Here is a 288,358-nt window from a genome sequence, read left to right as displayed (position 1 = left end):
GAATAAGATCTAAACTAGTGCTTTGTTGTTTGATTTTTAATCATGCAACGAGTGCCTGCCAGGGACCTTTACCAGCTTCTTTTTAATTACTTGGTTGGCTTCTTGGTTTATCTTCCCAGTTACCATCAAGAGGTCCTTTTCAGCCCTTGCACTCGGTAAAATAAGATCTAAACTAGTGCTTTGTTGTTTGATTGTTAATCAGGCAATGAGTGCCAGCCAGGGACATTTACCAGCTTCTTTTTAATTACTTGGTTGGCTCCTTGGTTTATCTTGAAAGCACCATCCTGTGCATCAGTGAGAATTTCAAGCATGGCAACGAGGTTAATAAAGATTTTGGCCCCCAAACTACTTGATTAGTCCTGTTGATTCTCTGTGGCTGTTCATAAAAAGGCAGCTGCTTCATTATCCTGATCTACCCATGGAATTATAAAGAGCAAGCTAGCATTTAATCCATGTTTTTCAAAGTATCCTAGCAGGAGGATATGTTAATATGCAGTGGAGATGGAAAATGCATCTGAAGTTTAAATGAGTCAGAACTGCAGATCCCTGGATATTGGGAATTCAGGTGGTTGATTTTTTGTTTGAACATCAAAACCATTCAGTACAATTTAGTTGAGTGTTTTTGTTTAAAAAACAGCTGCTTATTTTTGTTGTCAATCATTTAATTCCTATTTAATTCACTGCACAGAATGGTGAATCAATGTGATACAATGGGTGACAATACTGTTTAAAAAGGGATTCAGCTGAAGAACCAAACTGAGGTATCACAACAGTTTACGAAAATGAAAAGCTAGGTGATCTTATGATTATAAGTCAGCCTTCCCTAACCTGGTTTCCTCCAGAGCTTAGCAGCCATGGGTTAAGAACATAAGAACCTGCTGGATCAGGCCAGTGGCCCATCTAGTCCAGCATCCTGTTCTCACAGTGGCCAACCAGGTGCCTGGGGGAAGCCCGCAAGCAGGACCCGAGTGCAGGAACACTCTCCTCTCCTGAGGCTTCCAGCAGCTGGTTTTCAGAAGCATACTGCCTCTGACTAGGGTGGCAGAGCACAGACATCATGGCTAGTAGCCATTGATAGCCCTGTCCTCCATGAATTTGTCTAATCCTCTTTTAAATTTAATCCTCCTTTAAATTTCAGCCTTCTGCTGCCTGTGGCCGCCACTTCTTTTGCAGAATAACCTAGAAAGATGCTCTGTCATAACGTAGCGGCCATTTGGATTGGAGCAATGCAATGTAATTACAAAGAGCAGGGGCTTTTTGAGGAGGGTGGGGGGCAGCTGGAGACAGAAGGGAGGCGGCAGGAGCCTGTAGGGACCCCAGTTAGTGCTGCAACCTCACCTCCAAAACTACCTCAACTCCAAAATGCAAAGGGAACTCATCCCCCCTTTTTTCACTGTTAAGCTTCTCCCCCCCCCCAAATACGTTCTTCAAACCCAGGTAAAAATATATGAACCTTTCCATCAGTTAAGTCCCATAAACCTCTGTCCTAAAACCCATTTAATCTGTGATATTCTGAGTAAAACACACATAGGATTCTGCTGTATGTGTGCAATCACATGCACCCTTCCAGGGGAAGAAGTAACGAGACACTCGGGGATTTTCTTATAAGTAAGTACGCATAGAATTGGTCCAATTCATATTTCTCTGAGTAAATTATTTAAACATAATGGAATTAATCACGTGCAGGCTGCACATTTGCTTGCATCTTCACTTTAGCTAGTTTACAAACTGGTCTGTAGATAAGGTGCCCACCTTTTTACAGGCCTCTAGTCCTGTGCCTTTAAGGGTCATTTGATCTGCAGACATTAGAAGATGACATTGCTTAACTCCATGCCATCTAATAACTGCTGAATACGAACCTGCTATTAAAGGCACAACAACAAGCCAGAAGGATATGTGGGGCCAGGGCAGCCCCCAGCAGAGGCCGCTTGGAAAAAGTGTCCCTTCCCAGCTACGCTCGAGGGCTATGGACCTTGCTTGCAGACTGCCCAGTTATGGGGGGACTCATTTTATGATGTGGTTTTTCTTTATTATGCGGTTTTCCGGATCCTATGGACGCACTGGTCCAGGGGACAATTGATGAAGACATACAGTTGGGCAGGGTTGTTGGCCCCTTCCCATCATCCCCTACCTCTGCTCTCTCAGCGCCCCCCCCCGTATAGTGCCCAAAGTGGCAGTGGGCAAAGCCTACCTGATTCACCATCTGTCATACAAGTGGGGTCACTCAGTGATGCCTTATGGGCAAGTGTGGCAGCTAATCTGCCTGCATTGCCGGCCGTTACACACGGTGGATTTTGAGCTGCTGAGTTTTGCCTGTTAAGTCAACTATGCAGCAGAGCATTACCTAGGGGCTGCTGTATTCTTGCATGGAGCACTTCAGCCCCTTCTTGGAGACGAGAGGGCTCAGAAGCAGTGGGGCACTACTTTCATGATTTAGTTTACGGGTAGGGCAGACTTTGGGTGCATATTAGCACCTGATGGCACAGTTTATAGCGTAGCTATGAGCTGGGGGGTTCCTTTGGCAGCTGGGGAAAGGGAAGATCCTGCCCCAGTGTTCACCTTCCAGGGTATGAAGACTGACTTTTAGACCCAGGGCTGCAGGCTCCCCTGGAAAAGCTTGAACTGTTGCAGATCAAGATCCTGCAGTTTTCAGGGGCTGGGGAAGGTGTTTGCTTCCTCCCCTTCAGGTGTTGGGGGCCTTCTATGGTGGGGGTGATGGTGCCATAACAGGGATTTCACAGCCTTACCACAAGTTCAAAGTTTTTGGCTGCCTTGTGCGCCAACCTCTGGTGGCCCCCTCCTTTCCTGCGGCGCATCAATGGTGTTTCAGTTAGAGGAAGGACCGACTCAGCTAGTCCCATACTGCATACTGGGAGATGGGGGAAGGGAGTCAGAGATGGCCATATGCCTATCTGCTGCCCCAGCATGCTCACCAGCTATCAGAGGGCAGGAGGGGATTCCTGGGAGTTAGGGGCTGGCAGGGGCTATGCAAGTGTGGCCTATTCCTATGAATCACGTGCTGGAATTCATCACATGGTAGGAGTGTAGCTTGTCTGTCAGTGTGTCGCAAGGTAGGCTGGCAGGGGGCCTTTAGGACCATTCAGATGTCTTGGGATATGTCAGGTGCTGGCCAGCTGGCCCATGCACACCCCCATACCCCTTATCCTCATCCTCCATGTTCACCTGACCCGCCAGGGATGGTTGATCAGGGAGGTGCCCTGAGACCATCATGCTTCAAAGCTCAGCAGTTGCAGGTAGCGGCCCTCACACTTAATTCGGAGCCTTCCGGATGGGGGGCGAGGGTGTTTGGGGGCCAGGTCAGACTTCCAGGCAGAACAGGGGTGCAAGAGTTAGTCCACATTATTTTACCCTCCCCCTGGACTGGACATTTCCCCATGACGGCGTCATAGTGTTTTTGGCCTGAAGCTACAGGCCTGGTTGCCTGATATTCAGGGGGAGGGATCTTCCCTTATAAAGTTAGTCTAGTGTCGCAGTGCCTGGGAGCAGACCCATGGGGGTTTGAGGGACATGCTCCTCCGGAATGGGGTTTGCCTACCCGGCAGCGGAATTGCCTACCTGGGACGGTCCATTTGGTTTTGGTATATGAAGGTGCACGCCCTTAGGAGGTGGAAGTAGGGGGCGCATGGAATACATTCACCCTGGGGGTGAGTCTGAAGGTCCGCAACCCAACTGTTCACGATTGTTTCTGTTTTGGCAGGTTGCTGGATGGGGATGGAGCAGACGCGCAGCCTACTCTGCAGCCATGGCATGATCTCATAGGCTGGCCTTGGGGCCGCAAATGCACATTGGTTCACAGCTGGGCCTCGCATGGTGGGCCACAGCTGGGCCTCGCATGGTGGGCCACAGTTTGGTGGCTGGGTCGACAGAGTATGCACTGGAATGGTCTCCTACCCATGTTGTTCCAGCAGGGTTCAGGGCGGAAGGTTCTGCAGGTGGTGGTCATTCCCCTGGGTGGGAATTACCTTGGTTACTGAAGGGCAAGACATGTGAGGACATGCAGTTGAGGCCACAATAGCATCTGTTCGTCTGCTGTGGTCAGACATGGAGGGCAAGGTCCTCAGTGGCAGGCATGTGAGGACATGCAGTTGAGGCCTCGGTAGCCTCGGGTCGTCTGCTGTGGTCAGACATGGAGGGCAAGGCCCTCAGTGGCAGGCATGTGAGGACATGCAGTTGAGGCCTCAGTAGCCTTGGGTCGTCTGCTGTGGTCAGACATGGAGGGCAAGGCCCTCAGTAGTAGGCATGCGTAGACATGCAGTTCGTGGGGCAACGATGGCATCTTCCAGATGGACCTGCAGAGGGGTCTGCACGAGATTCTTATCGGGTGTGGGGTAAAGGGAGACTAAGCAGAGGCTTGTCCCCCTTTTGTGGCAAAGTAGTGCGGGAAAAGGTTTAAAGGGAAAGGGCATCTAGGTGACACCTTTAGGCACCTTTGGGGGTGATTGGCGGTCCGGGGGCCTGCAGCTCAGGGCTATACGACCCAGGGGGCAGAACACGGGCCGCCTTTGGGGCCAACGTGCCTCATCCGCTCGGAGTTTCACGGCTCTGGGGGGCGGTGATGCGGGTTGGACCCCCTACACATCTTCAGGGTGTGGCTTGAGCTGGGGTCTGGCATAGGGCAGCCCCGGGCTCAGACAAGGTTTAGTCACCCTATGGCTGCAAGCAGGCTTTGCCTGGATCATCAGAATGCTCCCGCACTTGATTTCCCCTCTGCAGGTTCATTATTCTAATTGATTCTGTTTAATAAAGTGGCCCATGATTTAACCCAATGAATGGTGTTTGTGTTTTATTTCGGCAATAGGCCACAAGCCCAACACCAGTCACAGGAGTTTTCCCATTTTAGATTTTCTCTTGAATGCATTTCGAATCAAGAGAGCTATTAATCGGCACTCTGTGTTGGGATCCTTGTGAATACCAAATATTTATGTATGCAACTGTGCATACACAAATCATTTGCAGTTTGAAAAAAAAAATGAACCATGTCTAAACCCCTTCCCCCTCATTTTTTGCTTTTGAGTACATAGATTATCTTACCGTTTGCACATCTGAAAACATCAGTCCCTACATTCATTAACGATCAATTTCCATGGAAAATAAGCATTAAGTATTGTCTCTTATAGCTTAACTTCATCCTCTAAACAAGCCCGCCCATTCCTTGCATGAGTAATTTTTTTTTAGTTGAGTAAATTAGCTTCAGCTTTTTATGATCATCTGCATAGGAAGAGTGGGATATAACATTTTGTGCCCAAGATGTGTAATTTGCATGCATGATTTTGCAAAGTTAATTTAAAAACAAAAAAGTACAATTTTTCACAAAAAAAAGCAGCACTTCTACTTTTCTATTAGGTCTTTGCTTATACATTATAGAAACTGCTTTAAAGTGTCTTTTCAAGCACAGTATTAAGTTTTCCCATAGGCTCTTTAGATATGCTATGCCAATGACATGTATTTCAATCTAAGAACTTCAAAATCCACAGTCTTTTTAAAAAGTGGAAAGGCAGACAAAAACTATTACGGCACAGGTTCTTTAAATACAGACCTTTCAACAGATTTTGCAGCTTCTTCATACAGTTCCTCGTGGCAACACATTTTAAGTGCTAGATCAAACTCCTGGATCTGTTCAAAACACCTGTATGCATCTTTGTAGCACTGTCCTCTTTTATAGAAATATGCAGCCTCTTTAACCTGCATGATAACAACATGTTATGGATGTTTACATCAAACATACGGTTTACCGGCAACACCACTCTAATTCTAGCAAATAGGGCTAGACTGGCTGAAAAATGTAATAACTTTCATATGTTAACTGGCCATTAATAACTGAACATGAGACAAGAGTTTTCTTATCACTCAGTGTTCGCTCAAGCACAATATATTTCAAATGAGTCAATTCACACATTCAGCTGCAAGTCATCGTGTACCATAATCAATATAAAGGAAGACGTATTATGCATATGCATGTGTGAACCTGCCCTATTTGTGATAAATTCCTCCCATTAAAAATTATTATGATAGAAAGGAATTTGCGTCTGTCTGTCTTGAACACCTAACAGCACAAGGATCAGATTGTAATATTTAGTAGTTCTCAGACCTTCATCAAATCCTCCTCTTTGCCTTTCCATGCCTGCCTTCAATTAAGTCTCACCCGCTTGCATATAAATGAGGCTTCATATACCCGTATCTCTTCAATGCACATTCTACAGGGGCACCAGCTATATACTAAGCTGACTTTCTTACCTGCCTTCTGACTACACAGAAGTGAAGTAATATGAAAAACAGACAATTTAAAACAAGGAATATTTAGAATGCACAGTAGTTATAGGATAAAATATACTGACCAGGACAAAATATACTGACTCAAAGAGCTCTCCTGAGTCAAATTTCACTTCCGTTAACTGAATTATACCAGTGACTCAAGGTTGTACTTTGATGAATAATGCAGCACAGAGAAACTAACTGGATTTCTTACTCTGCTGTAGTGACATATGAAAAGAGCTCAAAAATAGTATGGGCAACAAGATTTCCTCCTCTTTTTTACTGAAAAATTAACACGCGGAAAAATCCAATTTACCTTTCCCAATTTTTCATAAAGTTGTGCACAAAGCTGGTACTCTTTGGCGTGGATCAGGCACTTGACAGCCAAATTTGGTTCGCCACATTCTAGGTAGGTTTTAGCCAGATTCATATATTCCATTTGCTTCTCTCTATTAATATATAACAAACAATAAATCACATTTTAAAAATAGGCAGCTAAGTGGTCCAAGGTATTTCATCCCATTCACTATCTTAAAACATTAACAACTTAAAACAGAAAAGGATTCTAGCAGATCTACTGCACATAGGCAAGAAATATAATAAATAGTGACTTCATTGCTTTAAAAAGTATCTTAAATCTTAAGTCTGACTTACGCTACATGCATTGGACACTGTCTACCTCACATCCATCTTACTGAAAGCAAAAGGAGTAATGTAGTCATGACAAATTTGTTGCACTGGCTTCAAGTGGATGTTCTAGAGCTGGAAAAGGCAGGCAGCAGAAAGTGTGTAGGGAATCTTTTATGGAATGATAGCCGTAGGAAGTTGATGCAGTAGCAGCATTCTAGAAAGAAGGGTATGAATCCTAGAGGGAGGCAAGAATCATACTTTCCATAACGTCTAAGATACAATGCTACTCACAAACACATCATATCCCTTATCACCACTACACGTCACTGTAACCCATGATTAATGATTTAGCATGAACACATATTGTTCTTGCAACTCCCCACTAGCAAGCAGAAACAACAAACCAAGAACAAACCTTGGCTGCAAATCACAGTTTGTTTGGACCAAAACAAAATCAATCCGATTCAGATTAAAACTAAGCCAATGATCACGGTTGGTTGCTCCTGTGTGCTAAAGGAGTGAGGGAGGAGCTAATTGGGAATGATCTGTGTGTTCATGGAAATTCATTAACCATGGTTTACAGTGATGTGTGAACTGGCCTGTATTTAAAACCTTTCAGACAGATTCAGGGTTTTTTTTGTGTAAAAAAAAAATGCTTACTTGAGGCTGATTTTCTTTGATTGCACTTTAAGCACGGCATCATGTGCCAAGGCCAGTTTTTCCTTTTCAACTTCTCCTCCTTTTTGATAGCATTTAGCAGCCACCTGAAACAGGAGAATCTATTTTATGTAGAGTGCTGAAGAAGTACTTGTTTTCCAGAGAAGCAGTGTGACCCATTTATCAGAATGGTCATCTACAGTCCAATTCGCATGGTTTGTTTTTAAATCATCTCCTGCTCCTGTGCCTTTAATAGTATCTTGATTTGCAGCCATTTGCAGTGGCAATGCTTCTCAAAAGTTCCATCTAGTCCAGCATCCTACTTCTCAAAGTGACCACCCAGATGCTTCTGGGAAGCCCCCAAAGAGGTCATGAAGCAAATTATTGCCCTCTTTCACTGTTGCCCCCCACCCCTCCCCCAAAACAGCACTGGACATGAAGATTCCATTTATCCATCATGATGAATAGCCATGGATAGACCTTTCCTCCATGAATCCGTCCAATTTTGTCCAATTATTTGTCCACTTTTTAAAGCCATCTAAGCAAGTATTCTCCCTCCACATCTTGTGCAGTGAATCCCATGATAATTATGAATTGTATAAAGCTGCAGAATTAGAGCTGGAAAGAGAGTTCATTCCCTATAAGTGCAAGAAATCTGCCCTTTAGCATCCCTGGCGAGTGGCCATCCAGCCCTACTCAAAAACCTTGAAGGAAAGAAAATGCCTACCATCTTCTGAGGCAGTCTGTTTCACTATCAAATAGCTAGTAAGGAAGATCTTCCTAATGCTTAGTAGAAATGCCCTTTCTTGTCATCTGAAGTCTTCGGTTTGGGTCCTACCTCCTTGGAGCAACAGAGAGCATGTTTGCTCTATCATCTATGTGACAGCTCTTCAACTATTTGAAGATGGCTATCATTTTGCCTCTTAATAGTCCATTAGCCAGGTGAAAAACATAATCATTCAACTTTTCTTCATATGGCTTGGTCTCCAGAACCCTCACCATCTTTGTCTCTCTCCTATGGAGATGTCTAGTTTGTACATTCTTTTGTCTGACAATCAATTTCCTTGGGTAACCCCAAGTGCTAATATTAAGGAAGAGGAAAAAGTTTTATATACTTTTTCATCACACAATGTGTAATTTTACAAATCTTTCTAAAGTCCCCTGCCCAGTTGACTTTTTTCTAAATGAAAACATCACATTTTGATGGCAATCATTTTGGTCTCCCTGCCATGAAAAGTATCACTTGTTGCTTTCTGTCAATCAAAAGAACTATTAAAGGGCACATAAACAGGCCAGGTCATTTTACTGTTCAGTTGACAATACTAAACCAGAGAAATTTAAATTCAAAACCAAATGTGGCCAAAAAACACGACACTGTGTGTGTTATGTGCCTTCAAGTTGATTGCGACTTGAGATGACCCTATGAATCAGCACCCTCCAATAGCATTTGTTATAAATCACCCTGTTCAGATCTTGTAAGTTCAGGTCTGTGGCTTCCTTTATGGAATCAATCCATCTCATTTGTATTTAAAAAGCATTAATTAGCAAGAAATTTCTGTCAAAAAAGCAGTAGCAGTACAACTCTGAGTGTTTTCCAATGTTTTGAAAAACAGTGGGTTAAACTAGGGATAGACAAACTATAGTTTGCAAGCCATATCTGGCCTGTGGGAGTTCTTCATATGTTGCTATTTCCCTGTCAGCCAGCTGGCAGCAATCCCATAAACTTCCCCTTCTCGGCTCATCCACTGCTGAGGTTGCAAAGGCAATCACAGCTACAGCTTTAAGAGTCTTTAAAAGTTCTAAAGAGCAGCTTGCAAACTAGTCACTGGTAACAGCAGGGTGACACTATGGCCCATTGCCATCGTAGTGATTTTGCCCAGTAGAGAGCCTGGATATCTCACAAGAGAATGGATCTTTCTTATGACTGTGTTCTGCTTTTCAAGGAAGAGACAGCTCTGCCCACTCCAGAGCCTGAGCCATGGCCAAGGAGGAAATGGGTTATTGACACAACCTATTCCTCTTGGGATCCAAGGCATTTGCAGCTTCCCATACCATTTTCATATTCAGATATGGCCCTCAGGCAAGAACATTTGCCCACTCTTGACTTAAAACGCTAAAACACAGCATTAGTGCGCTATCAAAGAAATGTAATACCAAACTACGAGTTGGATCCAAAGAACAGTAGATTGAAGGAAAACAGCAACTAACCTTTTTCTACAAATGCTTGCACAACAGCTTTCTCTAGAATTCACTCAGTGTGTAGGAATCTACAGTATTCACATGCACTACTGCTTGTGCAAGAGGGTGCACAAGAACAATATTTTTGAATTTAGTTTCACTTTCTTTTTTGCAGCATTCTAATGTGAAGTGCAACTCAGCCCTTTCATGAGCAGAAGCTGCCGTCTGCAGGTGGAAAAACACCTTTGGATCTACTCTTACATGCACATGCAACCTCTCAAGGGCATCATTTTTGTATTAAAAATAGTACATACAGCAAATATTTCAATTGTATGAAGAAACAATATGAGGACATTCTATAGTGTTTGGTTAGTTAAATTACTGGGTTAGAAAACAAAAATGGCAATGGAGCCAGACTTAATTTTTAAGCGTTTCTCAAAATTGTGCCAATTCAACCATGACACTGGTACACAGAAACAGACAAAATGTGATTTTTCAGTATGTTTGTGAAATTAGTTCCACAATCATTGATCTACTTGCTGAAGAGGTTTCACTGAGTGACATTGTACCAATGAAAACAACAAAAACAAGCCTTTGTGTTGCACTGCAAAAAGAGAAAAGAACATTTTAAGTACAGCAAAACAGGGCATATAGATTTAAACACAGCAGCTCAATAGGATTTTTGTGCGTATTCTCTGTTGTGACAGATTTGTATCTTGCAATTTCTCATCTGTGAAGGGGCTTAAAAATACTCATTGGCTTGGAAAAGAGTATGGAAAAATTACAACTTCAGGAGTCAGTGACACACAATCTCTAAAGCAACTATTTCTGCACACTACCTGCGATCTCTGGTTTCAAATCCTGGTTAAGAAGGGAACTGTTATTAAAGTCAGCACTGACATAGACCTTAGTCATGGTTAACATCAGTGAAGGAAGAATCTGGGCCAGAGAAAGGAGGGAATTCAGGAACAAGAACACTATCTTACAACTCTTACCCTTTCCTTAACTCAACTCTACCCAACACACCACAGGTACATGAGTTGGCATAACCTTGCTTTGTATTGAGTTTTTGGTTAAGAAAAAAAAGTTTTATACATTTTAAAAAGATTTAAGATCCTTATGTCTTTCTTTTTTGGGAAAAAATAAAACAGTCTGCCTAGAAATACTTCTATGGAAATAAAATGCTTCAAAATGATCCAAACTTGCAGCTTACTACATATTTGAACTTTTACTATGGCAAAGTTAATGTGTTTCTCCTCAACCCCCCCCCAAAAACCCAACTCTTTTAGGCAAGTCTGTGAGTTTACCTTCCAGCACTGATGCTTAGCATAATATTCTCCTTGTGCAATCCATTCTTCTGGAGTTGATGTTTTAACAAACATGCTATCATCAAAATCTAAAAAACAGAATAAGGATGGATGAGTTGTTTCACTGTTAAAATTCTACTGATGTCAGATAATCTCAATTTTAATTCAGACTAAATCTGTCAGGGGGCTTCTTCCAAAACAATTAATTTTCCAGCAGTCTGGCCACCTAAGCAAGGACAACTTAAAGCTCAATCTTCTATGGTCTGAGACACTATCCTTACAATTTATTTTTTTAAGTCAAGAATTGAGATGCACACATTTGTTTTTGAGGATATTTCTTTCTTAAACTATTCATAAGGATACTGCATTATAAGCAAATATATTTAGAAGAAGAAATTTGACACCCAAAGTTCTGATTTATCTCAACCTGGTCGAAACCTTGTCTTAAGATGAATTCAGGGGCACACAGATCTTGGGTAAGGTTCAAATTTCTGTGCATAGACATAACATTACAAAGACCTATTAAATTCTTCTATCGTTCCAGCTTGTGATACAATATCCAAAGCGGACTCTAGAACAGGGATAGAGAACACGTGGCCCTCTGGATGTTCCTGGACTCCCACTCGCGTCAGCCCTAGCCAAGGTGGCCAAAGTTCAAGGATGGTGGGAACTGCAATCCAATAGTATCTTGAGGGCCACAGGTTCCCATTTGTGCTCTAGAGATTCTCAACAAGAACAACTGTGGAACTGAATTGTTCCTAATTTTATTTTCTTTGGTCTCCATAAGTCCATTTCTCCTCCTGTACAAACCAATGGGGCTTGCATGGAAGCAGGCTTCAGTGTAATACAGTGTACAGCACTGACAATCCAACCCTACATTTCAGTTCTATATATATTTGCTATTTTGATAGATGACATCAGTGCAAGTCAGGGATCAGCAACTGACAACCGACGCTACAACCCAAGGTGAAAAGAGCAGCATGAAAGAAATGGCAGGTGACTAAGTATTCATTGTGGTGATAATCCTAATTGTGGGTGGGGAAAATAGGATGTTGGTTCTCCGATTCACATTCCCTTCTCAAAAAGGCCATGTGACAAAACTAATTGCTGACTATGGATATATATGCTCCATTTTTGCATACTTGAGTTGCTTTAGTCAATCCTTTCCCAATATGCTTAAATTAATTAATGATGCACTTAGCCATGGATTACCTGAAGAGACACAGATAAGAAACCAGATATGTGTTAGAACATATATACTTTTAAGACAGACTTCCCCAACCTGGTGCTGCCAGATGTTGTTGGACTACAATTTCCATCATCTCTGACAACCGGTCATATTAGCTGGGCTGATGGAAACTGTAGTTCAACACAATGGAAAGCACCAGGGTGAGGAAGGCACCTTTTAAGATCAATAAACTAGCCCTGAAATTAATTTGAATTTCCTTAAATGTAGGCAATGAAAAGCATTGACTGCTTCACTCATAGGCATATACACTCATTGCACCTTGCTTCAATATTTGCATATTTTATGCAAACATCAAAGAATGGTTCAGAGATAGACTGGTTTAGAGTTTTATAGCAGCATTATATATAGATCTTACCTTTATTTTCTTCTGTTTTGACAACCTGAACAAGTTCTCGCTTGATGAAATATTCAAATGCAGGTGCACGCCTGTCACTGTTTTCATCAAAGATCCACAGATTGACTCTGGCCCTTGTAACAGCAGTGTATAATTGCTTTAGCTCTCCGTTAAGCATCTAGGAGTAGAATGATTCAGTAACATGTGGTATGTGCACAAAACTATTATAAAAAGCCCTACTACAGCTAAAGTTTCACCAGTGTTTCACCAGGACTGAAGTTTCACCAATGAGAAATCAAATTTCCACTCACCTTCTTTGAAGTCTATCAAGACACAGAAATTGAAGTAAATTTAATAGTGCAAGCTAACATGGTATTAGATTGCTGAGTAAAGTGAAGCTTTTGGTTTAAACCTACCTGGTTAGAATTCTCTGTTGGTTTATAGTACAGTTATTTCTCCTGAAATCTGAGAAATCAGCATGTAATTTGGTGTGCATGTTCAGAACATCATTATAGGTTTGAAGTTCAAATATTAACTTGCTCACCGCAGCAATTTTCATGTCACCCAGGAAAGATGGGCAACACACTGTAATATTGTAGCTCAGTGTTTCTCAACCTTTTTTAACCCATGCCCCCCTTTTAGATAACATAAAAATCCCACGCCCCTTCAAACCTGGCTCCCCTAGCTATAGTAATACCTCAGTTAACAAATCCTCCAGGAAAGAGGCTGGGGGAAGGGGGGGGAACACACACTCTTACATGGTCAGAATATGGCTCCTTGTATACTGGATTGCGGTTGCTGTACGCAGCTCTCTCACATGTGGCTGGAATGGTGCTCCTTGCCAGAAGGTGCAGTTGTCTCCACAGTAAACAGGCTTCGGGTGCCCTGGAAGCATTGTTTACTGCAGATGTGTCTGCTCAAGTGTAGGGGAGGATGGCAGAGAGAGAGAGAGAGACTAAGTACAGGGTGGTGGTGGCTGCCTGCTTGACTGTGCAGAGAGGAGAACTGCTCAAAGCTTTAGATTGCTATAGGAAGATGCTACATGATAAAAGACAAAAGGCAAGGCAGGCATCCTTGGATGCATTTTGAAAGAAGCCTTCAAGTGGTCTGTATGCAAGGCTTACCTGATCTGAGTGTTCATTTCAGACATACATATTGTTAGTTTTGAAAAAAAGTTTGCTGAAATATCTTGCACTGCTCTTCTTTTTTTGTGATGTAGGAAGTAAGTAAGTAAGTAAAATTTAATTTTTGTGTCGCCTATCTGGCCGAAGCCACTCTAGGCGACGTACACATTGAAATTCAATAAAATACAATATAAATACAGCACAAAATACAATGCAGTCAACAATAACCATTTTAAATAACAGCAGTATAGAACAATATAGGGCAATCAACAATTATAAACAATCACAAAAAGTTTTAGCCCACCCTGGAGATCCTGAAGGCCTGTCCAAAGAGCCAAGTTTTTAAGGCTCGGCGAAATATATCCAGGGAAGGGGCATGGCGAAGATCGAACGGGAGGGAATTCCACAGAGTGGGGGCCGCCACTGAAAATGCCCTCTCTCTAGTCCCTACCAACCTAGCTGCTTTCGTACCCCTATTCTTTCCATGTTATTCCTACCTCTGGTAGGAAAGTTTCTCTTAAAGAAGTATTGTCCAGCAACACATGTCCTTCATTAACTAATGTATTACTGTATTTTATTTTAATTTTCAAGAGGGTTGAAATATTGTGGCTATTAATAATACAGCCACAAGAATGGCTGTATACTATAGCCAGCATGCATTTTTCGCATTCTGCTATGTGAAATGGAAAATACCCCCATGCCATCCTGATGCTTCCCATAAGCTCATTTCAAAACAAAATCTTACAAAACTTACCGTCGTGAACTGAGAAACACTTGCTTAACAACACTCTAGATTTTCATGGCAATACCCAAAACGCTCAGGGAGAATCGAGAGTTCAGTGTGAAACGGAAAAAAAATCCAGATCCCTGTTGGACTTTTTTCTGTCAGTGGTCTCATACTTTGTTGAAATTAATTAAAAATCAGCCATGTTCACAGAGTACTTGTAATCCTATTACTGACCTTGCCCCATATTCTGACTTTCATCTTCCGCAGTTTAAAAGTTCAAAACATTCATGGCTGATTTTTAATTAATATAAGAAATTTAACATTGGAGTCTATGATAGCACAGGTATGCTCAGTTAAGAACCAACTGTCAGTATTCTAAAAGCCAGACTAACAGCTGTTTGGCTTAGCTAATCAGGGGGCCACACCCATGCCACACATTGATTTCACTTTAAAAAGTCATGGCTTCCCCAAAGAATCCTGGGAAGTGTAGTTTGTGAACGTGCTGAGAGTTTTTAGGAGATTTCTATTCTCCTAACACGAGCTCCAGTGTCCAGAGTGGTTTAACAGTCAGCCCCTCTTCTGGTGATAGGGTTGGGGCTCACTGGCTGGCCCCGATCTGGCTGCATTTCCGACAAACTGGAATGCAGTCTCATCCCGTTTTTCTTCATTTTCACTAAGAGATGCTTTAATCCGATTCAAATTAAGGACATGTAAAAGGTTAGCACTAGAGATAGTAATCTCTGTATTGACCCTTTAAATGCTATACTTCCATTCCCCTTCTCCTGTAACCAACTGGATGACATTACATCCAATGCATATGAAGAGTAGCTCAGGAGGAATGCCGGGGTTGAAAGGCTTCAAGAGCCCTAGTAAAAAACAGCAAGAGAAATTTATGATCTATTGCCATTCAAGAGCTAATTTACTCGCAGGGAAGCAGAGCTGGAGGAGTAGGGAGACAGATGAGGAATGCCAGCATCTCAGGCCGCCTGTAGGGAGTTAAGAGGAGCCTGGAAAGCAAGAAGAGTTCTGAACAAAATGGGTTTTCAAAGGAGCTTTAGTAGAGAAAAGGGAGAAAAGCACTAGCCCCCAGTGACTGAAATCTAAGGTGCAGCCAAGTCAATGCTGCTGGCGGAAAAGACTTTGCTCGTGGAGTGCTAGCAAGCAAGCATGTCTCTCTTCTTTCTTGCAAGCAAGCCTTAATCTTTCTCCCTCTCTGTCTCCCTTTCCCTGTCAATTAGCTTGCCCCATTGGGAAAGGACAAAAGAGAGAAAGTCTCGTCTGCATGCAGAGCACTGCCCCAAACTCTCCAGCTTCTCTCTCTGTTAAGAGGGAGGAAGCCAGACAGAAGGCTGGGGGGAGATGTCCTTTAGCCCCGCCTAACAGCAATCACATCGGATGAGGGCACTGCACTTCTGCCTTCCCCTAGCTCCATAGATAAAGCAGGAGAGTTGAGTGATATCTCACTGAAGCTTTCCGAGTTTGCTACAGAGAAAAATCCAGTAACGGGGAAAACGCAGAAACTGGAACCCTTCAAGATTGATCTACAATCAGAACAGGCATATAGATTATCAGAAAGTTCGATCCCAACTCTGAGTTTTGTGAAATTGGACGTCATCTCTATGTGGAGATTGTAGCTTTGTAAGGGGAACAGGGGGTCTCCTAGCAACTCTCAATGCCCTTCACAAACTAGACTTCTCAGGATGCTTTAAGACAGCAACAGATTTATTTATTTAAATTTATATCCCGCCCTTCCTCCCAGTAGGTGCCCAGAGCAGCAAACACATACACTAAAAACACTGTAAAACATCATAAAAACAGCCTTTAAAATATGTTAAAACAAAAAAGCTTTAAAAATATGTTAAAACAAAACATCTTTAAAAAATTTGGGTTTAAATTTGGGTGGGAGATTACACGTCTGCTGTAGAATAAAAAGGTGGGGGAAATACCCCAAAATAATGATAATATTAACAATGTTTTTCTTTTGGAAAGGAAAAGGGCTTTCCTTTAGCCCAGTGCCCGCCCATCCAATCTCCTCCCCTCCCTCCCCCAGGTCGGTTACACCTATCCTAAGCATGATTGCACAGGAGTAAATCCCACTGAACTCAATAAGCAAATGATCAAACCTGCTTTTCCCCTACTCCCCCCTACTATCCCTTCCCCTCCCTCTTCCTTCTCCCTTCCTATAGCTGCCCAATTTTCCTGCTTATTTGGTGGAAATATCTGTTGGCTCTAGGTATATTCTTAAACCCCAAGAGGTTTTTTTTGCCTATTAGTGAATTATATGTAATCTTTTGGACATAAGAATGAATCGTAGTACTCATTTTAAAAAAATCTAATTTTACTTATATTTTACTCTTTTTTTTAAAAAAAAAAAACCCAACACTCATTCCCCCCCCCGGTTGAAAAACACTAATGCAGCACTCTTGGACACAGAGACAGTGCAATGAAACTTGGTATGCACATTTAACAACACAATTTTCAATGTAAGGCTCAAACGTCAACTTAGGCTTTGCATCTATTTTAAGACAGTGATCAAAAGATGCAAAATACATTGTAATGCAATATTTTATGTTAGTCCTTTTAAATATTGGCATCTAAACTATTTGGAGATTCTTAGGTGTCCTTCATTCACTGATCAATCCTACAAGGAATTCTCCAGAAACATTGCAGTTTCTACTATCTGTGGTTACTAAGTCTCCAAATTCAAGAATAGCGTCAAAATCTAAACCACAGGCCGATTCAAGACACAAAAGTGACACAAGTACTTTTTTTAAAAAAAAATGGGGTTACATAGAGGCATGATTATTGTTTTGTCTGTACATGGTCTGGTAATCACCTTGTACATTTCTAGGTTCACAACAGGAAGTTTTCCTTGAGCATCAGCATCTTTCTCCAAGGGTAATTCAGTTATCAATTTGGTTTCTTCAGGTAAATAAGAGGCAGGTGTGAAAGAAGAAATTATTTTCCATTCTTTGTAAGCCTAAGGAAAAAACCACAGATATAATACTATTTTACACAGACAGCTATAACCGCATTTTCCATTGTACTAGTGTTTGAGATAAGCCAACATTAGAAGGCAAAATGAGGAACTGAGCAGTTTTAGTCAAAAAGTATTTCATATTTAAGTTGTGAAATAATTTGATCAAGTAGGCTCCGTTTTTCTCAAGATTCCCAATTCTGGATAAAAAAATAAATTTTGTGGTGTGGGTAAGAGAACAGCTGTTGTTCTCCTCCTAATCTCAGCCCCCACCGCCAATCCCAGGTTCTTTGGGCACTTGTGCCATTATTTTTTTATGGGACTGGAAGACCACTTAAGTTTCCTCACAAATGAATTAGTGTTAGCTAAAATTGCCTGCACTCAATACTGGAAAACTCCATGCCATCTACTTCTGAGTGGTTAAGTAAATCTTCAATACTTATGGAAAAAGCAGACAAACTTGCTGAAATTGTACATAGAGGGAAAAAAGCAAGATGCAACACAGATTAAGCAGGGGGAACAGAACGTATTTATTAATTATTGGAATACATATTAAAGAATTACTACTGACACGTTTTTGTTATTTAACAATACCTTGTATCTGTGTAAACTGATTCTCTTTCTCTTGAAAATAAAAACAATAAAAGGAACATCTACCCCAACCCACAGCTGTAAAGCAAAGCCATTCTTCCCCCATCACTGCTCCTATGTACTCTAAATTGCTAGTATGTTAAAAGCAGACTCGGCCTAACTACACCTGACTTTCATCATGTAGTTTATCCTTGAGTGCAGTTCGGCCCTGCTTTTTACAAGCGGGTCCCACTCCAGATGAGGGGCTTCGTGTTGGCAGTTTATGAAAAGAAAGAAGCTTGCACTGAAGGGCAAACTACAGGATTAGCATCACATGTAGTTTGGTCCCAAGTACATTCCAAATCAGTGAGCAAAAGCACACACTGCAAGGGAAGGTAAAGAAACCCTCATTTCCTGGCCAATATGACATGAGGAAAATTCCTTCTCCATCCCAGATATGACAATGAATCAAACCAAAAGCAAAAGTGCAACTCATATGCAAAAATGTTCCTAAAGCAAGATGCTTGGGGTCACATCTCCACACCACCCTGAGACAGCCGAATCGAGAAAGTCATCTGGATTTATTCTGAAAATTAAGATATGCTAATATTGCCAAAATAAAAAAACCTGCGGTGTAAGTAACCACGTGATGAAAATTAAACCAGCTGGTAAAAGAACATATTGCTGCTACAATGAACAAAGGATTACAAGTCAATACAGTCTATTTGAGTTTTTCAGTCCTCCCCTAGGGAGAAACGAACTATCTCCAATCTCTCTCTGTGTGTATATTTTACATACCTCTGAATCTGTGAAAAAGTTGTAAAGGAGCACATCATCAAATTCCAAGCCTTTCGCTTCATAAATTGTTAGCACAAGAGCCAAACTAAGTTCCTCCGGAATATTTTCCTTTGCTGTGTCATTTGCTACAAGTATCACCTACAACAAAATAGAAAACAATGTATCACTATAACCAAAGTTTAGTAAACCAGAAACAGCATCTGTTAAGCAACCCATGAAGAAAATATATTCAGCATTAAAATCGATGGTAGAGTGCTAACACATGGTGAGGTGTCTGAAGTTGAATCTAGGTCTTGAGATTATGATGACCAACAAGTCTCGTGGTCAAGACAAGAGGTGATGAAAGTTATTGACTCCTGTCATTGAGAAGCTTAGGTTACAGTAGTTGTTCAGGAACTTTTTCACAACTCTGTCTGAAATTACGGCTCTGCACTCCTCTTGAAGATTCAGACCTAGTGACCATAATTAATGAATGTCTTTGTTAACAACCTGTTAAGCTAGAGAACTGAATGTATTGCAATGCTCCCAAAGGAATAAACTAAAAAAATAGGTAGAATTCTCAATTGTTACAAAAATGCACTGTTTTGAAAATGCATAAAGGCTAGTGTTGAAAGAATTCAGTGACTGCACACTCATTTACAACAGTAAAAACAACAATGTTAGAGAAGAAATCATGACAACAGTGAAATCTGACCTGGTATTTGGCTGCAAACAGAAACCATCTACAGAACATTATGTGCCAAGAAAAACCTACCTGATGCGCTCCAAATTCTATTGGCTGTGTTTTTCTTTTGTTGCCTCTCAACAGAATTGCCAGATCACTAACACTGCAAGAGTTCAGCACGGTGGGTTTAGGCCCATCAAAAAGGCCTGAATCCCTAGGAAGACGATCAAAAGATTCTGGGAAATAGTACTGAAGCAAATCAACAACCCCCGAGGCCAAGTAGAGAATCCCTGCAAACAAAGAAGGTAGAATTGACATATTACATTTGTTTCTGAGATGGGAAATAAAAAGGAATAACTGAAATAACAATGTTAATCTGGAAAAGTCAGAAAACGTCTAGTTTAAAACTGCAACCGGGGCAAAAAGCTGTTTTAGAGCTATGGCCGAGAGGACACAAAAAGGGGTGGGGTGGGCAGATGATTGAGTCACATATCTTCCATGTTTCTGATAACTTGCATTACGGGGACTGCAAGCACTGCATGGTAGAAGGGTGCACCAAAGCAGCTTAGACCTTAAGGAAATAACCCATCCACTTGAGTTGGTGCAAGCACCCAATTCTGTCACAAAAGCAGCTATGACTTCTGCTGCAAAATCAGCTACCAAGAAGCTCAGCAGTTCTGCACAAGAGGCATTTTCTCAACTGGAGTGGTTGTTGAGCAGAGAGGAAATTGTATTCAGGAAGCTGCCTTTGTCCACTGTTTGTCCATATAGGTCAGTAACATCTACGCTATAAGTAGCTAACCTTTTCTAGCAAAGCGTCCACCTTCAAGCTTAGCCAACCTTCTGGGAGCTGCATATCACCCTCACAGGACATACACACAAATCTATCTGCTTATCTCAGCACTGCCCAGTTTTTTTGTTTTGTTTTTTGCAGAAGCAGCCAAAATTTGCAAGGTCTTCAGGGCCAGAAAAAAATTGCTGGGGGTGGGGTTGGGCTGGATCAGGCCTAGCAAAAGATGTTACTGTAAAAGTACAATAGTTCCAATAGTACAACAGTCCCAACAGTAGTTGATATGACCCCACCCGTTTTACAGGATTAATGCTGAAAGTCATGTGGTGCTGACTTGGACAAGGGTCCAACTTCAGTCATGGGTTTACTGGATTGCCATAGGAACACTGACTATCTGTGTGGTATTACATACTAGTCCTATACAGACTAGACCCATTGAAGTTAACAGACACGAACCTAACTTATTTCAGCTGATCTACTTTGAGTAGGGCTTAGCTGAATACAGCCCTTTGCCTCTATTCTTCATTCAAGAAATGCCATCTCAAGCGCACATCACAGAATTGTTGCATGGATGTGTAAGATAAAGTAGTAATGTTATCTACCAGCAAACCACACAGGTCAAATTGTAGAATTACAGGGAAGTAGACCTAAAAAGGACTGCTTCAGTCTAAGAAAGCACAGGACATCTGTCCTCACTAAAAGATATTCTCATCCAAAAGACCCATTCAGGAGTGGAATATAATTTTCATTCTAGGTTGCTTTTATAAGATGTTTTGTTTTAAATATGTTTTTAGCATTTCATCACTTGTTGTTGGCCACCTTGGGCTCCTTTTGGGAGGAAGGGTGGGATATAAATTTAATAATAAATAATAACTTAAACTAGAACACCTTTAAAAAACTGTCACTTAATGGAACATAACTAACTCCCTTTTTATTATTTATTTGATTTATATCCCACCCTTTCTGCCAGTAGGAGCCCTTGTATCCTCACCCCACCTGATGTAAGATATTTACATATATTAAGATTTTGATACCTGAATGAGATCTGTAGTTCTGATAAAGCTGATATATCCTTTTTGGTTTTCTAACAATGCATTGTTTCTTGTCAGCAGAGTTTTTACTGGCATAGTGGAAAAGTGATTTCAAGTCACTGAAACGGAAAGCAACTCCTTTCATGATGCTCTGGGCTGTGTCACCAGTCAGAAACATTGCATTAGGGTCATCAATACATTTCATTAGCAATGCTAGCTCTGCCTGAGTGAAATCCTGAATTTCATCTCCATAAAGTTCATGGATGCACCATGGTAGCTCACTGAGCTTTGAGAGTCTTTGACACAATTTGTGCAGGACATCTTCTTCATCAAAATAATTTCCTTGTGATTTTATCTGTTGGTAAAGACAGAACAGCTGATAAATTTCACTACGGTCTTCTTTGAAGTCTGGGGATCTCTTCCGCCCTAGTTTTTTGTATTCCTCTTCTGTAAGTATGCCTTGATGGCTGCTCAATGCCTCAAAAGACCCTTTCAAAAAAGATTTTATTTCTTTCCAAACCAATGCTGGGTTGTAGGGACACTTGCCTTTTACCATTTTGGGCCAGATTTCATTAGCAAATATACTGTAAGTCACAAAGACCCGAGGATCACACTCTCTTACATGAACTTCTGCAGCCTTTTCATCCTCATCATAATCTACTTCAACATCAACTTCTTCATCTTCTTCTTGCCAATTTGAGATGACGTGATCATCTTTAGTAGACCATCCAGCAATGGTACGCTTAAGACTTCCATCTTCATTTCTAAGAAAAAATGGTTCAGGCACAGAGGCGTCAAGTAACAGCAGTAACTGTCTGGATGTGAGGAAGAGAGGAAAATTTTCATCTTTAACGTCTTGAAGTCTGTAAACATTTGCTTCAAGGGGCTTGAAATGACTAGTTGGTTTGGAAGACTTACTAAGTTCAATGAAGTTCCTCTGAACTTCTTGGCGAAGAACATGATTTTTAGTAACAAAGATCTGATGCAAGTGTTCTAATTTATCAGATTCTTCTTCAGTACATTCCTCATCATGGTCATACAGTAAATTCATTTCTGGGTCTCCTAAACTTGAACCCTGTTCGGCCTCATCCTGTTCTTGCTCATTATCTGTACTCAGAGATGTTTCCAGTTCAGATGAATCAGTGGGGTCACTGCCATCTTGTTTTTCGCTATCTTCCTCCTCAGTGTTCTTGTCTTCCAAATGCATATTAAATTTCAGTCTGTGCCATGTTTGTCTGACCAACAGCGGACCATCTGCTAACTCTGCTTTCTCCCAGTAAGAGTAAAACTTTTTCCAAAGCCTGTATAAGCAACAAGTAGTCTTCCCTGTTCCACTCCGTCCAATTAAGATTATTGGCTCCAATGGTTTGGGGTTCAAGTCAATGACTGCATATTCTAACTCTCCCACTCTGAAGGGGTATTCAACAGCAGAAGTCATATCATTTATGATGTTAAGTGCCATGTTAGTACTGAAACTGTGAAATTTCATTATGTTGTATTCAGTTTCTACTGCACTAGCTGGGGGAAAGTATTCAGGCAGGACATGATCTTTTGACTTTTCTGCCTTAGTGTCTTCAACATAAATGCGAGGAATACGCTTTTGTGTGCTCAAGTTAGAAGAAACCAGAGTTGCATTTATACCTTTGAGCTTTTTTCTCAAGATGCAAGACAGCCCACGATTGTATGCTTTACATATCTTTTCGGCAGCATGGTAAACAGCACGCTCAACAGCACGGTCAATGGCACGGTCGAGTTTGCAGTGATCCAGCACAATATCCCATATCCGAATGATTTCTGTGTAAACTCTCCCAGTTTTTTCTGTTGGATGAGTAGAAAGTTTATTCTCTATAATCTTTTCTGCATTCTCACTACAACGAGGAGAAAAGTCTATTGCAAGCTCCCACAGCATCCTTGCACCTTTGTCCAACTTTGCTTCGTAGAGCTGAATGTCAGCTTTCAAATGTTTCAGCCTCTTTTGTAAACCTTGGGTCCATTCACCATTTCCCAGCTGCTGAATTACAAATATTACTTTCTTCTTCATATAATGGGGGATACTTTTGTTTCCTAACTTCTTTAGCATTTCAGATGTGCACTCAATTTCCCACGTCATATTATCAAAGTCCTGAATGTATGTCTCAATTTCCTGAAACTGCCTGTCAGCTTCAGTGGCTTCTTCCTTTTCTGCTTTGGCCTCGTTCAGCTCATCCTGGGCCTTCTCCTCCAAATCTTTTTTGTCTAGGCAAGGATCCTTTCTACCATTATAAGCCAACCCCTCATGGATACCCATCTGTTGATGTTCACTCTCTTCACTTTCAATCCCAGCCACAGAAAATGGCTGCTTTGGTACTTGGGATGACACTGAATTTATTTTTGTTGAGATTTCACCCAATGCAAGTTTCTGGATTAACTGTGTGATTTCTTGTACAAGACATTCTCGCAGTGTCAATGGCTTATTAGTATCTCTAAAAGTTGGATTTTTTACTCCAACATCTTCTGCCTCTTCCTTGTTATCGGAAACAGCACATGCTAGGGGTTCCATGTCTGGTGTCAGTTTTCCAGGTGGCATTTTGGATAAATGTGCAGTTGAAGAATGGGCTAAATTTTTGTAAGCCTGTGACCTGTTACAAGCTGAAGTGGATTTTAGCATTTTAGTTTGCTGTCCCATTCCATCATGCCGGTATTTCTTCTTGTTCTCACCCAGGGCTTCATTCCAAGCTATAAGCATTGGATCATTCTTTTTCTTTCTGTAACGCACATCTCTGCCAAAGTTATTTTTTAAATTAAAGTTAATGTCAAACTTTGCTAGCAAACCTAACATTTTCTTAATGTGCTTTGTTAGGTTTTTCTGAAAAATAATGTGCATTACTGTATTTCCATTCTTGTCTTGGTTATTAGGATTAAGATGTGGAAACATGGATGGATTTGAATAAAATAATTCTAGAAGGTAACTCAGGATACGTAAGCCAATATCATCTGGGGGAAAAAACACAACAGATACCAGGGTTAGTTTTTTTTCCCCATTCAAATGATCAACGTTCATATTTTAAAGTCATTTTTTTCCTACAGTACAATGCTTGAAGTGGTTCATCACCATCTCAGTTACTGTAGGCCTCCCTTCTCATCCCATCCTTCAAGTTACCTTAATTCCTCTAGTGAGATGATGGCTAATGGATTCCACTAAAAACTACCTGGCCTAACAGAAGTCTGGTGGGCAGATGCCTCATTCCAAGTTGAAGGAATTCTCCACAGCCTTGAAGCAAGTTCAGATCCCTCTCTTATAAGATACTATAAATACTGCAATCTCCTGATGTAGCGAACGTTAAATTTACACCAGGACTTCTCTCTTTAATTCTTTTGACCCCTCTCATGCTATGTGACAATTCTGAAAGCCTCCCCACCCCATCCCCAAAATTTATTTAGGCAGAGGAGGATAAAGCGATGCGTCACAGGCTGTGCTGTACATACAGCATGTTCTTGCATACCCATTTTACTCCTGCCTGTCATCAGTTTTTGTATTCTCCACACAATGCTATGGTTCATCTGTTCCTAATTAACTTTGATAAACTTCTCAGCTCTGTTGGATATTATATTTATGATGCAGGTAAAGCTTCCAAATGAAGTAGCTTTGCTCTAAGACAAGACAGCAAGGGACCTGCTCCATGAGCTAGAGGGAGCCCCCAGCTGACGAAGCGTCAAGGCCCCAGCTGACAAAGCGTCAAGGAGAGTTAAGCAGCAGAGCGAGAAGAGGGTAAGTAGCACCCATTTATTTCATTATTTAATGGAATTAAAACAGCTCAGAGTAATAAGTAATAAGGGCAGCCTAGGGTCACCCTGAGCTAGAAGCCAAATCCTGAAAGAACCTATATCTTAGGAGACAGATCCTAGGGGTAGGAAGCCTATAGAAAGCTAATTTTCAACACCACCCTAGCAGAAAACCTTCAGGGGACACTGTAAACAAGGCTAAATTCCAGTTGGAGAGAAGGGGAAAAAGGAAACTCCACCAAAAAACATAGGGAGAGAGTCAGCTCAGTCTTTGCTAAAAAGGGCAACTTTACCCTTCCTTAAACCACAAGCTCTGTTTCCCTAGGTTAAAAAAAGGTCAGGCTGTTCTAGGTGGGCAAAAAACAAAAAAGACTCACCTGGAAGTCTCAGTCCCCTGCTTAGATTAAAAGCAGCCAAAAGCTAGTCTAGTTTGTCCAGGCCAGAGTGCAAGGCACCACTTAAAACTACAGGGGAACTTGCACTGATAAAAGTGGTTGTTGTCAGCAAACAAAATAAAAATAAGAGTAAAAGCTTTCTTAGTACCACTAGTCAGAGTCCTTAAACAGCCCCCCCTCTCTAAGGAAGGAAGCCTGCCTTCCTGCCTTCAAAGGAAGGAAGCCTGAGATAATCCTAAGGAGTTAAGTCCCAGTTGACAGTTGAGCCATCAGCCTCAATTAACACATCACTGGCTGGCAGCAGTAGCTGGGAGGGACCAGCCACACATATAAATTCAGAGCACCCTAGCCCCCCACTCTGCCCGTCTGTTCCCTGAGCTCAACTAAACCACAGTTTCCAACCCATTAATTTAATAAACCTTAAACAAAACTATGCAGGTAAGAAGCCAGCAGGGGTGTGGGGGCTTTCCAGTGTTTTGCACTGCCTGCAGCATGTACGACTATCTGCCTGTTGGACAGAAGTCATGGGTGTGCTCTCGGTGCAATGAGCTCCTGGCTCTCTGGGAACGACTTCATTTCCTGACTCCAAGGGGTGTGTGGGGTGTGTGATGGGCATGTAGACCACAAGGTGATTTGCCTGCCTGGTGCGAAGGTTGCGGATATCACCCGTCGTTTAGATAGTTTGGTAGACAGTGCTGGGGTCAGTCAATGGTCGTGGTGCACGTTGGCACCAATGACATGGGGAAAGGCAGCCATGACGTCCTGGAAGCAAAATTTAGGTTGCTAGGTAGAATGCTGAAAGCCAGGACCTCCAAGGTGGCTTTTTCTGAAATGCTAGCGGTTCCACGCACAGGACCAGCCAGCCAGGCACAGCTTTGTAGTCTCAATGCGTGGATGAGACGATGATGTCGGGAGGAGGGGTTTGGATTTGTTAGGCACTGGGGAACATTTTGGGACAAGCCGGGCCTGTACAAAAGGAACGGGCTCCACTTGAACCAGAATGGAACCAGACTGCTGGCACTTAAAATTAAAAAGGTGGAAGAGCAGCTTTTAAACTGGCTGAGGGGGGAAACCCGACAGGAGCTGAGGAAGGTCCGGTTCGGAATAAACCTCCCCCCTGGGATAAAGACCAAAGAAATGATGAAATTTTAAAAGGGGTAGGCCTAGAACAGAGCTTGGAAAAGTTACTTTTTTGAACTACAACTCCCATCAGCCCAATCCAGTGGCCATGCTGGCCGGGGCTGATGGGAGTTGTAGTTCAGAAAAGTAACTTTCCCAAGCTCTGGCCTAGAAGTAGGCATTGTGAGAGCAGGGGCAAAGGATATCAATTCAGAAGGGCAAAATTACCACAGGCCTAACCAAAAGTGCCAAAGACACTTGAAGAGAGACACTGTTTACCAGTGTCTGTACGCTAATGCTAGAAGCCTCTGAACCAAGATGGGAGAACTGGAGTGCTTGGTCTTAGAGGAGAGCATTGATATAGTGAGCATAACAGAGACCTGGTGGAATGGAGAAAACCAGTGGGATATGGTTATCCCTGGATATAAACTATATTGGAAGGACAGGGAAGGATGTATTGGTGGCAGTGTCGCTCTATATGTGAAAGAAGGCATTGAATCCAGCAAGCTTAAAACCCCAAAAGAGGCGGACTCTTCCACAGAATTGTTGTGGGTGGTGATACCATGCCCCAAGAGGGATTTAATACTGGGAATGATCTATTGTTCCCCTGATCAAAATGCTCAGGGAGACCTTGAGATGAGATATGAAACTGAGGAAGCATCCAAACTAGGAAATGTGGTAGTAATCGGTGACTTCAACTACCCGGACATAGACTGGCCGCATATGTGTTCCAGTCACGACAAAGAAGCAACATTTCTAGATATTCTAAATGACTATGCCCTAGACCAGTTGGTCATGGAACCGACCAGAGGGACGGCAACCCTGGACTTAATCCTCAGTGGGGACCGGGACCTGGTGCGAGATGTAAGTGTTGTCGAACCGACTGGGAGCAGTGACCACAGTGCTATTAAATTAAACATACATGTAAATGGCCAATTGCCAAGAAAATCCAACACGGTCACATTTGACTTCAAAAGAGGAAACTTCACAAAAATGAGGGGATTGGTAAAAAGAAAGCTGAAAAACTAAGTCCAGAGGGTCACATCACTCAAAAATGCTTGGAAGTTGTTTAAAAACACTATATTAGAAGCGCAACTGGAGTGCATACCGCAGATCAGAAAAGGTACCACCGGGGCCAAAAAGATGCCAGCATGGTTAACGAGCAAAGTCAAGGAAGCTCTTAGAGGCAAAAAGTCTTCTTTCAGAAAATGAAAGTCTTGTCTGAATGAAGAAAATAAAAAGAAACACAAACTCTGGCAAAAGAAATGCAAGAAGACAATAAGGGATGCCAAAAAAGAATTTGAGGAGCACATTGCTAAGAACATAAAAACCAACAACAAAAAATTCTATAAATACATTCAAAGCAGGAGACCATCTAGGGAGACAATTGGACCCTTGGATGATAAGGGAATCAAAGGTGTACTAAAGAACGATAAGGAGATTGCAGAGAAGCTAAATTAATTCTTTGCATCTGTCTTCACAGTGGAAGATATAGGGCAGATCCCTGAACCTGAGCTAACATTTGCAGGAAGGGATTCTGAGGAACTGAGACAAATAGTGGTAACGAGAGAGGAAGTTCTAGGCTTAATGGACAATATAAAAACTGACAAATCACCAGGCCCGGATGGCATCCACCCGACAGTTCTCAAAGAACTGAAATGTGAAATTGCTGATCTGCTAACTAAAATATGTAACTTGTCCCTCGGGTCCTCCTCCGTGCCTGAGGACTGGAAAATGGCAAATGTAACAACAATCTTCAAAAAGGGATCCAGGGGGGATCCCGGAAATTAAGGGCCAGTTAGCTTAACTTCTGTCCCTGGAAAACTGGTAGAAAGTATTATTAAAGCTAGATTAACTAAGCACATAGAAGAACAAGCCTTGCTGAAGCAGAGCCAGCATGGCTTCTGCAAGGGAAAGTCCTGTCTCAGTAACCTATTAGAATTCTTTGAGAGTGTCAACAAGCATATAAATAGAGGTGATCCAGTGGACATAGTGTACTTAGACTTTCAAAAAGCGTTTGACAAGGTACCTCACCAAAGGCTTCTGAGGAAGCTTAGCAGTCATGGAATAAGAGGAGAGGTCCTGTTGTGGATAAGGAATTCGTTAAGAAGCAGAAAGCAGAGAGTAGGAATAAATGGACAGTTCTCCCAATGGAGGGCTGTAGAAAGTGGAGTCCCTCAAGGATCGGTATTGGAACCTGTACTTTTCAACTTGTTCATTAATGACCTAGAATTAGGAGTGAGCAGTGGCCAAGTTTGCTGATGATACTAAATTGTTCAGGGTTGTTAAAACAAAAAGGGATTGTGAAGAGCTCCAAAAAGACCTCTCCAAACTGAGTGAATGGGTGGAAAAATGGCAAATGCAATTCAATATAAACAAGTGTAAAATTATGCATATTGGAGCAAAAAATCTTAATTTCACATATACACTCATGGGGTCTGAACTGGCAGTGACCGACCAGGAGAGAGACCTCGGAGTTGTAGCGGAGAGCACGATGAAAATGTCGACCCAGTGTGCGGCTGCTGTGAAAAAGGCAAATTCCATGCTAGCGATAATTAGGAAAGGTATTGAAAATAAAACAGCCGATACAATGCTGTTGTATAAATCTATGGTGCGGCCGCATTTGGAATACTGTGTATAGTTCTGGTTGCCTCATCTCAAAAAGGATATTATAGAGTTGGAAAAGGTTCAGAAGAGGGCAACCAGAATGATCAAGGGGATGGAGCGACTCCCTTGTGAGGAAAGGTTGCAGCATTTGGGGCTTTTTAGTTTCAAGAAAAGGTGGGTTAGAGGAGACATGATAGAAGTATATAAAATTATGCATGGCATTGAGAAAGTGGATAGAGAAAAGTTTTTCTCCCTCTCTCATAATACTAGAACTCGTGGACATTCAAAGAAGCTGAGCGTCGGAAGATTCAGGACAGACAAAAGGAAGTACTTCTTTACTCAGTGCATAGTTAAACTATGGAATTTGCTCCAACAAGACACAGTAATGGCCACCAGCTTAGATGGCTTTAAAAGAAGATTAGACAAATTCATGGAGGACAGGGCTATCAATGGCTACTAGCCATGATGGCTGTGCTCTGCCACCCTAGCCAGAGGCAGCATGCTTCTGAAAACCAGTTGCCTCAGGAGGGGAGAGTGTTCTTGCACTCGGGTCCTGCTTGCGGGCTTCCCCCAGGCACCTGGTTGGCCACTGTGAGAACAGGATGCTGGACTAGATGGGCCACTGGCCTGATCCAGCAGGCTCTTCTTATGTTCTTAACAAAATGTGGCATGTCTTGTACTTAAATCTTTGAAAGAACTAATATTAAACATGAAGTTATCTTATGCTTCATCAGACTTTGGGCATGTAACCCTATATTGCCAATTCTAACAGGCAGCAGCTCTCCAGGGTCTTGGCCTTGCTGCCCACAGCTCTTCTGAGTGTAAATCATATGCCCTACACTGAGCTATGGAACTTGTCTATCCTCTTTCCAAAGGAAATTACACATCATAACACTGACTTTAAATGGAAGAGAGGATGATGGTAGGTGCTGCAGACAAGATGGCTGATGTAGGTTATAAATTATTTCAATAAAACACCATCAACAAAAACAACCACCATGCCAAAACCTTACCTTTTTTATCGAAACAAATTGACAACGCAGCATGCAAAGGAGTATCACCTTCCACAATGGATATATGACAAGGATCTGCACCAGAGGACAGCAGCAAATATGCCAATTCAAAATCATTGTTCTTTAAGCATTTCTGAAGTGGTTTTTCATGGATAGTTCCAGTCCCCTCAGGTGGCGCTTTGGAAAATGATTACAAATGCCAACATTACTACTGTATGCTACCAGGGTTGAGGGGGAATGACAGCTAAATTCAACAATTATTTAAAATGGTTAGAAAAAGCACATTTTATCAGCAAAGGCTTATGAGATTAACAAGGATTGTCTATTACTGCATTCAAGTCACCCCTTGTCTATTAGCTTTTAAGTTAAAAGGGAGCATGAGATGCAAATGCAACTTTCATAGCACAGCCTTATGTTAAACAGGGCAGAGCTATGGAAGCCTCATGCAGACGCTCCTTCTTCCTTCTAGCTTTAATGAGCAACTATTTCTTGAGCTGAATATAGACTACAAAAGACATCCAAGGCACTCTTTCGGGAGATGATGCTTATGACCAATATTTTGCTGCTAGTCCCGAGCCCAGATACAATGGTAGGGACTAAGGGAACACAGGGTTGGGGCATTCATTCTAAGCCATGGCCAAATAGAGATGTGACGTAGCGTAAGGAGACTTATCTTTGACCTGTTTTTGTTTGCACAAAGGCAAATTTATTTCAATGGGAACATTATGGGTTATTAGACCTTTGTATTACAGTAAATCCCTTTTGTTAATGTTTCTGTAGCCATCTAAAAGTTATACCAAGATATGCCACATCAAGCTTGTTTCTGAGCTAGTAGTACCAAAGCAAGTCATAACATCAGAATTCAATTTAGCTTGATTATATCCTCCCCCCACAAGTCTCTTATAAAGATTTTGCTTTGGCACCCTCTGCTCACATAAAATCCTATCTTATTAAGCAAGACAACACAGCTCTTCAATGCTAGAGTTCATCATGCACAAAATGATATTCATGGGTATTTTAAAAAGGCAGGAAGAGATAGCCTGACATTTGTTTTAGTCAAGAACAAAAAGAGGGAGAATGACATCTTCTAGAAAATTTTGGCATCTGTGAATGTTCACCTCCACTCTCTATCAAGCAGCTTATGAGTTTTACTCGTCGTTCATCCGATCTGCCTATGCGTTTCAAGACAGTGCCAATGTCAAGGTCTGAGAGGCTGCAGTTTTTAACAAGGCCGTCTCCTGATGTCTTCTTCCCTGTGGCCCTTCGGGTCAGCAACAGCAGAACCTCATGCCACATTTGCTTCTCCAGCAACAGCTTTATGAAACTGCTGGCAAAGGTAGAAGGAATATCACAGACTATTTCTTCAGGAATTTCTGCAAGAAATAAAAATAAGTAAGCTATAATGTCCTGCAAAGGTAATCTGACCTTTGACACAAACTTAACTAATGTACAAATTCCCTTGCATTTTGCATTTGGGTACTATATGTAGCAGAGGGGAAACACCTCCTAATGTTGCCCAATTCTTTCATTCCATCCAACTTCCTTTCCTCCTGTTTCCTTTTTTTTGCTTAATTTTTCCTTTTCTATGTAGTTTTCAGAACAATTAACGAGGCAGTATTTTATCTAATAATTTTTTTCTCCTTTTTCTTGGTTGTGTGGATTGAGGAAAAGGTTTTCCCCAGCTGCCTGAAAACAAATTGGCAGGCTTCTGCTGTATGTGTTCTGCATGGACCAGAAAGTAATTACTTTCACTTGCTTTCCAGAAAAGTAACCATATAGGTTGTGTGTGTATTATCTATTTATTATTTATGTATTTATTAGATTTACATCCCATCCTCCCTCCCAGTCGGAGCCCAGGGCAGGTCCCAGGCTATGGACTGAAGGCACATGAGGCCACCATCCTGCTGAAGCTAAGCAGGGTCAGGTCTGGTCAGTGGCTGGATGGGAGACTGCCTGGGAACCATATGTAAACCGCCTTGGGTTTCTATCATAAAAAGAAAGGCAGGGTATAAATGTAATAAATAATTAGATAAGTATGTGATCCTCTCAATACTCATTTGAGAATAACCTCATTAAGCACAGTAGAGCTTACTTCTAAGTAGACCTGGGAGTAAATTGGCAATTCTAATCTGACTAGCCATGATGAAAATTTAAACAGAAAGTTCTTTGTTCTGGATTAATTAATCCAGAAAACTTTTAAAACACTTCTGCCGCTTTCTCTATCATCAGCTCTGGATCTGCTCACTGCTGGCATGCAGCCCCCAAAAGATTACTTCCGAAGGAATGCGTGGCCCTTGGCATAAAAAAGGTTGATTTTTCCAGTTTCCAGCATACACAGGAATTGTCATTATCTAATGCTGTCAACTGCCTTGCACAGAAAATCTTCATATACACATTTTGAGTAAACCTTGTGTAAAAAGCATTTCACTCATTCCAGAAGAAAAAATATTCCATAGGAAGCATTTCTCTTTTGTTTTACAGTGTTCCCCTCAAATTTCCATTTTTTTCTATTGGAAAAACTGGGGGAACCCTGTCCTTGAGGGGGGGAAGGTTTTCCCTGGGCCTCCAAATTACTAAGTGGCACCCTAGCTGTTGCCTGACTCCAGCTTTTCATGCAATGAGTAGTATTAAGGTGTTACTACTAGCATAACAAGTCATAACTCACATCTTATTTAAATGCAGATTAAATGTTTTTATACAAATTGATGTTTATCACATGAAAGGTATGAGAAAGATGGACACTGTCAAGCTCTTCAGAACATTTAACACAATTATGCTACCAAAGGTACAAACTACAACAAAAGAAAAACCTGCTGTCTTTAAAAAAATGTGAAGCTTTAGCTGACAATTTATTTAAGACAGGAAAAAGGTGATGAAAACCAATTATTGTTTTTCCTTTGATTTCTCAGAAAGATTCCCTTGCTGCCTCCTGTTATGAATGTAACTGTAAATCACAAGCAAGTGCTAGGTACATCAAAGGTTTCTAAGTGAGGCAAGAAATAGAGCACCAGATACCAATTGTCTTCTTTTGTTAATCCAGTGATGCAATACAATTCTTGGAGTTCCTCCACTCAGTTGATTACCTTTCACAGAAAACCAATTTTTGCAGCATATTAAACCGGACAGTTTTTATTGCCCAGAGGACATAAAAAGGCTTCGCAATGGAGATGTTTTATCTGACATACTCATTCCTTTGAAGTCTGAAAGTGGACTGTGATGCCATATTCCATGGATCAGGATTGCAATTGTCATGGTTTTGTGCTTTATAAAGCAGATTAGGACAGGTAGACAAAGCAGTTAAAATGAGTTAAGTAAATATTTAGCCTTTAGAGTGTTCAAAGCACTCTAGAGTGTCCAACAGCAGTGAGGACCTGTGGGTCACTAGATATTGTTGGACTACAACTCCCATAATCTCTGACCACTGGTCATGCTTTCTCGGGCCCATGAGAATTGGAATCCAACAACATCTGGAAGGTTACAGGTTCCCCATCCCCGTTTTAAAAATAAAGTAGAGTTAACTGCTGCAGATGGGTGATGGTGGTGGTGAGGAAGTCCCTGTGTGGGGGACAGGAATGCCACTGAGAATTCATGGCAGGCATTAAGCTAGGATTGGGTTAAAAACTTTGAAAAGGCATACAAATAAATACAAGAAGCTATTAAAACCTAAAGGAAAAAACACTGTCTGCTCATAATCATATTTTCTTAGTGGAAACTGAATAATTATGTGATACCACCCAGTATTTTGATGTTCTTGGTAAGATTTCCCAAAAACACTTGGGCTTGTGCTCATGGTTTATTTGGAGAGAAAGAAGCCACAAGCTTGGTTCATATGTATGACAAGCGAAACTATGGCTTGTTTACTCCCTTGCATGACACCAGTAAGAGCACAGGACGAAGTCCCTGCAATTTCAGCAGCGTGCATTAGCAAGTTGCTTGTTCACATTAAGCCATAGTTTGGAGGACATAATCTGGAGCACAACAGTTTCTTCATCCTTCCATTACACAGTAAACTGGTTTGCACAAAACACTAAAACAAACTATGACTTAGCTCAAATGCACAGGCTCCTTGAGACAGATCTCAGCTATACACTCCTCCCCTAGTCCTGCTACTGCACTAATGTGAACTAAGCCATGTTTGGGCTTAGTGAACCCATGCTCATGGCTTGCCTCGCTCTAGAAAAACCATGAGCCATAAACTGCAGCATAGACCTGTTATTCCACTCCTGAAATAATTACACTGGCTAAGTTCACGGTGCTGATATTGGTATACAAAACCCATATAGTTTGGGACCCAGATACCTAGAAGATTAGTTGGATATAAACGGGGGGAGACAATCACTGTGCTCTGTAACAAGAGGACCTCCTGTAGATACCATTTTACCAAAATATCTGTTCCATACAATTGAGGAATTGAGTCTTTAGTGTGGCACCACTTTTAGAATGCCCTACAGTTATAGATCAGATAAATGTCTTTTCTACTGTATTTCCAGTGCCTATTAAAGATCTTCCTTTTCCAACAAGTCTTTTAAGTGGAGATTTTTATCCGGGTCCCTTTCTGTACTGGACTTGACATTGTATTTAAATACATTATCGTTGATGTTTTTATTGTCAAATCGCTTTGGGGTGTTTTATGGAAAGCAATTCATACATTTAATAAATAAATAAAAATAAGCAAACCTTGGTTACAACTCATGTTGTACAACCCCGGGTATGGACAACAGAATAGACCAAACCATGGCTTAGCTGACAGTAGCACAGCAGGAGCAGAGGATGAGTGCTGTGGCCTCAATTTCCTCTCCAGAAACCCTTGTGGGTTTCAAGATTGATTTAAGCCAAGGTTTGATTTAATGTTACATCTGAATTAGCTCATTGTCTTTCTAGCTCATACCATTTCAGACAGCAAGTGGAGGATTGCATTTCAAAATACTCCTCTATGTAAAATATTCCCCGACGCACTGGTTTTCTAGATGCAGAAGGAAGACAAAACCTGAACAATTAGAATTGCCTAAATACTTTGTATGAACTGCATAAATGCTAAGCTCTAGAAATATCAAGAAAATCAGCAAGTCTGGCAAGTATCTACATTTGTTAATAATATGGATGTCTAAATTATGTTTCACCAATGCACTGGTCTTTATAGCAATGCATTTTCCTTAAAAAGAAATTAAAAGTTATTCTTGTATTTCAGAAATTGTCCAAACATGTCATTGGCATTTATCAAATACTGAGATTGAAACATACAAACCTCTTATTGTAGACAGAAGCTGCAGAAGCCTCTGAATTTTTTCATGCTTCAAAAGACTGATGTTATGCATTCTCTTTTCCGAACAGCAAAAACCCACAAACTGCTCAAAAGCATCCTGAAGTAAGGCAACAGCATCTGCAGCAGCTTTGCTTTCAGTCTGCCCTGCATGGAACAACATTGAAAAGCGTATCTGAGACACTTCTTCCCCTTTTTGGAAAAGGAAAGAGATAATGGATTCGGAATCCATGAGAAGAGGATACTAGGGTTAACACTAAGGGAAGTCAATAATAAGATGGTCCAAAATTCCTGTTTCCAACACCAATTGACTAGTGGTTTCCAAACTTAGCATAACACTTCGGATAAAACTTTACGCACCTGAGGAAATGGACTCTAGTTTATGCTGTTCAAAAAATTGTTAATTCTTTAAGGTGCCACAAGAATTGTTTTTATCTTCAGGAATGCTGCACACATCGACCTATGTGCCTAGGAAAACCTGCACATTGCAGTTAATTCTACAAAACATTCTTGGACAAATGGAAACTTGGACTTTCTGGTTAGCGGAGAGTGGAGCTGACAGGAATGGGTTAACTCTCCTGGAGGCAGGGTCAGCACTATAACACAAAAGTTTAGCTGGTGGCCGGCTGGAAGGGGAGGAACCTTCTCCCGTTCTCCAGTTTGTGACACAGCTGTAAAAAATCAAGTACTGAGCAACTGGCCACTCCACCTACACGAACTTGAAACTTGAACAAAGGATAGAATAAGAACAAGCATTAACAAATCAGCCCACAGTGCCAGGAAGTGATGAAGGGAGCCCTTACTACTCTATCCAGAGGGTGAGCGACCAGTGGTCGCCAGAGGGTTTCCAAAAACGTGCCCTTCCCACCCCACGGCCAAGGTTTTGCTGAAGGTTGGGGCTGTCTGCTCCACTCTCCGCTGACCAGAAGAACACTTCACGGTAAGTCCAACTTTCCGTTCTTGATCAGCAGAGGAGTGGAGCGGACAGGAATGGGATGTACCTGATCAGTGACCCCACTTACATCCTTGGGTGGGAGCAAACCTAGGCCACCACCTTCTGAAGAATCCTTCTGCCGAAGGCAGCTTCAACAGAAGCAAATTTATCCACCTTGTAGTGTTTGATGTAGGTGGATGGGTGAGCCCAGGTGGCGGCTTTGCAGATTTCCTCCAGCAGAGCATCCTTGTGGAGCGCCACTGTGGTGGCAGCCCCTCTCAGTGTGCAGTGATCCCTGGAGGGGGAGCTCTCCTTTTTGCCTGATAGGCCTTAACTACGCAAACAACCACCCAGCAGCTGATGGTGGACCTGGACAACTTTAATCCCTGTGCCCTTTGTTTAAAAGGCACAAACAGGGCCTCAGACCTCCTGAATGGTTCTCTACTGTCCAAGCAGACCTGAAGTGCCTGCCTGACATTGAGTTTGTGCCACTTCTTCTCCCTGCGATGGGCTGGGTCGGGACAGAAGTTGGGTAGAGAAATGTGGAACGTTCCTGTGGAACGAGGAATTGACCTAGGGTAGAAAACTGGGATCAGGGTGAAGAACCACCTTGTCAGGGTGAAAAATGCACAGCTCCTCCCGGATGGAGAGGGCCCCAAGTTCCCCCACCCTCCAGGGCTGAGGTGATTGCCACCAGAAAAACTGTCTTGAGGATGAGGTCTTTGATTGGAATTGAACATGCTGGTTCAAATGGATGTTGTGAGAGAGCTCTAAGGACTAACAAAGATCCCAGGAAGTGAACCTGTGTTGCACTGGAGGTGACAGCAGGGTTGACTTGAGGGTGACAGGAAATGGAATGCCCCACCACCACCATCAGAAACACACTGCCTAGGTCTGCTGCCTGTCTCTTGAGCATGTTGGAGGCTAGCCCCTGGTCCAGACCGTCTTGCAGGAAGTCGATAATGGTGTGAATGTGGCATTCCACAGTAGGCAACTGTTTGCGTCTACACCACCTGTTGAACATCTTCCATGTGAGGTCATAAATTCTCTAGGTGGATTGTTTGCGAGAAGCCAGAATGGTGGAAACAACCCTCTCAGAAAGCCCCTCTTCACTTAACCACTGCCGCTCAGCCTCCAAGCGTGAAGCTGGAGCCATTCTGGGTCTGGGTGAAGGATGGGTCCTTGTGAGAGGAGATCCGGTCTGGGGGGAAGATGCCACGGCGGACTACAGCTGAGGTCCACTAGGTCGGAAAACCACGGTCTCCATGGCCAGTGTGGAGCCACCACTATCACCTGGCCCTGGAGAACTCCGATTCTGCGCAGCAGCCTGGACAGAAAAGGTAGAGGCGGGAAGGCGTAGAGGAGTCCTCGAGGCCAGGGGGCTGGCAGGGTGTCTATGTCCTGGGCATGTGGATCCCAGCCTTGTGCCATGAACTGGTCCAGTTGGGCATTCACCCATGAGGCAAACAGGAAATGGAAGCCAGGGGCCTTTCTGCCCACTGGAACAGCAGGTTGGTCTCCCTCTTAAGAGGGCCTGATTTTGTGCTCCCTTGTTTGCAGACATGTGATTTGTCTGCAACGTTGTCGGTTATCAGCACGAGTCTGATAAATAAGAAGTAAGAACTCCTGGAGTGCTAGTCGGATTGCTCTGAGCTCCAACCAGTTGACTGACTGGCACCGCTCCTGCACTGACCACTTCCCTTGTGCAATGTTGGAGCAACAGGTCACCCCCTAGCCATATAGGCTCATGTCTGTGATGACTACTGAGACTGTTGGAGCTCTGAGGGAAAGGCCTTTCTCCAGATGAGGTAAACATCCCCAGCACTGGAGGGACTTCCGCACATGCCTCGGGAGGGTGATGAGCCAGTTCTGGCGCGAGGTGATCTGGTCCTGATATGGAAGCAGCAGCCATTGCAGGGCTCTTGAGTGGAAGTGTGCCCATGGCACTGAGTCTATCATGGAGCCCTACAGCTGAGCCAGTTCCATCAGAGAAGCCTGGCTGCCTTGCAGGCACGTGTGCAGCTGGCACAGGAGCTGTCTGTGCGATTGTTGGACAGGAAGAGCTTGCTTTGAGCTGTGTCGATGACCACTCCCAGATGTTGAAGGTGCTGGGTGGGTATCAGATGGCTCATGTCCCTGTTGATGATGAAGCCGTGGTTCTCCAGACACTGGATGGTAGTCTGGAGATCCCGTTGCACCACTGTCGCTGAAGAGGCCCTCACCAGAAAGATGTCCAGGTAAGGGTATACGTGGATTCCCTGAGTGCGAATGTGTGCCACTACTACTACCATTAGTTTGGTGAACACCCGCGGGGCTGAGGCGAGGCCGAAGGGCATGGCCCTGTATTGAAACTGGTTGTGGCTGTGCGCAAAGTGGAGGAAGCATCTGTACTGCTGGAGAATGGGGACAAGCAGGTATGCCCCTGTGAGATCTATAGATCCCAGGAAGTCCCCAGGTTGAATGGCTTCCGCAATACACCTGAGCATCTCCATTGCATTTGGGAACTGTAAAGGACACAGAGAAGACTCCTGAGGACCACTGATGCTCTGGCATGGGTTTTAGGGCGCCTATCTCAAGGAGGTGAGAAATGACATGCAGGGTTCTCTGCTGCTTCTCCGGCTGACAAGATGGAGGAGCTGTCCTCCATCTGTCCTGCAGGATGGTGGCAAACTCTAGGGAGTAGCCAGACTGGATGGTGCTCAGTATCCATTTGTCTGAGGTGGAGGCCGTGCAGGCATGTGCAAAAAATTGAAGTCTGCCCCCCACCGGGGCCATCCTGGCATCATGCATGGCTTTGCTCGATTCTGGGCTTGGGGTTTAGACGAAGTTTGTTGCCTTCTCCGCCACTGGTGTGGAACGGGTGCGCTGGCGGGAGGAATTCCAGGAAGAGTTCCAGGATCTCCAGAACTCACGTGTAGTCCTGTAGGTAGTTGGGATAGCCCTTGGGATGAAAGGAATGTAAAGCCTTCTTATGGGATTTGTCATCCTTCCTGGGAGCGGAAGAGCCTTTCTTTAATCAGCCAGATATTGCATCTTACTACCACTCCATATCCAAGAGCTCTTGCTGAGTACTGTAGGCGATCGAAGGAGGAATCTGCTAGGAATTCAGCTGTTTTAGCCAATTTGTGCAGTCCCTCCCTGACGTGTCTGGTATCAGGAGGCACTTACGATAGTAGCGCTTTAGCCCACTTTACCGCAGCCTGTGCCAGGAAGGATTTGGCTGCCAAAGCTCTCATGGCCAATGCAGATGCTTCGTGTGCGCATTTTTAGATAGCCTCACTGCACCTGTCACTTTGGTCTGAAAGAGCATCCGTTCCTTCTTTGGGAATAGCTGTCTTGGCTCCGAGGGCAGACACAGGCTCGTCAATGGCCAGGACTTGAAGGGTTGCCATGGTCATAGCAGGAAGAGCATATAGCTTCTTGGATAGAGCATGTGGAGCGTTGGATTTGGCTGGATGATCCCATTCTTCCTTAACAATGTTATTGAAGAACTTCGGAAAGGGAATGACCACCTTCTGATCCTCTGACCTGGGGAAGACGTCTGAAGATCTATCTTCCCCTTCCTCTAGTTCCCCCTCCTGAAGAGTTTCCTTAGGGAGTTCTAACTGAAGGCACGCCATAGCCTTAGAAATCAAAATAGGATAGGAGTCGGAAGAATACAGCCTCTTATGCACAGGGAATGGCATAGGGGAATCCTCTCCTGAGAGTTCCCCTTCTTCCTTTTCTGAGTCTGATGCAGCAGATGACGGGGGAACACCCTCCCCCCAGGAGCCTGGGCTAAGGGAAAGGCAGTCAGGTGGAAACCCAGAGCTGGAGCATCTTTTGCATTTATCTTTGTGTGGTTTAGGCTTCTGTAAGGAGTCCTTTCTTTTACTCTTCCCCTTTCTCTAACTGGGCTGGCCTCCCAGGAGGAGGAAGAGGAGGAGGAAAATGAGGAGAAGCCAAGAGCAAGTCCTAGAAGAGGGATGAGGAACCTGTAGTCCTCCAGACATTTTTGGACTCCTAGCTCCCATCAGCCCCAGCCAGGTCAGCTGGAGTTGGAGTTCAGCAACATTTGGAGGGCAGCAGGTTCTCCATCTCTGCCCTAGAATACACCACATTTCTCAGCATCTGTACAATACAGGAGAAGGCTAGTGAGCAAGCTTCTTTCAAGGAAGTGTGTCTGGCATGGCTCATCTTCTCACTGAAGGTCGCCGATAAGTTTCCAAGGAACCCCAGAGTTTCCCAAAACAGGGTTTTTTTGGGGGGGGGGGGGAGTTCTAACGCAACCACTAACAAAACATACAATTACATAATTACATCTATCAACCAAAACAATGTCGCTATGGATCCCACTCCTCAAATCATTAAATATTTGTGTAATAGTGGGCAATGCCAGGACCCACAAACCTCCAGGGGTTCTACAAATGCCCATGCCTATATAATCTGGTCTCACCCCTGCACTGGTGTTGATGGCAATACTAGTATAGTAGGTTTGGGTTACCAGCATCAAACCCCAATTTCAAAACTTAGGATACAAAAACACACTGCAAAAATGTAACAAAAACCATGGTTAAGGGGGGGCTCTGAATTTAACAAATGGATAGCAGCAGCACAATTGTGACATCCAATCTCTGAATAGTTAAGTGTTGTGTCTACAACAAGCTACAGAAACCTAGAAACAAAGAATACAGTTACACTACGTGACGGTTATTGCTGTCTTGAACAGGCAAACCTATGTACCTGGTGACTCCTCTGTGTGTAGCTTACATCTGTCCATATGCTTGTTGATTATATCTATAACCCTAAACTTCTTGTTTTTTTTCAAGATATCCATAGCAGACCTTGACTGTGCATCACAGATCCTTGGATCCACTCCAGCATTTAGAAGCATAACCACATCGTCTATCTGATCTGAAATACAAATCAAATCAAAGGAGTACGCTGTATTCTTGATTTAAATCACAATATATTTCATTTCATGAATTCAACTTTATAATTTGACACTTGCAAGAAGCAAGAACCTCTGAGAGCTGCACAACACTGAAATGCAGCAGGTCTGAAGCTGGTCCAATGTGCATCCAACGATCACATATGTTTCAGCAACACCAAAACACACTAGTTTCTCATCTACCCCCGGCCTGTCACACAGGGATAACCAGAAATTGTAAAAAAAAATCCAAGGCTCCAATGTGGGCTGTGAAATGTGTAGGGTAGGATTCACATTTTTGGTGTCCACTGATAACATAAAAAAGTGCAATGTAGGTGCATTCTTCAACTCTGACAGCCAGATTTTTCCCCTCAAAAAGGATTTCAAGACAGAAAGCCAACAAGACAACTGTCTCCTCACCCCCATCCAACACCGGTGCAAAGCATTATGAATTCCTATTTCAAAAGTAATGGGAGCACAGAATTATTCCTTCCTAGTGGTATCTCCACTCTTTTGGAACTCCTTACAACTGAGGTATGGATAGCCCCCATCAATTCCAGGGCTCAAAAACTTACTTATTTCTGATTGCTTTTTCTTAATTGTTTTATGATAATGCTGGTCTGAAAACTTTTAAGCAGAGTTATAACGATATGTAAGTTTTGACCTGAGATCATGGCTTTGTCATGAGGAATTCTGGGAAACATCTTGCTGTGGATATGCAGACTGCTGGGTGAAATCTGTTCTGAGAAACAGGCTATCCTCACTAGCTGAGCCATGAGCACATAAATTAGAGACACCTTGTTATCTAGTCTCAGACAGGTATTCAAGGTCACGAACCATCTCAGTAACTGTGGGGGTACATGTGTGAGAAGGCGCTAACACTATCTGGAATATTCCACCTTCCAGGAGCCATTTGATTAGCTAATAGACTCTTTAAGCCATTGCTGTGCTTTACCCTGTCACTGGCACCCACACCAGGCCACAATGAAGACTTGCAAGGGCTGCATGCAGCCTGTAGGTGGCAATTATCCACTGTGCTATGTTCAAGTACATTTATATCCCTCTGCCCTTCTTTCACTATGGAACTCAAGGCAACATACAAGGTGTTTTCATGCAGTCTCCCATCCAGGCACTGACAACACCTAGACCAATTTAGCAATAGCAAATTCATCCAGATGAATGCCCCAAAGTTACCAAACCTCTCTTCTCTCTGCTTTTCTTTAATCCTTCAGTAAATCAGCCAATAAAATCAGCCTTTTGCTGGTACCTTCTAATTAGAAAGAGCAGTGAGGTCACTAGAGAGATGTTCTTGGTTACTGCTCCCCAGGTCTGCGCAACGTTCTAGGCTACAACCAGAAAGCTAGCAAAGCCAGAGTTTCTTGTTGGGGCAACCTTTCTGTAGCTTGTGGTAGATAGGGCTTTCTTACAAGAGACAATTATTTTGCTTATCTTTCACTGTAAAGTGCTTAACAACTTGCATCTTACACATCATTACCAGGAATTATTGGGGATAGGAAGGCCTAAAAACGGAATCTTTTATGTCTCAGGAAGTAACATAAAGCTACAGTGAAGACAGATACTGGCTTACTTTTCAAGGAATATCCACTGGATTGGGATGCTACAACATGGAGAACTGTGGACCCATCTTCATTTTGCTGGTTGATAAGACTTTTCAGTTCAGGTTTATGATCCAGTAACCATCTGAAAAGGTGGTTTCCTTCTAAATAATTTTTAAAAATAGAAACACACAACATTAATTTAAGGGAAAGACTATGGCAAGCCTTCCAGAATATACAAAAAGGATGGATAACTATTTTTGTAATGTATTTGCGGTTCTTACTTGGCTTTATCCAGCCTGCGCATAACAAGGAATCTTATAGGGCAGTGGTCGCCAAAATGTTGTGACATAAATCAAGTCCAGAGCATATGGTAGTGCCAGTTTAGTGTAACAGTACGTTATTTTTGCAGCTGTTGGGGTTAGTTTTGTCTAATAGTGCAATCTACAGATATTCTAATCTACTGAGCAGGCAGTAAGCAAGGCTTTAACATAGGGCACAAGGCTTTAACATAAGAATTTCTACTCTGGTCCAGGACTGCCACAAACTCTTGCTCCCTGTCCAAAGTTTGACCATGTCGTAGTTTGGGCTTGAATATGCAGTCTTCACCATGCCATTCTGATGAGACTATAGTTGTCATTTTGAGACTTAAAAAAAAAAAACTTACTTGCTTTCATACAAAGCATGATGACAGCATGAAGAGGATAAGTTCCAACACTTTCTATATTTGCTCCGATGGAGAGAAGCCACTCCACCAGTTTGGGTACCCTTTCCATTTTCTCATATTGGCCAAAAAGAACATATTTCTTGTAGAAGGGAAAAAAATGTATTTAGGCTATAGTCCTTTAGTACATATAAAATCTCAATCCTCCCTCCTTACTATAACCCGAGGAAATTATATAAACATAGTGGATCCACATATATGTTCTTGGCAGATCTTACCAATTAATTCCCACCCTGTTCCCAACCCATCCACAATTCAGAGAAATCAGACATGATTGCTGCAGCAAGCTGCTAACAGAAGAATTCTTAAATTGTTTTGTAGACTGCATGCAGGCTCATCTGGACTATACCCTTCAGCTTGTAAAACTGGTATCGGTTACTTATGATACCTGCTATTTATCGACGCCCCCTGGTGAAATCTATCTCCTAATTCCATTCACCCAGGCCCAAGTAAAGGATTTCTACTAAAGATTTGGACGAACCTCAAACAGCTCTCTTAGTGATAAATTGGTTACTCGTAGACTCCTTGGCAACCTGTCTTTCTCGGCAGCCAACAATAAGGAAGACTGGGGAGGAAAGGTGATTTGTGAGCTTACAGGCTTTAAATATTAAAACTTCAAATGCATGCAAACATCACATATTTAATCACAGATCACTTCGATGCCTGGTGTTCTTGCAAAAACAAAAATAGTTCTTCAAGACTTTGATATTCTAATGATCCTGGAAAAGAATGAAAAGAAAACACCTCTGGCAGTTTTCTGATCCCAGCATCATTCTGCAGTTCTGTCTAGGTGCTATTGTTAGTTATAAAACACCAATAGTTTAACATCCAGCTTCTGACAAATCACCATCAGCCAAAACATGACTGCAACTGTCCTATCGGACAGCACTGATAACTTGCTGGGGAAAATGAGCGGAAACATTGGTTCAGTATTCCCTCTTCAGAGAAGATCGACATCAACAGAGAGAATGTAAGAGTTAAGAAGCACCAGTTTCCAACCTTTTGCTATCAACAATCATTGATCCACAGAAATTATCTTGGTGCATCAGGCTGTAAGAATGTAATTACCTAAGCAGCAGTGAAGTAGTTTCAGTATTGCTACAGAAAGCTTAGTAGTTAAGTGCATTCTACCCAACTAAACACGAGCGCATGCACATACACACATATATCTCATTCACGCATAATACTAAGTCAAACCAACATGGTCAAAGCAAGAAACCAACATGGAGAAAACTACAGCTGCTTTTCTCCTCTCCCACTCCTGCAACTGAAAGCTAAGCCACGGTTTGGCTTACAGTTGTGTTCGAATCTGGGATTGTTGTTTTGTGTCACTCAAACAAACTTACCACTTGTGGTTTGATTGGAGTGAGACAAACCATGAGCCCAGGCTCGAACATAATGCTAAGCCAAACCATGGCTTAGCTCCCAGTAGCATGGCAGCAGGAGTAAGGGAAGAGCAAAATGGTCACAATTTTCTCTCTGTGCATCAGTTTTTACGTCTATTCACAGTAAGCCCTAGTTTGGCTTAGTGTTGCATGTGAACCAGGCCACAGTCTCTCTTTCCCATCTTTTATAGGTGCAAATAAAAATTATGAACACTACCCAAAAATTGTGCCAAGAGCACACCCATAATTCATGTCAGCTTATCTGAATTATAAGTAGGGCTTTGTAATCACAGGATTTGGAACTTTTCAGCAGAGATTCCAGAACTTGTGATCATTTTTCCCCAATTACATACTGTCTCGGTTTTTGGAAAACAACCCTGAGCTTTGGGAATACCAATATTTAAAACTTACCTGCCACAGTCCTTTCCTGGCCAGCTTTTCAATCACCTGTTGCCAAACTGGTGGACTGTAATTATCACTCACTATTTTTTTACAGATAGATAAAAAAGGTGGGGTAATCGTCCTTTCATCTAAGGGGAAAAACTTATTATTATTATTTAAAACAATTAAAACAAATTACAATAACAGGAATATTGTGATGAAACAAGGGGGGCTTAAGCTTAGATCATCATTGTGAACATTATTATTATTTACAACTTGTACTCCTCCAACCTAGCAATTCCCCATTTGGCATCAACAGAGAGCCGTGCACCTGTTCCGGTCAAATCCTGGATCCTGAAGTGAATCAGGCTGATTTGGGTCAACCGGGGATTTGACTAAAGCAGGTTCAATCAGCCCCAGATTGTCCTGAGTTGAATCAAGTCCACCCGGAGCAATCTGGGGCTGTTGAAAGGGGAGGAAGTCTGGCAGTGACAGGGGGTGGGGGATGAGAAGATGCAAGCAGGCAGCCCCCCCAATCACATGAGTGTGTAAGAGATCTGAATCAGTTTGAGGCCCAAATTCAGGTTGCCACCTGATCAACCCAGGCTGGATCAGGGCTGCTCTGAACTGCCAAATCGGGCTCCTTATTTAATAGGGAGAGGCATACATGGCCCTAGAAAACAAAGCTACAGAACCACCAATGCACTCTCCCTAGGGATCCTTCAGTTTGTCTATGCACGCAACAGAATGAGATGGGAACGTGATGGCAGAATGCTGTGATGGTAGGACGGTCTGTATCATTTCAGCCTCAGGTGATGCTTCCATTTTTGAATGCTCCATGATATACAAAAATCTCTGCAAATGGAAAAATAGCACAGCAGGAAAAAAGGTGGCCTTTTAATGGCTTTCTATTTGCAAGGAGTTTTGATGCAGGGAAGTACTCAAGAACACTATTGCCCACCTCCAGATGTAGCTGTGTGTAACAATTAATGTGTAGAGTCTGAACATAGGGGTTGGGAGCACATGTTCTTCCCTATCCATACCATGCAGGCAAAAGAGAGCCAATAGTATCATGTGTCTGAAAGAACATTACAAGTGCAATTCCTCCTTTTGCTTCCTGAAGTTGCTGCTACACAGTTTTTTCCTTTGCTGGGTCAGGCCAAATATATTTTCCTTTTTACTTAGCACTCCAGATATTTTATTTCCTACAACTAATCTGCGGCTACAAACCCATTTTGCAAATGTCATAGTGTAACAGCAGTTGCAGACTATGGCCCACTTTACACGCATGTCTCAGTCGAGAAAAAAATTGTTACTGGGAATGAGCAGCGTGCTAGTAAACACTGCTCAATTGTGCCCACTTCATGTATTCCTTTGCTAAGCCTGTAAAAAGTCATGGAGTGGCAGGTTTAGTATTGCATTTGTGGTTTGTTTCTTCCCAGACAAACCATAAGCAGAAATCAAGGTTTGTTCTCGGCTTACTGATCATGGTTTATTTGGACAGAAACAGATCATGAGTGTGGGTTTGCCCATAATGCTAAGCTAGCCACTCCACAGCTCGTTCCCCAGCTCAGCAAAGGGAAAGGGGGACATGATTGAACAGTGTGCACTACCACACTGCTCATTCATGGTAAACCATAGTTTATTTCAAACTACGGTGTACTGCAATGAGAGAGGCCATTGAGAATGAGGCCATTGCCTACTACACCAGTGATCAGCTCCGAAATCTGTCCTTATTGTCAGTCTAATGAAAATCAAAGCTCATACATCACTTACTGTTAATGCTTGAGAAGACACCAACTATAAAATCAGAAGTTTGACCCACATCTGATGAGTTACAAAGAAAGGCCAAACCTCGATGAAAAATTTTAGCTGCATCCAGAGGTTGTGACAATTTAATCAGAGAGTAGCCAGCTCTATAGTACCCCTAGAATGAAATGAAAGAAAAGAAAATCCCAAGTCATTCTTTGATAATACATGCACAACCTGGAAGAGCCAATTAACAGCAACATCACATTGGCATGCCATCCTAAATAAGAATGGAAGAATCTAGCAGTAAATAGACTTAAAACAGCAGGATTTAACTGGAAAACACTTCAGCATGAAACACAATACAATGTTTTATACACTGTATCAAATATAAAGAGATTTTAATCTCCTCCTCACTCCCCCCGACCAAATCCAGTCAGCTAAACAAACTTTGCAAATATATTTATTGTTACTAAACCAAACAGTCTCTACCAAAGAAACTGCCATGCAACAAGAACCTGCAATTTTTATATATATATTTACGAAGAGTCTATTTTCGTTCAATTTACAAATGCCTTCCCTACTTGTTCTCCTGCATGCAATTCTTATTCACTATAGCTGTCTATTTACAAAGTGAAATATTACCAAATAACAAGATCTCATTTCAGTACAAACATTTTAATGTGAAATCCCAGAAGTAGTTTAAAAAAAACTATAGTTATTCTTCCATCCCACTAAACTAAATCAGGGATGGCTAAACTTTTTTTGGCCAGACAGACACATTCACCCTTGCCCAACTTTCCAGAACTGTATGCCAGTGGTGAGTGTGACCAGTCCACACTCTCTCACATGTATGCAAGCATAGGACACGCATGGGCACCGAGCCCCCACCCCCGCTCTGTAGGGTTAATCACCCAATACTGTCTATTTCATTTTAAAATTTTTGCTGCCACCACCAAAAATGGAGGGGAGAGTGTCAGGAGACAAAAAAATTGCTTGGGGGGGCATATTACCCCTGAACTAAGGCCTATTACACATATACATGTCCATTATTTATACATGTCTCTACACTTAATCACATGTGAACCGCCTTCATTGCAAACATTGTGTGGATTCCGCTCCCCCCCCCCAAAAAAGCACCTGTTTTTGTAATGCAATCAGTAACACCTAAACCGATCCTTAGTTATCTTGGTGACCCACCTTTGGGGGCCTCTTTGGAAAAATACAGCATAGAAATAAGTTAACTAACTAGCACAAACATTTACATGACTGATTTTTTTCCAGATACGTTTCTATTAATTTCTTCAGCTTCTGAATAGGCACGCTGTTCTGACTGATAGCTGCCAGCTGGTCTGTAAATAAATCTATTTTCATATGGAATAAAGGTGATATACAAGCCAAAACATGAATATAACTAGTCCAACAAGCAAATTCACTATTTTGTGCCCAGTGCTGATCAACATCTATATGAAGCTATTTGGAGCAGTCATGAAAGGAAAGGTGTGGCAAGGTGTCATCAGTATGCCAATGATACCCATCTCTATTTCTCCAGTGCATCTGATTCAGGAGAGGCTGTGTAAGACCAGGACAGGTGCCTTGATGCCATGGTGGATTGGATGGATGAGGGCCAATAAGGTGAGTCTGAACCTTGGGAAGACACAGGTTTTGTGGGTAAATGGTTACCTGCCCTGAATGTGGCTGCTCTCCCTCAGAAGTAGTAGGTAATGTAATTTGGGGGTACTCTTTGAACCACTGTTGTCACTTGGGGCACAGGTGACTTCTGTGTCTTTTATCAGCTTCAGCTGGTACATCACCTACGGCTGTTCCTAGATAAGGATAATCTGACTGCTGTAGATCACACTTTAATAACCTTAAAACTGGATTACTGCAATGTGCTGTATGAGAGACTGCCCTTGGGTATGGTCTGGAAGCTTCATCTATTGCACAATGCTGCAGCTATGCTGGTAACAGGAACAAACTATCGCCAACACATTACACCAGCATTAAAAGACCTGCAGTGGTTTCCTGTCTGCTACCGGGCCCGGTCCAAGGTTCTTGTACTAGTGTACAAAACCCTGAATAGCTTAGGCCTGGGATATTTTAAAGACCATCTTGCCCTATACTTCCCAAGTTGATCACTGAGATCATCTGGGGGAGTGCTACAAGCGGTCCCCCATGGGCCAAAAACATGACTCATGTCAACAAGGAGTTGTGCCTTCAGTGTTGTGGGGCCCAACTTTATGGAATTCTATCCCACTGGATGTTAAGACAGGCACCATCCCTGCTGAGTTTCAGTTGCCTGGTTAAAACCATATTTCTGGAGGCTTTTGCATCATGAATGCTTCTCTGATGTTTTACATTTTCTGATTTATTTTCTTCTTTAAGATTTTAATGCTTGAGGTTCAATTTATATTAGATTTTGTTTATTGTACATTTTTATCACTATAAGCCATTTTGAGACCTAGATGGTGAAAAGAGGGATATAAATGTTTAAAATAAAAATAAATAAATCCAATTTTTTTTTCTGTTTCAAACATCTTTAAACATAAATGGAAAGGGCTGATTTGTTAAATCTATGCATTCTCTTATTACAATTTCTCTATTTAAAAGTGAAACCACACGCTGCTTCAAAGTATCTGCTATTCAAAACTTTAAATCTTTTATTTACTTATTTTTAAAACATGCAACGCTGTCTCTGTAGTAGAGTGTACCTTAATGTAACCTGGATCCCACTGGAGGCTCTCATGTGCTGAGTAATACGCTTCTTCCCATTTATTTAAGTTGTAAAAGGCATTTGATCGATTGCACAGTAAAACGGCCATATCTCGGTGGTGAGAAACCCTAAAAGACAAAAAATGTAAATGCAGTTGCTTCAAGAGAAACAGCTTTATATCTTTATACAAGACACAAACTGTGGAGATCTTCCTTCCATAGAAAGAGGGTTACCTCTACGTATTCCCTTTGTTCAATCCCAACAGAACCCTGCTAGAAAAGGCTGAATAACCAGAAGACTCCAAAGTTATTTCTAGTGTTACATTCCACTATCAGTTGCTTTGAGATATCCATTGACAAAGAAGTGGTCAGAAAGTAACCGAAGATCTACATGACATGGGTTTACTTTGGCTTAGATACTTGGAGCAGCCCGAACCGCTATAACTGTTGCAGGCACATTTGTGTTTCCTACAGTAAACAAACACAGACATACATCTGTCACTTTCACTTTAGAACACCCTTGTATGTATGCAGAGATGCCCATGACAGCTCCCCAAATCATACACACAAGTGTTTAAGAATGCATGTCTGTCATCATGCATTTCCTCTAGTGTACCCACAGTGTACCACCGGTGTTAACAGCAGTGTACCACAGCAAACACAACTGCAACGTAAGGCCACTCTCAGTAGGTAGTTCCAGTGAATTTTTAAAGAAGACAGTACAGTACCTTTTGTTTTTTCTTGCAATGTAACCCCTATAACCTTCTATATATTCACAGGCAAAAAACCTTTGCGGTTTAAGGACATACCTATAGCCAACAGATATTTCTACCAAACTTTAAAAAGCAGGGAAATTGGCCAACTATAGTGAATGCACCAGGGGAGCAGGAGATCTGACCTCCTCTCTTAGATATTGTACTGCCCTACAAATTTGTGAAAATGCAAACACAATTTGGGTTGGTCTTTCATAGTCCAATCCACTTCCTGTGTAGCTTGGAAGAATTTGGTAACGTGCCTCTGAACAATTGGTGAGTGGTGGCAACACCTGCTATCTCCAAAGATGAAGAATTAAATTTTTGTATGTTTGTTGGTGTTCTTCTTACTTTACCTCTTTCCCGTGTTACTACTGTTTCTACAGAGAATCTAACCTAGACAATTATATTTCTCTCATCATTCATTTTAGAAATCTGTGTCAAATTTATTTTTATTCATTTCAAAGCCCTTTTATTGGTCAATGACATATGATGGTCAAGACAGCCTTTTGTGTTTCAAACTGGAGGTAATATTCTATTTCTATTTTGGGTGCATTAACAGTTGAATCTGAAACTGTAGTCTGATGTAAAATTAGATTAATTACAATATTCCCCTCACAGAGCTACAATCACCAGAAGAGGGGCTGACTGTTAAACCACACTGCAGCTCTAACAGGGGAATAGGAGTCTCCTAACAACTCTAAACACCCTTCACAAACTACACTTCCCAGGATTCTTTGGGGGGAGCCATCTTTTTTTTTTTAAGTAGAATAAATGTCTGGCATGAGTGTGGCCTCCTGATTAGCCAAACCAAACAGGTGTTAGTCTGACTTTTAGAACACTGATGGTGCCGGTGATTACTGAGAATGCCTGCGCTATCATAGACTCCAATGTTAAATTTCTTAAATTAATTAAAAATCAGCCAGGCATTTTTTTAACTTTTAAACTGCAGAAGATGAAGGTCAGATTATGGGGCAAGGTCAGTAACAGGATTACAGGTATTCTATGAACATGGCTGATGTTTAATTAATTTCAACAAATTATGAGACCACTGAGAGAAAAAATCCAACAGGGGTCTGGATTATTTTACTCTTGCTTTAGACTTTGAACTCTGAATTCTCTCCAAGTGTTTAATGTATCACCATGAAAGCTTAGAGGGTTGTTAAGCAAGCATTTCTGAGTTCAGGACTATAAGTTTTGTAAGGTTTTGTTTTGAAAGATCTTATGGAAAGCAGCAGAATGGCATGGGGGGTATTTTCAATTAAACATAGCAGAAGGTGGCTCTCATGGCTGTATAATATGACTTTATATTCCATGGCCTCTGTACCATGGAATATAAAGAAATGTAGTTGGCTCCCTTCCTCTTAAGCTTGAGGCTTTCTTCCCCCTCATTTCACCTAGGTTTTAATCTGTAATATTCGTCTTCTCCCCTTCTGGATTACATTGGTGTTTTATTCTATTCTTAGTTTTGCTGTACTTTAACTAGTTTTTGTATTTTTATATGAATTGTTGGGGAGGGGGGTGTTTTAGCCCTGAAAAACAGCATACAAATACTTCTATTACTTTTTTAACATATGAAATGTTATATATACAAATCAAATTATGCTCAAGATGTGTGAAGCATGTCAACAAATATCCATGTATATCTTAGGGTTTTGACAGGGTTTTAAAGTAATAGTAATGTGTCATATTATGAGTTTTGATAAACAACAATTAAAATAGAACCCTAATCTGCATTCCAAAATCTACAGACCCAAATATATCAAGGACTCTTGGCCTTCATAGAAGGAGCAGGGGAACTCTAGGTAAGCTGCCCTTTATCTCCTAGATTGTATGAAGCAGTTTCCAACGCCTTGTGGCTTCTGGAATGTATGGAATAGTGTTCAAGCAAACACAAGACCTCAGCCCTTCTCTCACTTACACATCCATTTCTACTTCTATACACTTCCACTTGCCACAGTTTACAAAGTCGCTTGCATACTTTAACAAGGTTACCCGACAGTCTCTTGTGGAGTTTGTTCTGTGCAGTTATGCCAGAGGCACAATAGCTGCTATCTGCTTGTCATGTGGGGAGGGAGGGGTAGATAGGCAAATCACGCTAGCTGCCATTATAATCTTTCCCTAGGCTGGGAAGAGGGCCTGGTTTTTTTCTCCAGTATTTTTAATGGGCAGAAAATATAATTATCACAGCTGAACACTGTTTTTAGGTGAAAATCTGATCTCAGAGCAATCAGTGTGCAGGGAAAACATCAAATAACAATTGCAAACATCACACAAATAACTCCATCATTGGAATCCAGCTTCAGTAGGCTAACAAAAAAAAAGCGCTCAAGTCTAGAAGTTAGCAGTAAACTGTTCACAATTCTCTAAGAGAGACCTTACCTTGCTGTTTGGTGTAAATAAACCAATACGTTTATTGCTTCATCATACTTTTTGATGGCTAGAGTGTAGTTCCCATTTTTGAAGTCTTGATTTCCCTGTGTTTTCACAAACTCGGCATAAGAGAAGGGGTCCCGAAAACTGAAGGGATCCATTCTGACAAAGAGAGTAAAAAAATATACTATGACTCACAGTAAACCGCTTTCCCTACCCCCAATCACAGAAGCATTTTCAGTTACTTAAACAACACCCCGTGTACTTAAACACAAATGAAGTGATTCTATAATCAACGATAACCCGAGGTATTATCAGGATTGTCATATACAATATAAAAGGAAGCAAGACTTCCACCGGAAGGAAAAATTTTGTAACAAGAAGTGAGCAACTACCCATTCTCTACCACTTTGATTTGTTATGGCCTCTTGGTTTAATTGCATCCATCTTTTTCTACCCCCCTCCAAAAAAAGAAGAAAAACACATTTTATACTTTGGGGAAAAATAATTTGAGAGATCAATAGTAAAGACAATACCAACCAAAATATCTTAAAATAACATACCAGCTTTTGAGTTCTCCAGAACTCTTCATCAGACTAGACGGTAAACAAAGCAAAAACGGGGTCGGGAGAGGACAAGTATTTAGCTGATGATAAAACTGTATCTCTGTCTGCATCTTGTAAAGGTTTTAAGTGAATGAGAAAGGACATTTAAATGAGACTCTTTTGGTGCTATATAGAGGTATCAGGTTGCACTAAGGCCTACTAGGAACAAGAAGTGTAACAACTGTTGATTCCCCGTTTCTGGGACTACAAAAACAGCTATTACCCAGGGCTGTCTCCATCTTTAAGACAAACATGCAGGTTTCCTGATAGGTTGGAACCAGGAATAAAAGGAAAGCAGGAAATTTTCATATTAAGCAGAAGTGAAAATTAGTTTTAGGCAGGATTGATAAAAACGATGATTTTTTTTAAAAAAATTAACAATTGAACTTTTAAAATTTAAATCAGATTTCAAAATTTTCTTAAAACAATTGGTAAAAAAGTCTAAGTCATAGATATCATCATGAATACCAATTATATTCTATGAATACATTAACAGCAGTTTATGGAGATAACCTGATCAGTCCTATTCTGCAGGTGGTATACATAAAGTGCATGCTCACTCTCAGTCTCCCACTCTCTCATGGCCTTGCCTCTCTCTAATTTGCAAAGATAGAGAAGGTCAATGAATAGAGAATTTGGAGAGATGGAGCAGATCTGAACAACGAGGAGACTGCTGAAGTGGTAATCCAGCTTTTAACAGCAGTAGCCTCTTCTGCAGATGTACAGAGAATTTGTTCTTCCTTTGGACTAATTCATTCTAAATTGAGAAATAAGTTGGGAACTGAAAAAGTAGGAAAGCTTGTATTTCTTTTCCAGAGAATGAACAAGGTTGATAAAGGTGAAGAAGACTGAGTTAACTGTATCACCCAATATTTTAAGTTTCTCATGATGACTTGGTTGAAATTGCCTAAATTTACATTTATCTAAAAACTAAAATAGTTAACCATTCAAAAATCCATGTGCATGTTTTGTTAATGTTGTTGTCTGAAAAGAAAACAAACCAGAAGAATAAACAATTAGTACAATGTAAAAGCCTGTTTGGTGGTGGTTATTCTGGCACACCTTGACAAAAATATGATGATTAACTGAACAGTTGGAGTTGGTTCATCTCCTGAATGACTTCACAAGTTCATTCTGCTTTAGTAGAAAAATGACCAAATTATCCCATTTTTGATGAAAATTAATCTGAAACAATTCAGAATTGCTTAGTGTGCACCTAACTTCTAATTTATTTATTTATTTATTATTTTATATCCCACCCTTCCTCTCAGCAGGCTTCTAATGAAGCCTACATCTCTGAATATGTATTAAGGTTATATTAAACAATAATGTATTTCTACTAAAAATGATCTTTAAATAGAATCTTCCTCACTCGTGATTTAAATGGCGATTTAAATAATTAAACTGAGTCCTACAGAGAAGCAATTTAAATCATGATTTAAATCAAATCAACCCTGATTTTAGGTGGTTTAAGTTAAAACGTCAATAGAAGCCAAATCAGGTAGCTACGCCTAGCAGTTGGATGGAATGTTCCCTCAGAGAATAAAGTCCCATCTTCAGATGGTATACAGTCCTCTTTCTCCAGTTCAGGATTTCGCTGCTGAACAGCTAAATTCGGTATTTTCCAATACACAACCCATGTTTTCCTTACTGCAGTCCGATACCTGCATACCACCTAAAAGGCCTCAGTCAAGTATTTGTTTTTCTCTCCCCCTCCCCACTTTTTGCTATTTTTACCATCTAACCTGATGAAGAGAACTCGAAAGCTTGCACATTATTTTGAATATTTTGCTTGGTCTAATACAGACATTGCCCTAATATGGACTTTAGAGAGGGAGTATCAATACAATAAAGGAATGGGGGAAAAGAAACTTCTAACGGCCCAACTCTTGTCCTTTGATATGCAATGAAGCCAAGCATATCATTGCAGCAGCAGCATCAGACTCAATAAAAGCACCTGTGTGTCTCAGCTGTGATATGCAATAGGCTTTTTCACTAGGGAGTGGGAAGCAGGTAGAACTGTGATGCCCCTTGCACAAAATGGCCATAACGCTAGGACTGGTGCAGGATGGCAAAAGTGAAGTTGAGCAGAAAGGGTGCAGGTACCTAGTTCATGATACCACATTAAGTGAAAAAACATCTCCTTAGGACTGGCGGTCCAGGTGCATGGACGCATTTTGAGCACTTTCCTTAAAAAATAAAAACAGTTGTTCTTTGAAGCTATATAGAAAAAGACTGTTGAAACACCAGACATCGCTTATCCAAGATTATAATAAAATGGTTGCTACTTTTATTTTTGTTTCTTTCCAACTCAGTAGCAAATCAACAATCTAAATATTGTGCTTTCGGGGATTTATTTTAACAGAATGTCAGACTTGAAATCCATCAAAAACAAACCATCTTGCAAAAAAGTACACACTTTACTTTCTGCCTCACAGAAAAAAATACTAACCTACCTGTCCATGCTTATCTATGCTTAGTTATTTGTGGCCTAAAAGTGTGTATGTGTGGGAAGCCTTTGTAAAGCTTTCCTGCTTGTTTAAACCGGTCCTAAGAATGGTAAAACAATAATCTCTCAGCTTAATAAGCAGAGATATGAACAAGCATTTTCCTCACAAGCTGTAATTAAAATCAGGAAGCCTATAATTAAACAGAGTTTTCCATTTTGAACAAACCAGGAAACCATGGTTACCAACTTCAGAACAAGCCTGGATATTAAACCATGGTTTCAAATTGGGTATAATTTCCTGGCTTGTTCCAGCTTTTAATGGAAGGCTTCTTGATTTGTTTGCTCACACCAGAAAGGCAAAGAAAAGAAGTTCATTTCTCAGACTCATACATTTTTCAGCCTATTAAGCAGAGCTACAATCATCCGAACATGACCTTAGCCACCACAGGTTATCAGGCAAATGGCTACGTACAAGCCTGCTTTAAACTCTCAAACAACATGAAAATTAAAGGGAATTATTTGGACACAAGAGACCATTTCAGAGGTCACGGAGCCCCTGTACACATAGCCCATATTTCTCTGTGAAGTGGATAGCAGAACACAATTTGCCACTAAAGGCACTGGATCTCTTTGCAAAGCCATGAGTATGTCCGGGAAATTTTGAAATGGGAGCTCGTTCTAAAACATGCAGCCCTCCTACCCCACCCCTAGTGCAGTCTAAAATTGTGAAGTGTTATTAAGATTCTACCACATGCCCTTTCTAAACATTTGAATCATCTCCAATACCCTTATGGCAGAGTTGAAGTCTACTCAACACTTATTCAGACACACTGCTCAAGAGTTTGAGGTTTTACAAAACATTGATACATCAAGCAACCCACTTGGGTTAAAATACATAATGACAACAGCCCACAGTCCCCAGAAGGCAGCCATATGGCCAGGAGTGAGAAAGTGTTGTCTAATTTATCCCACCCACCCACTTCCAAGCAGTAAATAAAAAACAACAAACAGTTTATACTGCTCCTCCCCTTCAACAGAAAAGTAGCAGGAAATGAGTAACATTAAGGCCTTTTCACACTGACTACATGGAAAAAAATTCGTCTGCACACAATATGAAGTTTTCTGATTTGATGTTTCTAGTGATATGCAATATAATTTGTAGTTATGAACCTGCAAAGATGGGGGGGGGAGCTCATCAGCTCATACCTAAGGAGAGTCCAAAGTTCTAATGTGCTTTTTTATTTACTTCACAAAACAGGTCGCTTGGCCTGAATTCTGTAACAACTCAAAAGCAGACACCCTCTGCCCATCACATCCGGGGCTATGCATAAAATTTTGTGTCAGTTTTTTTTCACTGTCACTCTGCTGTTTGTTTTATGTGCATTTTTATACTGGTGGGTTTTTTTAAAAAAATGTACAACACCCTGATGTTTCACTGAAGGACAGCCTAAAAATATTTTAAATCAACAAATAGCAATAAAATTATGTGCCAGAGTAATGCAAATTCGACAGCCAGTGTGGCGCAGTGGTTAAGGTGTTGGGAGACCAGGGTTCAAATCCCCACACAGCCATGAAGCTCACTGGGTGACTTTGGGCCGGTCACTGCCTCTCAGCCTCAGAGGACGGCAATGGTAAACCCCCTCTGAATACCGCTTACCACGGAAACCCTATTCATAGGGTTGTCAGAAGTCGGAATCGACTTGAAGGCAATACATTTACATTTTACCAAAGAAAATGTGCATGGCCAGGATCCAAAGAACCATGCAACAAGTAATACCACCCATCCAAGAGGACTTTTTGTCAGTCACAAACTACTTTGGAATCTGATGAACTTTCAAAAAATAATTTACTATTAAGGCCTGATGGCTTGCTTAAAGGGGCAAGAGAAGTTTATGCCCGAGTTCTTGGGCAAACTAAAATCGGTCTGTGGATCTTGGTTTGTATATTTCCTGATTCTACATAATTCATTCAGCTTCTGCTGATTATGGGTAGGGATATTTAACTACGTAATGTACAGTAAGTACTGTAAATCCTGCTCAATCCCACTCTGCCTTTCAGTATTTCTTAACTGGTCATTACCCACATACTTAAATGAAAGCAAAGGTTATGAGGAAGCCAAAATCTGTGTCCCATACAATAATGATATCACACAGAATTTGGATGAGGATCTTAAGGCAGTTTTAAAATAAAGTACTCATGGCATAACCAATGTTTCCTTCTGGACAAGGACTGATAAAGAAATAACAAGAATGAGGTTAGAAGAACATTAACTGATAGTGGACAGGAAGTGGTATACAAAATGCTTATCTGGAACTAGACTAGGGCCATTGTGAGGGAATAGGTCAGGGCCGCAAGATCCAGGTCTTTTTGCACTGGGCCCCATATCTCTGCTCCCTTTCCCCCTCTTTTTAAATACATTTGTAAAACTTTGTTTATAGGGCACCCAAGTGCCCTGTAAAGTACAATGCTGGTGAAACCCTAGATACCCATCCTGGTTTGCCATATTAGCATATGCAAATCTGTATCAGAGGCCTGTGCTTCAAGTCCTTTAAGGACCTAGCAGTGCCTCTCTACACACTGTGGCTGAAGACAATCGACACTTGCAATTCCAATTTCCTTACAATTCTGATTTTTTTTAAGCCATACATTTTTACAAGGCATCTGTTAAAAATATTTACAGTATTAAGAAAGCTGAGCCATAAGTAAACTACATCATGCAGCTCATACGTAGAGTACAAAGCTTGCCTTCTTCATGTTAATAGCACAAACTAGTTAACTTTGGCTTACTGAGGCTTGTTGGTTTAATAAAAAAGGTCAGTATGACAGAAGGCCCTGGACATAGCTCCCACAATCTAAACTAAAGCAATAAAGGCAACAGTAAAGTTTCTTAAAATGACCTTGGTTTAGGTATGAGCAATCTGCAAACAATACAGAAGAACAAGCCCATACAGTTTGGGGCTTCCATGCCAAAATTAGAGAATCTGTTGAATGGTTGCTAACATTGTTTGGCTTCACTGCTAATTTTTCAGCATAGATTTTTACTGCTTAGATACTGGCAACCAGATTTTCACAATAGTGCCAAGGATTCATGATTGCTTCTATGCTGGAATGGGCAAAAATTAAACTGACTTTGTCAAGAAACTGTCGTTATGTGCCTTCGATTGTGACTTATGGCGACCCTATCAATCAGTGACCTCCAGTAGCATCTACATGCAGTTTAATTTTTCAACTGAAATTTTGTAGTGATTCTAGAAAACACAAATAAAAAAGCCGAAGTTCATTGCTGCTAGAAAAGAGGTCATCCCAAATCTAAAATGGAACCCCTTGAGAAAGACATCCTAAGCCTTTTCAAAAATGTCTTTTTGGCTAACTACTGGCCTGTGTGGTCAATCTTTTTGGAAGCAGCTTTACTTAAACATTCTTAAAAGTTGCCAGAAAGTTTCAGGTAATTATTTTGAGTGCAAGGAAAGCCTCTTTAAAAAAAGAAAGTGTCAACTTGACTATAATCAGACCACTGTTATTTCTAGGCTCGTTAAGTATTTCACTATAAAAACATAAATATATACAGTCAGTCTTTTCATTTTTCTTTTGAAAGTCACACTATGCATATGCAAAACTGAACATACCCCAGCCAACATTCATAAGGGAAGGCAAGGGGAATTACAAGGATGGGAGTAAGGGAACAACATAAGTCTTCTTTCAAATGCATTCAGATTGTAGGAAGGAGGGATTAGGGGGACAAAACACTCACAAAACATAAAGAGAGAAAAGAAGTTGCCACTCTGCCTTGCTTTCCTCAAGGAGTAGCATATAAGAAGCGAAACTAGTGATGGAGATAAACTCTACTGGATGTACCAGAGACTTGAGGCAGAATCATGTAGAAGTGTATGCCTACCCTGGGAACTGTATCTGCAGTGACCACTTCATGCATCTGATAAACTGGTTTTGGCCCAGCAAAGCTTATGCCACAACAACTTTTCACGAAACACCAGATTCCATTCTAATTTTCAAAGTACCCTGCTTCGTTCTTTGAAGATCACACTTCACAGCCTGTCAACTTCTGAGTTCTTAAAAGACTTTCCGTGCCCTCAAAAGGCCAACCCAGGGGCCTCCTAAAGTTGCAGAGAAATCAGTTGCTGTGGTTAATGTAACAAGGACACACAATTTTTCCAAGGTTGGACAGAGTGCTTATTTTTATTTGCATGACAACTCTTCTGAAACATCCAAACCAGGAGTCACCCCACCATTAGTCAGAGGAGTAGGCCATCATCAACAACATTTAAGTTTGTTTTCCTTTAGAGACTGAAGAGTAGGTGTGACATGATCACAGGTTCTCCCAAGCATGATCCAGGCCTTCCCAAGGAGATGCAAACAATTCCCAGAGCTGGTCCCTTGCCTCTTGATATATGCCTTGTCGGGCAGATGGCAAAATTATCATCCAGGCAGAGTAGGAAGTTAGCTTCTTACCATTTGCATTTACCATCAGTGAAGCAACCCTCAGCCACTTTTCACTGGGGCAAAAGGAGTGGCTAACCTGCTGCTCTCCAGATGCTGTTGGACTCCAATACCCATCAGTTCCAGTCAGCATGACCAGTGGTCAGGAACGATGCAAGTTGAACCCCAACAAATATCTAAAGGGCCACAGGTTAGCCATCCCTGCCCTACAGGAATATCTGAAAAAGCAGGAAAAACATGAGGCGTTTCTCCCTCCAGATTCCTTTGGACAGCTTGCTACCTCTCCAGTTACACTTATTTATTATTAATTTCAGCCACACACACACACACCACTTAATTACAATAATCTCTAAGTGGTGTAGTGAACACCCAATACAACAGAACTAAAAAAAAATAAAATGATAAAATCTGAATTCAATTAAAAAGCCCGCTGGAATAAAAAAAAAAGTCTTCAGTTGGCGCCTGTAGTTCAACAGGGAGGGTGGGGGTCTGTGTGACCTCTGCTAGAAAAAAGTTTTATAAAATTGGGTCCAAGGCTTATTTCTTCCCCACCCAGACCTTCTATGCATTTCCTCCGAGAAATTAAGCCAATTAGTACCGAGCTCAATGGAGCTAAATCTCAAGTAACTGTGTATAGGATCGCAGCCTCAAGGGGGCTCAACGATAATTGCAATCCTTCAGCCACCCAGTGGGACGCATTTCCTCCACGCTTACTCCCTAACAATGGGGCGTGCAGGATTAGGGTTTACGTGGCAAAGTTTGAAAGTGGTAGTGGTGGAGAACTTAAAACAGTGCGTCCAAACAAATGCCTCCATTGCACCAACTATCCACGCCCACCCCAGAGCAGCTGCTTCCGATTTTTTGGCTAGTTCATTCACTAAACAGAAACATGAATGCATAGACGCGCGCTCCTCTCCCTACCTGTGCGGGAGGCAACCCCGCGGAACACGGTATACGCTGCGTCTTCTTGCTTTATGGTGTAAGTGCACAGTGCAAGTGGGAGCTTCTGCTCAGCAGCAGCACATAAACAAAGCCCACCATCGTGCCGCCTGCGCGCGGGCTTCTTCTACGCGTACAGAAAAAGCGCTAGCCGCGGTCAAGCCCCGCCCCGCGACGTCATTTCGCGGAAACCGACTCGTCTTCTCCAGGATCTCCGCGCCTCCCTGAAAGCAGCGTTTCTTTTCTGCAAAAGCGAAACTGAATGAAGCTTTTCCAATTCAGCAGTTCCTTCTCCGCCTTCAGTACAGCTGATCCGGTGCACAAAGCACAGCCTCAGGAAGTCATCCCTGTCTATCATCTACCCTAGATTTCCGCCTTCCTTTGATATACAACCCATCTTGCCTCCAAGGTTTACTACAGTGCAGTCCTGACTGTCAATACAGTTAATCCCATTTGTTTCAATGTCAGGTAAATAGCATAGGACTTCAGCGCCAATTTCCAGTTCTCATTTGCAATATCTACTTCTCTGTTGCATTCAGAGATGCAGATACAACCTGAGCGCGGACCGCCCACTTACCTGGGAGTAAACCTCACAGAACTCTATGGGTCTTGCTTATTTTATATCTTTTTTTTTTTTGTAAGATTCATGCCTTGCCTTTTAGGGTAAATGTTCTCACCGGCAGCATACACAAAACATATAAAAGCAATTTAATAGAATTAACTCCTTTTAAAATGAGCACATACCAAAAAACAGTGAAAAAAGTAACTAAGTGTGGATCAAATTTATAATGGCTTTAGAGTCTTTTAAAAATCCTAGGGGCTGTAGTGAGAAACCTCTGGCCCTTAGGCTTAATTAGGCCCTGCATGGGTCCCAGTTTGGCCAATTAAGTCATTACCCACAAACCATGCCTACCTACTCCACACCTGATGTCACACATGTGTGGCTACACAGGAACAATCAAACGTTTAAAGTGATCGTCACTGGCAGGGAGCCACACACACTGGGATCAACAGTCAAGGGATGTCGCTTTCTCCATTTGCAGGAAGCAGTATGAATCCAAACCATTTCCTCCAGAGCATTGTTCCTCCAAAGCAAGCTCCTGTGTCAAGTCTGTTAGGAAGAAGCAAAACAGAGATTTTTTTCTGCAGAGGAAAAATCCAGTTTGCAGTGTGTATCCAAAGAAACGTCAAAGTTGTTTGCTGTAATCCTCAGTCAGCTGATCAGTGGTAACTGCAAGACCCTTTGAAGGCATCCTTCCAGCACCAGTTTGTTCACCTTCACTGATCAGCATTAGAATAATCTTCTTTGAACTTTGACAGTTATGACAGGTGAGTGATCCTATCCACCTTTCAAAGTTGGTCCAGAGGGAAGTTTAGGTCCCCTGGCCGGATCCAGTTCCCCACACATATCTTAGGGGGTCAATATTCTATAAATATGAGGCTGCCATTGAAAAGACCTTATTTCGAGTACTCCTCAACCTAACCTCTCTTATTGATGGGGTCAGACAGCAGTTTACTTCTGAGCAGACATATATATAGGATTATGCTGTCAATTGAATTTAAATCCCATTGATTTTGGTGGGAACTAAATGCAACTCACTTAATCTGGATCCAATCCAATTGCTATTGTGGAAGACTTACCTCTACAAGCTTCAATGTGCTGATGCCCCAATCCAAAAATCTATTCATGTGCCTTCATGCAAAGTATCCTCCATGCCTCACATTGAAAATACAAATAAGAAACTATTTTCACTAGATCACCCCAAAACAATCTGTCTCAAGATTATGATATTTTAAAGTGTTTAGTGCTTTAGTTTGCCTCCCTGGGCTTCTGCTGGGAGGAAGGGCGGGATATAAATGAATGAATGAATAAGATTGTTAGTTTGACACTGCTGCTAGGCCCAAAAGAAACACCAAAGCATCCATGATGAACCAAACTGGATGATAGCTACATAAAACTTCCAGCTCTGTGCTTGTAACTTTTTCTGAGACGAGCATCAAGCCTTGGCACTTGGAAGGATGAAAAAAACAACCTGTGCCTGATAAGAGGCCATGAAAAGTATTGTCAGACAGCACCAGAGCAAGAGAAAGCCACAACATACTTGGTTTTATTTTGAGAATATACTGATTATTCAATCAGTTTACATAGTTGGAGTAACAATAGGCATATTGATGAACTTCTTCATTGTCCCCTGAAAATTCTACGCATGTACAAAAGGTGGCAAAGTTCTACTTCTCTGGGCTCTATTCCAAATGAATATGAAGGTTTGATGCCATTTCTGATCACTAAACGGAAGGGTCTGTTCTCTCTGCTTTCAGGTTTTTGCCCCTTTTCTCTTGTTTTCCGTATCAAAGAGAGTGATGCCCTGTTGGGGTATTATGCCTGAACAGAAGATATCAACTCATGCAGGGGCCATTGGACCATGCCCCTACATCCCCTTCCGTATCCACATCCTCTATGTTCCGGACCTTCCTGTATTGAACAGGGAGAGTCTTAAAGGGGCCATCTATCCACATTCATTTGAATGCCAATCTGAGTCAGGGCAAGACTGGGAACCCTGGAAGAAATGAGGAAAAAGCAAACTGAAGCACAGGTTCTTCAAGTTATATATCAAATTGTATCATAAATTCTTGTTCTAATTGTTGCTCTGATCGGTATCTATTGGGAGGTGTCTGTTTCTTGAAGACCAGAATATAACTGGTTTGGGGGTTGTCTTCCCCCCCCCGCCATTTTTTTGACAGGAGCAGGGGAGGAATTGCACTGTGGTAGAACAGCAGAAAGTTTTATCTGCCTTGGAAGAGCAGAGAACAGAACAGGATGAGTCACAATTGTTGCAACACAGTTTACTTTATTGGGGGATGGGTTGCCTTTTTACTCTGTTATTCTGAAAAGGAAAAGGAACAGCTGGAAGAGAACTGAAATGGCTCTTCAGGGGGACAAACTGGCAAAAGTAACTCCATCAAGCTTTTAAAAAAAAATTGGAAAAGAAAAAGCATTAGGAATGTCAATACCCCTTTCCCTTTTTGAACCTACATTTAAACTAGAAGTGTAGGCTTGCAGTTACAATCTGCAACTAGGGCTGTAAGTTCTAATAAATAGATCAATCAGCTAAAGTTTTACGTGATTAATCATGGAAGATTTTTAATGACTGACAAATTGCAGCCTTGTTGTTTAAAATATTGGGATTAGTAATGGAAGGTTTTTTTTATTATTTTGCCCTTTCCTTCTAAAAAAAAAGTTTGTTCTACACTAACTTCTGTATCAGTTAAGGTGCTGATGCCAGAACAGTACGGCAACTTCCTTGAACCACTAGGTGCTTTTGGAGGGGCCTTCAATCACCATTTTATGAAATGCCATTTTATGGCTCCTGTGTGGCTTAGAAAGTCCAGGGCTGTCTCAGAATCCAGGGCTGTAGCTCAAAGGTTCCGTGTTCACAGAGTACCTGTAATCCTGTTACTGGCCTTGCCCCATACTTTGACCATCATCTTCTGCAGTTTCAAACTTAAAAAAAATGCCTGGATGATTTTTAATTAATTTAATAAATTTAATATTGAACTCTATTATAAAGTCGGGCATGCTCAGCAAGAACTAACTGTCAGTGTTCTAAAAGCCAGACACAGCTCTTTGGCTTGGCTAATCATGCGGCCACACCCATGCCAGACCTTTATTTCACTTTAGACATTCATGTCTAAAGAATCCTGGGAATTGTAGAGTTGTTAGGAGACTCCTGTTCTCCTGACAGAGCTCCAGTGGCCAAAGTGGTTATAAGTCAGCCTCTCTTCTGGGGATTGTAGCTCTGTGAGGGGAATAGGACCTCTCCCAGCAACTCTCAGCACCTTCACAAACTATACTTCACAGGATTCTTTGGGGGAAGCCATGACTGTCCAAAGTAAAATAAAGGTCTGGTGTGGATGTGGCCAGTGACAGCTTTGGTTTAAATTTGGGAGGGACACTACATGTGCCTGCTGTAGAATAAAAAGGTGGGAGAAACCCTGAAAAACAATATTGTTCACAATGTTTTCTTTTTGGAAAGGAAAGGGCCTTTCCCTCTGCCTAGTACCAATCTCCTATCCTCCCCCTCCCTGCCCCTGCCCCTCCCTGCCCCTCCCCCAAGTCAGTTTCACCAATCCTAAGCATGATTGTACAGGAGTAAATCCCTCAAAACTCAAAAAGCAAGCAAATGATCAAACTTGCCCTTCCTTCCTCCTATCCCCCTTTTGCCCCTTCCTTCCCCTTTCCTTTGCCCCTTCCTTCCGCTTTCCTTTGCCCCTCCCTCTCCCTTCCAATCCCCTTCCAATCCCCTCCCCCTTCTTCCCCTCCTGACCCCTCCCCCTCCTCCATGATCAGTTTTATCTATTCTAAGCATGATTGCACAGGAGTAAATCCCATTGAACTCAATAAGCATGTGTCAGGCCCAGGATGCGACTCAGGAACCAGACCAGAGGTTGTAGTTAATTCGTGTTTTATTAGAGTAATGTCCAAACAAAGACTGCGCTTTCTCATGAAGCAATACAGGGATACAGGTCCTGCGACATTGGGAGAAAGTTGACAGAGCAAGGGGCTGCTTCCCGCCTGTTCTTTAAGAAGGGGCTAAACGGGCGCACAACCTTTCGCTCCTCCTTAACTCCCCCTCAGGTACTGCCCGCCTTCCCCCCCTTCTCTCCTGTCTTTTCAACCGTCTGCGTGTGCGTGGTGAGGGGGGAGGCATCACCTCCTCCTCTTCTGAAGTGTCCGATTCCACTATGGGTGATAAAGAAGGAGCTGAGGGTAAACCATCTCTCCACCTTTCTGCTGTGATCAGCCCTCCCTCTTGCTCTGAGCTGCGGAGAAGGGAGGGCCTGGGAATGTCTGGGGGGGATTCTAAAACTTCAAGGCTCTCAGGCTCCCCGTTGCTAGGCGACCCTATCTCTGGCATGTCCTCTGTTTTGGCTTCGCTCCACAGAGGGTAAGTTCCTCCCTCCTCCCTCTGCCAGCCATCTGAATCCTCTTCTGACAACCCCCCAGGAGCCCAGCTCATCCCCCCAACACCATCCCCCTTCTCAAGCTGTGCCCCCCTCCCCCTGTCTGGCTTGGGGCGGTGAGGAAAACGTTGATGGAAAAGTTTTACTAACTCTGGAGCATGCACATCATCTGCATTTTCCCATGATCTGTCAGCCACTCCATAGCCCTTCCAGTGAATCAAATACTGCAGCTTGTGGCGTCTGATCCTGGAATCCAAGATTTCCTCAACTTCAAACTCAAGCTGCTCATTTATCAGGAGTGGGGACCCAGGAGGCTCCTCCAGCCGCAGCTCACTGGGAGGGGCAGCTTTCGTCAAGAGGGATCGATGAAACACAGGATGTATTTTAAACGTGTCAGGTAGCTTCAGCCGGTACGCCACGGGATTAATTTGAGTTTCTATTTCAAAAGGACCCACCCTTTTGTCTTGTAATTTTCTACATTTGCCCGGCATCTGGAGGAAACGGGTGGACAGCCATACCTGGTCTCCTGGTTGAAGGGGGGGACCCTCCTTCCTGTGCAGGTCAGCAACTCGCTTGTACTCTGTTTTGGCTTCGTTTAACTGCTGTTTCAGTGTTTGTTGCGCCGCTTGCAATTCTTTTAGGAAGTCCTCAGCTGCCGGTACCAGCATTCCTTCTGAGCTGCTTGGAAAGACTTTAGGATGGAATCCATAATTCGCGAAGGATGGGGTTTGTTGAGTGCTGGAGTGTAGAGAATTGTTGTAGGCGAACTCTGCAAAATGCAAATATGATATCCAGTCAGTCTGTTGATAGGACACATAACTTCTTAAATATCTTTCCAAAACGGCGTTCAAGCGTTCCGTTTGCCCATCTGTCTGGGGGTGATGGGCGGAGGAGAGTTTTAATTCCGTCTGCAACTGTTTCCACATTGCTCTCCAAAATTTGGCTGTGAACTGAGTTCCTCGGTCTGAGACTACACTGTTTGGCAACCCATGCAGTCGGTAGACTTCTTTGATGAATAACTTGGCCGTTTCCTTAGCCTCTAAGGCCCCTGCACAAGGGAGGAAATGCGCCATTTTGGTGAGTAGATCTACCACGACTAAAACGGCTGTCATTCCTTGGGATTTGGGTAGATCAGTTATAAAATCCATGGAGAGATCCTTCCAGGGTTCATGTGGGACAGGTAGCGGTTGTAACAGTCCTGCTGGTTTTCCTGTTTGTCTTTTTGTCCGCAGACAGACAGAACAGGACTTTACATAGCTTTCAATATCCCTACGCATTTTAGGCCACCAGAAGTCCTTGGCCACGTTCTGAATGGTCTTGTAAATCCCAAAGTGTCCCGCTGTGATGGAATCATGGCACTGGCGTAGGATTCTGAGCCTTAATTCTCCTTCTGGCACATATCTGGCTGTTTTGAACCATAATAGTCCATTCCTCCAGTGAAAGGTTACTTCTGAGTCTTGACTTTGTCCCGTCTCCTGCCCATATTTTAGTACGTCTGCATCTTCTTGTTATGCCTTTTTGAGTTCCTCTTCCCACGAAGACTGGCATGATCCCAACATTAATTTCTCTGGCGGGATCACGTACTGAGGCTGGTCCTCGGATTCACTTTCTTTGTACTGTGGCTGTCTGGATAAGGCATCAGCTTTCTGGTTTTTGGCTTGGGCTTGGTAAGTGATCTTGAAGTTAAACCTGGTGAAGAACTGGGACCATCTTATTTGTCTCTGGTTCAGCTTTCTGGCAGTTTGGAGGCTTTCCAGGTTCTCGTGGTCGGAGCGCACTTCAATCTGATGAGGGGCCCCCTCTAGGTATTGTCTCCAGTTTTCAAAAGAGTCCTTGATGGCCAGCAGCTCCTTCTCCCAAACTGTGAAATTCTTCTCTGCAGGCTTTAACTTCCGAGAGAAGTATGCACAGGGGTGCAGCTCCTTTCCTTCTTGGTCTAATTGCAGAAGGACCCCCCCGATAGCAAAATCTGAAGCATCTGCTTCCACGATGAAAGGGCGGGTCGGGTCAGCAAAGTGCAGAATGGGCTCGGAAGCGAACCTTCTCTTCAGCTCCTCAAAGGCCTGGGTGGCATTCTCTGTCCATTGAAACTTCTTCTTTCCCCTTAAACAGTCAGTCAGAGGAGCTGTCAATTTGGAAAACCCTGGAATGAACTTTCTGTAATAATTGGCAAACCCCAAAAACCGTTGTACATCATTTTTGGTGACAGGTTGGCCCCAGTCCAATATACAGCTTACTTTCCCTGGGTCCATCTCCACGCCTTCCGCTGAGATTCGATATCCAAGGAAGTCTAGAGACTTGAGGTCAAATCCACATTTCTCTAATTTAGCATACAGGTGATTTTCTCTCAGTCTCTGCAACACCATCTTCACATGCTGGTTGTGGTCTTCCTGGTTCTTTGAGAACACCAGGATATCATCTAAGTAACAGATTACATATGTGTCCAACGAGTCTCTAAACACGTCGTTCATGAATTTTTGAAAAATTCCTGGACTTCCACAAAGTCCGAACGGCATGACCAGGTATTCATACTGTCCGTAAGCAGTCAAGAACCCTGTTTTCCATTCCTCTCCCTGCTTCATCCTGATCAGATTGTACGCTCCTCTCAAATCCAACTTCGTGAAGATTTTTGCAGAGCGCAGTCGGTCCAACAACTCTGAGATCAGGGGCAGCGGGTAGCTGTTGGGGATGGTGATCTGGTTCAATGCGCGATAGTCGTTACAGGGTCTGAGTCCCCCCACTTCTTTTTCACAAACAATAGTGGCGCTCCAGCAGGGGATTGTGAGGGGCGTATGAATCCTCGCCTCAGGTTTTTATCCAGGGATTCCTTCAGGGCCTCCCTCTCAATCTCTGTGAGAGAGTAGATTCTCCCTGATGGAATGCTGGCTCCTGGCACTAGATCAATCGCACAGTCGTAAGGGCGGTGGGGGGGTAAAGTCTCTGCCTCCTTTTCATCAAACATATCTTTGAATTCTTCATACTTTGGCGGCAGGGTCACTTGCTCGATCTCTTGCACTGCCCCCGCTAAGGTGTTCTTGATTCCTTCAGGTTGACAGTTCTCCTGGCAATACTGTGAGGTGAACCACACCACCGCCTCCTTCCAACTTATTGTGGGTTCATGCTTTGCTAGCCAGGGCATTCCCAGAATCACCTCAAAGTTCGAGAGATCTGACACGTATAGCGAAATGAACTCTTCGTGCCCGGGGATTTGAAGTTTCACTTCCTCCGTGGCTTATGTCACCCCTCTTGACTTCAGGGGTCTCCCATCAGTCTCCACAGCTAGGGGAGCGTTCAGTTTCCACCAGGAAATTCCATGACGCTTGACTAACTTTACATCAATAAAATTTGTGGAGGCTCCACTGTCAATTAAGGCAGTGGAATTAAACACCACTCCTCTGGAAGTTGTAATCTGAATAGGCAAGACCAACACCCCCTTTGAGGGAGGTTGGATCATTGGGGGGCCTTTATACAACGCTGCCCCCAGTCCACCGGCCTGCACGTGGACTGGGTGTTCTAGTTTCCCGACGGCTCAGCTTTCCCCCCTTTTAGTCCACAGTCTCTGGCCACGTGGCCCGGCTTTGAACAATAAAAGCATAAACGTTCTCGGCGGCGTCTTTCCTTTTCTTCTTCCGACAGTCTTGGCCTAGCCCCTCCCTGTCCCTCAGCTGCATTACCTGCCATTCCTGCAGAGGGAAGGGTCTTGCTGCGAGATGCCGAGGCTGAGTATCTCGGGACCTCCTGCTTCCTTTCCAGGCGCCTTCCTTCCATCCGGTGATCTATCTGTAGGCATAGCCGGATGAGCCCTGGTAGGTCAGCGGGGGGGGGGAGATCCTGGCCAACTCATCCAGGATTTCAGCATTTAATCCACTCCGGTACATAAACATCAGGGCGGCGTCATTGTAACCAGTTTCCTGGGACAGAATTTTAAAAGTGTTAGTGTACTCGGAAACAGTCCCTTTAGCTTGCTTCAGAGCGCCTAGTTGCCGCGCTACTGTTTCAGCTCTTTGCGGGTGTTGGAACATCTCGGTCATCTCCTGTATAAATCCTCTGTAACTTCTTAAGACAGTATCTTTTCTCACGAGATACGGAGTCACCCATTTTGCAGCTTCTCCCTCCAGGAGGCTAATCACGAAGGCCACTTTAGCCCCATCGTCTGGAAACTCCATGTGCCTGACATCCAGATATAACTCACATTGAGCCACGAAAGTTGCCAACTGATCACTTTGTCCCGCGTATTTTGGGGGCAATCCAATGGGAACCTTTACTGCGGCAGCTGGAGGGGCTGTTTGCATCTGGTCTATCGTGGCCTTCAAGGTTTGATTATCCGTCTTCAGCGCCTTGACTGCTGCTAGCAGGGCTTGGACATCCGTCTGCAATTCAGCTACCTTAGTCCTCAAGAGTTTCACTTCTTCCGTCTCAGAAGTGGGGTTCGTCCCCCCCGCTGCTCCCTTTGACATCTTGTCCCAGTCAAGTGAAGAGAGCGTTGAGGGTGATTTAGGTGGCTGTCAAGCTGTCAGGCCCAGGATGCGACTCAGGAACCAGACCAGAGGTTGTAGTTAATTCGTGTTTTATTAGAGTAATGTCCAAACAAAGACTGCGCTTTCTCATGAAGCAATACAGGGATACAGGTCCTGCGACATTGGGAGAAAGTTGACAGAGCAAGGGGCTGCTTCCCGCCTGTTCTTTAAGAAGGGGCTAAACGGGCGCACAACCTTTCGCTCCTCCTTAACTCCCCCTCAGGTACTGCCCGCCTTCCCCCCCTTCTCTCCTGTCTTTTCAACCGTCTGCGTGTGCGTGGTGAGGGGGGAGGCATCACCTCCTCCTCTTCTGAAGTGTCCGATTCCACTATGGGTGATAAAGAAGGAGCTGAGGGTAAACCATCTCTCCACCTTTCTGCTGTGATCAGCCCTCCCTCTTGCTCTGAGCTGCGGAGAAGGGAGGGCCTGGGAATGTCTGGGGGGGATTCTAAAACTTCAAGGCTCTCAGGCTCCCCGTTGCTAGGCGACCCTATCTCTGGCATGTCCTCTGTTTTGGCTTCGCTCCACAGAGGGTAAGTTCCTCCCTCCTCCCTCTGCCAGCCATCTGAATCCTCTTCTGACAACCCCCCAGGAGCCCAGCTCATCCTCCCGACAGCATGCAAATTATCATACTGTCTTTCCTCTCCCCCCTCTCCTCTCCTCCCCCTCTCCTCTCCTCCCCCTCTCCTCTCCTCCCCCTCTCCTCTCCTCCCCCCTCTCTCCTTTCCCTCCCCAACTTCCAAACCTCCAGTTTGAAACAGAAAAGGCTGTCTTCACCATCAAAGGACATTGACCATAAAGGCTTTGAAATTAATAAAAATAAATTTGACACAGGATGAATAATGAGAGAAATATAATTTCCTAGGTTAGATTCTCTGTAGAAACAGTAGTAACACAGGAAAGAAACAAAGTAAGAACACCAAAAAACATACAAAAATGTAATTCTCCATCTTTGGAGATGGCAGGTGTTGCCACCACTCACTTTATGCTCAGAGACACATGTTACCAAATTCTTCCAAGCTACACAGGAAGTGGATTGGACTGTGAAAGACCAAACCAAATTGTGTTTACATTTTGACAACTTTGTAGGGCAGTCCAATATCTCAGAGAGGAGATTTGGTCTCCTGCTCCCCTGGTGCATTCACTATAGCTGCCCAATTTCCCTGCTTTTTAAAGTTTGATAGAAATATCTGTTGGCTATAGGTACAGTCTTAAACGGTAAGGTTTTTTTTTTGCCTATTAGTGAATTTCTCTGCTTTTTAATCCGGGAGGTAAGAAATGGGATCCTGTCCAAGTTTGCTGAGAATTGATTGATCATTTGCATGCTTATTGACTTCAGTGGGATTTACTCCCTTGCAATCATGCTTAGGATAGGTGAAACTGACCACAGGGGGTGGGGGAGGAAGGGGATGGGAACAGGCAGGAGGGGGAGGAGGAAGGCAGGTTTGATCATTTGCATGTTTATTGAGTTCAGTGGGATTTACTTCTGTGGAATCATGGCTTGTTATATGCCTTGAAGTCTATTATGACTTACGGCGACCCTATGCATCAGTGACCTCCAATAGCATCTGCCATAAACCACCCTGTTCAGATCTTGTACGTTCAGGTCTGTGGTTTCCTTTATGGAATCAATCCATCTCTTGTTTGGTCTTCCTCTTTTTCTACTCCCTTCTGTTTTTCCCAGCATTATTGTCTTTTCTAGTGAATCATGTCTTCTGATTATGTGTCCAAAGCATGATAACCTCAATTTCATCATTTTAGCTTCTAGTGACAATTCTGGTTTAATTTGTTCTAACACCCAATTATTTGTCTTTTTTTGCAGTCCATGGTTTGTGCAAAGCTCTCCTCCAACACCACAGTTCAAAAGAGTTGATTTTTCTCTTATCTGCTTTTTTCACTGTCCAACTTTCACATCTATACATAGAGATCGGGTATACCATGGTCTGAATGATCCTGACTTTAGCGTTCCATGATATATCTTTGCATTTAAGGACCTTTTCTAGTTCTATCATAGCTGCCTTCTCCAGTCCTAGCCTTCTTCTGATTTCTTGACTATTGTCTCCATTTTGGTTAATGACTGTGCCAAGGTATTGATAATCCTTGACAAGTTCAATGTCTGAAGGGGAGGGGGACGAGTGAAGGAAGGGAGGAGGGAAGGGGCAAAAGGGAGGTGATGGGAGGGAGGAGGAGAGCAGGTTTGATCATTTGCACGCTTATTGAGTTCGGTGGGATTTACTCCTGTGCAATCATGCTTACGAGAGGTGAAACTGACCTGGGGGAGGGGCAGGAATGGGAGGGGGAGGGGAGAGGGAGGGGAGGAGATTGGATGGGTGGGCACTGGACGGAGGGAAGCCCTTTTCCTTACCAAAAGGAAAACATTGTGAACAGTATTAGTCCTTTTCAGGGTTTCCCTCACCTTTTTATGTAGCCTCCCACCCAAATTTAAATCAAAGCTGTGCCTGGCCACATCCACACCAGACCTTTATTCCACTTTAGACAGTCATGGCTTCCCCCAAAGAATCCTGGGAAGTGTAATTAGTGAAGGGTGCTGAGAGTTGCTAGGAGATGCCCTGTTCCCCTCACAGAGCTTCAGTCAGAGCAGCTGACTGTTAAACCACTCAGGACACTGGAGCTCTGTCAGGATATAAGCATCTCCTCTCAGCACATATGAGTGAATGTGTTATCAGGCCAGTCCACCTGCCCTTTGGTTTACACGAACAGTCCAACTAACATTTAGACACATATGCAAACTGTTTAGTGCAACTGGCTCTGAAAAGATACAGACAGAATTCTTGCCAAACTCTGCAGAGGAATCAAAGGGCATTGTGATGTCACAGAAACAGAAACTAGTGAGTTTCTGTATTTTAACAAAGCAGTTGCGAGAGGCAATGAAACCCTGTTTTAATTGCGTGAAATGGATAGATTAACTCCATAAATGAAAAGTAATGTATCTTCAGTATTTGTTAGTTTCTCCTCCCACTGAAAGTGAAAGGGGGAAAAGGCCACGTCTTCAATCAGATCTTGTTTACACTTAAGTTTTGCATAACTTCTCATAATGCCTGGTCTTTTATCTGTAAACACATTGCTCCATTATTTCTTCTCTCTCTACTGATGATATATGCATACCTACCTACCAAAGCTACCTATTTCACATATCTGAAGAAAGGTTATGCACATAGGTTATGCTTGGAGAGGCTTCCCTAGGCTCCCCTGCCTCATGGCAATGGCCTTTTTGTGGTGCCCCCACCTTATGGAATACCCTCCAAAGAGGGGCCTGGAATCCACACTGTGATTTTTTAAGGCACTATGTGAAGAACTTCCTGTGGTCCTAGGACTTTTTAGTACCTTTTTCTAGTGCTCCAGATCTTTTGCAGATTTTAGTTGATTTTTTTTTTAGCTGTGCATTCTGTTGTGTTACTTTTTTATTTCTACATTTAACTGTATTTTGTATTTTATTGTCTATACTGGAGGATCTGCCCCCTTCCTCACTCCACTCACCAACCCCCACCCTGCCACCCCTCAACCTCAACTCCCACCCCCCAAAGGCACCCCTATTCCCCTCACCTACTTGCTTGCCTCATCTGTTCCTCTGCTGCCGCCTTAGACAAACATTGCTGCCACACAGTGCAGCTAGGCCACAGACCAGCCTCCCCTGGACAAACTCTGCTCCTGCAGAATGCTGGCTGGTTGTCTCCCCTGCAAGTAGCATGCAGGTGGGAGAAAGCATTCATGCTACAATTCACAGCACCACCTGTTCACAGTGTCCCACTGAGAGTATCTGGATTAAAATTAATGGGTCAAGGAATAAAAGGAAGAGGTTGGAGTCTGCTAATGGCCACTCAATCAAGGGGAAGACAAGGATTAAACTTCTGAAAAGCAAATTGCCTATGTTTTGAGGAGGCATGATGTAGTAGTAATGGGAGACTTCAATTACCCCAATATCTGTTTGGAGACAAATTCTGCCAAGCACAGCCCCTCCAAGAAATTCCTGACTTCCGTTGGGGATAAGTTTCTCCTACATAAAGAGGAGGAAGGAACTAGAAAATCAACTATCCTTGAATTGATTCTAACTAATAGAGATGACTTAGTGTGTGAAGTGGCAGTTACAGGACCTCTGGAGGAATGTGACCATGTTATACTTGAGTTCTTGATTTTAAAGGAAGCAAAAGCTGAGAGTAGCCATATGCGTACCCTGGACTTCAGGAAAGCCAATTTTTAAAAACTCACAATAATGATAAGCAAGGTTCCACAGCAAGCAACCCTAATGTGAAAAGGAGTCCAAGATGGGTGGGAGTTTCTAAAAAAGGAAATTCTAAAGGCAAAATTGCAAACAATTCCAACAAGAAAAAAGGTAGAAGACAGCAGAAGAAGCCAATATGGCTTCACAAAATCCTTAGAGATGACCTGAAAACAACAACAAAAGGCACATAGAGGAAGTGGAAAGAAGGACAGGCCACAAAGGCAGTGTACAGACAGGTAGCACTGAATTGTAGGGATGGCATCAGGAAGGCTAAAGCTGAAAATGAGCTGAGATTAGCGAGGGATGCTAAAAAGCAACAAAAAATCTTCCTTCATGTATGGACTGCCTTCAAGTTGATCCTGACTTATGGCGACCTTACGAATAGGGTTTTCATGGTAAGTGGTATTCAGAGGTAGCTTACCATTGCCTTCCTCTGAGGCTGAGAGGCAGTGACACACCCAAGGTCACTCAGTGAGCTTCATGGCTGTGTGGGGATTCAAACCCTGTTCTCTGAGGTTGTAGTCCAGCACCTTAAGCACTGCGCCACGCTGGCTCTCATCGTTCATGTATATGGGCAGTAAAAGACAGAGAAGAATGGTGGTACAGCTACTCAGTGAAGATGGCAAAATTATGACAGATGACAAAGAAAAGGCACAAGTTCTCAATTCCTACTTTGGCTCAGTCTTCTCCCAAAACAGGGTTTATGACCTTCCTGGCAAACGTGGAGTTGAAGGGGTTGGATTGCAGCTTGAGACTGATTGACAAATGGTCAAGGAATACCTAATTACTTTGAACAAGTTCAAATCTCCAGGGTCTGACGAACTGCATTCTATTGAACGATCTAGCTGAAGAACTCTCAGAACCACTTTCTTTTATCTTTGCAAAATCATGGAAGATGGGTGAAGTGCAAGGTGACTACAGAAGAGCTAATGTCCCTATCTTCAAAAAGGGCAAAAAGAGGAACCTGGGAACTACAGACCAGTCAGTCTGACATCAATCCCTGGGAAAATTCTGGAGCAAATTATAAAGCAGTCAGTCTGTAAGCACCTTGAAAACTATACAGTGTTTACTAGTAGCCAATATGGATTTGTCAAGAAAAAGTTCTGCTCAACTAATCTTATCTCCTTGACTCAGATCACCAACGCAGCCTACTTCTTTTTTTCAGATTTTTTTTTACCCCAGGTTCCTGTTAAATGCAAGTTAAAGGCGGCTTACCAAAATTAGAAACCATCCTGTGTGCTCTTCTACGGACAACACATAATGTGAAGTTAGGTTTGGAAGAACAATCAACAAATTTGGCAGCTTAAAGAACGGAAGTAGAACGGGAAGCCAAGCAGGGAGCTGCCACCGTTATTTACAACTACGGTGGCGGGATGGGGAACAACATCCAAGCCATGACCCACCCTGCTTCTGCAGGACTGCCTGGTGCTGGGGAAAGCTTACTCGTATTTTGCCATCAGAGAAGCTGATTAGAAGTTAAATTGAAGGTGTTGGACTTGCAAGTATAGAAGGAAAGAGAGAGAACCAGCCCACAGCTTTGTTGGGGGTAGCCTGAGATGTTTCTGCGACTCCAGGCGCCTGCACCACACTGTATTTTCATTGGAAGTTTTGTAATCGCTGTCTTTTAATAATGTTATTTGTTATTTAATTTTGTAAATTATATTGTTTTATGGATGTATTCCTGTATTTGTGTTTTTCTTGTAAGCCGCCATGAGGGCCTTTTGGCCATAAGGCAGGGTATGTATGTATGTATAAATAAATAAATAAATAAAAATGTTGATCGGGTAACCTCCCTGATAGACTGTGAAATACTGTGGGCATAATATATTTTGACTTCAGCAAAGCTTTTGACAAAGTGCCCCATGATATTCTGATTAGGAATATAGCTAAATGTGGGCTGGATGGAAGATGGATCCACAGTTGGCTACAGAATCGTACTCATAGAGTGTTTATCAGTGGTTCCTTCTCAAAGTGGAAAGAGGTAATGAGTGGGGGAGCTGGAAAATGGCGCCTGAGCAGAAGTGTTTGCTTGGAGCTCTATAAACGTCCTCATTTTATTTCACTTGCTGATAAGAAGTTGATTAGGAGAACAAGTATGTATGGGGGTTTTAAATTTCTTTTTAAACTTAACTTTTAATTTTTTAAAGTTTTTAACTGTTAGTCCCGTTATTTTAACTTTGTCTGAGCTTGACAAGATTCATATCTGGTACAGTATACTGAAGCCTTCTTATATTCTTATATTTGTTACTGATACTCACCTCTGTGCTGCAGGACGGAGCTCTGCTAGCGTTGCTAGGTTAATAAGAGAAAACCAGGAAGTTTTTCTTGTATTTTTGTAAATACAATGATCTAAGCAGGAGAAGAAAAGAAACAAGAGATAAGGTGTCCTTCCAGCTGCAAGTAACCTGACGTTGCAAGCAACAGTGAGCAGTGTAAATTGGGGTGGATGCCTTTATACTTCTGAAAACAGTTTAAACAGTTTAAACAGCTCAAACTTCCATTCTGGGAACCCAGAATTAGAAACTGCATAAAAAGATATGTGCTCACCAGAAAAAGCTACAGGACTCAGGGAATCATCCCTCTTGAAGGGTATGCCTCTTTAAATAAACCTAAAAAATAAACACAAATCACTCCATTTTTCATGAACAGAGAAGATATAAATGGAATTGAACATATGCCCTTGCACTCCTCAAATTCCATTTTAGTTTGGACTCTAGACTGCAAAGGAAATACTCAAGATCATAGTGAGAACTTATCCTGCACAAACCTAGCAGCAGAGCTAACATTTGCTGAGCACAAGACACCCATAGGGTTGACATAGTCATCTGCAAAGTATAATCAGTAAAATGACCAATTAAATGATCTAATGCTTAAGCAAATGGAGGAGCTGGCCGTCAACAAGGAAAAAATAAATCAAAATGAATCCTCAACTCAATGTGAGTCACCACATGGTGATTATTTACCAATTGAGGGCTGGATTTATTTGCTGATGAAAGAGATTGAACATATTAATCCTTTTTATCTGTGAGCCACAGTCTTTTTACAATACTGATGGCAACACATAAAAGAATAAATAGTGGAGGGGAAGGTTTGAAAAAGGACTTGTCTGATACGTGTAACTCCAGGTTTCAAACAAATAGACTAACCGTGTTGAACAGAAAAGCGTGCAGGAGAATGTCTAACACAAAAAGGCCCAGCAATTCAAAGAAGGGGGTTAATAATTTTAAAAATAACAAAAATATTAAAAAATATAAAGCCGGCACACTATAAGAAAGCAGATTTTGAAAAACCTTTCAAATTATTAGAAAAAAGTCTTAAGCAAAAAGTTGAACATAATACCAGGAAAAGTCCTAAATAGAAAGGTGAGCAAAACATCAGGGGGAGAATTAAGAGTAACGAACTTGTGAAGGTCAATGATAAGTTCCTTTTTGAAATTTGGCTCTTCCACACAGCACATTATACCAATGCAATCTCAGGGCCAGGTGTATACAAGATCCTTGGACATATATCCTGTCAGCAAGAAATTCACTTCAAAAGTAGACCAAAACTGGCAAAAATCGGAATTTAGTTCTGAGTCACCAAAAGTTAGTTTTTAACAACTACCCCAAACCTAATGGGTTATTAACTCAGCATGAAAGTAAATTGCATCTGTTGGAAATTCTGGAGACAGTCCTCCCGGGCCTATTTTCTTTAGCCAATATAGTACACGTGGAATGCCTATTTTATAACTACACTTATGCTCATGCAGTGGCTACTTTTCGAGAACAGAGTTTAGTCAGTGTTGTGTTTGCCTCTAGAGATGCCTTAATTGACAGCAATATCTCAATTTCAAGATTTTTTTTGAGAACCTAGTTCCCCCCCAAGCTATGGATACATACTGCAAAATAAGCTCAGAAAGCAACTCAGCTGTAGAGACTGATCGTCCCCAAAATCTAATTGATTTTGATACTTTTAATGAAATATCTAACAATAATAAAGTCCTCCCCACTCGTGAGCATGACGAGCATGAAGATGCTTGGGTTCATGCAGCAAGGCAACCCCTCTTTGAGGAGAAAGAATTTGTTAACAAAGAAAAAATGTTATTGGACTCCTTTTGTGCATTGCCTCCAGAGGCTCAAGACGAAATCATGATGAGACTAGACCTTTTAAAATCATATTTGGTAGAAAAGCAGAAAAGGAAAAATGATTGCCCAAACAAAACAAGGGAACACTGTGATCTAGTACAACTGCTTGAAAACCCAAAAAGGAGTGAAGAAGCTGCACTAGGGTCCGTAGGGATGCAAAGATGCACCCGTTTTCAAGTTACTGCAGAACTCATTTTACCACCAAAGGACAGTCCCATTAGGAATGACTTAATCATCACAATACCAACTACAAACCCTCAGAATAACAAGCCTACCACCTGGCTTGAAATTAGACTCTTAGAAAAGGAGAAATGTGGTTCACCGGCGAAGTCAACTAACCATGTTGGTTGCTTAGTAAATCAAGCAGTCCGGGTGAATTCAAATGTCATCAGGCTGAGCCCTAGTACTGAAAGAATCGAATACCTGGAGAAAGAATCTGGAACAGTTGAGATGCCCCCCCTCAAAAAATCTTAAACAACAGAAAAAGGAGGACTTTCCCTCAGAAAATATGGGTGAGCAGTGCCCTCAAAGGGAGGAGTATATGAACAAAGACCAGATCGCACAGAGTGTGAAGACCCAGAAAAATCCCCAGTGGTCCATTGCAGACCCAGAGTGACAAAAATTACAGCAGCCCAGGAACCATCTGACATTTCTGTCCTGGAACATCACAGGTTGGCAGTGTAAAGTCGCCAACTCTTTCTTTTTGGACTTTATAAAGACCTTGGGCCAGTCACAGCCTCTCAGCCTCAGAGGGAGGCAATGGTAAACCCCCTCTGAATACCGCTTACCGTGAAAATCCTATTCATAGGGTCGCCATAAGTTGGAATTGACTTGAAGGCAGTCCATTTCCATTTTTCATACTGCTTCAAGAAAATTGGGCAAAGGAGGGCCTGGCTTTGCTGCATATTGTCTTGATGCAGACTCAAGTTCTAGGGGAGGTTGCCCTAATGGAGGTCTTGGGGTGCTGGTATCTACTGCCATTCGAATGCTCACTAGTATACCAGTCCCCTTAGCTCATCTTGCAACCTCCTTGGTTATCAAGCATGGATTGATCAGTCTATTGATAATAAATGTTTACCTGCCCCCTTAGCGATATAAACAGCAGACCAAGGAAAATTGGTCCATATTAGAAGAGTATGTTACCAAATTGGCTACTTTCTACCTAGAATCCTTTGTGACTGTGGCAGGTGATCTAAATGCTAGAATAGAGCACAACAACCATGCATTGTATTCCCATTTTCACAAATGCCCGCCTGATCATGAGGAGGCCCATATGGTTCCCATTAGAAAGTCCAAAGACAAGGGCTGTAACTATGCTGGTCTTCGTCTAATGCAAATTGTTAACAGACTGGATCTAGTAATTCTGAATGGGAGTATGGAAGGTGACAGTTATGGTGAATAAAGATTTCTTCCAGGATTGGGAGCCTGTCCTGCCCAGAGTCCGACACATGAGATGGAGGTGAGGTTTGGTCTAATTCCCATTTTATTAGTGTGATGGTTACATCTAAAGCAGTGTGCTTCGTAAACCTGTCTACTCTGACACACTATTTCCCCTAGCTAGGCTACCTGAACAGTCTCTGCAGCGTGTGGGTAGAGTTGACTCAGCACTAGAGCCTGGGTGAGCACCTGCTTAAGTAGGGAAGGTCTTCGCACATAAACAACAGCTCCTCCGAAGTTGCACCCTCTGAAAGTCTCTCTTTTTGCATGGGGCAGGGGTGGGAGCCTCCGATGGCCCATCTGACAGCAGGGCTTCACTAGGTGATGGCGCGACCTCAGGGAGCGGGAAGCTCATTGGTGGGGAAGTGTTTGAAGTGCTGGGCAGGCATTCCTGCATGGGTGGGGTTGGCGTGCATGAAGGGTCACTTCCCAATGGTTCAGGCGGGAGCTCACAGGTGGGGTAGGACCTGCCTTGATGGGGGTGCTAGCCGAGGAAGTTTGCGGGCTGGCAGAGTCCCCCCTCCTTCAATGCCCCCAGGGACCTCGTCCTCATCTGACTCCTCTCCCTGATCTAACTCCCCCTGCGCCTGGGGCGCAACATCACCTTTACAATAGATTACATTATTGTTTCATATGATTTATTAAATTTAGTATCTTGCTGTAAGGTGGGCAAGCGTATTGGGAGTCTTATCCTTGGTCTTATATTTGAAATTAGGAACTCAAAACATTTACGCAGATTATGAATTGATGCTAAACTCTGAGGCCAAGATAAGAGCCTCACGTGTCAAGTGGTCAAATAAGATAGTGTTTTAACAGAGTTGTTGTACTCGGAAGGTATTCTATGCCATCGTGAAGCTATGTTAATGTTGTGGCCTAGGTTGGGAGGGGAGGTTTGAGGCGCCACACTCTGACATTGAGGACTGTGAAGATGACCTAGGGGAGGAGAGAAGCAGCAGGGATAGTTCACAGAGCGTGCAAATCCCAGTCACTGACACCTCAACTCCCCCTGATCCTGGCCCCCCTGCTGAAGTGCAACCAGAACTGTCAGAGACTGTCCCTTTGGAGACTGTTCTGTTGGACACACCCTCATCACCTGCCCGCAGCAGAGGCACCACCTGTTTCCCCTGCCAGGTTCCCATGGTTGAGCAAGCTGACCACCCACCACTCTCGGAGGGGGAAGCTGAGAGCCAGCCCCCGTCACCCTTCATGTGCCAGCAGCAGAAGCAGGAGATTCAACAGATGTTGAGGAGGAGCGAACGGCTTCGCGCGAAAGCCAAGCCTTCTTAAGGGGATGCGGGGAGAGGGGTTCATTGCTGAGTCAACATCGTAGCACTGCAAAGTCATGCTTATTCAGAGTTAGTCAGGGAAAAGTTCCTAGAAAGCGTAGTTAGATTAATGAGGCTCACTACTTTTGATGTAACTGTATCTTTAATAAAAAGAGAACAAATCACAGCCACGTCTGAGACTGGATCTTTCGACTTCAGGCAGGACAGTTAACAGCAGATTCCCCAAGAACAGTGCTAATCTTGTTTCAATAATTGATTTTCTCTCTACAAAATTGTTTGAAAGTTAAAATCCCGGCAAGACTAAATTCTAATAAATCCAAACACTGGTTTGATCATGCATGCATCGACATGAAAAAATCCCTAATTGAAAAATATCAGTTATATAGGGAACAAAATCTGCCAGTATTACCTCTTGAATGGTTTCAATTAAAGAGGAGATATAAAGCTTTAATTAAAGTAAAAAAGAAGCCGGCCATAAGAGAGACATGGCATCGCATTATTAAAGTGACAAGAGCAAATGATTCTGCAACCTTTTGGAGAGTGGTCTCGAGGGGCTGCCCGAAAACAACAGTTAAGATGGATAGCCATATTCCCATGAACTCTTGGGAATTATACGTTAGTGCCATCTATGCAACGGGCAAAGTTGTCACCAGGCATCAAAGGCAAATATAAACAGTTTTCCTGAGTGGCCACCAGTCACCTCCTATGAAGTTAGAAATCTTTTAATTTCTAAATGGCGGCTGGCCACCGCAGCAACACTCGCAGGATGCGGAGCTGAAGGAGCTGCTCGAGACACAGCACAAAATGATGCTTGCACGCTCCAATGGGCTTGGAGAGACCCTGCATGGAGCCATGACGAGGATGCGTGCCCAGGAGAGGCTGAGGTTGGACTTCTCCCGCCGCCGCCGCCACCTCCTCCTCCTCTTGCTGCTGCTGCTGGCCGCCCAACTAGCCAGTGCAGACAGAGATGCTGGTGAGGAAGATTTGGAGGGGGCCTGGGCCTCCTGGCCATGGGCCAGTCACGGGAGCTATCCAGATAAGGCAGAGTGGGCCACTGATTTTCCCTATTGTGGGGGTCACAGGCAGTCCTCTTTAGCCCCCAGCTGAAGCCCGTCCTGCTCTCTGATCACAACCTGCCTCCCAGAGAGATGCTCCACCTTCAGAACAATGGACACAGGCCACCGAGGTTTGAGTCCTGGAGCCTTGCAGCCAGCAGGCACTCTCCCCCCCCCCCCAGAGGAAGGAGAGGCAAGAGAAATGGCGGCAAGCTGCACCAGAAGAGCAGTAACCTTTTACCCACTTGTTGCCCTCCTCCATGGTCAACATAATTTCAGTTTCCTGACACTTTCATAGAGTGGGGAGAGTGGCTTATAGGCTTCCCTTGGTGAATTCTGACTTTTATACTGTGTTTATGTAGATGTTTATGTAGATGGATATTGTTTATGTCTTTTGCTTTGTAAATTAATTTGATATGTTTTTATTGTACCTTGTGTATTCTATTGTAAACTGCTTTGAGATCTTTTAGATAGTAAGCAGTCTATAAATGGAAATAATAATAATAATAATAACAATAACAATAATAATAATAATAATTTGAAAGCCGGCAACGCACCGGGAAGTGATAATATCACACCAGAACTCCTTAAGACAAATATAGAGTGATGAGTTCCTATCCTAGCATCATTATTTATATGCATTGATCACACAGTATGCATCCCAGAGGCTTGGGGACTGGCCATTATTCCAATATATAAAAAAGGAAAAAGTTCAGATCCTGCAAATTATAGACCAATTAGCTTGCTGAGTATAATCAGCAAGTTATAAGGTTCATATTTGCAAGAGAAACTATTAAACTGGCTAGAGCAGGAAACTATACTCAAAGATGAGCAGGCTGGTTTTAGGATGGGACTCTCCACAGCTGATCAAGGACTTGTTCTTCTACATCTTGCTGAAAAGTATGCTTTATCAATGAAGGGGAGGCTTCATGCAGCTTTTCTTGATTTTAAACTGGCGTTTGATTCAATTTCAAGAGATGGACTATGGGAAAAATTTGAGGCCACGAATATTGACAGGAGACTCCTCATATTAATGCCTAGTCTCTATGAAAACACATGCTTGAGGGTTAAATGTGATCGTGTTAGTCATTTAACAGGTCCCATTCCCACTTTTAATGGAGTTCAACACGGATGTATTTTGGCTCCCATTCTGTTTAACTTCTGTATTAACTCCTTGATCAAATCCTTAGCAAAGGTAAATTCACATCCTCCCAAGTTGGCAAACAGACCCCTGTCAATCCTCCTCGGATGTTCCGGTTGAGCATCAGTCTGAGATGTCTTTTAAGTGCTTTAGCCTCATCGTAAAGAAGAATGGCTGACAATTAACTATGATAAGTCTAAGGTCCTCATTTTTAATAGGAGGACTAAGCATTGACGGCAGATTAATGACCATCAAATTTAGCAGATTTTTATCTATAGATATATAGGTTAACCATTCATTCAAAAGGCTAATGGAAAGTCCAAACAAAAAATGGCATTGTGAATGCTCAGATAAGTGCAAAGGTACTCCTGTCTTTTTTTTTACATCACAGGTGGTCAATATATTCCTGCAGCCATCCAAGTTTATGTCATCAAGGTTAAAGCCCAGATGTTGTATGGCTCCCAGCTATGTGCTGGGATGATTTTGTCCCCTTTGAAGTCGTACAAACTAAATTTATAAGAGCAATATTAGGAACCCTAATACAATTTTGCAATTGGTGGTGAGGCAAATCTCTGTACAGGCACGTGCATTGATATATAAGATAAAGTTCTGGCTAAAGCTGATGTTTTTTCCAGTGGGATTAACTCCTTTGACTCTGACTGATCCTTTTCAATCTAGATGGAAAAGGACATTGTCTGCAAAACTGCTGAATTTGGGTTTTTCTACGGCCACTATTGTGACATTAGGCCATACTAAAGCTAAAACTGCTGTCTCCCAGTGAATCATGGACACTGACCTACACTTGACCGCACTTCACTCTAACTATGGAGATTATGCAGGAATGTTCACAAACAAATTATATGAGAAATTTGTCAATCCCCAAGTATAGAAAAGCTTTCACGCTTGCTAGGCTCAATGTTTTACCTTGTGTGCTTTTAGAAGGCAGATTTAACAAGGTTCCAGTTCAAGAGTGCTTATGCCTCTATGACATGGGAGATGTGGAAACTGTTGCTTATGTGCTGCTTTATTTACATTTTTATCAGGACTCCCAACTTGATTTTATCACGCCAGTTCTTCAAAAAATCCCAGGGAGGTCTCATGCATTTTATTTAGAATATTTACTCTTAGATTGGAACCCACAGGTCACATATAGTTTGGCAAGTTTTTGTGCATCAGCTGTTACCTGTCAGAGAGTGATGATGGAATAATAATAATAATAATAATAATAATAATAATAATAATAATAATAATAGCTAACCTTTTGTGGGCTTTTTGCCCACTGGGGTATTTATTCAACACCATTAGAGTCATATTATCTTATGTTGCAGCTGTTTCTTTTTCTGTATAATGCTGATATGTTTTTATAGTTTTAATATTTTGTAGTGCTGGTCTGACTGAGCGGGGTACCGCAGGGCCCACTCCTAGGCCCACTACTCTTCAACATTTTCATTAATGACTTGGATGATGAGGTATAGGGAATGCTTACAAAATTTGCAGATGATGCAAAATTGGGAGTGATAGCTAATACCTTGGAGGACAGAAACAAGATTCAAAGTGATCTTGGTAGGCTGGAGCATTGGGCTGAAAACAACAAAATGAAATTTAACAGGGATAAGTGCAAAGTTCTATACCTACAAAAAAGGAACCAAGTGCACAGTTATATGATGGGGAATACTTGGCTCAGCAATACTACATGTGAGAAGGATCTTGGAATTGTTGATCACAAGCTAAATATGAGCCAAAATGTGATGTGGCTGCAAGAAAGGCAAATGCTATCTTAACAAACATATAGTTTCCAAATTGTGTGAAGTACTAGTTCCTCTCTGTTCAGCACTGGGTAGGCCTCATCTTGAGCACTGCATCCAGTTCTGGACACCCCACTTTAAGAAGGATGCATACAAAATGGAACAAGTTCAGAGGAGTGCAACAAGGATGATCAAGGGACTGGAAGAAAGGCCTCCAAGACTGAAAGAACTGGGCATGTTTAGCCTTGCAAAGAGAAGACTGGGGGGAGATATGATAGCACTCTTCAAGTACCTGAAAGGTTGTCACACAGAGGAGGGCCGGGATCTCTTCTTGATCATCCCAGAATGCAAGAAATGGAATAATGGGCTCAACTTACAGGAAGCCAGATTTCAGCTTAACATCTGGGAAAATATTGGCAATGGAACCAAGTATCTAGGGAAGTGATGGGCTCTCCAATACTGGAGGCATTCAAGAGACAGCTGGACAGCCACCTGTTGGGTATACTTTAAGTTGGATTCCTGCATTGAGTAGGAGGTTGGATTCGATGGCCTTATAGGTCCCTTCCTATGATTCGATGGACGGACAGACGGACAGACAGACAGATAAGCCAGAGAATATGATTGGATGGGCAATATATGAATATAATAAAATAAACTATGCCACAGTAAATGGGAAATATGGCATCAGACAAATGGGAGGTGATGTGACCCAGGACAGGGGGGAGGGCTTGCAGGAGGAGGACTCTGACTTTGAGGACTCGGGTGTGGGGTTGAGGGAGGAAGGATCTCAGCACACACAAATCCCAACTCCTCCTGTGGAAGCGCAGGACACATCCCTTTCTCTTGTGCCCAAGGAGCTGCCTGATCCACTTGTTGATTCCTAGCCGGGCACTCAGCAGTTTCCCACACCCACCCAGTCAGCTAGTCCCCCTCATTTGGAGGGAGAAGTTGAGGTCCAGCCCCTTTCCCCCTGCTCTTACAGAATTCAGAGGCGCAAAGAACAATGGCCGGCGGAGGGTTAGGAGGAACCATCGTTTGCTCACAAAAGTGAAACCTATTTAAGGGGGCGTTAACAAGGAGGAGGTGCTGAGTCAAAGTCTGTAACCGGAGGCTTGCTTAGTCAGCGCTAGTCAGAGAAATAGTTCTTAGAAAGCATAGTTAGGTGAATGAGTCAAAAACCGTTTGATATAACTATAACTTTAATAAAAAGAGAAAACCTTACTGAACTGTGTGTGCCTGCGTTCCTTGGCTCTGGGCGGGACAGGTAGGGACTTTTAATTGTTATTGCTGCAGCAGTCTAATACCACTTCCCCTCTGTAACATGATATAGGCTGCAATCACTTATGCACACCTACCTGGAAGTAAGCCCCTTGAATATAATTTGACTTATATCTGAGTAAATGTTCATGGGATTGCACTGTGAAAGGCAATCTGTCTCCTAAGATTGAAACACAACAACAAGGGATTTCTAGTTTTTTCATTTGGTGTATTCTTCCCCGATTGAGGGAAATAGGCAAGGACTGGGGGAAAATCCAGAGGCGAATAGGATCAAGTTGTGTTTAAGCATACAATACCCTATCACAAGGAAATAAATGTATTATAACTGTTGTTGTACTGCTCTAACAGTTAGGACATTTTTCCTGATGCTCAGCTGAAATCTGGCTTCCTGCAACTTGAACCCATTATTCTTCGTCTCGCATTCTGGGATGATTGAGAAGAGAGCCCGGCCCTCCCCTGTGTGACAACCTTTCAAGTACTTGAAGAGTGCTATCATATCTCCCCCCAGTCTTCTCTTTGCAAGGCTAAACACACAGTTTGGAAACTATATGTTTGTTAATGCATCCTAAGATAACCTGACAGTTTGTTTTTTATAACCACAATCACCAGAGGGGAGGCATTTGGTCCAGCCCCAATCTCAGTACAGCCTCCCTTTTCCTTTAGCTTCCAGTCCTCTTAGTGTTCCCCTTTTCATGTCCTAAATAGAAGAATATTTATTGATTCCTTTATAATTCAGTTTATATAGGCAATGGAGATTATTCCTTCTTGTTAAATCTCTGCATTTTCATACTTATAAGGCTTGGTCTTCAGGCAACTGACAGATCCAACCAATACGCCGAGAGATGAATGAATGCTTGCTCTGTTTCTTTTTAATTGTTGTATTAATACTGTTATAGCCACCTTTAAAGGCTCTCAGTACCAAGTGATTGAATTAACATATTAATATTGTGATGTATGCAGACAACATGGCCATGTCTCAATCAATAATGGTGATGAAATGACTGAAGAATGTGTGGGTAATCCTACGCACATTATTCAGAAGTAAAACCCACTGAGCTTTTCAAGCAACTGCTGTATTTCAAACCTGTTGGTGTCAAACTTCTCTTTGAAGGAACAACCTCTTCTTAACTTCCAGCTTCTCACAACTGCTAATCTTGCTGCCACAATAGGAAGATCAGCAAGTCTTCCTTCTATGTTGTTGAAATATTGGGAATTTATTTATTTTATTTATTATTTGATTTATATCCCGCCCTTCCTCCCAACGGGAGCCGAGGGTGGCAAATTTATCCCAGGAAGGAGCTAGACACTATGTATAAAAAGCTTTGTTTGTGGAGCTTCAGAGATTGAAGATCTGCCTCATTATCTGCTGTTTTGCCCTTTGTATTCTGAGCCATGAGTTACATTTTTGGATTTTATCTTATCCTGTCTGCATTCTAATCAGGTTCCAGAGAAAATGAGCAGATTTTCTATCTTCTGTCTGACACAAATACTTCTGTAGCCCATATGTTCTGTATTTGTGCCGACCTGGGCTCCTACTGGGAGGAAGGGAGGATTATAAATTTAATAAATAAATATTTGCGATGGCCTATGGCTCTAGCAATAAAGTTGACTGAGTGACTGAATTATAAAAAGCTCCTGATGGCTGCCCTAAACTTCTTTCCAGGATTTTTCCATACATATGATAACTGTCTAGCACATTAAACATGTTGTAGGGCATTGGCAGAGCAATCCCATACATATATTACACAGCTCTGGAGATACGCCAGTGGAATAGATGTCAAACCCAACGTGCGCTCATCCCCGGAGGGGAGAGAAAAAGACTCAACTGGGAAATACAAAAATGGCCGGAAAATGACAGACACATTCCACAGAGCCCTAGAAAATGCTGCCAGTGCCCACCAGAGTGTGTGTTAATGATTGTTAATGACCATGTTATTGACTGTGTTAGACAGCTCACATTCTGATGAAGCCAATGAACTCACCATGATGGGGACACACTCCCAGTCTTAATCACACACAGCACCAGCGTGCTTCTATCTGGCACAGTGATTCCCTGGGCATCCCTACAGGAGGGGTTCCATTGTCCTTACACTGCTCACAACTTTTGCAAGCCCAACACACACAAAGGGAAAAAGCAGAGCCCCACAATGGAGCCCTGCAGATGTTAATGGACTACAACTGTCATTGTTCCTGATCATTGGCTATGCTGCTGGCTGGGTCTGATATGAGGTGTGTAGTCCAACAACATCTGGAGGGCACCAGGTTGGAGGGTTGTTCATAATCTTGAACAAATGAAGGCTATACATGGAAACAAAAAAGCAGAAAGCAAAACTGCTTTTTAAAAAATTCCCTTTCTGTTGACATGCAGAAAGTGAAAAGTGGGGCATTTCCCCCCTTTTCCCTAGTGGGGCTCACACTCCTGTCTCCCACTTCCAAAACCCATGCCCTTCGGCAGGGGTGGGCAACCTCAGCCCTGGTAACCACATGTGGTCCTCCGGGCCTTTGTATTTGGCCCTCAGGACTCTCGCCAGACAACACCTCCTCCCAGAGGACCCCCCCACTCCGATGCTTTTGCCTTGCTGGAACATGTCCATGAACTGTGATTATGCCTCTTAGCTTTTCTGGACGGAGGATGGAGAGATGTGTGGCTTAGGGTATGTGTATAGAAGCCCCAGACTTTTGCAGCTAAAAGTAAGAGTTGCATCCATTTCTGTCCCTACTTTTGCCCTGGACCTTGCCCACCACTGGTATGCAGCCCCTGAAAGGTTGCCCACAAGGTAACGTGGCTCTCTCAGGCTAAAAAAAGAATTCCCCAACCCTGCCCTATGGAGTGCACCACTGTGGTTGTGGGAGGCACTGTGATATCATGATGTGTGCTTTGTGTTGTGATGCAGGAGGTGTGCTGGGTGCATGAGTGCATTGTCAGCATTTAACTGGCTGCCTTCAGTCTCCACGCAACATGTTGGTATAAATGCAGGCTATGTCCCTGATGGGTGGCTATGGAACAGATTAGAGATTAGAGCTATGCCAGGGTATGTGCACGTATGTCAGGTTTGTGCTGCTTTTGTATAGTTGTGCGCCTCCCCCAATCTCCGAGCGGTGAGATTTCAGGGGTCCCTGTGCTCCTTCCAGGGTTTGGTTTCCTTTGGGAAGAAGGTCAGCGGAGACTGCGGTGTCTTTATGAAATATGGTTTATTTACACACATTCCAACCTGAGCTCAAGGATGGAGGGGTTCAAGGCATCAGCAGTCTAATACCCAGCTTTTCCATCTGGGTTGCAGGAGGCACCCCAAAATGCCATAGTGCGTAGAGTTAGTCTCTGCCTCCTTCCAGTTCCCAGCAATTATCTACACACACACTAAAACTACAAACACAACTCTGCTAGCTGCCAGGAGTGGGGGAGAGCCTCTCCAGGAGAGTTTCAATCACAAAAGGGGTCTTCCTAGCCCATTCTCTGTTGCTAGGCAACTGATTGGCCCATTATCTTACCTGGCCAATCTATTTGGTTAACAAAATACTCATTTGACCAGCAGAGAGTTCCTCATTCCAAGGCACAGGATTCCAAATCAGAGGCTGGAAAGGGGACCCACAGGAATCATCCATCCCAACCCCCATGCTCATAACAATATATTGGGGACCCCAGGGGCCCTCAGCCAGAGTCCCACCTGGCTGCCCTTTAGAGCCGGCCCTGGTTGCACTTGCAGAGAGATCTCTTTTGAACACTCCTATAGCATTCATAAATTAATAGAAAACAAAATAAAATATAAAGGGTGGTTTTCTAACTCAGAAAGATTGTACATATGATGAGAATAGATATTCAGTATTTGCAAGATATTATTATTATTATTATTATTAAAACAACAACAACAATACTAGTAGAATTATTATTATTATTATTATTATTTATACCCCACCTTTCGGCCAAAGGCCCTCAAGGCGGCTTACGAAGAAAAATAAACACAGGTAAAAAAAACACAAAAATACAATAAAATCAATGCAATTTACAAAAATTAAATTAAATAACAATTAAATAATAATTTATATGTATCCTGTCCTTCCTCCCAAACAAGCCCAGGGAAGCAAACATCAAGAAAAGCAATTGAACAACAAGAAAAAAGCATTCTAAAACACAGTTACAGTTATAACATACTGTGGTGGATATTCTCTCTCTATAAACCACACATTTTTCATACCCGAGATTGTGTACTATAATTGCATACATGCAGATGGGGAAAAGTTATGATAGCTCTACACAACAAATGAAAGGCAGATGCCAAGGAATGATAAGGGTAACAAACTTCTTTAACAGGAAATGCTTTAACAGTCCTCAGCGCTTGATTGAGATGTCGCAAAGGAATTGAGAACAAGGTCATGAATGGTGCTTTAGTATTATTACTATGCCAATTATATCACTGGATAGAGATATCAGGCAAGGAAAATAAGACATAAGACAACGTGGCTGGTTCTGACCAGAGCTTGGAAAAGTTACTTTTTTGAACTACAACTCCCATCAGCCCTAGGCAACATGGCCACTGGATTAGGCTGATGGGAGCTGTAGTTCAAAAAAGTAACTTTTCCAAGCTCTGGTTCTGACAGCAGCATTGCTGGTGGAATTCAAACATTTATTTATTGGCAGTCCATAGAAGAGCATTTTACAGCACAATCCTAAGCATGTTTGCTCAGAAGCAAGTCTCTATCTGTTCAACAGGATTTATTGCCAAATAAGCATGCAGAGGCTTCAGTCTTATACACATCCACTTGGAAATAAGTTCCTTTGAACTCATTGAGAAGATGCATATCCACAATACATTGAAAGCCCCCCAATAATCCTGGGAACTGTAGTTTACCCCACACAGAGCTACAGTTCTCAGCACCCTTAGCAAACTACAGCTCCCAGGATTCTTTGGAAGGCTGTGCTTTAAATAAATACATGCAACCTCACTTTATTTATTATTTGATTTATATCCTGCCCTTCCTCCCAGCCAGAAGCCCAGGGCGACAAACAAAAGCACTAAAAACACTTTAAAACATCATAAAAAAAGACTTTAGAGTAGACATCCACAGTATTGTGCTGTAAGTCACTATCTGCTACACCGAAATTTTAGCTGAGGTTCAAAGAAAAAGGATAGGTGGTTGGGAAGCCACATTCCAAGATGTTAAGGCCTACCTTCTTAGAAAGGCAGTGGTACATGTCAGTCCTGCAGTGTTTGTTTAACTACACTGAACTAACGTTCCTCTTTGAACAAATCTTTTAAGAAGAGACCTTATCCCAGTCTGCGTCTGTGTTGGCAGGGCCAGCTCCAGACATGGCGCTTGGGCACCAGCTTGCCCCAGGGCGCATGTTCACACACACACACACACGTTCTCTCACACACACATGCACTCTCTCTCTCACACACATTCTTGTGCACACACACACGTGCACTCACACACACACACACACACATACCTACCTGTCTCTTACAGGGAGGGAGCTTCTTCTGCCCACCCACTCACTGGCTCTGGCTCTTCTGTCTTTTGTGGCTCCGCATGCATCACTGCCATCAATCAAGATGGTGCTGGAGGCTTCAGCCCCTTAAGGAAACCTCGGCCGCCATCTTGGTTAATGGCAATCCTGCGTGCACAGCCCGTGCAACCTCAAAAGATAGGAGAGACAGGCGAGTGGAAGAAGCTCCCTCTCTGCAATCCGCGGCAGCTACTCTGCTGCAGATCATGGAGAAGGAGTGCTACTCCTCCCCGATCCTATTGAGAGGCCCCTAAGGGCTTAGTATGGAGGAACATGGGTGATGCCACCCCAATTTCAGTGATTACGGGCAGAGGGAAATATAGCCATGGGGATGTGGTGAATTACCATAGAAGGCGAAGGTAAGGCTCTCTGCGCCTTGTTCCTTGCTGCCACTCCTCTCATGGATGGGTTCCTCATTGTTCATCTGCTGTGCCCACTGGTGTGTGTGTGTTGTTGTTTAACACCAGATTGGTACATAATAAGACCACTCTCATCCATGACTTGATTGTGGATGAAGGTGCCGATTTGGTGTGCATTACCGAGACCTGGGTGGGTGAGCTGGGAGAAGTTGATCTGACCCAACTTTGCCCACCTGGATACTCGGTGCAGCACCAGCACAGGCTGCAGGGACGGGGGGGAGGAGTTGCTGTGGTCTACAGAAACCACTCTGTCTTGGGGCTGGCTGTGAGGGCCTGCACCTGGTGTTGGGCCAAGGAGACAGTAAACTAGGGTTGCTGCCGGTGTACCATCCACCCTGCTGCCCGGCAACTTCTCTGACCAAGCTGGTGGAGGTCATCTTGGCTGTGGCGTTGGAGGAGCCCAGAACGATAGTGCTCGGTGATTTCAATGTCCATGCTGAGGCTGCCTCTAGTGTTCTGGCTCGGGACTTCATGGCCTTCATGACGACCATGGGGCTGTCTCAAGTTGTTATTGGCCCAACACATAGGGCAGGGCACACCCTCGACTTGGTTTTTGCTCCAGGTGGAGGAAGGGGTGGTCTGGAGATGGGGGGTGGATGTCACCCCATTGTCATGGTCAGATCACTTCCTGGTGAAGTTTAGACTTATGGCTCCGATCCTTCCCTGCAGGGGTGGTGGACAGATTAAGATGGTCTGTCCCCGGAGACTAATGGAATCCACTGGATTCCTGAATGCCCTGGGGGAGTTCCCAGTAGATAGAGCAGGTGACCCTGTTGAAGCCCTTGTCACGCTGTGGAACAGCGAGGTGCATCGGGCTCTTAACACAGTTGCCCCCGAGTGCCCTCTCTGGCATTGTGGAGCCCAGCTTGCACCTTGTACACCAGTGAGCTAAGGGCAATGAAACAGGCTGGACGACAGCTAGAGCGCAAGTGGCTAAAGACATGCTGTGAGGCTGATCGGGCATGAGTAAAACATCATAACTGTGCCTCCTGTGTGGCGGTGAGGGCGGTGAAGAAGGCCCACTTCTATGCCTCCATCACACCCTCAAATAGCCGTCCAGTGGAGCTTTTCCGTATTGTCAGGGGTCTGTTGACATCAACTGCAGGAAATGGAGTCTTAGACCCTTCGGAGGCCCACTGTGAATTGTTTGTAAGGCACTTTGAGGGTAAAGTTGCTCACCTCCATAGCAGTCTTGATGTCCAACTACATATACTGTAGTCCCCAATGAGGTGTCCAGTGCAACGTCTGCTGCAACTTCTTGGGAACGGTTTTATTTGATGCGGCCTGATGACGTGGACAAGGCACTTGTGATGATGCGGCCAGCAACTTGTCCTCTCAACCCTTGCCCTTCTTGGCTTATTAAAGCTTGCCAAGGGGGTCTGACCGAGTGGATCCAGGATGTGGTCAATGCATAATTGTGGGAGGGAGTGGTTCGAGCTGCCTTGAAAGAGGCGGTGATCCGACCACTCCTGAAAAAGTCCACCCTGGACTCATTGGTTTGTGACAACTACTGACTGGTTGCAAATACCCCCTTTCTTAGGTAAGGTGATTGAGAGGGTTGTGGCACAGCAACTGCAAGTACTCTTGGATGAAACAAATTACCTTGACCCATCCCAGTCTGGGTTCAGGCCTGCTTATGGGACTGAATCGGCCTTGGTCGCCCTGATGGATGACCTTTATCAGGATAAGGACAGGTGTAATGCGACCCTGTTATTCTTACTTGATCTCTCAGCGGCTTTTTATACCACTGACCGTGGTATCCTTCTGGGCCAACTCGGTGAGCTGGGAATTGGAGGCACTGTTCTACACTGGTTTCGATCCTATCTCCAGGGTCGCTCTCACAGAATAGCATTGCGTGACTGTCTTTCGGCCCCCTGGCAGCTGTGCTGTGGGGTGCTGCAAGGTACCATCTTGTCCTCCATGCTGTTTAACATCTATATGAATAGGGTTGCCATATTCCAGTTCCACAAATCCGGGCAGGCTAATCTGCATATTATGTAAAATATTTGCATATTATGCATATTATTTGCATATTATGCAAATTATTTGCATATTAATATTTGGATTGTTCAGTTGTTTGGTTTTTGTGCCTAGGAATTACCACCAAAAACTGGGGAAAGATGTGAGAAATCTTTTTTTTAAAAGCAACATTTTCAGCCTTAAATGCCGAGAACACTATGGAATATTTATTGATTAAGAGGATTTATATCCTGCCCTTCTGCTGTTAAAAACAGAGCTCAGCACAGCTTACAAATATAATAAAAACAATAAAAATACACAATCAATATAAAAACATAATAAAAACACAAACTAGCAACAAACATAAAGCCACATAGTACTTGTTCTGCTCTTGTAAGAAATCAGTCCTGTAAAGTGGCAGCACCTACGCTTTGGAACTCCTTGCCTATTGACATTAGGCAGACGCCTCTTTTCAGCACCTGCTAAAATCAGTTTTCTTGAGGCAAGCCTCTCCAGGCATGTGGAAGCTATTGTGTTTTTAAATCTGTTTTTAACTCATTGTTCGTTTTATTATTTTGAATATTTTTAAGGATCTGTCCTTAATGCTTTTGCCAATAATTTTATTGTTTTAATTCTTTCTGTAAACCGCTTTGAGATTTTTTTACAATAAAGCAGTATATAAATGTTGTAAATAAAAATAAATAAATGTTGGAGTCACTGTGGCCCTTGAGTCTCTTCCCATTTTTAGGAACCACGCAATCTGCCTTATACTGATTCAGGCCATTTTGTACCATGATTTCTTAAATGCAATACCATACCAACCACAAGATTCCTATGAGTAAGGCAGAAAACTAAGCATCTGACAACCAGTGAGGATTCCTAACCAAAAACCAAAAATACGATAAATGAAGAAATATTTATATAAGCATGACTATCAAATATATTTATTATTTACACAAACTGTAAAGATATTTATAGTGCAATCCTAGGTTTATTTATTCAGAAGCAAGTCTCAGTGTATTCAGTGGGGCTTACTCAAACAGGGACAGAAATGCAACCTCAAGTGATAAGCAACTTCATTCACACAACCCAAAATTCTGAATCATGCCACTTTACGCTGTTTTGCAACTGTTTATACTTGTTTTTATGGTTATTGGATTTTAAATGGCTTTATTTCTTGTTGTGAGCTGCCTTGGTTTCCAACCCTACCTCACAGGGTTGTTGGAAACACTCCATACACACACACGCACACACACTGCAGATGTATAAATACATACAGCCCGTATAATAGTTTATTGTCAAACCAGTTGGTCATTGAAGAAAAATCAGTATTAGTTTTTAAAAAAATTCCTACAGAATAAAAACTGTAATACCTAAGTAAGCCCCACCTACTTGCTTTAAAATAGGACTGGGGAGGCGGGGGCAGAAAGAGAACACAAACACAATTCTTTTTTACATTCACTCCAAAGTCCCATTGATTTTCAGCACATTCATAACCATGTCTACTCAAAAGTAAGTCCTATTGAATTCAATGGGATTTACTCTGGGCATATGGGATTAGAATTGCTTTTACAAAATGCAAGTACTGGGAAGGTTTTCAAAACACTGCCCAAAATCTGACTCCTGCACACAAGAGGAAAATAAACTGAAATGTATATACTTACCCAATTTATGAGATTTTCAGATAAACGGGGGGGGGGACCACCATTTTGCTTTCTAGACACTGCCTCAGGTCAATGAAACAGAAACACAATCCTGGCTTCACTGATTGGCTGCAATCCTGAACGGGTGGAGTTAAAGCTACGAAGTGCTATAGTACTGTATACAGTAGTGTTTAAAGAAAGATTTAACAGTGGGGAGGCTGACGTTTTTATGTATATCTCGAGAACCGGACCACCTAGAAACTTAATTTTTTTAAAAAATTAAAGCTGAGAATCCGGGCCACCTAAGGGGCTAGCCGGGCGCTGGGTGGCATGCAAAGAATCCGGGTAAAACCCGGCTAACCGGGCAATATGGCAACCCTATGTATGAAGCCCTTGGGAGCAGTCATCAGGAGCTTTGGGGTGAGGTGTCAGCAGTATGCTGATGATACCCAGCTCTATTTCTCTGTAACATCTGAATCGGGAGAGGCCATGCAAGCCCTGGACCGCTGCCTGGACTTGGTGGTGGGCTGGATGAGGGCCAATAAAATGAGTCTGAATCCTAGCATGACGGAAGTGCTGTGGGTTGGTGGTTCCCGAGTTCGGATAATTGGTCAGTTGCCTGCTTGGGACGGGGTTGTACTTCCTCTGAAAGAGCAGGTCCATAGCCTGGGGGTGCTCCTAGATCCATCTTTGTTGCTAGACGCCCAGGTGACCTCAGTGGCTAGCAGGGCCTTTTACCAGCTTTGGCTGGTGAGACAGCTGTGGCCGTTTCTGGACCGGGATAGCCTGACCACTGTTGTCCATGCACTGGTAAACTCCAGGCTGGATTACTGTAATGTACTCTATGTGGGGCTGCCCTTGAGGTTGGTCCGGAAGCTGCAGCTGGTGCAAAATGCGGCAGCGAAACTGCTCACTGGGGCAAGGTATCGCCAACATGTCACCCCGCTGCTGAAAGAATTCACTGGCTGCCCATTTGCTACCAGGCCAAGCTCAAGGTTCTAGTTTTGGCGTACAAAGCCCTATACAACTCGGGACCAGGATACCTGAAAGACCATCTTACCCCTTATATACCCAGTTGATCACTGCACCCTGCAGGTGAGGGCCTCCTGCAGATACCATCTTATCAGGAGGTTCGTTCTGCACAATACAGGCATACCCCGCTTTAACGTTTGCAATGGGACCGGAGAGTATACTTTAAGTGAAAATCTACTTTAAGTGAAGCAATTGTCTTCACTTGTACTGCACGCAATCACCACTAGATAGCAGCGGCGTCATGCCAATAAAATGTACATTGTTGTGAAGTGCGTGAATGTTAAGCGGGGTATGATGACGTATGGAGCATGTACGTTATAGCGAGGCAACATTAAGTGAAGCAACGTTAAGCGGGGTATGCCTGTATAGGAAGCGGACCTTTAGTGTGGAAGCACCTACCCTGTGGAATTCCCTCCCTTTGAATATTAGGCAGGCGCCATCTTTGCTATCCTTTCGGCGCCTTTTGAAGACTTTCCTCTTTCAACAAGCCTTTTAGGTTGAGACCTATCCCAGTCTGCGTCTGTGTTGGAATTGCTCAATATGTTTTTTAATAATGTTTTTAACCCTTTTTAAAAGTTATTTTTTAAAAACTGTTTTTAACGCTGTTTTATTTTAATGTATTTTAAGATCTGTTTTTATGATATTTTAAAGTGTTTTTAGTGCTTTGTTTGCCGCCCTGGGCTCCTGCTGGGAGGAAGGGCGGGATACAAATTAAATAATAAATAAATAATGCAAGGTCTCAGCGAGTTATATCAATGAGATTAAAGGGGAAACCTATTAATATAACCATCATCCAAGTCTACGCTCCAACGGCAAACACAGATGAAGAAGAACTGGAGAGATTTTACGCAGAAGTACAAGAAGGAATTGATCACACCCCCAAACAAGATATGCTGATAGTCATGGGGGACTGGAATGCAAAAGCAGCAAACACAGAACAACTAGAAAATGTGGGGAAAATGGGGCTTATGAGATAGAAATGAAGCAGGAGAGAGACTTATTGAATTCTGTGAAGTCAATAATGTATTTCTTGCAAACACATTTTTTGAGCAACCGATAAGACGACTGTGCACATGGACATCACCAAATGGTCAATATAGGAATCAAATTGATTATGTAATTGGTAGCAGAAGATAGAGAAGTTCCATACTTTGTGCGAAAACAAGACCAGGAGCAGGCTGCGGTACAGATCATGAACTGGTAATATTGAAAATCAGAGTAAAGCTAAAGAAGAACAACAAAGCAATCATAATGCCAACACTATTGCCTTAATATCCCATGCAAGTAAAGCAATGCTCAAGATTCTAAAACAAAGGCTCTTACCATATATGGAGCAAGAAATGCCAGACATCCAAACTGGATTTAGAAAAGGAATAGCTACCAGAGATCATATCGCAAACATACATTGGAGAATGGAATGGACCAAGGAATTTCAGAAGAAAATCACCCTGTGTTTTATAGATTACAGCAAAGCCTTCAATTGTATAGATCATGAAAAACTATGACATGTTTTAAAAGAAATTGGGGGTGCCACAGCATCTGATTGTTCTGATGTGCAACCTATACTCCGGACAAGAGGCTACTGTAAGGACAGAATATGGAGACTGATTGGTTCCCAGTCAGGAAGGGTGTGAAACAGGGGTGTATTTTATCACCCTATTTGTTTAATCTATATGCAGAGCATATCATATGGAAAGCGGGATTGGTCCAAGATGAAGGAGGTGTGAAAACTGGAGGGGAAAATATCAATAATTTCAAAATTATTGGTCTAAAATGCAGCAGCCAGAATGTTAACTGGAGCACAGTGCAGGGGGCATATCACCCCTGTGCTTTATTGACTCCACTGGCTTCCAATTTGTTTCCGAGCCCAACTCAAAGTGCTGGCTTTGATCTTTAAAGCCCTAAATGGACCAGTGTACTTAAGGGACCGTTTACGTCCATATGTTCCTACCCTGCATTTAAGATCATCCGCCTCTGGTCTCCTCTGCGTGCCTGGAATGAAAGAAGTTAGATTAACAGGCATGCAGGAGAGAGCCTTTTCAATTGTGGCTTCTAGACTTTGGAATTCCCTGCCTCAAGAAGCTCACTTTGCTCCCTCCCTGACAGTTTTCCAGAATCTTATAAAAACTATTTTGTTCAGGAGAGCCTTTGGTTGAGACTAACAGGTTAGTCTGACACTGTTTTAAGTTTTTTTATTTTTATCTTTTAAGTTATTTTATTCTCATTCCCTCATATGTGTATATACATGTATGTATGTTTGTATGGGTGTGTATGTGTATGCATAATGCATCTTATGTATTTTAATTGTATCTTATGCATTTTAATTTACTGTAATGTGTGTGTTTTTATTGTGTATTCTATTATATATGTGTGCAAATTTATTGTAGCGGCCCTGAGTGCCTATTGTACGATAGAAGGGTGGGATAGAAATATTTTAAATAAATAAATGATTTAAGATATGCAGAAGATACCATACTTCTAGGAGAAACCAGTAATGATTTGAAACGAATGCTGATGAAAGTTAAGGAGGAAAGCACAAAAGCGGGACTACAGCTGAACGTCAAGAAGACTAAAGTAATGACAACAGAAGATTTATGTAACTTTAGAGCTGCCAATGAGGCCATTGAACTTGTCAAGGATTATCAATACCTTGGCACAGTCATTAACCGAAAGGGAGACAATAGTCAAGAAATCAGAAGGTGGCTAGGACTGGGGAAGGCAGCTATGAGGTCCTCAAATGCAAAGATATATCACTGAACACTAAAGTCAGGATCATTCAGACCATGGTATTCCCGATCTCTACCTATGGATGTGAAAGTTGGACAGTCAAAAAAGCTTTGCGCATATCATGGACTGCGAAAAAGACAAATAATTGGGTGTTAGAACAAATTAAACCAGAACTGTCACTAGAAACTAAAATGATGAAACTGAGATTGTCATACTTTGGACACTTAATGAGAAGACATGATTCACTAGAAAAGACAATGCTGGGAAAAACAGCAGGGAGTAGAAAAAGAGGAAGACCAAACAAGAGATGGAATGATTCCATAAAGGAAGCCACAGACCTGAACTTAAGATCTGAACAGGGTGGTTTATAACAGATGCTACTGGAGGTTGCTCATTCATAGGGTCGGCATAAATTGTAATCTTGAAGGTACATAACAACAACACGAACAACAACTATCAAGCAGATTCTCTATTCCTTTATGGCAAACAAGCAAAAAGGTATTTAAGATAAAGGCACACTGCTTACAGAGCAATCTCAGGCTCCCTTAAATACCAGTTTATGCAAAGTGTCTTATCACTTTCAGCAGGGATACACGACCAGGGTCGCAAACGATGTCAGGTTTAACCACGCACGGTTCTGCAAGAAACCTTAAACTCAAGTCAACCTGCATGGCTGAAAGAGGAGAAAGTAAACAAACCAGGGGGCGACCTCAGACTACACTTCCCAAAATGCTTTCTGCTGCACAATCAACTGAGAATTGTAGTCTTCTCTAGAGCTCCATTCCTCGCCCATAGACTTCTTTATATTGAAGATTAAAGAAGATAAAAGAAGATAAAGAGCTTCCGACCGGGAATGGTCATGTGACACTTTGCTCGTAGACCAACGGGACTACCTACAAGTCAAAAGCGCCCAAGGCTTCTGTGTGCAATTGAGTCTTAGATTTGGGCTGCCAGGAAGCATTTTAAGCAGACTGACTGTTGTTGCAACCGGAAGGATACTTTATATATGGGAAGTAGAGTAGAACTAGTTTTTTGTTTAAAATAAACGCAGTTTAGGGACACTGAAGTTGATCGCATCTGTGCCAGGAGCAGGTAATCTCCGTGGGTTGTTTGCATGAGCAACACCCACTGAAGTTGTTGGGGACAGGGCTATCAATGGCTACTAGCCATGATGGCTGTGCTCTGCCACCCTAGTCAGAGGCAGCATGCTTCTGAAAACCAGTTGCCGGAAGCCTCAGGAGGGGAGAGTGTTCTTGCACTCGGGTCCTGCTTGCGGGCTTCCCCCAGGCACCTGGTTGGCCACTGTGAGAACAGGATGCTGGACTAGATGGGCCACTGGCCTGATCCAGCAGGCTCTTCTTATGTTCTTATGACTTTGATCAGCTTCTGAGGCTGCGATCAACTTCACAGCCCGCCTCCCTCGAGTATTCTACTTACAGTCTACTAAACGTCCAGTGACTGAAAAACAATGTAGGACTACGCTGCATATATACTACCGTCGCTTCTTTTGGCAGGGTGATTTTTAAAAAAAGTTTTAAAACATCAAATAAGTCCTGTTAGAAAGTGCAAAAAAAAATCCTGCCTTTGCTGCCGCCTTTGGATGGGACGAGGAACTACTCTATTAAGTTAAAATCCTGAATTTCTCCATCGTGTTCTATGAGCAGTTCTCATTTCCGTCCCGAGGAAGTGCTAAAAGCTGTCCTCCAAAAAAATGGCGACAAAAGAACAGAGGAAGTCTCTTGTGCACACATTGGGTAGGCCGCTCTAACCTTTTAAAGAAATCTCTATATCCTTTCCCTTTCGACGGAAAGACTTCTACAGACGGAAATAACTCCATTTGATCGACATGCTCGCAGTCCAATCGCCAGGGCGTTCACTGTTTTGGCGCGAGATCGGCTATAAAGTGACAGCTAGCGGGGAGGGAGCAGGAAGGGTAGGCAGGTGGGCGTTTGTTGGCGGCTTTTGTTAGTGAGCGTTTTGTTTTCTCCGACTATAACGGTAGAGTTTCTCTGTACTTTCGTTCTGGCGGCAGGTTGAGGAGTTGTTTTTCCTCCCGAATTCTCCGTTCGATTCTTCCTCAGCATCTTGTTTGGTCAGGAGCTCCTGTCAGGGCCTTAGTTTCCCTCTCAGTCTCCCCAGTTCCCTACCTAAATCCCCTTCTTTCCTTATCACTCCAACTTTTCATACAACATTCCCAGGAAGTTCTCTTTATTTTTCCCTTGCCCGTTTTCCTGGGTCAGCCGCATCCGCTTCTACGATTTTCCCGCTCTTCACCAGCAACCAAGATCATAGCTACTCTCATGGCTCTGATAGCTGGTATGATCCGTCGGCTGGATGAGAGTGTGGTGAACCGCATTGCAGCTGGAGAAGTCATTCAGAGACCCTCCAATGCCATCAAGGAGATGGTGGAGAACTGGTAATGTTGCGCCTGCTGGGAGTGTGTGGGTCTGCTTTGTGGTTTTCCTATATAGGGAGGCAGGATGCACATAACATTGCAGTACAAAAATTCCTCTGGTGTGTATGGCAGGGGCAAACTGCTTTCTGCATCCCATTGGATTATGGTGTCTGGATTCCAAAAAGAATGGTCTAAGAGGACAGTGAAGGGATGAAGACCTTCCCCTCAGGAAAGGTGGATGTAGAACAGATTTTTGATGTTGGGGTTTCTTGTTTTGCCGGAGCCACCACTGGAAAAATGTAATTCTTCATCTCTTGTACTATGTTAATATTCTATGACTATGCCTCAAAAGTGCTTGGTAGAAGATGGAATGGAACGATAGGCGTTTGTTGAGTTACAAATGGTGGAAAGATAGCGTGGGGGTATTTTCCTTCCTCATGATAATAATCTTCTAGGTGTATTTTTGTCCATCATAATGATCTGCTTGATCAATATATGAAATTAAGTATAAACAAAAGAAAGTATTCCTTTACATAATGCATATTTGACATATGGCCTTCACTGCCAGAAGATATCATGGGAGCCACTAACTTACCATGTTATCCTATACATGTCTTCTGTCTTTGCAGAAGTAAGTCCCACTGAACTCCCAAGTAGTTGAGTACAGGATTGTAGCCTAAAATGACATTTGAAATGAATTAGACAAATGCATGGAGGATAAGTTTATAAATAGCTAGTTATAACTAGCTAACTGTAACAGAATGAAGCCTTCATATTTAGAAAATACTTACATTTTTAAATACCAGTTGTTGGGGACAAATAATGGGTGAGCTCAGTTTATTTAGAGGCGTTAATAGCCTGTCCTTTACCCTGTAGTCATAGGGTGAGTTATATACAACTCAATACAATTGAACCATGTAACAGCTTCCATCCCCCAAAATCAGTGCAAAAATGTGTTCCTTGAACTGATGTTGAAATGCAGTGGCAAGGCTAGGTCCACCTCAGGTTGGAAGGCATTCCACAATCTGAGGGCCTCTACTGAAAATGCCCTCTCATACACTGCTGTCCCAGAAAGTTAACCTGGCAGCAAACTGTATGTCAAGTCATTTAGAGCTTCGTATGCATGGAAGCACATCAGCAACTAATGCATATCTTTAAGAAGTGGTGTAATATGTGCCTGGCCAGTAGTGCCCACTAGGCAACCTGGCTGCTGCATTCTGTACCAGCTGCAGCTTTCAAACCAACTTCAAGAGAAGCCCCAAGTAGATTGTACTGCAATAGTACAATCTTGTGGTTGCTTGCATGCCCTGCTTATTAGCTCCCCAAAGAAATCGGGCTAGCCCTGATTTGAAATAAATGATCAAGGACATTCTTACGTTCTCATGCAAGCATACTCTCAGCAAGAAAGTATAACCAAGGCTACAAGCTTACCTAGGGGTAAATCCCATTAAACGCATTGAGACATACCTCTGAATAGGAATATTTATATTGTACTGCTAATGTTGGCTGTCATTCTTTGTCGACCTAGGGTTGCACCATCTCATTCATAACTTGAAACTTCAGGGCATGGATAGGGAGCCTGCTATCCCTGACTATCGGCCATGTTGTGTTGAGCTGATGGGAGTTGTAGTCAAACATTTAGAGGGCCACAGATCCCCCATCCATGGTTTATGGTATTCCTAATAGCATATACAAGACTTGCAATGCAACCTTAAGCACATTTACTTAGACACAATTCTTTCTGAGTTCAGTGGGATTTTCTTTCTAGTAAGTGCACTTAGGATTGTAGCCTTGTAATACATCAATTTCAGTTAGAGTTATTTAAGTTAAATTTGTGTTTGTCTTGACATATTTAGTGTATTTGATTAACAGATGGACAATTAGGAATGGGAGCCTAGGACTACACTTTTTGCATCTTAAAATTGTACATGGAGAAAACATCAGAAGTCATCATCATGATCTCTAGGCCATGATTGCTGAGAAATTATGTAATTTTATTTCTTTTGGGTGAAATAAAATGCCTCATGTACAGTTGGCCACTTTGCCAGAAAAAATGCATAAAAAAGCAGGCATAGAACGTGCTGCTTTCCTGCAGAGATACATGCTGATGTTGGACTGATTTGGAATAGAAATAGAATTGAAATAGATTATCTTGTTCCTCTGACACTGAGATCCGTTTCTTGTATTTATAGTTTGGATGCCAAATCTACCAGCATCCAGGTAACAGTGAAGGATGGTGGCTTAAAACTAATTCAGATCCAAGATAATGGTTGTGGAATTAGGGTAAGTAAACCTAGCTGTCTTTCTAGAAGTTGGACCCTATTTAAAGAAACACAAATAATATCTGAGATAATGCTGGCTCATGTGTTTCTTCCTTCTGCAGAGGGAAGACTTGGATATTGTGTGTGAGAGATTCACCACAAGTAAACTGCAGACATTTGAGGACCTAGCTAACATTTCTACATACGGGTTTAGAGGCGAGGTATGTTGTTGATTAAGTTTTTGAAAGTTTACTATAAATCACTAGTTTTTGCCATTATTCGCTTTACTCTCCTGTTGCATCCCATTATAACAGCTTGACTTCTTTTTTTAAAAAAAAAAGATTCAAAAATTGTATCGGTAGAATAAAGCTTGTCAGTACTCAAGAACTGAATATTTGTGTCACTTAAAATATACTGCTGAAAGATGGTTCAAATGTAATGCAGTTGCAAATGCAGAACCATCCAGAAGATCGTTGCAAGGATTCAGATGGGAGTTGTCATTCAGATTGTATTGCACCAATCCTCTCTAACAAAGGTGGACAATCTTTAACCTAATTTCACACAGTCCTGGGCCTAATATCAAAAGCCCACTGCAAGGGATCAGTTCAGACCTCTAAGAATAGCAATCTTTCCCTTTCCCTGCTACTGGGCAGGGAGGAGTGGGCAAGATAGTGAGTCAGAAATAAACAGCGAACAAAGGGGTGGCAGAAAGAGAAAGGGGTGGTTCTCCCCACTGCTGGCTTCAGCCCTGCCCTCTGCAGCCCTTGACATGTTATTCCCAAAGAAATACATCATGAAGTGGGAAAAAGATCCTCTATCGACATCCATGCTCTGTCGACATCACTGGCTACTAGTTTGTATCAGGGCTCAATTCAAAGAGCCGGCTTTGACCTTCAAAACTGAACAGTTCAGGGCTGTAATATTTCAGAAATAATCCCCGCCCCTACTTATGAAACTGCCCACAATCTTTGGTCAGTTTCAGAGGTTCTTCTTTTGGTCATTTTACCTCTTCACTACTTGCTTTTAGATGGGCAGTAAAGACAATTTTATTTAAATTAGCTTCATTTTTTATTCTGTTGTAATCCTTTCTGCTGCTGTTCTGAATTGTTTATATTGCTGCTAGTAGCCTTGCGCCTGTCATTGCTTGGGAATTGTAAGAAACCAAAAAAATCAGTGCAGTTTTGAAATCAGTGGTTAAAATCAGTGCAGTTTTGAAAGGTTCAGTCTCCTGTCTTCATTCAAAATGGCATTCAGTTATAGCCAAGCCTAGATGAAAACCTGTTCCTTAATCTCAGGAACCATAATGCATAATCTGGTTATAATTTCTTAAGAGGTGTCCAAACACATAGTGAACAACTTTCAAAAATATATAGTAGATAAATTGGCTTTGATTATGTACCGCATATTATCTTATTTTTATTGTATTAATTTTTTGTATGTTTGTTAAAAAAGGGAAGGTGAATAAATACATACAAATTATGTATAATTGCATGTAGATAATTACAATGAGGGTTACTTATATTTACTTGGGATCAGTATGCTATTATTATTATTATTATTATTATTATTATTATTATTATTATTATTATTATTATTGAATGCTCATTTAATACTGACAAACAATTACATGCTACCTTCAGTATCTTAAGTTACCCAGCTTATAAAACTGAATTTCTTCTCTCTAGGCACTGGCTAGTATAAGTCATGTTGCCCATGTTACTATAACAACTAAAACAGCTGATGGAAAGTGTGCCTACAGGTAGGTGTATTCAGTCTTCAAATGAAGAGAGCGTGTCACTAAAAGTTGCTGTTATGTGCTAAATTATAGTTAATGCCAGTAAACAAACATTAAACTTTATCTTATTTTTGCAAACTATAGTTAAGGAGCTGTGCTGAGTTCAGATGTAATGTTAAGCCATGATTTATTAATTGAGGTTTATTTAAACCATGGTTTAACATCACATGAGGGCCAGTGTGGTGTAGTGGTTAAGGTGTTGGACTTCGACCTGGGAGACCAGGGTTCGAATCCCCACACAGCCATGAAGCTCACTGGGTGACCTTGGGCCAGTCACTGCCTCTCAGCCTCATGAAAACCCTATTCATAGGGTCACCATAAGTCGGAATCGACTTGAAGGCAGTACATTTACATTTTAACATCACATATGAACCAGGTCACCCTGGTACAAGGCTGTTCCATTGCCTTTAAAATAATGCTGTGCTGAAAACTTCTGCATTTGTTTTACTGTTCTCTATCAATTAATGAGAATCTGAAAATTCTTAAAGGGGAGAGAAAATTTAAATGACATTCACATGGGTGGGGTACAGGGTTCTTTTTGTACTTACTTTCAAATTAACCAAGGGATATTTGTGAGTGCCCTTTCTTTCATTCTACAAATTATCTCTCCAGTGGTTTGCACTAAGTAGCCTCCTCCTGTACTCCTGTATCCACAACATGTTCATCTGGGCTTTCTTGTAAGCATGGGAATGAGGGGAAACTGCCTACTTGGGCCTGGCAGCTGCTTATCACTTTTTTGTGAATAGTTTTAAAGAAATCAGTGTGTAAGATATTTTTAAGCTAAAAGGAAGGACTTCCCTTAAACACACAATTAGTGAGTGTACTGATAAGTGCCCAGAGAAAGAGGCAGAAAACTGAAAGCTGCTTTTGCAGGGGAAGAAATGCGCAGAGAAATTGGAGGACAGGTTTCAGCACAGCTTTAGTTTAGAACTGGGTATTGGTCTGAGGATTGGTTCAGCATAAGTCCTGCTCATGGATGAAAGTTGTACACTGCACAATTATTATGAAAATATGTAGATTGTAATCCAGCACACAGTTCTCCAAGTTCCATTGAATCTATTAGGAATTCAGCTAAAAATGCATCGCTGCTCGTAGTTATGAATCTGATAGATCGTCAGTGTAGAGAACAATAGAAACACTAAGGCAGGCCTGGCGCCATTGGGTGGTTAAGTGGGGCATGGGTTGAGGGTCCTGGCTGCACCCACTAGGCCCCTGCCTATATCCAGAGGCTGGAGCTGGGAGGGTGGAGCTCTGCAATCTATAATGGCATCGGGTTTGTGGGCATGATTTGCAGTTGCAACCTGACGCTGATTGTGGAGCAGCTGCACCCCCCTCCCAGACAACACTCCACCCACAGCTGGTGCAGGCTTCCACATAATAATGTCAGCGCATGCTGATGTCACTATGCAGGAGGTGGGGCAGCCGCAAGGGGGGTACTGATGCCCGTGGACTCACTCCGACCAGGTGCCTGACTAAGGAGCTTGGCATAGAAGCAACATAAGATGTGCAATGAAGTATCATGAAGCTGTCATGTTTGATAGATACATCAGAAGTATTAACTCAGCAATGATGTGTAAAATATTAGCAGGAAAAATTTTTGAAAGGGTCAAGCAACTAACCCAGAGAGAGTAAATTATTTCTCATCAGCCTTGTGCAATACAACACTTAGCCACGAGAGGTCAGTCATTGCATCATCAGTGCAAAGAAAAGCTTTTTTAAAAAATGAAGATCAGCAAATACAAATGCAATCTTTCTGTTGCTGTTTGTAAAAATAATTTTAAAGATTTACTGTACACTGAATGTTAAGATTCAGTATACAGTACAGGTCACATCTGCATTACTGATATAACTGATCTGTTCTGTCCGAACTGAATACACAAACGTAACAAAATTTTTAGAACCGTTGTGCTGAATAGACTATAGGTACTCTTTACACAGCAGGAATCTGCTTTACCTTTGAGCCAAGACTGATGAATCAAGTAATAAAATGTTGTGCAATCTGATCCTATGTGTGTTGAGTCCCCCATAGCTCAATAGTACATGGCTCTCAAGTAACTACATAGGATTGCAGCCTTGTTCCCTTTTTGGGTACAAAGCATTTGGAGGCAATGTTACAGTGTTTGTTTTGCTTTACCTGACTCATGAGATAACCTGATCTGCTAAGGAAGTAATCTGTTGTCTTGCCTCCCTATTTATTTAAATAATTTTAGGCCACCTTTTAGGAAAAAGACCTATAGCAGAGGTGAGGAACCTTTTTTAGTCCGAGGGCTGCATTGCTTCTGGGCAACCTTCTGGGGGCCACATGCCAGTGGTGGACGGGGCGAGAGACAAAACTGGATGGAGCAACCAACATAACTGTTACCTTTGTACACTAGGCTAGTTTCTACGCACACTCGCACACCTCTCCCTATCCTCCATCCAAGTAACCAAGAGATTAATCAGAGTTCAAGGACACATTCTAGCCAGGCAAAATACTCCTGGAGAGTGCAAAGTAAGGCCAGTGAGGTGCGTGCCCCAGGCTATGCGAATGTGGCTAGGGAGGAGGTATGGCCTGGAGAGAGCCTGAAGAGTAAGGTTAAGTGCCTGAAGGGCTGCAGTTGACCCCTGGGCCTGAGGTTTCCTGTGCTATCGGTCAGCTGATGGTAAGGCTTGTGTCAATGGACTGGGGAGGAAAGTAATTTTGGATCTTTCCCCCTTCTACAGCTCTGTCCACACTCCCTATATCTGTTCCAAAGGAGTGGAAGACCCTCCAGAACAGATTGGAGAGGGCCTGTAGGAGGGAGGTGAAATAGCTGAAAATGTTTTTCCTCTTTGTTCCAGTGACAGAAGCCTTATTATCAGCTTAACAGTAGTGTACTAACAAATTTAGAACTGCAAGGTCCCTTCATGAGTCATGCCACGTGCCTCTACCGTCCACACTTTCCCCTTCTCCACTGAATTTGTAATAACAAAAATTAAAAATACATAATGAAATTCAAAATATTTAGTGTTTTATAGATGATGATGATTACTTTTAAGTTATAGAGAATTAAAAATTCTCTATACACAGAAGTTGTACTAATACCAAGGGCACACCACTCACAAAATGGCCACAAAGTGGCATAGTGCACAACGTCTGCCATGGGAGCGTGGCATAGCACAACATGAGAGAGAGCAGAGCAATTGCTGCTCCCTCTCCCCCACTTCTTCCTTTCCCTGGGAAGTCAGGGCTTTGTCCTATTTGTGGCAATTACACAATATTGATTTTGTCTCTCACACATGCACACTGATGCTCTTGTTGTCTAATAACAATAGGAAGCATTCCTTGGTACCAGGGAAAATATACAAAGTGCCCAATCACATTCTCTCTTGCACACACTCTCTTCCTCACCCCCCTCCCCGTTTCTCAGATTCTAAAGGTCCAATGTATTGGTGTAAGTTCTTTGCCTCGCCCCTGAGCCATTTCACCTTCACCAGCATGAGGTGTAACCCAGTGTTCTCAAGGCCAACTTCCTCTCTCCTCCTTTCCCCTTACTTTGTTTCCCTAGCTTTGCCAGGCTGTGTTGTTGCCTCTCTAGGCTTATCCATTTCCAGCCCTGCATCAGACCTTCCCTCTACTGCTGGTTGTACCCGTTCTCCAGGCGCCTTAGTCTGATCTCATCAAAATAATCCTTCCTTCCAAACTGAGTCTACCATCAGTCCTTCCCTCTGTTCCACTCCAGATATTTATTCTTGTATGATGGATGTGTACTTCCCCTCGCCCTCCCAGGTGTATCTGCCCCTTCTGGCATCCACTCTGATTTTTCCCTCTTGCCTTCCCTAGCTGTGAGGGGAGTGGCTGCCTTGTCACCGCTGCTCCCTGTCCCTAGTGTGCAAAGGAGCGAGCTTCCCTCCAAGCATCCTTGTGGGAGGTTTCTGGTTCTGTGGCCAAGGTTCTACCAGAGGACACCAGACTAAGGGTATTCACCGCTGTGGATCACCTCTCTGGCTAGCCCACCCCCTCTTTTTCATCCACTTCTTCACCTTGCCTTGCGCTAAGCTCGTCTGGCTGTGGGAAGGGGCATCCCCAGCAAGAGGAGAGCAAGCAATTTGTTGCAAAGGAGAAGCCGGCAGCCGAAGCCCTCATGCTATTAAGAGACCCAGGGGCTGCTGTTTGGACACTAGAGATCGCAAAACAAGGGCTGGTGGCCCAATCTCTTGGAGCGCTACGTCTCCAATCAATCCTCCCTGGTTGGCGTCAGTAGTGGGTGCACCTTTGCATGTTTGTGTGCACCAAGGTGGTGGGAGGAGAAGAGTGATGAGCAGGTAGACAGAGCACCCACCCACTGCTGTTGTCGGCAGTGGTGGCCAGGCAGGGTTGATCTGGGATTTGGTGCTCAAGAGTTGCGGTCTCTAGCATCCAAGCAGTGGGCTCCTGAGTCTCCCCATGGCATGAGGGTTTCAGCTGTTTGCCGGCTTTCCCTTTGCAAAGAATTGCGCCCTTAAGACAGAGGGTCCTGGGACGGGGCTGACTCCAAAAAAAGATCTGGGACTGTGTCCTGGAGTGACCTGACAAGACTACATAGCTGCAGTTGAGCGACACTTGGATATGAAACCTACATCAATCCATTCATCTATGCAATTTATTAGTGAGAGTTGTACTTAAACTACCAGTCAGCAATCCTGGACTACGTCCATGTGAATTTAGCCACTGTATCATTTGTGTCTATATCAAGGAGACAGTAACCTTGAAGAACACTATCAGTGCCAGGATTTTTTATATCAAACAAACATCATTGGTTTTTTTTAAACCATTTAAAGGTTTTGTGTACAATCTGGTAGTATATATGTTTTGTGAAATAAATAAAATCACCTGCAGATCGTGCAATTTAATTTCCACCATTGAGTACAAACACTCAGACTATATGGGTAAAACAGCAACTGACCTACATGCATGTTTTAATTTAGAAACCCGAAATTCACAATCTTGACACAGCCTCTCTGATTTATCAGTTATTGCAATAGAGGTGTTATCTGATCCAAGAGCTTGGCAAACAAGAGAGAACTTCTGGATATATGTACCTTAACACTACATGGCTTCAGCATGTAGGATAATTCAATTAGCGAAAACCCTTTTGGTTTAACGTGTTAGGGGCTTACCATGTTCACTTACGCTCTGAAATGCCAAGAATGTATAGTTGTTAAGTGCCACACCTTTAACAGATGCGTTATTTTAGACAATACTGTTACGGTATTGTGTCCTGTGGTTAGTTCCGACTTCACCAGTACTTTGGAGTGGAATAGCTGTCAGTGGCAGATGGGTGGACCCAAGTCCCAGTTTTGTCTGTTCACTGGAATAGAAATATGGAATCAATGCAATTAAAGTTACTGTTCCTTGTTATGAGTACCCAAATTCAGCATGTTCCATCCTCAAACTTACCTCTCCTCCACTGCCAAGTTTAAAATCAGTCCATTGAACCATTTTTTAACTATAAGCCATAACATCTACTCTCTCCCTCGCCTCACTTTTTATTATAATGGCAGTATACGGCTCTATAATACAACAAATGAAGAAGCAAGATATGCAAGCTTGTGGAACTCTTCATAAGTCATTTATATAGCTGTTGAATTTCAAGATTTGAATGATTGAAACTGCCTGATGCCTCAGAATAAATGTGTGGGAATAAAATGCAAAGGACAGATTGAGTTTTTATGAGAGAACATTTAATATTTCTTCCATTTGTTCTTTCTTTTACTTTATTAATGTTTGTTTGACATTGGATCTTACTAAGATGCTAAAAGTGGTTTTCATTTATATTTGTTGTTGGAAACTCAAAGCAGTTTTAAAAAAGATTGTGATGTAATTCAGAAAATGGCACACTTCTGAATATTTTATCCTCAGTGTTCTGTAACTGCCACCTTGGCTACAGCACCTGCTGATCTACACTTTAGACAGCAGTCCTAGCCATACTTACCTGGCAGTTAGCACCAGTGAATTAACTGAAACTTACTCTTGAGTAGTCAGTGATAGGATTGCGCTGTAAATATCTGTTTTGTTTGTCATTGTAATAATAATACATGCTTACATTGATTAACTGTGCCCTTTCAGAATCCAGAAAAATATTTTCCTAAAGTGGTGTTGGATGTTTTAAAAATGTCTCTCTATACAAAGCACACTGATTTTTTTAAAGATTGTATTTATTTTATTTATTCGCTAACCACATTTATAAAGGCAGTCTAATAACATTTGTTCTTTGGGTGGCTCACAAGCATAAATGATAAAATACGATTTAAGTACAATATGCTAAAACAACAACTTTTAACCTAAACAGCTCAAAACAGTAACATCACATTTTTTAAAAAAGCCCCGAGAGAATGAGAAAAAAGTATTGTCTTGGCTTTGGAATTATTATAAAGAAGGTGCCAAGAGAGCATCTCTTGTTACACCCCTGGGGTGCCACCACAAAGATGGCCCTCTTCATGATAGCCACCGCTCAGCACTGCAGTGCAGTGGTAAAGCATCTGCTTTGCATGCAGAAGGCCCCAGGTTCAATCCCTGGCATCTCCAGGTAGGGCTAAGAACGTCCTGTGCCTGAAACCATGGAGAGCCCCTGCCGGTTGGTGTGGATAATCCTGGACTAGATGAATTCATGGTCTGACTCATATAAGCCTTTTTGACTGAGGGCACATTTCAAATTTTGAGAGAATGTTGGAGACACCATTCACAAGGGCCATGGGGGTGTGGTGTAACACAAAATTAGAGTGTAGTCATGGTGACGCTTTTCCCATAATTGTATTTCCACACTAGAAACGCCTTGACCTGTTGAATTTCTGTCTGCCATACAGCTTTTAAAGGCACAAGAACCCTGTTTTTCCCCAATGCCAAACCTAAACCAAAGCCTATGCTGCCATCCTGTACCCACTTACCTGAAAGTAAGCCCCATTAAACACCATATGTGCCATTGTACTGTAAGTTAACTATACAGTGAATTCTTAATGAGTCCATGATCTTTAGCTCCTGCAAAGCAGGAGACATGTCTAATCCTCTTTGCAAAGTTTTCACATTTGCCTTTTGTGGGGAGGGGGATTCTTTATTCACTCACACTTACAGTGTAGCAGTATTTGCAGAAAATAATTGCTAGGCACTACCTGATCTCGGGTGAGCCCAGCACAGGAAGGATGCATCTTGGTTGCTAGGGGAAAAAAGGGCCAACTATGGAGATTCCAAGGACTAGGGACAGAAACAGGAAAAGTGCACTACAAGGAAGGGGAATTTTGCAGGCCCTTTAGGGATTCCTATTGCAACTCACTTATCAATCTCATCTTTTACTTCACTCATTGGGCAATAACACGGACTGGCAGGAGTAGCGAGGCTGGTTCATGTCACATAAATCGCTCAGAAGGGTACCTGTGCATTTTGCTCCATAACATATTCTGTCCTACCTGCTGGGGGCTTCGTGGGTGCCATGGCACCTGTGGGTGACGGGTTGTTGATCCCTGGTATAAAGTAACATCCTATGTTAACTTTTAATACTCTAGAAAATGATGAGAACAGTGCAAGTAGTGGTGAACATTTAGTATCTCTTTCTAAAGCACTGCTGACTTGAAATAATCCTTTGTGGAGCAATCTAATTACCAATCTGGATGGTTGACCATCTGTTTTGTTTTCCTCATAGGGCAAACTATTCTGATGGAAAATTGAAGGCTGCCCCCAAACCTTGTGCTGGAAACCAGGGAACTCAGATCACTGTAGGTTACTTGCTTTTTAAACTTTTGCAACAGTGGAGCAGATGCCTTCCCAGTGAATCCAGTATATTTTGTTTCACAGTGGCAACTTCCTAGTATATTGGTGTTGCAGAAATCCTTTCCTATATCATTAGAATTCACGAACCTACTTTCAATGTGAGCTCTTAGTCCTAAAACACCTGAAGCTGTCATAACAAGAATGCCCCAGAGCAGAATGCTTTGCCACATCATAAACTGTAACTAGTCTCTAAACATTTAAACTGGGAAGAAGGACTTTTAGATTGAGTCCTGGTATCTATTTTCTAAATAAGTGACTATGGAGGGCATCTTAAATCCTGAAGCAGGAGGCCTGTGAATTATTTGTGGAGTTTTGTAATACTGATGTATCTCTTAGAATAGCCTTATTCATAATAAATCCATACAGTGGAAACTTGATGTAATGCATCTTGCTGTACTGTGGAATCAGATATACTGCATCTATGACCATGTCCCCCAAATAAAATACTGTATACCCTATTTTTATGTTTGTTATACCTCATTTATTGTCCTGTGTTGTCCTTGTCCCTTGTGAGTCCTCTGTTTGCTTCCCCTGGGTGTTCCTGAGTCTTTTTTCCTCTCAGCTTAAAAACAAATCTCTTTCCTGATGTCTCCCTTCATCCTACCCTCCCTCCCTCCTTCTTCCTTCCTGGTGTGTTTTTTCCCTGAGGACACTTATCTCACAAGCCTTCTCTGAGTTCTTTTGTTAATGTCTGTGGAATTTTTGTTTAATTTGCTTTCCCCTCTCTGTTACCCTTCCTACTTCTTCCTTCCTGCTCTGTTTTTTCAGTTGCGGCAGTGGGGGGATTGTTTTTCCTCTCTAGGAACCAGAGTACTGTACTCATTGGCTTTAACTCTTTCCATGCAGTTGTCATAATGCAGAATAATGCATCCTTTATATCCCAGCCTTATTACATTATTACAAGCTTTCACTGTATCTGAGTGCATTAAAAACTGGAAAGTTTGAGTTTCACTTACCTCTTGCGTAGAACATTGCAGTTATTTACTGCTTTTAAGGCAGAGCACTATAGACCAAAGTGCAAGTATGCACTTTATAACAATTGTGACACTGAGGGTTCACTAATATAGCATAATTTTGGAGTGTATTTAATATATTACAATAAGGCTTCAATCCTCAAACTACTAATCTAATCCAAAATGCATTTTCTTCATGGAGATTGTTGGAGCATTTAATCTTGAATTTTCATGGTAAATGTAAATAAATGAATAAATGCAGGGTTGTTGTTTTTTACTACTAGAGACAAAAGTTGGAATAACTGTCTACTGGTTTTAGTTGTAGATCTCCAGCAGTATTTTCTTCGGATTGTTTCAACAGTGGCCTATTAACTTATTTTAAATGAAAAGACAGTATTGCAGGGACTTTTCAGAAGTCATGCCTATACATTTATTTGTACATCCAGACAATGGTACTTCCATTTATCTAGAGAGACAGAGTAATTTTTATTTATTTATTACATTTTATCCTACCTTTCCTCCAAGGAACTCAAGATGGTGTACATGGTTCTTCCCTTCCCTATTTATCTTCACAAGAATCTTGTGAGGGTAGTTAGGCTGGGAGGCGGTGATTGGCTCAAGGTCAGTCAGGGAGCTTCATGGCTGAGTGGCAGCTTGAACCCTGGTCTCCCAGGTCCTAATCCTGCACTCTAACCACTATGCTGCATGACTCTCATAATCTTGTAGCATTATAAAACTTAAAAAAGTATTTGCATTTCTCATACTTGTAAGTCAAATGGAAGAGCCATGTTGAGCATTTGAATTAAAAATAGGACTTCCCTGCTTGCTGACAACATTCAGATGGTCTCCTCGTTGTGACAGTGCCCTGCAGTGAGAAAAATATTCGTGCATCCAGAACTGGGCAGCTGGAGGGAACAGAGTATAAGGAGCAGGGAGTGCAGCAGGAGACAGCTTGTGCAGCCCCTTCTCCCGTCTGACATGCAGCTACCACTGTCAGCTGACAATGGAAAACATCTGTCAAATGGTGCAAGCAAACACATGTGCACACCCCATGTGCTTGGATCTAGATTTCTTTCCTACTGCCAGCACAAAATGGTATTGCAGGGTGATTCATCTTACTGTTTTGAGTTTTTTTGTTTGCGTTACATTGCCTGTTCGCTTCTCTCTGCAGGTTGAGGATCTATTCTACAACATAACCACTAGAAGAAAAGCTTTAAAAAATCCAAGTGAAGAATACTCAAAAATATTGGAAGTTGTTAGCAGGTAACATATTTTTTTAAAATAAGGGGAAGCTCTGCCTCTGCTGCCTGCACAATTTGTTTCGTGTTAGATTGGGACGTTTTTCTCCTCGCCAAGAATGACATTTTTGATAAATTAAGAACCCAGAATAGCAAGAGGTGCCTTCGTGCTGATGTCACTATACAGGCACAAATACAGCTGGACAATGGTGTTAGGCTTGAGAAGGGTTTCACTAAAGCCAGCTGAGCATTCACATAACATTTATGTTATCTAATATTGACATGACAGTTGTGAAAGGCTTCTAGATTTGTGCAGACGTCTGAAAGAGACTTAAAGAGAAAGTATGAAGTCCATTATACTTATCAGCGTGACGAGGTTCTTCTGCTCCCAGGGTTGTAAATCCAACAAAAGAGAAAGCCAAGATGGCCTTTGCCAAGATGGAAATGTGTGGCTGGGTACCTTTGTTGTGAGTCATATAGCTGACAGCAAATGATTAAGTATTCCCCAGATAGTTGTTGCTTAATTTTAGATGTTACCAGAGCTTTCTTGCATCTCATCCTTTCTCGCTCAGTAACATGTGATAAAATCAAGTGTGTGCTGTGACATGTTCAGAGTTTCTTCACTTCATCGCTGCTGATTCTGGAGACAGGAAACGGACTCTAATGATATTCCGGTATCTATTTGATTTTGCCACATGCTAACTAAGGGAATGAGAAGGAGGTGGTTGCGTAGCCCTGCTTTCAGTGGCAGCCATTTTTCTTCCCTAATTTCCACTGTTGAAACAGGCATGTTCAGGTACGATAAAGCATGGTAAGGGAACACAAGTAAAAGCCCCTGCAGACCTTCCCTGCTCAACATGAGAAGGTTGGGCATACATCAGGCATGGCAAAGTGCATGGGGATATTGGGGGCAGTGCTGCGTGTGCACCCCACCTTCCATCCATGAATACTGTTGTTGTGTGTTCAGGCAGATGCCTGAACAAGCCTTATGAAATCAAATGCTAAATAGTTCAAATTAGTTTCCATGTGCTTTGCTATCAGTTCATACAGTGTGTGCTTGAGAATCTTTGCTATTTTACATACTGTAGCTTTGGCATGCTCATGGATCAGGGCCTTCTTGGCAGTGACCCCATAGTTATGGAACCCTGTTCTATTCAACACTTTTAAACAGGCCTTAAATAACTCCCCCCCACCCACTTTTAATGGCTAGTGTGAGTGCCCTTTTTCTTTTTTTGTATGGTCATATTTATTCATGCTAGCTTTAGTAATATTTTGTACTGTTTTGAAATTTGGTTTTAAAATTGTATTGTTGTTTATGAATTTGTAAATATTGTAAACTGCTTTCGGAAACTTTTTTTTTTTAAAGTGGTCTATAATTTTTTAAAATAAATACAGCTTTGTGTATTTCCCATCTCCTCAGATATGCTGTTCACAACTCTGGCATCAGTTTTTCAGTTAAAAAGGTAAATAAAACCTTTGCTTCTTCAATATTGTTAAATAGAGGTTATGGTGATATTACAGTATCTCAACCATATTCTTTTATATATTCAAAAAATAGTATGTTAAACTAAAGAAATGTAACTCAAAAGTTACAGTTTTAAACATAAAATTTAAAAATTCAGTTACTCTGTTGTGATCGTGAAGTTACCAAGGTTTTTGTTGGTTTGCTTGGCTATGAAATTCAATTTATTTCAAACACATCTGTTAGACTTCTTAAGACTACGTTGCTGTGCACATTTACCTTGGAGGAAGCTCCACTGAATACAGTGAGTGATTCTGGTAGATTGCTTGGTAGCCAATATATATTTAACAAACACAGAGTAAGAATTTACCGAAAACTCATTTGCATTGTTGTCCACTCCTGTGTACCAGCAAGCACATGTTTAGGACCAGGTTCAACAACTGCCAAGTCATTGCAACAACACTGCCCTTGGAACTGGGCTTGCATTCTAAACCTGCCTAGGTCACTATTGCCACAGCCGTGTGGATGAGTGCTGCCTTCCACACTGGTGCTGTCACTGATACAGAAATTGCATAAAGTTGTTGTTTGGCACATAGTTAGACAGAGAAGTAATTTGGTTGGCACAGGCCTGGAAGCAGTTAACTTACTCCCCAACCTAAAGGCAGTTGGACTAGCAAAGTCGGTGCAATTCAGTGTGCCTATTTGCGGCATACTGTGGCCGCCTCTGCATTATTGGTTGTTTTTTTTAAAAAAAGTATTGTATCGGCTCTACTTAAGAGAGATTCTGGTTGCTACTACGTTTGTTCAGGACATGTGTCTTTATATATGTCTGCAGAATACTTACTTGTCATTGTTCATGGAATAAGCCTGTCCAGAATATGAATGACCGAGGGGAATTTAGCTGAAATGTGCTAGTGGAACTGTTTCCCACTGCAGCCCTGGCCTTGTTCTGCCAGATAGTATGCTGGTATCTGTCTGGCAGAGACGGCCCAGAAATCAACAGTACATAACAGCACAATCTAACTTTGGATCATGTAGTTTGAGTCGTGGAGTGCTCTTGTAAGGTACTTGGCAATCAGATCTTTCCCAGAAATTGAGGAGTTGTTATTGGAGTTTTTTAACAAAGTACATCAAATGACAATTTAATAACTGTGAAGGCCATTCCAGAGATGAGAGGGAAAGGAGGGAGAAGTGATGCTACAACTAGCCAGAGAGTCTGTGCACTGCAGTACTTGCTTCAGTACTGGAAAAGGGAAGAAATTGTAACATGGACATGTTATACCTTTCTCTCCTTCCATGTGTTGTCCATACACAGTGGAGGCCAAAAGGGATCCTTGGGATAAATCCAGAATGAAGGTAAAAAGAAGAGACTTTCCTCAGCTATGACAAGATTTTACTAGTCAGGCTACATGGGAGTGCAGAAATAGAGCATTCAAAACTGGAGTTTTAGACTAAGTCAGGCTACACTTATCCAAGCAAGACCTCTGCTGGTCTCCAGCCACGAGCAGGCACCCAGCTGGACGCTTGGAAAACTTAGTCAGCCAGAGTGTCTGCCAGCAAAACTACTGAAAGTCATACTTAAAGGACTATGAGGAGACTCATTTAGCTCAGCAGTTTTAAGGCAGTTATAGTCTTTGATTACAAAGACAAAAGAATGCAGTGGTCCTGGAAGGACAATTTCCAGGACTTTAAAAGGAAGTCAGTTTTCTCATTCCCGCATAACAAAAGGTCTAGGTTTCTTGTAAACAATGCTTGAAATCTCAGGCTGTCCATAGTCAATCAATAGGGTTACTTTGCTTAGATTAGGACTGGAGGAAAATGTGAACATTAATGATTTATGTAGAACTTCCTGAAATGTATAGATGGTGTGGAAATTTCCTTGTTCATTTCAGTTGAGGTTTTAGTGGCTACTTCAAGTGCACACTCTCCTAGTTTGTTAGGTCATAAGTATCCCTCCTCCCCATGGACATCCATCATGCCTTACTAGCTCTCCTTAGACAAAAATAGCCTTGTGAGACCAGGTTCTCATGAGGAGTCAGAAAAAGGTGGCAGAATATTGCTGTCTGGCAATACAGTGCAATTTTTTGATAAATCAAATTTGGTTTAATAAATAATTGTAAGTTTCCATTCAATATGTCTATTCAATATGTCAATATTGTGTTGCTTAATTTGCTTCATAAGCATCAAAAGCATTAGTAAATGAAAAGCTAACATCTTCTCTTTTTAGCAAGGTGACACAGTAGCAGATGTCAGAACACTTTTGAATGCTACAACTGTTGACAATATCCGGTCCATCTTTGGAAATGCTGTTAGCAGGTACATGGATCTCAAAATGCAATTCAACTTAAGGATAAATCTCAAACAGTTTAGAACATTACCAGGCAAAAAAACCTCTGATTGTGAGAATTGCCTTGTCATTAAATGATGTTGAATGGGCGATTATTGAGGATACATTTTAATAGGTCTAGGAAAGTTTCATATTGAAATAGCTTTTAGTGTACATGAATTTTTTGGTTTATTTCACAGAGTAAGTTCTGCATATGTTATTCAGCCATGAAGCCTGCTGGATGACCTCTCAGCCTAACCTACGACACAGGGCTGTTGTGAGAATAAAATGGAGAGAGAGGAGAACCATGCGTGCCACCTTGAGCTCCTTGGAAGAAATGTGGGAGAGAAATGTAATAAATAAAGAAATACCTCTTCCACATGCATATCTAGAGGGAATAATGTGACTTGTACTTGTAGGACTCCCATATCAGTTGCTTCTGCTAAATGGCCTCTACTAATTACACTTGGAGCTCCTGATTCCTTAACTTGCCAATAAATGAATATAGACCTGTTGTTGCTGTATACATAATACAAAGAATGAGAGCACAAATTCCTCTCTAGGATTCCTGCCAATGTTGGCATAAAGGTCAGCATGAGATTGCTTCTAAATTTAGAAAATGATAGTTGCAGTCAGTACTTCTGCCATGCTAGCAGAAGTGCTGAACAGAGGATGTTATTTTTTTAATGGAGACTATACAAAATAGCTTGTTCACTGCTGACTTACTCATTCTGTTTTCACAGCTGAAAATTCCTCCTTTTTTTGTTTACAAAACCTCTGAATCTGACCTTTGGTTTCCTAAGAATATGGGTGAAGGCACCTGTAGTAAATGCTAGTGTTAAATCATTTCTTCCTACATATATATCCTGCATATATATCCTCCCTTGCCTCAGAAGGAAGAGGAAAGTATTCACACACTTGTTCAAGATTCTAGTGAGGCCTCACTTGAACGATTGTGCCTTTTTTTGTCAACACAGCACTTGAATTTAATTCAAGTTTAATTGCAAGTTCAGGTCTGGTTGGAATATACCACATCCCCCGGCTTTTTACATAATGGGTTTTTTTCTAAAGTGGGCATTTTGCATGCATAAAGGAAGAAAAGATGAAGGAACATGCTAAGCCTCATTCATGGTTTAGATTGTTGTCTGAACCAGGCCATAGAATGTCCCTCCACAAAAATGAGGGGTGGCTCTGATCAGTCCCTATAAATTACGTTATGTAAATAAAATAATAATAATAATAATAATAAATTTAATTTATATGTCGCCTATCTGGCCAATGACCACTCTAGGCGATGTACATGAAGGGATTAAGATACAATACAATAAATACAATAATAAAAATAAAACTATACAGCAGCAATAATAATAATGCAGGGTAGAAGGCATTTGATCATAACAGTTAACCCTCCCCGGAAGTCCCAAAGGCCTGTTGAAAGAGCCAGGTCTTTAAGGCTTTATGAAATGTATTTAGGGAAGAGGCGTGCCGTAGATCTTGTGGGAGAGAGTTCCAAAGAGTGGGGGCCGCCACTGAGAATGCCCTCTCTCTAGTTCCTGCCAATATAGCTGTTTTTGTCGGTGGGATTGAGAGAAGGCCCTGTGTGGCTGATCGTGTTGGGCGGCATAATTGGTGGCGTTGCAGGCGCTCCTTTAGATAAACTGGGCCAAAACCGTATAGGGATTTAAAGGTTAATACCAACACCTTGAATTGGGTCTGGAAAACAACAGGCAGCCAGTGTAGATCGAACAACACAGGTGTGATGTGATCCCGGCGGCGACTATTCGTAAGTAATCGAGCCGCCGTGTTTTGTATAAGTTGTAGTTTCCGGACCATTTTCAAGGGTAACCCCACGTAGAGCGCATTACAGTAATCCAGTCGAGAGGTGACCAGGGCATGTACTACTAGTGGGAGTTGATGATCAGGAAGGTAGGGTTGCAGCCTTCGTATGAGGTGTAGTTGATACCAGGCTGCCCGGCTCACTGCCGAAATCTGAGTCTCCATGGACAGCCTGGAATCAAGTACAACCCCAAGGCTACGGACCTAGTCCTTCAAGGGTAGACTTACCCCGTTGAACTTCAGGTCAACATCTCCCAACCTTCTCTTATCCCCCACGAGCAGCACCTCGGTCTTATCGGGGTTCAACTTCAGCCTGTTCCTTCCCATCCATCCACTCACGGATTCCAGGCACTTGGACATGGTCTCCACAGCCGACTCTGGTGAAGATTTAAATGAGAGATAGAGCTGAGTGTCATCTGCATATTGGTGACACTGCAGTCCAAATCTCCTAATGATTGCCCCCAGCGGCTTCATATAGATATTAAATAGCATGGGAGAGAGGATAGAGCCCTGTGGCACACCACAATCGAGAGGCCAAGGGTCTGAAACCTCCTCCCCCAATGCTACCTGTTGGTACCTATCGGAGAGAAAGGAACGGAACCACTGCAATACAGTACCTCCAATTCCCAATCCCTCCAGGCGATGTAAAAGGATACTGTGGTCGACAGTATCAAAAGCCGCTGAGAGATCGAGGAGGACAAGAAAGGTGAATTCTCCCCTATCTAATGCCCTCCTCATATCATCTACCAGAGAGACCAAGGCTGTTTCGGTTCTGTGACCAGTCCTGAAACCCGATTGGTATGGATCCAAATAATCCGTTTCATCCAAGTGTGCTGCCAACTGGTTGGCCACCACTCGCTCAATGACCTTGCCCAAGAATGGAAGATTCGAAATTGGGCGAAAGTTATTAAAAACTTGGGGATCCAAGGAGGACTTCTTCAAGATGGGCTTTACAATTGCCTCCTTGAAAGCTGATGGCATCACACCCTCTTGCAAGGATGCGTTTACCACCATTTTAATCCCTGTGCCCAATTTCTCTTTGCAGCTCATAAGGAGCCACAATGGGCAAGGATCATTTAGGCAAGTGGTAGGCTTCACAGTTGAGAGTACCTTGTCCACATCCTCAGAAGGGAGAAGCCGAAACCGATCCCAATTTACCGGCTTGCAACTGGCCAACTCTGGTTCACTTACTGTGTCCACGGCATACAGGATCGAGCTCCGTAGGTGTTCGATTTTATCGGCGAAGTGCTTTGCCAATATGTCACAGGAGGCCTTTGACTGTTCCAAGGGGTCCTGGGCAACTGGACCGACCAGTTCTCGAACCACCTGGAAGAGCCTCCTGGGACAGCACTCTGCAGACGCAATAGAGGCAGCAAAGAAAGCCTTCTTTCCTGCCCTTATTGCCACTTGGTAGGCAGCTACTGCTGCTCTAACCTGTGTCCGGACATCTTCGGAGTGGGATTTCCGCCACCGGCATTCTAGTCGTCTCACCTCCTGTCTCAGCGAACGCAACCGTGGTGTATACCACGGTGCTAACTGAGTTCTATTCAGGGGGAGAGGACGTTTCGGAGCCACCCGGTCTAATGCCCTGGTGATCCCATCATTCCACTCCCTCACCAGGGTTTCGACCGGGCGGCCTTCAGCAGGTTCCAATTCCCCAAGCGCAGTTAGGAATCCTTTTGGATCCATCAGGCGCCTGGGGTGGACCATTCTAATAGGTCCTTCACCCCTGCGGAGGGGGTGCGGCATTGAGAAGTCTGTGTTTACCAGGTAGTGATCTGACCATGACACAGGGGTGGAATAAACCACTCCCAACTTCAGAGCACTTCTCTCCCAGGACAAACACAAGGTCGAGAGCATGACTGGCTACATGGGTGGGTCCCCTGTTACTAAGGCGCAGTTCCCAGGAAGCCATGGTTTCCAGGAAATCCCGAGGGGCTCCAGTGAGAGTGGACTCGGCATGCACGTTGAAGTCACCCAGCACTAATAATTCTGGGGACAACACCTGTACAGCCGAGACCACCTCCAGCACCTCGGCCAGGGAGTCTGCTGTGCAGCGGGATCCCTAAACTGCCCTTCGGGCCCAACCTCCAGTACATGCAATCAACACATTGAGTCCTATGGAGAGGGAGTCTGGCAAAAACCAAAGACTCGATAGATGACTGCCACACCCCCTCCCCGCCTGCCCACCCTCGGCTGCTGTGCATAACGGAAACCTGGTGGACACATGGCCTCAAGAATGGGAGCAGAGGCCTCGTCCAGCCAAGTTTCCGTAATACATGCCAGGTCTGCATGCTCATCCAAGATCATATCATGGATGAGCGAAGTTTTTTGTGCCACAGACCTGGCATTACACAACAACAGTCGAAGGTCAGCAGGAACCTTACGTCCCCCAGTTTTCGTCTGGTTCTGGACAGACCCAGAACAGGGGATGGGTATGACACATCTATCCCCTGTTCCCCTATTCTGGCGTGGTCTGCCAGCAGCACCCTTCCAGCGCCTGCCGCCCAATGTTCCAATAACTTGGGCCCCCACCTCCCTCCCTGACTTGCACATGTCTCTATCCCTATCTGTCAATCAACAGGCCACCCACCCTAAAACAATATTGGTCCGGAGACCCGCCTCCGTACTCTGTAGCAATTATAATTAATTAAATACATTGCAGTAAAGGGAAAAGTAGTTCTGATGAAATCCTATTGAGGTGTCAGAAATGACCACCATCTATTGAGATGACCTTGTTCTGTGGACAATGACATTTTACTTATTCCTACATTTGGGCCATTGTAACAAAGCAGTCTAATTAACAGTAATTTGTCAAAATATGGAAATGGACTGCCGCAAATCAGTTCCGACTTATGGTGACCCTATGAATAGGGTTATATATATATATATAGTATTTTATGAATTTTAATTGTATTTTATGTATTTTAACTTATTTTAATGTTTTTGTGATTTTACTGTTTACAATTTTATTATGTATGTGTTTGATTTTATTTTCTTAAGCCGCCCTGAGTGCCCTGTTATAGGGTAGAAGGGCGGGATAGAAATATTTTAAATAAAATAAATAAATAAATTTTCATGGTAAGCAGTATTCAGAGGGGGTTTACCATTGCCTTCCTCTGAGGCTGAGAGGCAGTGACTGGCCCAGGGTCACCCAGTGAGCTTCATGGCTATGTGGGGATTTGAACCCTGATCTCCCAGGTCGTAGTCCAACACCTTAACCACTACAGCACACTTACTATGAATTTATTTAAATAGAAATATTTATGTATGAGGCATTTTGACATTTGAATATGGGAGATTGCAGTCATTTGTACACGTAGCTGGGTGTAAGTTCCATTGAACACAGTGGAATTGGCTTAGGGGTGAATATATATAGGATTGCACTATGAAAGACTTACAATAGTTTTAAGTACATTCGATTGCTCCTTAAATGTTGGTCTAATAAGAGAGTTACTGGATCTGAAATTTACCATTGTGTCCTAGAGAAATGGTTCGTAAGAATATGGAAGGAGATAAATTACTTTTAAAATTTCTCTAGAGAGTTGATTGAAGTGGGCTGTGAAGATGCAACATTGGGTTTTAAAATGAAGGGTTATGTAACCAATGCGAACTATTCGGTAAAGAAATGCATCATTTTGCTTTTCATAAACCGTAAGTACAAACGTACATACTTCTTTGTGTGTTATAAGGCAGTATATTGTCTTTAGTTTTAACAAGTTTAAATGGCCAGACCTTTTTTCCTCTATTAAAAAAAAAGGTGGGGTTTGCTAAACACTGATGATGATGTCGTGGTTGAGAAACAGGGGAATGTTTCTCTATCTCCAGGATTGATTTCTGAATTTTTTTTTAAGTGGTATGTTATAAAGGATCTGGGATCATGTCCTGAAACCCCAAATTCTGCTATTGCATGTATCATGAATATTGGTCAAATTTGCTTTGCTTTGATAGTAAAGGATCTTTCAGACAGAGGAGTCTGTAAGGATCAGCCGAGCAGAATTGACATGTCTAGTGTTCACAAGCCACATGGAAACTGTACCATTTCAGGGAGAACTACTACTGCTATTAGCAGACCACCTGGTTCAGCATTGGTGGCATAGTGACAGTGAGGCTAACCACTTAGCACTTTTAAACTCCTATACTAAATACTACTGTTTCTTGAGGTGATGGTACTTGTATTTCTTGTGGTACCTGACTGCTGAGAAAAACAGCCATCTGGAAGCACCGTAACATTCTTGGTTAGAATTCACAATATTTGATCAGTGTATATGTAAAAACTGGGACTGGTGTAGAATCTTGGAAAGACTGATAGTTGAGAAAGAGTGGCCTGGTTCAGATATAATGTTAAACTCTGCTGTAGTGTCATTTGCACAAGCTTCAGGCTCATAATGCTCTCAGCTTCCCCTCTACCTCCGCTGTAGCCATGAGGAGATCTGAAGTTTTTCTGTCTTAAATTAATCACAGTTTTAGTTTTGCCATCTGAATCCCAACCTGTGGTTAATCTTAATTATACCTTAGGGGGGAAAGGTAGAATTCATAACCATGGTTTGAAGCTGATATGTTTCAATATACCATATTTGAGACTAAGCACAATTTGTCTGTGTTTGGGCATAACTACAAACTGTGCCTAGTTAAAAACAGAATATAATGTTTCTGATCTCCTTGCAGCTCTGACAGAGGAGGAGGGGGATGATGCTAGTTCACATAATACTAAACCATAGTTTAGGGCAGCCTTTCCCAACCAGTGTGCCTCCAGATGTTGTTGGACCACAATTCCCATCTTTCCTGACCATTGGCAATGCTGGCTGAGGCTGATGGGAGTTGTGGTACAACACCACCTGGAGGCACACTGGTTGGGAAAGGCTGGTTTAGGGCTTCACCCAAAAAATGCCACTGTGTAAGGAAGAAACAATGAACCATGTTGAGCATAGGACCACTGTATTCAAAGGATTGGAAAGCCCGTCGGATTTTCATGAGCATCTACTTGTTTCAAACAAGTTGAGCTATAATATTGTAGCTCTGAAGACTCTAATTGTGTTTCCCACATGGATATCTTACTTTGGTTGAGAAAGAGAAGTTAAACCGTTATTCACAGACATTAGCTACAGTGGAAGCTCTTAATCCTGAGAAAGTGAAGTGCATTTAAGTGTGATTGCAATAATTGGGTATCTGTTCCAAGTCAATGTGTTTAGATATTTGTAAAATAAATACATACATGGGAAAATATATTTCGGATCAGGGTGTTGTACTGAATCCAGTCTGAGGGCTATCAATAATATGGTCACTTTTAAAAACTTTTTGCCATAAATTTACCCGTTGGTTACATTAATAGAAAAAAACTGAATGACTAAACTTGATCAGAGATGGCTGTGAAAGTGGTATTATAAAGTAATGCATACTGCTGTACCTGTCTCCCCTGATTTTTGTTTTTTCAGATCGACTGGTTGAGTCAAATGCTTTGCGTAAAGCAATAGAAACTGTGTATGCGGCTTATTTACCTAAAAATACACATCCATTTTTATACATAAGGTAAAAAAGTTTTGCTATATAGGGTCATGTAACCAGAAAGAAGAGAAAAATGCAGCTAAGGCTACAGTCCTGAATATTTACCTGAACACAGTGGGACTTGCTTTTCAGTAAAAATGTGCAAGATTACACCTTAATTAGTCTAGCTAAGCAGTGATTGGTATCTTGTTTTTCTGAAATAAGATCCAAGTACAAATCTACAGCAATAAAAACAGTGGATATAGTTTATCATTATCCTAATAAGTGAGTACATCAAACATTATGTTGCTGTTATCATTACCTTACTGGTATTAAGTCTGATAGTTATTTCAATTTCAAGTAAGACACAAACTGATGGTGGGATAAATCATTAGGCGACACATAAATTAAATTATTATTATTATAACAAATGAGAGTGACTTGAAATGTGTATGTCTGTAGTTTTAAGAACTCCAAAGCACTGCAAACAAGGATTTCTGAGAAATCTATGGCTGTGTCATCCACTCCCACAAATCTGCTGGACATACCATTCTTTTGATTAACTTAACATGGTGTTCTCAAAATGTCTTGTAGCCTTGAAATAAACCCTCAGAATGTAGATGTCAATGTGCATCCCACAAAGCATGAAGTTCATTTCCTTCATGAAGACAGCATCTTGGAGCGTGTGCAGCAACACACAGAGAGCAAATTATTGGGCTCTAACTCATCAAGGATGTATTTTACCCAGGTGAGTGAATCCCTGAGTGTGCCACCAAAAAGAAGAAAAGGGGGGAAACCAACCAGTCTTTATTTTATTGGTGGTTAGGAGGGGGAGTACTCTGCGTTCAAGATTTCTTGTGTCCAGTAAAATGTAACACAGTATGTATGAGAAGCATTGCTTCTTGGATAAGGTGGAGCAGCAGTACAAATTATTATCCAAGTTAAAAAATGCCCTTCTGCCAACTATTGTTGGAACTATGTTACTGTAGATCCATTAAGGTTCACGCTCTGTATGCTCTTTAATATAGATTAGTGGTTTTCAAAAAGTGTTCCAAGCACAGGCTGGTGTTCCATACAAAGTGATGGTGTGACTTAGAAATCAGTGCAAGTTACAGAGGTGTCATGCCAGGCAAATGAATGTTAAAGGAGTACACTGATGGTGAGACATTTGAAAACTACTGAAACAGATTTAACATAATTATACCTGACAGAAAGTGGATAACGGCAATCAGCAATGTTAAGTAGCTAGTTGTGATTCACTTCATCTGTGCAAATAGTATAAAGTCACTTGTATGGGTTGGGTCTTCAGCCAGAAAGCACTACTCGTAATATAACGGCATTGCAAGGCAAATACTTGCCCAAAGCTACCTTCTTTGGAAACCAGACTATTACATATTGAATGGCACAGTGGCCTTATGGGGTAGAAATACTTGGACTAAAGCTTTTGGTCTCAGTGAAGACTCCTCTTCCACTCAGAATCACTTACAACCAACCTTGGTTTCATCTTGCTACTCAGATATGGAAAATTCTTAAGTAAATGGACAGAGAAAAATGGACAAGATTCATAACTTTGAGGTCCTTACTGGTAGGTTGTAGAAGTGCGCACAGGCTCCAAAATTTATATCTGTAGCTGCACTTTTTATAATTCCATTATCTTTCTGAGTCACTGTACTCTCTCTGCTTTGATCTGTGTCTCAGGTTCCAATTCACTCTATATGAAATGAACCTCTATGCTCCTCAATTAATATAATTGGGAATCTATAAACTGCTATAACTTTTCCCCCTTTTGGCCAAAGTGGGTGAAATTTGAAGAGCTCCGAGTTACTGTTTTTTGTTTAAAAAAAGCCTCTGTTGCTGTGCTTTAACAAAAAGCAATCCAGAGCTCTTAAGTGCCCTTCAGGCAACATTTTGGGCACTCTGACATATTGCAGAGCCCATGGTCCAAGAGAAACAGAGATATAGGAGAATATAGAGCTATGAGGTACAGAAACAAAGAGTGACATGAGACTTTGTGAGAGCCCTGATCTGACTTTGGACATTGTGCTAGACTTGAGATGTGGTGGTGGTGGTGGGGGGAGATTCCCAAATTATTTGGTTCCCACATAGAGCTGATGTACATGCCTAGTAGGCAGCAAATGTTTTTAGAGCCTGATCATTTGTAAAGGGTAGCTGTTGTGTTTGGCTTTATCTGTAATAGCTAGGTTGTCATGTTATAGTTGCAGCTATGAGATGATCCTGGTTTTGTGAATAGGCCCTAAATTGTGCCTATCTGGCTCTGCCTAAGGATAAATCTCTCCCCAAAAACCTTGGAAAGTGACTCATACCACTCTAACAACACTGAATTGCTTCTCTTCTTGCATTCACTTTTCAATAAAGACATTGCTACCAGGTGTTACTGCCTCTTCCACTGATGTTGTTAAATCAGCAACTAGTCAAGGAGGAGACAAGGTCTATGCCCATCAAATGATCCGTACTGATTGCCGGGACCAGAAACTGGATGCTTTTCTGAAGCCAGCAAATAAATCCATGACTTCTGAACTTGCTGCAGTGTCACCACAGGAAAGCAACAAGAAGCAAAGTTGCAAGGGAACTGGATTACAAGATGTTGAGATGGAAGAATCTGGTGACTTGAATTTAAGAGCTTTAGGAGTGGAACCTGCAAAGACACCAGAAGAGCCAATGGAAAGTCAACCAGCATCTCTTGAAGCTATACCTGCTAGGTATGAGTGACCTCTATGGAGTATTTCTAAATTATCTCTGCTTGTAACTACTGTTGATGAGACGATTCAGCAACATCCTTTTCCTCCTCCAAGCTCTTTTCTGTCTTTGGCATGAATGGAAACGGACTGCCTTCAAGTCGATCCCGACTTATGGTGACCCTATGAATAGGGTTTTCATGATAAGCGGTATTCAGAGGGGGTTTACCATTGCCTTCCTCTGAGGCTGAGAGGCAGTGACTGGCACAAAGTCACCCAGTGAGCTTCATGGCTGTGTGGGGATTCAAACCCTGGTCTCCCAGGTCATAGTCCAACACTCTAACCACTACTTTTTGGAAACAAGGGATGACCCTAGGCTGAATTAAGAGGTGTTGCTGTGTTTTATTTCTTTTAACAAATTTATCTCCTGCCTTTTGTGACATAATAGAAATAAATAAAAACCACACAAAATACTAGAAACATTTAAAACCAAAAACAGAAGAAGATACAAATGTTAAACCAGTCTCAGAGTAAAACAATTCAATAAAGCCACTTAATAAAAAGCAAGAGAATAGATTTCAAAGGCTTTCCTAAAAAAGGAAGGCCTTCGTCATTCAGGAGAAGGCCAGTACAGGGTGGTAGTGGACAAACATCCCTTGGCAGGAGGTTCCATAGCCTATCAAGTTCCATGTGACTATCAAGAAGGGCCAGTCCATCTTCCCTGATTGTCTGGAATTAGGAACAGAGAAGAGGGACTTAATGAGCAGGCAAGTCCATAAAGAAGGAAGTGGCCCTTCAGATATTTTGTTCCCAAACTGTAAAAGGCTTTAAAGCTGATACACAGCACTTTGAAACTGGGACTGGAAACAAATTAAAAAACAGTGTAGTTGTGGTAGTGTGCTCCCAATATGCAACAACCTTAGTGCCACATTCTGGATCTGATATTTTAAAGTGCTTTTCATTCAAAGGCAGCCCTAGTAGTCCAGGTGAGATGTAATTAATGGATATGTTACTATGGCTGGATGCCAAAGATCCAAGAATGAATGTGGCACACCAGCCTATGGTTTGCAAAGGTGCTCTTAGCCACATCTGTCACTTTAGCATCCAAGATTAGACCTTGAAGCACCTCCCCAGCATCCTTTTCTGTTTGGGGCCAACTTTTGCTGGCATAGTTTAGCCCCATAAACCTGGGTAGATTTTCTTATAAATGTAGCATTTACTTTTAAAGTGAAATATATTCTTGAATGTTCTTAATTGAATAGCTGTTTAAATTACTCCAGAGATCACAGCACTCACCTTTGACTTGTATACATGTCAAGTAGAACAGAATGCATTTCCTTTTCAATGTGCATTTCAGAAAGAGACAGCGAACAGACTGTGATGTGGAAATGAAGGAACAGACAAGACAGGAAATGACTGCTGCCTTCACTCCAAGGAGGAGAATTATTAACTTAACTAGTATATTGACCCTTCAAGAGGAAATTAGTAACCAGGCACAGGCAAGTAAGTTTATTCCATTCTTCCTGTTGTATTTCACATGCTGCTTTAGACCCATTCATAAACACAGTAAAGTAAGCTATGCCGTCTGTTATGAGAGGAATGCTTTACTGTGGTCAAAATGTGTATAGCTTGTATATCAATATAAATAATAAAAATAAATGTAACTTGTATATAAATTGGCCCATACTATTAAGATAACTTGTTTTGCTAAGTATTTGAAGTCTCAGGATGTCAGCTGGTATCTTTACTTGATCACCTTGGTCAAAGGTATGCGCACCTACATATCTAGCAGCAGAATTTAGTCTTTAACTATCTTGCATGGTAACAAGTTTAACAGATACCATAGCCGTATCTTTTGCGGCACACTCACATGAGTGCTTAGAGGACAGTCAGTAATATCTTTTTATTTTTTTAATATACCGTAAAGCAGAAATCACCAGCCTTTTGAGGACACCTTTCAAATGTTGAGAGAGTGCTGTGGGCACCAGTCATAAAATGGCTGCCACGGGGGGCATGGCATAACAAAATGGCTGCCACAGGGGGCATGGCATAACACAAAATTAGAGGGAGTACAGTCATTGCTGCTTTCCCTACCCGTTGTTGAACCACCTTACGTTTACCATGGGAAGTTAGCTATGTCCTGATGGTGGACCATACAGCTCTGCATCAGGTGATAGGAATCTCTGGAGTCCTGAAGGGCTTTGGTTTTCCCCTCTCCTTTAGTGCACTTTTCTTGCTTCTGTCTTATTTTCTAGTTGTCCTTTGAATCTTTGTGGTATGCACTTTCTTTTTTTCCTGGCAACTAGGATGAATCTTTCCTGTGATGTGTTCATCTGAGTTGAGGTACTTCCTAGAAGTTATTTTCTGCAAATACTGTGCACAATAAATGCAGATGGATGTTAAAGAATCCATTCCCCAAATGGCAAATGCAAAATGTGAAAACTGCAAAGAGGCTTAGGCATGTCTCCAGAAGTTCGGGACCTATACCCAGGCACTCAAGAATTCACTGTATAGTTAAATTACTGTACAATGGTATCCATGTCTGCTTCAGAAATAACCTTTGTTTAATGGGGCATACTCCCAGGTAAGTCGATACAGGATGGCAGCCTAGGCTTTGGGGAAAACGGAGTTCTTGTGCCACTATCACCTGATGTCCAAACAACTCACTTACCAATCACAGCTTTACTCATTGGTTAAAAACACTGTCAGGCTGGAGCAGCTATTTCATTGCACAAAAATCTCTTGGAATGATACCTGCAATTTTGCTTCATAATATTCTTTCTAGGACAACCAGAGACTTTTTTTAAAGAGAAATCTCAATTTGGGGCCCCTCATGCCAATGAAGACTTTCATGGGCACCATGGTACCTGTGGGTGCCAGGTTGGCAACCCCAAGCAATAAAGTGTTAACTTGCACTCATATCTCATGGCCCGCAAAAAATCAGCTTGGAAACGAAAGATTTATTTTTGTGCCTCAGCTGGAGAAATAGGAACAAGGAAGACATTTTCTGCTGAGCAACACAGAGTTGGACATGGAGAAAAAACTGCAGCAGTACAGTGATACTGTTTTCGAAATACTCATGAAGTAGATTCTTTAATTGAGAACACTCTTGGCTGCTTCTTATGACCAGTTATGTAAGCAGTTCAGAAAAATCAAGCAGAATTCTGCTCTCGGGTCCAGCAATATTTATTTTGAAGGAAACAAAATAGCTTGCAGGTTCTTCATGTGGGTGGTTTCCTCTCAGCTGCTGTTTGTATTGTTTGGAGCAAAATTCTTCTGTGATAGAAGCAGCTGAAATTTGACTGGTATTCAGTTGTTCATTACAGTTATATTAAGATGTGGAAGCGCTAAGTATGCAGTACTTTCGCCTTCATTTTAGTCTTTTGGCACAAGTAGTCAACACCGCTAGATTACTTATATTCTGGCACCTAGGTCTGAAAAATCTGGACTGGCATCTAGTTTATAATTTGCAAACGCACAGATGCTTGGAGGCAAAATGCCATGTCCTGGTATATACGGAGTTTAAAATCCTTAATGTTTAATGTTAAAGCATTTGTTGCAAAATCTGACAAATAGATCAGTTGAAATTGAGTTCTTGGATTTAAACAATCTTAGAAACTACCTGAAAGCTGATTCCTAGTTTGTGGAATGGACTTCTTGAGTTTTGTGGCAGAGTTGCAAGTTCAATACTCTTTAATAACCAATTGTTAACTATTTGGAGTACTTAGAAGATTTATGCAACTTTAAAGTTGACAATGAGGACATTGAACTTGTAAAAGGATTATCAATACCTGGCACAGTCATTAACCAAAATGGAGACAATAGGTAAAAAATCAGAAGACGGCTAGCACGGGGGAGGGCAGCTATGAGAGAACTAGAAAAGGTCCTCAAATGCAAAGATGTATCACTGAACACTAAAGTCAGGATCATACAGACCATGGTATTCCCAATCTCTATGTGTGGATATGAAAGTTGGGCAGTGAAAAAAGTTAAGAGAAAAATAACTCATTTGAAATGTGGTGTTGGAAAAGTTTTGTGCATATCATGGACCATGAAAAGGACAGATAATTGGGTGTTAGAACAAATTAAACTGGAACTATAATTAGAAGCTAAAATGATGAACACTTCATGAGAAGACGTGATTCACTAGAAAAGACAATAATACTGGGAAAAACAGAAGGGAGTAGAAAAAGAGGAAGGCCAAACAAGAGATGGATTGATTCCATAAAGGAAGCCACAGACCTGAACTTACAAGATCTGAACAGGGTTTATAACAATGCTATTGGAGGTTGCCGATTCATAGGGTCGCCATAAGTCGTAATCGACTTGAAGGCACATAACAAGGACTATACTGGCTTGTATTCCAAAAGACATCTGATGTAACTTGTTTGTGAATTGGCAGAATATTTCTTAAAGGACACTATTTGAAGAGTAAAATACAGCTATTAGAAACACAGGAAGTTGCCTTATACCGAGTCAGACAATGGTCTGTCTAGCTCAGTATTGTATAGACTGAATGGCAGCAGTTGTCCAGGATTTCAGGCAGGCAGTTTCTACTAGTCCTACCTGGAGATCCTGGGGATTGAACCTGGGATCTTCTGCATGCAAGGCAGATGCTCTACCCCTGAACGATGGCCTTTCCCCAAATAATATTACTATTTGAGAGGAAGCTATTACTATATTGACTACTAGCCATGATGGCTATGCTTTCCTTCCATGGTCAGAGGTGGTATGCTTCTGAATAGCAGTTGCTGTAAACTGCAGGAGGGGAGAGTGATCTTGCACTCAGTTCCTGCCTGTGGGCTCCCCATGGGCATCTATTTGGACACTGAATAGGATGCTGGACAAGATGGGCCACTGGCCTGATCTAGCAGGTTCTTCTTATGAAATGGAACAGTAGTTGAAATGTGAAGCCCATAGTGCTTTAGTAGTTTAGTAAATCAAGCAGTTGAGTTCTTAAAATAGGAGGAGAGACTACATCATCCCTGGCCATTGGCCATGTTTCCTGGGACTGATGGGAGTTGTCATTAAGTGGCATCTGGAAAGCCAAAGGTTTCCCACACCTGTCTTAAAAGGGAAGGCTATTATTGATTCTGGATTGTACTGAACATGAGTGGTTTGTCTTATTACAGGTCTTCAGGAGATGCTACATGATCACTCCTTTGTTGGATGTGTTAACCCTCAGTGGGCATTGGTGCAATATCAGACAAAACTGTATCTGCTCAATACCACAAAGCTCAGGTAACAGTCTGAACAAAGTTTAATCTTGTTTTGGTCAAAAGAAAAGTAGTATTCAGTAACTTGAGATGGGAAGAAATGAGTGCATTTTCCATAGGAGGTGGGCCATCACCGTGGGAATAGTTCCACCTATCGTGCGAAGGCAAGAATGTTTTTGAAGTCAAGACTAGGGACGTCATGCCCCTCCCACTCTCCAGTTCATTCTTGCCTTCGTACGAACAAGATTGGAATTTCACGTAGCATTTAGCTAAGTCTCGTATTTGTTTGTCTTTTTCTTCAAAACCTTTTTTCTGTTTTTTGTGTCTAGCCTACTGAGGATCCCCTCAGAGACCGCGGCTGCGGCTCTCTTTCCCCTTTCCTCAGGGCTATTTACTTTCTTTCATTCCCTTGATTGGGGTGCTCCCTCTGAGACCGCGGCTGCGGCTCTCTTTATTTTTGCAGTTTCAAGCCCCCGCCCCCTCCCCCCCCGTAGCCAGGGGGCTCCCTCAGTGACCGCGGCTGCGGCTCTCTTTTTGATCGCTTTTGATCGCTTGTGAGGGAAGGGGAATCCCCCTCCCTCCCCCCCCGATCGTTGCCGCGGCTGATCCGATCTCAGCGGGAGCTTGCAGCTGCGGCTCCTGCCGTTACTCTTTTACCGCAGATCGCCCTCGCTACGTGGCTTAAATCCCACTGCGAAGGGCTTTACAGACCGCGACGGCGGCTCTCCCTGCGGCAGCTGCCGTTTTTTCCTCTGCCTGCTCTTCCAGAGTTTTTCCAACCGCTACTGCGGCTTTCGGCGAGTCCGTGCTGGCCAGCCCTTCCCCCAGTTCGCTTGCGACGGCCGCCATTGCTCCTTCTCCCTCAGCCCCCTTTTGATCGTTTTTTCCCGCCCGTTTTTTTTCCGGGCGCCATTTTTTGAAATTCAAAATTCCCGCCTTTTTTGTTACCATCTATTTAGCTTCGGATACCTCCCCTGCAGGCTATCTATCTGTATGTTTGTGTATATGTGCTGCTGACAAACTTACACAAGGCTGATTTACACACATTTTTACTGTGGCTGTAATCATAGTGGCTGAATTGTATTATTAAGGCTGGAGCTCCAATCCTAGTGGGCTGGATTGTATTATCAAGGCTGGAGCTTTAATCCTAGTGGCTGGATTACATTATCAAGGCTGGAGCTTTAATCCTAGTGGCTGGATTACATTATTAAGGCTGGAGCTTTAATATCAGTGGCTGACTTGTATTAAATCTGTTTTACATTACATATCCTACCCCCTATGGGGCCGTGAACAAGCCTAAAACCCAGCCTACAGCACTAATCTGAGTGTGCCAACTCTAAAACAGCCTATATTATATTAACGCTGATACCTCTGTGCATTCTGCCCCCTCTGTGGCAGTGCATTCGCCATCTGCCAGTGTATCCTACCCCCTCCGTGGTAGTACGCTGTGCCAGTTTGGGTCTTTACAGCCTACCCCCTCCGTGGCAGTGTACTGCACCCAGGTTCATATAAGATGGCAGAACAGCCAGGCATGTCACCATCAACACACATGGTGCCAGATCAGCCAGACATGCCACAATCAGCCAAGCCACAACATACTAACACGTCTAAGACCAGACATGCCAAAGCACTGGCTAAGACAAAACATCTTTCCAGCCATAGTAAACCAAAGCGCCCTCGTTATGTCTCTGTGCCAACAACCACCACAGCACAGACTCACATAAGTGATATTTTCCATTCTCCTGCTACTGCCTCTGACGAGGAAGAGTTTGTTGGCTTTCCCCCTCACGGTTCGCCTAACGAACCTACCTCTGGCTTACCGCCTCAGACATCTGTTCCAATAGCCCACCAGGCACATACATCTCACACATCTGGTCTGCAGCTGTCTCCTGATTTCCTCTCCCAACTCCAAGCCATGCTGGCTTATTTCACACAAATGCAGTCACTACCACAGGTTCCTGCCATACCCCCACTCAACATGGACCAACGCGCGTTCCATGCTGCTCATCCTTCCTGCTCGCCAGATCCCTTCGATGTAACCAGAGGCAGATGTACGGACGAAGCCTCGTATGTGGAGGAGTTAACTTTCACTGACCATGTTGAAGGAGACGACTGGAGCAACTATTCAGATCATGAGGAGGATACATCGTATCGCTTGTTCAATACCTCAGATTACCAACCACTAGCACGTAGGGTACTTCATACCCTTGGTCTCCAGACTGCGCCCTCAACTTCGTCCGCTCCAACTCTCAAAGGGGCCAAGGTCCTCAAATCCCCTGCACCTACTGAACACTACATCCCGGTGCTGGACCCAATTGCCAAATTAGCTTCCGAAGAATGGGCCCACCCGCTCAAAGCTCGACGCTTCAAGAACATGGCTGACAGACTTTACGCCCTAGCCCCAGACTTCGCCACCAAGTTAGATGTCCCTGGCATAGATGAACCGATCGCTCGCCTCGTTTCACGTTCTATCTTGCCCAGGGAAGGGGAATCCCACCTAAAAGATACTACTGAACGTCGAATAGACTTCGCCCTCCGCAAGAACCACGAGGCCACTGCCCTAGCCATGCGTGCCTCCGCCTCAGCCTCCATCTTCTCCAGAGCATCTATGATGTGGCTGGATGACCTTCTAGAGGATGATAACCCTGATCCTGTCGCCTTCAAAAGAGCACTATTGAAGTTACGTAAGACAGCAGCCTTTGTGGCCGATGCCACTTTGGATGCCACCCAATTACGGGCACGAGCCATGACGACTCAAATAGTCGCTCGTCGCACCCTCTGGCTTCGCCACTGGCAAGCTGATTCAGCGGCCAGATTGAACCTGTCCAAGGCTCCTTACTCCGGATCTCTACTCTTTGGTGAGGAAGCTCTAAAGGCAGTTCTGGTTGATCCAAAAGACGCCCACAAACCGGTTCTAGCCACAGTCAAGAACATCGACCACAGGCCCTTCAGGCGATTTCCCTCCTTTCGTTCTAACCAGCCCTTTCGAGGAATGCGACCAGGAGGACGAGGCCGCGATTTCAGACCCTATGATTCCAACGCATTCAGGGGCTCCTGGAACCGACGCCCCCAGGGCAGAGGTCAGTACCAAGGGCGCAGGGGCAACTCATCGTCCTCATATAGGGGAGGTCCTCGCCTACACAAGTAGTATTAACGCCATCCCCATAGGTGGCAGATTACTTAATTTTGGAGATCGATGGCTGCGCCTTACTACGGTCCCCTGGATCAGGGACCTCTTCACTTATGGCTATACCATAGAGTTCTGGGCAACCCCATCAGACAGATTCCACCCGTCTCCTTGCCCAAGGGCACCAGCCAGGCACAACATCATGCAGACAGCTATACATCACCTCTTGCACATAGCGGCAATAGAGCCAGTTCCCACAACTGAGAGATCGGAAGGGGTGTACTCCCTCCTATTTGCTGTGCCAAAACGAGATTTATCTTGGAGGGCGGTATTGGATCTCAAGTTTGTCAACCGTTTTGTAACATACCGCAGGTTCAAAATGGAATCTCTCCATTCCATTACCGAGAGTCTGCATGAAGGAGACTTCCTGGCTTCTATCGACCTTAAGGAAGCGTATCTCCATGTACCCATTTGCATAGCCCACAGAAAGTTTCTTCGGTTTGCCTTTGGCCACCAACATTTTCAATATAGAGCGATGCCATTTGGCCTCTCCTCTGCTCCAAGAGTATTTTCCAAGGTGCTACTCATCCTAGTGGCTTACCTTCGGACCCAAGGGGTTCATATCTACCCATATTTGGATGATCTGCTTATACGGGCCAAATCTGAAGAGCTGGCTCATCATCATTTAATGATCACCCTCAATGTTTTGCAGACCTACGGCTGGCTTGTCAACTTCGACAAAAGCCATCTCCAACCAACCCAACGCCTACTACATCTTGGGGCAATGTTGGACACCCTGCAGGCAATGGTCTTCCTGTCTCCAGATCGCATCACTGCCATCACAAGCATCGCAAGGTCCCTGATGCAACAAACATCCACAGACGTCATGCTTCTCGCCAGAGCGCTCGGGATGTTTATCTCCACAATCCACATTGTGCCCTGGGCTCGAGCTCACACTCGGCCCCTTCAGTGGACTCTGTTGCCTTTTCAAAAAGACATTGCCAGCTCCAACCATCGCAAAGTTCGTTTGAGCCCCGCTCTGCGCCTCTCCTTCCGCTGGTGGACCAAGGTTCATCACCTCTCCAAGGGTACGTCGTTCAGAGAACCCCGCAGAACCGTCGTGACCACAGACGCCAGCCTCATCGGTTGGGGAGCCCACTGCAACTCCCAGTACGTTCAGGGGGTTTGGCCCAACGCAGAGCGATCTCGAAGCATCAACTGGCTGGAACTAAAGGCTGTCCACTTGGCTCTATGTCATTTTCAGTCTCTGTTCCCTTTGCATCATGTGCTCATTCGAACAGACAACACGTGTGTAAAATCACATTTGAACAGACAGGGGGGCACCAGGTCTCATCCTCTGCAGGACTTAGCCTCCCTCATCTTTGTCTGGGCAGAACAACATCTACAATCCCTGAAAGCAGAGCACCTCAGAGGGATTTGGAATGTGACAGCAGACTGGCTCAGCAGACAACAGGTCTTCCCGGGAGAATGGAAACTTCATCCAGCCATTTTCCATCGTCTCCAGTCTCGGTTCGGCGCCCTCTCAGTCGACCTTTTTGCTTCCAGTCACAATTGCCAGCTTCCCAGGTACTTTGCCCGATACCTGGACTCAACAGCAGAAGCAGTGGATGCTCTGACAACACCGTGGCCAGACGGTCTATTGTACGCCTTTCCTCCCATACCATTGTTAGCCAAAACCTTGAGGAAGGCGCGAACCGAAAGGGCACAGCTGGTTCTGATAGCACCATTTTGGCCACGCCGACCGTGGTTCTCAGATCTTCTGGCAGTGTCAATGATGGATCCTTGGACACTTCCAGTAACGCCAGACCTCCTATCCCAGGGTCCAGTACTGCACCAGGACCCTACTTGGCTCAATCTAACAGCGTGGCGTTTGAACGGAGACACTTGAGGTCTGCTGGACTGTCTGACGCTGTGATTGATATTATTTTGGCCTCGAGAAGACCATCAACCACTCGAATTTATCAACATACCTGGGTGGCTTTCTCCAAGTGGTGTCAGTCCCACCACCACGATCCATCCTAGGCCAATGTGCACCAGGTACTCCAATTTCTCCATAGTGGCTTTATGATGGGACTTCGACCCAACACTCTACGTAGACATGCGTCTACTCTGTCATCCATTCTCTCAGTGTCCTCTCCTGGAGATCATATTTCCTCACATCCGTTCATCAAACGTTTTTTGAGGGGAGTCGCCCTACGCTGTCCGGCTGTTGTCCATCGGTTCCCCTCATGGAGTTTGCCGAAAGTTCTGCAGGCTTTGCAACGCCCTCCGTTTGAACCCATCAGGACTGTGCCCCTACGCATACTGTCCTTCAAGGTCCTGTTTCTGATCGCAATCACATCTGCCAGACGCGTTTCGGAGTTGGGCGCATTGTCTTCTGCTAGACACCTATGCGTCTTCCATAAGGACTCTGTTGTGCTGAAGACTGACCCTTCCTTTCGTCCCAAGGTCGATTCAGTTTTTCATTGCAACCAGGACATTGTGTTGCCTTCTTTTTGCCCGAATCCTACCCATCCTCTTGAAAAGGCTTGGCATTCGTTAGATGTCCGGAGGGCTCTCAAGACCTACCTGTCTAGGACCCAAGAGATTCGACGAACAGAGTCTCTGTTTGTATCCTTTCATCCAAGGTCTATGGGGCATAAAGTATCCAATTCTACCTTATCCCGTTGGTTAAGGGCATGCATTACTTTAGCTTATGAGTCCCTGAAGCTGTCAGTTCCAGCTAGTATAACGGCTCATTCTACCAGGTCAGCTGCCACTTCGGCTGCTTTTGCCACTAATGCTCCTGTTGCCGATATTTGTAGGGCTGCAGTCTGGTCTACCCCACACTCGTTTATAAGGCATTATAAAATTGATCGTTATGCCTCCGCTGACGCATCTTTCGGCAGACGAGTGTTGCAACAGGTTCTTAATGAGGATTAACATGTGGGTGGTCCCTCCCTATATGGGTTGCTTTGGTACATCCCACGGTGATGGCCCACCTCCTATGGAAAATGTACCATTGGTCTCACCTGAAAGGTGATTTTCATAGGAGTGGGCCATCACGACCCTCCCAGTTGGAGGATGACTAGAGATTTTATCAATGGGTTACATGTTATTGTTACGCTATTATATTTAAATGTAAGAGTGAACTCAAGACTTTTACCTCTGTTATGTTATGTAGTTATCTTAGAGTCATGTTGTTATGCATGTGACTATTATGTTATTTTCCTGGCGGGCCTGTTGGCCTTGTTCTTGTATTTTTAGATATCTCTTTTTAGACTCGCTACGAATGAACTGGAGAGTGGGAGGGGCATGACGTCCCTAGTCTTGACTTCAAAAACATTCTTGCCTTCACACGATAGGTGGAACTATTCCCACGGTGATGGCCCACTCCTATGAAAATCACCTTTCAGGTGAGACCAATGGTACATTTTTCCAAGTCAAGTGGTGTGAGTTGTACCATAGTTTTTAACTTTTTGGTACCTGGCTCACTGCCCAGAAGTGCTGGGAACACATGTTGCATTTATGGCTAGCCTTGACAGGCAATCTGAGATGAGGATACATCTCACTTTGGGGTAGTCTGCAGCTGAGGAGGAATAGGAAATGGAACCATGGGTCATTAGACTCAGAAGACATTGTCTGGATTATAGCTATCTGAGGAATTAAGAGCTGATGAACCTCCCAGAGACAGGAGGCTATATCAGTTACATAAACAGGAGCAGAAAAATGAGAGGCTAATATGAGTGGAATCTGTTCCTAGATTACAAAGTGAGGTTGATGTCAAAGGGAGCTGAGGGTGCTCTTGACCCAGGCTCCAGCTGGAAAGTTGGCTAACCTTGTTTGGGGTCATGGTATCAACTGACCTAATATTATGAGACAGTAAGAACTTTCTCTTACGCATATTTTGAACTGCTTTGAGATTTATAAACTGAAAGAGGCACATTTTTAAAATGCTAAACATTCTAACATTGCAAGGCTGTGTCTGCTTTTTATGATTAATTTTAGGTATTTTGCTTTTTAAACCAATCCCCCTATATAGATGTTTATCATGTTCTTATAGTTCACAAGGCTGACAGTCAATGTTTTCCTGTCATTTAATTAATATTGGAATACAGAGAGAGCTGCCTTGTACTGAGTCATTGGTACTAATTTAGCATTGTCTACACTGAGTGGCAGAAGCTCTCTGGGGTTTCAGATGCCAGAGTTTAAACCTAGGATCTTCCATATGCAAAGCAGGTGCTCTACCACTGAGCGACAGCTGTTCCTCCTGCTTCCTCCACTACTGGGAAGCCTACCGACTTCATTAAACAAGTTTATTTATCTCTGGATATTTTATCATAACTCAAGTACTCTAAAAAAACACCTACTTCCCACTCATAACTAAAAATAATAGATTTTAGTTGCTATTAGAATTCCACATTAAGACTTTCTATTCATAGACACTATTACCAAATAGAAAATGTACAAATAGCAAACTGTTTATTTTTCCTTTCTCAAAGCCAAGAAATGTTCTATCAGATCCTTATCTATGACTTTGGAAACTTTGGAGTTTTAAGATTGTCAGTAAGTATACATTTAAGTTATATATTTTATCACTCAGTGTCGTTTTCTCCATTACTTGAAGACACAGCAGAGATTAAGTAGAGCAATCCTACCTTGCTGGGAAAGAGAGATTTGTGGTATAGCCATCACTGCATCCAGAGCCCTAATGTAGTCCTTGTTTTATGCCAATGCATTTTAGCTGCCATTGATTTCAAAAGTTATCATGCAGTAACAAAATTATTTCCGTTTAGCCAATGGGATTTTTCCTAACTAAACGTTTAAGTTGAAATTGAAATGGTGTGCCAATATTAATGTTGCAATATGCAGTATAGTCAAGAGAACCCAAATTCCAACAGTATTCCAAGGAAAAATATTTATTTTTAAAAACCATATTGCCCTTCTTCATTACTGATCCTAGGATGAGGTACAGCATAGAATAAATTATCAGAAACGGTCAGTCAATCAAAAAACAAATTCTTAAACACAAAGAATACTAAGAACAGCCAAACAGAGGAGAAGCTCAAAATGTCTGTCTTCATTTGCCAGCAAAATTACATCAGTGCCTGATTTGCTTGTGGGGGCAGGGAACATTCCACAAATGGGGCACTGGCACAGACAAGACTGTTTTATGTCACCACTGCATGAGCCTCCCCTAACAGCAGAATGCAGACTACCAGAATGAGAACAGCCATATTAACGAGCCAGTCCCAAGATTGTACCAAGTACATTGGTAAAGATGTGTACCTGCTGAGAGCTACATTGTACGTATTGGGGATTAATCCTTTTTAACATAGCTTTTTCATTGAATGAAACTGTTTTTTCAGTTAAAGCTGTGTTAAATTAAAGGCATTACGTGACATCCACAACTGTAGGGTGATTGCTTTTTGACAAATAGTTGATAGCAGTTATATCTCATCTTTGTTAACTCTAAAAATGATGACAGTTCATACCCCATGGTAAGCATTTATTATTACTGCATGCAAAGGGGCAGAAACTTTCTGCTTACATTTGACAGTCTGCTGGATGCGTGAGTGGCAAGTAGTGATTGCGCTATTTCTTTTTGGCAAATCTAGGAACCGGCTCCTCTCTATGATCTTGCTATGCTTGCCTTGGAGAATGATGAAAGTGGTTGGACAGAAGATGATGGTCCAAAGGAAGGCCTCGCTGAATATATTGTTGACTTTCTAACAAAGAAGAGTGAAATGCTGAAAGATTATTTCTCTCTTGAAATTGATGAAGTAACTACCATTTTGTAGCATCAGATGGTTTAATCAATAGCTACTGAACTGCACACTTTACAATATCTACTGAGGACAGGGCAAGAAACAATTCAGATAATCGTGTCTAAGCTTGATGAGCTTAGAATGAGCACTGTAATGCATATACATGCAACAGCTTCTATCCTCATTTCATGCGAGCCAGGAAGTCTTAGTGGAATGTAGCTTCCTCTTATGTCTGAACCAGGAAACTAGGTCTTAATGCCAGGATAACCATGGCTTAGAGTTGGTATAATATCCTTTTTTAAATCCAGAAGTCATTAATCACCATTTCCCAGTTTGGAGGTAACAGGAAGCTATATTTCACTAAAGACTTCCTGGCTTGGTCGCTTGCTAGTACGGAGAGGAGCAAATTGACTAAATGTGGAAAAATGAGACTTGTACATATCTCGGATTATTCTGCCAAGTAATTATAATCTGAATACAGCTGATAAATAGGAAAACTATAGATAACCATTTGGTCCACTCGGGGGGAAAATCCAAAAGCTACAATAGAGTACCAACTTCGTGAGTACCAACTAAAACAGTAGAAAATAGTGGCTTGCTCATTACACTTTGACATTTTGGATATAGTCTTTTTATTACACTGTGTAGAAGTCTTTGTTCTACATATTAATTTTGTTTTACCTTGGTAAAGGATGGAAACGAATAAAATAGTGGTTGCTCTGCTAGTTCCAAAGGACAGGAGACACAAAATATGTCACAGACAGCACCTAGATCATTGGTTAAAAATGATGTATGTGTAGGTGAAGAAACATCAAAATGATAAGAAAACATTCTGTTTACAGGCAGGGAACCTTACAGGACTACCACTTCTGATAGATAATTATGTCCCTCCTTTGGAAGGGTTGCCTATGCTTGTCCTTCGTCTGGCCACAGAGGTATGTTCAACCTGAATTTGTTTCTTCAGGCAAATTCGCAAATAATTACTTCATTTAGACCAATGGAGTTGGGTCAGTTTTGTTCTTAGCTGCTTGAACTAAGATAAAAGTTAGTGAAGGAGGTTGGGGTGTACCTAATTAGAGGACTGTCTGACATAACTGATGACAGTTTGCATAATTTATTCTGGTTTTGTCAGTCATATGTGGAAGGGATAAGAAGCTAAGCAGGGCCCTGAAGTCCCTCCTCCAACCACCTAATTAGCAGGAATTGCCTAATCACTGTCACTGCCATAGAAACTGGCTTCTTGTTCATTCTTTGAAAGCTGAGATTCTTGGGAAGATGAATGTTATACCAAGTACCGAAATTCTGTTCTCCTGCTATTGTCCATTTAAAACGTCACAATAGGACCTGTTTTTTCCCTTTGCTGCCTCTGTCCATTGCAGATAATATGGCTAATTGCAGTGCAAGGAACTGATCCTCAAAAGCGACATTGATCTTCCTCCAAGAGCATGTCAGAGTGTAATCCTGTCTGAACAGTACAGAACTAATACATGTACTCCTAAAGGACCCCAACAAGAATGTCTAACACTATTGAGATTCAGATGAATAGAACCTGATACAAAATTTGCCAGAAAATTCCCAAGTGGTTATGTTCTAGTAGCAAATCTTTTTGGGTAACAATTCTCTATTAAGCGAATTTTATACAGAGCATTGGAGCCCATATTACAGTTGTCCACAAGAAAAACTTCTTCCTATATGACTCATCTTTACCAGATCTGTAATATTAAAAAGCACTAACATTTGGAATTCACCTATCATAGTGAGTCTACACACATCCCTATGCAACAGCTGTCAGGAAGGTGGCACAGGGACTACAGCATAACGGCCATGATCTACACTACATTTTTAAATATGGGCATGTGAGAATCAGCTGCCATGGTGAAACATTTTTGGTGGCATGCCAATTTGGGTCTCTTTTCTTCATTTTTTAAAAAACTTAAGAATGCTGTACTTAATGATGCTAGAGATCTACAATGAGATTGTAAGGCTGAAGACTGGAATTGAGTTTATATAAATGTTCATCTTTCATATACAGTGCCTTGCAAAAAGTAATCAGACCCCTGACCAATGCTCTCATATTACTGAATTACAAATGGTACATTGTAATTTTGTTCTGTATATTTGATTTTGAAACAAAACTCAAAATCAGTCATTGTAAGGTGACATTGGCTTTATATTGGGAAATGGTTATAAGAAACATAAAAGACTGAAACATGTTGCCTGCATAAGTACTCTACCCGAGTTGTGAAAGCTCCCAGTTTACACAGATGAAAGGAATTGCCATATCAAGGACACAATTACCTTACCATTGGCCTGCACCTGTCAGCTATTAAAGTTGCTGTCACATTGTCAGGATAAAAACCCCACTGTTGAAGGATCATTGGTCAGGCTGTGGATCTGAAGGAAAATGAAGACCAAACAGCATTCTACAGAAGTGAGAGATAACGTAATACAAATGCAGGAGCTACAGAGTTCAGTGGCTGGGAGTGGAGTAATGGTGCACCAATCAACCCTATCAAAAGCTCTGCATAGCACTGGCCTGTATGGGAGGGTGGCAAGAAAGAAGCCGTCACTCAACAAGTACCATCTGAAAGCACATCTGGAGTTCGCCAGAAAACATGAGAGTGCTCCAGCTGCGATGTGGGAAAAGGTTTTGTGGTCAGATGAGACCAAGATAGAGCTTTTTGGCCAAAACTGAAAGACCTATGTGTGGCGCAAACCTAACACTGCCCATTCCTCAAAACACACCATCCCTACAGTGAAGTGGGGATGCTTCTCAGCAGGGACTGGGCATTTGTTACAATCGAAGGAAGAATGGATGGAACAAAATACAGGGAAATACTGCAAGAGAACCTGCTTCAGTCCACTAAACAACTGAAGTTTGGGAGGAAATGAACTTTTCAGCAGGACAATGATCCCAAGCACAAGGCCAAAACAACATTGGAGTGGCTCAAGAACAAAAAGGTGAACGCCCTACAATGGCCCAGATCTCAATCACATTGAGAATCTGTGGTGGTTTTTTTAAAATTGCAGTCTACAAGTGATGTCCAACCAACCTGAACGACCTGGAGCGAATCTGCCAAGAGGAATGAGCCAAAATCCCTTTGACGCTGTGGGCAAAGCTGGTACATACCTACCACAAAAGACTTAAAGGTGGCTTTACCAAATATTAATTATGGGGGTTGAATACTTATGCAAGCAACATGTTCCAGTTTTTTATGCTTCTTACAAACATTTCACAACATAAAACCGATGTCACCTTACAATAATCGATTTTGAGTTTCAGCATTTCAAAATAAGATATACAGAACAAAATTACAATGTACCATTTGTAATTCAGTAATATGAGCATTGGTCAGGGGTCTGATTACTTTTGCAAGGCACTGTATGTTCTATCTGCATTGTTGTATCTAAAATAAACTGAAACTGTCTAGTTGTAACTAATCATTTTACTATACAAAATTCATTGTGATTTTCATACATCCTCCCAGCATCTCAGACTATTGGTTGTTGGATGTTTCAGCGCTGAACTTTCCTACTGGAAAGAGAAATAGTTTGATATTTTAGCACAAGGAAGCTGTACTGGATGCTGCCAGAGTACCTTTTTTATTCTTTTATCAAGCTATTGCTAAAACTAAAAGCTTTTAAAAACATAGGATGAAATTTGTGTCCATGCATGAGCTGAACAGACTTCTGCTTGTGCAGCAGGACTCCACGTTTCCTCTTGAACTCTGTGGAACAGATTAGCGGGGAGCAAGGACAGGAAAAAAGGATAAGTCCTATCACACAAGCAGAAGTCCATTCTCACCCAATTGGATTTTAAAGTTACATTTTCTTTTCCAGGTAAACTGGGATGAAGAAAAGGAATGTTTTGATAGACTGAGTAAAGAATGTGCCATGTTCTATTCCATTAGAAAACAGTATATAATGGAAGAGTCTGATCTTACTACTCAACAGGTACAGTCCTCATTGCTTATCTTTCACATAATGTATAAAAGGTTACTTTTACCCCGCAGCATCAAAACTACACTTGCAGCCATCTTTAACATTAAATGGTGACATTTTAGCAAATGTAGGTACTAAGTCAGTATGTCTTTACGATATGTCAGACATCTCACTGCCAGTGCTGGAGAGCATTATTTATCTCTATGGGCTCCTAGGCCACCTTGTACAATGGAACTTAAAGGCTGCTGCTCGTAGCCTGCTAACATTCAGATTGGATCATGTTAATAAAGGTAGCATCTCTAATAGGGCAAAGATCCTTGAATCGTAGTGCTTTGCCTTACCCCAAATCATAATAGTAAATTAGGGTCAATGAGTCTCAATCCCTAGGATGACAGTGGTATGTCACACTCTCCTCTTGAGGATGGGAAAGGACAGTATTCACTGTGAATGCCTATAGGCTCCTGGCTGTATCCATCCTCATCACAAGCCAAGCATTGAGGTGATGCAGTTCCTTCAATGAAACAGCCATTGCTTCTAGCAGAATAATCAAGTAAGGATTCCAATATAAAAGTATGTATAGATTAAGGAAGAATGGAGCTCAGAAGGGGTTTACAGTATAGGAAGGCAAGTTAGAAGTTCTGTTACCAGAGTGGATGGCACTTAAGAAAAATAAGCCTTCCAGAGCCAACCATGTCTCATGTTAACACAACAGCGCATGCCTGTAGCCATTACAGCTGCCTACTTCACAAGCTGAATGAACAGCACTAGATATAGAAATCAATACTTAGAACTCTGAAAGGAGGTGGTGCATCATCAAAATAATTCTTGAACAAAACATTAGTATTTCTTAAATCCTTAGCAATCTGTTTTACTTAAATTTAACAAAAAAAAATTTTTTTTGCAGGCTGAAGACTCTGGAGCTGGTATGAGATCATGGAAATGGACAGTGGAACACGTACTTTATAAAGCTTTTAGGATATATCTTTTGCCTCCCAAGAACTTCACAGAAGATGGCAACATTCTGCAGCTTGCTAATTTACCAGACTTATACAAAGTCTTTGAAAGATGCTGAACACAGATGTATGAATTAAGATCAGTAGCTATTTATTAACAAGCTTGCTGCTTAGCACTACTGCAGGAAACTCAGTGTTTGAATTGCAGACCAGAAAGTCTGAAGCATTCCAAGTTTCCAAAGTGTCGGAGTACGCACAGCTCTCGTATAGTATTTTATGAAAAAAAATAACCAGTGAATTCCCAAGTTTTCATTCATTCATATCTGAAAAAGAGATAAGGTAGCCAGTTCAGAGTTCTATAGAATTGGTCAGTAAACCCTCTTCAGTATGTTGTCTTATGAACCAATAAAGTAATTGGTCCATTTCTTGTGTTTCAAGGTGTACATGGGACAAATATAAAAATACCAAAATACTAGAGCCAAGTAATAGTATTCTCAATTTCTGCTCATCCCTGACAGTAGCCTAGGACTAGAAGATATTACCATACCTAAACTGAATGCAGAGGACGTGGAAAAAATGCTCAAAGCACCTGCTAGGGGCTAGGTAATAGACTAATGTATCTAGCATTTTTTCTGTGCCTCCAGGATCCTTGTAAAATCTGTGAACTCATCTATGTGAGGCTAGGCACAACATAACAAGCTCCACATATTTGGCAAATGGGTACACTGGAGCTGTGAAGAAAAGTTAGCCATATCCGTTGTCAGCTGTAAAGCAGAATAGCTAACCTGCGTTATAGTTTTAGTATGTGGTAATACTACTTTGAGTCACATGATTAACTGTAAAAGTGAACACAATGAAAAGTTAACTGGAGATTTTAAGTATTTGCAAACGAATGCACAGGGAATAATGTAAAAACATATACCCAGACACATTCAATACTAATTTGGTAAGTAAAGTGTCCATTTAATTTTTCCCCCCACCACATTTCTCCTATCCACCCACATTTCACTCCACACTTAAGCAGCCGCCAACACCTGGTTTTACAATGTACAGCAAAGCATCTTGTAAGTTGGTACTCCTACATGAGGAGTACTTATGGATAGTACTTTTGGAAGTCAAACTCAGGTATGCATCACCCATGCAATAAAGCACATTTTATACAGTCATTTCTATTTTATATAAATTTAAATATTTTACAAAAACGTCCATCAAAATGTATAAAGTTTAGCAAACACAGACCCCAAAATGTATCTTAAAATAAATGTTATCTGATTCCAAAGGTTATTTTAATCTAATCACTGAAATCTACATTGCACCATATAGAAGGCACTTGTGCCATGTGATGTCTTGAGCACATAATTGGTTAATTTGTAATGCAGCATACTCTTGAATCATGCAGTTGTCTCCAAGCACCAAGCATTATTAAAGCAGATGAAAATAGTTCAATGAACAAATCTGATTTCACAATTGTGAAATACAGCATTGGGCTCCAGCAGACTCTAGAATTAAGCTGCTAAAATTCTCATCATAAAAATGCAAACTTTTTTCATTCATTCAAGTTACAAAATGTTTGCCACTTAATTATGAAACTAAAAACGCATTGAACAGCTCACTGTTCAACGTTTGTGCCAAAGAAATTCTGTATTAAAACAAGCTAGGGGCAAGTTTTCAAGGAGCAGTGCACAATTTTTAAGGTTTCCTTCTATTGTTGAGACAGAAGTGCAGTTCTGTTTGCCTTCATTTTCTCCAACCGTTTTACTAAGTGGCTGTTGGTCATCTCCATTTCTTCTATCCGGTCCAATGCTGTTCGTAACTTTAAAAAAAGCCAAAATACATATTAAGTATAACAGTTCATTTTGAGAGAATCTACATTAAAGAATATTACATCAAATCCATGTAGAATTATACAGTTTCAAAAAACAAAGCAAAAACTAAATGACTGGAGCTTTGATGCAGAAAGTATTTTTACATAATCAAGGTCCAAAGGCAATTTAATTATTCTGAAATAAACCGCCATCTACAAACAGAGTTTCTAAGGCAATTTGAGCCCTGCCAAATTGGGTGATTTGTCCAAACAAGATATTTAAACCTTTATCTGCAGTAATTATGTAGAATGTGAAAATCAGATTTTAACAGCAAAGATACATACAAGTAAGTGCAGATCCTTCCATTTGCCTCAATCACTTTTCTCCTAGCTACAAGCAGCTATGGCATTATACCCCAGCAGAGGGGAAAGTTATAGGTAGGTGTGGGAAGTGCTCCAACCTTTGCTATTAACATTGGGGCGCATCTTGCATTAAATAGAACAAGCCCAGGTTTAGAAAGACCCATCTATTGCCATTATCAGTGTTCATTCTTTAGGAAAAGATTTTTTTCTCCACCAGAATACCCACCATGCTACTGTTTGCCATCCCATCATAAGCGACTATACAGTCAAGATAATCTGATTTTGTAGCTGCTAGAGACTAACATTTACTTTGACCTCTGATTCATCCTTTGATTTGTAAACAGTTGGACAACTCCCAAACTATTAAGAAACCTCAATCCCCGAGTGTGAAATACACATTTGAGACGTAATCACTGCCTCATCTTTGTATTTAAGAACATAAGAGCCTGCTGGATCAGGCCAGTGGCCCATCTAGTCCAGCATCCTGTTCTCACAGTGGCCAACCAGGTGCCTGGGGGAAGCCCGCAAGCAGGACCCGAGTGCAAGAACACTCTCCCCTCCTGAGGCTTCCGGCAACTGGTTTTCAGAAGCATGCTGCCTCTGACTAGGGTGGCAGAGCACAGCCATCATGGCTAGTAGCCATTGATAGCCCTGTCCTCCATGAATTTGTCTAATATTTTAATGCCATCCAAGCTGGTGGCCATTACTGTGTCTTGTGGAAGCAAATTCCATAGTTTAACTATGCGCTGAGTAAAGAAGTACTTTTGTTTGTCCTGAATCTTCTAACATTCAGCTTCTTTGAAAGTCCATGAGTTCTAGTATTATGAGAGAGGGAGAAAAACTTTCCTCTATCCACTTTCTCAATGCCATGCATAATTTCATACACTTCTATCATGTCTCATCTGACCCGCCTTTTCTCTAAACTAAAAAGCCCCAAATGCAACCTTTCCTCATAAGGGAGTCGCTCCATTCCCTTGATCATTCTGGTTGCCCTCTGAACCTTTTCCGACTCTATAATATCCTTTTTGAGATGAGGCGACCAGAAACGTACACAGTATTTCAAATGCGGCCGCATCATAGATTTATACAACGGCATTATAATATCGGCTGTTTTATTTTCAGTACCTTTCCTAATTATCCCTAGCATGGAATGTGCCTTTTTCACAGCTGCCGCGCACTGGGGTGACATTTTCATCGTGCTGTCCACTACAACCCCGAGGTCTCTCTCCTGGTCGGTCACCGCCAGTTCAGACCCCATGAAGAGGTACACCTGGCACCTACACTATTATCTTTTCGGCGCCAGGTAAAGACCTTTTTATGCTCCCAGGCATTTTAATCACTCTAATCTTTTTAGCTTTTTAATCTTGTATACTAAGTCTTTATTTTTATTTTCTGTTTAACTGTATTTGTTTTTATGTCATATATGTTTTTGTGATTTTATTATTGCCATGTATGTATTTTACCCTATGCTGTTTACCACCCTGAGAGCTATTTGCTAAGGGCGGTATATAAATGTAACCAAATAAATAAATAAATAGCATATATGTGAAATTAAGATTTTTTTGCTCCAATATGCATAATTTTACACTTGTTTATATTGAATTGCATTTGCCATTTTTCCGCCCATTCACTCAGTTTGGAGAGGTCTTTTTGGAGCTCTTCGCAATCCCTTTTTGTTTTAACAACCTTGAACAATTTAGTATCGTCAGCAAACTTGGCCACTTCACTGCTCACTCCTAACTCTAGGTCATTAATGAACAAGTTGAAAAGTACAGGTCCCAATACTGATCCTTGAGGGACTCCACTTTCTACAGCCCTCCATTGGGAGAACTGTCCGTTTATTCCTACTCTCTGCTTTCTGCTTCTTAACCAATTCCTTATCCACCAGAGGACCTGTCCTCTTATTCCATGACTGCTAAGCTTCCTCAGAAGCCTTTGGTGAGGTACCTTGTCAAATGCTTTTTAAAAGTCTAAGTACACTATGTCCACTGGATCACCTCTATCTATATGCTTGTTGACACTCTCAAAGAATTCTCATAGGTTACTGAGACAGGACTTTCCTTTGCAGAAGCCATGCTGGCTCTGCTTCAGCAAGGCTTGTTCTTCTATGTGCTTAGTTAATCTAGCTTTAATAATACTTTCTACCAGTTTTCCAGGGACAGTAGTTAAGCTAACCGGCCTGTAATTTCCAGGATCCCCCCTGGATCCCTTTTTGAAGATTGGCGTTACATTTGCCACTTTCCAGTCCTCAGGCACGGAGGAGGACCCGAGGGACAAGTTACATATTTTAGTTAGCAGATCAGCAATTTCACATTTCAGTTCTTTGAGAACTGTCGGGTGGATGCCATCCGGGCCCAGTGATTTGTCAGTTTTTATATTGTCCATTAAGCCTAGAACTTCCTCTCTCGTTACCACTATTTGTCTCAGTTCCTCAGAATCCCTTCCTGCAAATGTTAGCTCAGGTTCAGGGATCTGCCCTATATCTTCCACTGTGAAGACAGATGCAAAGAATTAATTTAGCTTCTCTGCAATCTCCTTATCGTTCTTTAGTACACCTTTGACTCCCTTATCATCCAAGGGTCCAATTGTCTCCAATTGTTGGTTTTTATGTTCTTAGCAATGTTCTTTTTTAGCATCCCTTATTGTCTTCTTGCATTTCTTTTGCCAGAGTTTGTGTTCCTTTTAATTTTCCTCGTTCGGACAAGACTTCCATTTTCTGAAGGAAGACTTTTTGCCTCTAAGAGCTTCCTTGACTTTTCTCGTTAACCATGCTGGCATCTTTTTGGCCCTGGTGGTACCTTTTCTGATCTGCGGTATGCACTCCAGTTGCGCTTCTAATATAGTGTTTTTAAACAACTTCCAAGCATTTTCGAGTGATGTGACCCTCTCGACTTTGTTTTTCAGCTTTTTTTTATCAATCCCCTCATTTTTGTAATGTTTCCTCTTTTGAAGTCAAATGTGACCGTGTTGGATTTTCTTGGCAATTGGCCATCTACATGTATGTTTAATTTAATAGCACTATGGTCACTGCTCCCAATCGGTTCGACAACACTTACATCTCGCACCAGGTCCCAGTCCCCACTGAGGATTAAGTCCAGGGTTGCCGTCCCTCTGGTCGGTTCCATGACCAACTGGTCTAGGGCATAGTCATTAGAATATCTAGAAATTTTGCTTCTTTGTCGTGACTGGAACACATATGCGGCCAGTCTATGTCCGGGTAGTTGAAGTCACCCATTACTACCACATTTCCTAGTTTGGATGCTTCCTCAATTTCATATCTCCAGGTCTCCCTGAGCATTTTGATCAGGGGGACGATAGATCATTCCCAGCATTAAATCCCTCCTGGGGCACGGTATCACCACCCACAACGATTCTGTGGAGGAGTCTGCCTCTTTTGGGGTTTCGAGCTTGCTGGATTCAATGCCTTCTTTCACGTATAGAGCGACACCACCACCAATACGTCCTTCCCTGTCCTTCCGATATAGTTTATATCCAGGGATAACTGTATCCCACTGGTTTTCTCCATTCCACCAGGTCTCCGTTATGCTCACTATATCAATGCTCTCCTCTAAGACCAAGCACTCCAGTTCTCCCATCTTGGTTCGGAGGCTCCTAGCATTAGCGTACAGGCACTTGTAAGCAGTATCTCTCTTCAAGTGTCTTTGGCACTTGTGGTTAGGCCTGTGGTAATTTTGCCCTTCTGAATTGATATCCTTTGCCCCTGCTCTCACAATGCGTACTTCTAGGCCTACCCCTTTTAAAATTTCATCATTTCTTTGGTCTTTATCCCAGGGGGGAGGTTTATTCCGAACCGGACCTTCCTCAGCTCCTGTCGGGTTTCCCCCCTCAGTCAGTTTAAAAGCTGCTCTACCACCTTTTTAATTTTAAGTGCCAGCAGTCTGGTTCCATTCTGGTTCAAGTGGAGCCTGTCCCTTTTGTACAGGCCCGGCTTGTCCCAAAATGTTCCCCAGTGCCTAACAAATCCAAACCCCTCCTCCCGACACCATTGTCTCATCCACGCATTGAGACTACAAAGCTGTGCCTGGCTGGCTGGTCCTGTGCGTGGAACCACTAGCATTTCAGAAAAAGCCACCTTGGCGGTCCTGGCTTTCAGCATCCTACCTAGCAACCTAAATTTTGCTTCCAGGACCTCACGGCTGCATTTTGCCATGTCGTTGGTGCCAACGTGCACCACGACCACTGACTCCTCCCCAGCACTGTCTACCAAACTATCTAAACAACGGGCGATATCCTCAGCCTTCACACCAGGCAGGCAAATCACCTTGCGGTCTACACGCCCATCACACACCCCACTGTCTATATTCCTAATGATCGAATTGCCCACTACAAGGATCCCTCCATCCCCTGGACATATATCCTTGGTACGAGAGGATAGCTGCTCATCCCCCAAGGAATGGGTCCCTTCTAAGGGATTGTTTCCCTCTTTCTCAGCTGGATGCTCTCCTTCCCCGAGACCATAGTTCTCCATGACAGCAGGAGAGCTATCGTCCTTGGAGTGGGACACAGCTATAACGTCCCTGAAGGCCTCCTCCACACACCTCTCTGCCTCTCTCAGCTTTTCCAGGTCAGCCACCTTGGCCTCAAGGAAATGAAGTCGTTCCCGGAGAGCCAGGAATTCATTGCACCAAGAGCACACCCACAGGACAGAAGCCTGCCATTCTAGCTGTTTCATCCTCTAAGATACTCTAAAAAACTCTGAAATGGCAAGTGCAGCATTTTTCAGCCATAAAAATCTCTGCCTCTCCAATTGGTATTCAAGCTGAAACAGCAGAGGGCTAGCTTGCAAGTTGACATAGTCCTCCTCCACAGAGCTAGAAGTACTGCTCATGCAGGCCGTGTGTGTTATTCCAAGTCTGGAGGAGCATTCATACACACCCCAGGCCAAATAGAATGTGGGAAGCTTCCCAAGTTGTGGTTCCTGGGAGTATTGTCCACCTCAATATCTCCTAGGCTTTTCTGTTAAGATTGCTCCCTCTGATGCGGTCATGTCTTCCTAGATTTGGAACTGGGCCATTTGCTTTTCTCAGCATAACCTCAGTTACATTCGGTGTTATAGCTTCATATACTGCAGCAGTAGCCCACCTTGCTGGCTTTTTACTTGGGTATTTACATGCTAGTAGCAGAAGACGGGCACAAAAGGACGCTTTCTAAACAAAATCAACAGAGCATAGCCAAAGCTGACAAACATTTAAGACTCTAAGCCAATTAATTAAAGCTGAGATGAGCAGTCCTGACTGCAAATATAAGTGAAGTCATCAACTTAGGTATCATAAGATTAAGCAATCTTCGGGGTCCCTACCCATCTTAACAATCTTATGCAAGGCAGCAAGGGTATAAAATAACCAGTCCGATAAAAAAGCAAACAAGCACAGAGCTCTGAGAATCTTGTTACTGCCGAGTGAGTAGGACCAGAACTGGGTGGTATATCCTCCCACAAGTTTAATTAGTGCCTTGTGGAGTAAGTGGAAGGAGTAACCCATCTCAGAATACCCTTATCCACTGAGGCAGGAGGTGCAATTCCTATCTAAGTGTTAAAGCAGTCTGCTGTCCTGTCTTCTTCACACAAGAGAAGCAGGAATAGAGTCTTACTTCCTACACACAGGAGAAATGCAGTACAACAGCGAAAGAAATCCCCTCCTATATAATGTCTCACTGCCAGTAGTGCTGTGACAAATTCAGAAGTGCAGAGTCCCTTCATGATACTCACATTACACTCACACCCTCAAAGCCCAACCCCCAGGATTCACTGTCTCTTCTGCAATTACAGAATTATAGAACCAGAAAGCTGTTGTGTACATAGGCTCCCCCACCATCTCTCTTGCTGAGGGCTGAATGTTGCCAGAAACCTTTTGATTTTAAGAATTATGAAATTAAGCCAAGTGTGAGACTAGGAATTGGGAGACCAAGGTACTTTACCATGAAGCTCACTTCTTAATCTAGGCGAGGAACCAATCAGCATGAAAAGGGAGGCATGTGTTAGCTACTGAGAAGAGACTTCTTATTATTATTTATTATTATTATTATTTATTAAATTTATATACCGCCCGACTAGCAATAGCTCTCTGGGCGGTGAACATAAAACAGCATAAAAATACAATAAATAACAAAACAATACTAAAATACAAGCAACAATCCAACACAATAAACATTTTTAAAATTAAATCAGTGTAACTTAAAATGCTTCAGAGAATAGGAAGGTTTTGACCTGGCGCCGGAAGGAGAGCAGAGTCGGCGCCAGGCGTACTTCCTCAGGGAGACTGTTCCATAGTTCGGGGGCCACCACTGAGAAGGCCCTAGATCTTGTCATCACCCTCCGGGCCTCCCTGTGAGTTGGAACCCGGAGGAGGGCCTTCGTAGCAGAACGTAGTGCACGGGCCGGTTCATATCGGAAGAGGCGTTCCGCAAGGTATCGTGGTCCCGCACCGTATAAGGCTTTATAGGTTAATACCAACACTTTGAATCTAGCCCGGAAACATATTGGCAACCAGTGCAAGCTGGCCAGAACAGGTGTTATATGCTCGGACCGCTTGGTCCTTGTCAGCAATCTGGCCGCCGCATTTTGCACTAGTTGTAGCTTCTGAACTGTCTTCAAAGGTAGCCCTACGTAAAGCGCATTACAGTAATCCAAACGTGAGGTTACCAGAGCATGCACCACTGATATAAGGTCCTCTTTACTCAAATAGGGACGTAGCTGGGCTACTAACCGAAGTTGGTAAAACGCATTCCTAACCACCGAGGCTACTTGAGCCTCAAGTGAGAGGGAAGAGTCTAAAAAGACTCCCAGACTACGAACCCGGTCCTTTAGGGGGAGTGTAACCCCGTCCAGGACAGGGTATATATCCACCATCCGATCAGAGAACCTGTCCACCAACAGCATCTCAGTCTTGTCTGGATTGAGCTTCAGTTTGTTAACTCTCATCCAGTCCATTGTCACGGCCAGGCAACGGTTCAGCAAATCGACAGCCTCACCTGAAGAAGATGAAGAGAAGTAGAGCTGCGCGTCACGCACTCCAAAACTCCTGATGACCTCTCCCAACGGCTTCATGTAGATATTAAAAAGCAGGGGGGACAAAACTGACCCCTGCGGGACCCCATATTGGAGAGCCCGCGGTGTCGAGCAATGTTCCCCAAGCACTACCTTCTGGAGACGACCCGCCAAGTAGGAGCGGAACCACTGCCAAGCAGTACCTCCAACTCCCAACTCCGCGAGCCTCTCCAGAAGGATACCATGGTCGATGGTATCAAAAGCCGCTGAGAGATCAAGGAGAATCAACAGAGTTACACTCCCTCTGTCTCTTTCCCGACATAGGTCATCGTACAGGGTGACCAAGGCTGTCTCAGTGCCAAAACCGGGCCTAAAACCCGATTGAAATGGATCTAGATAATCAGTTTCATCCAATAGCGCCTGGAGCTGGCCAGCAACCACCCGTTCCAAGACCTTGCCCAGGAATGGAACATTCGCCACTGGCCTGTAGCTGTTAAAATTGTCTGGGTCCAAGGAAGGCTTTTTCAGGAGTGGTCTCACCACTGCCTCTTTCAGACAGCCCGGGACCACTCCCTCTCGTAAAGAGGCATTTATCACTTCCTTGGCCCAGCTACCTGTTCCATTCCTACTAGTTTTTATCAGCCAGGAGGGGCAAGGATCCAGTACCGAAGTGGTTGCACGTACCTGTCCAAGCACCTTGTCCACGTCCTCGAGTTGAACCAACTGAAGCTCATCCAACAAAACAGGACAAGACTGTGCTCCGGACATCTCACTAGGATCTACTGCTATAACTTGAGAGTCTAGGTCCTGGCGGATACATGAGATCTTATTCTGGAAGTGATCGGCAAACTGATTACAGCGGGCCTCCGATGATTCCACCGTGTCCGGAGGGTTTGAATAGAGAAGCCCCCGGACAACTCGAAAGAGCTCCGCTGGGCGGCAAAGAGATGATTTAATAGTGGCAGCAAAATGATGTTTTTTAGCTGCCTTCACTGCTCCTACATAGAGCTTAGTCGAAGCACTAACCAGCGCATAATTGTATCCGTCGGGAGTTCGTCTCCATTTCCGCTTAAGCCTCCTCCTATCTTGCTTCATCGCTCTCAGCTCCGGAGTATACCATGGAGCTGTATGAGCTCTACACAGGAGAGGGCGTGCAGGAGCGATCGTGTTTACAGCCCGGGTCATCTCCGTATTCCACAGAGCGACCAGGGCTTCAGCAGGAGCGCCAGTCCTATCAGCCGGAAAATCCCCCAGAGCCCTTTAAAAACCTTCAGGATCCATTAGTCTCCGGGGGCGGACCATTTTAATAAGTCCCCCACCCTTGCAGAGGGAAGAGGTTACTGAAAGTCTAAACTTCAGCAAGCAGTGGTCTGTCCATGACAAAGGGAGTGTTGTAAAACTCCCCACATCCAGATCACTTTCCCCATGCTCAGTAGCAAAAACAAGGTCTAGAGTGTGCCCCGATACATGTGTTGGACCACTAACATATTGAGACAGCCCCATGGCTGTCATGGAAGCCATGAAGTCCTGAGCCGCGCCAGACAAAGTGGTCTCGGCATGAATGTTGAAATCCCCCAGTACTATTAGTCTGGGGGACCTCAACAATATATCCGAGACCACTTCCGCCAGCTCAGTTAGGGAAGCCATTGGGCAGCAAGGTGGGCGGTACACCAAAAGGATTCCCAGCCTGTCCCTCTGGCCCAACACAAGGTGCAAACACTCCAGGCCAGTAACTGAATGAACATGGTGCTTGGTGAGTGAGATGGAACTCTTATAGACGACAGCAACCCCACCTCCCCGACCCTCAGATCTACCATGATGCTGAACCAAGTACCCCGGTGGGCAGAGCTGAGAGAGACCAACTCCTCCCTGCTCACCCACCCAGGTCTCGGTTATACATGCCAGATCGGCTGCCTCATCCACAATCAAATCATGGACGAGGGAGGTTTTATTATATACCGATCTGGCATTTAATAACAGCAACTGGAGATCTGAGAGTTGGCTGATAGGACTACCAACGACCTTGCGGGTGTGGGAAGGACTGGAACAAGGCACAGCCACAACATGTCTGGACCGCGTTCCCCTTACCCGCCACGTCCTTCTCACAGCGCCATACCTTCCTTTGCCCGTCACTACGGCAATTGGGGCCCCCTCAAGTCTCCCCGCCTGATGGATAAAACTCTCTCCGAAGCACATAATACAACTAAAATATACAACAATTAAACGTATAAAAACAGCCATATATACAGCCATATATACAGCATATAAACATACACACTCGCTCAGACATACATTAATATAATCAGGCACCCATTCATCTCAAATTGCATCAACACACCAACAAAAAAAAAAAAAAAAAGAAAGAAAAGAAAGCAGCAGCACAGCAGCAGCAGCCTCTCCTTCCCTTGGGCGATGGTTTCTTTCTCCTGCAGGGCCTGGGTCTCCCAGGCCACCTCAGCCAGCTGGCTTATGTATCCCTCCAAAGAGGGACAGGTGGTAAGAATCAGTCCTGGCTGGCTGGGTACCTGGGGCCTGGTCCTGCCAGGCAGAAGTCCCTCAGGGAAGGGTGGTGGAGATGGTGGTCCCACAGTAGCAGCAGCAGCCTCTCCTTCCCTTGGGGCGATGCTTTCTTTCTCCTGCAGGGCCTTAATGATTGACTCACCTCCTTTCACTCTGATTGGCTCCAATCAGCATGAATGGACACGGATGCATGTTAGCCGAATGAGAAGACTCTTGTCAGTGGCTAACACGCTCCCCCTTCATGGTGATCGGCTTGTACATTGAGAACCTGCTCCCCAAAAATATAAGGGATCCACAACCCTGGATGACTACACCCGTGCTCACTACCCTTGAGCTTTTAAAAATTGCAACAGAACTAGCTCCATGTCAAAAATGTGGCTCTCTATGCTCACAATTCCTCTTACCGGAAGCACACAAAGCAACACTTTGCTGGCAGAACATTTCTAAGGCTTTGGTATAAATATAACTCAACCCACCTTTAAATGTTAAATTAATTACAATTTCTTATATTTAAATTCTTATGATTTGGTTGCACTGAATGAAAAAGGCAATTACCTCTCGCTGAAGTTTTCTCTTTTCTGCTTTGAGTTCATCTTCTACTTTTTCTGCGTTCTCTGCAGCAGTTTTATATCTTACTACTTGTCCCTCAAGTCTTACAACCTAAAAGACCAAATAGGTTTAAATAACAATTCGCTTATGATCCCATAAGTACTCACTTTATCTGTGGCCTTCCCTTATGTAGCACTAAAAGGGCATGAAACGTTACCTTTCTTTACTGCCTTCCTTCAAGCAACCAATTCATGTTTCTGTATTCAGGCTATTACATCTCAGCTTTATCAACCAAATTTTGAACAAACCCTAGTTGCCCCACATACAGCTGTTTCACTCCTCTTTTACATGAGCCAGTGAACAAAGTAGGAAGCCTTCAGTTAAACTATAACTTCCCATTGTGTCCAAACATGCCAGAATATTAAGCCTACTTTAAAACATGTGGCAAGTATGTGCTGAGTGAGATAATGCCTCAGAATCTCACAGGACACCAATGAATTTAAGTGAACTGTGAAGCAGGAATCAACGCTATCAAGCACTATTTTTAAAATCTGTACCTGGACCCCACACTTTTTCAGATGCATTATTCCTAGACTTTTAACCATGAGGTAGTTGTGTTCTCCCTTTTTTTAACTTGGAATGTAAATAGTTCTTTTCTTGCAAAGTTCACATCCAACAACTCATGCATACACTTAATAGTTCTTCTGAAGAATGACATTTGATTTCAGGGATAGTTGCTCGATGGGAGCATGAAGCCTTGAGAATCATATGCCTGACTGTATGACGAAAGGATTTCCGCACTGGCAATAGACCCAATGAATTATGACATCAAGTTGGTTCTGCAGCCTACTATGGAAGAGCAGAGCACTTGTATGTGGTATCTATAAAAGTTTGGGAATATATATACCAATATCTTAAAAGTACCTACATTTTGTTCCAGAGTAGTTATGTCTTGTTCTGCTTTTGAAAGTTTAAATTTGAATTCACTTATTTGTCTGTTGGCATCTCCTAAACACAAGAAAATTGCATATTTAAAGGGCTGTAAACTGAACATTTACATTTAAATCAAAACATCACTGAAGATTATATTGGTAGTTCCTTTGATTAAAAAAGAAAGGAATTTCTAGGCTTACCTGTAAATCTGAGGGAAGGAGAGCACCTGTTATAGGAATCTTTGAGGAGAGAATGGTATTTTCTACATATTTCTATACCTCTAAGTCTTCCAGAGTTGCAGAACTGAACAGTTTTAGCCAATGGTTTTATTGAAACACAAAATACAACATCCCTGGATAATGGACTTCTTATTTTTAGTGTGGTGATGGTTTGGTGATTCAAAAAGATTTAGTCCAATAAAAATTAAATATTCTTGAAGTATGAACTTAGATAACAAAAAAGATGCTTTACTATGGTGCCATGTTTGTCCTCACTTGCTGTAGGGCTTGGGGGAGAAACAATCCTCAAGAAGGGTCAACTTCTTTAAGTTAGCTGACCTGATCTGAGAAAAGTTATGACAGGCTACACTTTTGTTTGGACATTAAACTATACATTTTTATAGTATTTAAACCTGGAAGGTTATTTCATAAATCATATCTTAGCCATGATATTTAAAGGCTTGTTTAAAGGCATAAATAGGAAGGATATTGTTTTCAAAGGGAATGACTGGGATTTCTCGCTGGTACTATCGTGAAACAGAACATGTCACCAATTTTTGTCTGCATTGAGCCTTCTGACTCTGTTTCTGACACTGCAGATCTCCAGTCTATGACCCCTACCTCATTTAAGGCAACTATAGATTCAGGGACAAAGTGCATAGTAAAATTATAAGAGATGTTTCCTAATGTAAGATGGAAACGAACAAAGTTTTCAAATACAAATAAACATTTTCAAATGGACCATTGGTCTCACCTGAAGGGTGATTTTCCTATGAGTACGGACATCACAGCGGGTGTTAGCTCCACCTATCGTGCGAAGGCAAGAATGTCTTTGAAGTCAAGACTAGGGGCATCAGGCCCCTCCCACTCTCCAGTTCATTCGCAGCGAGTCTAAGGAGAAATATATAAAGATACAAGAACAAGGCCAACCGGCCTGGCAGCAGGAAAATAACACAATAGTACCATGCATAGTAACATGACTGCAACATAGCGGTATAACAGAACTAGAAGTCTTGACTTCACTCTTAAATTTAAATATAATAGCGTAACAGTAATATATATAAAATATATATAAAAAATATATAGTCATCCTCCAACTGGGAGGGTCGTGATGTCCGTACTCATAGGAAAATCACCCTTCAGGTGAGACCAATGGTCCATTTTCCCTATGAGTCCGGCCATCACAGCGGGATGTACCACAGCAGCCCATACAGGGAGGGACCACCCACATGTTAATCCTTATTAAGAACCTGTTGCAACACTCGTCTGCCGAAAGAAGCGTCAGAGTCCTTATGGAAGACGCAAAGGTGTCGAGCAGAAGACAATGCGCCCAACTCCGAAACGCGTCTGGCAGATGTGATTGCGATCAGAAACAAGACCTTGAAGGACAGCATATGTAGGGGCACAGACCTGATGGGTTCAAACGGAGGGCGTTGCAAAGCCTGCAGAACCTTCGGCAAACTCCATGAAGGGAACCGATGGACAACAGGCGGAGAGCGTAGGGCGACTCCCCTCAAAAAGCGTTTGATGAACGGATGTGAGGAAATATGATCTCCAGGAAAGGACACTGAGAGAATGGACGACAGAGTGGACGCATGTCGACGTAGAGTGTTGGGTCGAAGTCCCATCATAAAGCCGCTATGAAGAAATTGCAGCACCTGATGCACAGTGGCTTGGGATGGATCCTGGTGGTGGGACTGACACCACTTGGAGAAAGCCACCCAGGTATGTTGATAAATACGAGTGGTAGATGGTCTTCTCGAGGCCAAAATAATACCAATCACTGCGTCAGACAGACCAGCTGACCTCAAATGTCCCCGTTCAAACGCCACGCTGTTAGATTGAGCCAAGTAGGGTCCTGATGCAGTACTGGACCCTGGGATAGAAGGTCTGGCCTGACTGGAAGTGTCCAAGGATCCATCATTGACATTGCCAGAAGATCTGAAAACCACGGTCGGCGTGGCCAAAATGGTGCTATCAGAACCAGCTGTGCCCTCTCAGTTCGCGCCTTCCTCAAGGTTTTGGCTAACAATGGTATGGGAGGAAAGGCGTACAATAGGCCGTCTGGCCACGGTGTTGTCAGAGCATCCACTGCTTCTGCTGTTGAGTCCAGGTATCGGGCAAAGTACCTGGGAAGCTGGCAATTGCGACTGGAAGCAAACTGGTCGACTGAGAGGGCGCCGAACCGAGACTGGAGACGATGGAAAATGGCTGGATGAAGTTTCCATTCTCCCGGAAATACCTGTTGTCTGCTGAGCAAGTCTGCTGTCACATTCCAAATCCCTCTGAGATGTTCTGCTTTCAGGGATTGTAGATGTTGTTCTGCCCAGACAAAAATGAGGGAGGCTAAGTCCTGCAGGGGACAAGACCTGGTGCCCCCTTGTCTGTTCAAATGTGATTTTACACACGTGTTGTCTGTTCGAATGAGCACATGGTCCAAAGGGAACAGAGACTGAAAATGACGTAGAGCTAAGTGGACAGCCTTTAGCTCCAGCCAGTTGATGCTTTGAGTTTGCTCCGCGGTGGACCAAACCCCCTGAACGTACTGGGAGTTGCAGTGGGCTCCCCAACCGATGAGGCTGGCATCTGTGGTTACAACGGTTCTGCGGGGTTCTCTGAACGACGTGCCCTTGGAGAGGTGTTGAACCTTGGTCCACCAGCGGAAGGAGAGGCGCAGTGCGGGGCTCAAACGAACTTTGCGATGGTTGGTGCTGGCAATGTCCTGTTTAAACGGCAACAGAGTCCATTGAAGGTGTCGAGTGTGTGCTCGAGCCCATGGCACAATGTGGATGGTAGAAATAAACATCCCGAGCGTTCTGGCAAGAAGCATGACGTCTGCGGATGTTTGTTGCATCAGGGACCTTGCGATGTTTGTGATGGCAGTGATGCGATCTGGAGCCAAGAAGACCATTGCCTGCAGGGTGTCCAACATTGCCCCTAGATGTAGTAGGCGTTGGGTTGGTTGGAGATGGCTTTTGTCGAAGTTGACAAGCCAGCCGTAGGCCTGCAAAACATTGAGGGTGATCATTAAGTGATGATGAGCCAGCTCCTCAGACTTGGCCCGTATTAACAGATCATCCAGATATGGGTAGATATGAACCCCTTGGGTCCGGAGGTAAGCCACTAGGATGAGTAGCACCTTGGTAAACACTCTTGGAGCAGAGGAGAGGCCGAATGGCATCGCTCTATATTGAAAGTGCTGGTGGCCAAAAGCAAACCGAAGAAACTTCCTGTGAGCTATACAAATGGGCACATGGAGATACGCTTTCTTAAGGTCGATAGAAGCCAGGAAGTCTCCTTCATGCAGACTCTCCGTAATGGAATGGAGTGATTCCATTTTGAACCTGCGATATGTTACAAAACAGTTGACAAACTTGAGGTCCAATACCGCCCTCCATGATAAATCTCGTTTTGGGACAGCAAATAGGAGGGAGTACACCCTTTCCGACCTCTCAGTTGTGGGAACTGGCTCTATCGCCGCTATGTCCAAGAGGTGGTGGATAGCTGTCTGCATGATGTTGTGCCTGGCTGGTGCCCTTGGGCAAGGGGACGGATGGAATCTGTCTGATGGGGTTGCCCAGAACTCTATGGCATAGCCATAACTGAAAAGGTCCCTGATCCAGGAGACCGTAGTAAGGCGCAGCCATCGATCTCCAAAATTAAGTAATCTGCCACCTATGGGGAGGGCGTTAAGACTACTTGCGTAGGTGAGGGCCTCCCTTATATGAGGACGATGAGTTGCCCCTGCGCCCTTGGTACTGACCTCTGCCCTGGGGGCGTCGGTTCCAGGAGCCCCTGAATGCGTTGGAATCATAGGATCTGAAGTCGCGGCCTCGTCCTCCTGGCCGCGTTCCTCGAAACGGCTGGTTAGAACGGAAGGAAGGAAATCGCCTGAAGGGCCTGTGGTCGCTGTTCTTGACTGTGGCCAGAACCGGTTTGTGGGCGTCTTTTGGATCAACCAGCACTGCCTTTAGAGCTTCCTCGCCGAAGAGTAGAGATCGGGAGTAAGGAGCCCTGGACAGATTCAATCTGGCCGCTGAATCAGCTTGTCAGTGGCGAAGCCAGAGGGTGCGACGAGCGACTATTTGAGCCGTCATGGCTCGTGCCCCTAATTGAGTGGCATCGGCCACAAAAGCTGCTGTCTTACGCAATTTCAATAGTGCTCTTCTGAGGGCGACAGGATCAGGGTTAGCGTCCTCTAGAAGGTCATCCAGCCACATCATAGATGCTCTGGAGAAGATGGAGGCTGAAGCGGAGGCACGCATGGCTAGGGCAGTGGCCTCGTGATTCTTGCGGAGGGCGAAGTCTATTCGTCGCTCAGTAGTGTCTTTTAGGTGGGATTCCCCTTCCCTGGGCAAAAGAGATCGTGAAACGAGGCGAGCGATTGGTTCATCTATGCCAGGGACATCTAACTTGGTGGCAAAGTCTGGGGCTAGGGCGTAAAGTCTGTCAGCCAGGTTCTTGAAGCGTCGAGCTTTGAGTGGATGGGCCCATTCTTCAGAGGCTAATTTGGCAATTGGGTCCGGCACCGGGATGTAGTGTTCAGTAGGTGCAGGGGATTTGAGGACCTTGGCCCCTTTGATAGCTGGGGCGGACGAAGCTGAAGGCGCTGTCTGGAGACCAAGAGTATTAACTACCCTGCGTGCCAGGGGCTGATAGTCTGAGGCATTAAACAAGCGATATGATGTATCCTCCTCATGATCTGAATAGTCGCTCCAGTCATCTCCTTCAACGTGGTCATTGAAGGTTGACTCCTCCGCATAGGAGGCTTCGTCAATACATCTGCCTCTGGCTACATCAAAGGGGTTAGGTGAACAGGAAGGGTGAGTTTCATGACACGCACGATGTTCCATGTTGCGTTGAGGTATGGCAGGAACTTGTGGTAGTGACTGCATTTGAGTAAAAAAAGCCAGCATGGCTTGAAGTTGGGAGAGGAAATCAGGAGACAGCTGCAGCCCGGATGTGGCAGATGTATGTGCCTGAGGAGCTATTGGAACAGATGTTTGGGGCGGTAAATCGGAGGAAGGTTCGTTTGTCGAATACTGAGCGGGAAAGCCAACAAATTCTTCCTCGTCAGAGGAAGCAGCAGGGGAATGTAGAATATCGCTTATGTGTGCTTCAGGTGCTGTGGTGGTGGTTGGCACAGAGACGTAACGTGGGCGCTTTGGTTTGCTATGGCTGGAAAGATGTTTTGTCTTAGCCAGGGCTTTGGCGTGTCTGGTCTTAGTCGTGTTAGAATGTTGTGGCTTGGCTGTTTGTGGCATGCCTGGCTGATCTGGCACCATATGGGTTGATTGCGGCATGCCTGGCTGTTCTGCCATCTTATATTAACTTGGGTACAGTACACTGCCACGGAGGGGGCAGGCTGTAAAGACCCGAACTGGCTCAGCGTACGACCACGGAGGGGGTAGAATACCCTGGCAGATGGCGGAGTGCACTGCCACAGAGGGGGCAGGATGCACTAAGGTATTAGCGTTAATATGTTATGGGCTGTATTTAGACTTAGCACACTCAGATTAGTGCTGTAGGCTGGGTTTCAGGCGTGGTACACGACCCCAGAGGGGGCAGGATATACCAATATAAATCAGATTTAGTACAAGTCAGCCACTAAGATTAAAGCTCCAGCCTTGATAATACAATCCAGCCACTAGGATTAAAGCTCCAGCCTTGATAATACCATTCAGCCACTAGGATTAAAGCTCCAGCCTTGATAATACAATCCAGCCACTAGGATTAAAGCTTCAGCCTTGATAATACAATCCAGCCACTAGGATTGGAGCTCCAGCCTTGATAATATAATCCAGCCACTAGGATTACAGCCACAGTAATTTTGTGTGCAAGTCAGCCCTGTGTAAGTCTGTTTGCAGCACCACAGTAAATTTGTGTGCAAGTGAGCCCTGTGTAAGTCTGTTTGCAGCACGTATATAACACACATACGGATAGATAGCCTGCAGGGAAGGTATCCGATGGTTAATAAAGGGTAACAAAAAAGGCGGGAATTTTGAATTCAAAAAATGGCGCCCGGAAAAAAGGGCGGGAAAAAACGATCAAAAAAGGCAGAGAGAGAGGGAGCAATGGCGGCCGTCTGGGGACAAAGTGGGGGGAAGGGCTGTCCAGCACAGACTAGCAGGGGGAGCCGCGGGGCCGATAACCACACTAGTGGCTCCAAAAAACCCCCAAAAAGAAAGTGCAGATAGAAGCCTGTGAGGGATAAGGCAGCAGGAGGCAAGCCGCTGCCGGCGCCGGGAACAGGGCTAGCCGCGGCGAAAATAACGTGCCGAGAAAAGCCTGTGAGGCAGAACCCTGGTAGGTTAAAAAAGGTTGGAGGGAGCCGCAGCCGCAGGCTCCCGCCTCGGAGAGAACGGCAGCCGCGGTCTCTTCAAGGGCTCCACAGAGCGCGATTTGAGTAAAAGCAGAACCGCTACGGGAGAGAAAAGGCTGCGATCTCCCGAAGCTCAAAACGGCCAAAAAACACAGAACACCGCAGCCGCGGTCTCTGTGGGGGTCGCCAGACAAGCAGGAGAGAGAACGAAAATAAAATGTTAAAGCCAAATCAGGGAGAACCGCAGCCGCGGTCTTTGAGGGAAAAAACCTCTAACAAGCAACAGAGGTAAGTGAAAGTAGGGAAAGAAGGACTGGGAAGACACACAAGCGACGCTGGGTTCGCACCCAGTCAAAACAAATAAACAAATACAAAAACAACTTAGCTAAATGCTACGCGATAGGATCTCAATGATAAGTTTTCCAATCTTGTTCGTACGAAGGCAAGAATGAACTGGAGAGTGGGAGGGGCCTGACGCCCCTAGTCTTGACTTCAAAGACATTCTTGCCTTCGCACAATAGGTGGAGCTAACACCCGCTGTGATGGCCGGACTCATAGGGAAAATGGCTAAATTACATTGAAGGTCCACTGAAATTAACAAAATTATCTATTATATAATTTCTCTAAGCTCTGATGGCTACTTCAACTCTGTATGTACTATACATGAGTAGATGGATACAGATGACAAAATATACACTAACGACGTAAAGATGACACACATACCATGCACATACATTGTAGGGAAGCCATTGCCAATGATAGCAACATGTACATGACAAAGTGTACAATCTTCACGTGACTGTACAACCATCACAATAAAATGCGGCACTGATCTAGAGTGACTGGAAAATGAAATTCAACTGGCAGGTCTCAATTGTTCAGTGTTGAATAATATTGTTGAATAATATTCTTAAGTCTACACACAATACATTTATATTTCTCCTTTTACTTCTACTTCATCACCCTCGCACATTACAAATTTTATCTTTACCAAAATTGTCTTGGAAAGCAAGGAGAGGCACAAAGTTACCCTGCTTGAGCCATGGACCGCAGGCTCTGCTAACCTCTAGAAGTTTTTGAAATGCTGCTCTGCACAGATGCAAATCCCATATGTATACTGCAGAGAGACAGCACAGGACAAGGCGTGCTAGGAATTTGAGCTAAGGTTTCCTTATACTTCCATCTACTGCAGTTTACTGTTCTGTATATTTTGTATTATGTATTTCGCAGTTTATGCACATTGTAAACTGCAACACACTTTGCACACTGGAAACTGCCAACAGAACTTTTTCAGACATGACTGTTTGTACCATGCACCCTCTTTGAAAGTAAAAAGAACAAAGGCTTATATGAAACTGTACAGAACTGCAGGTTGAAAGTATACATACTCTGCATTTCAATTAGCTGCAAATCCGAACCATTTTCCAATCCTGTTAAATCAGTATTTATGCCATCATTTCTAGAGGATTTCTGTCGTTCTTCTTCCAACTGTAATTTCAATTTTTTAATCTGAAATAAAAATATAAATACTATTTTGTGAGTAGTCCACTTCTGCGTCTATTCATACTTGACATATTACTGGTGTATGCAACAATTTTTCTTTTTATGGTCATTACCTACTGTCACCACCAGCAGTTCATAGTAACTATTTTCAACCTAAACTAATTTCACCAAATTTGTTTCATCAAAATTAATAGAATGCTGTTGCTATTCCAAGATAATAACAACTGAGGCTGCAATCCAATACACACCTGGGATTAAATCCCATTGAATCCAGTGCAGCTTACTTCTGAGTAGACATGTATTGAATTGCAGCCTGAATTATGGATATGCATGTAGAAGGGTCTTCTCCTTTCAATATGAGATAATAGCATCATAGGTTTCCAGCAGAATGCTTCAGTGTCTTTTGAAATATTAAGTGGTATATAAATGTTTTTAAATACATACACAAAAAAAAATATTATTCTGAGCATGAAGCCAACCTATAGGCTTGCAAGAACCATTAAACAAATGTAGTGAAGTTTTTCAGCAGCAAGCGCTGTTGCTCAACCACTATCAGGGTCTGGTACTGATTCATAATTTCCCCAGTTTAAGTAATTTATCAATCTGATCAAAGCCACAGAATTAGCAGAATTGTTTAATCACTTTTTTTTGGGGGGGGGAAAGATAATTACCTGTGACAACAACTCTTCCTTTTCTCCTGCTAGCTTTCGTAGCCTAACATCTAAAAGAAACAATTAGAAAATGAACATCCAATTCCTTATAATGGAAGCTTAGCAAAACAACAAAAAAAGTTAGGATGAAGAACACTTTTTCATGGATAGAATTTCATTGGAATATTCTCAGTAAGAAACAGACAGGCCATTTCTGAGCAAGGGCAATAAGTACAGCACAAAAGTAAAAAATTAAAGATTAAGACTCAATCCTAAAGATAATTACTTGGAACTAAGATTTGCTTCTAAGAAGGAAGGATGGGGCATACCACCCCTGAATAGCAAACAAAACAAAAACACCTTCTAAAATTAAACATTTGGTACCGTTCACCTGACTGCTCCAAGTAGTGCAAGGCTTTTTTTGATGGCATGGACCCTAGCACACAGTGTTCTAGAAGTCATTCAACTAATCTTATATAGAATATAAGTGCTGTTCTTTGCACTAACATTTAAAAATACTTTCCATGTGATACTGTTGTGTCTATCTTTTTAATAATTCATACAGGTGATTCTACTACTGAAACTATGTATTTAAGTCACACAGAACAAATGGTTCCATGTATCCAAAGACAATCAAAGTTCTTTATAACTGTGGAAGGGGGCCTAAGTTATTCATTTTTGTCTTAACACATTTGAACCCAAATTCAACATTCTTAAGAAAATGGTTTTCTGTAAATTTTACCTAGTGGTCCATCCCCTGCCGATTCCAAGACCTGAGCAGCTTCTTGTGATACAACTGTTATTGCACCAACTACAGGTTCATGGTTAACGTCACCATTTGGAGTGCCATCTGGGATGATAACTAATCCATGCTTCTGTAAAAAATGCAAGATGAACAGTCTAAGAGAAAGCTTAAGTTTACTGGTAAACTTTGCTCAACTGACATAGAAGCAGCAGCACCACTGCTCATGTTCATGCGTTAGCTTCAGAAGAAAAAGGGCAAGTTGAAGTAACGATATGGCACTCTTCAATACGGCACTCTGTCTATGGCTTCACCCCCATTCTACATTTGGAAATGCTCCTACTACTAACATACCTCTCCTGTCTTCATTGTTTCCTTGAGGTCAGCCAGCTCATCTCTGAGCTCATCTCGCTCAATCCTAATGCAGTCAAAGTATTCTTTCTGTCTCTCTAGGGCCTGGGTGCAGGCAGGTAGCACAAAGGAAGCAGCACAGAGAAAGAATGCATGATAGGTAAGAAAGATTTTTTGCAAATAAAAGATAATCAGCTAAACAAAAAGTGAAGCAAAAGGAGAAAATAAAGCCTTACGCTGTCCTGATTTGCCACAGAAATCCATGCTTGGCATAAATATTCCTCAGGTACAACTGATTTGATATCAATGATACAAGCATGTCTAGTTGTATAATTTACATGTAGAGTTTCATTCAAGTCTAACACTGTATACACTTATCAGCAAACAAACCTGGCCCATTGTGTTGTGGGAGGATACAGTGAACTTTATGGGGATAAAAAAAAACAGGTTCTGGGGCATTTTGTAGCAATCCTAGAAAATCATATTCACAATATCAGAGATGGGGAACTTGTGACCCTCCAGATATTGCTGGACTCCTAATTCCCATCAGTTCCAAACAGAATTCCCAACTGTCAGAGAGGGTGAAAGTCCAACATCATCTAAGGGACCACATGTTTCCCGTACCTGCATTAACTACAACTTCAAATTTCAACTGGAAACAAGGGCAACTCTTTCAGGACAAGGTGTAATTATCCTTTTAACAATTATTTCTCCCTCTTGTTACACATTAGACCAGCATGTCTCTATTTTTTTGGGGGGGGGGCTACTTAAGATCTTTCTTTTCCAAAGAGTCTTTGAAGGGGAGATTTTAATCCTGGACTGCATCTGTATTGGACTTGAAATTTTATATATGATTTATTATCAATTTTTTATTGTTAAATTGCTTCAGGATGTTTTTAAAAATGTTTTTTTAAATTTGTATATTTGTTTTTAATTGTTGTAAACCACCCAGAGAGCTTCAGCTATGGGGCGGTATACAAATGCAATAAATAAATAAATGGGAAGCTATTGATAAGTAAGTGAATATACATCAGACCTTTTCAAAGATTAATTGTCCCCTGGAAAAAAATAGGAATCTGTCTTCATTTTACATGCTCTCTCTTCCCTCACCATGGGGAAATGTGAATGACCAAATGATTCTCTCAGATACTTGAATGCAGGACTTCCCCTAAACTTGGGAGTTTAGACCCAAAGTAGTTTACTAATAAACAGGATCTTATCTTTGGAATTTCATTTTAAAACACTTTCAACAAGCGGAAAAGAGGGTCCCCAAGATCTGGTTCTCACCTATCCATGAGAACGATATTGAGAGAAAATAGTGTCCAATATAGGCTCTAAATCTATGCCCCAGTATCTTTCTATTACGCTTTAAGTCAGCTTTTATACTAATAACAAGTTGTGACATTTTCAAATATATAGTACTAGCCTCAGAGCCTCTCACACACAAACGTTTTGCACAGAATTACTGCACACAAATCGGCACTGGGTGCCAGAAGGAGCTGAGCTGCTCACTCTGCTCCTGAGACTGAATGGCCCCTTAACCCTGCTCCCAGTGTCCACGTATTAGGCATGGATGCCTGCAGAGAAAAGCCTATGAGTTTAGGCCTAACACAGGGATGGCAGGGGCAGGGCTAAGTAGTCATAGAGATGCACAGTGCCTTTTTTTTAAAAAAAAGCACATGATGCCCTTTCATGTATGAAGGGGGTTACAGTCTCATTAAAATCAGTGGGTATTAAGTAAGTTGCTATCAATGCGCTTTAACTTCTTCTGGACTAATATGTGTGTCTGCACGTGCACCCAATCAACCACCAAAACTGTTTTTATGCCTTGTCTGAATGCTTAAATGTGTAGACAGTAAAAGCTTTTGAGGCTGGTACCTAATCTACCAATAGAAACAAATACTTCCTCCCTGAAAGCATATTTTTAAGAGTACAGTAGGGCTTCGCTTTCCAGCGATTTGCTAATACAGCGGTCTCAATTAGATGCAATTAGACTAAAGCCCCACTCATACAGCGCTTGTTCCACTTTTACGGCGGTTTTCGGGCATCACACGCCATTCTATTCAATGAGTTCCACTTTACAGCGGTTTTTGCTTTACAGCGGGGGTCCAGAACGTAACCCGCCGTATGAGTGGGGCCCTACTGTATAACAAAATGTCTAGAACAAGACTAGCACCCAACTAACCTGTGCTAGTTTCTTGCAGTTATGATTCCAATGTTAGAGCAGTATGTATATGTATCTTTGGGCTATAAATGTGCTAATGCATGAAGTTCTAGGTTCACCTGCATGTCATGTTTGCTTACTCTCAAATATTCCGCATGAAATACATCTCTCTCCAACACTTAGTTCAACATGGGAACTATCAACAATCCTACCACCACTTTATATCAGTCTGTTCCTAATCACTCTTCACCTCAGTATTCATCTCATACCCCAATTTTTTTATCTTTCCAATTAATTGTTTCCTGGAGGTCAAACACCTCTTTCGTTATAGATTCTATTTTCTGTTGCATGTGTTGGTTCTCCTGCAGTAAACACAGGGGAAAGAATGAAAGAAGAGAAAAAAAGACAAGTAAAGGAAATTACAAGATACAAGAAAGTGAGCAAGTCAGTCAATGAAACACAAAAGCTAAAGGCTTTAATAAGCAAAGATTTAACTAAGAGATTGTCTCCTTTTTGTTAGGTAGAATTATGAAAAGCTTTAGGATAAGATCTATATTACATTGAAGTAAACTGTAAAACTGACACTGATTACATCAGAACACAAGCTTAGGCATAAATGTATGTCTCCACTCTGTTTTATGGAAACTATTAAACCCAACAAGCTAAAGTTAATTTTACTTGAACACATTATGGAAAGAACTTTTGCAGCAATGCTAAGGGTGATATTCAATGCTAGTCCTACTCAGAGTAGACCCACTGAAGTTGTAACTTAGGTTTGTTAATTTTAATGGTTGAATACACCCTAATACTTCATGACTTCATATTTGCTACCAAACTCATAACAGCAGAGTAGGCCTAAATAAAGATGCTGTTTAAGAAATGCAGTACCAACTTGTGAGGCAGAAAAAGCTCACTTGACAAAAGTCACTGATCAACAGAATTCAGAATATGTGCTCCCAAACAGGGCACATGCAGCACTGCTTTTTGTGTTATGGTGCCATCACTTTCCCCACAATGACATCCTGTATCTGTCCTAGCACTTTGTGAACCAGTATTCAAGTGTCAGAAACAGCATAAGATCCAGCAGTCTTTCCTGAATGAAAGCACTTTAGGTGGCAGAAGAAACAGAATTTATTTTGGATGCAAGTTATTTGCCAAGTATGAACATGTACCTCTATTAGTTCATCTCTCTGTCGAAGACCCTCTTTAAGTTCATCCATCTTATGCTGCAGAACAGTACACATGTGTTTCTGCCTTTCCAATTCCTGTATTAAGGAAATAAAATTTAATCTTAAACTGCTTAATTGGTAAGCACAACATTAAGCATATCTTGTATTGGTTAACAAAATGACAGGAACATTTATTGCATAATTCTTAGCTATTTATTTGGGCTGATTCACAAAAATGAAATCAGCTTATATGGCTCCATTCTTTAACACTTCTCTCTTAGAGGTAGGCTGACTTCTGGATTGACTGGGCTATTTTTAAATTTTATTTATTTATTTATTGGTGAATACTCTGGATCCAACATTTATAAAACAAGAGTACATACTCAGCATCTCTTTTCAGTGAAGTTGATTCTGAGCATGCACTCTAGCTGAAGAACTTCTTAATTAATGCCTTCTGGCTCAGATCAAGGGTTATCTGGGTCCCACAGCAGGCAGCCAGATCTCTTTGAAAAAAACACAAACAGGACATTACCTGTTTGTCCCCAGTAATCAGGCAGACCGCCTCTCAATATAGAGATTCCATTGTTAACTGTTATAGTTAATAGCCATTAACTTTTCTGCCTAGCATTTGTCTAATCATTTTTGAAGCCACTGTATGGCCAGAACACACATATCATTCATCATCAGTCTTCTAAATTCCAGTTTTTAAGAGGAAAGTGGGATAGACAATGAATCCATTAATCCACAGCTCTGTCCATAGGCATTACGCCTCCTAGCTAAAGCAAAACAAAAGCAGTGCATAGTCAAATAACTGACCAGGGCAACTCATGCCTATACGTTGCAGGAACCCTAGCACTGCTAGGAGCTAACTTGTTTACCAGACCAGATGTTTGCTGGCAGATCTCTACCTTCTGTTCACCTGACGAAATAAAAGACTTGCACGCCACTTCAAGAAGATATTCAAGTGAGCCTGTGGAACAGCCTTTTGCAACCCAGTGCCCTCAAGATGATTTTGACCACAACTCCCACTAGTCTAAAACATCTGGAAGGTATCAGGTTAGGGAACACTGCTCTGAAGAAAGCAAGATAACCAAATTATGCACTCAGCCACAAGTAAACCTCTCTAATAAGAGAATTACCATGCTTTCAGACTCTCACTCTAGCTAAGGACCAGAGCAGGTATCAACTTCCCAGACATCTGGCCAGTGCCTTTTAGGACAAACTACCTCCCTCATGTTCTGAAAACTATTAGTTGATGTATTCAATTACCCTAACACAGGCAAGACTGATAATAGTTCAAAGCAAGATAAAGTAATCAACCTAAGATGAAACAAGCAATGACCAGGATTGCCCAGGATACGTTATTGCATATGGCTGAATACAAACCAATCTAATTGTAAATTACAGAAAAATATTCAGTGCTCTTAAGCATTTTTACATTTTCCCACTTATCAGCCTTCATAAAATTTAACCTACGAAAGTCTTCATCTTCATTAAAATTATGCAGATCAAGTTGTTTAAAAGAGTACAGGCATACAGAAATACACAAAGAAGCTTTTTTAAAAGCGAACAATGTATATTCTCCATTAGTAGTAATGGGTTCCTTCAGCAGGAAGAGCAGGATATAAATCAAATAATAAATAAATACAGAAAATACAAGTACCTTTGTCTTTTCTTCATTTTCTCTGTAATATTCTGCTAACTGCTCCTCTCTTTCTTCAATGACATCCTTTAGAGTATCCACTTGATAGATCAAATTGTTTTTCTCATTATCCAGTTGGGCATTAGAAACCATTGCTTTCTTAAATTTTTCCTCAACTTCAGCAAGTGACTCCTAGATACATAATTTGGTATCTTATTAAGCTTAATCTAATAAAGCATTAGGAATAACACACTTGTACTAAAGTAGCAAACAGACTATGTTTCAGATTCCATTAACCTAGTTGTCTTTAATTACACCCAATAATAAATTTGCAGAAGTCAAAGAAATAGGAACCCATATAAATATGTTAGTGACAGAATTGATTTTTATCCTGTTTTTCCAGGAAATGCCAAGCAACCCAAGCAAGTTATTTACAGACAAGGGTCTATAAGAACGCCTAAAGAAAAGCATTTCCGGAGGGGTAGTCATGTTAGTCTCTTGCAGGAAAAAGAACAAAAGTCCTGTGGCAACTTAGACTAAGAAATGCACTATGGCACAAGGTTTTACGGATTAAAGTCTAAGGAAAATACAGTCTCATCTTCAATTTAGTTTAGATTACACAGACATCACAGCGTCAAGTTTCCTTTCACTGACAACTAAGAGCAGTATAGAATATATCTGAGTGTAGAAGTACAAGTTAATTAAGACTTCAGCCATTCTAAGTTCAAGTAGGCAAGTATTCTGTATTATCATAGCTCTACAGTCAGGAAACAACACTTTTTGCATATCTGATTCCCCCTTCATGAGAGAAGGTACTCATCCCCTCTAAACAGATGCTCAGTGCTACCAGTTTGGAGGTGAAACAGGGCAACTCAAAAGTAAGTGAGCGGCTTCCATATACTTGGGAATGACTTAGTATGCAGACATACATATATTTATTAGTTGAAAGGAAGTGGATTTAAGATACAAACAGGACTATCCAAAAGGAACCTGAGAACTTGCAGTGTTGATAGCAGCTGCGGTTGGGGAAGGGAGAAGTGTCTAAAAGATACCAGAAGTCAGGCATACTCTACCATTTTTAAATTTCTGTGATCTGCCCTGGGACTTCCTGGGGAAGGGTGGGTAGTAGTAGTAGCAGCAGCAGCAGCAATTTGACACTGAGTGTTCATATGTCACCTGAAACAACTCCCTCTCAAAGGAAAATGGAGACTGGAGGAAAAGAGGGAACTGACCTACTCAGGTCCTTGACTGCTTATAGTGTGCCCTTCCTATCTTCAGTACTGTGTGTTCCCTGCTACACTGCTACAAAATTGTTGGGTTTAGGGCTGACACCAGGGAAAGGTCTTGGGAGGCATTCTTTATTCATATCCTACTCCTGATCTCCCCCTCACTGCCATTGCCAAGGCCTGAACAGCATTACAAGCCTTTCTCCCCCCCCCCAGGCTTCCTGGAGTCCTGAACAGGATCAATCTTTGCAGGGCGTTAGGGCAGGGCCGGATTATTCATTAGGCTTAGTAGGCTGAAGCCTAGGGGCCCGTAGCTCTTGGGGGCCTGTGGGGCACTAGCCCGAGGGCCCCTGGAGCTACAGGGAGCCCTTCGCTCTCCTTCCGTGATCCGTGGAAGCATCTGTGGACCGCCATCCCCCCCGCTTTACCTACCTTTCCATTGTTTTTTGCGGCACGCAGATTTGCCATTAATAAAGATGGCTACTGAGGTTTCCTTAAGGGGCTGAAGCTTCTGCCGCCATCTTCGCTGATGGCACGCATGCGTGCTACACACGTGCGTTGCTGCCATTAACAAAGATGGCGGCAGAGGCTTCAGCTCCTTAGGGAAACCTCTGCCACCAACTTGATTGATGGCAAACCTGCGCGCGCCACAAAAAACAACGGAAAGGTAGGTGAAGCATGGGGATAGGGCCCCTCAAACACCAATCAGCCTAGGGGCCCTCCTCAGCTTAATCCGGCCCTGGGTTAGGGATATACAGCAAGCATTTTTTCACAGGTCTACCTAGTCATCTCACTATAAACAAGAGGTTTATTGGACATTAATAATGTAATTTATGGGTGAGATCCAATTACATCCACCTACTCGTGCAAAATCAACTCTGCTTGGGATTTCCAGTTTCCCCCATGCAGCCCCTCATCCCCAAGCCATCGTACTAGATTTTGGGGACACATGGGGTGATGGAGGAGGGAGGGAGAGAAGCACCATTGTGGTACACTGGATCTCACCTTGTATTATACAGCCACGAGAGTGGCGGTATACTATAGCCAGCATGGATTTTTCACATTCCGCAATGTTAAATTGAAAACACCCCATGCCATTCTGATGCTTCTCATAAGCTCATTTCAAAACAAAACTTGACAAAACTTATAGTCCTGAACTCAGAATCGCTTGCTTAACAACCCTCTTTTCATGGCAATACAGAAAACAGTCAGAGAGAATAGAGAGTTCAAAGTCTACAAAGAGAGGGAAAAAACACAGGAGCCCTTTTGGTCTTTTTTCTGAGTTCTCACAATCTGTTGAAATTCATTAAAAATCAGCCATGTTCACAGAGTACCTGTAATCCTATAACTGACCTTGCCCCATACTGTGACCTTCATCTTCTGCAGGTTAAAAGTTAAAAAAATGCCTGGCTGATTTTTAATTAAGAAATTTAGCATTGAACTGAATGATAGTGTCGGGCATGCTCAGTAAGAACCAACTGTCAGTGTTCTAAAAGCTAGACTCACAGCTGCTGGGCTTGGCTAATCAGGGGGCCACACCCACACCAGACTTTGACTTCACTTGAGACAGTCATGGCTTCCCCCAAAGAATCCTGGGAAGTGTAGTTTCTGAAGGGTGCTGAGGGGAGACTACTATTCCACTGACAGAGCTCCAGTGGCCAGACTGGTTTAACAGTCAGCCAGTCTGACTGAAGGTCTGTGAGGGGAACAGGGCCTCTCCTAGCAACTCTCAGCACCCTTCACTAACTATACTTCCCAGGATTCTTTGAGAGAAGCCATGACTGTCCAAAGTGAAATAGAGGCCTGGTGACAGCTTTGGTTTAAATTTGAGTGGGAGGCTACATGTGCCTGCTGTAGAAAAAAAGTGGGGGAAATGCTGAAAAGCAATGATACTGTTCACAATGTTTTCCTTTTGGAAAGGAAAGGGGCTTCCTCTCTGCCCAGTGCCTATGCACCCAATCTCCTCCCCTCCCCACCCCTCCCCCAAGTCAGTGTTGGACTACGACCTGAGAGACCAGAGTTCAAATCCCCACACAGCCATGAAGTTCACTGGGTGACCTTGGGCCAGTCACTGTCTCTCAGCCTCAGAGGAAGGCAATGGTAAATCTCCTCTGAATACCGTTTACCATGAAAACCCTATTGATAGGGTGCCATAAGTCAGGATGACCTTGAAGGCAGTACATTTCCATACATGATTGCACAGAAAGAAATCCCATTGAACTCAAACCCACCCTCGCTTCTCCTCTCTTCTATCCCCTCCTTCTTGCCCCTTCCCTCTCCCTTCCTTTGCCCCTCCCTCCCCAACCCCATCCCCTTCCAATCCCCTCCTTCCCCTTCCTCCTCCCCATGGTTACCTATCTTAAGCATGATTGCATAGGAGTAAATACCACTGAACTCAATAAGCATGCAAATGATCAAACCTGCCCTCCCCTCTTCCTTTGCCCCCTCCAATATGCTCCTTCCCCTTTCCCCTCCTTCTCCCCCATGGTCAGTTTTACCAATCCTAACCATGACTGCATAGGAGTAAATCCCACTGAACTCAAGCATGCAAATGATCAGACCTACCTTTCCAGTCCTTCCCCTTTACTCTCCCTTCCTCCTCCCCTCCCCTCTTCCTTCTTCCTCCTCCCCTGCCCACCCTAGCCCTCCCTCTCAGTTTTACCTATCCTAAGCATGATTGCATGGGAATAAATCCCACTGAACTCAATAAACATGCAAATGATCAAACCTGTCCTCCTCCCCTCCCCCTCCTGCCTGCTCCCATCCCAGTCCTCCCCTCTGCCCTTCCTTCCCTCCCTCCTCCTCCCCTCCCCATCCCCTGTGGTCAGTTTCACCTATCCTAAGCATGATCGCAGGGAAGTAAATCCCACTGAACTCAATAAGCATGCAAATGATCAATCCATTCTCAGCAAACTTGCACGGGATCACATTTGTTACCTCCCAGATTAAAAAGCAGAGAAATTCACTAATAGGTAAAAAACCTTGCGGTTTAAGAACATAGCTATAGCCCACAGATATTTCTATCAAACTTTAAAAAGCAGAGAAATTGGGCAGCTATAGTGAATGCACCAGGGGAGCAGGAGACCTGACCTCTTCTCTGAGATATTGGACTGCCCTACATATTTGTCAAAATGCAAAAACAATTTGGGTTGGTCTTTCACAGTCCAATCCACTTCCTGTGTAGCTTGGAAGAATTTGGTAACATGTGCCTCTGAGCATATGGTGAGTGGTGGCAGCATCACCTGCAATCAGCCCAAATAATAGAAAGAAGACATGTGCTGTGCTGATCTTGTTTTAGCAGGGAGAAAGCAACATTATTAAGACAGTTGAAATAGTTCAGATGGTCACTTTAAATATGTCTGATTTACTTTGCAATTTTAGTGAAGTTTCCTATAGAAAGTCATTTTATATTCTATTTCTGTGAATATGTGAAGTACAGCAACACTTTGCAAAATTTACACTAAAATTCAAAATAATTGTGGAATAATAGCACTGACTATTATGCAGAATAGTCTCCAGTGTCTCAGTTTGCACAAGATAAAACAGTGGAAGGTGAAATATATTCTAGCAATATTCTAGGTGTGCTCTATGTTTTTAATTGACCGTGCCCACCTTGCCTTAAATGAAGTGGCTTAAACATAGCTGGCTGAAAACATGCATCCTCTTTTTTCCCCAACAGCTAGAGTAATTGCTGAAGTAGCAACATATTGTAATCAGTCAGATTTTACATCAAACTGCAGTTTCAGATTCAACTGTTAATGCACCCAAAATAGAAATAGAACATAACCTCAATTTTGAAAGACAAAATGCTGTCTTCACCATCATATGACATTGACCAATAAAAAGACTTTGAAATAAATAAAAATAAATTTGGCACAGATTTCTAGGATGAATAATTAGGGAAATAAAATTTTCTAGATTAGGTTCTCTGTAGAAACAGTAGTAACACAGGAAAGAAGCAAAGTAAGAAGAACACCAACAAACATACAAAAATATAATTCTCCATCTCTGGAGATGGCAGGTGTTGCCACCACTCACCATATGCTCAGAGGCACATGTTACCAAATTCTTCCAAGCTACACAGCAAGTGGATTGGACTTTGAAAGACCAACGCAAATTGTATTTGTATTTTCACAACTTTGTAGGGCAGTCCAATATCTCAGAGAGGAGGTCAGGTTTCCTGCTCCCCTGGTGCATTCACTATAGTTGCCCAATTTCCCTGCTTTTTAAAGTTTGATAGAAAAATCTGTGGGCTATATGTATGTTCTTAAACCGTAAGGTTTTTTGCCTATTAGTGAATATTCATATGAAATATCATTAGACCCCTAAAATTCAACAGCCTTATTCAAGAGAAGTGCATTCACATCAAGTTTACAGCAGCCTCAATATAATCAGTTCATATCTACATGCATGCATTACCCCAAAATAAAATAAAATACTAGCATACACTCTTGAAACTAGATTCATAAATCAAAGGCCATTTCTGAAGACTGCCTTTCCTTCTAAAATGTATTGTTTGATTTCTGCATGAGTACTTTTGTATGAGATACAGAAGCTTATTCTAAATTATAGTGTGATTTACTGCAGAGTTGCCTTCACTTCAAAACAAAATTCCACAGAAGTTCAGAACATGATACAGAGTAGGACAAGCCTTGCCCCAAAGCATTTTCACTCTAAACAGACAAGCACATACTGTGGGAAAGGATTGTTATAAAGCAGCAGCACGAACAATTATAGCTGCAAGCATCATGTTAGTTCTCTCATATTTCCCTGTGCAACGTGTGTGAACACTGTAATTATTTAATGGGTGCATCTTATTCAGGGGTGGCATATTTTTATGTATGATTAACTAACAAGTGGGGTGGGAAGAGAATGTAGATGGCAGGGGAATAAGGTAGAAATGCTTACAAAAGCAGACCAATTTAACATTAAGTACAGCGCAAGGGGCTTTGCCCAAGTTGGCAAAGTATCATAATTTATTCCAAAATGCACAGTTAGTTAATACATTTATTAGGGCCAACCAAAATGTCACAAAATTGAGACTGCAAGTTGACCTTATAGCTATAAAATTTGAGCCAAGTTTGGTACTACTTTGTTATTTTTTTTCATCCTCACTCCCTGCTTAGTGTAATATTTCCTGATGATGAGTTCTGGAGAACTCAAAAGCTTGCCACAATTTTGTGTCATTCTGGTTGGTCGTAATAAAGGTGCTGCCCAACTCTGCATTTTGGAGTTTTTCCCTTACAGATAAATACATCTAACATTGCTTTTTGTAGACATAATTTATGCATCACAAAACAATGAAGCCAGAACTAAAGGAGAGGGTAAGGTGTAAAAGATAATTATCTCACCAAGATTAAAAAGAGAAGAACAAATGAGTGGGTATGCTAATCATTATATTTACACCTCTAAATGGAACCCAATCACTGACTAGTAGTCACTCTATCTCCTGAAGTAAAATCTTAAACTGCAATGGGATTCTTTTTATAGGCAGGATTTCTGGTTAACTGCACTTATTATTGCTGTTATTATTATTAGTTTAATTTATTACGCTGAAGTCCAGGGCAGGTTATAACAATTTAAAACAACATATAATCACAAAAATCAACAAAATTAACAAAAAAAACTGATTACGTTTACACAATGGCCCGGTTTGCAGATCACAGTAAACCACAGTTAATGCTTTATTGTGAATGTGGAAATCATTCCCGCTTTGCTCCTCCCCTAGTGCAAGTAGGAGCAAACCATGACCCCTAGCACAGTGTTACATACAAATTTGGGGCTGTGGTTTGTTTTCTTCCAACATACCAGAAATGGTAAGCCAAGGACAAACCTTGGATTCACATCATGGTGTTTAAGGCTAAACTACAGCCCCAGGTTCAGACATAATGCTAAGGAGGGGATTATGGTTTGTTGCTCCTGCAAGGGAAGCAGCAAATGGGAGCCAGCTTGGCATTCATGGTAAACCGTTCACTGTGACATGTAAATGCTACCATTATAATCAACTGCCATACCTTATCCAGCCATTCAGTAGTGGGGAGATATCCAGTTTCTAAAGCTGCATACATTAATTCCTTATGAAGGTAACTAGGATAACTTGGTTAAAATGGAAAACAGATCTTTACACTGTCTAATTTGTAAGTTTCACAAAACCAGGCAAAGTTCCTACATTCTATACCAGCTTGTAGAAATATATTTAACTTGAGCCAATTGACTAAGTTACCAAAATTCTTTGGGTGTATAGTAAACATTCAAAGAAGACACTTAGGGTTGACCTTTGACAGTTTTATAGAGGAAAGGAATTCCATGAATGAGGGGAGCCTCTATAAATGCTTGAAAAAGAGGTCTCTGGTGCCATTTTTAATCCAGGCTTTTAATCTACATGAGGTAAGATGACTCATACGTGACTCAAACGCATCATACTAAAGTTTTCTGTGTTTGTATTTAGCATGACAAAATACATACTTTAAATGTGCTTTTATGTTCTTACAGTCTATTAAGGTGACTTTAAACTACTATTCCTCAAAAACTTATTTCTGGCCCAATTTTCTTGTTTCCAAACTCAGGTGAGCCTCCATCCCCATTCATATTATTGTTAATGTACAGTTGCTAATAATTTTTTTTAACTTTAATTGAAAGCAATACAAAAGCATCTGCTAAACATTTCATAAAATTTACTTTGGTGAAGCAGAAATTTCACTGCCTTTTCCACATATACATCAACACTGTTAAGCCTCAGGAAAAATTCATTGGCAGATACAGCAATCAAATACAACCCATTCTGTAGTTTGTGTGTTAGGGACATACTTTTAAAAAGTGAGGTATTAGTAAAGCTCTGTTAGTGAAACTGGCAAAGATTTCATTGCCAATATATTACCATAGTGAATGCATGCTTGGGAGAAACCCTCATATACCTTTAGTTCTTTAAGTCCCTGCATGTATCTCCCTTCTACATCTTGTATCTGGTCCTTAAGATCATAGATATCCTGCAGGACATAGGAATGAACCATTGCATAAGAACATTGCAAAGAACTCACTGGTGAACTCTGATTAAAAACCCAGGAATGTAGCTTGGTGTACACTGGAACAAATTAAAGAACTGTTATATTATTTTATTTAACTGAACATATGTGGATATTTAATCCAATGTTTTCTATAAAGCTAAATTAATGTCTAATGTTTGTAAATAGAAATGTTTTATTACCTAAATCTCAAATGCTCAAAGTATGACAAAAATAGATTCCAATTTCAAACATATAAAAAGACATTACAATCTTGTCTTGGATACAATCCTGAAAAGATAAAATCACTTTATGAACTAAGATCTTTGTAACTCCACAATTATAGTCAATTCTAAATAGCATAAATATCTCGCTTCTTTCCTAGATTGTTAAGAGATGATTAAACATTGGAAGCCTGATCAATAGGTGACATTTGCCTTCATAAGCTGAGCAAAGTGATGGGCTTGCACACCCTCATCTCCTTCTCTTCTCTGCCCAATGTGACCAGCAGGACTTCTACTGAGTTTCATTTTCAAAGAATATCAGCTGAGTGTTATGGAAGAAATGGAGATGTTAGTTTGCATCAAATAATGGTTAACTGCTAAACTAACAAAGTTCATAACTTATAGCTGATAATAGTTGTAAACCAGGATCCTTGGTTCAAGTATAAAGCTAAGCCAAGATTCTTTGAAAGAGAAGGTAAACTCATCAGAAATCTTCATAGCTGGACATAAGATTACAGCCCTAAAGGCTTAGGATGCTGGGCCTTGATCCAATAAATTGTGGGACTAGTTCCACATCCCCAGGGGAATTTGGACTTGAGTTTCAAGGACAGCAAACCCCCACTGCGAGATGGCAAGCCTCTTGAAACCAAGGGAAATGTTTAAGAGCAACCAAGGGTTTTAATCAAGTCTTTCGAACATTCTCTTGCAGTTTTACTTCAAAGTCTATTTCTTCCTTTCCCAACAGAGAAGGATGACCTTTTATTTTTAGCCAACATATGTCTGCTCACCCGCAATTCACTTAAAGAGGTATCAGGATCCACCAGACTGCTAGTATCTCCACTTCCTCGCCTAGATGAATTTCCACTCAAAGGAGTTGCTGAATTGCGAGATGCTGGCTAAAGAAAGAAAAGTCCTCTATAAAAATCCTCATACATTTCAACAGCTTTTCCATAGATTATGCAGTTAAGATTTCACTTTAAAATTTTTCCATATTAATAACTACCAATGTATTTATCAATCTTTTCAAGGAAATATCTTTTAAAAGTTCCTATACAGTTCAGTCCATCCAAGTGTCTTTTCCTTTTCTCCCCAGGTTTAATCTGTCTCTGCCAACCAACTAGAGTTCTTAAGAACTTTCTTTAAAAGTTAATCTTTTGAGAAGATGTGACAAATAGGTTCTAGATTTGGCACAATGTTAGTAACAAGATCCTTCCCCAACTGAGTTATTTTGGACCAACTCTCAGACGCAGCCATAACAGCTGATGTAGATGATATACACCATATTCTGCCAAATAAATAGTTATTGAGAAAATATAATGAAGACCATCAGCAACACACAAGCGGTTGGAGCACATCCAGTTATCCAACATGCTTATTTAAATTGGCACCAATATGCAGAATTTTGGTATGCTTTAAAGTTGCCCATAGTTAGAGATCTAATCTGTTTAAAAACTCACCCTTGTATAGAAGTCAGAATGTGGCTTGTCACTCTTTTCTTCCAGCTGAAAATGAAAATAAAAATATTAGTAATATTACATTTTAAACATTTCTTTGAATTAGAAATCTGAATTACTGGGATTCCTTTTCATCCATGTGAACACTAAGCTGGAATAGCATTATACAACAAGTTTCCTTCTTGCTTTTCTTCCCATCTAAATACAGGACTTGCTTTAAATTTAACAAAACTTCAGAAGAAGCAACTCTATGCAAAGCCTAGAAATCAATACTACTAATGCTTGAATTAGTGTAAATTGCTCCTTAGGCTAGCCTTTTGTCAAACCTATTACCAATGGCACAAAGTAAATCCACTGAATATAATTTCAGTAATATTTTTACATGTTTTTTACGAAAATAAAATATATTGACTACTGGATATTCACAAAGTTGTATATTTTGAACATATCTGCCTTAGTAATACAAGAACATTTTTCTCCATTTCCACTTTTCAAAAGGAAAATATAGTAGTAAATGGGTTGGGCAGAGTTAAGTGATAAACTCTTACTTGTGAGTCCTGAAGATTTCAGTATTTGCAATTAATACCAAGAAAGACAAGTAATTCTAAATCTGGTGTACTCAGTATTTTACATTATAGACACAAAGCACAATTTATGAAAAAAAGCCTATTTGTGGCAAAATGTATATGAATGATTTCATTTGATTCATGAGCCTCTAGTTGAATACCACTCTCTCAAGCATGCCTCATAATTATGATTTGCAAATAAATTAAATATTTGTTATTTAGATACAAGTCCAAAAATATTAATTGCCAACACCTTCTTTTTAAAATAATTGCTAAGAAAGTAACTTTTCTTAGTTCCTTATTATTCCAAGGAATCAAGCTTCAACAAATTGGACAAATACTTCTAGTGATAGTTTTGTTGTGTGCAAACACGAGGGAACAAATGTAATCCTGCGAGTCTTCACAACAAAATGTAACAATATTTTTTTCTGAAATAATGTACCAGAATTCTGTAATACAGCGCAATCTGAAACATTTTTTGCAAATAAGTTTCATATTGCACTACTGTACTGTACAGTATTACAGAATTCTGGTACGTTATCTCAGTAATCACTAGGCAATGACGTTACTCATGTTAGGACTCAATCACTGTAATCATCATCAGTATCTTTTTGTAACTTCCACTGGGAAACCAATAATCACAAAGGAGTTCACTGTATGTCTCTCAGGATAATGTAAGTTACAGGTGAAACACTTGTTCTCAACACACAATCATTTGATCAAATGTAGAACTTATACAGTAGCACAAGGCACATAACTTGCTTCATGCGTCACTATCCATGCCTGTTCTAATGGAGAAAGAAGGGTTGGTTTTGCTGTATCACACTAGGTGTGCAAGAGTGCTTGATCGTTTGCCCTCTTGATGGCAGGTGTAAGTGACCTTTTAGAGACTATCCATGGATATCTTTAAAAAAAAATTGGCAAGACTATGCTTTGTGATTTCATATGAACTTGACATATCTGCCACACTTGTTTTCCCCAAAATTCATCTGCAACTCTGACGTACTTATAAAAAGACAACAGCAGCTTTAGGATGCTGGGCATGCCTGCTCATTAAGATTTGAGTAATGCCTACTATTAATTTAGCCATCTTTAGTACTTTATTTTTGTGCTCTCGAGTTTTATCAACATCAAGAACATAGAAAGGAACTCATGGCCTTTCAACCACCCACTTTCCTCCCTCAAATTCTTAGACTGTAAGGTCAGACAACCAATCAGAGTAGTTGGTCAAATCTAAGCACATATATACACTTAAGGAGCTTCTCTGCAAATGCAATATGCAAATTCCAGTCTCCATTCTTGACAGATGAAACGAACAGGAACACACATTCATCCATCTTTATGTACGAGCATGCCATGTGAAATGCTGCCTATTTTTTTGCGAGTTGAATGGTTCCATTTAGTCCAAGAGATTGCACTGTTCTATCATGGCCACATGTGTTCTGACAGTGTCATGTACCTAAGAAGAGTGCAGAGCTTGGAAAAGTTACTTTTTTAAACTACAACTCCCATCAGCCCCAGCCAGCATGGCCACTGGATTGGGCTGATGGGAGTTGTAGTTCAAAAAAGTTATTTTTCCAAGCTCTGGAAGAGTGAGACTTAGCTTGGAGATCTCGGAATTTCTTGAAAATGACTTTGTGCACATCTGTATTTCTCAAATAAAACTTCTTGGAAGCAGTACTGCAGTGCTACAACTGTACAAGTGTGAGCCTCTATCACATGTTGGAAGAGATAACTCATGAGTCTGTAATGTATAATATAGAAAACTTTTCACATCAGGAATACCCGTTCCATCAGTAAAGGAGCTGATTACACCAATTGCTATGTAGCATGTTCAGAACATAAGATCCAATATTCAAAAGGGCTTCTTCTCTGGAGGTTATTGATTGCTGCACTGGCCTGAAAAGGACCATGTCAAGAAACATTCTGAATTAGCGCCACAAGACTTTCTTCACATGTTCCAAAAATGTCAGACATATTAACTGAACTATAAAGGCTAACAGATGTTACTGGCAGGATGCATCTGTATGTCATTTTCTTGTAATGCTGAGTTGAAAGGTTGGTTGTGTAGTTCTCCACATTTTAAATGTCTGTAGTAACTGTATCTCCAGTTACTTAGCTCCTACTGACATAATTTTTACCTACTTGTTGGAAAAGTAAGGAACGAAGCTACAATGAAGATCCGATATCCTACTTGCTAGCAGTTGTAACTAACCACATAATGTTGCAACACCTCCCAAAATGGTGTCTGCAATTGAACTTTCAGGTTTTGCACAAAACACCAAGAATCATATTATGCTTTATAGCTTTTATAAATACCTTTCCAATGAGCTCATACAATAAAGTCAATCCAACAGATACTAAAATAGTGAGATTTTCTTTTAACATCTTGTGGGTGTCTTGATGCGGTTATTACCGCTACAATGACACAGTGGATATTCTTTAGCTACAGAGGATTATCAATCAAATGAAACCATCCATAAATATTTATCACTAATTTTACAATGAAATTATACATGCTACTCAACTGCTAATTTCCAAAAATAAATATACAATACATTCTGAACAAAGGAAAATGTATTTAGCTTTGCATATCATAATTTAACATAAGCGTTTGAATCATCTGCCCCAAAGTCAGAGTGTATCTATTACCACTAACTTGGATATTTTATACAAACGTAAGTTTGGATCAAGAGCAGGAATGGGGGTGTTGCACTACAACCCCCACTATCCCTGACCATTGGCCTTGCTGTAGTCTAGCAACATATAGACATTATTCCCCATCCCTGATGCTAACTGACCAGACACACACAGAAGCTTTTAAACCTCCCACTTCCAGCAACAGCCTCAGCGTCTTCCAAAATGCTGCCACTGAAGTGGCCATTTCATGAAGTACAACTACCAGGAAAAAAAGGGAGGTCAGCATATAGTTCCAGAGCTCTTTCAACCCTGCTCACAGTTTACAATTATGTATGGTCAATAGCAGATGCTAGGCCATGACTGGTGAATCATCTATACTAATCCTGCTATACCATGAGTCATGAATTCAGGTGATATTTGCTGATATTTGGTGAGAAATCCTATTACAAATTTTCTTGGACCATTTGGTTTGCTATGACTAGACCAGTCAAGATGATCTGGTTTTCATGTTCCTCCAATTATATTAGTCTTTTCCTGGCCACTTTAAGAGTTAGTAAAAACAAGAGAAAAGAAGTGGAATTGTTGAGATCAGGAGCAGATAAATATTTTCTCTTTCCAGCCCTTCCATTCTCAAGCACGAATTTGCCCTACCAACCTAGCCTTAACCATGATTAAGGATTACAGCACTGATCTCAACCACAATAAATGCTGATCAAAATTCACTATTAACCAAGAAGACTTGAAACCAGATTTTGAAGTGTCAAAGAATGGAGGGAGACATGGCTAAAAGATTAATATCATTCTAAGAACTTATATGACCCCTTTCAGGGCAAAGCCCTCCCAAGGCAGTGTGGAAAAAGATAATTAATCTTATATACGTAACAGGATAATTTTGCTAGATAAACATGGCAGGGGTACCCAGGCGTAAGGGGGGGGTGCCTAAGTGCTGCTTCATCTCCCTCTGATGGCCTCCACAGTAAGTTGATAGCTAGGAGGGGAGCTCTCTGCTGAATCACCATCTTAAAACCAAAGGCTTGAACTGATGCCTGTATCTATATTTGTCCAAGATTCACTACATTAAATATAATCTTCTTCCCAATCCCTATGGAAACCTGTTCAGAAAAAAATCTACCATAATAAATGAGAATCTAGTTGCACAGAAGAAAAATCTCTTTAGAGATAATTATTTAGTGATCCAAGAGCAAATGAAATACAGTGCCTTGCAAAGGTAATCAGACCCCTGACCAATGCTATCATATTACTGAATTACAAATGGTACATTGTAATTTTGTTCTGTATGATATTTGATTTTGAAACAAAACTCAAAATCAATTGTAAGGTGACATTGGCTTTATATTGGGAAATGGTTATAAGAAACATAAAAGACTGAAACATGTTGCCTGCATAAGTACTCTACCCGAGTTGTGAAAGCTCCAAATTTACACAGATGAAAGGAATTGCCATATCAAGGACACAATTACCTTACCATTGGCCTGCACCTGTCAGCTATTAAAGTTGCTGTCACATTGTCAGGATAAAAACCCCACTGTTGAAGGATCATTGGTCAGGCTGTGGATCTGAAGGAAAATGAAGACCAAACAGCATTCTACAGAAGTGAGAGATAACGTAATACAAATGCAGGAGCTACAGAGTTCAGTGGCTGGGAGTGGAGTAATGGTGCACCAATCAACCCTATCAAAAGCTCTGCATAACACTGGCCTGTATGGGAGGGTGGCAAGAAAGAAGCCGTCACTCAACAAGTACCATCTGAAAGCACATCTGGAGTTCGCCAGAAAGCATGAGAGTGCTCCAGCTGCGATGTGGGAAAAGGTTTTGTGGTCAGATGAGACCAAGATAGAGCTTTTTGGCCAAAACTGAAAGACCTATGTGTGGCGCAAACCTAACACTGCCCATTCCTCAAAACACACCATCCCTACAGTGAAGTGGGGATGCTTCTCAGCAGGGACTGGGCATTTGTTACAATCGAAGGAAGAATGGATGGAACAAAATACAGGGAAATACTGCAAGAGAACCTGCTTCAGTCCACTAAACAACTGAAGTTTGGGAGGAAATGGAACTTTTCAGCAGGACAATGATCCCAAGCACAAGGCCAAAACAACATTGGAGTGGCTCAAGAACACAAAGGTAAATGCCCTACAGTGGCCAAGTCAAAATCCTGATCTCAATCCCATTAAGAATCTGTGGCACTCTTTGAAAATTGTGGTTCACAAGTAACGTCCAAAAAACCTGAACGACCTGGAGTGAATCTGCCAAGAAGAATGGGCCAAAATCCTTCCAACACTGTGTGCAGAGCTGGTACTTACCCCGAAAGGTGGCTCTACCAAATATTAATGGAGGGGCCTGAATACTTTTGCAAGCAACATGTTTCAGTTTTTTATGTTTCTTACAAACACTTCCCAACTTAAAACCAATGTCACCTTACAATAATTGATTTTGAGTTTCAGTGTTTATCAAATATCATACAGAACAAAATTACAATGTACCATTTGTAATTCAGTAACATGAGCGCATTGGTCAGGGGTCTGATTACTTTTGCCAGGCACTGTAAGTACAAACAAGAACTCTACCATGAACACAACACTATAGTTAAACTTTTTTAAATCGCATTGGTCAGGGGTCTGATTACTTTTGCCAGGCACTGTAAGTACAAACAAGAACTCTACCATGAACACAACACTATAGTTAAACTTTTTTAAATCATTCAAAGGTTGTAATGAATATCATGTATATTTGTGGCTAATAGCATCACACTACTTGCAATTTGAATATATACAATTATCTTCAATATCATTTTAAAATTTAAGTACTTTTTACAGGCGCTTCATGAAATGTGTGTAAATAAGGCAATTAAGAAGTATTTTGCATGCAAACATCAAACGATGGTATGCATACTGAGCAGGAAAATCTTCCCCTCCAACCGCATATGTACCTGGTTTGTTTCCTTCTTAAGATTAAGATATAAGAATTGAGCCATGCAGGTTGGATTCTATATTTCAAATAAATCTTATTAATATGGTACATTCTAGACTGCTAGCAACATTTGTTTTACTAAAACCAGAAAACATTACTAGAATGCCAAGACATTTTTCAAAGAAAAAGAATAGTCATTAGTAAAGCAACAGCAATGACAACTGGATGATATCAATCACACTCACACTGTTCATGTCTGGAATGCTGACATCATCCAAGTCAGAAACAATGCTTCCCCTACGATTAGGACGGCTAAAATAATCAGCTGCAGTTTCACTGTGATCAGAAAAGTCAGTTGACTTCAATGACAAAGACCACAGATGGAGAGAAAAATGATAGAATAAAACATTTCAGATACATAAAATGAAATTTGATCATGTGCTTTTTTTTTTGCTATGTCAAAATTGTTTTAGATGAGATTTTCCTTTGAAAAGCAAGATCTCTCTCTTTTCTGACTGGGAAAACCTTAAGGACTTTGATATTCGTATGGCTTTCAAACTGTGTTCTATGGAACCCTGGGATTTCACACTGAAAAACAGCTTAACCACAGTTACCAACTTCCCACAATCTCATGCATTAATGTATATTTGTTTCATACAATATTACCTCCCCATGTAGTTTCAAGCAGATGGGAGCCTGAGGACATTTGCATGGACGGAATTTCATGGCACTACCACATGTATGAATTAATCTTTAAAACTCTGAAGCTGATTAGACTGAAGGATACAATGAAAATGGTTTTTAAACCTCTGCACTTGTACTGCTACACAACTCAGATTGTCCCTGTTGGAACATATAATGGTCTTCCCTACTGGATTTTGAAACACCTGTCTAGCCTGAAAGGCTAGGGCAGAGGAAGATAACTCTCATTAGGGGATTATGTTTAGGGCCACACCACTTCTGGTATCTCATGGTCACATTCAGCTACATTTTAAGAATACTGCTGAAAATCAGCATTTTTTGCCAGTATGATCAAGAGCAAGGTTTTACAAACAAAGCTGACATGTTTAGGACTCTAAGCTCTCTCCTTAAACTAAACATTTAATCTCCATAATAAAATATTTTTACCCTTCCCCAAGCAATACTTTTTAAGTCATATACAGACTGAAGTAAATAGGTTTTGTTTACTTTTATTACAAAAAAGTCTCTTACAGAACATTCATTAAAAGTCTTAAGCACATTACAAAAAAAACTCCACAAGTTTTGCATCATGTGTTTCAATTACACATGAAGTTCTACGTTATTCATGGATAATGACACTGCCACATCAAACAATTCATTTTCTACATGGATATCACTTTGCTATAGCAAGCATCTTCACAACCCTTGAGCACACAGTATAAAATCCTAGACAAAATCCTCCAGCTCACAATTAGAAAAGGAATTTCTCTACAATGTATCAAGTGGCATATTGTGGAAAGGAAATTAAATTTAAAATTAAATAAAAGAATGTGGAATACCGTATTTTTGTCTAATGAACATAATAGTATACAAATCCCAGGGAGAGTAACTTTTAAGCTTACTTCATACCTCTCAAATTAAATATATAACTATTCTAGGAACATGCTGGCATTGCACAGAATCGCAGCTAAATGATTTCTGCATTCTATGGAAGTATCTAGTAATTCCACCTGTGTGGCTGGAGGTTTTGGTCACAATTAAGAAAATAGCCTCTATTACATTTAGTGATATCCAATTGAGCCATACTCTGAGTAGACCATTTGAAATTAATGAACTAAAATAAATCTATTGATTTCAAAGAGTCTACTCCAAGTATGACAGTTGGATATAACCTATCATGTCCCATCAGCTTTGAGGCAGACTATTTAGATGACCAAGAGCCAGTGTGGCATAGTGGTGCAGCCTTTCCCAACCAGTGTACCTCCAGATGTTGCTGGACTACAATTCCCATCTTTCCTGACCATTAGCAATGCTGGCTGAGGCTGATGGGAGTTGTGGTCCAACAACATCTGGAGGCACACTGGATGGGAAAGGCTGGGTTAGAGTGTTGGACTACGACCTGGGAGACCAGGTCGAATCCCCACACAGCCATGAAGCTCACTGGGTGACCTTGGGCCAGTCACTGCCTCTCAGCCTCAGAGGAAGGTAAACCACCTCTGAATACCACTTACCACGAAAACCCTGTTCACAGGGTCGCCTTAAGTCGGAATCAACTTGAAGGCAGTACATTTAATTTTATTTAGATGACCCAGTATCTACAACTGAGCAACAACTTTTCATTTACTCATTCCTGCTAAAATAAAAATCACTTACAAATAAAAGAGAATGAATGCTTTTTAGATAATTATTAGAGAGCATTTGGAATATTCTACATTATGGTAAAACACACACATTTAGTGAGATTTAGAGAAGATTGTGATTAGTAGTAATATCATTTTTACATAAAATTTAAAGTTTACCTAGTACTGGAATACACATTTTAACTAAAATATTCCCTTGGAAAATTTATTACTTTAAGATATAGAAAGTAAGTCACTTTATTTATTAGCTAACACAGGGGTAGCCAACTTGATGCCCCTCAATGTTGTCAGACAACAATTCCTTTCATTCCTGACCACTGGTTGTGCTGGCTGAGGCTATGGGAGTTGCAGTTCAACAACATCTGCAGGTCACCACACTGGCTATCCCTGAGCTTATTTATTTATTTCCATTTGGTAATCACTTCCCATAAAATATCTCAAAGCAATTTCACAACAAAAATATCAGCGATAAAAACATTTAACAGAGATGAGGTTCCAGACTGGGTTAGGTAGGACACTGCAGATTCTAGGACAGCAGTCACAACCTCCAGCCATCAGGCCTAATTAGGCTCTCCCCATTTGCCCCAAGACAAGTCCACCTGCTGTACACGACATCAATTTTGACATTGGGTACAGAGAAAGTACAGATGTGGCTGGCAAAAAAGGATTTCCCCTTCCTGTATGCCCCCAGGGTTCCTCAAAATCCCATCTGGAGGGTCCCCAACCCTCTGAGGTAGATTCAGAGGATGCATGGGAGGCCGCAGGGAAGAGGATGGAAAAGTGAAATCCTGCAGCACAAGCAGAAGTCTGTTCCACTCACAGAACAACAACACTGGGCACAGCCCACAGTAACTGAGAAGGTTAAAAGATCCAGGTATTTGGAAATCGTACAATAACGGTTTTGTGAAATCTTTTCCAAAGTATTTATTGGATCCAAACATTTCTTTCCTTTGACAAAGGGAGTCCTTCCATCCAATGAAAGGAGCCTTTGGATCCAATCCTCCATATTTGCTTAATTATAATTAATCTATCCTGTTTATGTAATTTATCTTTGATGTTCTGTGTATTTAAATTTTGTTTTGATTTTCTGTTCCAATTTAAATAGAGGAATACTTTAACAAAAATATCAAGGACAAAAAAAACAAAAGAAAAACTAGCGACCTCTTTTTTATTGTGATGTGTGGGATGTATATGTAGTAACGGTTTTCTATACGATAGAGATAAACTTGGTGAGATGCAATGAAGAAGGACTTTCTGTAGGATACCAGATAAACACAAACATATTTTTCTGAGCTGACAGCCACATGTATCATGCAATTCTGTCTTAAAAGGTAACAAAACTACTTCATACTGAAATGAACATACAATGTGAAGAGCAACACCTAGCTTATTCATTCACACTCAGACCTGCGGTACTTCATGTACTAGAGTTCATAAAATCAGAACACATAACACAATCACGCAACCCTGCTCACCACACTATCCTTCCTCCCTCGAATGGCACGGTCACAGGATGCAACGCTCCGTGCTTCATCATCTGTAAACTATAAGATTCAAAGAAAAGTAATTAACTAACTTACGGTTAGATAAACATTTGTTTGGATCAAAATTAAGTAACACACAATGTTAATGACAATTAAACATGCCAAGAAAGAATATCTTCACAATTCCTTGAGGACACCACTGTTAATAGCAAAAACCCCATCTTTATTACAAAAGGAGCTGCATACAGAGCATAGAATAAGGATCCAAGGGGGAGTGAAACAGTGCAACTCTGAACACTGCACACAAACACATTACACCCCAGCAGAATCAATTAGTGTGGACTAAACTACGAAGTATTGGGGTAAAATACAAGTTTGACCATGATATCTCTATGTGCTTTTATTTTCCCTGACAGGAGTGAACGGAAAGTATTAATTTATTATACAAATAAAAGAGGTTAATTTGGGAACATGACTTGCTTACCCTGATTCTGACTTTTATGACCCTAGTCATGGAAAATCAAGTGCAACATGCCAAAGAAATTAAAGCTATTTCACTTTTAAAGTACACGTCATCTGCCTTTCTGATGTAATGTCCAAAGCAAGATTCATCGGTCTCTTAGTGAGAGTCATAAATGTCAGAGATCAACCATGACATAGTAATTCAAGATGGTTTACTGGACAAAGTGAAATGTCATGGATAGTGTAAACAATTAAACAATTTGGCTCTGATTGTTCCCTACATGGATACTACATCCAGACACAGAGAAATTCCCCTATGTTATATTGGGAAGACAGACTGTTACAGGGAATATTAAGTCCTAACATGCTTTCCATATTCCTACCTAGCCCTTCCTACAATAGGGATGAGGAACCTCTAAGCCCATGAGCCTATTTAGACCACCAGGCCTCCTGATTTGGCCAAGCCATGACAACAGGTGTGGGGCAAGTCATAGCTGGGTCAAAAGGGGATTGTAGGGACCTTCCAATTATGAGGGCTTCACAGAACAGCACAAGCATGAACAACCAACTGTTTATTGGCCCTTGAAGACAGCTCTGCACAGGCAACAGACAGATGACTCTTGGGGCTTCAAAGTGCAGCAACAATGATCAGTTTGCATCAGCTCCACTAAGGCCCAGAGGAAGCATTTTGAATCAATTTCTCTGTAAAGGGGAAAATGTTCCATGTTTAGGAGCATTTCCCCCTCTGCTGATACTTCAAAAGGGCTCCCTTTAACTGCTGAGCAGTGGGTAGAACCCCCTTTGAATTTTGACAGGTGTTAATCACATGACCTATCAAAGTTGGCCTGTGGGGGAGTGGAGCCAGCCAAATCCCCACTCCTGTCTTTCACTGTCAAGGTGTTCATAGTGCTTAATTGAAAAGCACTTTCTGCTCCTCATAAACCCCTGAGCAAACTGACTCAAAAACTAATCTTAGGTAAAAGACACAGTGGGGAGTGTCTGCTTCAATACATGTATTGAAACATTAACATTTTCCTTCAATTTTCCTTTAGCATTATGGTAATTTTGAAAGTTATCTTCCTTCTACTACTGCTGAAGCACATAGATGCTTCATATTCCACATTCAAAGGCATATTTATTTATTTATTTATTTGATTGATTGATTTGTATCCCCCCCTTCCTCCCAGCAGGAGCCCAGGGAGGCAAAAAAGGCACTACAAACACTTTAAAACATCATAAAAACAAATCTTAAAATACATCAAGACAAAGCGTTAAAAACATTTAAAAAACTTTTTAAAAAAGGGTTTAAAAACATTATTAAAAAACATATTAAGCAATTCTGACACAGACACAGACTGGGATAGCTCTCAACTTAAAAGGCTTGTTGAAAAAGAAAAGTCTTCAAAAGGCGCCGAAAAGATAGCAGAGATGGTGCCTGGCTAATATTCAAAGGGAGGGAATTCCACAGGGTAGGTGATGCCACACTAAGGGTCCATTTCCTATATTATACAGAACGAACTTCCAGATAAGATGGTACCTGCAGGAGGCCCTCACCTGCAGAGCGCAGTGATCGACTGGGTATGTAAGGGATAAGACACTCTTTCAGGTATCCTGGTCCTGAGCTGTATAGGGCTTTGTACACCAAAACTAGAACCTTAAACTTGGCCCGGTAGCAAAAGGGCAGCCAGTGCAATTCTTTCAGTAGCGGAGTGACATGTTGGCAATACCCTGCTCCAGTGAGCAGTCTCACAGTCACATTTTGCACCAGCTGCAGCTTCCGGACCAACCTCAAGGGCAGCCCCACATAGAGCGCATTACAGTAATCCAGTGTGTAGATTACCAGTGCGTGGACAACAGTGGTCAGGCTATCCCGGTCCAGAAACAGCTGCAGATGTCTTATCAGCTGAAGCTGGTAAAAGGCACTCCTAACCACTGAGATCACCTGGGCCTCTAGCGACAAAGATGGATCCAGGAGCACCTCCAGGCTACGGACCTGCTCGTTCAGAGGGAGTATGACCCTGTCCAAAGCAGGCAACTGACCAATTATCCGAACTCAGGAACCACCAACCCAGAGCATCTCCATCTTGCTCGCATTCAGACTCAGTTTATTGGCCCTCATCCAGCCCACCACCGAGTCCAGGCAGCGGTCCAGGGCTTGTACGGCCTCTCCCGATTCAGATGTTACAGAGAAATAGAGCTGGGTATCATCAGCATACTGCTGACACCTTGCCCCAAATCTCCTGATGACTGCTCCCAAGGGCTTCATATAAATGTTAAACAGGATGGGGGACAAGACGGTACCCTGCGGCACCCCACAGCACAGCTGCCAGGGGTCTGAAAGACAGTCACCCAATGTTATTCTTTGAGAACAACCCTGGAGATAGGATCGGAACCACTGTAAAACAGTGCCTCCAATACCCATCTCACCAAGTTGGCCCAGAAGGATACCATGGTCAATGGTATCAAAAGCCACTGAGAGATCAAGTAAGAATAACAGGGTCACACTCCCCCTGTCCTTCTCCCGATAAAGGTCATACATCAGGGCGACCAAGGCCGATTCAGTCCCATAACCAGGCCTGAACCCAGACTGGGATGGGTCAAGATAATCTGTTTCATCCAAGAGTACTTGCAGTTGCTGCGCCACAACCCTCTCAATCACCTTCCCTAAAAAGGGGTATTTGCATTTGCCTAGAAAGGGGTATTTGCAACCCGTTGGTAGTTGTCACAAACCAATGGGCCCAGGGTGGGCTTTTTTAGGAATCACCGCCTCTTTCAAGGCAGCTGGAACCACTCCCTCCCACAATTATGTGTTGACCACACCCTGGATCCACTCGGTCAGACCCCGTTGGCAAGCTTTAATAAGCCAAGAAGGTCAAGGGTTGAGAGGACAAACTGCTGGCCGCATCATCACAAGTGCCTTGTCCACGTCATCAGGCCGCATCAACTGAAACCGTTCCCAAGAAGTTGCAGCAGACGTTGCACTGGACACCTCATTGGGGACTACAGTATATGTAGTTGGACATCAAGACTGCTACGGAGGTGAGCAACTTTACCCTCAAAGTGCCTTACAAACAATTTACACTGGGCCTCTGAAGGGTCTAAAACTCCATTTCCTGCAGTTGATGTTAACAGACCCCTGACAATACAGAAAAGCTCCACTGGACGGCTAATTGAGGATGCGATGGAGGCAGAGAAGTAGGCCTTCTTTGCCCCCTTCACCGCCACACAGTAGGCATGGTTATGATGTTTTACTCGTGCCCCATCAGCCTCACAGGGTATCTTTCGCCACTTGCGCTCTAGCCATCGTCCAGCCTGTTTCATTGCCCTTAGCTCACTGGTGTACCGAGGTGCAAGCCGGGCTCCACAGTGCCGGAGAGGGCACTCGGGGGCAACCGTGTTGAGAGCCCGACGTGCCTCGCTGTTCCACAGTGTGACAAGCGCTTCAACAGAGTCACCTGCTCTATCAACTGGGAACTCCCCCAGGGCATTCAGGAATCCAGTGAATTCCATTAGTCTCCAGAGGCGGACCATCTTAATCTGTCCACCCCCCATGTAGGGGAGGATCGGAGCCATAAGTCTAAACTTCACCAGTTTGCAGAACTAAATCTCTACACAGATTCCCAGAATGAGAGCCAAAAAAACTTACTATATTTCTGATTAACCTTTGACATTTTTCTTCTGTCAAATCATAGCATCATAGGACAGTAGAGTTGGAAGGGGCCTAAAAGGACATCAAATCCAACCCCCTGCTCGAGGCAGGAATCCAAATCAAAGTATTCCCAACAGATGGCTGTCCAGCTGCCTCTTGAATGCCTCCAGTCTCGAAGAGCCCACTACGTACCTCTCTAGGTAATTGGTTCCATTGTCATATGGCTCTAACAGTTAGGATGTTATATTTTAAATTCTATATGAATATATATTTATATACTTTTAATACTGTTTTTATTTGCTAATATATTTTAAATGTTTGGTATTGTATCTTGTGTTGGCCTATGGCCCTACAATAAACTTGATGATGATGATGATGATAGGATGTTTTTCCTGATGTTCAGTCGAAATCTGGCTTCCTGCAACTTGAGCCCATAATTCCATGTCCTGCACTCTGGGACAATCGAGAAAAGATCCCAGCCCCCCTCTGTGTGACAACCTTTCATTTACTTGAAGAGTGCTATCATATCTCCCCTCAGTCTTCTCTTCAAACTCCACAACCCATGCAATTATCAGTAGGGTGATTCACGCAAATGGTGAAATAGAAGAGTATTATTAGTCAAAGGAGAAAAACTTTTAAGACATGCAGTAATCCTCTCACCACTGGACTACTTCGTGCCGAACTTGCTCTTGAAGAGTAACTGTATTCTGAAGGCTAAAATCAAAGTTATAAAGAGAAGGAAAAGGAAAATATTTGGTTTTTCAGCTACTTATCTTCACAAAAAGTATTTTGTAGAAACAAACAGAAAAGCCCCATACACTTACAGTACGATAACTACATGGGTGATACAATCCATCACTATTTAGCGATGCCTAAAGAACAGAGAAAAGGATATTTCTATTTACAGTATTGGAGAACAAAAACATAAGTTTATGTGGTCTGTAAGCATTGCTGTTATGCAGTAAATCCTCACATTTATCAAAAGAAAGCATGTCTCTTTCACTAAAAATTGTGTTTTTCTGGGGAAATGATATTGGATTGTAAACCTGCAGACACAGATTTAATATAGTGCCTTTAATACTAAATATATGGTAGCAATAATATTCACATGTCCTTTGATATTCATAATGTAAAAGGTTATTCCTTCTGGCATCAGTTTTTCCCATCATTCAAGGAATCTTGCCAAACTATCCAGTTCCAAGCATTGCAAACATAGCAAGTGGTTGCTTTTTAAAATAAGAAACTTATCCATGTGTTTAAGATTTTTCTTCCACTTCACCCAGCTTTAAACACAAAATTATTCTAATCCAACCCACCATCTTAAAACAGCACAGTCAGCACTTAAAGCACCCATCCACTTGCTGAAAACCTCTGAAGATTCTGCAGACACAAGCAGCCTTTGTTTATTCCAGAAAGGTTGTAAACTTAACACACATGTTCAAGCAGTAGTAATTTGTTTATTTCTCATGCAGTGCTAACAAGGCTGTAATTAACCTGAAGCTTGTCACATTTTTAAGCAGAAACACAGTAAATTTCAAGCCACACTACAGGAAAATACCAGTAGGATTTCATCTTGTGAATTTTTCTTCTATGGTTCCTTCCCAACTACTAGTCTTAAAATCAGAGAAGTATTCCTCATTACAGTCAGGGGGAGGTATATTTGCTCCAACTCCTTCCTATTATCTTCAGTTTATTACCTGCCTCTGGAAAGGTTGTATGTAGAGCAGAGGTCTGATACTCCAGCATTCTATGACCAATGGTATAACTTGTTTTAAATAAAATACTCCTCCACATGATTCAGACACAGCCACATGGAGCAATTGTATCCAAGATGACAGAAGGAAACTTCTGGTGATGATTTGCAGAAACATAGAAATATCACTTTGGTGAATCTCCATGAGGATTCTTGTCTTTCCACCCTAGTCAAGTATAACATCATGCATCTTTAGTCCCTGTTTTCCCCCATTGTTCAGGCCTCTCCCTTCTTCAACTTGCTGTTGCTCACTTTGTTATTGTCCCTACTGCTGGCCTTTGATAGCACCCAGGTACAGAAATCTAGCAAATGAAGCATTTTCCATTTATTTTCATCCCCAAAATGGCTTTAACCCTTAAATCTATGCTTTATGCCTACTGGGTTTCCTTTAGAGGCACTGGAACAGTAAAAAAGGGAGCAATTCTACCTGTTACCAGCAGGTATACGCCCTTTTATACTTACACTTCAGTCTATTATCTCCATTTTTGGCCACCCTGCATTCCTATCCCTTAGCTTCCCTAATCCTGAAGCTTCCTAGTGAGCTTCACAGCCTCAGTCACATGTCCTTGATATTGATGACTAACCTTAGCATATCAGTGAGCATTCCACATCACAACAGCTTAGCCAATTACTATGGAGGGTTTTGTCACTGGTTCAGCCGCAGGAAGGTATTTTAGTGTTTTAAAAACATACACTGAAACATCTAAAATAAACACTTGGTGGATGTGGCTCTTTGCTTTGTATTTTGTAAGAGAAGCATTCACACCATGCCTACCTGAGGGTGCCTTCACATTTTTAATACAATAAAGGTAAAGGCACAATTAGTGCTGGAATATTGCATGCCTGTACAATGGTTGCCTAGGGTTAACATTTTATGGGTCCCAAAGGAATTAAAGGAGCTGCAATTCAGCCTGTGCAGGCTACTCTGATTGCCATAAATATACCGTATATTCCGGCGTATAAGACGACTTTTTAACCCTGGAAAATCTTCTCCAAAGTCAGGGGTTGTCTTATACGCCGGGTGTCGTCTTATTAGGGTTGCCATATTGCCCGGATAGCCGGGTTTTACCTGGATTCTAAGCATGCCACCTGGCGCCCGGCTAGCCCCTTAGGTGGCCCGGATTCTCAGCTTTCATTTAAAAAAAAAATTAAGTTTCTAGGTGGTGCGGTTCTCGAGATATATATAAAAACGTCAGGCACCCCCCCCAGTTAAATCTTTTTTTAAACTACTGTATAGCACTTCGTAGCTTTAACCCCGCCCGTTCAGGATTTCAGCCAATCAGTGAAGTGTTTGTTTGGTGGCAGTGTCTGCAAAACTTCATTGCGAGGCCAGAAAATGGTGGTTTCCCCTCCTGTTTATCTGAAAATCTCATAAATTGGGTAGGTATATACATTTCAGTTTTTCCCCCTGTTGTGTGTAGGAGTCAGATCCTGGGCAGTGTTTTGAAAACCTTCCCAATAGTTGCTTTTGGGGGTAAAAACAGTGCTAATCCCATATGTCCAGAGTAAATCCTATTGAATTCAGTAGGAATTACTTTTGAGTAGACATGATTATGAATGTGCTGAAAATCAATGGGACTTTGGAGTGAATGTAAAAAAGAATTGTGTTTGTGTTCTCTTTCTGCCCCCCCCCCCAGTCCTATTTTAAAGCAAGTAGGCAGGGCTTACTTAGGTATTGCAGTTTTTATTCTGTAGGAAACTAATACTGATTTTTCTGCAATGACCAATTGGTTTGACAATAAACTATTATATGGGCTGTATGTATTTATACATCTTCAGTGTGTGCGTGTGTGTATGGAGTCTTTCCAACACCCCTGTGAGGTAGGGCTGGAAACCAAGGCAGCTCACAACAAGAAATAAAGCCATTTAAAATCCAATAAGCATAAAAACAAGTATAAACAGTTGCAAAACAGTGTAAAGTGGCATGATTTGGAATTTTGGGTTGTGTGAATGAAGTTGCTTATCACTTGAGGTTGCATTTCTGTCCCTGTTTGAGTAAGCCCCATTGAATACGCTGGGACTTGCTTCTGAATAAATAAATTTAGGATTGCACTATAAATATCTTTACAGTTTGTGTAAATAATAAATATATTTGATAATTATGCTTATATAAATATTTCTTCATTTATCATATTTTTGGTTAGGAATCCTGACTGGTTGTGAGATGCTTAGTTTTTTGCCTTATAGGAATCTTGTTGTGGTTGGTATGGTATTACATTTAGGAAAGTGTTACTGCCTTCTGTATTTTTTTTTCCTATTTGCATTTCACTTATCTTTAACCTCACTCCGTTACAGCCATAGAAGCAACAGCAGCATATGCAAGATAATTAACTCCCATTAGTGATAAGAACAAGAATTTATAATTATTATTTCAATTAAAACAAGAGGCTTATCAATACTTTGAAGAGGACCAGATATTTATTTTCTTTCTGAGCCCAGGACTGGGTCTTTCATGATGCCCGGTGTGTGTGTGTGTGTGTGTGTGTGTGGGGAGCAGGAGAGTAGTCGATAAGACAGACATCCTGGCATTGATAATCGAATTAGCAAGGTATGTGTGGGGTTGTTGTACACTTCCAGGCTCAGTTTCATTTTGAGTATGGAGGTGGAACCTGTGTAGAAGTGGTTATCAAAGGGAGAAGAAATTTTGAGTTAAGCAAAGCTCTGCTTTTATAAAACCTAAGAAACATACAGTACTTTGAATGTCTGAGTGCCTGCACCAGTGGAATACTGGAGGAACTTGTAAAACTTGCTGCAACAGTATTTAGAACTGAGCATGTGGTGTGAAAGACTCCTTTTCCTAACATTTTGGCTTGTTTTTCTCTGATTGTGTATTTTTATTGTTTTTACTATATTTGTAAGCTGTGCTGAGCTCTGTTTTTAACAGCAAAAGGGCAGGATATAAATTCTCTTAATCAATCAATAAATACTCCATAGTGTTGGAAACTAGAGTCTAGGCATTTAATGTTGCTTTTAAAAAAAAGATTTCTCACATCTTTCCCCAGTTTTTGGTGCTAATTCCTAGGCACAAAAACAAAACAACTGGACAATCCAAATATTAATATTTATAAGTTTATAAGTGACAGTTTTCCTGCTAAGTACCTGCATGTCATAAGCAAGGGTAGTCTTATACGGCGAGTATATCCCAAACTCTATATTTTAACTGGAAAAGTTGGGGGTCGTCTTATACGCCCAGTCGCCTTATACGCCGGAATATACGGTATATGCGCTTGGAATTCTACACACTGGTGGAACAACTGTGAGACCCAAATCTTCCAGCCACAACTCAGTAGAAGAGACAGTGATGAAGCTCACAAAGTACATACAAAAACAGTTTATGATTAACAATACTCATATGCATATTACAATTGACAAAAAGGCATGAAATCCAATATAATTTGGCTTAAAAAGCCAAGAACAGACTTGACAGCCTGCAGTACATTTAAGCTTCATCTTTCCTCAAGATTTTTTTCAGATATTGTTCATCTTTATATTACTGCATGCTTAACCTAGTATTTTCCAAAACAGAACACACAATACTCTCAAGCCACAGTACCCTCAGAATGCAAGCTTAGGACAACCATGCAGATCTGCATACGAACCAAACTGGCACTTCTTATCAAACCAGTGTTTACATCTGGAGACACCTATAGAGGAGAGTGTTGTTTTTAGATTTACAGAGCCTTGTAACTCCTAAATGTGGGAATACATTTATATCACACACTACTAACCCTGTAACTCTTAGTTGTTGCCAAAGGATCATTGCATAGAGAAGATGACTGTGACGAGAATAAGACACTGTATTACATTTAATGCCACACAAATGAAACATATTGTTCATAAAATATACACATATCAACATGCAAGTATTCTTATGAAGTGGCAGCATAAAAACAAAGGAAGACCAAATAATTTAAAATTAGCAGGAAAACACCAGACTAAACATTCCATTAGTTGTTTAATCAGGACTTACCATACAAGTCTCCACTTTTTAATTTTAAAGCTATTTGTGCTGAAAATCCATTAAATGATTACCCACAACTCCAAAATTTGTGAAATGCATAGACAAGTTCAAAACAGTTATACCACAAAAAGTTAAGAGGATGCAAGTCTGAATTCATCAACCTAGCATTACTTCTAACCCATAATTTGATTCATATAGAGATAATCTATGTAAAACAAAAAACCCCAGCAGATCTGGAAACCTTATGATTACCAAATATTGATTTGTTAATCTAAACAATCAAAATTCAAGCAAAGCTCTGCTGTTATGGTTATGTTAGTTGTCATGCTCTAGGTTTTTTCTCAACAGATTTCTTCAGTAAAAAACAAATAGACAAACCCGAGGATGGTAGGTAGAAAGCGGTTTGCTATGTCTAAGGCTGCTGTAATTTCGTTGGTCGTGGTAAAATCCAGTCTGTCAAAAATATATTACAGAGTTGTAAAGGTATTCAAACTCAAAACACATAAGGAAATATTGACCTTTACTTCAGGATACAAGAAATATGACAAGTTGTGATGCTCTGAAATACTGTATATTAAATTTAAGAGACGCCAGCAGCAGTTTATATACTAATGTGCTTTATGTCATCCTCATAGTGTACATGCTTTTTAGGGGCAGATGCCTTTCCCAAATAAAGCTTTTGTATTGGCCTATACCAATGATATCCATTTTTTACACTGGACAAGGATGGTATCCAATGTTGTCCCGACTACTGACAGAAGCCATCTGTTAGAAGAACTGGGAAGGCAGCAATTTTTGGCAATTTTCCCTTCCCCCTGAAGTCCACACCCCAGCAGCTCCCTAAACCTGCTCTGGAGGGTTGGGGGACTTGCCTCCCTTCCGCAGAAGGGACACCGTTGGATGTTGCCCAAGTATCTGGCTGATAAAAAAAACAGAAAAGCTACAAAGTGACTGGAAACTATCTTCCAATAACTGTTCCAATAACTTTAAGTAGCAATGCCTCTCCCACTGTTGCTGTTAACTTCACTTTGGCCATGTTCACTATCACATTAAGCCATGGTTTAAAGCAATGTGCCTCAGGCTTGCATGTTCCACAGTCATTCCAAATAATGACTTCGGAAGCTTTTACTGTTGGCTCCAGTTAACCACAACTTTCTGTTTGGTCAAAACCAAAGACTGTAGTTTACACTGGCCCAGTTAACAAGTAGCACTAAACCATGGTTTAGCCCTACATTGACAAAGAAGAAGGAGTCAAAACCAAGTTCATGGTTACATGCTCCTCCCTTCCCTCTACTACTCTTGCATAACCAGGAGAAGGACTTCATTAGCATTTAGCTTCATTTGCCACAAATTCTGGCTTGTCATGTCAAATGGACCAGAGATCGTGCTTTATCACTAACTCTGGTTAAACAAGCCAGTTCTGCAACCAATGGTTTCAAGTCCACTTGTTTGAAACTTATCACTGTTAGTGTAAAGTGCAATCTCTGGATTGAATGAAACAGGAAGCCATGGTTAATTAAAATCAGATGTAAAAACTTCAAAAGTAAAAGCTCCTCATCTCAGCCAAGTGAGATGAGGAGACAAGTATGTAAGCCTAAAGCTTGCTGCTGCTCATGCAATCACACTAAACCATGGTTTAGCACAATGCATGAATGTGGCCAAAAATACTTGCTTTTAACTTTTAAGTTAAAATGTAAGCTTATATTTAAATTAAAAATGCTTTTTTAAAATGAAAGCTGAACTACTCACTGCAAAGTTTCTTATAAGACTAAATAGCAACTTAAGCCTGCTCCAAGAGAAATCAAGCTTCAGTGTCCATCTGCAAAAAGTTATCCTAACTTAAGCATTCTCAAATTGTACACATTTTTTTTTAGAAATCAAGACATTTAAGCTGTGTTGCAATAATTTACTTAAGTGGTTTCATGTGTTTACTTCAAGCCAAGTATCTGACCTTATATAGACTGTTCCTCAATGGAATGCCAAGCACTCACTACTGAGGGGCTTAATTAAGTAGATCCCTGTGCAGCTGAGAACAAATACAGAACTAGAAATAAAACTTCACTTTTATGAATGCAATGCTAAGGTCAAGAATTCAAAATATTTCAGAAAAAACTCAGAAAGGGACAAGAGAAAAAAACCAAATGACAAAACATATTGGGGAGAATATAGCAACTAGGAAGACTCCACTAGCCTCTTACTAGTCTTAGGGTTTATCATTCCCAACCACCCTGTTCACATTTTAATGCTGCCATTACATAATTTTGGCAAAGTGTCTGCCCAGTCAGCAAGATCTCCAGGTTAGTAGAGGCATCTTATACAGCCAATATATCAAGTGTATGTGGCAACATATTGTATAAAGAAACCAAGAAGAGGTAAAATTATAGCAATCCCTAATTAAAAACACTAACCAAAAGATCTTTATGAGAGCTAGAAGACTTCTTCCCACCATAAGAGTCTCCATAAGTATGGCTCTGTTGAGTAAAGAGTTATAAAGTTACTCTCAAGGAACAGTAGTTTCCACAGAAACAATTCTAAACCTCCATGTGATCAGTTAAAAACAAATGTAAATATAAACTTTATTAACCATTCAACTACCAAAAAAGAAAAAAAGAGAGAATTGAACAGAACGGATAGGCAGAAACAGCACATTGATTTGTACAGTAGGGCCACACTCATACAGCGGGTTACGTTCCAGACCCCCGCCTAAATGTGAAACTCATTCAGCAGAATGGCACCCGATGCCCGAAAAACGTCATAAAAGCAGAACAAGCGCCGTATGAGTGGGGCCTTACTCTAATTGAAAGCCGCTGTATTAGCGGACCGCCAAAAAGCGGGGCCCTACTGTATTGTATTACAACTGCAACATATCAAATGTACTTATTTCCCCATTTGTGTATTACTCAATACCACACACTAAAACACATTCACATGGTTCATCAAAAGGTGCCAAGCACAGAAATGATAAATGACACGTTTATCATTATGCTTAATTATATGCAGAAAGCTATCCAAGTTCAAACACAAATGCAAGAGTTGAAACAAAAGAACCCCTCACAAATACAAACTACCAGACATAATTAAAATTAGTGGGCAAAGATAAAGACTTGTTCCCATTTCTATGATCTCTCACATGCTGTTATTTTACAGATGCACTACAGACAATACCATCTGCAAAAGGCCTCCAAAGCTATTACAAATATACAGTAGGGCCCCACTCATACGGCGGGTTACGTTCCGGACCACCGCTCTAAAGCGAAAACCGCTGTAATGCAGAACTCACTGAATAGAATGGTGTGCGATGCCCGAAAACCACCGTAAAAGTGGAACAAGCGCCGTATGATTGGGACTTTAGTCTAACTGAGGCCACTGTATTAGCGAATCGCTTTAAAGCGAAGTGCCGTAAAGCGGGGCCCTACTGTATAGGTAAAAATATAGGGTTGTATCCAGTGGCGCCTTTAAGTGAGTGGAAGTGCTTCTGCTTGCACAAAGCCCTCTGGAACTGTATGGGAAACTGCATAGAAGACTACAATTGGCAGAAGAAATTGACAAAAACGGGGTGCCTAGCCTTATCTACTTTATATTTTAAGACATTTATATATGGCTTAATCATTCACATTTCTAAGTAGTGTACATAAAAATGAGCTATATATAAAATAAAATTAAAAAATCATCTTAAAATCAAATACTACCTTAAAATGCTTGCTGGAACTAGAAAATCTTAATCATGTGCCTGAAGTCAAATAAGGAGGGTGCCAAATAAGGAGGGAGTTCCATAGGCTTGAGTACACTACACTGAATGCACAGCTTCCAGTTGTTACAAGCTGAGCATCTGAGTCATGGGGGATCACCAACAGACTCCACCTAAGATCCAGTGATTGGGCTGCAATATAAGGGATCACGCACAAGAGGAAGCATTTCTGCTAGCTTAAAACCAACACTGAATATAACCCACAAGCATTCCCTGCCCACACCCTACTCACTTTCGCTCTCTCACTCTCATTTGCATCCCAACAACTCAAGCAACAATATGATTTTTGCTGCCAGTGGATTTTCATTTCTCTCGCTCTCTACACACACAGTGCTCACTTAATACATTAAATGTCTTGAGCTTCTACATTCGAGTATTTTATTAAAATATGGAGGGATATCTCACATTGCACCAGGATTTCCCCTTCTCTGCTCCCCTCCCATCTGTAGCCCCCAGCAGCCTCTCAATGTGCTCTGGAGGGTCCCCCAAGCCTCTGGAAGTAATTTGGGGGCATGTGGGGGGCTCACAAAGGGAAGGAGAGGAATAAGGAGTCCTGTGAGCATTAGCAGAAGTCTGTTACACAAGCAGCCAGCCACAATTGGATAGCACCCTTTGCCATCAATATTTCTCATTAGTATGCACAAAATGTTACGTGAACAAACCACAGCATACTCATTAGTAGTACACACCACAAGATCTCTCCTTCTGGAAGTACTTGCTCTGCTCCTGTGTGACCCACTGACATCCAAGGAAGGATTCTTAAGAACGAAATTGTAGAAGATAATAAGCCTCAAAAATAAAGTTCACTGCTTTTAAAAAAAGTATAGCTTTAAGTGTAACATTTTCATTCTTGGACTTTTAGTGAATTTTTAACTTCAATCCTTACTCTCAGCATATTTATCAACACAAATGCATTTTAACGTTATCTGCTGCATCAGAAGTTTTAATTGGTTTGCATCAAAAGGTTAAAGTTTAGTCTGTAAGTCAACGATCATGTACAAACATGTCTGGCCAAAATGAGGAACTCTGTATTAAGCAGGTGTGCATCACTGAATCAATCTTTTGTACAAAATAGAAGCGCTGTATGCAATGCAAACCAAGTATTGTGCAATTTTCTTTGCTTAACTATTGTCAGCCTAGTTATATAACACTGTTTTATTTTAACTAGACAAAAAGGAAACACTTGTTCGACTTTGACATTCATCTTCTAAGTCTTAGAATACTGAAATTCAGTGTTCTTCTGACTAGAGAAATCAGATTTTTTTTCTTATTCAGAGTTACAAACTCATAAGGTTACAAACCCAATGAGTCACAACATTGCTAACCTGCAAGACTAAGAGAATGGGAGTGTGCCACAGGTTTGTGCCCATCACCACCCTTAATCTTCTATGGTTAGCCAGAGCGCAGTAATTGAGGTTGCATAGGTACTAAATTTGGTTAACCCCAATCACATTACCTTGTAACAAGGGTTCCTGGTGGAGGAGTAGTAATGGGCTAATTCCTCCTGGACACAGGGTCAAAGAACACATTTTTTGAAAAAATATTCAAACTGTAGCCAGCCAGAAGGGGAAGTAACTTTCTCCCCACTTTCAGTTTTGACTCTACCTCCAAGCAAGTTAACAGGGTCCCCATAAGTTTTTTCTAGTTATATAGCTCCACTCTTCTCTTTTGCAACTGCCACCATTCTTCCTGTTCCCTCCCATCAGTGATCAGACAGACTGGGGGGAGGGAGGGAAGGGGGGAGTAGTCTTTTCCCTTGGCACCTGGAGGATCCATCACAGTGCTCCTTGCACTGTGGCTCTCCAGGGTAGTGGAATTGGTCCTTTGCCCTCTGGACTCCAGCCACTGGACTTTAGGCAGCATGCCTCCGCTCAGAGCAGTAGCCACATTGCTGTTCCAGGTACAGGGCTTGCTAGGGGAGAGAAGGGTATTTACCCTTGCCCAGATGCATAGCTCCTCTCCTCCAACCTTTCCATTTTGACAATGGCTTTGGGGGAGGGGGAACAGCTCATGCCGCTCCTCAGTCAAGGAAGGCAGCATTCCCTCAGAGGGGAGAACTCAAACTCCCAGATTGGCAATCCCCTTTGTACGCTGGCCTCAGTGACAGTGATTTTGGATTTGCCGCCTGAAGGAGCTTTTCTGTCCCTCTACCAAGTGTGTGTGTGGGAGACAGGATTCCCATGCTACAGCTAGCAGGGAACAAGCATTCTAAACACCTTCAATGCTGTGCATTCCCCCCTAAGGCCATGATGGTCTGACTGAACAAGGTCATCACACGGGAAGCAGGGGCTTCACTGGCCAAGTGCTGGGCCTGCACCCATAAGAAGGGTTACAGGCACTCCAAGGCACGGACACCTTCCTGGTCCACCACCTGCTCTTCCATCCCCTCTTCTTCCAGCTCCAGCCTGGAGAGGGGGAGGGGAAAGGGCAAACACAGAATGTCCATTCCTTACCTGGGGTCCCTAGCAAGGACAAGGGCAAGGTAAGCACCTCCAGCTCAAAGTCCCTCAATCTCTCCAGCACCCCATCTCTCAACCGAGATCACCTAAGGGAGGGCAAACTACTCCCTTCAAAATCTTCAAGTTCAGGAAGGGAGAAAGGGAGACAATCTTCCTCTCCCCCATCCCACACTCCAAAAGGCTATACTGTATTCTCCAGACTCATATCCTATCCTAGTCACCAAGGCCATGGCATGTCTATAGCTAGAGCACCCCAAGGAGGCTGCCTCTCATTCGGAGGAAGGGGGAGGGGGGAACAGGAATCCTCTGATGTCTTTCCCAAACCAGGGGAATAACACATCACCATTCCTTCCCCAAATTTCTTTAAGGACATTGTCAAAGAAGAGTGACAGCATCTGACTATGCCCAAGGCCATTATCTTTCCGTGAAACTCTATGTGATAGACAGCTTTAAGGTCCCAACCACTGAAGAAACATCATCTTGCTTCGGGGCCAAAACTGTTATTCCCAAGGAAGGTGAGGAGCACACTATTGCAGACCAAAGTGTCAGAAGCAGTGATTCACTAATAGGCAAAAACCTTGCAGTTTAAGAACAAACCTACAGCCCACAGATATTTTTATCAAACTTTAAAAAGCAGGGAAATTGGACAGCTATAGTGAATGCACCAGGGGAGCAGGAAACCTGACCTCCCCTCTGAGATATTGTACTGCCCTACAAATTTGTCAAAATGCAAACACAATTTGGGTTGGTCTTTCACAGTCCAGTCCACTTCCTGTGTAGCTTGGAAGAATTTGGGAACATGTGCCTCTGAGCATATGGAGAGTGGTGGCATGGGGCGTATTTTCAATTTAACATTGCAGAGTGCGAAAAATCCACACTGGATATAGAATACAGCCACTCTCATGGCTGTATAATGAAGCCCTGTGACTCGCACACCAAGCCTCAGCCCTGTTAATGAGGGCTTCTGCAACCAATTCATTCCTAGCTCGGCCGGCAGTTCAATGGGCAAGGGTCATTATAACAAAAGTCCCCTCAGATGTAAGACACACCAGGGAGGGGCTTAACAAGCTTGCGCAACATAGCTGAGTTCCTGGCAGACTCGTTCATGGATATTCTACAGCACTCAGTCTGTTCACTGGGCTACTCACTGGTTGTTAGGCTGACGTAGAAGTGGTGATCTACCTCCCACTGCTTGAGCCAGATATTGCACTTATCTGTTCTTCCCTTCATAGGCAAACAACACTTCAGCTCATCACTAAACTGCTACCTAGTGGAGACTAATGATAAAAAGAAGGTTCTACTTTCCACCCCCAAAAAGGACAACAACAAAGTCGTCCCAATCCTTCACCACTGGGATACCGATCGACCTACAGACCTCACATCAGTTTTGTGGTTCCTGGAATTCATCAATGAACTCATAACAACTGTCTTGTCCCAACCTCACCAGCAGCAGTTTCAGCAAGCACAACAAGCCTAATACTAAACAACCTCAAGCATGATGCCAGAGGACCCCAGGTGGGAGCAGGCTCCAGCTCTTTGCCAGCACCAGGAAAGACTTCTCATCAGACAAATGAATAGTGAATACCATAAATAGGGGCTACTCCCTAGAATTCATCATCATGCCACGGGACAAGTGGCGGGCAGTGCCTCCATCACACAACCAAGAAAAACTTCAGAGAACTTTGAACGCCATTTCTCACCTAATTGAATTAGGCACTATACAGCTGTACCAGATCACCAACAATCTTTTTGCGTCTTCTCTGTGTTCTTTATGGTGCCCAAACACAATGGCAATTTTTTGCATCCTCTTGGTTTTAAAGTTCCTGAACGACTTCATTCGAGCCACAAAATTCAAGATGGGGACCCTAAGGTCCATTGCAGAAGCAATTCAGCAGGGGTCTTCCTCACTTCCATAGATGTCATGGTGGTGTACCCACATGCTCCACCTGCACACCAAGGAAGTACACGTATGCCTCTAACTAGGTGACTTATTCAAACACTCATTATCCACCCGGGGAGTCCTACAATGTGGGAACCACCATCTGGTGCCTGGAAGACCACAGATTCATCATCAACAAGGCCAAGATCCAGCCGGTTCTCAGCCAACACCTGCAACCTGGCCCTCGGGACATAATAGATTCTTCTGTAGCCCGCTGTGATGAATTTGCCAGGCATTTTCAAGATAAGATCGCTTGCATTCGTCGGGACTTAGACTCCAATATTATAGCAGTTGGTCCTAATGAAGCATCCAGAGCACGGTCTTGTCCCCATTTATTGGATGAGTTCCAGTCGGTGCAGCTCGAGGATGTTGACAAGATCCTTGGACTGGTGCGGGCAACCACGTCTGTTCTGGATCCTTGCCCCTCTTGGCTGGTGAAAGCTAGCAGGTCCGGAACCGCCGACTGGGCCAAGGAGGTAATAAATGCCTCTTTAAGAGAGGGAGTGGTCCTTGACTGCCTAAAAGAAGCGGTGGTGAGACCACTCCTGAAGAAACCCTCCTTGGACCCAGATAACCTGAACAACTATAGACCTGTGGCGAATGTTCCGTTCTTGGGCAAGGTCCTGGAACGGGTGGTTGCCGGCCAGCTCCAGGGGCTCTTGGATGACACTGATTATCTTGATCCATTTCAATCCGGTTTTAGGCTCGGTTTTGGCACCGAAGCAGCCTTGGTCGCCCTGTATGATGACCTCTGTCGGGAGAGGGACAGGGGGAGTGTGACTCTGTTGATTCTCCTTGATCTCTCAGCTGCTTTTGATACCATCGACCATGGTATCCTTCTGGGGAGACTCATGGAGTTGGGAGTCGGGGGTACTGCTTGGCAGTGGCTCCGCTCCTACTTGATGGGTCGTCACCAGAAGGTAGTGCTTGGGGAACACTGCTCGACACCCTGGACTCTCTGTTGTGGAGTCCCGCAGGGATCAGTACTGTCCCCCATGCTTTTCAACATCTACATGCAGCCGCTGGGTACGGTCATCAGGAGTTTTGGGGTGCGTTGTCATCAGTATGCTGATGACACGCAGCTCTATTTCTCCTTTTCATCCTCTTCAGGTGAGGCTGTTAACGTACTAAACCGTTGCCCGACCACGATAATGGACTGGATGGGGGCTAATAAACTGAAGCTCAATCCAGACAAGACCGAGACGCTGCTGGTGAGTGCCTTCACTGCCCAGATGGAGGATGTTCATCCTGTTCTTGATGGGGTTACACTCCCCTTGAAGGAACAGGTTCGTAGCTTGGGAGTTCTTTTCGATCCTTCCTTGTCTCTCGAGGCCCAGGTGGCCTCGGTGGCACGGAACGCTTTCTACCATCTTCGATTGGTAGCCCAGCTACGTCCCTATCTGAACAGTGATGACCTCGCCTCAGTTGTTCACGCTCTAGTAACTTCTAGGTTGGACTACTGCAATGCGCTCTACGTTGGGCTGCCCTTGAAGATAGTTCGGAAACTACAGTTAGTCCAGAATGCAGCGGCCAGACTATTGACGCGGACCAGACGGTCCGCTCATATAACACCTGTTCTGGCCCGTCTGCACTGGCTGCCTATTTGTTTCCGGGCTAAATTCAAATGTGCTGGTTTTGACCTATAAAGCCCTACACGGCATGGGACCGCAATACCTGGTGGAACGCCTCTCCCAATACGAAACTACCCGTACACTGCGCTCGACATCTAAGGCCCTCCTCCGAGTGCCATCACATCGAGAAGCTCGGAGGGCGGTGACTAGATCCAGGGCCTTTTCGGTGGTGGCCCCCGAATTGTGGAATAGTCTCCCCGATGAGGTACACCTGGCGCCAACGCTGCTATCTTTTCGGCGCCAGGTGAAAACCTTTTTTTACTCCCAGGCATTTTAAAAATTTTAAATATTCTATTTTAAAAAAAATTGTTTTATAGTGTATTTTAAAACAGTATTTCATTACTGGTATATTCTGATGTTTGGTTTTTGTTCTTTGTTTGTTTTGCTTTTTGCTTTTCTTATATTTGTTCTATTCATATATTTTCTTGTTTATCCTCTATGTACACCGCCCAGAGAGCCTTTTTGGCTTAGGGCGGTATATAAATTAAATTAAATAAATAAACAAACACCCAGTAGTGATAGACACAGCGCAAAGCAAGATATTCCTCTCCCCAAAGTGAGTTGCCCAACCACAGTCCAGCTACAGTGCTGTCTGAACAATGCTCCCAAAACACCTCTGATGGGTCCAGCCCGGCTACAGGTGCCCATGAAGCAGCCATTGACTCACACCTGGATGCTGCTATGACTTCTCCTTCCATACCAAGATCAGACTGCCCAGCAACTCAGCTGGCCCATTACTATCACCAGAGAATTTGTGGACTCCCTACAATAGAGACACCACTGGCTCAGTAATGGTCATTACAACAGACACCATCCTCTCCATTTGGGGAGCAACCTGTCAAGCACCATCCGACGGAAGTGGTAGGAACCACAATGACACCAATCCATCAACTGGCTAGAACTCAGAGCCATCCACCTGGCACCTCAGGAGTTCCTACCTCTGATCTCAAGTGAACTGCCAGGGGGATGCCAAGTCAGGACACCTTCAGGAAGAGACCAACCTACTTTTCCTATGGGCAGAGCAACACCTGGTGTCTATCTCAGCCATCCATCTGAAGGCGACCGTGGACACTTAGGCCAACTGGCTTAACTGGGAACAGATTCACCAGGGTGAATGAGCTCTATACAAGGAAGTATTCCTGCAAATCTCCCAGTGATGGGGTCTCTCATGGACCTAGTCTGTTCCTCCATAAACCCTCAACTGGACAAGTACATTTCCTAATTCTGGGATCCAAAGCCTAAGAGATGGATGCACTCTCATCTCCCTGGTCTCAGGGCCACCTTCCCACCATTTCCCCTCCTGATCAGGTTCCTACACAGTGTGTATGCTCTTCAAACCCAGGTAGGGGTGGTGGCCCCTCACTGGTCAGGGCATCCATGGTTCTCAGTTCAAGTGAACCTTGGCTCCAGCCCTCCCTGGTGCCTCCCTCAAGGCCAAGCCTCCTATCCCAGGAACCTATCTTCTATTCGGACCTAGATTGGCCAGCAGTTACTGAAGGAGGAAGGACCACCAAAGAGAGTAATCAGCATCACGCTAGGCTTCCACACAGAGAATTTATGACTTCACATGGAGGGTCTTCAACAGGTGGTATAGGCACAAACAGCTACTAGACAGAGAATGTCACATGACTGTTATCCTAGACTTTCTGCAGGATGGCCTAAACCAGGGCCTAGCACCAAATACACTCAAGAGACAAGTGGCAACACCAGCCAGCATGCTTCCAAAAGTGGGGGGCTGTTCATTAACAGAATGCCCCAAAGTCAAACACAGCAAGGTAGACCTTGCTGAGATTGACCTACTGCACTGCAGCACTCCTCTTATCTGGTCTGTGGGTTGAAATGCCAGTCAATTAAGTGCAGCTGTTTCCGCTTCCCTCTTCCTCTGGAGTCAGCTCTGACACTGCAACAGCATACTGGCTGGTACGGCAACTGGGAACAGGGTGGGCAGACTGGTGGAATGGCTTCTACCCTGTTACAATGGCAACCCAGGTTAGCACCAATGCAGACATTACACCATGGTTAAAGCAAACTAGAGAAAGGAGAATTGGAACACTCGCACAGAACAAAACATTTTTAACTGTGGTTGGAAGATCAGAACTATTATGCCATAGCATAGCTTGCTTTACAGGTAGAGGACATTATTAAGCAATGCTGTATCTCTACAGTATTCTACTTTATTTTCTTAATATGATATACATTAATTGCACAAGATTAATTTGATATCATTTGCATAAAGAATGGGATAGCTTGCTTGTGAGCCAAGTAGCAATTATAATCCTATTCTCAATCATTCTTTCATAAAGAAAAAAACAGCATAACTATTTTATTGGCAGCCTAGAAACGAGAAGATATTCTGAAGGAAGAGGAATTAGTATACGTCCTTTGGTTAGATGCAGACTTTGGTCATGTTTAGAGTATTCCCTCTGAAATCAATACGACTTAAGTTGGTGATGAGTAATTTGTTCCACTGATTTCAACGGATGCTCTCTAAGTGTGACTAAATAAAGCAATCCAAAAGGAAAGAGAATTTAAGGTGGAAAGACTGCCTGACTAGGCTCACACCAGCAGTGGAATACATTTTTCCTTTTTAAAAGAAGTCCTCAGCTGGCTTCTGTGATGTTCCTGTGAGTTAGCATCTGTAAATATGGTAAGTGCGGGTCTATTGGGTGATGTATAGTAACTGACTGAGAGAGAAAGGGGAAGTACATGGGTGAGAAGCTGAAGTGTGCTGGATGATGATTGGCTGAGTGGCTGGCTGGCTGAAGGTATAAATGGAGGTTTGTGAGTGATGAAGGGGGGTCGGTTGGAAGGTGGGAGAGAGAGTCGGTTAGAGAGAGGTTGTTGAGCTGGTTGGCAGAGTTCTGAGGGAAGTTTGGATTGGATTTGGCTAATATTTAAAGAGGATATATTTGAACAGAAACCTAAAGAGTGACCATATATGAAACCACACGCTTGTGAAACATTCCTAAAGTAATCTTGTAATTTCCTGTTATTAGTAAATAAATACTTATTTGGTTTACCAAAGGCCTGATCCTTGGCTGGGGAATATACAGACCAGAAAGGAGGGCAAGGTAATTACCAAGGCTGAACAGAAGCAGTATCTAATGGTGGCAGCGGTGAAGGGAGAAATAGTAACAAGTCAAGTATCCAGAGCAACCCAGAGTTGTATGCTTTATATATAAAGATACAAGGGGGTTGGGAACAGCATAAGCACGCAGTCACAAAAGTAACCAGCTAGAGAGAGACTCAGGCAAAGTCTCTGGGAGTATTGGTTATAGGACGTGACTGGTGGTGGTGCCTAGCAGTGGGATCTAGTGAGATCTGTGCTAGAGCGGAGTGAGAAACCATATAAAGGACGGTCCGGACTGGTGGTGTCCCTGGTGGTGCCTAGTGAAAGGCAGTAGCCACAAGCAGGTGGGAACCTGACAGGGAGAACCAGGGAAGGGCGTCACAGCTTCCCCCACACCCCATTTTCATTCCCACTGATCCTGTTTTCCTTCCCATTCTGGTGGTGTGTTGGGGAAAGCAGAGGCACCTTGAATAAGCCAAATCCTCCCTTACCCACCCATGTAACACCTCCTTTTTGCCCTTTCCACTGGAGTACCAAACGCAGAGGAGGGACATCCTCCCATGATCTGCCTTCAACATAGCCCAGAACTCCTTGTTTTTGCCCTCTCTGCCAGAGAATCAATGGCTGCAAGAAGGATACCTTCTTGACAGATCTCCTGCCCCACCCATGGAGCTGGAAATTCACACTATCCTATGGTTCCTGGAACACCACCCCCAGGGACCACAGGATCCAACCCATTAAGTCCACACTGACAAACACAATCTGAATAGAAATACAAATATACCAATAATACAACTGTTGAGTTTCATTTTTCCCCTCTTAAGTTTATTTGTTATTGAAATAGGTCTGCTCTGACTATGACTTAGTTGGATACCACCAGTTATCTTTGAAGCTTTTAAACTTTCCGCATCAATTCTATAAAAATTAAGATTTTGGTTTAAATGAGAAATCAGTGAGAGACACTCTGCACGAGCATAAAAAGAATGCTTTATGAACTTGATAAAGGCAAAATTTAAGTACTAACCCTGTGACTACCAGAGGTTCGAGTGGACACCAAGTCATCAGCTCCCTAATGACAAAATTAAAGAAAAAATGAACGGCCATATTTTAAAAAAACAAAGAGGAAGAAAAACAGACTTTATAGGTTAGTACAAACCCGATATGACCGCCAGCTGGACCGGTATGAATCCCTAGCCTTCTCTGAATCTTCCTAAGAAAGGAAAAATCAGATGATGTTACTTAAGAAGAAGAAAAGAAAGAGCAGAAGTTCAAAAACAAAGCAGCTAATATTTTAAATATATATATTCAAAAATGGTGGAAAGTACTAATCTAGTGTTCACATCAGATGGACTCCAATTCCCCTTTCACGTATACCTCATGCGAGTTTGTCATGATTTTCAGAGTATCATCAGTCCACCTAAATATATCTCAGATTACTCAGTTACACTAACTAAACAGTTTTCATTAGGGCTGCTACCAGATTTCAGAAAATCATGAGCTTAGATGAAGCAAAACATACTTTGTTTAGAGATGATGCACATGTGTCATAGCAGACATCTTAGAAGAGGCATTCTCCTTGTGTATAAGAGAATGGAGAATACCTCATTTAAGATTATGTTTGTTATCTCTGCACTTGTATTATTTTTGTTAACAGTTTGCTGTCCAATTGTCAATCCCATTTTCAGTCAGTTAAAGGTTTTCATCCAATTAATCAAACAGATCAATCTATTAGCTGTAGCAACGGTGTGCAATATTTCCCTGTGCAACTAGAAAAGGTGAACATATACTTTGCACATTTGGTGGTCTGCAGTTAACCAGGGGTTGGGAACATATGGATCTCCACATGTTGCTGGATTCCAACTACCATCAGCCCCAACTATCAAAGCCAATTGTTAGGGATGACAGGAGGCTATGGCCCAGCAACATCTGGAGAGCTCCCCATCCCTACAGTAAGCCACTGCAAGCGCTGCAGTGTTTCCCTTCAAGAAACAACAGAGGACTGCTTGCTCTACAATAATATGTTTATTTGTTACATTTTAATCTGGTCTAACTAGCTTAAGGTCACTTGGTAAGCTTCATAATTGAGGGAGAATTTGAACCTAGATCTTCATAATCCTAATTAGTGTTAGCTATTGACACTACACTACTTCTCAGTTAATTTACTATGTTGTATATGTATAAACAGATAAAGATTGTATGGTTATTCAACTGCAGTAGTAGCATGATTCACAATTACAGCGTCAACTTTGTTCAATTCAAAACCCTATAAATACTGTTACAGGTGCCTTTTTAAGGACAAATAGCATAATGTTCCTAAAACAGATTTCTAGAACACTATATCCACAGAACGGACACTGTAAGTCATGCTTTGCCAACAGATTAGTTAATGAAATTCTAGCTAGTTAAAGTGAAAATTAGACATTAAAAAATTACAGAAAAAATCTGATCAGCATGCATGGTTATACATATCCATACCAGCTTTCCTTGCAACAGGACAAGGAAATTAGTGTCTCCCAATGAACTTATTACAAAATAATGGTAGCAGTTTCTGAATCTGAACCCACTTGGCCTTTATAAGGACTTTCTCCCTTATATTAACACTAAAATAGCTATCCATACAACACATTATTTTGGGATATAGGGATGGCAAAACATGTTTATATGGTTTACACATTTGCAGTTTTATCCACTGAAGGGCAGCAAGTATTACTGACAGGTATCTGCCATCTGTATGGAGACAATAGTTTATACCAAGAAATTCAAAATGCAATGTAGTACAGTTTGGAAAACAATATGTATTGTTGGAAAAGGGATTTACTAAAGACCTGCTATAATTATTTACATTGATATGTTATATTATTTGTTGGGTTTATGTACCACCCTTCATCAATTCCATTGATATGTCATACAATGGATTATATTTGGCCTGGTATGTCCACATAGATTAATATAAATTAACAGATAGTTTAAAAATTGGAGTATTTACAGTGCAATGGTGAGGGGTTTCTTCCTCCTCCCAAGAGTACTACTTTAACAGCAGAAACAGATTATAGTTGACATGAATAAAAACTGAAGATGTATATTTACAATTCAGAGTTAGAAAAGATATATGTAAGGAGGGAAAAGCTGATATATGTCTATGCTGTTCAGGAGAGTCCCCCAGCTTTCAGCAAATTGAGTGCAGAGGATGGGGAATATTTTTGCACAAGACGCCTTTGGTCTGCAAAACCCATCTAGCCCATAACAGCCAGGAAACTGGAGTTTGTATTCCATGAATTGAGAACATGTGTTTGTTCCCCCCCCCAAAAAAATTCCTTCATTCTACGTTTACGTTACATGTGAAACTACTTATTGCTAAATATTGGGAAGGTCCAAAGAATCCTCCAGTGAAGAAAGGCCAATTCCCTTCAATTAATTCACATAAAAGACACACAGTGTAATACAAAGTTATTTCCCTTAGGTCTCCATTTATTCAGTACTAGAATGATAAAAATAACTAAGGACACAACCTAGCCAAAGTTAAGTATTATTAAATCCAACAGTTGGGAGAGTTACACACCTGCTTATCATGCAGAATCACTTTTACGTCTTAAAGTTAGGCTTCCATCTTTAATTTAGTACAGATATTGTTTTTCTCTGTATTAATGCATTTTAATGTGTATGTTTTCCTTGTGTTCATTTGTTCACATGTTTAAGAAGTTTTAAGTCAAACAAATGTTATTTTGGTACTCAATTTTCAGACTCTTATACAACATATTAGTAAATGGAGCACTCCAATCATATTAGTTTTTCAAGTGCAGAACACCACACAACAGGCAATCTTGGCCTACCATCCACCTTTGGATATGTCCCCATTTTCTATCATAAGAACGCCGAGAAAGCTACAGAAAGGTAAAAATTGTCTTATTTCTTCACAAGAATAAAGAGTTCTTAATAAGGATAGTTGCTCACACAGATTTGGCCTACAAAATACAGAAAGGTATCTACATTCAAATACTGTATGAAAAAATAATCTTTAAAAACTGTGTTGCAGTTTTTCATTTCACCTCTACAGCTATACTAAGTACTATTCAAAAATTACACCTATTTAAATGCAAAACAGGAAATGCCAGAGGCAGTATGATTGACAAAATAACCAAATACACTACGTATGACAATTCGGTTCACTGAACTATGTACACTAATATGTCTTCATCATAACATATGCTTTAATCTGTTTTTATCCTTAACTGTCAATTAATTATATTAATTTTTTTCAATTACCCGTTTTTAACTTTTATTGACAATTTTAATTTTATTTGTAAACCACTCAGAGATTCTATTTACAATCAAGCAGTATATAAATTTTGTTAGAACTACCTAATCTGCCCTTGATAGTTAGGACCTAACTTTTATGAACTTTTATTTTTGTATAGATTCTTTATTTACATGTAATGGTAGAAAGGTCACTATTTTCAACCAAAACTGTTTAAACTCATTGCTTGTAACCAACATCTTAATATTGTAATCATTTATATAAAGAAATGCTATCTACACTTTTTGAAATCAGGACTTCGCATGTTCCTTTGCGTCATTACCACACGTTCTGAATTTCCATTATACAAAAGGGGGAGTTAAAAGTATTTGGAACACAGAAACACGGCTGTAAATCACGTATTAGATTTACTGACAAGTATCTCTAGCAATAAAAGCTTCCTTTCAACACATTTTACATTATGTTTTTCAATCTGTAGTCTAAAGATGTTTAGTGACAATATTTATTCAAGCTGTTTGTTATATGTCCAGGGGGTTCCCCATTTCACCAAAAGTTAAGCTGAAATCAACACTGTTCACTATTCAGAGTCACTTTCATTAAGTAAGAATACATTTTGCAGCTTATTTTGAGATCTAGGCTCACTCCTATAGCATATGCCAAAATATTGTGCACAATTCAGAGGTATATCAATATTTAACAGCAATTTGAGGCCGATGCAAATACATCATGGCTTTTAGAACTTAGCAAGAAACAAAAACAAGATTGCAGTTGATGGCTGCATTCCTTTCTTTCTTCCAAACTCGGGACTTGGAAATTTACCAGCTTAAAATTGGTAAACTACATGGCTGATAATTATAATGTACCACAGATTTTATTCTCAAATGTTAAGACTTTGAAACCTAAAACTGAACTCTCTAACTTGATTCAATACAGTGAAGCTTGGGATATGGCAAGGGCTGCATGAGGGGGAATTGGCAAAAAATCAAGTGCTGCCTCTGCTGACTTTTGCTGATTCCACACACCAGCAGCACCACTGTGTGTCACATCCCAGGCCCCAACCCTCAGGAGAGTGTTATGGTGCAGATAGGGGAAGAGTGGCAAGAAAGCCCTATGGCCTGAGCAGCTCATTGAAAGAGAGAAACACATGCCAAGGAAAAAGGGAGGAGGAAAACAAACTCACGAAAAGGAATATGGCAGAGATCTAAGGGTAATTTAGAAGAATAAAGGACCTTACTGTACACAACCACAGGCAGGGTTGAAACTGGAGGGCAGGATGACTCCTCTCCCTGGAAACAGCAGCAAAGGATTCTGGACCCTGCCTGTCAGTCCAGTGGGAATTGTCATTCCTACAAGGGAATCTCCTCCACTGCCAACAGGTAAATCTGGATCCAAAGCAGCCAAATTTTGCTGTTCCTGTTATTATGCAATAACCTAACTGAAGAGTCACACAGCTTTCAGTTTTAATGGAGAACAGAAATCCTATTTTTTTGGAAATATGATCACTTGAAAACTTATCTGCTTATTGCAAGTCTAATTTATTTATTTATTTATTTATATTAAATTTATACAGTAGGGCCCCACTCATATGGCAGGTTAGGTTCCAGACCCCCGCCAGAAAGTAAAAACTGCTGAAAAGCGGATCAGCTGTAGTGTGGGGGCCTGGAACCTAACCCGCTGATCGCACTAGAGGAGGAGAAGATCAGATCTTCCCCTCCTCAGGTGCGATCAGCTCAAGTGGGAGGCTGATAGCGCCAGAAGAGGAGATCGGCTGTAGTGAGCTACAGCTGATCTTCCCCTCCTCGGCTGCGATCAGCTGGAGTGCGCAAGTCTGACCGCCCCCGAAGAGGAGAAGATCAGCTGTAGCATTCTACAGCTGATCTTCCCCTCCTCAGGTTGAGCTGATCACGCAGGAAGAGGAGAAGATCAGCTGTAGCGAGCTACAGCTGATCTTTCCCTCGTCGGGCGCGATCGAGTCTGACCGCCCCTGAAAAGGAGAAGATCAGCTGTAGCATTCTACAGCTGATCTTCCCCTCCTCTGCTTGGGCTGATTGCGCCAGAAGAGATCAACTGTAGCAAGCTGCAGCTGATCTTTCCCTCCTCAGGCATGATCAGCTGGAGTGTGGGGAGCTCCAGCCCCCCCTCCAGCTGATCACCCTGCTGGTGCCATATTAACACAACGCTGAAAAGCAGGGCGCCAAAAAGGGATAATACTGTATCCCACTCTTCCTACCAGTAGGAGCCCAATTTATGTACCAAATTCTCCAACTCCTATGCAATAGTTGCTGATATCCTTAGCCCAGTGATTCCCAACTTGGGGGCCGTGAACCCCAGGAATGCACAAAGTAATCCGGGCAGGGCGGCGGCGAACAATTAAAGAAATGAATTGTTTACTTTTTTAAATAAAACCTCATTCCCTGGATGCTGCCTACTCCCCACTGCCACTGTGGACTACACCTCCCCCTTGCTCCAAATAAGTGTGCCAGTGTCCCCCCTTTCTTCCACATACATTCCATCCCCCCAACCTCTCTCTCCAAGACACTGTGGCAGTTGAGGGCTTCCCCCCTCCCATGTGCCTGAATGCATGCACACTTGCAGATACTTGCAGGAGAGGCAAGGTGTGTTTGTGTCTGTGTGTGCACGCTGATCTGTCTTCTGCTCCGCTCTCATTTCCCAAGTGCACACTAACCAAGTCATCAGTTGTGATGATCATCCCAAGGCCTAAAAGCACTAACCCCCCTCCTTAATCAATCCACCCCTTTATCGTCACAATGTAGCATTCCTACCACTACCACACTGCTGCTTCTTGATTATTTGTTTATTTCAAGCTCAACAGGTTGGCTGAGGCTCGTGTCCACATACTGCAGCTGAAATGTATTTATTTAACTATTATTGCATTTATATCCCACCTTTCATCCAAGTTGCTCAGGTTGATGCACATAGTTCCCTTCCCCTTTCCATTTTATTCTTACACAGACCTGTGACATAGGTCAGGCTGAGAGACTGAATGGCCCAAGGTCACCCAGTGAGCTTCATGGCCAGGTGGGGATTTGAACCTGCAGCTTAGTCCAACACTGTAACCACTAGTGTTGAGACAGGACTATACCTCTTCAGACTGTGGGGAGTAGGGGTATACCAATTTGATTGGACCTTTGCATTAAGAAAAGAAAGTACCTCCCTGTCTGCAGGGAGCTTTTAATGAAAAGGGATATTTGGAGATGTGATTTTGCTATGCACCATTTTTTCAATTAACAGAGACTAAAAATACAATTAGAACGGGGGGGGGGGGTCACAAAAATTTTTGAGCTCACAAAGGGGGTCCCGTACTCATAAAGGTTAGGAAGTAGTGCCTTAGCCCATGGGAAGCAATTTTTGTACAAATCCAAGTAGTATTCAGACACCAGGTTTTATGCTAATTGGCCATTTAGTCTGTCACATATGCTATATCTTATATTTCCCATTATAAGTGCAACACAACCTTAATTTTCCAAGCTGAACTAGGCTTGAATAATGTTGCACCAATTGAAAAAGTCTCACCAGTTTTCAGAGTGAAGCTCAAAAATATATAACAATGCCAAAGTAAGGACATGTTTTTAACTCCAATACACTGTTCCGAAGTTAAGATGCCCAGAATTTTGTTCTACATGTAATCGCTCCAATACCTCCTTCTGTTGTCTTTCCAATTCTCTCATGCGTATATCCCTTGCTTCTGCTCGGGCTGCACGTTTGGCTGCAAGCCGTGCTTCTGCCTATAGGTTGAAAGAAAATTCATTTAAAAACATTCACTTGCAAGGCGACAAATTTGATTCAATAACACTTTTATTGGAAGTGAATGGACTGCATTTTCAGTGGCAAATTATCATCCAAACTACCATTATCAAAATATTATACTTGGTGAGCTAAAAACACAAATAAAGTTTAAGAAGCTAATTTCCAACAATGAATGTAAGATATTCACTAATAGGCAAAAAACCTTGCGGTTTAAGAACGTACCTATAGCCAACAGATATTTCTATCAAACTTTATAAAGCAGAGAAATTGGGAAGCTATAGTGAATGCACCAGGGGAGCAGGAGACCTGACCTCCTCTCTGAGATATTGTACTGCCCTACAAATTGGTCAAAATGGAAACACAATTTGGGTTGGTCCTTCACAGTCCAGTCCACTTCATGTGTAGCTTGGAAGAATTTGGGAACATGTGCCTTTGAGCACATGGTGAGTGGTGGCAACACCTGCCATTTCCAAAGATGGAGAATTACATTTTTGTATGTTTGTTGGTGTTCTTACTTTGCTTCTTTTCTGTATTACTACTGTTTTTACAGAGAATCTAATCTAGAAAATTATATTTCTCTCATTATTCAGCCTAGAGATCTGTGTCACATTTATTTTTATTAATTTCAAGGCGTTTTTATTGGTCGATGTCTTAAGATGGTGAAGACAGCCTTTTGTGTTTCAAACTGAAGGTTATGTTCTATTTCTATTTTCGGTGCATTAACAGTTGAATCTGAAACTGCAGTTTGATGTAAAATCTGACTGATTACAATATGTTGCTACTTAAGCAATGAGTCTAGCTGTTGGAAAAAACAAACATGGCCTGCCCAAGATGCATGTTTTAAGCCTATGGTTAAACTACTCCACTTAAGGAAAAGTGAGCATGGTCAATTAAAAGCAAAGAGCACACCTAGAATTTTCTAGAATATATTTCACCTTCCACTGTTTTATCCTGTGCAAACTGACATGCTCCTCATGTCCTCTGGAAACTATTATGCAGAACAGTCAGTGCCGTTATTCCACAATTGTTTTTGGAGCTTTTTTTTTGGTGTTGCAAAGTGTTGCTGTACTTCACATATTCACGGAAACAGAAGCAAATGAAAATGATTTACTATAGGAAACTTCACTAAAATTGCAAAGTAAATCAAACATGTTTAAACTGACTATCTGAACTATATCAGCTGTTTTAACATTGTTGCATCTTCCCTGCTAAAACAAGACCAGCACAGCACATGTCTTGTTTCTGTTATTTGGGCTGATTGCAGGTGTTGCCACCACTCACCATATGTGCAGAGGCACATTCCCAAATTCTTCCGAGCTACACAGGAAGTGGACCAACCTAAATTGTGTTTGCATTTTGTCAAGTGGATCCACAGTTGGCTCCAGAATCGTACTCAAAGAGTTCTTATCAATGGTTCCTTCTCAAACTGGGTAGAAGTAATGATTGGGGTACCACAGGGCTTGGTCCTGGGTCCAGTGCTCTTCAACATTTTTATTAACAACTTGGATGAGGAGGTACAGAGCATGCATATCAAATCTGCATATGATACAAAATTGGGGGGCATAACTAATACCGTGGAAGACAGAAACAAAATTCAAAGGGACCTTGATAGGCTGGAGCATTGGGCTGAAAACAACAGAATGAAATTCAACAGGGATAAATGCAAAGTACTACACTCAGGAAAAAGAAACCAAATGCACAGTTATAAGGTGGGGGATACTTGGCTCAGCAATATGACATGTGAGAAGGATCTTGGAATTGTCATTGATCACAAGCTGAATATGCGCCAACAGTGTGATGTGGCTGCAAAAAAGGCATATGCTATATTAGGCTGAATTAACAGAAGTATAGTTTCCAAACTGCGTGAAGTATTAGTTCCCCTCTATTCAGCACTAGTTAGGCCTCATCTTGAATACTGCATCCAGTTCTGGTCTCCGCAATTGAAGAAGGATGCAGACAAACTGGAACAGGTTCAGAGGAGGGCAACAAGGATGATAGGGGACTGGAAACAAAGCCCTATAAGGAGAGACTGAAGGAACTGGGCATGTTTAGCCTGGAGAAGAGAAGACTGAGGGGAGATATGATAGCATTCTTCAAGTACATGAAAGGTTGTCACATAGAGGGGGCTGGGATCTCTTCTCGATCGTCCCAGAGTGCAGGACATGGAATAATGGGCTCAAGTTGCAAGAAGCCAGATTTCGACTGAACATCAGGAAAAGTTTCCTAACCGTTACAGCCATACAACAATGGAATCAATTACCTAGAGAGGTGGTGGGCTCTCCGACACTGGAGGCATTCAAGAGGCAGCTGGACAGCCATCTGTTGGGAATGCTTTGATTTGGATTCCTGCATTGAGCAGGGGGTTGGACTTGGTGGCCTTATAGGACCCTTCCAACTCTGCTATTCTATTCTAAGTTTGTAGGGCAGTACAATATCTCCGAGAGGAGGTCAGGTCTCCTGCTCCCCAGGTGCATTCACTGTAGCTGCCCAATTTCCCTGCTTTTTAAAGTTTGATAGAAATATCTGTGGGCTATAGGTACGTTCTTAAACCACAAGGTTTTTTTGCCTATTAGTGAATTTCTCTGCTTTTTAAATACGGGAGGTAAGAAATGGGATCCTGCGCAAGTCTGCTGAGAATGGATTGATCATTTGCATGCTTATTGAGTTCAGTGGGATTTACTTCCCTGCGATCATGCTTAGGATAGGTGAAACGGATCATTGGGAGAGAGGTCTGGAGTGGGCAGGTGAGAGGGAATAAGGAACAGGGAAGGAGAGGAAGACAGGAGGAGGAAAGGAACGGAGAGGAGAGGGAATGGAGGGGAAAGGCAGGTCTGATCATTTGCAAGCTTATTAAATTCAGTGGGATTTACTCCCACACAATCATGGCTAGGTGTCCTGCCCAGAGTCCGAGAGACGAGATGGAGATGAGACTGGAATTAATTCTTGTTTTATTAGAGTAACAGTTATATCAAAAGCAGTGCACTTCATAGACCTCTCTATGCTGTCTCACTACTGTCCCTAACTAGACTACCTAAGCATGCTCTGCAGCACGTGGAGTAAGTTGACTCAGCACCGCCTTAAATAGGAAATGTCTTCGCCTGTAATCTCTGACTCCTTCGAAGTTCCACCTTCTGACCGACCTACTTCTCGCTGTGTTTCGCATGGGGTGAGGGGGGGGAGAGCCTCCCCTGCTCATCTGACAGGGCAGGCTTGCTAGGTGCTGGCTTGACTTCGGGGGGGGGAACCCGCTGGTGGGGCAGCGTTTGAAGTGCCAGGCGGGGAGTCCTGGGGGGTGGACTTGGTGTGCATGGCTCTGTTGGGGCGCTTGTAGGTGGAGTGAGCTCTGCGTTGTCGGGAGGACTGTCCGTGGGAACTGGCAGGCTGTCGACTTCACCCCCTCTCTCAATGCCCTCGAAAACCTCATCCACCTCTGGCTCCTCTCCCTGATCTATCTGGGGAAGCTGGGGCTCAACCTACTCCTCTCCCTGCTCCTCCTGGGGGAATTGGGGCTCAACACTAGGATACGTAAAACTGACCATGGGGGAGGAGGAGGGGGAGGGGAGAGTAGAGGGAAGGAGTAAGGGGAAGAGGGGAGTGGAAGGAGGGGGAGGAGAAAGGAGAAGGGGAGGGGGCAAAAGGGAGGTGATGGAAGGGAGGAGGGCAGTTTTGATCATTTGCATGCTTATTGAGTTCAATGGGATTTACTCCCAAACAATCATGCTTATGAGAGGAAAAACTGACCATGGGGGAGGGGGGGAAGGAGGGGATTGGAAGGGGATGGGGAAGGGAGGAGTGAAGGAAGGGGGAGGGAAGGGGTAAGAGGGAAGGCATTGGAGGGAGGGCAGGTTTGAGCATTTGGATGCTTTATGAGTTCAGCGGGATTTACTCCTGTGCAATCATGCTTAGGATATGTGAAAGTGACATGGGGGAGGAGCAGGGAGGGGGGGAGGAGCAGGGAGGGGAGGAGGAGGGGAGGAAGGGATGAGGAGGATATTGGATGTGTGGGCACTGAGTAGAGAGCCCCTTTCATTTCCAAAAGCAAAACACCGTGATCAGTATCATTCTTTTTCAGGGTTTCCACTAAAATTTAGAGGGTTGTTAAGCAGACGTTTCTGAGTTCAGTTTTGTAAGATTTTTTTCTGAAATGAGCTTATGGGAAGCATCAGAATGGCATGGAGGTATTTTCAATTTAACATTGTGGAATGTGAAAAATCCATCCACATCCTCATGGCTGTATAATATCTACTAAGCAAAAAGTGGTTCTATGAACTGTTAGAAAGTGGAAGTCATCTGTTTTGTAATCACTGGATTTGCTGTACAGTAGGGCCCCACTCATACGGCAGGTTACGTTCCAGGCCCCCGCCAAAAAGTGAAAACCGCCAGAAAGTGAGGCCCTACTGTATTCCAGCCGCCACACTCCAGCTGACAGTGATCAGCTGTAGCGCACGAGCTCCCTGCACTACAGCTGTAGCGTGCAATCAGCTGTAGTGTGGGGAGCTCCAGCCGCCACACTCCAGCTGACAGCGATCAGCTGTAGCGTGGGGAGCTCTCGCGCTACAGCAGACCGCTGTCAGCTTGAGTGCAGCGGCTGGACCTCCCTGTGCTACAGCTGAAAGCCCCGCTGGCGCCACTGTATTAGCGGAAAGCCAAAAAGCAGGGCACCGAAAAGCGGGGCCCTACTGTACAAATTTGTTATCTCTTACACTATTTATTATGGAATATTCATTTCATTTGTCAAAAATACTGCTTAACTTTTGCTTCATAATTTGGCCAATTGTGTGTGTGTGTGTGTGTGTGTATGTGCGTACGCACGCGCATGCGCACAAACATGCATGGACACACATATACATATAGGGCATGGAAGTAGAGTTCCACTCATGGGATGCTTCTATTGAAGGGGCAGGCTGGCAGTTGATTGTCATCAATTCCTATTTCACCCTGCAAGCCCTTGTGCTGCCTGTAAGAGTTGCTTTGGGCAGCTGACACCACACAGCAGCAAGTGACATGGTATGGGGAATAAATGAAAATCAACTCTTCCCACCCATTTTCTTTCTCCAGTGGGAGTCTCTGCTGGATCTTAGACTCATCCACAAACAGAAGCAGCCACTCCACTTGTGGAAGTCTGGATCCAACTAACAGAAACCAATTTTCAACATTCAAACCAATTTCCCCACTCTCAGCCACACTCTAGCACGAAAAAGAAAATCCCCCACTGAAGAGCTAGTAATCAGCTTGGATCTCATTCTATATATCAGGATAATAACAGGCAGGCTTATACCCCCATCATCCCAGTGCTCTCTCCAAGTACCTTTCTTCACTTTAAAATGGTGGCACCTATCCTTTGAAACTCCCTCTCATTACATATGAGACAGATGCTGTCTATTGTTTTTTCAGTACCCACAGAAGATCTTCCTTTTTCAACAAGCCTTTCAGGTTGAGATTTTTATCCCAAACTGTGTCTATATTGGATTTGAAATTGTTTTTATATTCATTCATTAGTTTATTATTGTCAACTGACCAGAAATATTTTATATACAAAATAGTTTTATATATGTTTTATTGTTGACATTTATTGTTAAACTGCTTCAATCATAGGTAGCAATTCATAAAAAGATTAAATGTAACTGAGAAAACTTTATGTAGAAATAAAATACAGTCCATTGAAGAAAGCTTTCAAAGCTTCTAAATAAAGCTATCACCCTTACTGTTTTAATGTTTAAAAAACACTAACCCTCTACACTGCTTCTTATTGGTGAATCTTGCCTTCGTTTAGGCTAAAAACGTACGGATCTGAATTATGAAATACAAGATTTGAAACTATACTGGTTTCTATTTCAAGAGGTTACTAGTAATTCAAATATTTCAATTTTTTAATTATTGCCAAGTCGGAGCAAGCAAGTATTCATCTTCTTGTTTGCACAACAATATAAAGCTATCATTTCTTGTCACAATTGACTAGTAAATGAAAGGTTATTTGCACAAGTTATTTGAAACTGAAAATGCACTTGCTAAGTGTATCAACTCAGTACAAAATATAACTACAGCGTGTATATCCAGAACTCATTCCCAAGTCCCAATCATCCTTGAGGAGTCTTGTCCTCCTTAAGAAAAAAAACTGGGAAGAACCATGGTCATTTCAAATTCAGCATCATGCACACCCCCTATCCACAGCAGGGTAGCACTAGTACTGCACTAGAGAAAACAGAAGTACTGGAATCGTACTACTAAATGCATAGACAGGACAGGAGGAGAGAATATTGGACACACCATGAGAAGTCTAGAAATTGATAGAGCCAAACACAAAGGAGAGAATTGGGTATTATGTATCAATACATAGATTAGGTATTATGGCACAGCAGCATCAATAATGCACTCCACAAATTATGTTGCCATTCAGCTCTCACACACACAAAAGGTCTATTAGCAACCAGCTCCAAGTTGTTCCCAAGATCTTTTAGAAAAGATACCCAGCCAATTATTTAAAGATGTGAAGAATGCATCCCAAAATGAAGCTAGGCCCATATGATGCAGATCAAGTGGAGTATGTGGAAATAAACACTGGCCATTCAAACAGTTTGAAAGACGTATGAAACAAAGAAAACAGCGAGAGGAACACTGCAATGGCAAGGATGGTAGATCCACAACTTGTGCTTTTAAATATGGAGGTTTTAAGGTAATCAACTTGCTCTATCCCACTTGTCCCAATGCTCCCTTCAGCAATTCCCCCTCTCCCCATTGCAACTGTTGTCTGTAAGTATGTGGGCCACACCCACAAGTAGCCCTCTGTCTGTCCCAGCTCAAGATCTCCTTAGGTTACTCGAAATACCAGTAAGAAGGAACAGACTGCAGGAAAAATATAGGATGTTCCAAACCCTTTTAATTTTAGTACAAGCTGCTGTAGCATTTCTTCCGTTGCTTTAAAATTAGTAAGAATCACTTCAATTTAACATAATACCTTGAACTGACCACTAGACACATCACACGGCTTCATATCACATAATCAAATATAGTGTTAAGTTTTTAGTTCCAACCTATCATTTTTCAACTATCAGTGACAATTTATTCTTCCTCTTTTAAAAAAAAGCTTCTGCAGCAAACTTTAAGCTTCAAATAATGACTCTAATTTAATTGGAATTATATAGATGTACTAACCTCTCTAGCAATATGACCCAAAGCTTCATCTTCTGCAGAAAACCTGTCTTTCACTGGCGTTCTTTTCCTTCCTGAACCAGGAGTTCCCATAGTGAAATATGCTCTCAGTAATTTCCTTTCAAAATTGGGTTAGATCCAGGTGCTCAGATCTGAAATAAAGTGAAAAGACTATCAGGATTACTTTTTAAAATACATATTTTCATACCTTGAAAACTACTTGCCAATAATTAGTTTCTCTTGCTTATTGATAGTTATAAAGGAGGAATGAACTGGCAAGAACTGACTTGATTTTATGGACCGATTAGCTGCATTTACTCTGCAATAATAAGGTTTTCTAAAATGAAGAAAAAGCAAGAGATGTACACTTGAACGATTTTCTTCTTCAATAGCAGACACTCAGGATTTAAGTTTGCAATCCAATGCCAGTTCTCTCCCTCATCCCAATTACCTTTCTCCATAAATATTTTCTTAATGTTATCTTATTGTGTAGTATACATTTGTGCTGTTTCCCTCCTATGTCTGAGACAGTGATTAAATCCTGTAACATTTAAATTGCTACAAATATCATTTCTATATTTACTTAAATCAGCAAGCGCAGGACCAGAATACATGTTGGCAAATGTTAGATGGAAAAGCTATGTTCCAAAAAAAGTCGTATTAGCAAACACATAGTAAATGGAAATCCTTCTTTGAAACAACAACTATATTCTAAAGCCAACATCTATGTGTTGTGCTCAAGTAATCAGAGACTACTTATTTCCCCTCCAAATATTAAAATTACCATTGCCTTTTAATTAAACTGTAGCAAAACTGAAATAAAGCATAATATTCCACATTATAATGACCAAGCTACCTGGAAAAAAAGAACTACAAATGTTTTGTTTTAGGAAGCATACCTACTGATACAAGGGAGCATACTAGTAATAAAAGAGAAGCAGAACTAGTCTTGACATCACAACCAGTACTTCCAATATATGGTACATACCAGGCAGTGAGTATCCTGTCGGTCACCATGATGTTCCATCCACTTCATGAATACCCTGATCCAAATAAATGCTTCTGCCCCACTGATATTCTCTACTGCTAAACTGCAGGGACACATTTCTAATTTTATAATAGGATTTAGGCTGCTCCTAAAAACACTCAGAAGGGAATCAGTTCCATTGATCTTACTGGGACATGTTTAAAAGTGCATTGTAGGTCAAATTTCAGATGATATTAAGGACAGTTCCTAGAGATCTAGGCTGCAATCCTAACCCCATTTACCTGGGAGTAAGCCCCATTTAATTCAATAGGATTTACTTCTGAGTAGATATGGTTCAGATTGCACTGTTAAAAGATGTTTCTAGGTCCACATGTCTTAAAACAGTACTGCAACTACTGTTTGCCTATCCCAGTAACTACCAGAGGCTTGTATCTGCTCACTTTCATGCAATGGATGCAAATATACAATTCTATTACAAGTATGCTTTATTTATTTTATTATTTGATTTATATCCCACCCTTCCTCCCAGCAGGAGCCCAGGGCAGCAAACGAAAGCACTAAAAGCACTTTTAAACATCATAAAAACAGACTTTAAAATATATTAAAACAAAAATCTCTAAAAACATTTTTTTAAAGCTTAAAAAACATCTTTTTTCCCCCAAGGGGATAAAAACATATTAGCAAGCAATTCCAACACGGACTGGGATAAGGTCTCAACTTAAAAGACTTCTTGCAAGAGGAAGGTCTTCAATAGGTGCCAAAAACAGAGATGGCGCCAGTCTAATATTCAAAGGGAGGGAATTCCAAAGGGTAGGTGTCACTACACTAAAGGTCCATTTCCTATATTGTGCAGAATGGACCTCCTAATAAGATAGTATCTGCAGGAAGCCCCCATCTGCAGTGTGCAGTCATCAACTGGGTATATAAGGGATAAGACGATCTTTCAGGTATCCTGGTCCCAACCTATATAGGGCTTTGTACACCAAAACTAGAACCTTGAACTTAGCCCAGTAGCTGATAGGTAGCCAGTGCAATTCTTTCAGCAGCGGGGTGACATGTTGGCAATACCCTGCCCGAGTGAGCAGTCTCGCCACCGTATTTTGCACCAGCTGAAGCTTCTATACCAACCTAAAGGGTAGCCCTACATACAGTGCATTACAGTAATCCAGCCTGGAGGTTACCAGTGCATGGACAACAGTGGTCTGGCCATCCTGGTCCAGAGACAGCCACAGCTGTCTTACCAGACGAAGGTGGTAAAAGGCACTCCTAGCCACTGAGGTCACTTGGGCCTCTAGTGACAAAGATGAATCGAGGGGCACCCCCAGACTATGGACCTGCTCTTTCAGAGGGAGTATGACCCCGTTCAAAGCAGGCAACTGACCAATTATCCGAACTCGGGAACCACCAACCCACAGCATCTCCATCTTGCTCGGATTCAGACTCAGTTCATTGGCCTTCATCCAGCACACCACCGAGTCCAGGCAGTGGTCCACGGCTTGCACAGCCTCCCCCAATTAAGATGTTAAGGAGGAACAGAGCTAGGTATCGTCAGCATACTGCTGACACCTTGCCCCAAATCTCCAGATGTCTGCTCCCAAGGGCTTCATATAGATGTCACACAGCATGGGGGACAAGATGGTACCCTGCAGCATCCCATAGCACAACTGCCAGGGCGCCAAAAAACAATTACCCCTGGAGATAGGATCAGAACCACTGTGAAACAGTGCCTCTGATATCCACCTCACCAAGTCAGTCCAGAAGGATACCATGGTCAATGGTATCAAAAGCTGCCAAGAGATCAAGTAAAAATAACAGGGTTGCACTCCCCCTGTCCTTCTCCCAATAAAGGTCATCCATCAGGGCGACTAAAGCCGATTCAGTCCCATAACCAGGCCTGAACCCAGATTGGAATGGGTCGTGATAATCTGTTTCATCCAAGAGTACTTGCAGTTGCTGCACCACAACCTTCTCAATCACTTTCCCTAAAAAGGGGGTATTTGCGACCAGTCGGTAGTTTTATCTCAAACCGATGTGTCCACAGCGGGCTTTTTCAGGAGTGGTCAGATCACCGCCTCTTTCAGCACAGCTGGAATCCCTCCCTCCCACAACAATGTGTTGACCATACCCTGGATCCACTCAGTCAAACACCCTCAGCAAGCTTTAATAAGCCAAGAAGGGCAAGGCTTGAGAGGACATGTTGCTGCCCGCATCGTCACAAGCATCTTGTCCACGTCATCAGGCCGCATCAACTGAAACAGTTCTCAAGAAGTTGCAGCAGACGTTGCACTGAACATCTAACTGGGGACTATAGTAGATGTGGATGGGGCATCAAGATTGCTATGGAGGCAAGCAACTTTACTCTCAAAGTGCCTTGCAAACAATTCACAGGGGGCCTCCGAAGGGTCTAAAACTCCATTTCCTGGAGTTGATGTCAACAGACCCCTGACAATACGGAAAAGTTCCACTGGAGAACTTGAGAATGCTACTTGAGAATGCGATGGTGGCAGAGTAGGCCTTCTTCACCACCCTCACTCCCACACAATACGCACGGTTATGATGTTTTACGGGTCTCCGATCAGCCTCACAGCACTTTTTGCCATTTGTATTCCATGAGAGGAGTGGGAGCCAGGAACAAGGCATAGGTACCCTTGCCTTAATCTTCTGTGGTAGTTCACCACCTCCCCATGGCTATACTTTCCTCTACGAATGACGACTGAAATTGGGATGGCATCACCCATGTTCTTCCTTACTAAGACTCCTCCTAAACACCTGATATGGATCCAACAAGAGTCCACCAACAAAACCTATCTGAACCAGTTATCCCAGTAGGCCTCTGATGGAATTGTGAACAGTCAGACCCACTCAATATCTTTCAAAAGGGGCACATCTACTCCCCCCCATCTCACACCCAGGGAGGGCCAGCCTTCTGTCAGTTACAGAATCTCACTCTGAAGGCTTCTGACAACTTTCTCCTATCATTCAATTCACTGTGCCGGAACTACACATGCGCCGTACGCCCTCCCCACTACCAATCTCCTCTAGATTGGTTAACAAAAATAGCAGGGGGTAGTGCGCTTGCCCTCAGGTCTCCCTAAGGGGCTCCCCAAGGGGCAACACCGCCAGTGGCAGACCTGCCCCCCAAGGGCAGCCGGGCTTTTATGCCATGACCCAGCCAGGAGCTGATGCAAGAGGCTGCAAGATTAACTGCAGCCTCTATCTGGAGTTAGGGTCAGGCAGGGGGTCCCAGTCCTTGCAGCACTTACCAGGGACTTCAGCTATCTCAAGAGACAGCAAACCAGAGGAACGAGCAAGCAAGCATCCAGATGCTCAGATACTCACTCCCAGGGCAAGTCTTCTCCAGTCCCCAGTGCTGCAGCTGTTAGCTTTATTAGCTGTTTGCTAGTCGGGCGGGATATAAGCTGAATAAAATAAATAAAAAAAATTAAATAAATAAATAAATAAAATAATAAATAATTTATTATTTATTACATTTATATACTGCACCATAGCCGAAGCTCTCTGGGCAGTTTACAGCAATTAAAAACATTGAAAACAAATATACAACTTTTAAAACACAAAGAACAATTTAAAAACACAATTTAAAAACAATTTAAAAACACATGCTAAAATGCCTGGGAGAAGAGGAAAGTCTTGACCTGGCGCTGAAAAGATAACAGTGTTGGCGCCAGGCACACCTCGTCAAGGAGATCATTTCATAATTTGGGGTCCACCACTGAGAAGGCCCTCTCCCTTGTTGCCACACTCCCAGCTTCCCACAGAGTAGGTACCCAGAGGAGGGCCTTAGTTGTTGAGTGTAGTGTATGGGTGGGTTCATGTCGGGAGACGCGTTCCATCAGGTATTGTGGTCCTCAGCTGTGTAAGGCTTTATAGGTTAAAACCAGCACCTTGAATCGAGCTTGGAAACATACAGGCAGCCAATGCAAGCGGGCCAGAATCGGTTTTATATTTTTAAACCGTCTGGTCCCTGTTACCAATCTGGCCACTGCATTTTGCACAAGCTACAGTTTCCGAACCATCTTCAAAGGCAGCCCCATTGCAGTAATCTAACTTGGAGGTTACCAGAGCATGGATGACTAAAGCCAGGTTATCCTTGTCCAGATAGGGGCATAGCTGGGCCACCAACCAAAGTTGGTAGAAAGCACTCCATGCCACCGAGGCTACCTGAGCCTCAAGTGACAGACGGTTCTAGGAGAACCCCCAAGCTATGAACCTGCTCCTTCAGGGGGAGTGCAACCCCATCCAGGACAGGTTGGACATCCACCATCCGGTCAGAAGAACCACCCACTAGCAGCATCTCAGTCTTGTCTGGATTGAGCCTCAGTTTATTAGCCCCCATCCAGTCCATTGTCGCAGCCAGGCTCTGGTTCAGCACATTGACAGCCTCAACTGAAGAAGATGAAAAGGAGAAATAGAGCTGTGTGTCACAGCATACTGATGGCAACGCACTCCAACGCTCCAGCTGACCACACCCAAAGGTTTCATGTTGATGTTGAACAGCATGGGGGACAGAACTGACCCCTGTGGACCCCATACTGGAGAGTCCAGGGTGCTGAGCAATGTTCCCCAAGCACCACCTTCTGGAGCCGACCCGCCAAGTAGGAGCGGAACCACTGCCATGCAGTCCCTCCCACTCCCAACTCAGCCAGTCTTCCCAGAAGATTAACATTGTCGATGGTATCGAAAGCCGCTGAGAGATCAAGGAGAATCAACAGAGTCACACTTCCCCTCTCTCTCTCTCTCGACAGAGGTCATCATACAGGGCGACCAAGACTGTTTCCGTGCCAAAACCAGGCCTGAAACCCGACTGTAATGGATCCAGCTTTATCCTAACAATCTGGAAAAAAAATTGCTGCAATATTTTTAGATAGACTAAACCAGCCTTTCCCAACTAGTGGGCCACCAGATGTTGTTGGACCACAACTCCCATCAGTCTCAGCCAGCATTGCCAATGGTCAGGAAAAATGGGAATTGTGGTCCAACAACATCTGGTGGCCCACTAGTTGGGAAAGGCTGGACTAAACCAATGTCCTGTTGCCATTTCCAGTTCTGCAGCAAAGTTTATTAGAAAAAAGCACACTGAAATGCATAATGGAGCGGGTGTTCTGCCCAAAGTTGAAGAAATCAGGCTCAGACTCAGCTGTGGCTTCTTCTCTTTTTATTAAAGTAATAGATATATCCAAAGCAGTTTGCCTCATTAACCTAACCTAACTACTCTTTCTAGGAACTTTACACTGCTGTAACTCTGACTAAGTATGACTTCGCAACTGTAAGACATTGACTCCGCAATTGGGTTCCCCCCTCCCCAAGTCCCTTTATGTAGGCTTGGATTGTGCATGCAAACAAAGACTCCGCCTCAGCTCCGAGTGCGGGGTGAAGATGGTTTGATTTTGGCCTCACCCTCTCACAGAGGGGGGCTGCTAGCTGTCAGTTCGGGCATGGGAAGCTGGGCAGTGCTCGGCTGGAAAACGTCTGATATGCAAGGTTGAATCTCTGGCTGTGGCTGCACATCCCATTGGAAAGTGTCAGACGTGCCAGGTGGAGCTTCCACACAGGGGTCAGAAGCTGGGGGCTGAGCTGTCAAAGATGGGGGCCAGGTTCCCTGTGGGTCCACCCCGCTGTCTGCCCTCTCCCAGGGATCCCAGTCCAAGTTCTCTGTTTCACCCTTGTCTATCTGCCCCCTCCTTGCATAGCTCACAACAGGGTGAGGGAGGTTTATTGCTATTGCCAAGACAGCCTTAAAGTGAGCTTAATGGGGTTTTGTTCACAAGTTTATTGTTGAACCTCCTAAATGTTGTGCAGCATAGAACAGACTACAGAATCTAGCCTCTCTACAACATAGATAGGTAGATGGGTAAGATTAGATAGGTAAAATGTGCAACTGCACAACAAACACTCCAAGAGAACAATTGTTACATGTGAGCATTCTTTTGTTTCTCTGTACAGTCCCACATTTTATTTAACTTTAACAGGGCTGTGCACAGCAACGATATAAGGACAGGCATATGTCAACAAGACATCATTAAAACTAACCAATCAAATCAAATAAGCAGCAACAATAATACCTGCAGGACCAAACCCCAAATATGATTTTGGCCTCACCCTCTGACAGACTGGATATCACTTAGAAGGGAATTCACTAATAGGTAAAAAAAAACTTGCAGTTTAAGAACGTACCTATAGCCAACAGGTATTTCTATCAAACTTTTAAAAGCAGGGAAATTGGGCAGTTATAGTGAATGCACCAGGGAAGCTGGAGACCTGACCTCCCCTCTGAGATAATGTACTGCCCTACAAATTTGTAAAAATGCAAACACAATTTAGCTTGGTCTTTCACAGTCCAATCCACTTCCTGTGTAGCTTGGAAGAATTTGGTAACATGTGCATCAGAATGGCATGGGGAGTATTTTCAATTTAACATTGCGGAATGCAAAAAATCCCTGCTGGCTATAGCATACATCCACTCTCGTGACTGTATAATACCCTTCCACCACCAAGAATGCTCTATCTTGTGTCACTGCCCTCCTAGTCTCTATTATGAGTGGGACAATGAGCTGGGCCTCTCCTGCTGATCGTATGCATGGGTCATTCAGTAGCATGAGAAATGTCTCCTCAGGTACTTGGATCCCAAGTCATTTAAGGCTTTATATACTAATAGAAAGACCTTGAACTGGTCTCAGTAGCTCACTGCCAGCAGTGCAGTGCTTTCAGATCAGGGCGGTATTATCCCTCCTTGCTGCTTCTGCTCCAACCAGGGTGAAACATTCTTCAGCAGCCACAGCTTCCAAACCATCTTCAAGAACAGCCCCACATAGAGCGCACAGCAGTAATCCATCTAGGAAGTTACCAGAGCATGGGTTACTGAGGCCAGGCTCTCCTGATCCAGGTACAGCCATAGGTGTGCAAAGATGCTCCTGGCCACTGAGGCTACTTGAACCACCAGTGACAGTTTAGAATTAAGGAACACTCCCCCCCAAAGCTGCACACCTGCTCCTTTAAGAGGAGTGCTACCCCATCCAGAAGAGGCCACCTCCCTAATTCCTAGACATGGGAACAAAAGACCCACAACATCCAGCCTTCTCAAGATTCAGCTTCAATTTATTTGCCCTTAACCAGCCATCACTGCCTTCACAGACCAGGGTCTAGCATTTCCACAGCCTCTCCTGATTCAAATGGAATGCAGACATAGAATTAGGTATCATCTGCACTCAACAGATGAGAGATAGAGCTGACAACACTGCACTCTAGAACTCTGGATAACACCTGCCAGCCATTTCATACGGATGTTAAATAGAGTAGGAGAGACCATATTTGGGAGAGCAGCTAGCTTCCTTAGCCAAGGCAGGCAGAATTCATCACAATAATCACTCAAAGACTGAAGAGTTACTTATTCTACAGCAGCATCTGACGAAGTCTGCATTTCCAGTATGCAATACTTCTTGAAGATCAAGTCAAACATCCAGGTTGCCACTCTCTCCTCCTTCAATCCTGCCATAGCCAATAAAATCTTGCTGATATCTTGGCTTATGTGCAATGATCTCATATAGCTATCTCATAGCACAAAATAATTGTTTGTCATCCACTTCCAGAGTGAATGGGCAGACACAATGCATCCATTCTTTGTGGGGTGGGAAGCATGAGAAAGAAAATTAGAAATGAGCAGAACTGTCAAAATATGGTTTGCATAATCCAAAAGCCAGGATAAAAACCAGGAATATATAAACCATAGTTTAATCATTCAGACATTGAGGGAAATTATGCTTTGCTTCAAACTAGCATTGGGAAGCAGGGAATCACCACTTGCAAGAGAAGCAAGTGCACAAGTTCAAGGCTTTGAACACATATGATTTATACAAATTAACAAACAAATCAAACCTCTTATCTCAGTCCAATATTTCCTCAACTTCATCCTCCAAACATGCTAGATTTGTGAAGATCCTCTAATCACCCATAGGCAGAGAAGAATACTATGGGACATATCACTCTCAACCTCATCTAGTACCATCTGCTCTGATGCCTGAGCCTGTGCCAACAGAATGTGTATCAAGTGTATGCAACACACTGAAGTATCCTGGTTAAGAATGTACTATAAATATACAAGACATACCTTCATTTTATTTTAGGCACACATGGTCTTTAAAATCCACCTAGACAGGAATATATGCAGTCTGTCCCACAAAGAAACTTGGGACCAAACTATGTTGCTATACAGCTACATGTAACATTAATTCAACACACTCTTCTCCTTCAAAAGGGCCACAATCAAACCATTATTACATGTCACCATACATGTAGCTTGGGCCCTAAACAGCATACCCTCCCTACCCATTTGCAATCTCCAATTTCCAAGCAAGACCCTAAGACCAGCTGCCTTTTGCCCTCCCTCAGTTATCAACTACCTGATTGTTGTTATAAAAATTAACTAAAACTGGTACTTGAGCTTGCTTTTTCCCTCCTCCATCCACATCCCCTTTTCCTTGCATATTGTAGGCCCTGAAGGCTTACTTCTGATCTTGTACCATGATCTGTGAGCCTTTTTGATAGAAGAGCTGGGGGTGGGGGAGGCTAAAACCAAACAAACAGACCATACCCAGAATAGGATCAGCCATCAGTTTCCAATTTTTTTAAAAATAGATATGTCTGCAACCTCATGTAGTAAGTTTTAGGAAGAACTGTGCAACTAAAAATATTATTTACACATTTTCATAGTAGTGAGACATCAACACAAGGCTCTTGCACTATCAGACCACTTTCTCAGTCCAAGGATCACATTCTCTAATGGGCAACCTTTTAGGGGTCACATGCCAGGGATAGGCTGTGCTAGAGACACAAACAGGTGGGGCAATTAAGGTGGCTCTTACTTTTTTTCTTTTTCTTTTTTACAGGAGGCTACATTCCAGCCACTTAAAAGAGGTTTCAACATTCCAAATACCACATCTCTCCATCCCCCTAAAAAGGAAGGCAAGAGGCATTATCACAGTTCATGGAATCATTCCAACCAGGCAAAACACTTGAGGAGGGCAGAGACCTAGATTGGCGAGGGGTATGGCCTGAGGAGAGGGGATGTGACCTGGGTGACGGGCATGGTCTGGGGCAAGCTTCAAAGGCCAGACAGAGAGACCTGGAGTCCCCCGGCTTGAGATTCCCTATCCCTTTTCTAGCCTAATATTATCTACTCTGATAAGCAGTGGCTCTCCAAACTCTCAAACAGGTATTTCCCAGCCCTAATACTTATTTTAATTGAAGGTGATAGGAGCTGTACCTTCTGCATGCTCTACCCTGAACTAAATGCAAAATGAAGTTTTGAAAAACAGGAAAGTGTTCTTGCATAATAAAAATCTAGTACATGAAAGCTAAAGGGGAATAAAAGACAAAGAACCCCCTTCAATATTGGTACCAAAAATATATAAATTGGCTATCAACTAGTTATTGACTCTCTCTAGTTTTGCCTGCCTCCAGTGCTCCCCAGACCGTCAGAATGGGTAAAATGCTTGGATGCTTGTGAAACATCTAGTTTCTCTGGGTGAATTAGAATGCTGATGTAGCTTACATAAGTGGAAGGTCAATAGTTATGGAGACAGTTTGAGAGCATCTACAGTGCCTTGCAAAAGTAATCAGACCCCTGACCAATGCTCTCATATCACCAAATTCCAAATGGTACGTTGTAATTTTCTTCTGTATAATATTTTAGTTTGAAACACTGAAACTCAAAATCAATTATTGTAAGGTGACATTGGTTTTATGTTGGGAAATGTTTGTAGGAAACAAAAAACGTAAACATGTTGCTTGCGTAAGTATTCAACCCCTGTGCTGTGGAAGCTCCAAGTTTACACAGATGAAAGAAACTACCCTACTGAGAACACAATTGCCTTATCATTGGCAATCATTGGTTCACCTGTGAACCATTAAAGTTGCTGTCACACTGTCAGGATAAAAACCCCACTGTTGAAGGACCAGTGGTCAGGCCGTGAATCTGAAGGAAAATGAAGACCAAACAGCATTCTACAGAAGTGAGAGATAATGCATAACACTGGTCTGTATGGGAGGGTGGCAAGAAAGAAGCCTTACTCAAAAAGGACCATCTGAAAGCACATCTGGAGTTTGCCAGAATCCATGAGAATGCCCTAGCTGCGATGTGGGAAAAGGTTTTGTGGTCAGATGAGACCAAGATAGAGCTTTTTGGCCAAAACTCAAAGCGCTATATCTAGCGTAAATCTAACACTGCCCATGCCTCAAGACACACCATCCCTACAGTGAAGTATGGTGGTGGCAGCATCATGCCGTGGGGATGCTTCTCATCAGGAGAGACTGGGCATCTTTTTAAAACTGAAGGAAGAATGGATGGAGCAAATACAGGGAAATACTGCAAGAGAACCTGCTTCAGTCTACTAAAAAACTGAAGCTTGGGAGGAAATCCACTTTTCAACAGGACAATGATCCCAAGCACAAGGCCAGAACAACATTGGAATGGCCCAAGAACAAAAAGATAAATGTCCTACAGTGGCCCAGTCAAAGTCCTGATCTCACTCCCATTGAGAATCTGTGGCACTCTTTGAAAATTGTGGTCCACAACCAACGTCCAACCAACCTGAACGACCTGGAGTGAATCTGCCAAGAAGAATGGACCAAACTCCCTCTGACACTGTGTGCAAAGCTGGTACATACTTACCCCAAAAGACTTAAAGCTGTTATTGCAGCAAAAGGTGGTTCTACCAAATATTAATGGGGGGCCCTGAATACTTATGCAAGCAACATGTTTTAGTTTTTTATGTTTCTTACAAACACTTCCCAACATAAAACCAATGTCACCTTACAATAATTTATTTTGTGTTTCAGTGTTTCAAAATCAAATATCATACAGAATGAAATTACAATGTACCATTTACAATTCAGTAATATGAGAGCATTGGTCAGGGGTCTGATTACTTTTGCAAGGCACTGTATTTCCATTCCTGTAAGTGAAATATTATGTGCTGTGTATGACCTTTAACCCCCTAAAAAATAGGTGTAAACCTTTTTGGCCTGAGGACCACGTTGAGGGTTGTCTAACCCTCCAAAGGATGCATGTCAGTGGTGGGCATAGCCAAAGTGACTAGTGCACACTCCCCATCCCTACACACACATACATACACATATTCAGGCAGGTAAGTACACATTCAGACAGCCCATAACCAGAGCTGCAATGCAAAGGGAACATAATGTTTTTCCTTTCCATTGCAAGAATACGCTAGGAGAGAAACCTCAGCTCTCTCCACATACCTTGCAAAGGAGACTCTTCTCACTCTGGTGCAGCACCACTCAAAGAAGTTGCTTAGGAAACAAGAAAGAGAGTTTCTGCTTCTTGAGCTCCAATACCTTCTTGCAATAGCACTGTACTAGAAGGAGAAAAGGCTCCTTTACAAGATAAATTGAAGCAGAAGCATCCATTTTTTGAGGGATGGAGGGCTCACCTCATTACCACAGTGGGAGCACCACAGTGGAAAACTTCTCAGCAGAAATGTGCGAGGGTTTCTTTAATTTGCCAAGTTATGGGGGGATGTCGTCAGAGACCAGATCTAACCTATGGGTTTGCCACCCCTGCCATAAACAGTTGGGGACAGGATACTATAAGGACTGTCTTCTCCAATATGATCCTACCAATCTCCAGTGGTCAGCTGGGGAAGGACTTTTATGTGCTCTACCACCAGCTGAGGCACTGATGTTGGGGGAAAAGGAGAGGGCCTTCTGTGGAACACATCTGACTGCGGTATTCCTTGCCCTGTAAGATCTAATCTGCCCCACCTCTTTTCTACTGCCTTGTTAAGGCATTTTTGTTTAGGCAATCATTTGGTCATCTGTTTAATGGTTTTTAGTCTTGGTATATTATTTTCCTCTGCCTTGTGTGTTGTAATATATGATGTAAGCTGCTTTGTGGAGTCAGGACACAAATTCTAGAAATAAATGGAAAAGCTTTATACAGAACCTAGCAGCTAGTACAGTGTGTCATTGACAGGAAGAAGGGGGACCAAACCCAGGGAAGGGCGAGTTGAGGATTGGAAAATACTGACTAGAGCAGAGGTAACTAACCTAAAGCACTCAAGATGTTGTTTGAGTCCAACTCTCTTAAGTTCCAGTCACCTTGGCCAAAGACAGGATGGTGGGAGTTGTTGTTCAACAACAGCTGGATGGCCACAGATGAGCCACCCCTGGACTTGAGGGTCCAGTAAAGTAAGGAAATTGAAAGCTAGAATGTCCAAAGACAGACAACAGGGTAAACAGGAGTCTAAAACTCAGAAAATTCAACCTTGAAAGTTGGATAGATAAGAGGGAACAAGGGCAGTATAAAATAAAAAAAGAAACAGAGAGGGGGCTATGAAAAAATTCCAGAGACTAAAGACAGAAGAATGGGTTTTAGATAAGAAGAACAGAGTGAGCAGCCACAAGTAAAGAAAGAGGCCATGGGCTGGGAATGAAGAGTCAGGGTGGTTAGAAGTAGCAGGACAGAGTAACCAGTGGATTGAAAAGTAGGCATGTGGTAGATGGAGAGAAACAGGTGCATAAAGTGGCACAGAGTTGAAGGAAGAAGGGAACAAAAGAAAATCCTTAATATAACTTAAGAAAAAAGGGAACAAAACTGAATGTTCAGGGAGGGCATGGACCAAGGAGCCAGCAAAAGGCAGGGGGAGAGATTAATTTTATGTACTAGTTTTACTACCCAGCCAAAACTTTGGCTGCAGGTCTCCAAATCAGAAATGACTCTTAACTCTTCATTCACGATCATTATGACTCACACTGCATATTGTCTTTGAATGAGCTTCACTATCACACCTAAAACAAGCAACCTTGTTTTCATAAGGTAGTCTGGATTTGCGTTATAGAATTTCATTTAAAAACAAGGACAAAGTTTTAATAAAGTAAGAACCAAATATTTTAACCAAAAAACTAAAGTATGTCCTCAAAAAAGTATTTTTGGATAATTACAAAGGATGACCAACAAAGAGCTGAAAAAGGAATAATTGCAGGCCAAGCAATAAAAGAATATGGAGTACATAAAGAGTCAGTGTGGCATAGTGGTTAGTGTGTTGGACTACAACCTGGGAGACCAGGGTTCGAATCCCCACACAACCATGAAGCTCACTGGGTGACCTTGGGCCAGTCACTGCCTCTCAGCCTCAGAGGAAGGCAATGGTAAACCACCTCTGAATACCGCTTACCGTGAAAACCCTATTCATAGGGTCACCATAAGTCGGGAGCGACTTGAAGACAGTCCATTTCCATTCCGATGCTGGAATAAAGGTTCTTCACCAAGAACTAATAATGATATTTATTAAGACCCTAACCCAAGCAAAATATTCAATGGGCTTTAAATGTTTACTGAATTTATTGCCCATGAATGCATACAACCCCTTTCATGTTCAATGTAATTTTAACGAAAAATTCTAACCCACTTATGGGAAAATGAAATTTCCTATTTTCTTTCCATGTGAAGATTTTCTGAAGCCTAAAGCCCATGCTAAACATGTGGAAGATGAATAAATGGACGTACTAGCATCTTTATTTTCCTAAAAGCAGTCATGGGGGGCAATTTGGATTGGGGCCAGAGTACTAGGAAAGGAGGCTCAAACCCTTTCCCCTCATCCCACTCATCTATATTACCCCCTGAAGCCATTAGTAACGGAAAGAAAAATATTGTTGTTATATGCCTTCAAGTCGATTACGACTTACGGTGACCCTATTAATCTTTTGGATATATTCATAGGGTTTTCATGGTAAGAGGTATTTAGAGGTGGTTTACCATTGCCTTCCTCTAAGTCAATGGCACCCGGTCTTCCCAGATGGTCTCCCATCCAAGTACTAATCAGGCCTGAACCTGCTTAGCTTCCGAGATCAGACGAGATTGGGCGTGTTCAGGGCAGTATAGCCGTAGAAAGGAAAATATACAGATACAAAAAAGCTATCCTCCTTCCTCAACAAGATGGCCCCAATCTACCCTGCCTCAATAGCTGCCTTTAACAAAAGGGGGAAAAAAGATGTCAGGAGATGCATGCATATACGGTCTGTCTCATATTTCTTCCAACCCTAAAATCCAACAATTGGCTTTAAGAGGTTATATTTATGTCTAATTTAGTTCTAACTGAAATAATTATGCCAAATTCACTAGACGAAACAATTTACTGGACAGATTAAGAAGGAGAAAAAGTTAACTTTGGTTATTTATTTATTTATTATTTGATTTATACCACCCTACCTCCCAGCAGGAGCCCCGGGCAGCAAACAAAAGCACTAAAAACACTTTAAAACATCATAAAAACAGACTTTAAAATACATTAAAACAAAACATATTTTTTTAAAAAAAAATTAAGCTTTCAAGACATCTTTTCAAAAAAAGAGTAAAAAATATTGTTTAAAAAGGTTTCACACCTTAAAAAGCAATTCCAACATAGATGCAGAATGAGATAACAAAGAAACTACCGTGTTCAGGTGTGAGATTGTGTAGCACAACATCGAAGCATATCAGCGACAAACAAAGAAGTCCCAAGTTCAAATCTACCCTCAGTTACATGTTCACAACCAACTATACCTTAATTTCTGTTCTACATCTTCAATCTACCTTGTAGGGCTATGAAACGTATTACTGAAATATGTGAAGTGCTTTGAGCAATCTAAAGTATTATTTATTAAGAAAAGGTACTTTGGCACTATGGACAAGAGATTCTACAAATTGTGCATGTAAACTAATCAGGACCTTGGCAAAACTATGGTCACCAGATTAAGATCTATATGATCATGGAGACATGAAAAGGGTGAATATATTAAACAAAAATCCACTCAAGTGTAATTTGGGGAAGGGGCAAAGCAATGATGAAGCTTTAAAACACAATTCCTTTTAATAATTTATGACCAAGTGGGATCTACAACAAAACGTTGCAATGCCAAGTGCTACATTCAAGTCCCCAATAACTTCATCCCATTTCCCCTTTTCCCTGGATTTGTTTTCGCACTCCCTACAGTCAGCCAGCCTCCCGTGTCTATTCAGCATGCCCAGTCCTCATTGGCAATTTTCTATTTGTTCTCTGGAAGCGGGTTCACCTTAATATTTTACACCTAAATGTTCTTCCTACTTTAGCAAACCTTGGGGTTCCCCCAAGCTACTGATGCCTTCCTCTTGTATATGGATGGTGTCAGTTTGGCTACATAAAGACTAGCACTCAGAGAGCTGAGTATACTATCAGCATATATGTTATAACTCCATTTAAGTGGCTCATGGATCAGGCAAAACATCACATTCGTGACAGCACCAGCTATCCAAAGCCACAAAACAAAAGGCTTAACTCTAAACTCCAAATCTTGCTTCTTAGTACTTTGAGTAGTTCCAACTATATGCCACAGACTATTCCTAACCCAAAGCATCACTTCACATCCTACACAATATTCATCACTCCTTCTACATAACTGAACAAAGTTTGTGTGATAGATGATAATAAATAATAAATTTAATTTCTTCGTCGCCTATCTGGCCAATGGCCACTCTAGGCGACTTACAAAATTGTTAAAATACATTTGATAAAATACAGTAATACAATATAAAAAACAACACATCTGCAGCAACAATATTAAAACTGGGCAGGAGGCATTTCAGTTATAACAATTAACCCTCCCCGGATACCCCGAAGGCCTGCTGAAAGAGCCAGGTTTTTAAGGCTTTCCGAAATACATTTAAAGAAGAGGCGTGCCGGAGATCTTGTGGGAGGGAGTTCCAAAGAGTGGGGGCCGCCACTGAGAATGCCCTCTCTCTTGTACCCGCCAATCTGGCTGTTTTTGTTGACGGGATTGAGAGAAGGCCCTGTGTGGCCGATCTTGTCGGGCGGCATAATTGGTGGTGTTGAAGGTGCTCCGTGAGATAAACTGGGCCGGAACCGTGTAGGGATTTAAAGGTCAATACCAACACCTTGAATTGGGCTCGGAAAACAACTGGTAGCCAGTGTAGGTCGAACAACACTGGTGTGATGTGATCTCGGCGGCGACTATTCGTAAGTAGTCGAGCCGCCACATTTTGTATCAGTTGTAATTTCCGGACCGTTTTCAAGGGTAACCCCACGTAGAGCGCATTACAGTAGTCCAAACGAGAGGTGACCAGGGCGTGTACCACTAGTGGGAGCTGGTGAACAGGAAGGTAGGGTTGCAGCCTTCGTATGAGGTGTAGTTGGTACCAGGCTGCCCGGCTCACTGCCGAAATCTGAGCCTCCATGGACAGCCTGGAATCAAGCACAACCCCAAGGCTGCGGACCTGGTCCTTTAGGGGTAGACTCACCCCGTTGAACTTCAGGTCAATGTTGCCCAACCTTCTCTTGTCCCCCACAAATAGTACCTCGGTCTTATCAGGGTTCAACTTCAGCTTGTTCTTAATTTAGTCATGAGGTTGTTTGATAGGCTCCCAATCCCCTATTGTTATGCAAGTTATGAACGTATGACTACTTGAGAGAGCCCTGGACATCAGCTGAATGGCCGTTGCTCCAGGCTGCCTCTTCACCAGACCACGGTTTGAGCCAGCTGCAGTTCCTCCAGCTAAACAACATCTTTCCCTGAGCTAAAGCCTCTGCAGTACTTGCAGTAAGGGAAGTGAGTCCCTACTTTATCAGAGATCTAGTTTCATCTGACCTCTTTCTTCCACTCCTTCTTTCCAGTTGCAGGAATGTAACTTTTAATTCTTAACTTTCATTTGGCTGTTCACTTTCTTCTGCTCTTTCTGCTGCATGTATGAAGATTTGAATCATTAATATTACTTGAAACATTTCTTGCTAGTGGTCTTACATGTCAACTATGTTTATATTTAACATAATTTCACAGACAAAATTTGCCCCAGATGGACCCAATGCAGCAGCGGATTTAAGCTGTATGCATTCCTTTCACCAACAACTAATTTGGATCATTGCTGTTGCATCTGGCTCCTCCCACATTGCCCAACAGTAAAAAGACCTGCAAAAGATGGGAGGGAGAATATGTAAGAAGTGCAACCACTAGGTGACCCTTGTACCAACTGTGGAGAATCAGGAGGTGTAAGAAGGGATGAAGTACCCACAACGGCCCAATCAGAACTGGTGATTTGGCCACCCCAAAGCAATGCTTTGTACAAAAAGGGATGGAATCAACATCAATTTAATTGTTTAATGTCAGTTTCTGTAAGATAATGCAGACATCTTTCTATATAAAAAGGTGGGTTAAAAATAAAATGTGATAAAACAGCCACAAAACACAAGTTAAAATGCCAAACCCTTATAGTTTCACCTCACGATTATTTTATTTTACCACATAACCAAAATGAACTTTTGTACTTTTCTCCATTTGCCTACTGTGATACATCAAATGAAATCTCCCACTGTCTAGTCAAAGCCCTACAGACTTGAACTACTGTTTTTCTTCCTATAACTTATTTATATTTTTTAAATGACCATCACACCAAGCTCAGTTTCTTGGACTTCCCCCTGATTCACAGGCCCATAACAGTTACTTTGTATACATTGTTACACTGACTAGAGAGTTATGATGAAAATGAAATCCTTCTCTTGGAATGCTGCCAAAGATTGTTCTACAAGTGGAAACTACCACAACTCCAGTCATCTTTCATAAAATCTTGACTCACAAATATCTAATTTTTCAATGAGCTCAGATCTTAACTTAAAGAACACTCTGTGCCTTCAAGCATAAAAAAATCTCAGTCCCCAAGCTATCTTGGCTCAAGTCTCATTAGATACAAAAATTTCCACCAGCAATTTCAGTAACCATTTGTATTTACATTATGAATTTCATTTTAATATAGTACAATCCACAACATACTGAAGTTACTTAAACTATACCAGAGAGATACTGCTACTCCTAAGGAGCACTTTCCAAGCATTTCAAAAAATGGAACTTTAATTATGATGCAAATCAAAAATGTAGTTTTTGACAGAGTGATGTCACTCCCTGCTGGGAGGAAGGGTGGGATATAAATCAAATAATAAATAAATAAATAAATATTGATCAATGGTACAGAAAGAGTCACACTTTAGTAAAAGCCTATGTGAACAAAAATTCCTCTTGAATTGACAGCACTTATTTTTCCAAGGGAAAGGGCACTTGCCCTCTTTCCCTATAGCATAAGAATACTAATAGACAAAAAGGACAGCAATAGACAGTGCCTTAATCAAACCCTTCTTGAAGAAAAGAAAAATATTTTTCTCTACTTTCTTTTACAGTTATGCAGCATGTAAAACACTATGCTCCTATTCAAACAGATTTATTTGGAAATAGAAGAAAATCCCACTGACTTCACAGTTGAGTAAATAGGCTTAGCATTGAAGTTTAACAATGCAATACAGCTGACTATTAATAATTAAGAAGTTCTTGGGGAAACCTCATGCTCTCTCTTACTTTCCCAGGACAATCAAAAGCAGCAGCAATGCCCCAATTCCTACACATCACAGCTTGTCAGAGTTACAAAACTGTAAATTTAATCCTCTCTTCTTGACCCTACCACCAGTGTGGTGTAGTGGTTAGAATGTTGGACTGGGACCTGGGAGACCAGGGTTCAAATTCCTGCTTGGCCATGAAACTCACTGGGCGACCTTCGGCCAGTCACTGTTTCTCAGCCTAGCCTACCTCACAGTTGTTGTGAGGATAAAATTGGGAGGGGGAGAACTATGTTTATATGCCACCTTGAGCTCCTTGGAGGAAAGGTGGGATATAAATGCAATAAGTAAATAGTCATGACTTAAGTCCCATTGATTTGAACCGGACCTAAGTCAGGATCTAACTCATCCAGATTATTAGGATTTATCAACAAATAAGCAGTTTAAGATAGTAAAAAGAAAAACCATTCCCCTCATAAAGTTCCACCTAGAGTTCTTCCTTCTAAAGAAGTCTTACAGCACAGTGAAATTGAGATGGATAGTAAGGAGCAGAGGTCTATTTTTTGCCTATGAAAACTCGGCAAAGCAGCATGCATACTGATAGCAACCTAATAATAAATCATAATAGTTTCTCAATAAGTACTCCCCCATCCCGGCCTTCAGTGGAGCTTATTTGCAAAAGAAAAGCTTTAAAACTGCAGTCCTAAAGATAACAGGCGTCCTCTCAGAATCTGGAACTGGCAATCCTACCATTATGCGATCTACGTAGACGCCCGGAAATTTTATTCACCAGCATACCGTGGGAGCCCCTCCCTTGTCTCCAGTGCCAGAAACAGCTGAAACCGTACCATTTTCCACTTATCGTCCTTGAGGTCAGCCCACACTGAACAACCTCAGGCCCCAGACAATACGCCTGGTCAGGAACACCAGGCGTTTCCTGTGCGACCGGCCTCCCTCTTCCTACATGTCCTGGGGCACCAGTAACCCTTTCCCTGCCTACCACCAGTCTCAAAAAGAAGGATTCCCGCCCGTCCCTCTCGCAAGAGTGCCTGCCTGCCTGCCCGCTCTCTTCACAAAGCACCAATTCCGGTTGCCCCAAAGTGCCATAGGCTCCGAGTTCTCTCACCAGAAGCCAGCTCCGTCCGGGCGAAGAGAAATGAACTCAGGACAACGATGGGCCGCCAGGCAAGCTAGCAGGGCGGGGCAGCCAGGGCCCAGGCACCAAAAGCGGCGCTTTTCTCCAAGCCAGGCACGGGCAGGAAGGCTGGAGCCGTCACTCTCGCCGCCGGGGCTCAGCTCAGAGTCAACAGCGCGCTGCCGGAGCGGAAAGGAGGACTTCTTCGCTCTGCCGCCACTGACGGCTACAGGAACGTTCTCGCCTCACGCCGACGGTTGAGTTCGAATGGACTTCAGGCTTCCAAGAAGAGCGAGGCCCTAGCAGCGACTTTTTAACACCTGCTTTTCTGTCTCTCTCTGTGGTCACGGCGCCGCTATTGCGGCCGCTATCGCCGCGCGCCCCGAGTGTCACCACCAGCGACCCGACAGTTCAGTCAGCTGCGGCGAGGAAACCTTCCACACAGGCAAGAACACGCATGCGTCACTTCTTGACCACAGCAGAAGGAGTTGCAGGCCGCATGCGCATAAGAAGCAGCGAGAGGCGCGGTTTGCTGCGGCTTCTTCTCCTATGAGGTGTCGTACGGCGCCGCCAGGGATGGGAGGAGGAGGAGTTTCAAAATCTCTGGCGCCCGCTGGGTCAGCAAGCCCGTCGAAGCGGTTATGTGTGTGAGACCGACGTGACACATTCTGTGCGTGCTTTCAATGTATGGGCAAACGAACGTTGGCAGCGGCAGGGTCGCGCAACAGCTGAGACGCATGACAGGGACGCTTGCATTCAAGAATTAATTTTAGCCTGCTGAAAAGCAAACTTTATTTTTTAATTAGAAATAAAATCTTGCCAAGAATTGTTACCATTCAAATCAGGAATGGGGAATCTCAGATCCCATGGTCAAATCTGGCCTCCAGTTTTCTCTGTCTGGCCCTTGGGACTCTTCCCACACCATACTACCTCCACAGCCACACTTCCTCTCCTCAGGCCATATCCTTCCACCGCCCCTACTTTGCACCTTCCTTGAATAATTTGACTGGCTGGAATGTGTCCTTGAACTCTGATAACGCCTTTTCCTTGCCTGGATAGAGGTCCGTGTAGACACTAAGCAACAGTGATAGCAAAACAGAATTGAGTTTGGGTATCCAGATTAAAAAAAATTGATACCAAAGTTATTAAAAAAATTAATAAAAATGTCCAACTTTAATCTCGAACAATATATATATATATTTCAAAACTCACTCTCTTTCTAATGTAAAATATAGAACTATGGAATGCTTTAAAAGAAGTGGGGGTGCCACAGCATCTGACTGTCCTGATGCACAACCTGGACAAGAGGCTACTGTAAGGACAGAATATGGAGAAACCGATTGGTTCCCAAATAGAAAGGGTGTGAGACAGAGGTGTATTTTATCACCCTATTTGTTTAATCTATACGCAGAACATATCATACAAAAAGCAGGATTGGACCAAGATGGAGGAGATGTGAAAACTGAAGGGAGAAATATCAATAACCTAAGATATGCAGACAATACCATACTACTAGCAGAAACCGGTAATGATTTGAAACGAATGCTGATGAAAGTTAAAGACGAAAGCGCAAAAGCAGGGCTGCAGCTGAATGTCAAAAAGACTAAAGTAATGACAACAAAAGATTTATGTAACTTTAAAGTTGACAATAAAACATTGAACTTGTCAAGGATTATCAATACCTCAGCACAGTCATTAACCCAAGGGCTCATCCAAACTGACCCCGATAATCCACGTTTTCCATATTCGCTTTGTCATCTGACAGTTCCCACTTTGCCTGAAATTCGCTTTTTTCTTATCTGAAAAATATGCTTTTTTGCGCCCACACACGCAGTGGGAAGATCCGTACATTCTTTTTGCTTTTTCCCAGCACCACCTGTAACACCACCCCCTATCAGCCTATTGGTCCACAAAATATGACGTATGCTCCTCTCCCCCTTTGCACCGAAGCACAATAACGTGCATGCGCTTGAACGTAAGAGCGCGAAAGTTTGAATTTCCTGTTGGTTTGGCAACTTGGAGTTGACCAAGTTTTTGGCTCTTGTACAGCTCCACTTACAGCTATTAAATTTCTGCCTTGTTACCTGACAATAATTGCTGTATTGTTGTTTGCTTGCATTTGCAATATATCGCTAAACCGAATGTATGTAGTTTTGCCTTTTTGCATATTCCACTTATTTCTCATGGAACTGCAAGCAAGTAACGATGTGTCATGTCTAGGAAGGTAGACCACCAGTCTCTATGGTTGCAGGCGCCCGAGACACTCTAGCAAACCACTTATATGATATTACTTCCAGTCCAGTATTGTTGTTTGCTTGTATTTGCGATATATCACTAAACCGAATATATGTGGTTTTGCCTTTTTCCATATCAAATTTTCTGGGGGTAAACACGCCTGGCAATTCCACTTATTTCTCATGGAACTGCAAGCAAGTAATGATGTGACATGTCTAGGAAGGTAGACCACCAGTCTGTATGGTTGTGTGCGCCCAAGATGCTCTAGCAAACCACTTATATGCCAATAATTCCTGTGTTTATTTGTTTGCTTGTGTTTGCGATATTTCGCAAAACTGACTGTATGCTTTTCTGCCTTTATGCATATTGCAGTTTCTGGAGATACACACGGCTGGCAATTCCACTTATTTCTACAGAATGGAAAGGGGAGGTATTGGCGCACTGAGGAGCTGCTACTACTTGCTTCTTTTGTAAAGAATGGCAGGAAAGCTGAGAGTTTAATGGGGAGCACCCCCCTTCTCACAGAACCAACTCTTCCTGGGGTGGTGCGGCAGCTTTGTGACTCTGCATATTTGCACACACCTGCCCAGGTGCGTTCTCGATTCAAGTTGTCCTTGTACCTTTCATTCCCCCCCCCAAATGTCTAATAAATCAAATACCATGCAGGAATGCCAGCTGGGACCTCTGGCTCCACTACAAGGTTCTTGACCCCCAAGCTTTTCTAGAGTGCAGCGCTCGGTGGCGGCTCCCAGCTCCTCCCGATTCTCTCTCTTGCTCTCGCTCTGCCTGCCTCTTGCTTTCCGTGTAGGTGGCAGCAGCGGCGGCAGCATCAGGGAAGAGCCACCGAGAGAGGCTCCTCAGCAGCTTCCCAACCACTTTGGGCAAAACTTGATGCTCCGTTGCCTTCACTCCCCCTCCTTCTCCCTTTCCTTCCCGTGGCCATTTGCAAAGCGCCAGCAAAGCGAGCTCCCTGCACCAACCAACCGCACTTGAGCGAGACCAGCCAGGAAAAGGGGGGCTTTACAAACAGACACAATTGCAGATCTCACCTGGAGTGGCCACCCAGTTTGCAGGCTGGCTAAAAATAAACTGAGGTTATCATACTTTGGACACATCATGAGAAGACAGGATTCTCATTAAAGGATTAAAGCCTCAAATCCGGTCCTTGTTTGATCTTTATATTCTTCTGGGATGTTATTTAAATTGTATTTTGGTGTTATGATTGCTTTGTTGTTCTTCTTTAGCTTTACTCTGATTTTTCGATACAACCCATTCATGGTCTGTACCACAGTCTGCTCCTGGTCTTGTTTTCAAAGAAAGTATGGAACGTCTCCATCTTCTGCTACCAATTATATAATCAATTTGATTCCTATATTGACCATTTGGTGATGTCCATGTGTACAGTCGTCATTTTGGTTGCTCAAAAAATGTGTTTGCAAGAAACAAATTATTGGCTTGGCAGAATTTGGTAAGTCTTTTTCCTGCTTCATTTCTATCTCCTAAGCCCCATTTTCCCACAGTTCCTAGTTGTTCTCTGTTTCCTACTTTTGCATTCCAGTCCCCCATGATTATCAGCACATCTTGTTTTGGTGTGTGATCAATTTCTTCTTGTACTTTTGCGTAAAATCTCTCCAATTCCTCTTCTTCTGCATTTGCCGTGGAGCGTAGACTTGGATGATGGTTATGTTAATAGGTTTCCCGTTAAATCTCAGTGATATAACTCGCTCAGATCTTGCGTTACAGCTCTTAATTGGTTTTGCTACATCACTTCTCACTATTAAAGCAATCCCATTTCTTCTTAATTTCTCATTTCCTGCATAAAATATTTTGTAGTTACCTGATTGAAAATGTCCCATACCCATCCATTTTAATTCCCTCACACCAACTATTGTAATGTTGATACGTTCCATTTCTTTCTTGACAATTTCAAACTTTCCCTGGTTCATGCTTCTCACATTCCATGTTCCTATTATATGTGTCATACAACTCCCGACTCTCCTTTCTCATCTGTGCGCATCAGCCTCTGGGCTTCCTTTCGGCTTTGACTCAGCTGTGTCATTTGTCACAGCGCTACTTGTACATGTCCTTTGTTCTTCCCCAGTAGCTCATTGAGTGCCTTCCAACCTGAGGGTCCCATCTTCCAGCACTATCTTGTGTTGCATTTTGGATACTCTATTCATAGTGTTTTCGTGGTAAGAGGTATTTAGAGGTGGTTTACCATTGCCTTTCTCTGAGTTTGGATGTATCTTAGTCTGGTGTCTCAGCTTTGACCATTCTGCCTTGGGTGCCCCTGCTAAGAGTCTAGCCTCTTGGTCTAGACTCCTGACGGCATTGCTCTCAGCTTCTTCAAACTCTCAAACCCCCTCACTACATTAAGGTGTGCATCCTAGAGGGGCACAGTAGCAGTATGCTTTTCCAAATATAAGGATGGATCTAATGGCAGCCCCAAATTATGAACATGATTCTAAAGAGGCAGTGTAATACCATCCTGAACAGGCTGAACCTCACATCTCAAGTCAGACAAGCCATCACCCACCCACAGTACCTCCATTTTTCTGGAGTGAGCTTCAGTTGTTTTGCCCTAATCCAGTGCATTATTCTGAACACCAGTGGCCAGCACTTCACTTGCTTCATATGAATTAGAGGAAAACAAGAAGTAGAGTTGGGTGTCATCCACACGATGAGGACATCACAGTCGAAAATCTCCAGATGATCTTGCCTCAGTCATTTCATGTATTTGTTAACCACCATGAGGGACAAACTGAAGCTCTGTAGCACACCACTGCACAGTTGCCAGGGCACAGAGCAATAGCCCCCCAGCACTACTTTCTGTAAACAGCTATCCAAGTTGGAATGGAAGCACATAAAGCAGGTCCCCCAGTGGCTTAGTGATAAATTCTGTAGTGCAGGTGCTTTATGATAACCCCTCTTCTAAGACACTAAAACATGAATGAAATTTTGACCAATGCACACATTGGGGATTCAATAACAAGACAGCATTTTTCTCATCCACACCCCACCTCCTCACTGCAGTTTGCTTAACATCCAACTTGATGAGGAGTTCTGATGGACTCAAAAGCTTGCTCATTATTTTTGTGACATTTTGATTGGTCATAATAAAGGGACTGTAGAATTTTTCATTTAATCCTTAGCCATGCATGTTAATGTAACCTACCATTTTTCTGCTTAGCTTATTTGGTAGGTTTTTCTCTGAGAAAAGCTTGTGCTTTTGTCATGCAGAGGGTGGGCAACTAGTGCCCCAGGAGATGATTTCTTTGTTCTTGCTGTGAAATAAGTGGCAGTGGTGTCCCAATTGCTGTCCCCAGTCAGCAGCTCCAAAGAGGCACCATGGTCAATGATATGGAAAGCCAAAGAATGAGCAAAGTTGCATTCCCCCTGCCCTTATCTCCTTGGTTTTATCATTTTGCCTGAAAGAGATCTATAAAGAATTCAAGCTCATGTACCTGAAACAAATACCAACATATTTCCATCATTAGAACAAACATTTCACAGCATCAGACATCCAAGGTGAGGGGTAGAAGCAGGATGGGAAAAGGTGTAATGCAGGGGTGAACCTTTTTCAATCTGAGGGAAACCTTCCAGGGCCCAGAGGCTTTTGCACAGTCTAAAGCAGCCTTTCCCAACCAGTGTGCCTCCAGATGTTGTTGGACTACAACTCCCATCAGCCTCAGCCAGCATTGCCAATGGTCAGGAAAGATGGGAATTGTGGTCCAACAACATCTGGAGGCACACTGGTTGGGAAAGGCTGGTCTAAAGTCAGATATTTCTGCATGTGTGCCTCTTGCTTGCCTGGATGGAGGATGGAGAATTGTGTGCCTCTTCTCCCTCCATCCAGGCAAGCAAGGGACATCTTCATAGTTCAAGGACACATTCCAACCAGGCAAAAGCACACAAGGAGGGTGTGTAATGAGGCTGGTGAGGTGTATGACGTGGGGAGAAGGGGTGTGGTCTGTGAGAGGGTGTGGCCCAAGAAGAGTCCCAAGGGCCGGTTACAGAGGCCTGGTGGGCTGCTTTCAGCCTCTGAGCCTCAGATTCCCCACCCCTGGTAAGAGCTCAGAACACCTTTGTTTGATAGGCATGCATAGCAGTGTGTATCACAGGTGGGTGGGTAACTTGGAGGCTAGGACTGAAAGCATGGCAAGAGGATTTTATTGTAAATCATTTGGAAGCACAATGTGCCTGCTCTGTATATGAAGCTAAATTATCCTGTTTTGTATATGGACCTAATTGTCTTTTGCAGCTGCCTTGGGAGAACTTTGCCCTGAAAAGTGTCATAAAAGTACTTTAAATAAATATACTCTCACCAGCAGAAACTGAGCCAATAAATGGCATAACTTAGCCAATAAGTGTCTTTGCCAGAAACGTGATATTTAAAACAAGCAGCACGTCAGTGTGTCATCCTCACAATTTGGTGATATGATATGTCTTCGATTCCCTGGAAGTGAAGAAAGATCTATGAATACAAAATTACCCTGCTAAACTCCAGGTGACCTAGGAAATACCAAGATAAATCGCCAAGGCATATCATTTATTCATCTGTACCAGAAGGCAGACTGAGTCAAAATAGTTGAACAGAGAAGCAGGTCTATAAATGTTTCTGTTTATAGAAGCCTATCTATGTGTAACAGAGTGGCCTGATTATGAAAGAAATTGACCCAGGGATTATAGCTCCAGCATCTTTCTTGAAGGCTTTATTTTTTTCAATAGTTGGTGGTAGATGGCATGGGGGGAAGGAAGATTGTCCACAGGGCTGTGGAGTCGGAGTCATGGAGTTGGAGTCGGAAGCAATTTTGGTTGGAGTCGGAGTCGGTAGAAATGTACCGACTCCAACTCCGGCGTCAAAATAAATTTTGATTGACAATTTTTAAAAAATATAAATTCAAAATGTCAAAGAAGCTTCCCATGAAGTCAGCTGTAGTTGAGCATTGCACCATAACTCAAGATGGAAAACATTTTGTGTGTCAGATGAAGACAGATGCTGTGATGCCAAGATCAGTGCATATTCAGGCATCGATAAAAATGCTCCTATGAGAGCTTCCAATTTAAAAAGACATTTACAGCCCTTTCCAGGGCTGTGGAGTTGGAAGCAATTTTGGGTGGAGTTGGAGTCGGAGTCGAAGGTTTGGCATACCGACTCCACAGCCCTGATTGTCCAGCTGGAATATTCTTGGAGGTGGTCTTCACTGGTCTCCCTCTTCCTCTCTCCTGGAACTTTTTCCATGGGGTAGTTGGTGGTAGATGGCCTGGTGGTGGTGAGTGCAATGGTATTAGATATTACTTGTAATACTTTACAGATGAGTGCAACAGTATTAGAAATTACTTGTAATTTCTGAAAAGCAAGAGCTTGCTATACAGCCTACAGGAAATTATTCTCCCAGACCCAGAAGCCCTAATACAGAGGGCCTCTAATGAGCCCAGGGAAGTTGACCACAGCAGATGACAGCAAATTTTCTTCAGTGCTGGGAAATGTTCCTTGCATTTAGTCTCTCAGTGTGCATGAACCATTTCCCAATTTCATAGATAACAGCTATTCATCAATATCAAATAAAATAAGCAGCCACCTCCTGAGAAATGTTCTATGCATGCACATCAAAGCCTAGCAGAACTATTTATCGCATATTTGAATATTGTAAGTTGCCTAGAGACATTTTATTTGTTTCATCAATTAAAACCCTCTTCTTCGTCAAAAAAAGGCCCTCAGAGTGACTTGCAGATCACTACAAACAAGTCAGTCCCTGTCCTCAGACTTGCAATCTAAAAGATGCAACACAATAGGAAAATGGATTGGGAGGGAGGAGGAAATAAGCAAACTTAAGTATCAGTTCTTAGTTACAGGTTCTTCTAATGACCAGCTGGGATGGAAACAGCTCAAGGAGAGTCGGAACCAAATGTTGATGGCATCCTTTCTCTTCCTTCTTCTGCTATAGTCCCATGGAAGGGCTGCTCACACAGAGAACATGGTTTCAGCTTCTGTTAGACATTTCACAACAATTTTACATATGGTAAAGGGAAGAGTATGTTGTTAACTTGCTCATTGTGCAATATTAGCAGTGTGCAGTATTTACAACACCACTTTTCTGTGGCATAAGAACATAAGAAGAGCCTGCTGGATCAGGCCAGTGGCCCATCTAGTCCAGCATCCTGTTCTCACAGTGGCCTACCAGGTGCCTGGGGGAAGCCCGCAAGCAGGACCCGAGTGCAAGAACACTCTCCCCTCCTGAGGCTTCCGGCAACTGGTTTTCAGAAGCATGCTGCCTCTGACTAGGGTGGCAGAGCACAGCCATCATGGCTAGTAGCCATTGATAGCCCTGTCCTCCATGAATTTGTCTAATCTTCTTTTAAAGCCATCCAAGCTGGTGGCCATTACTGCATCTTGTGGGAGCAAATTCCATAGTTTAACTATGCGCTGAGTAAAGAGACTGTGATCTTACAAATCTAGAAATGGTGACTCATCTGCAGTATTAAGCAAGAGGAACTGCTGCATCATGACAGCAAAGAGCCCTTTCAAGCACAAATTGGAAAAAAACAAGAGAGTCTGCAACAAAGATTTTGGTATTCTCATGTTTCAGGCATATTTCAGAAAGATGTAAGACCAGCTCAAAAAACAAAGCTTTGATGATTGCTTGGAGAAGTCTTCATGTCTCTCACTCTGTATCTCTCTTTTTAAAGCTCTTTCTTTTGTGTAGTTCTCCCAACATGAGTTCTTCCAGGATGTAAAGGATGGTGGCTCTGGGGACTTACAGCAAGAGTGTGGAAGAAAGCTTTTTAGTTGTGCTTGTACATATCTCTCCAGTGAAGTGGCACGGCCTGCAGACTTGTGTTTCCTCTATTTCACAAGTGACATGTTCTTATTTAATTATACAGCAAATATGTTCCTCAATTCAGAACACACAGGATGTGTGTGTGCGTGTGTGTGCGCGCGCGCTCACAAGAATTAAAAGAGCATTTGTTTATGTCCCTGGGAAATAATACACAGTATCCTAGGAAAACTTATTGCAATGGTTTGCCAAGATACAGTAACAATTCCTAAATATAGTCTTGTTGTATATAATAAAGCTGTTCAGTTTTGAAGTTATTTAAAATGCTGTATAGCCATCCCATCCTGGAACTGGACAGACTGGAAATCTAAGCAAATAAACAAGCATACTTCAATAAGAGTACTTTATGTAAAGAAAACATAAAGCTGTTTTTATCTGTTATGGCTGATTTCCTTAGGTGATATTGAAAAATCATACGCAGAGTAGACCCAGAGAAATCAGTCGACTGGTGCATTGATTTCAATAGGTCTATGCTGAGTATGACTGATGTTGGATATCACCCATTGTGATTTTAATTTGCTGTAAGTTATCCATAGTAATGCACGTGCATTAGAAGGGCAGAGTAAAAATGTATAAATAATCATGCAAAATGCATATATATTTGGAAAATGGAAATTACAATTAAAAATGCCTGTGTGGCTATGAAGGCTATGGGCATAGTTCAGAGTTCAAATATCACAGGGTTTTTCTGGACCTTTACTCATGAAAGATAGATGAAAATGTCACTTGTACACAAAGTTATTTGCAGATATATTGAAACATATTTACACTATACATTTGAAGCATACGGCTTTCCCCAAAGAATCCTGGAAACGGTAGTTTACCCCTCACAGAGCTAAAATTTCCAGCAACCTTAACAAACTACAGTTCCCAGGCTTCTTTGGCGGAAGCCATTTCTTTAAATGTATGGTGTAGATGCTACAATGGAAACCCACCTTATTTTATTTTGTATTATTGTCTAAGGAATCAATTGTTTTATATTGTAAACTCCTCTGGACAGGGACCTTTTCTTGTTGCTGCTACTGTGCAATGCATCATCCAAATATCATGGAACCAAAGAACTGTGCAACCAGTTCTACATGCCTAGGCTTGAACAGCATAGATTCCTCAGCAGGGCATTAATGAAAATGAGCCAAATTTCAATATGGCATGGGATCTTGTTCAAAGAAAAGAGGGTAGGGGGGAAATTCCCACTGGCTACACAACCCTTGTTGTGTTCCTAAAGAATCTGTCTTGGATCTGAGTCCTTTTCTTCTGTTCATACACTTCTAAATTAAATATCATTCCTGGTTAAATTTCACAGGACTGGGAACAGTTTACTTTTATCCTCAACAGCAATGGTGGTAGTGGTTCTCCTACTACCACTACTGTACTATTATTTCTGAAGGGTAAGCAAATCATTGTATTTCTTCCTCTTCATAGGAACATAGGAAGTTGCCTTATACTGAGTCAGACTATTGGTCCATCTAGCTCAGTACTGTCTATATGTTCTGGCAGCAGCTCTCTAGGTGTTCAGGTAGAAGGACCTTTTGCATGCAGGGCAGATTCCCTGCCACTGAGCTATTGCCCTTCCCTACAGTTTTCTTCAATCTAACTTTCTACAAGCAAATTGTACATCTTTTTTGGGGGGGGGGAGTGGATTTACAATGCAACATTCATTTTCAAAAAGCAGATTTATAAAAACCAGAGCTGGTCTGAACTATTTTGCTGCCTGAGACAAGACAGGACATGCCACTGAAACACCTTGCACTGCTGGCAGGCACTACGGCAAGGACCACAGAGATGCAACCTTATGTCTCACAAGGCTATGCTAAAGCACCTAGCCAGGTAGTGGGAGCTTGGCTATATTTTGCACACATACATATATATGTTGCAGCAGAGTGCAGAAATAACTGGTCCGTTAAGACTGGTAATTGAAAGAATAAAGAAATGCAAGGTTTATTGCTAGATAGAAGTTGTACACGTTGAGGTAACTATGCAGCCTGCACTCAGGGACCTATTGCTAACTAAATGAGAACAAAAACAGGGAGGAAGGGGAGGAATTAGGAATTTTAGAGGAGGAATAAGCAGGGGGAAGAATATATTGTCTTTCTGTCTATCGCCCACCACTGGTTCAGGTTATTTGTAATGTACGTTGGTGTTTTATTCCCAACAGTGGGAACTTGGGCAGGCATCAGGGAGTGCTCATGCAACTGACCCTCTTAATTTGTCACCTAAAACAAGGCTCAGTGTGCCTCATGACAGGTTCAGCCCTGATAAACAGTAGTTTGTTTAGTTTGTTTGGATCCCCAAGAGTTAAATAACTTCCGCCCAGTCTCTAATTTACCATTCTTGGGCAAGGTGATTGAGCGACTGGTGGCCAAACAGTTACAGACACACTTGGATGAAGCAGATTATTTAGATCCATTCCAATCGGGCTTCAGGACTGGACATGGAACTGAAACAGCCTTGGTCGCTCTGGTGGATGATATGAGGAGGGCGTTGGATAGGGAAGAATATACCTTCCTCGTCCTCCTGGATCTCTCAGCGGCTTTCGATACTGTTGATCACTGTATCCTCTTAAATCGCCTGGAGGGATTAGGAATAGGGGGCACTGTTTTACGGTGGTTCCGTTCCTATCTCTCAGACAGGCATCAACGGGTGGCATTGGGGGATGAGGTTTCAGACCCTTGGCCTCTCAATTGTGGAGTGCCACAGGGTTCTATCCTCTCCCCCATGCTATTCAACATCTATGTGAAACCGCTGGGAGCTATCATCAGGAGTTTTGGGCTGCAGTGTCACCAATATGCGGACGACATTCAGCTCTATCTCTCATTTAAGTCCTCACCAGAGTTGGCTGTGAACACCATGTCCAAGTGCCTGGAGTCGGTAAGTGGATGGATGGGAGAGAACAGGCTGAAACTAAACCCCGACAAGACCGAGGTGTTGCTCGTGGGTGACAAGAGAAGGTTGGGAGATATAGACTTGGTGCTCAATGGGGTGAGATTACCCCTGAAGGACCAGGTCCGCAGCCTAGGAGTCATTCTCGACTCCCAGCTGTCCATGGAGGCTCAGGTCTCAGCCGTGAGCCGGGCAGCTTGGTATCAATTACACCTGATACAGAGGCTGCGACCCTACCTTCCTATGCATCTGCTCCCATGAGTGATACATGCCCTGGTCTCCTCTCACTTAGACTACTGTAATGCGCTCTACGTGGGGTTACCCTTGAAAATGGTCTGGAAATTGCAGCTGGTACAGAATGCGGCGGCACGCTTGATCAAGCATAGCTGTCGCCGGGATCACATCACTCCGGTGTTAGTAGACCTACACTGGTTACCAGTTGTTTACCGGGCCCAATTCAAGGTGTTGGTGTTGACCTTTAAAACCCTATACAGTTTCGGCCCAGTTTATCTGAAGGACTGCCTCCAGTATCACCAATTATGCCGCCAGACAAGATCAGCCACGCAAGACCTTCTCTCGGTCCCACCAGTCAAAACAGCTAGGCTGGTGTGGACCAGAGAGAGGGCATTCTCGATTGTGGCCCCCACCCTCTGGAATTCCCTTCCTTTTGACCTTCGACATGCCTCCTCCCTGATGGGTTTTCGCCGAGCCTTAAAGACCTGGCTATTCAGGCAGGCCTATAGGATGGCTGGGGTGGATTAGTTTTTATGATGTATTAATTGAAGGCTGGTTTTAGATTAACTGATGAGTATGGCTTTTTGATTTGTATATTGTATTTTACTATGCTATTGTACGTCGCCTAGAGTGTCCGTTAATTCGGACAGATAGGCGACTCACAAATAAAACTTTATTATTATTATTTTATTTATTTATACCTGTGTCCTTTACAATCACTGAGAATCTGACATCTTTTAAAAGACTTTTGAATCGTATCCAATGCTAGTTCTACTCAGAGTAAATCCACTGAAAGTAATGAACATTATTTATTTATTTATATCCCGCCCTTTCTCCCAATAGGAGCCCAGGGCGGCAAACAAAAGGATTAAAACCACTTTAACACATCACAAAAACATACTTTAAAATATATCAAAACAAAACAACCATTAAAAACATATTAAAACAAAACATCTTTAAAAACTTTTGTAAAAGCTTTAAAAAAGTCTATTTTTTTTAAAAAAAGAAGGCTTAAAAACATATTCAAAAGCAATTCCAACACAGACATAAACTGGGATAAGGTCTCAACTTAAAAGACTTGTTGAAAGAGGAAGGTCTTCAATAGGCGCCAAAAAAATAACAGAGATGGCGCCTGTCTAAGATTTAAGGGGAGGGAATTCCAAAGCATAGCTGCCACTACACTAAAGGTGTGTTTCCTATGTTGTGCAGAATGGACCTCCTAATAAGATGGTATCTGCAGGAGGCCCCCACCTGCAGAGAGCAGTGATCAACTAGGTATATAAGGGATAAGACAGTATTTCAGGTATCCTGGTCCCAACCTATATAGGGCTTTGTACACCAAAACTAGAACCTTGAACTTAGCCCAGTAGCTGATAGGTAGCCAGTGCAATTCTTTCAGCAGAGGGGTGACATGCTGGCAATACCCTGCCCCAGTGAGCAGTCTTGCCACCGCATTTTGCACCAGCTGAAGCTTCTGGATCACCCTCAAGGGTAACAACGTACAGTGCATTACAGTAACCCAGCACGGAGATTACCAATGCATGGGCAACAGTGGTTGGGCTATCCCGGTCCAGAAATGGCCACAGCTGTCTTACCAGCCGAAGTAAAAGGCACTCCTAGTCACTGAGATCACCTGGGCCTCTAGCAACAAAGATGGATCCAGGAGCACCCCCAGACTACGGACTTCCTCTTTCAGAGGGAGTACAACCCCATCCAAAGCAGGCAACTGACCAATTATCGGAACTCAGGAACCACCGACCTACAGTGCCTCCATCTTGCTAGGATTCAGACTCAGTTTATTGGCCCTCATCCAGCCCACTACTGAGTCCAGGCAGTGGTCCAGGGCTTGCACGGCCTCTCCCAATACAGATGTTACAGTGAAACAGCTAGGTATCATCAGCGTACTGATGACTGCTCCCAATCTCCTGATGGCTGCTCCAAAGGGCTTCATATAGATGTCAAACAGCATGGGGGACAAGATGGTACCTTGCAGCACCCCATAGCACAACTGCCAGGGGGCCAAAAGACAATCACCCAATGCTATTATCTAAAATGACCCTAGAGATAGGATCGGAACCACTGTAAAACAGTGCCTCCAATGCCCATCTCACCAAGTCAGCCCAGAAGGTTACCATGGTCCATGGTATCAAAAGCCGCTGACAGATCAAGTAAGAATAACGGGGTCACACTCCCCGTCCTTCTCCCAATAAATGTCATGCATCAGGGCGACTAAGGTCGATTCAGTCCCATAACCAGGCCTGAACACTGACTGGAATGGGTGCCACAACCCTCTCAATCACGTTCCCTAAGAAGGGGATATTTGTGACCAGGGGCTAGTTGTTGCAAACCAATGGGTCCAGCGTGGGTTTTTTCAGGAGTGGTCAGATCACTGCCTCTTTCAGGGAGGGTGGAACGGTGCACCCTTAGGCTCCTAAGATTAATCACACTGCTGGTTTATTATTTATTGATATTTAAGATTGTTTTATTGATGGATCCTCTGTTTTTACTGATATATTTCTGTGTATAATGTTGTATGTATATTCTTTTTTATGACATTATGGTATTTTATGTAAACTGCTTAGGGATTTTGTATATTAAGCGGTACACAAATATTATTTTTTTAAAAAAACACCAACTGACACACTATACCCTAGATCCACTCGGTCAAACCCTTCAGCAAGCTTTAATAAGCCAAGAAGGCAAGGGCTGAGAGGACATGTTGCTGGCTGCATCATCACAACCATCTTGTCCATGTCATCAGGCTGCATCAACTGAAACCACTCCCAAGAAGTTGCAGCAGATGTTGTACTGGACACCACACTGGGGACTACAGTAGATGTGGATGAGGCATCAAGATTGCTACGGAGGCGAGCAACTTTACTCTCAAAGTGCCTTTACAATTTACAGAGGACCTTGCAAGGGTTTAAAACTCCATTTTCTGGAGCTGATGTCAACAGATCCCTGACAATACGGAAAAGCTCCACTGGATGGCTACTTGGGGATGCAATGGTAGCAGAGATGTGGGCCCTCTTTGGTGTCCTCACTGCTGTACAGCAGGCACGGCTATGATGTTTTACTTCTGTCCAATCAGCCTCACAGCACGTCTTTTGCCACTTGCGCTCTAGCCGTCGTCCAGCCTTTTTCATTGCCCTTAACTCACTGATGTACCAAGGTGCAAACCGGGCTCCACAATGCCGGAGAGGGTGCTCAGGGGCAACCATGTCAAGAGCCCAATGCATCTTGCTGTTCCACAGCATGACAAGGGCTTCAAGAGGGTCACCTGTTCTATCTACTGGGGACTTCCCCAGGGCATTCAGGAATCCTATGGGTTCCATTAGTCTCCAGGGTGGACCTTCTTAATCTGTCCATCACTCCTGTGGGGTGGACTGGAACCATAAGTCTAAACTTCACCAGGAAGTGGTCTGACCATGACAATGGCGTGACATCGACCCCCTTATCTCCAGACCACCCCTTCCTCCATCTGGAGCAAAAACCAAGTTGAGGGTGTGCCCTGCCTATGCATTGGGCCGGTGACAAGACAGCCCCATGGTTATCATGGAGGCCATGAAGTCCCAGGCAAGAACACTAGAGGCAGCCTCAGCATGGACACTGAAAGCACCCAGGACTATATTTCCAGGCTCCTCCAATACCACAGCTGAGACAGCCTTCACCAGCTCGCTCAGAGAAGCTGCTGGGCAGCAGGCTGGAAGGTACACCAGCAGCAACCCTGGTTTACTGTCTCCTTGCCTGACACCAGGTGCAGGCCCTCACAGCCAGCTCCAAGACAGAGTGGTTTCCTGGTGACAGAGATGGAAGTTCTGTAGACCACAGCAACTCCCTCCCCCCGCCCCTTAGGGAAACCTTGGCCACCATCTTGGTTAAGGGCAGTGCTGCACGCACAACTGCACAACAACCAAAAAAGATAGGTTGCAGCAAGGGAATGGCGGGGGCTCTAGAGCTCTTGGTGTGCAATCTGTAGGAGTGATCCTGGGGGCCCTGTAGCCCTAGGGGCCCTCAGCCAGAGCCCCACCTGGTCACCCTTTGGACCCGGCCCTGCATGTGCCATACACCCTCCCCCCTACCAATCTCCTCTAGATTGGTTAAAAAAATAGAAGGGAGTAGTGCTCTCACCCTCAGGTCTCCTTAAGGGGCTCCCCAAGGAGCAGCCCCCTTTGGTGGCAGACCTGCCCCCCAAGGGCAGCTGGACTCTTATGCCCCCTGACCCAGGCAGGAGCTGATGCAAAAGGCTGCCAGATTGACTGCAGCCTCTCTTTGGAGTCAAGGTCCCAGTCCTTGCAACACTTACCAGGGACTTCAGCTGTCTCAAGAGACAGCAACCCAGAGGGGCAAGGAAGCAGGCACCCAGGTGCTCAGATACTCCCAGGGCAGGTCTGGGAGTTACTTAAGTTAGTTATGTGTTAACTTCAGTTGGTCTACTATGAGTAGGACCAGCACTGAATACAACCCTAAGGCTGCAATCAAATACATGTCTACTCAGAAGTAAGCTCCATCGGCTTCAATGGAACTTACTCCCAGGTAAGTGTATATTGGATTGCAGCCTAAGTCTGCAATCCTAAATACACTTAATAGGGAATAAACCCTATTGGACAAAGTAGGCCTTACTTCAAATAAGCATGAATAGGATTGCACTATAAGATACAGGCAAATAGAAGCCAGAATTTATAGAATGAGAGTTGCTTGTCTTATCAATTAATGATACAGATTAATGATACATTAATGATAATGGTACAGAAACAGCCTTGGTCGCCCTGTATGATGACCTCTGTCTGGAGAAAGACAGAGGGAGTGTAACTCTGTTGGTTCTCCTTGATCTCTCAGCGGCTTTTGATATCATCGACCATGGTATCCTTCTGGGACGTCTTGCGGACTTAGGAGTTGGAGGCACTGCTTGGCGGTGGCTGTGCTCCTACCTCAAGAATCGTCTCCAGAAGTTGGTGCTTGGGGAGCATTACTCGAGTCCCTGGATACTCCAATATGGGGTCCCACAGGGTTCAGTTCTGTCCCCCATGCTCTTTAATATCTATATGAAGCCGCTGGGCGAGGTCATTAGGAGATTTGGAGTGCGTTTCCAGCAATATGCTGATGATACGCAGCTCTACTTCTCCTTTTCATCTTCTTCAGGTGAGGCTGTTAATGTACTAAACCACTGCCTGGCCGCGATAATGGACTGGATGAGAGCTAACAAACTGAGACTCAATCCTGACAAGACTGAGATGCTGTTGGTGGGGGGGCTCTCTGCCCAGATGGTTGATGTCCGACCTGCCCTAGATGGGGTTACACTCCCCCTAAAGGAGCAGGTCTGTAGTTTGGGGGTCTTATTAGATCCGCTCCTGTCACTGGAGGCTCAAGTAGCCTCGGTGGCACGGAATGCATTCTACCAGCTTCGGCTGGTAGCCCAACTACGACCCTATCTGGATAGGGAGAACCTTGCCAGTTATCCATGCTCTGGTAACCTCTAGATTGGACTACTGTAATGCACTCTACGTAGGGTTACCTCTGAAGACGGTTCGGAAACTTCAGCTGGTGCAGAATGCTGCGGCCAGAGTTCTTACTGGGACAAAAAAATTTGATCATATAACACCTGTCCTGGCCCAGCTGCACTGGCTACCAATATGTTTCCGGGCCAGATTCAAAGTGTTGGTTCTTACCTATAAAGCCCTTAACGGCATCGGACCGCAATACCTGGCTGAACGCCTCTCCCGCTATGTACCTACCCGGTCGCTGCGCTCGATGTCGAAGGCCCTTCTCCGTGTCCCAACGCACAGGGAGGCACGGAGAACGATAACTAGAGCTAGGGCCTTCTCAGTGGTGGCCCCCAAACTATGGAACACCCTCCCTGATGAGATACGCCTGGCGCCTTCTTTGTTATCTTTTCGGCGCCAGGTAAAGACCTACCTCTTCGCCCAGGCATTTTAAAAATTTAAAAATTTGAATTTAAAATTGAAAATTTTTAATTATGTTTACATCCACTTGTATTTTAACCTGTTTTATTATGCTGTACACCGCCCTGGGAGCTTATTGCTATAGGGCGGTCTAAAAATGTAATAAAATAAAATAAATAATAATAATAATAATGATTGCTGATTTGTTTAGAAAAGCATTTTGTGGGTGGGTGTAAGTATCCAATGAACAAGGACCTACTATTTTATGCAGTTTCAGAGTCAACCAACATTTCCCCCTAGTAGCTGCTGTACCTCAATCAATTATGCTGATACACAGACAAAAATGCTTTGATACAATCAACAGTAAAAGCATGCTGAAGTTACTGGCAACGTACAAAAACACTATGCACTTCCATTGTTCCAAACCCAGTGGATAAGGGAATTGATGCCAGTTGTGCTAGGACGGAGAAAAAGATCAATGGACTAGTCTCGCTTACTCTTTTAAAAGTACCAAAGAGAGAGACCAACAGCAAAGGCAACAACCTTAGAAGTGACTCGACACATTTCTCAAGAGATATCTGATATGGGTGGATTGTTAGAGCAATGTCATAGAATATTATACACATTGTACTATGCTGATTTTGCATGCAGATAGAGATCCATGATATCTCTCCACCCTACATTCTTCTTGTTCCTGCTCTCCATTATCCTTCCTTTCCTTTCCCTTCTCCTTCCTCACCCCTTCCCTTGCTCCAGCTCCTTCTATAGCTGGACTCTGGACCATGATTGCTTCCACCACCTCCATCTGAGAGAGAAGACGCGTACTATGCAGAGCTTGGAAAAGTTACTTTTTTTGAACTACAACTCTCATCAGCCCCAGCCAGCATGGCCACTGGACTGGGCTGATGGGAGTTGTAGTTCAAAAAAAGTAACTTTTCCAAGCTCTAAACGTTACTAAAACAGGTGAACAGGTAAAGCTGGGGTGGGGAACTGCAGGCCCAAATACAGCCCTCCAAGTCTCTGCCTCTGGCCCTTGGGACTCTCCCCAGGCCCCTCATTGACCATGCTTTGCAGCCTCCTTGAATGTTTTTGCCCAGCTGGAATGTGCCCTTGCCTCTCTGTTAAGGCCCCTGCTTGTCTGGATAGGGGATAGAGAAGGATCTGTGAGCATATGTGGAAACTCGCCTGCTGTACAAAAGCAACACTGGCATTTGTTGCTTTGACACTTTTGCTATGGGCCCACCCACCACTGGCATGTAGTCTCAGAAGACTGTCCAGAAGCTAATGCAGTCCTCTGTAGAGATAAGAAAAAAAACTAGGGAAAACAGGTTTTTTAATTGTTTTCCTGCCCCCCCCCAATATTCACATCTCTAGTCCTCTAGCTGAAAAATGTTTCCTACCCTGAGATAACGTAATTGTGTACATTGATAAAATTAATACATGAATGAGTAAGTAACAGCACACTTCTATGAATGTTCACTTATGAAAGGAGACTCATTCCCAAGTAAGGATGCATAGGTCTGCAGCCTAAAATACTTAAGGTTGCAATCCTAAATACTTACCTGAAAGTAAGTCCTACTGAACTCAATGTAGCTTACTTCTGAGTAGACACGGACAGAAGAGTAACAGCACAATGCTAACCATGTCTACTCAGAAGTAAGTCCTATTTAATTCAATGGGGCCTATCCCCAGGTCAGTGGGTTAAGGATTCAGCATAAATCATCAAGTTAATCAGTGATTCCTCCTCCTCCAGCTCAGCACAGCAAGCTGCTGCCTGCAATACTGGTGCATCATAAGCCACTTCATATTGATGTTCAAGGAAGCTATTTGGGAACTCATAAAAAAGAAAGAAATGGCCTGAAGGGATATGCTTGATTCTCGCAAGCACCGATTTTCTAGGTCACCTCATCCTCTGGAGTGCATGTCATTGCTTGCCACTTTCACGGGCACCCTTTTCTTTCTCACACTGTGCACGTTTGACATTCACTCTAATCAGACTCCCCGAAGGAAGGGCTGTGGTTTCATTTGCTCATTAGGTACAAAGCCATTGGGACAAGATGTCATTGGGATATATGAATCGTAAAATGATTTTTGAATAAATTGTTTCCCCATTGTGCTGAACAGGTGGAAAATACCCCAGAGGCCAATATTTTTGTTTTGTTAATTCCCACAGTACAGCTTGAATGGGTCTGCCATATGTATTTGGAGGTGTGTGAGACAGGTGCATAAACTCAGTACTGGTAGTAGGAATGTGTGGTGGAACCCTCTGAATTTGATATGCAATGCATGTGTTAAAATAAAATTATGTTAACATTTTGGATATCCTTTGGACCTCACACCATTTGTGCAGCCACTGGAGTGGTGAGAAGGCCCAATCATTTCAGTTCAACTGAATATGTTGTACTTTGATTGGTGGGTGTCCAGCAACATCTGGAAGGCCACAGGTTCCACTGCTGCCCCAAGGGGGAGTACATTATAGGCGTTTTAATCTCTGGTAATCTGGATTTACATTGCAATTGTACTTTTTATTTTTGTAGTGGTTGATCTGTTGCTTTATGTGTTAATTTTATTCTTTTAGTATTGTTAGCCACCTTGGATCTACTTGTCTTGAAAATCTGTATACAGCTGCAATCCTAACCTCACTTACCTGGGAGTACGCCCCATTGATTTCAATAGGACATAGTTCTAAGTAGACATGGTTAGGATTGTACTTGGAAGACTTCCACAACTGTGTGAACATAATTTAAAGGTAATGGGATTGCATAAGGACAGGACACATTTTGATTAGCACAAGCTTTATTGCAAGTGATGATGCAAGAACTTTGTTTCATTTTCACATCACTTTTTTCAGGCCGACAGGTTGAAGAGAGACTATCTTCTTAGTTGTTAAACTGGCTCTTTTGCTCTTACAAACCCCATTCTTTCTGATTACAGCAACAGCAAGAGAAAAGAGAGCTAAGGTTGGCAGGAAATATCCCATCAGGGACCTGACTTGGCCGAAGGACCATCAGCTGCCTTCCTCTATCTTATGGAATTAATCAGCAGCTATTATTTATTATTTATTTATGATATTTATTAGTTGCTTTTTTCAGAATGAAACTCAGTGACTTACAAAAAAAATCTCAAAACCATACACAGAATAAAGACCACAGTACAAAAAGAAAAACAAAACAGTGTACCAGGCAAAACTTTAAAAAAACACAATAAATAAATAAATCACAATATACAATACAATTCAAAAACATACATGGAGTCACCTTACAAGCCTAAGTAGACAAAAATAATTAGATAAAGGGACATGGGATACTCTTACAATTACCACGGTAGAACAGTACAAAATAAAAACTTAAAAGAGATATAATTCTAAAGTAAACTATTATGATTGCTTTTTTAAAAGGGCTTTACTGTCTTTAGCACAGCAGTGGGGAACCTCTAGCTCACGGACCTAATTAGGCCCACTATGTTTCCCCATTTGACCTGCTGTGCGGTCTATCCCAAATCACACCCAGCATGTCGTATGACATCAGGCACAGGACAGGTAAAACCATGGATTCAAAAGGAGGAATCAGGATTCCACCCTAAGTACGCTCCCAATTATTCCTTTCCAACCACTGCTTGAATTTGGTAGCTTTTTTTGTCACCCTACACTGCTCCCGATTTCTTTGTTCCCCATTTTTCCTTTGCAGATGCAGGTTTAAATTTGAATCATCTGACATCTGGTGATTGACAGGTGGCAGCACCACCCACCTGTCAAAGTGGCCCATGGGAAGGTGGGCCAGTTCTGGATCTAGCTGAGAGGGAAAGGTTTAACTGATGCAGCCTTTAATGAATTTGTTGGATGTATGCCTGTAGACATCTCTTAAAAGCACAAGAGTCCTTCCCTTGCAAAGGCAGTAGCTCTAACAATAGCAGGGATAATTGCCTACCCATCATTTTTCCTCCTCTGGCTTGACATAAAAAGTTACTCAAGCATTATGCAGCACTTAGTGACAATTCCTAAACAGTCATTATGTGCTGCAGGGCTACCATCTCATTTACAATGATAGGGTTTCTGTAGCCCTGAATGTTTATTCCCGTTTTCTACATTTTAAAACTTGCAAGAAGTAATTTGGATTGCCAACATTCAGAAATAAGCAACATGAAAGTGTTCCATCTGAGTATTTATTTCATTTCCTAGCAGCAAAGCCAGAGTGGTTGATTACACACACACAAAAAAGCTAAAAGATTACTAGTTTTCATATAACAACCTATGTCAGAAAGCCCAGCCCTGAAAACTCAGAGACCGAGTTTTGTGGAAGGCCTGCAGTTTAGCTCAGTGGGACACCACATGCTTTGAAAGCGTAAGAAGCCCATGTTAATCCTTGGCATCTCCAGTTAAAGGATCACGGGTAACAGGGCTGGGAAGTAGCTGCTGCCTGTCACGTTCTGGGCTAAGTGGTTGGTCAGATTTAGTACAAGGTAGTTTCATGTGTTCCTAAAGCGGTATACACATATCTCATTCAGTTTTCCATTCGGAGGCCAGAGGTTTTGAATACCAGTTGCTGGAAACCACTGGAGGGGAGTGCACTCTTATACTCTGGTTGTGCTTGTGGGTTTCCCACAGGCATCTGGTTGGCCACTGTGAGAATAGGATGCTGGACTAGGAAGGCCATTGGCCTGATCCAGCAGGCTCTTCTAATGTTCTTATGAATGTGCAATCTATGTACTGCCTATGTACATAGGCTGCCTATGTACACAAATAGTTCAGCTGTACACTCATGTAGTTTTTCACATGTAACATTTATTTATTTTATTTATTTATTTAAAAAGTTTATATCCCGCTTCAGTTCCAAAGAATTCTAAGCGGCCAAAAACAATAACATAGTGCAAACACATCAGACAATATACAATATATAAAAAATATAAATTATCTCTCACGCTACAATTCAAAAGCTAACCGAAATAAAAAGGTCTTAACTTGGCGACAAAAACTAATTAGAGAGGGGGAAGAACGAATTTCCTGCGGAAGAGAATTCCAAAGAGTTGGTGCTACCACCGAAAACAATTTATTCCTAATGCCAGTCCGATGAATTTGGGAAAAAGAGGGAATATTAAGGCCGGGGTCTAATGAAGATCTTAAAGGACGAGCAGGCACATAAAACGAAAGACGATTTGAAAGATAACTAGGGCCTGAACCAGATAAAGCTCTAAACGTTAAGACTAGAATTTTAAACTGAACTCGATAAGGAATTGGAAGCCAGTGCAGTTGTTTTAGGAGCGGGGTAGTATGGACTCGCCAGCCTGCTCCTATTAGCATCCTGGCAGCTGCTCTTTGGACTAGCTTCAGTTGATGAAGTATTTTAAGGGGAAGTCCAGTATAAAGCGAGTTACAGTAGTCTAACTTAGACGTAACCAAGGCATGGGTAACCGTGGTTAGGTCAGAGAGTTCCAGGAAAGGGCGCAATTGGCGAACCAATTTTAGGCGGGCAAAGGCACTTCTGGAAGTTGCTAAGACATGGGCCTCCAAAGTCAAGGCCGAATCCAGAAGGACACCCAGACTACGAACCTGGGTCTTTAAAGGGAGTGAAACTCCGTCTAATAACGGTACATTCCCTATTTCCAACTTGGTTCGGTTCCCAACCATCAGCACCTCTGTTTTATCTGGGTTCAATTTCAGCTTGTTCTGCGTCATCCAGGTCTTAACTGCTGTTAGACAGTTATTTAAAGGGAGGATAGCATCTCTCGTATCCGGAGGGAAGGAAAAATAAAGCTGGGTGTCATCAGCATATTGATGAAATCGAATTCCAAACCTCCGGATAACCTCTCCCAGCGGTTTCATGTAAATATTAAACAGCATCGGTGAAAGCACTGAGCCTTGTGGTACTCCGCATGACAACGGCCAGGGATCAGAGCTAAAATCCCCCAATAGTACTCTCTGTGATCTGCCCTCCAAGAAAGAGCAGAGCCACTGAAAAACAGTGCCTCGTAAGCCCATCTCGGAGAGGCGGCCCAAGAGAATATCATGGTCAATTGTGTCAAACGCTGCTGAAAGATCAAGAAGGACTAACAGAGAAACTTTCCCCCTATCTAACTCTCTCCGGAGGTCATCCACTAAGGCCACCAATACGGTCTCAGTTCCATGACCCGGCCTAAAGCCAGACTGAGATGAGACATAGTAATTTGTCAGCTCCAGAAAACTCTGGAGCTGAGAGGCCACCACTTTCTCAATAATTTTACTTAAAAAAGGTAAGTTGGACACAGGACGAAAACTGTCTAAGCAGGACGGGTTCAAGGAAGGCTTTTTTAATAAGGGAATAACGATTGCTTCCTTTAGGCTTCCTGGAAGGTGGCCTTGCTGAAGGGAAGCGTTGATCACCTCACTGATCCGGTTTGCAAGTCCCTTTCTGGACTGTTTTATAATGCAGGAGGGACATGGATCCAGTAAGCACGTGGTGGGTCTCATCCCTTCCAAAAGATTATCTATATCAGCAGGATGGACAAGCTGAAATGAGTCTAAAATGGAAGAGCAGACAGTAACAGTAGTAGAGGGCATAGCATCGATTACAACGTTATTAGTGTCAAGATCAGAACGAATCTGGGCAACCTTAGTACTAAAATATGTGGCTAGTTCTTGGCAACGGGAGGCAGAATGATCAAAATTCGGCTTATGTTGATCATGATTAAGCAGATCCTTAACCACCCGGAAGAGTTCTTTTGGTCGGCTGTCAGCAGACGAAATGGCAGCCGAGAAAAAGGCTCTTTGTGCCGTAAGTCTAGATGTCATATAATGCTTCAAAAAATTCCTAGCCTGAAGTTGGTCAAAAAGGTTCCGTGTCTTCAACCAACGACGCTCTAAGCCCCTGTAAATCCGTTTCATATCTGCCAGCTCTTTAGAAAACCATGGGGCAACTTTAGATCGAGAATGAGTAAGTGGACGTAAAGGGGCAATAACATCTATAGTCCTGGACATTGTATTGTTCCAAGAATCTACTAAATCAACAATAGAATCACTAGTTCGGGGAACGAAAAAATTTTCAACAGTAGATAAAAAAAACAATTGGATTTAATAATCTTTTTGGGCGAATCATTTTTAAAGGATTCTTTCCTCTAAAAGGAGTATGTAATGGTGGTATTTTGAATTTAATCAAGTAATGATCTGTCCAAAGTAGTGGGCGAATAGATAAGTCACTAATTGTCAAACCCTCTTCATCAGAGCCAGTATAAAAAACAAGATCAAGAGTATGACCAGCTCTATGTGTGGGTTCCTTAATTAACTGCGATAGTCCCAAAGTGGTCATAGTCGTCATAAAATCACGGGCCGCACCATATAAAGAGGAGTTGACATGAATGTTGAAGTCTCCCAATACTAACAGTTTAGGGGACACCAGCATTAGTTCCAAAATCAAATTCGACAGCTCCTGCAAGGTGGTTATAGAGCAACATAGGGAACGATAGATCAATAAAATTACCAAACCATTCTGACTGCCAGATTTTAGACTAAGGGCTTCAAACCCAGGGAGAGATGGGAGCGGCATTCTAGTCAAAGAGATGGTCTCTCTGTATATTATTGCTACTCCACCTCCAGGATCCCCAAGCCTGGGTTGATGTAAAACCAAGAAGCCGGGCGGACAAAGACTGATCAAGTTCACTCCGCCAGCTTCATCTAACCAGGTTTCGGTAATGCATAATAAATCAGCTTGTTCATCCAAAATAAGATCTTGGATAATCACAGATTTCCTATTTACAGATCTTGCATTAAAAAGCAGGATCTGAGATCCAAAAAAATTATTTGGAGAAGAGGTCTGTCTCTCTTTTTGAGCTAATTGTACAGGAATTAGTAAGTGGCGGTATGCTCTACCTTCCGTGGGGCGGTCATATGGTGTCAGCTGATTATAATTCCCTCTACCCGATATTGTGGGGATAGGATTTCTATCAAAGACCCTTGGTAAACACCCGCCCCAATTCTCCGGGAAGGGGGGCATACGAGAGGAGGTCAAATCTAATTGTGATGAAACTCAAAAGGGAGCGGCACCAGATTCTGATAGAGATCTATATCTAAGAGGGTCTAAAAGCGATTGGTCTCCAAGGGAAGCAGAGAGTGCCGAATCCGCCATAACAATTTTTTCTGAGGAGCCACAGGCAGTTTCAGCTACTAAATGATGATTAGAACTTTTTGTACTCTGTGACAACCTGTTATCCTGCAACAGCCTAAGGAGATTGTGCAGGTCATCAATGATGTCTTGTTGAGCCATGTCAGAAAAATTAGGTCACTAGTTCTTCAACATGGAGCCCTTGGGGTATCAGAAGCTGACCAGCTGGCTCTATTCGTTTAGGATACTCAATTAAAGATGGAGATACAGCGGAAAAAGACGCCGATACTTTATAGTCATTACAGTTGGTTGAGGAGTCCCTAGAACTCATCAAAGCACCTAGGCTAGGAGAGGGTGAGGGAACAACACGATCCTGACATGATTCTCTTAAAAGTGGTGATTGATCGTAGGAACTCAATAGGGCTCCTGACCACTTAATAATCAGGGGGGAAGGAGTCGCCAAATTTAAAAAGTATCTATGTACAGAAATACCTCGCTCCCAGAGCCAGAATTTCTTGGCTAAAAACAAATTGACCAATTTACAAGATACAAAAGAAAACAATACTGTAGACTCAGTGGGAGAATTAGACAAGACAACAAATTTAACTAAATCTTTAAAATTAATTGGACCGATATGCCAAGATTGAAATAATCTCAAATAGTATTCAAATAACATTCAATGTATAGTTTGTGTACACAAAAGCTGAGCTGTACAAATCACACAAATGCTTGCACATGTGAAGAGACACCTTTTATTTTATTTGGTGTAATGTGAACAAACCTTAAATAACAGTGCAATCCTATATATGTCAATGGGAAGTCCCACTGAGTTCAATGGAATTGACCCAAGTAAGTGGGTAGCAGATTGCAGTCTTACACCGCAATTCTGTATGTGCCTACTCAGAAGTAAGCCCCACTGAGTTCCATAGGTCTTAGTTTAGGTAAATATGTATAGGATTACATCCTTAGTAACTATGCCTCAGGGATGGGGAACTCCAACTGTACTCCAATTCCCACAAGCCCCAGCCAGCACAGCCAATGGTCAGGGATAAGGGGAGTTGCAGTCCAATGGCTGGAGGGCCACAAGTTCCCCATTCCTGCCATATATAAACATGCAGGGTCAACTCTGCGCCATTTTTAGGATCCATCTTATTATCTTACTTCACTTCTCTCTCCCTCTCTTTGTATCTCCGCACCTTCCTGCTTAGGCCTTTTGAAATGACAGGCCAATGTGAAACGACAGTGGTGGCTTGTCACATCCCCAGTACTGATCTCAAGAGGTTCTTGGAGATCGAGGTCAATTCCTGGACTCCAGATGAGACATGGAGGGTTGGCAATTCTCCTGAAGATAGAGCTCAGTTCCTGGTCATTCCAGGCCAAACCTGGCAACCCTAGCCAGACGTGTTTTGCTACACAATGTGACACTTTCATGGGTGGTAAGGATTATAAAGATGCCCCCCGCAGCAGCAAAGTCTCCCTCCCTATTTATTAAGTGCATGAGTTTGGCCTCTTTTGGAGCTTTGTATGTGGATGCAATATTAACTGGGAAATTTCTCTTCCACATGTTACTTTAAAAACAATTTCCCCTATCAAGTAAAACTGTGGACAAAAATGTTTGTCACCCACCTAATTCAGAAGTTAGTAGTGGAGCCTAGAGCGAGGTAGAAGTGCTGGATTTAGCTATCCTTGCTTTAAAAAGTATACATGTATTTAGTTTATTGATTTGGATTTCTTACCTGCTTTTCACCACAAGGTTGCAGAGCTTGTTTCAAGAATAAAATATACAATTATAAAACAAATGAAACAATTGCAATCATATGTAAGATGTGTAAACAGTTAACCAGTTCCATATACAAAACAATTTAAAACAATTCCATACATAAAAGCAATACAAACATTTAAAAACAAATCCACATATAAAGAGTTAAAAATAGTACATGCCCCCCCCCAAGTTGGCGCTTGTGTGTTATGATGCCAAGTCCATTAAGGAGAAAAATACTTAGTTTAGTGAGTTGCTGTGTTTTTAGTGCTGCAGTATTATCCTAGACATCAGATTTTGCTGCTGCACTACAAATTATTCTGTATTTTACAAGGAGCTTTGCATTTAAATTAATTGTTTTCTAATAGCTGAACCAGATCATCCACTGTGCTACTTCACCAGTGTAGCACAGATTGGAAACCAGTCAGGTCTCCTCCCAGACAGCTGGCAGAAAGTTATAGAATGGGTTTTTCTTTGGGCTCTCCGTATGCCAGCAACAGGAGGAAGGAGAGAGGGCGAGGATGTGGCTTCATCTACACTGTCCCGGTGCTATTTTGGGCCTGTCAGTCATCTCATGGGAGCTGTGGCATCTTGGCATATATTACAGTAGTTGGAAAACTGGTTAACAGCAGCCAGGAAACATAAGGGCTGAAAGGATTGTATGGAAAACAGGCTCAAGCTACACAGAGATGATTGGCAGAAACTCAAAAGTCAAAGGATTAGATTAGTAATCTTGCTGCTGCTTCTTTTCCCCCCCAGAGATGCGTTCCTTTGCTTTTTTTAAAATAAACTTTTTATTTTACAGAAAAAGAAAGATCTACATTGACTCCAGAAATATATACGGCAATCAAAAAAAAAAAAAAAGAAGAAATTTAACAGGATATACTGCTTACAAGTAATGGAGTATACTAAATCCTTTTACACTTATTGCTGTCGATAACCTGAGTCCCTCTCTATTCCTCCCATATATTATCAAGAAATTAAATAACTAAACTAATTAACTGACTAACTGAACCCTGCAAAGGAAGCCATAGGGGTAAGTATTTAAAGAGGTATTAAAGTTGTCAAATGCTGAGTAGGACATAACATTATTGTTAGTGGGACATAACAGCTTGGACAGGTTCGTGCAACCACTTCTGTACTGGATCTGTGCCCTTCTTGGCTAATAAAAGCTAGCAGGGATGGAACAGCCGGCTGGGCCAGGGAAGTGATTAATGCCTCTCTGCCAGAGGGGGTGGTCCCTGGCTGCCTGAAAGAGGCGGTAGTGAGACCACTCCTGAAGAGGCCCTCCCTGGACCCAGAAAATCTTAATAACTGTAGGCCGGTAGCAAATGTTCCATTCCTGGGCAAGGTCCTGGAACAAGAGGTTGCAGGCCAGCTCCAGACACTCTTGGATGAGACCAATTATCTGGATCCATTTCAATTGGGTTTCAGGCCTGGTTTTGGCATGGAAACAGCCTTGGTTGCCCTGTATGATGACCTTTGTCGGGAGAGAGACAGGGAGAGTGCGACTCTGTTGACTCTCCTTGATCTCTCAGCGGCTTTCAATACCATCGACCATGGTATCCTTCTGGGGAGACTAGCTGAGTTGGGAGTGGGAGGTACTGCATTGCGGTGGTTCCACTCCTACTTGGCAGGTCGCCTCCAGAAAGTGGTGCTTGGGGAACATTACTCGGCACCCTGGACTCTCCAGTATGGGGTTCCGCAGGGGTCAGTTCTGTCCCCCATGCTGTTCAACATCTACATGAAACCGTTGGGTGCGGTCATCCAGAGCTTTGGAGTGCGTTGCCATCAGTATGCTGATGACACACAGCTCTATTTCTCCTTTTCATCTTCTTCAGGTGAGGCTGCCAATGTGCTGAACTGGTGCCTGGCTGCGACAATGGACTGGATGAGGGCTAATAAACTGAGGCTCAATCCAGACAAGACTGAGATGCTGCTAGTGGGTGGTTCTTCTGACCAGATGGTGGATGTCCAACCTGTTCTGGATGGGGTTGCACTCCCCCGAAGGAGCAGGTTCATAGCTTGGGAGTTCTTTTAGAACCATCTCTGTCACTTGAGGCTCAGGTAGCCTCGGTGGCACGGAGTGCCTTCTACCAACTTCGGTTGGTGGCCCAACTACACCCCTATCTGGACAGGGATAACTTGGCTTCAGTTGTCCATGCTCTGGTAACCTCCAAATTAGATTACTGCAATGCACTCTACGTGGGGCTGCCTTTGAAGACAGTTTGGAAACTGCAGCTTGTGCAAAATGCAGTGGCCAGATTGGTAACAGGGACCAGATGGTTTGAACATATAAAACCGATTCTGGCCCGCTTGCATTGGCTGCCTGTATGTTTCCGAGCTCAATTCAAGGTGCTGGTTTTGAACTATAAAGCCTTACACGGCTTGGGACCACAATACCTGATGGAACACCTCTCCTGATACAAACCCACCCGTACACTACGTTCAAGATCAAAGGCCCTCCTCCGGGTGCCTACTCCGACGGAAGCTCGGATGGTGGCTACAAGGGAGACAGCCTTCTCAGTGGTGGCCCCGAAATTATGGAATGATCTTTTTGACAAGGTGTGCCTGGCGCCAACACTGTTATCTTTTCGGTGCGAGGTCAAGACTTTCCTCTTCTCCCAGGCATTTTAGCATGTGTTTTTAATTGTTTTTATATTGTTTTAAATTTTAAAATTGTGTTTTAAATTGTTTTTAAAATATGTGTTTTAAATTGTATATTTGTTTTAATGTTTTTGATTGCTGTAAACTGCCCAGAGAGCTTCGGCTATGGGGCGGTATACAAGTGCAATAAATAAATAAATAAATAAATTATCAAATCCCATTCATTTCTTAACATGTATCGGCACCAAGCAAAAATTGATACCATAATACAGTAAAGGTGATCAAGCATTCCATAGCCATACATATTGTGCTGGAGGGATCATATTATTAGCTTCATCATTAACAAAACAAATGAAACTGGTCTGTAATTGACTAAAAACAATTTTAAAAAATCCCTTGTTATTTGTACTCCTAGATACCCAATCTGTTTTCTGTGTAAACTAGAGATGCGTTTCTAAACATTTCTGTCATCCATGGAAGGGACATTGTGAAAAATTTGATAGTGCATTATTCTTAGTTCTGGAAAATCAACAAACGTCTTGGAGACATATTCAGTGCTACTGAAAAAAAGCAAACGCTATTGAAAATCCATCAAGTAACTACAAATGGGAGTGGAAATAAAATGGTTGCATTATACAGTTCTCTTATTCACTTTTCTAGCCAGTCAGACATACCCTCCTCCATAAAATCCCATTCTCTCTCTCTCCACACAGTCAGTCTGGGTTGATTTGAGAGCCCCCTAAAGATCTCCCCCCCATTTGGGTTTCCCTAAGTAGGCCGATACTTCCTTTGTGCATGGGTGGTGCTATTTTGACTATGTAAAAGGTAGCACTCATCTATGAACTTTGGAAATAGAGAGAAGAGGGACCTGTAGCAAAATGCCACAGCATGGAGTGCTTTTGTTCAGGATAATCCATTTCATCCCCCTCCCTCCTGATTCCTCCCCCTTCCACAATGTTGATTAGCATTTCACTGAGCATCCTCCGTTCTCATTTTTTTCCAGAAGTATTTTTTTCTTTAAATTCTATATTCCCAATCTCTGTGTATGGATGTGAAAGTTGGACAATGAAGAATCAACTCATTTGAAATGTGGTATTGGAGGAGTTTGCGGATACCATGGACTGCAAAAAAGACAAATAATTGGGTGTTAGAACAAATTAAACCAGAACTATCACTAGAAGCTAAAATGAGGAAACTGAGGTTGTCATACTTTGGACACTTAATGAGAAGACATGATTCACTAGAAAAGACAATAATGCTGGGGAAAACAGAAGGGAGTAGAAAATGAGGAAGGCCAAACAAAAGATGGATTGATTCCATAAAGGAAGCCACAGACCTGAACTTCCAAGATTTGAACAGGGTGGTTCATGACAGATGCTCTTGGAGGTCGCCGATTCATAGGGTCGCCATAAGTCATAATCAACTTGAAGGCACATAACACACACACACATATACTTCTACAACCTTGGAATTTCTCCAAGCTTGCTAATACCACCCTCTTGTGGCTGGACTGGATGGTGCCATTTTGTCTACATAAGGATCCACATCCAGAGAATTAAATTACTACTATAATAGTAATGGACTGTCTTCAAGTCGATCCTGATTATGGCGACCGTATGAATGGGGTTTTCATGGTAAGCTGTATTCAGAGGTGGTTTACCATTGCCTTCCTCTGAGGCTGAGAGGCAGTGACTGGGCCAAGGTCACCCAGTGAGCTTCATGGCTGTGTGAGGATTCAAACCCTGGTCTCCCAGGTCGTAGTCCAGCACCTTAACCACTATGCCACACTGGCTCTCAAATTACTGCTAGTATATATAATATATAAAAATACTAGTATATATGGTTTTATATAATTTGGAAGGTACATACCTAATTTGAGGGGAAATTCCCAAGAATTGTCTTCATATGTGGAAAATCCCCTTACGAATTTTGGCAAAAAGAAAATTTTACTAAGAAAAACTCTGGGATTTCAGATCTGTCCCCCTCTTATTATTTGTTGATAACCTGTAAGTGTGCCAAATTC

General features: G+C 42.5%; 3 protein-coding genes, 2 long non-coding RNA genes and 1 pseudogene across 31 annotated transcripts in view; 2 read left to right on the top strand and 4 right to left on the bottom strand.

Moving 5' to 3' along the window:
• Positions 1-62,319, bottom strand: part of TRANK1 (tetratricopeptide repeat and ankyrin repeat containing 1) — an 85,672-nt gene extending 23,353 nt beyond the window's left edge. Inside the window, exons 1-22 of one of the 7 annotated variants that reach the window (XM_061587737.1) lie at positions 62,302-62,319; positions 61,371-61,632; positions 52,950-53,102; positions 49,815-49,944; positions 47,131-47,281; positions 45,385-45,503; positions 44,070-44,153; positions 43,532-43,670; positions 42,897-43,028; positions 41,122-41,292; positions 35,451-35,612; positions 31,324-31,578; positions 30,206-30,382; positions 21,313-24,282; positions 19,579-19,778; positions 18,825-18,962; positions 17,316-17,459; positions 12,650-12,806; positions 11,046-11,134; positions 7,564-7,667; positions 6,590-6,722; positions 5,558-5,703 (exon numbers count right to left, since the gene is read on the bottom strand). In XM_061587737.1, the coding sequence (XP_061443721.1) occupies positions 5,558-5,703; positions 6,590-6,722; positions 7,564-7,667; positions 11,046-11,134; positions 12,650-12,806; positions 17,316-17,459; positions 18,825-18,962; positions 19,579-19,778; positions 21,313-24,282; positions 30,206-30,382; positions 31,324-31,578; positions 35,451-35,612; positions 41,122-41,292; positions 42,897-43,028; positions 43,532-43,670; positions 44,070-44,153; positions 45,385-45,503; positions 47,131-47,281; positions 49,815-49,944; positions 52,950-53,101 (5,753 nt within the window). In that variant the 5' untranslated portion in view covers position 53,102; positions 61,371-61,632; positions 62,302-62,319. The other 6 variants (XM_061587738.1, XM_061587736.1, XM_061587740.1 and 3 more) reach the window with 6 other exon arrangements.
• Positions 61,392-64,397, top strand: LOC133365579 (uncharacterized). The gene is made up of 3 exons (XR_009758249.1): positions 61,392-61,856; positions 62,432-62,717; positions 63,708-64,397. It is a non-coding gene; the product is annotated as an uncharacterized LOC133365579 (long non-coding RNA).
• LOC133365578 (uncharacterized) lies at positions 63,531-77,760 on the bottom strand. The gene is made up of 3 exons (XR_009758248.1): positions 77,655-77,760; positions 77,366-77,456; positions 63,531-63,946 (listed from the first exon to the last, which is right to left on the bottom strand). It is a non-coding gene; the product is annotated as an uncharacterized LOC133365578 (long non-coding RNA).
• A 24,605-nt stretch (positions 77,761-102,365) lies between these two features.
• Positions 102,366-153,297, top strand: MLH1 (mutL homolog 1). Its single transcript, XM_061586787.1, has 19 exons — positions 102,366-102,875; positions 105,047-105,137; positions 105,238-105,336; positions 106,801-106,874; positions 114,545-114,617; positions 116,797-116,888; positions 118,284-118,326; positions 120,553-120,641; positions 126,029-126,141; positions 127,923-128,016; positions 128,566-128,719; positions 130,348-130,691; positions 132,025-132,170; positions 135,800-135,908; positions 143,513-143,576; positions 144,629-144,793; positions 145,621-145,713; positions 148,619-148,732; positions 149,625-153,297. Exons 1-19 carry the CDS (start codon positions 102,760-102,762, stop codon positions 149,790-149,792), a joined length of 2,241 nt encoding a protein of 746 aa, XP_061442771.1. The 5' UTR covers positions 102,366-102,759; the 3' UTR covers positions 149,793-153,297.
• On the bottom strand, positions 150,616-256,323 carry LRRFIP2 (LRR binding FLII interacting protein 2). 21 transcript variants are annotated; one of them, XM_061586788.1, is made up of 28 exons: positions 255,801-256,321; positions 235,304-235,452; positions 228,043-228,129; positions 223,959-224,009; positions 221,285-221,338; positions 221,153-221,197; positions 211,719-211,787; positions 209,690-209,752; positions 207,660-207,734; positions 207,049-207,096; positions 206,920-206,964; positions 202,392-202,439; positions 202,228-202,281; positions 197,448-197,516; positions 193,897-194,010; positions 187,518-187,562; positions 186,849-186,956; positions 185,750-185,821; positions 177,631-177,801; positions 175,971-176,063; positions 175,068-175,160; positions 172,638-172,739; positions 172,284-172,416; positions 171,563-171,612; positions 170,777-170,897; positions 162,844-162,923; positions 161,922-162,026; positions 150,616-151,486 (listed from the first exon to the last, which is right to left on the bottom strand). In XM_061586788.1, the coding sequence occupies exons 2-28, from the start codon at positions 235,391-235,393 to the stop codon at positions 151,376-151,378; spliced, it is 2,196 nt and encodes a 731-aa protein (XP_061442772.1). In that variant the 5' UTR covers positions 235,394-235,452; positions 255,801-256,321; the 3' UTR covers positions 150,616-151,375. The 21 variants fall into 21 exon arrangements, with proteins under 21 accessions (XP_061442772.1, XP_061442773.1, XP_061442776.1 ...); XM_061586789.1 differs by lacking the exon at positions 255,801-256,321 and adding an exon at positions 239,628-239,692; XM_061586792.1 differs by lacking the exon at positions 185,750-185,821 and having other exon boundaries at positions 255,801-256,323.
• LOC133365735 (5S ribosomal RNA) lies at positions 250,096-250,214 on the bottom strand (annotated as a pseudogene).
• Positions 256,324-288,358: the final 32,035 nt, after the last annotated feature.

This window comes from Rhineura floridana, chromosome 10 (genome assembly GCF_030035675.1).
Source record: "Rhineura floridana isolate rRhiFlo1 chromosome 10, rRhiFlo1.hap2, whole genome shotgun sequence".
Lineage (NCBI taxonomy): Eukaryota > Metazoa > Chordata > Lepidosauria > Squamata > Rhineuridae > Rhineura > Rhineura floridana.
Note: the sequence above shows the minus strand (reverse complement) of the source record. Positions and strands in the feature narration are given on the sequence as shown.

What these genes read in the sequence shown, in the direction of transcription:
- MLH1 (XM_061586787.1), top strand. Translation starts at nt 102,760, where the DNA reads ATGGCTCTGATAGCTGGTATGATCCGTCGGCTGGATGAGAGTGTGGTG. An exon ending in CATCCATTTTTATACATAAG is followed by an intron (nt 128,017 to 128,565) that starts GTAAAAAAGTTT and finishes AATGTCTTGTAG; the next exon opens with CCTTGAAATAAACCCTCAGA. An exon ending in TTGGAGTTTTAAGATTGTCA is followed by an intron (nt 143,577 to 144,628) that starts GTAAGTATACAT and finishes TGGCAAATCTAG; the next exon opens with GAACCGGCTCCTCTCTATGA.
- LRRFIP2 (XM_061586788.1), bottom strand. Translation starts at nt 235,393, where the DNA reads ATGGGAACTCCTGGTTCAGGAAGGAAAAGAACGCCAGTGAAAGACAGG. An exon ending in TTTCTACCTACCATCCTCGG is followed by an intron (nt 207,097 to 207,659) that starts GTTTGTCTATTT and finishes TTCTCGTCACAG; the next exon opens with TCATCTTCTCTATGCAATGA. An exon ending in CAACAACTAAGAGTTACAGG is followed by an intron (nt 206,965 to 207,048) that starts GTTAGTAGTGTG and finishes TCTCCTCTATAG; the next exon opens with GTGTCTCCAGATGTAAACAC.